Source organism: Mustela putorius, unplaced genomic scaffold (genome assembly GCF_011764305.1).
Source record: "Mustela putorius furo isolate JIRA1106 unplaced genomic scaffold, ASM1176430v1.1 tig00000083_pilon_pilon_pilon, whole genome shotgun sequence".
Classification (NCBI taxonomy): domain Eukaryota; kingdom Metazoa; phylum Chordata; class Mammalia; order Carnivora; family Mustelidae; genus Mustela; species Mustela putorius.
The window spans coordinates 20,681,315-20,969,672 of NW_025421273.1; the positions used below are offsets into that span (position 1 = coordinate 20,681,315).

A 288,358-nucleotide genomic window follows, 5' to 3' on the forward strand; every position below is an offset into this window, starting at 1 on the left:
CAACGTGAAACTTAAAAGAACCCGTTATAGAGACACACTCCTCACTTCCTGTGACGTTCTGTCAGTCAAAGTGATCCCTGTGGATGCCTTTTCTGAAAGAAGCTCATTTAATCCAAGACTGGCAGTCCATATCTACAGTCCGGAGGGACATGGCAATGAGATGCTGGCAAGCCTTATGTAGCAAGGGTTTAGCTCTGTTGACCTTTCCCATTAGCTGTTTCCTTCCCATCTCCATGGCACACTCTATTTTTAAAAAAATCATTCACTCTAATAAAGCATGCTTCTGTGCCCGGCATTGTGCCCAGGACTAAAGATGCATATACAAATGAATTACAACCATTGCCGTCCAGACTGTTGTTACGGTTGTTTGCCCAAATGAATAGCCATGTACACAAATATTCCCCTATCAATTCCCAAATAGTAAGACCTGCATTTGGTACTGCATGGGGTTAAAGTTAAACCATCCAAAGACTCTCCGCTGTCTATTAAGAGAAGGAAAAAAAGTACACATGGTATGTGATATGAAGTAGGACGTAAATGTCATGAGAAAAATGAAAGCTAAGTATAATGAATATTTGAAGGAATAGAGTATTTTTGTTGGGAAGCAGGAGAGATCAGGAGAAAACAGACTTTATGAGGAAGATTGTACTGAACGACTGATATGATTTCAAAGTCATGAAAGGAAAACAGAAAAGAAGATTGGGGAGCAGCGAAGAGTAAGCAAGTAAAAATAGTGTTTTGGCTTAAACTGTGTCCCCCTCCTCCTCCACAAATACATATGCTGAAGTACCAGTACCTTATAATGTGACCTGATGTGGTAGAGATGGAGTCTTTTCAGAGGTAATCAAGTTAAAATGAAGTCATCAGTATGGACCCTAATCCAACAAGACTGGTAAACTCATTAAATAGGTGAAAGTTGCACATAGAGACATGTAGGGAAGATGGTGTGAGGAAACACAAGAAAAAGTTGGCCATCTGCAGGCCAGGTAGAGAGACCTGTGACAGATGACTCCCTCACAGCTATCAGAAGGAAATAATCCTGCTGACATCTTCACTATGAACTTCTGGCTTCCAGATCTGAGATAATACATTTTTGTTCTTTTGGCTATCCAGTTTGTGTTAGTTTTTAATGTCAGCTCTAGCAAAGGCATATACACGGAGATTGGGAAGCTCAGATTGGGAGGAGGCAAGTGGAGCTTGGAGCATTTGCAGAGGAGAATATGAATAAACCTGATGAGATGGGTTGGGGTCGACTGGGAATACCACAGAGGAAGAGTAAAAATTTAGTTCAGTGGGAAGATGGCATTTTTTTTTAATTTTCATTTTTTTAAAGATTTTATTTATTTATTTGAGAGAGAGATCACAAGTAGGCAGAGAGGCAAGCAGAAAGAAAGGGATGGGGGCAGAAAGCAGGCTCCCCGTTGAGCCGAGAACCCAATGCTGGGCTCCATCCCAGGACCTTAGGATCATGACCTAAGCTGAAGGCAGAGGCTTTAACCCACTGAGCCATCCAGGCGCCCCAAGGGAAGATGGTATTTAAAGACCGCTTTTAAGAAGGAAAGAGACATATTAAAAGAAGTTTCTTGTGTTAGAGCTACTACTAGAATTTGAAATTACTACTCAGGATTCTTGCTGCGTGTATAAAGGGCATTGAAATTTATATTTAGATATTGTCTTAGCTTGGGCCATCACTACCAAATACCATAGACTGGGTGACTTAACAGATATTTGCTTTCTATCATTTCTGGAGGTTAGAAGTACAAGATCAAGGTGCCAGCATGGCTCATTTCTGTGAGAACGCTCTTCCTGGCTTGGAGTCAGCCACCTTCTATCTGAGTCCTCACATAGCAAGGAGAGAGAATAATCGACAGAGAACAGACTCTTTTATGTCTCTTCTTGTGAGAGCACTGATACCTTCATGAAGGCCCCATCCTCATGACCTCATCTAAATCTGCTTGTCTCCTAAAGGTCCCATTGCCAAATCAACACTGTGGGTAAGGTTTCAACCTAGTAATTTTGGAAGGACATAAGTCAGTCCCAAATAGTTAAATGTGAAATGGCACGATATATTTCCACTGACTTCACTGTGTTATATTAAATTATTCTCTACATATCTTGAGATCATTTTGTATAATTTTATGACCATTTTTTAGTAATGGTATTAAAAGTCATCCCAATCTAACAAAACTTCTTGTCATGTTTAGTTTAAAGCTTTCTTCCCCATCATGGACTGTTAGATTATGGGTTTAAAGCCTAGACAAAGGGTAAGATGATGGTCTTATTCTTGCAGTTTCCTCCCCCTCTCTCTTCAGATTTGAAGCAGGTAGATATGTAAGGAAGGACTTGGGGATGTCCAAGCAGCTGACTCTATGTTAGTGGTGGGAGGCCTCTGGTATTTGGCTTGGTCTATCATAAGTTTGCTGAGTTCCATTAAAACCTGGTGGATTTTGCTAATGTTCTGGCCTAGAACAGTTGTTGGATATATTTAGAAGTCTTTAGTCTCATTCCAGCGTCTCACTCTCTCCTAACCCTAACCCACTGTTACTGAAGACTTTATCATCTTTTATATGTCAACTGTTTTGATGCGTAAACTCAGTTGGGTTAAGGGCATATGGGGCAGCATATCAATAGCATTTACTATATTGGCAAGGTGCTATTATGCTAGGTTGGAAATCAGAAAACCTGGGGACAAATTGCAACTCTATATGTAACTAAGTATGATTAACTTAACTGAATAGATAGTAATCAAGCAACTTCTAAATCTAGATAATGTTCTAGACCATTAAGGACAGAACAATGAACAAAACAGTGCAGCACAGGGAATATAGTTAATGATTTTGTAATATTGTTATATGGAGAGATGGTGACTACCCTTATTATGGTGATCAATGAGTAATGCATAGAACTGTTGAATCACTGTGTTGTACACTTGAAATTAACATAATAACATTGCATCATAATTATACTTCAGTTAAGAAAAAGATAGTGTGCAGCGTGCTCTCAGCAACCACCTCAAGTGCTTCCCCCCCACCTTTTTTCCTCTTTTCTGATGATGGTTTTCTTCTGTGAACAAGAGGGCACAACCCAGAAGTGTATAACCCTGTAAAGATGCCAGGAAGCAAATGTCTACTAATGGGTGGATGGGAACCAATGGATAAATGTTCTAGTCTTCCCATTCTCTGGTGAGGTAGTTTTGAAATGTGCTACAAATGTCTCAGAGGATCTGGCAGGATAACTGAATGCAATTTTCCACAACAGTTCCATGTTTAGAGATGTTTGGGGGAAACTTTAAACTAACATACCTGTGCCTTTTCCCTAAAGCTCATGTGATTTCAACTTCCTATAGTGGAAAGACTCAGCTATCCCACAAGCTTTATATATATTTAAGGCTACCAAGTCCTTGTGAAATAAGTGCTATTATTCTTAATTTAGAGATGAGGAAACTGAAGCTCAGAGAGCTTAACTGATTTATCCAGTTCAATACCCACAGGTAGAGTTGTGGCTGGGATTTCCATCCATTTCCATCAAAACGCACATGCAGCTGCTTTCAGCTATTAAAGTGGTGCATTCTTGCATTTCCGGGTTTAAGGTGGTCAAAAGTCCTAAATTAAATTTTTGGTTCAATAGTTGATTTAAGAATCTCAATTTCATCCAGTTCATTAGCGAGCATCTTATTTTTTACCATTCTGATGCTTGCATTGAAGAAAAGATTTATATCCTATAGATCACTGCTTCTTGTCTTTTCACCATTTCTCTTAACTTCTTAAGGGGCAAGATGATGGAAAATGAAAAAAAGGAAAAAGAAAAAGAAATAGAGAAAGATAAGATTAAGCCTTTTAACAGTTTCAGACCTCAAAGCTGTTTTGAAGATAAATGGCCCACCAGAGGGACAGAGTTAATCTTGGACTTAAGACAAGCTCCTTGTGGGATTTTCTGCTTGCTTGTTTTATTTTTTTTTGATTTTTGCCTGACAGTGTTTTGTACCATCAGACACATTTTCAAATCTCTGATCATATACTGTCACTAACCATGTGTGCCTTTATTGTTATTGTTGTTCTAGAGTAATATTAAACTGAAGGAAATCGTATTAACAGAATGACTAGGGACCCACCTTCAGGGGAATCAGAAGTGATGGGGCCATGATGCAAGGTAAGAGGGAGCCCAGAAAGGGCTTATTCCAGGGGAAGATGTGAGACTCTTGGGGTCTGCGTGAATGGCACAGAAGATGGGGAAGGCTGGGCTTCTGTCATATTAATGCTTGGATCCATTCCATTTGTCATTTCAACACTCTTTGGGACTGGAAGCAGGTGAAACCTGGGGAAGGGAGGATTCTATTAATCACTTCCATTTTAAACTGGAAGGATTTTTCTCCCGCTTACTCCTTTTAATTGGAGACTCTTTCCCTTTATCCACAGTAGCTGTTCTAAAAGTTATCCACTCTCTCCAAGCCTTCTCTACCCTCTCCTAAGCTCTATTTTTGTTGCCTCTTGTCCAGAACTATACAATGTGCTTTCTTTCAAAATAAGCAAGGGGAAAGAAGGTTCATATTACTAAGGAACTAGGAGAGTAATCATATGTTTTCCCTATGTTTCCTTTATTCCTACTAAATTTTCACTAGTTTCAAGATTCTCTGTGTGAGACTGATCTTCTTTTATAAATACCTGAGAAGATTGGGAAATTTCTCTCACCTGATCAAGGGGGCACAGAGGCTTTACTTCCTGGAAATATTTATTATTTTCAACCCATTTAAAGATCTGTCTTGGAGGAAAAATGATCACGTGAGTGCTAACCACTCACCATGACCATATTTCCACATTTGAGGTATGTCTATGGGCAGGACAATTTCAGGAGCAGTATTAAATAGCAGTATAACTATAACATTTTGTTAAGAGTGATTTCTCACTGAAATGTTGCTGGTTTCAGTTAACATCCTTGTCACTGTAAGTTTAGTGCTATCATTAGGTATCTAGTGTATGGAATCACAAATGAGGTAACTTGTCTCCTCTGCACAAGTCCAGAACTCTTCTGAAACTATCTGAAATATACAATAGACAACATGTGAGAGGCACTCTATTTGAAGAGTTATCTCAAGAGACATTGAGGGGTGGCTGGGTGGCTCACTCAGTTAAGCACCTGCCTTCAGTTCAGATCATGATCTCAGGGTCCCGGGATCAAGGCCCTCATTGGGCTTTTCACTCAGTAGTGAGTCTACTTCTCCCTCCGCCTCCACAATCCCTTTCATTCTCTTTCAAATAAATAAATATTTAAAAGAGAGAGAGAGAGATTGAATAAGTCACTGGAAATGCCATAAAAAAAACACACATGGTTTCTATTCAGTCAGAAGTCAAAATTATAGATTCCTCAAAGTGGATCTTGGAAGTGTGTACACATGCAAGTGACTACAGGGCAGAGTATCTTTGTTTGTTTCCTCTGGGTTCCAGTTTTTCTTGCATCCTCCATCTAGTATAATTTAGAGCTCTTCTGTCACTTACTACACACCTTCCAAGGTGTGCTTCCAGTGTGTTCTTCCTAGGTGTCTTTCTCTTATTGAATTATAATTGTCACACAATAAAGTACACAAATATTAACCATATGATTCCAGGCATTTTGACAAATACATACATGCAACCAGGTATTTCTGGGTTAAAATCAAAGACATTGCCAGCACTCCAGAAAAAAAAATGTTGTGCCATTTTCACAAAATTCTTAGAAATCTTTAGTCTTCTAGAAAAAGTAAGAAGGAATAAATTTGCCCTGGGATGCCTGTTCATGTTAAGGGTTTTTTGTTTTGTTTTGTTTTGTTTTTTAACTCTAGTTAGTTAACATACAATACGATATTGGTTTCAGGAGTAGAATTCAGTGACTTAATATCATGTATTGTTAAATTAACTTTAAGCTTTCCTTGGGTTTTCTTCTCTTCCATTTTATTTCTCTTAAGATTTTTCTGTAGAATCAATCTTACAACCTCAACTAGGCATTTCTGGTAGGCAGAATTCTGAGATATTGTTCAGGAATCCTGATCCTGGTATTAATATGCTCCGCATAATCCCCAGGTCTGTGATTAGGATAGGTTTTACTCCTGGTATTAGGTTATATTTTATAGCACAGTTGGCCTCAATATGTGGAGATTATCTAGGTGGGCCTGCCCTAATCATATGAGCCTTTAAATGTAGGGCTGTTCACAGAAGAGGAAGTCAGAGAGATTCAAACCTTGAGAAGGGTTTAATAAGAATGTCATTCTCCATTATTTTTTTAAGATTTTATTTACTTATTTGACAGGGAAAGACAGTGAGAGAGGGAATACAAGCAGGGGAAGTGGGAGAGGGAGAAGCAGGCTTCCTACTGAGCTGGGAGCCTGATGTGGGTGGGTCTCAATCCAAGGACACTGGGATCATAACCTGAGCAGAAGGCAGAGCTTAACCACTGAGCCACTCAGCCACCCCATATTCTCCATTGCTAAGATAGAAAAGGCCCCATGGTGGATAGCCAACAAAACAGGATAGCCAGTCAGGATATGGGGATCTTAGTCCAACTGGAAAGAACTTAATTCTGCCAAGAATGAGCTTGAAAGTTGATTGTTTTCAAGAGCCTTCAGATGAGAACTCAGCATGACAGACACTGATTTAATCCTTGTGATACCTTGAGCAGAGAACCCAGCCGTACCAGGGAGAGCTTCTACAAAACTATGTGCTCATAAGTGGGTATTGTCTCAAGTCATTAAATCTGTGGTAATTTATTACACAATTATAGGAAATGATTACCACCTAGAGCAACAGTATATGAATGTATTATAGATATATTATTTGCAAGAAACCAGATACTCATATACAATTATTATCTCTTTTTTTTAAAAAAATTATTTATTTGACAGAGATCACAAGTAGGCAGAGAGGCAGGCAGAAAGAAAGGGGAAAGCAGGCTCCCTGCTGAACAGAGAGCCAGATGTGGGGCTCAATGCCAGGACCCTGAGATCATGACCCGAGCTGAAGGCAGAGGCTTTAACCCACTGAGCCACCCAGGCACCCCCATTTATTATCTCTTATTCCTGAATTTAGTTGAGTCAGTTAGAGGACACAAGATCCACTTGGAAAAGAAAGTGAGCTTAGCAGTGGTTTAAGAATTGAGGAAATTTTTGCAATCTACCATAATATGGAAGATGTGGTTCTAAGAATTGTGTATATATTTGCCTTATCTTAGAACCTCGATACCGTTTGGCCCCAAATGGAAAATATTTATAGGATCACTTTGACTACTTTGATGTAATTATATATGTATTTGGGACCCCCAACTTTTACTTCTTATAAAATGGCTAAAATGCCCAATAATCAAGAGCTGATTGTCCCTTGGTCTGTGAACATACATCTTATTTTACTATGTTTGCTTTCTTGATTGCTGAACAACAGCTATTTCTGCTGTGCTTGTTGCTCAAAGAACATCGCTCCTTACATGGCAAATGAAAATCTCAGAGATGCCAGAAGACAAAGGCAAAAGTATTTATGCCACTAACGAATCTGGAAACCTATAACTTTCTTCATTTAAAAGGTGTATTTCAAAATGAGACATTTTCTAGGATTAAAATTTTCTCAAGAAGCTCTCACATAATATTACATTCTGATTTAAATGGTCTCATTTGATAAATACAAAGAGGTCAGATTATGACTCACATTTTAAAAATGAAGAAACCAGTACACCAAGAATTAAAAATATTTTGTCTAGGTAAGACACCAGGGTAGAACTCAAATGGGGCACTGGGCTTTTTCTAGGGCACAAATCTTTATTAAAGTTTTTTCTTACTTTCCATTAAGGTTAGATGATTTTTCTGTTAAAACTCAATACAAGACAAGGACACAATATTTTACAAATCCAAACCAAACTCCAGGACACCTCTGTTGCTTCTAGAAGGATGAGATGTTCATCTGTGAAGAAGAAAATATAGCACAGAGGTCAACATTAACTTCTAATTTTGAGTTGAACATTCTTAAAAATACATTTGGAGGGGTGAAAAATCCAGGAGAAATTATTCTGTGAACTCCTGATATTATTCCTATTCTGACTTGAAATTTTATTTTCATTAGCCAGCTTCAAAAATGTATTGAAATAAAGAGAGGTGATTTAATTTTTAGAGCTGATTCAACAAACATTTGTCATGTACCAGCTAAAGGCTGGATATAGTTTTTGGATAATAAAAGTAAAAAATGAAGAATAAAATGAGGTTGCTTTCTTTTTTTTTTAATTAACATATAATGTGCTATTTGTTTCAGGGGTACAGGTCTGTGAATCATCAGTCTTACACACTTCACAGCACTCACCATAGCACATACCCTCCCCCATGTCCAACACCCAGCCACCCTCTCCCTACCTCCCCCACCCCCAGCAGCCCTCAGTTTCTTTCCTGAGATTAAGAGTCTCTTATGGTTTGTCTCCCTCCTCGGTCCCATCTTGTTTCATTTTTCCCTCCCTTCCCCTCACAACCCCCGGCTTGCCTCTCAAATTGATGAGGTTGCTTTCTTAATAAAAATGTGTGAAACTGCTATGAATAATGGCTAGCATGTATTTAATACTATATACCCACTTGAGTCAAGATGGTTTATATGTATTAACTCATTTAATCTGGAAATAGTCCTATGAAATAAATACTATAATTATTCACATTTGATATATAAAAGGGGGAGCACAGAGTGGTCAAGTGACCTTGCAAAATCACTCTATCAGTAAGTAGGAGAGCTGGGATCCAAACCAAGACAGCCTGGTTCCTGAGCCTCTGCTTTACTGCTTTACAGGGCTGCTTAGCACACTATGTAAGCTTGAGCACAATTATCCAATATTACTGATATTTGAGTACAATTAATTAGAGAGGCCTCAGCTACTAATGTAACAGATACATTCCTCAAACTTCTTTTTCCCCCTCTTTAAGGACATTAAACAGATGATTGCCAGTTACCAAATTGTGTGTTGTCTCTCATTCTCCCTTTGTACTCCCCACTCCCTTTCTCAAGATCTTTCCTTTATTATTTCAGTGAAAGAACCATCTTCCTGTTAATTCCGTAGAATGGATGCATGTTTGGGGTTGAGATTTCCAGCCCTTCTTTCAGAGTCTAGCTAAAGTTCTGATTATTCACTGAGGGGGATTGAGGTATTTATGCTCTGTGTTTGGCCAGGATACTTAGATGGCAAATGGTGACTCTCAAGAGCTAGTATGCCCTGTGGCTCTTGGGATTTTCTACAGTTCACAGAAAGCTGGTGATGGGATTGCTCACTGGAAGCAGCTCTTTTAATTACTGGAGGATTTGCATTAATGACATGACCGTCCAGCTGTCGAGAAAAAGTACACTCTTCAGTGTTCCTTTTCAGTGCCCTTGAACCAGTTCTAGAACTAAGTCCCTCATTCCCAGAGTGCCACATTACACATGCTCCATCACTCCCACCTCTGCACTGTTGCTTGGCAACAGCAGTACTCATTCCACTTGCAAGATGGGAAAGAGACAAATGGATAACCAGGAAAATGCCAGCCTTGTAATTTCTCATACCATTGTGGAAATGTACAAAGTGAGTACTCAGCCTTAATGCTATCTCAGAATTGCAGCCTGAAGATATTTTTGTTACAAGAAAGGAACTATTAGTATCCACCCCACTTAAAATCAGGGTTCCATTTAGCCCTTAAAGCTGCAGAGGTTCAGGTAATGATCTGTATTTGTAAATCTGATTATGTTGCTAACTACTAGGGCAATACTAGTAGTAAATGATCTGATAGTTAAGGTGCTGGAAAATTGATGTAGAAATATTGATCAATCAAACTTTAGTGAGGACTTATTAGTAACACTAAGAACTATCATTTAGTGAGTACTCTCTTTGTGTGCAGCTTCACGCTAAATGCTCCATACGTCACCTTGTTTAATGCTATGACACTCTTGTGAGATAGCATCTATTATTCTTGACTTAGAGATAAAGGAATTACTGCTCCAACAGGTTAAATAAATTGTTCCATGTCATGCAGAGTGTCAGATTTGAACCTAGAGCTGTTTGATTTCAAGGTCTCTTAACCTCTAAGACCATTTGTCTTCTCTACTTGCTACTTATGAGTCACTGCACCAGTATCTGATACATTTTACAATACTAATCATTCCAAAAGTGCTTATCACACACCTATTACATGACAGAATACAACTGACAAGTTGAGGTTGTCTGTCTGTTTTATTAATTCTATTCCTCTCCTTTAGCTCTTTTCTACCTTCTTTGATGGTCTGGAAGTCAGGTAGATCTTTGTCCAAATATTGACTCTATGACTTATAGGTCTGCACGAACACTGGTGTATCAAGTTGTATTGCCCATCTGTCATCCTATAACTATTTTAACAGTTATATTTGTAAAGAGTTGTGATGGATCTAAGATTTTTCCATTTGCAAACTAATAAGTAAATTGGTGACACGTAGATGCTGGTGGGAGATACGAGACTTCTTAGTCACAGGTAATGGACTTTATTGCTCATGGAATAGGAAGCAAGCTGAGCTTCAAGTTTGCAGTGGTTTTGCTTGTCCTCAGGTCCTACAGGGGTGATGTGGAGTGGCCCAAATAGATGCTGTATACTCAAAGAGTCTGCAACACAGCTGAGGAACTCCAAACTTCGAAAATCCAATGCTTTTAAAAGGGATTGCTAATAAATGTACCCAGTAATCTCCTCAGAGGGAGAGATTGTCATTATCATCCTGGCCAGAAAGAAATCTTCCCTTTGCACAGGAAGGAAGCACTATCTCTATCTTTCAAGAATGTTTGTTGTACAGACACCCTTGAAATTCTAATCTAGATGACACAAGGCATGAAGATACATAAGATGTCATGGAGAACTGTCTTCCAGTGGTATCATCAAATCATCACAAAAAATTATAAGAGAATTGCCTGCATAGCATCTGCCATGGAGAAGAAAACTAATATGTATTTCTTGAATGAATGAATGAAAGAATGAGTGAATGAATGAATGAACAATTGACTGATATTGGAATTCAAATGAATGAGGGTGGGAAACATAGTAAAATAGGAAAAACATGCTCTTGAGAATCAAAAATATTTCAGTTTCATACTTGGTTCCCTACTTTTTGTCTGTGGGATCTTAAATGTGTTATATCACTTATATGAGTCTCATATTTCTCATTTGTAAAATGGAAATCATAACACAAACACTTTAGAGTATGGCGATACTTGCGACTGTGTGTGTACACACACACACACTTATCTGTGTATATACACAGTCATATATATCCAAGCATATATTATCTGTGTAAATTTATAATATATATTCATAATATGTGTTTCATAGATAGCAAACAATATTTTATTATAGACTCTTACTATAATGTAATCAAAATAAAATTGAGTAAACTTAGCAAACAAAAATGAAGAAGGCATATGGATATCTAATGGAACACAAGTGCAAAAATATTTTTAGCTATCGGGAAAGATGAAGAAGGAACTACAAGGACATGAGAATCCTTTCTGTTTCTTGTTACTATTATCATTATTTTTTTCAGTGTGTCAAATTCCTTATATTTTCATTTCTCTAGATTGTCTTCCTCTGCTCCTGGTATACAAGACAGAAGATGCCATCCCACCACACCAGAGATTTTATGTTTGGGCTCAGCCAAATGTAAAGACATTCTGGTTCTAATTCGTTTCTTGATAAAGAGAAAGTTCTTGGTTCATTGGGTTAGATGTCCACCTTGGATCAACCTACTATGGCCCAGGAAGGTGGGTGGCATCATACATAGGAAATCTAGCTCCTTAAGTCCACTACTGTGGTAGAGGGATGAGTGGTAATCAAATCCTCGAGAGAAGGAGTAGGCAGTAACTTTGATATGATGCTATTAATTTTATCATCCTTTGAGATGGATTTCTATGACAATAAATCTAAGAGTCTTGGCCAATATACAGAACTGAGAGCAAAACAAGAGTTGATATGCATGTGGTGGCTGAGGAGTCATGTTTAGGAAGAGAGAATGATCTGTGTACTGGTCTATCTGGGAGGGGAGCAGGAATAAACACATCCATCAAGAGCAGTTACTTTTCATATATTCAAACAAGTAAAGAATGTAACCAAAATTTGCATATTTTTATAGATTCTCTCTCACTGATAGTAAAATCCTGTTATGTTTCTGGGTCTGTGTGAAGGCAGACAGTAAGGGAGGGACTGTCAAGGGGAAGAACCAAAACTGGAGAAACAAGGAGTCTCTAGATTACACACAGATTAGAACTCTGTCTAAGCCATTTCAACTTGATTTAAGAGCAATTAGAAACCCCTGGATGGCCTTACTCAGAAGCAAACATGATCATGTGCCAACTTTGGAAATGACATGCTGACTACAGGGTAGAGAAAGGTTGAAAGGGAGAAAGAAGACATGAAAGCTAGTTAGTAGTTGTAGGTGAGAGATAATGCAATGGGGGCCAAAACAGGGGCTGCACATGTTCAAGGACATGGATGGAGCTAGAAAGTATCATGCAAAGTGAAATAAGTCAGTCAGAGAAAGACGAATACGGTTAAGATTTCACTCATATGTGGAACTTACGAAACCAAACAAAGGAGCAAAGGGCAAAAAGAGAGACAAATCAAGAAACCGACTCTTTCCTGTAGAAAACAAACAGATGGTTTGTTTTCAGAGGGGAGCATGGTAGGGATGGGGAAACTGGGTGATGGGAAAAAAATGGTGGCAGCAACAAGAAGAGGTGGACTTCAGACTTGGTTGAAAGGTAGTTTCAGCATGACTTGATAATTGGATGTGAGAGGAAAGGGGCAAGGAAGAAGGCAATGCCTCATTTCAATCTTTAGTAATTGAAAAATGCAGAAAGCATATTACTTGTGATGAGAAAACCAGAAGGAGATTTGGTGTGGGGATTGATGAATTCAGTTATGGGTGAGCAGACAGCAACATTCAAGTAGAGATGCTCAGTTGGCAAGATTAAATCTCAAAGATGCTTATTCAGGACATAAGATCAAGACATACAAAGTATGTAAAGTGTAAGAAAGAAGAGGACAAAAAGCCACAAAAATAAAATGGGGATTGGGATTTAATACAGAACTATGAACATAGTGCCAAAATTTGAGGAACGAGTATAAATCTTATTTCTGTTTCCATTTAACTGTAAGAACGCCTCTGAAGTCTCAAACCTGGGGATAAATTTAGCACATAAGTAAACAAATGCTAAGCACTAATTCTAGGGCATTCCATTGGCTAGCCTTGGTTTTGTCTATGAGATCACTGAGATCTGAGAACTGGATGAATGACAGTAGGTCTCCAATCTGGCCACTTACTATCCCCAGCGTGCCAATGGGCTCTTTTATGCTGCTTTATAGGATTCCTTATCTTTTATACTTTCAGTGGCTAGGACAGAACATTCTGAGCCTTTCCTGTTCTGTCTTGCCTGTTTAGAGGGTGCTTCTACCTTTCTTGTGTTGATTTGGGTTTGCTTTGTGCCAACAGAAAGCAATGAATGCAGTAAGGTTCTACACTAAAGCCTTGCTCACAGATCATGTGGTCTTTATTTTCCAGAATGCATACTCACAATAGCCAGCATTGTGCATAATGCTGCAAGAGCATTGCTCGCAAAGCACAATAGAAGTTTAGGGGGAGGGCAGGACTGGAGCAGTGGAGATAGCTACGGTTTTGGGTGTGACAGGGGCTGTGCCCCCTGCAGAATTCAGGGGCTAAAGGAGTTAGAATTCAGTGCCTACTCAAAGCTTTGTAGAATATATCATATCTGGGTAAACTCATATGAAGCTCCATTAATCTTGAATACTTAAAAAAAATAAAATAACAGAGAACTTTCCTCATGAGGCAGCGTGAGTCTCATGAAAAGACAGTGGGGTGAACAATGAAGCATAGGCTACATGCCCAGCGAGGTCATGGAACAACCTTGCCATTTTTATCTCTCTGGAAGCCAGTGTTTACTCATTTTTCAGAAAACAGAACACAATAGCTGGACTTCATAGATTTATGCAGGTAAAAGAACAAAGCTTTGGAATAGGATTGTTTTGTTATTTTCTAGTTACAGGTTATTCAAGGATTTTATTTTTCTTTACCTTTATAATCAAGATGATAATACTTATATTGATTCCTGTTAACTGCACAGAGAAGTGCCATTGGTATAATAGTAAGGGCTTGAAAAATGTTAGCTATGAGTATTATCGTCTTTCCATTATGAATGAGGAAATGGAAATTTAAAGCATTTAAGAAATGTTTTACTGTCTTGTGAGTAGTAGCTAGAAATGTTAGAATTAAATCTCAGATCAATCGGAAACTGTTCTCTCCAACACTAGGCAAACAGCTTTTTTTCTAGAATTCAACCAGAGCAACACAGGTGGTGCCCTTGCAACAGTCTGCTTGTCACCAGTAGATCCTGGGTATTTAAATGTCTCCCACTGATACTCCCTGCCCCATATTGGTCTCCTTGGGACTTTTATTTATCTTGTGCTCATCAAGTATAGAAAAATACATGATATTAATTAAAGCCATTATAAGTGCAGTTTAGAGGCATCAAGGTGGGAACAATTTATTTGTCAGCTAAAGGAAAAGCAGTTTGAACACTGGCACAGGCTTCCATGCATGGGTGATAGAATGGAAATTAATGATTACCTACTCCACAGTTCATTTACCCAAAAACCTCCAGGCAGTCATTTGGATCAAGTATATAGAAAATGTTAATCTGGCCTCTAATCTGATGGCAATGATTATTCATGAGGCACAAGAAAAGGGTAATTTTTGAAGTAAATTTCTATCTTTCTGGGCAATGGGGAAAATGTCATACGTTCGAGTGAGTTCAGAATTCAAGGGAGATTCATCAAAGAAAGAAAACCAGTTTCTCTCTTTTAATTAGTCTAACATCTACATGGACTCCAATTGCATTTTGTTGAAGCAGAGTGGTTTGGTAGAAAGAGTGTTGGGGTAGGTATGCAAACATCTAGATCTTAAAGTTGGTTCTCCAAATTGTGTGACTTTGCAGAAGTCATAATTACTCTGTGTGTTTGTTTCATCTTGCAGCAAATGAAGTAGCTGGACTTGATTGGAGGATTTTGAACTTTTTACTCACAGATCATGTGCATTTCAAGATTTTTGTTTATTAAGTAAATGATACTAACATGTATTTTTATTAGTCAGGCATAAATGAAACTGCTAATCTGGGCTTCTGGTCTTAGTGAAATAACCCCTATGATTAAATTGATTTTTCCTTCTTTTTCCTTTTTTTAATCATTCTGGGCAAGTGCAAAGCAATTATATGTTAATATAGTCCAAGAATCTTTATGGTATGTAAACAGAAGAATCCTTTTGCAGATTTACCAACTCTTCCTCCCAACTTACAGAGCTCCACAGGATATGACCTTGTAGTCCAAGTGCCTGACATTAACTTTTTGATTGTAGTGTCAGTGCCTGACATTAAGCTTTTGATTGCTAAGGCATCCATTTCAAGACATCCATCCTGAATAAATACATTGCCAGAAATATGACACAACCACTCACAAAACAACCAGATAAGGAACCAGGCAGCCCTGACCTTGAAGTTCCCCTTCTAGAAGGGTCTGTGTGGCCTAGATAACTAACCCCCCTTTTTTTCCCCTTTCCACACCCTAATTCCTGCTCTATGCTTTAAATTTGTCAATAAAAATAAGCCCACAAAACCTTAGACACCTTACCCTCAGACACAAATAAAGACAGAGCCTTATATAAGTTCTTTCTCCACCTGTGACTTTGCTACATGCTCTCCAGGACCTATGAATAAGTCTTGTTTCTCAGAATTCCCTGACGGTTTTTGCTGAAGTGTGCCTTGAAGTCATACTAAGAACCACAAGGGGTGGGGGTGCCTGGGTGGCTCAGTGGGTTAAAGCCTCTGCTTTCGGCTCAGGTCTTGATCCCAGGGTCCTGGGATCGAGCCCCACATCTCGCTCTCTGCTCAGCGGAGAGCCTGCTTCCCCCTCTCTCTCTGCCTGCCTCTCGGCCTGCTTGTGATCGCTCTCTGTCAAATAAATAAATAAAATCTTAAAAAAATAAATAAAAAAATTTTTAAAAAGAACCACAAGGGGTGGTCCTGCCCCAATTTTGACCCTGGTTGGGGGGGAATATCTTTGGGGCCTGGATATGTGGAATATGGGTCCAGTTGAATGCCTTAGGCATCCCAAGCAGGAGCATCACCATCAATAGCCTGGAACAGACCCAATAGGTATCTTTCTGTACCTCCCACATTATCTATTGCTGCTATCCCTTACCCAGGGACCTATATTCACCCTTGCTTCCTTTCAACTCTTTAGTCATTAAGTCCTTTCCTGTCCTAAGACTTCATTTACACTGTTCTCTCTGCTTAATTTGCTCTTCCTCTAGCTTTGGTTTAAATGTTACCTCCTCAATGTGGAGAAAAAGAACCCTTGTACACTGTTGGTGGAATGCAAACTGGTGCAGCCACTGTGGAAAACAGTATGGGGGGTTCTTCAAAAAATTAAAAATAGAACTACTATATGATCCAGCAATCCCATTACTGGGTATTTACCTAAAGAATATGAAAACAGTGATTCAAAAAGATATGTGCACCCCTATATTTATTGTGGCATTATTTACAAATTATGGAATCAGCCAAGTGTCTAGTGACAGATGAATGTCAAAGAAGATATGATAATATATATATACATATATACATATACATGTATGTATGTGCACATAGACACGTATGTGTATATATGTATATATGTATATTATATATGTATATGTGATATAAACATATATGTGTGATATATACAGAAGCACACATGAAATATTAGTCCTAAAAAGAATGAAATCTTATAATTTACAGCAACATGGATGGATCTAGAGAGTATAATGTTAAGTGAAATGAATCAGTTAGAAAAAAACCATACCATATGATTTCACTCCTATGTGGAATTTAAGAAACAAAACAAATGAGCGAAGAAAAAAAAGAAACAAACAAACAAAAAAACAGACTCTAAAATACAGAGGACATACTGGTGGTTGCCAGAGGGGAGGTGGGTGGGTGGAAGGGTGAAATAGATGATGGAGATAAAGAGGAGCACTTGATATGAGCACTGAGAAATGCATAGATTTGGTGGATCATTGTATCTTATACCTGAAGTTAGTATAACATTATATATTAATCATACTTGAATTAAAAATAAATAAATAATTAAAAAACTCCACCTCTTCCAAGAAGCCTCAATGATCATGTTCTCCAAGCTGACTTTCCCCCTAAATTCTAATGTTTAATCCAGCTTTTTGTCCTTTATTGTCTCTCTAATAGTTTAAATCTCTGGATTTTTCCATTAATGACTTATTTGTTGTCTGCTACATTTGCATGAAAAATCTTGAAAGCTAGCACCAATTTTTTGGAGTATTTTTGTGTGTTTGTTTTTGAATGTGTGTATCTGGTATGATACCTAGAATGGAAATGGCAATAATTATTTGTTGGATGGAGAAAGACTTAAATGTGAAAGTCTTAAGGTGCCAGGGTGGCTCAGTTGGTTAAGCATCAGATACTCAGTTTTGGCTTAGGTGATGATCTCAGAGTCATGGGATCAAGCCCCAAATTAGGCTTTGTGCTAGGTGTGGAGTCTGCTTAAGATTCTCTCTTACCCTCTCTCTCTGCCCCCACTCTCGCTTGCATGCATGCTCTCTCTCTCTCTTTCTGCCTCTCAGAAACAAACAAACAAACAAAAAACCCATATAAACCTCTCTAAAACAGAAAAATTAGTTGGGATATCTCCTCTAAGAACTTTGAAAATCTCCAAGAGGTTTTTTGGTTTTGGTTTAAGGATCAAAGTTTAATATTTCAAGGACACCCAAAATAAATTACTGATGAGGTTACAGAAGTTTCTGTTTATGCCACCACAACGAGAATAAGAAATTCTGAAAATTAAAGCAATGACATTTCTGGATACATAAAAACAGTATAATAAAGCATATCACAAAAAATAAAGGAATAAACAAGCAACAGGCTGATTGTCCTAATAAGAGAACAGAGATGCTCCTTCTGGAGTTCACAGTCCCAGAAAATAAAACTGCTCAGCCATGGACTTTGTTGGCCTTCTAGTCCATTGAAACTCAAATAATCTAAGACAGGGTTTTTGAACCTGCACATTAATGACATTCTGGGCCAGATAATTCATTGTTATTGAGGTTGCCTTATGCATTATAGGATGTTTAGCAGCATTTCTGACTTCTATTCACTAGATTACAATAAGAAACTTATTCAGATGGCCCCTGGAGGACACCATGGTCCCTGGTTGAGAATCACTGATCTAAGGTGACAAATCGAACCAAGCACATTGTAAGTTACATTGATGCTGAGACCATTTCTCTTTGCCTATCTTATGAATAGATTTCACTGACAACAATATTTATAATGATTGCTTTAGGAATGTCCCTTATTTTGCCATGCAGGTGAGGGACTTAATCAGGAAAGAATTTTAATAACAATAACAGAAACATTTTTTGACTGATGTAAGGAAAAGAGGACTTTATTAAGAAGCTGTTAGAATATTATAAAATTGTCAATTTTGGCTGGAAAATTACCAGGGAAGAAGGTAGCCCAAAACAAGGAAGGCTAAGCCACTAGAACCCCAGCCAAAGGCATGCTCACTATGAGTTTGACCTGGCACTATGGCCATTGTCCACGAATGCTCCACATCCCTGTTTAGTCACTTCTGTGGTCATCTTCTATACTGCTGTCCTTGCATACAGACATTTCTACCACTACTGCCCCCAGAATGCAATCACTGAGGATCCTGCTTCTCTGTATTCCTTTTTCCCAGTTCAGAATGAGTGTTGTATGCATCTGATTAGTTGAGATCTGTGCCAAGTCCTGAGATGCAAGAGAGGCTAGAAAAGTGTGATCTGGACTTTAGGCTTCTAAGGTGGGAGGCAGTTTCTGTTTTTCACCAGGCCCATATGGTGGGAAACTCACTAAGTATAAGAAAAGGGTTTAGATTCCTGAAGGCTCCAAAATAAATCATATGCACTAATTAGGAGATAAAATTTGGCAATGATCAAAAATGTTCACAATGGAATGGAGCCAGTAGTAGATCCCTCTCATGTATCAAAGGACTGTTGATGTGATGTGGTATATTTATCCCTTTCCAAGAGGCACTTGGTAGTCTTTTCATCTGAAAGTAACATTCCACAAACTGAGCGTCACTGTCCCCCCTTTCCTTCCCTTGGCTATGTCTGGGCAGACTGGGTGAGATATTGGGTACAATGATTCTGTGAATATCTAGTAAGCCCTGCAAGGCCTATTTCCTTTATCCTATCCCCCAAGGCATATTGAGATAGCTCATGAACTTGGAAAGGCACATGAAGTTCCAGCTGCCAATGTGCAGCAATGTTTGCTCGGTCTCCAATTTGACCTCATTGCATTTCAATGTGTAAACTTGCCCTCAGTGGGCCAGGCTGCATGACAAATAGGCAGCACCTTCATGGATAATTCAAGCTCCAGTAGTTTCTCAGCTCAGATGGAACAGTACCGGCTTTGCTAGAGTGGAAAATAGATTATAAACTGCAAACACATTTATTCTACAAATGTTTGCTGTACTTAGAGAAAGCAGTTTTCCATAATTTTCTTCATTTCCTTCTAAAGTCAAATTGGCTCTCTTTGAACATTTCCTAGTAAAATAGCTCCAGTGAATGTTAGGGCTAGAGATGATGGCATATCTGTGCTTTGTCTGTATGAACAGAGTGGGGACCTTTTTCCGTGCCTCATTCTTCATTTGGAATATGCTAAACACAGTTTTATTCAGAATTAGCTAGGTTGTGCTGGGGATAACAATTAACCCCTGAATCTAAGTCACTCAACACTGCAAAAGGTTACTGAAATATATATATATATATATATATATATATATATATATATATATATATATTTGTGTTCCAAGATTCATTGTTTATGCACCATACCCAGTGCTCCATGCAATATGTGCCCTCCTTAATATCCACCACCAGGCTCACCCATCTCCCCATCCCTCTTCCTTCCAAAAACCTCAGTTTATTTCTCAGAGTCCAGTCTCTCATGGTTCATCTCCCCCTCCAATTTCCCCAATTTCACTTTTCCTTTCCTTCTCCTAATGTCCCCCATGTTATTCCTTATGCTCCATGAATAAGTGAAACCATATGATAATTGACTTTCTCTGCTTGACTTGTTTCACTCAGGATAATCTCCTCCAGTCCCATCCATGTTGATACAAAAGTTGGGTATTCATCCTTTCTGATGGAGGTATAATATTCCATTGATTATATGGACTATATTTTCTTTATCCATTCATCTGTTGAAGGGCATCTTCGCTCTTTCCACAGTTTGGCAATTGTGAACATTGCTACTATGAACACTAGGGTACATATGGCCCTACTTTTCACTACATTTGTATCTTTGCGGTAAAGCAAAAATGAACTTTTGGGACTTAATCAAGATCAAAAGCTTCTTCACAGCAAAGGAAACAGTCAACAAAACAAAGAGGCAACAGAAGGAATGGAAGAAGATATTCACAAATGACACTTCAAACAAAGGGCTGATATCCAAGATATATAAAGAACTCAACACTCAAAAAACAAATAATCACATTAAAAATGGGCAGAAGACATGAACAGGTACTTCTCCAAAGAAGAAACATGAAAAGATGTTCATCATCATTAGCCACCAAGGAGATTCAAATCAAAACCACATTGAGATTCCACCTTACACCAGTTAGAAAAGCCAAAATTAACAAGACAAGAAACAACAAGTGCTGGAGAGACTGTGAAGAAAGGGGAGCCTTTTTACACTGTTGGTGGGAATGCAAATTGGTGCAGTCACTTTGGAAAACAGTGTGGAAATTCCTTAAGAAATTAAAAAAAGTTTACTTCTTACTCACCTGACATGTTCAACATGTTTTGCCAAGGGGTTTTGCATTATACCATTCAAAATCACAAATATCTAGATGGGCATGGGCACTAGATAGGCATGGAGGAGCTTAATTCAAATTAAGCAGAGATATAGAGGCGAGGAGGAGGCGAGGCCTGATGTAGTACAAGGATGAGGAAGGGTTAGCTATGATTTGCCTAACTTCCCTTCAATGAAGTACCAAATCAAGAAAGAATAGGGTGTGTGCAGAGCAACATGAAATTAGAGACACAGAGGGGAAAGGAGTCAAATTTTGGAAAATCCAAGACATCTCATAGTGTTTTGACCTTATCTTGTGTACTATGGGGAGTCTTCGAAGGAGTTTAAATGAAAGTATGAAATGGTCAGATGGTTGCTTCTGAAAAAGTCAGTTTGTCAGTATTGTGTTGAGCGGATTTAGCTGGCAAGGAGGTTCATAGATTTTCATAATCCAGGATGGAGAAACAAGTAATAAAACTAGTAATATTGGATAGGAGAGGGCAGGTGCAAGAAATATTTAGAAGTATAAAGGTACGACTTATTTAGTGGTTGATGAAAGAGAGAGGGATAAAGGGAAAGGAATAAGACTCCTTCATTTTTAGGTGGATCATTGTATGGACAATGACCCTGACATATGGAGTATCTTGAGGAATAATGAAATAGATTAGGACTGGTCAAGTTTGAGATGCCAGGAGACATTTTGACAATAATACTGAGCTGGCCCCAAATTTTATAACTCAAGGAAGAAGTCTAGGATTACTATATACTTTGGAAGGTACCAGCAGATGGGTGGGAGTAGAAGTTTCTAAAGTGGATAAGTTACTCTTCTAGGAATATGAATACTGAGAGGATTGGTAGCCCAAGGACAAAACTTCAGGGAGCACTTCCACTTGTGGGGTGCAAAGTGGAATATGAAGGAGGCAATTACATAAACTGAAAGGGACCCATCACAAAAGTAGGAAAAAAACTAAGAATTTAATAGATCAAGGACATCAGGGGATTAGATTATCTAAAGAACATGGGTCATCCATTGCTATGAAATGTAATAGAATAAGCCATGAAAGTAAAGTCAGAAATGTACCCATCACATTTATTTATTTATTTATTTATTTATTTATTTATTTATGTGTCATTTTAGTTTGAGAGGTAGAATTTAATGATTCAGGAGTTGCATATAACAGTGCTCATTACATCAAGTTCCCTCCTTAATGCCCATTACCCAGTTACCCCATTCCCCCAACCCACCTCCCCTCCAGCTACCCTCAGTTTGTTTCCTATAGTTAACAGTCTCTTATGGTTTGTCTCCCTCTCTGATTTTGTCTTATTTTCTTTTTCCTCCCTTATGATCCTCTCTCTTGTTTCTTAAACTCTGCATATGAGTGAAATCATATGATTATTGTCTTTCTCTGACAGGCTTATTTTGCTTAGCAATGTGCCCTCTAGTTCTAGCCACATCATTGCAACTAGTAAGGTTTCATTGTTGGCTTTTTTTGATGGCTGAGTAATATTCCATTGTATATGTACACCATGTCTTCTGTAAAACTGTATGGAGATTTCTCAAAAAGTTAAAAACAGGGTTACCCTATGACCCAGCAATTTCACCACTAGGTATTTATCCAAAAGATACAAACAATGATCTGAAGGTTTACCTGAGCCCCAACGGTTATGCCAGCAATGTCCACAATAGCCAAAATATGGAAAAAACCTAGATATCTGTTGAGAGATGAATGGATAAAGATGTGGTATCCATTACATTTCTTAATGATAATGTAATTGATCCTTTTAATCTGCATCAATGACAGTGAGTCATCAGATATTTACTTATTTGTTTTCAATCACCAAATATTTATGAATCAGGTACCATGTATCAGGCTCTGGGCTTAGTAATGAGAATCAAGGTGAATAAAAAATATGTAGTCAGGTCCTTATAGAATTTGAAATTGAATGTGAGATATAGAAAATAAATGGTCCCACATAACAATATATCATCAAATATTGTTAAGCATTATAAAAGACTAATATTTAGAAATAAGTTGGAAGTGAGTATGTATTATTCTTCTAAGACTGTGATGAAGGTTAAATGCAGAGATTGAACTGTACGCATATACAGGGTGCAATCTGATTGTCAAGGAAGGGTTTTAGGATGAAAAAGATCTGAATGAGTTTATAAACTAAAAAAACAAAAATACACGTGAATAAAAACTTAGGAAACAGAGGCAATAATTAACAGATCAAAGTCTAAAAGAAACAAAGGAACTCAATGCTTCCTATAAAAGATTTGGCTCTATTTAAGAGGATAGCTGCCCTCTGAAAGGATAAAGAAAAACTGAAAAGGAGAATGCAAAATTGTCTGGTGGGGCTAATATTCTCCATGACATAGGAATCAAGTCTATCTGACGAGGGCAGGGCAGGCAGCATTTAAGTAGAAAGAGAGTTTGGGAAAAAACAAAAAATGAGCTACTATTTAAAACCAAAGAGCCTGTTTGTTTTTCAAAAGAAACACAGTTTGCTGATGCATTTAAGCTGAACTTAATGACCTCTGATTCAGAGACAAGGTTATGTGTTCTTCACACTTGGGTCCATAACAAAGCAACATATGCCAGTATCACTTATAGTTGAGTTGTGGACCATGTGACTAAGTTTCTGGAAATGGAAAGTGGACAGTAGTAATGTAAATTACTGCCAGCCTTGGGAACTATGCTACATGACTCTTCAGCCCTTGGAGAACACCAAGTTCCAGATGTTGGGTTCCTGAATCATCATCAGGAACTCCAAGAAGAGCCTCCAAGAAGAGACACAGTTATTCAGTTGCACTATGATGTGAATGAGAAACAACTTCTTTTTGGCTTAAATTACTGAGGTTTACTAGTGTATTTGTTATTGTCACATAATCTAAATTGTCTTAATATAACCACTGCTAAGATGCTGTATTAATTTACTGATAGTATTTTCATCCAACAATTATTATAATTATAGTATTATTATTATTTGCTTTACAGTTGTCAATTCTATTTTTTTTTCAAAGATTAATTTATTTATTTGAGAGAGAGAAAGAGAGCAAGGAAGGAGAGGGGCAGAGAGAAAGGAAGAAGGGAAGCAGACTCCCTCCTTAGCACAGAGCCTGGGGGGAGCTCCATCTCAAGACCCTGAGATCATAACCTGAGCTGAAATCAAGAGTCAGACATTTAACTGACTGAGCCACCCAGGTGCCCCATATTGCTGTTTTTGTTTGTTTGTTTGTTTTTTAAATCAGGGAAGTATTTAACATGAAACTGTGGTGCTTATTACTTATATTTCTTAATATTTATTTTAGAAAACAATGGATAAACGTCAGATGCATAGGGTTTGGGCAGACAAAGACAACACTTCTTAAAAGCACAATTTGCCCTATTGATAAGCTCCTACCCTTCGCTACTTGGACCCATTTCCCAACGGATTTATTTTCCAAGAGCAAATTGCTCCTTTCTATGTGTCCATCAGTACATGGGTTTCCTCAAAGAGGCAGATAATGATTGGCAAAGACAACAAAAGAAAATAATTTTACTTCTTGCAACAGATAATAATAATTCTTGATTGTCTATGATGAATAGAATATGTATTATGAGGCCTTTCAGAATCCAAGAGTCCAAGGTGATAGGACTTAGAGGCTATCTACTCTAGCTCTAGCTTTCTTTACACACAAGGGCTTTCCCTACTTTGTTCTCTTCCCAGCATGAAATCCTCAAGATTGCTTGTCTTCCCTTTCACCACACCTGGAAATTCTGCTGTCCTCAGTGCAGATAAAAGCACACTGCTAGGCATAGAACATGCAGGTTAGTGCTCAAGCAAATAAGTATTTGAAACCCTTTTCTGAAATTTTTCCTCTGTGATTTTGAAGACATTCCTAAACATATTAGTTTTATAAAATTTGTAACCTTGGGAAATGTTTTAACCTTTTTAAGTCTCATTTCCTCATCTATGGAATGAATTTTCTCATTCTCATTCCCAATGGGAGTAAAAATTATGTAAATATTATTTGTAACAGACTTTGTGTACATTTTGACAATAGTCCTAAAGATTACTTATAATTACCAAATGTTATTTATCATATGTGAATGCCTAATATACGATGAGGATTTTTTGGATCTGTTTTAGGAGATTGTCTCTAATCTCTTAAAGAGTGCTCTCAAATAAAACTTTTTGTGTTGCTGAAAGTGTTCTACATCTGTATAGTTCAATAGGATAGCTCCCAACATGTTCATGACTAGCGAGCACTTCAAATGTGGCTCGCACAACTGAAGAATTAATTTTTAATGTTATTTAATTTCAAATAACTTAAATTTCAATAACTATACATGGTTAGTGGTGACTATATTGGCCAACACAGCCTCAGAGTGACAATCAAAACAGATGTACTCTTCCTTCTACAAAATAGAAAACAGTGTCAGAAATGTAAGGTAAGTTGTTTAGGGTAATTCAGCTAGCAAATAAATGAGCTGAGATATGAACCTACCCATTCTTTATCCATACTTTTGTCTCTTCACCTTATTGCTTCTGAGAACATTAACATTTATGAATACCTCAGTTTCCTCATGTGTATTTATTTTAGGTAGCTTCACTTCCCTGAGACCATAACCATCGACTCAAGTAAAAGATTTGAGAAGTAACTTAGTTCAGTTTATTTCCATCTAACTCAGAAATATTTTCTTTATTTTCCCACAGGTGATCTTCTAGCCTCTTTCCAAATTCCACCAGTGCAGGTAACTTGTGACTTCATAGCATCACATGTGGGGTTATTAACGTGCTGCCTTATCATGGATTCAACTGCAAGATAAATGGCCAAGATCAGATGAAGCTACTAAGACTGTGCCTTCTCAGTTCATCAGCATCTCTGAACAGCAGCCAAATGCATGTGTGAGCCTGTTAAGGAGGTTACAATGGAGAAGAAGTGATGAGTATAGGGAGGTTCAGATCCACCAGCAGCCAATCCAGGAAACTTACGATGATGGTGTGTGCTGATCTGAGGACATTTTGTTATAGCAGAACTTGCTCACTCCTATGAATGTGTTCCTGTTATGATTAACATACCTGCCAGAAAAGAAAGTCACCGGCTAATTCAAGTAACGAGTGAGGGAGTAATTAGAGAAAGAGATTAAGGCTGGAAAAATAGTTGTGCAGTTGTTCAGAAAGAGAACCAGAACATTCTGCTTTACTAACAAACATACTACTCCCTCTTAATTTGGAGGGTGCAGCTTCCATCATGTCTCTACAAGAGACAACCTGGGGAGATACAATGTTTCAGAAGAAAGGGTTCAACACCAGAGTCAGAAAATGCAGCTCTGCCTAACACTTCTAGATTCCCATGTTCAGCCCTCTCTTCATAATAGCAGTTTCAAACTTCACTGATTCTTTTCAAGTTTTGGAATTTTGTCATCTTACCCCACAACACTTAACAGATGCTATTTTGTCTACAACAAAAAGAGATTTGAAACTCTTGAAGCTACTAGAAGTTTTTCTAGTATTTCTCACTGAATATACAAACCCATGCTCTGAATCTTTCCTTCTTGCTTCCTGTTAAAATGGTGATACTTACCTTTTTCTTCACAAGGGTAATTCCTCCTGCCTTCTCAGGGTCCTCACTGTGCTGATTTGACATCCTCTCCCTCGTTAATTTCAGTATTTCACCCTTTGTAGACACGTTCTATCACACTCTGAACCTGCTCAGGTCTTTCTCATTTGAAAAATCCACCCACACCCATATCCACACAAGCCCTGCCACCTTAAAACTTTCAACCACCCATCTCTTTCCAGCTTATAATTCTGCTGCTCCTCACCATCACATTAATCTTCTCAAAGGCACTGCACAAACTGGCTGCTTCTATATACTTATTTCATACTCCTTCTTCAACTCAATACAATTTGGATTTAATAACACCACTCTATTAGAACTATTCTCATCATCATCACCAAACACACCAGTACATTCTTAATCAAAAGGGCACTTTTGGTCCTTTTCTGAATGAACCCCATTTATATGCCCTATTTACTACCTTTTCTTCTAGGAAATGCTCCCCTCTGTGAACTTACACACTCTACTTTGTTTTCCTGGCTGTTCTCTGGTATTCTCTATGAGGTTCTACTTGTCTAAATAGACCTAATATCAGGACATAGGTCTTGGTACAGTCTGCTGTATAAGAGCAGGGACTCTATCCTACAAGCTTCCCCACTACCCACATATCTTTTTTTTTTTTTTTTTCTTTTAAGTAGGCTCCACAATGTGGGACCTGAACTCATGACCCTGAGATCAAGACCTGGGCTGAAATCAAGAATCAGATGCTTAACTGAGCCATTCAGACACTCCTATACATCCTATTCTTAAGGCTTCAATTTACTCTCCCAAGCTTTGTATGTCAGCATCTTTGCCTATCTAGATCCATTCCAGTCCCTACTGAGTTCTACATCCATAAATCAAATTATTAGTAGACATCTCTTACTTTAAAAGTTCAAGTGTCCAAAAGGAAACATCATCTTTTGAGCCATCAAAACAAACAAACAAACAAACAAACAAACAAAACCCCACACCTCACTTTCCATATATTTTCCCAATTTGAAGTTTGGGAAACATTTTGACCTTTACTTCCTTTCTTATCTCTACATTCAATCAGTCACCAAATTTTCTTGATTCTACCTCTTAAGAACTTCATAAACCTCTCCATTCTCAGTTTCCACCTTAGTCTAGACTACTACCATCATTCTTCATCTAGACTATTGCAACCATCTATCAACTTTTCTTTGTTTTCTTTATTCTCTCTTGGAAGAGTCCAGTCTTCCCTCCACATTGTTTTTTTTTTTTTTTTTTTTTTTTTTTTTTTGTAATGATTTTTAAAGAAAAATTGAGCATGCCATTCTTTCCATAAAATACTTCAGCAACTTCCTATTGACTTACTGTTGACCAGTCTTACCTGAAATCTATCCTCTATCTTTCATGACAGCTTTGTCTCTTTTCTCCTACAAGTACTCTAACTTCTAGGCACCAAATATCTTTAATTTTGTCTATCACAGGTTGACTCTAATTTCTTAAACTCCGGTCACTAATAAGAAAAGACCTTGGAGGGGGAGATGAACTATGAGAGACTGTGGACTCTGAAAAACAAACTGAGGGTTTTGGAGGGGAGGAGGATGGGAGGTTGGGTGAGCCTGGTGGTGGGTATTATGGAGGGCACAAATAGTATGGAAAAAACAACAGCAATAGCAACACTACTCTTAATGCTTGTTTCAGCGAGAGTATCACAGAACTCAATAATGATAGGCTCCTACTTGAGGAGGAAGCCTACCAATTTGTACCACTCCCCTTTATTCCATTGATGCATATTTGATGAGATCAGGTATTCCTTTTCTGCAATCAAAGACAAAAAGAACTCAGAGTCTGGTGCTCTAGCAGTGAAGTGACAAAGAGATGTCCTTGACCCTGGCAGCACTTAGTTCCTCTGAGGTAATTTCATAGCATTGGCAGAAAAAGAAGGCTATATTTCAAAATGGCACCTAGCCACTTACTCACTGGACAAATTAAACTAAACATGGAGACTTCAAATGTTAGCTGGAAAAGAGAAAGTAATGATGCTAGTTACTGGCTGGGTTTCAGGCAGGAGGTTAAAAATCTGGCTTTGGCTATTGATATTAACATAGGTAATATTGTTTGGCATAGAAAAGAGGAACTATACATAACTAAAGGAAAGAAGTGACTAGGCAACAAATGTGTCTTTGACACTTGTCTCCTCGCTGAAATATTCTCTTATCTCCTGAATCATTTCCATGATAATCAAGGCAGTGTGAATGTACAGCAGAATTCAAATTTTGTCACTACGTCATACTGTTCCCTATCAGGTTAGGGTCTTAATGAGTTCTTTGTTTCCTTGTTAAGTATCTCCTATAATTGATCTTGGCAGGAAAATGCCACCAGAAGAGCTCAAAAACCAGACTAGGTACAATAAATTTAAAGCCAGTTTAGATGAACAAGCTTTATAAAAAACAAGGTTCTTTTATTCCATAATCTGTGCCTTCTGGAAATCTGCAACCACTTTAAGCAGACATAACTAACACACAAGATGTAGCTGAAGAATGATGTGCAGGAAAATCTTCTCTTGAGCCTAGATAACTTATGATTCAAGGATGTTCAGACATGTAATAGTAACTGGGGGATGCACTTGCAGGAATTATTTGTATTTGAAGCAAGGGGTTTGAGCCTGTATTTTTTTTTTTTTTTTTTTTTTAAAGATTTTTTTTATTTTTATTTATTTGACAGAACACAAGTAGGCAGAGAGGCAGGCAGAGAGAGAGGAGGAAGCAGGCTCCCTGCTGAGCAGAGAGCCCGATGCGGGACTCGATCCCAGGACCCTGAGCCTGTATTTGAAGGAAGGGGCCTGAAGACAGAGTGAGAATGGCAAATATGGTAGATGTCTTTGCCTTACACCAATCCCATGAGCTCCTCCCTGAGATCTCTGTAAAGGCAGTATCGTACAGTGGTTATAAATGGGGGTTCTGTAGTCAGCTTGCCTGGGTACCAAATTAGGTACACAGTCATTGGCTGGTTGGGAGTTCTGGAACAAATAGTTTATACCTTCTGAGTTTTATTCCTTTTCCATTAAATAGAGATAACATATCATAGGAACACTTTGAGGCTGAAACAAAATCTTCCATGTTTAGAATGTAGCACAGAACTTACAATAGTGTATGCACATACTGCACATTAACAGTTAACATTAAGGATTATGGAGAGAGCTCAAAAAGCACAAAACGAAGTGGTTCCTAAGAGGATCTCTAAGAGGCAGAGGGATGGTGGTGACTGCTTCAGTACTAAAGTGTGACATTGTGTGAGAGAAGGATTTTCAACACCTACTTCTGGGAACATAGCTCAATTCTTCTATCACAGGGGGAGACATCATCAGAAATCCAGGAGAAGCCTCTACCCATGGGTAGACTTTGGTGTTCTCTCAGGGAGCCCTGTCCACACTGGCAGGGATGAGCACTCTGAACTATTTGTGGGCAAATAACACTACTAAGGGGTAGGGGATAGGGATGCAGATCCATGTGAGCATTTTCTCTTGATTCCTTGGTGGATTTGGGTGTCATTACCAATCCTGGGCAAGCCATTGTGGTGAGAATCAAAGGAATTTGATTAAGTGACTCAATTTATCCCCATAAGTGAGAGGTTTCAAAGATAAAAACCAGAAAACAGGTGGTACATGATTTAGCATGTTGCAATGCTCTCTCTACCAGATGATCCAGTGTCTCCAGATGAGATTTCTGAATTAGATATCTACTTATTCTCTTGCTTCAAAACCTCCATAATTCAACACAAATTCTTCTCAATCTAGCCCCAACCCTGACTTCACAGCTTTATACTGTAACACACCCCCTCCCGCTAAAAATTTATGAAGTAGCCACATGTATCCACAATGCAATTCTGGGGAACTGTCTTGTGCTTATGCATTTCTCTCAAAGGTCTTTGCATATGCTATGTTCTCTTTTGGGTGTACTTAGTCTCTCTCCATGCTTTAGGTTGCAATGCAGGAAAGACCCAACACAGGAGTGAATTCTTTCTGCCAGCAACCTTGATCACTCCGATGCATCTGGATCTGGAGCTGTCCACCTTATCCCCATGCATTACATGTACAAACGATGTAACTACTTGGAAGCTATCTCCTTGTGAACAAGTTATTTGCAGGCTTGAGCTCTGTCTCAGGGATGTTGCATCTGTTATTTCTTCTACTAAAATGGCATTACTCCAGATGTTTCATATGGTTGCTTCCTTCTCACAATGCCACTATTAGATCAGTTGTTAACTTTTATAGAGAAGTCTTTTACAATTTAAAATAAAGTAGACCTGCCCCACACCCAGTTATGTCCAGGTATTCTCTACCACTCTCTCTTACACTACCTTATTTTACACCAGTATCTGATATCATCTCATTTATTTGGTACCAATTTATTTTCTTTCTGCCACCAGAAAGTGTCTTGAGGGTAGTGATCATCAGGTTTATTTATTACCGCACCTCCAGCACCTTAACAATGTGTAATGCACAGTAACTGCTCAATAAACATTTGTTGACTGTCATCCCCACTTAGACAGTGATTTTTTAGGACAGAGGCTGTGCTTCTGCATACTGACCACCTAATACAAGTTTTGTTACATGTTAGGTGCTAAAATATATATTGATCAAATGCATGACATTTTTAATTAGCCTATCAAGAACTGGTTGTGCATTGGGAGGTCAACAAGGCAAGCAATTCTGTGGAATGTTAATTATTGGGGAGGGTGTCTAGTAGAGACTGGCCAGAAGAAAACAAGGAATTGATTAAGATACCAAAGAAAAGAAACGTGGTGCCTGCACAAAGTACATGCTCAACATATGTTCATAACATTGACTTAACAAAATGAGTTTTATACTTCAACACTAATTCACTTTTTAAAAAAATACCATTTGAAACCTGTCATAGAATCACCTGCTGCTTCATTCAAGTAGGGGGTGAGTTGTTCTGTGACAGGTGTCCGACAACATGCTAATAGCCAAATCTATTCAATGCACAATGTTGACTTTCAGTAATGCTTTCTTTTTCTTCCTCACCCCACCCCCACTTCATAAAAAGAATGTCACTCTCCTGAGAGCATCACAATGGCAGTCCACAAATGAACCTCTTCCTTTGAGAGAGACTAACTGTAGGGGAAAAGATAATTACTTAGTTCCTTTATCTCCAAATTATTTGTAATAAAATCTGAAATCACACCACAAGGTCTTTCATGAGGATGTCATAAATTAAGATGCATCGGCGTATCTGGTGCATCTGTTCCAATCTCTGGCCCTTTGTCTTCTGCAAAGTGCACACCAACCTCAATACCCAGCAGACAGCATTTACGCAAATGATGTCGTGGTCTATAGCATTAATATTCAGTGATTGTCTGTCATAGACACCTTACTGTACATCTGTTATGCAAATGTATGTTAATTCCGACTCCCTGACAGCTGCCTAGCTTCCCTCCCTAAAATGATCTTTTCCATTTTGAAGTTTGCAATCTGTTCCCAAAAATGTTAATCCAACAATTAGCTGAAATTGCTAAACAGAAATTGTACATGTTCAGTCTAAAATAGAAGGTAGCATTTTAAAATAGATGGTGAACCTTCTTCCCACGTAGTTTATTTTATATGTGCTTCCACACAGTGTAAACATTGATCTCTGTGCAGTTTGGCTTGGGGCAAGTTATGGGTTTACCTACCCCAATCATAGGAGTTTGACAAGAAAGATTGGTATCATCATTACTGTCATTCAAAGCACTTTGTCCTCAAAGATGCTTTCAGTGATGTGCAGTGTTTTTCTCTATGTCTGAAACTTCTTCATTTTCCCCAACAAAATGATTAATATTAAGCACTTGGATATTAATAAGTGACAACACAAAAACATAAACACAAAAACATGATTGAGAAAAGAGATCTAAGAGAAAATCCCATGGGATACAAAATACTGTAGACAATCTCTTTCTATACATGTTGGATGAATGTTAAATAGAAGATACTTCCCTGTTTACTATCTTTATTCATTCTTAGGAAGAGGTGAAGGGCTTTGGAACAATAATAAAAATATCCATTAAGACCTCAAAAGGGGCGGGGCGCCTGGGTGGCTCAGTGGGTTAAGCCTCTACCTTCTGCTCAGGTCATGATCCCAGGGGCCTGGAATCGAGTCCCGCATAGGGCTCTCTGCTAAGCAGGGAGCCTGCTTCTCCTCATCTCTCTCTCTGTCTGTCTCTCTGCCTATTTGTAATCTCTCTCTCTGTCAAATAAATAAATAAAATCTTTAATAAAAAAAAAAAGACCTCAAAAGGGATTATGGCACTTACGAGGATGAAACAAGATAATTTGCACTAAATATTAAGTGAACACTAAGATCAAGTAAGAACTTGTATGTGCTAGTCACCACACAGGTCATGTGAGTGGACATTCAACAACATACTGAAGAGATGGAGATCATTATACAGCGCATTTTCATAATGAGGATCAGAGCAAGGAGTGACGTCTGCACGTCCATAAAGTTTTCATGACCCTCATCCAGTATTCTTTTCCAGGTCTTTATTATGAGGAAGAACATCGGCAAAATGGAGAACTACAGAATGTGTTTGGTGAAGCAGAATTCACAGGCTTCTGCTTGAATGGGACTATTTCTGACTCTGTTCCAAATGGATATCTGATGCTTGGCCTTCTGGAAAATCCAAAGCTTGACTAAGGAAAATGAATTTGAGTTGGCTCTGCTCCAGAGATCCTGAGGACAAATTTCTTCAAGGATATTTATAGATGGGGTTCATCTCTCACCATAGGGGTCCATTTCTAAGATGATGTTGCTAACCCAGGTGAGTTCCAGGGCTCTATTCTAGTCTAAAACTTTTTATTTGCATTTTTATGCATTAGTAATGAGCAGTGAGTGAATAAAATATATTAAGGATATCTTGGCTATATGACACACCTTCACTGATTTTCAGTGACACTATCTTTAAGATGGATATGATAAGACACTCGTTAGTTCCAACAGTAGTATAATATAATACAAGTATTGTATACTTATATTATGTATACAATTATAAATTATAAAAATATTAATTATAAAAATATATGATTATAATATATTAAGTATATATTTCATCTAAATGTTACATAAATGTTTTATTTCCACATTCTAATAAACTTGATATTCAAGTCTATAATCAGCAGTTATAGCTTCTTATTTAAATGCCATCATTTGAGTAGGATAGGGTAGCAAAATCTCACAAATTATTCTGAAGGACCAAAGGCTGCTTAATGCAACTTTATCTAAATTGAATTTTTTTGAACTAACGTATATAGATAACTCACTATAAGGCACATCCAATTAAGTTCTAGTATCATATATATATGGAAACAGACACATAAAGAAGTTAAATATTTTGTCCAGGTTTGTTTGGCTTGTAAGCAGGATAGCTGAGATTTGACTCTAGACCAAATCTCTTCCTTCCTTTTTATGTTGTCATCCTACATGTTATCAATTTTCTTTCAAAGAAAAAAATTATACTAAGTTACCAAGTGTATCTTCCAAATATTGGGTGGTATGATATTTTGTGTGTGTGTTTATTATCTTGACCCAGTTTGGAGGTCCTGGCTGGAAGCTGATTATTTGTTCCTAGGTGTCCATTTCAAAACCCATCCTCTTCATTTATCAAGATCTCATACTTCAGGCCTGCCTTAATTGCCCCAAGGCCATATACCAGACTACCAAGGGCAGCCCTAAGTCCCCAGAGTCTGCTGAAATTACTTACATTATGTCTTGCCTTGCTCATTCCTTCCTGCAGGGACCAGGATACATGTGTTTGCTCACAGTCCCTCTGTCTCATGACTGACCCTGATGCTTCCCCATGTGACCCTTCATTCTGTGCTGTTTTCTCACCCAGGCATGATGAATATAATGAAACTAAAAACTTCTTTTTGATTTCTCTCTCTTCATGTACATCTAACTTCACCATATGTCACTTAAGGTTAAAATGGGTGGTGGGAGGTTTAGGGATAACAGTCACTGTTAATAACTATAAAGTAAATAACTTTACTCACTGGAACTCAGTCAGAATCTCTGAGAAATAGCCACATGAAATAGCCCCATGCCCAGTGAAGAATACCCTCCCCCAAATTTATTTCGTTTATCTGTAAAATCATGGCAATAATTTCATCTCAGAAGAATTGGTGTGAGATTTCAGTGAAAGAACACATGCTACAAAAGCTGGACAGTATGCTTGGGTCATATGAGGTGCTCAAAAAGCATGTCCAAAGAAAGGAAGAGGGGCACATATCTTGTCTTAAAAATTACAATTACATACATATGTATGTAATTACATAGGTAATTACATATGTAATTATGTACATATTATGTAACTATGTACATGTGAATATTTTATTAGGTAATTATTTAATTATATACATGCATATATGTAATTACATACATATGTATGTAATTCTAATTTTATATATAATATATAATATATATTTTATATACACACACACACACACACACATACACACACATTTCTGCTTTGTACTTTACAAAGAACTTTCCAAGTTATTGATCTTATTTGTTCCACCAAACTCCTTGCTGAAGCAAGAACTGCTCCACTGAAGTCCATTTTTACACATAGGGAAGCTGAGGCATAAGATAATTGATTATATTGTCTAAGATCTGTTTCTGGAAAAACAACAACAAAAGACCTCATATTTGCTCAATAAAAAGAGTAGAGGTCATCTAAGTCATGATGCCTCCTTGGTGAAGGAGGGGCTGTTTGGTAGACACAACATTACAGGGGTCAAACCAATAGGGCCAAGATCATGGTTCTGCATTTCTATTAGAAATTGATGTCTCCTCCTTTCCCTTTTGCACCAATTCACAACACTGAAATAATTTTACTTATCATTTGTATCTAGTTATTCTGTTTTGACCTGAAAAAGTTATTTCTTAAGTCATATATTCTCTGATCTTCCCTTCATCAGATGACACATAAAATGTGTATCATTGCTATTTTATTTCATGATTCAAGGCTCCATATATAATGGAAGGTAGAATGTAGACTGGAGGTGGAATTTATGCCCTTATACCTCATCTTTAGTAGATAGAAATGTCAGGGCCCCAAGTGAGGCCACAGAGATCTGCCTTTCTAAAGAGAGAAATTCTAAATCAATTTACTACCAGCAAGGATGAAGACCACATGCAGATATTGATATTTAAGTCTCACTAGTAAAACATGATTCACTAAATGTCCCACATTGACAAATTAGCACCTTCACATCACTCTGAAGACACTTTTAATGGAAGAATGTGGAGAGATAAAAGCATGGGGAGAAGGGCAGAACTTCCCTCTAGAAGAGATGCAGGGAAGTTCTCTGTTTCCTAAATTCACAAAAAGCTTCTAAGGCGGAAAGAGTGGAATTGTTATGTTAGGCCTGTTTTAATTTATAGGTGAAGAAAATTTAGACTCAGAGCAATTTTGTGACTCATCTAGAAAATTCCTGTTGGAAAGAGTCACAGCCAAGCCTCAAAGCCAGTTTTTCTGACTCCTGCTTCCCAGATTCTTTCCACATCCCCAGATGGTGTCTGTGGGTTGGGCTCTCACTTTTAATCTTCACTGGCCCTGGATGATGGATGAGGATTTACTCTGGACATCTGGGCCCAGGCAGAGGTGCAGGTGCCAGACACACTGTGGGTCTTCAAGCCCCTCTTGCTTCAGTTTAATGGACCCTCCAATGCACTGCCTACAATGGAATTAGGATTTATTGAAGAAACAAAGAATAAAGTTTATGTTTTCTGTGAAGGAGCTCTCAGAGGGTAAGATCCCTCTGCACCCAGCTGATCTGAATGGCATTCTGGAGTCCTTGAAGTGAGAGAGCACCTGGAAAATGAATGGAAGGACAGAGTGAGCACAGCCACAATCCAAACATCATGCTGTATCTGTCCTTATTGTAGATTCGACCTTGTGGATTTGACCTCAACTCCCTTTCCGTTAGCATCAAACTATAAAGTACTCATGAAAGAAATTGAGGAAGACACAAAGAAATGGAAAAATGTTCCATGCTCCTGGATTGGAAGAATTTTAGAAACTTTTAATTAATTGATTGATTGATTTTTTTACACTGTGGTAGAAATCCTTTTACTTGACACCAGTCCATTGATTGACCAATCAGAAAGGTTAATTAAATGAAAGAACCATAATAAATTATATATGGCTAACTTAAATATTTTATTTAAACTTAGAATAATGTACACCCATTCAGCAGTGTTTTGGTGTAAGGACGAGAACTTGTACTTAAATATGAGTCTTTTGGTTGGATTTCCACATTAGATTTCCTATGTTAACTCATTTCTGATAAATTCTTTATGATTTCCCATTCCATTTCCCTTAAAGTAGACTACAATTTAAAGACATATGTGTGGTAATCTGAATTAAAACTCCCTTAGATTAATACTATTTATTTATCACATTTTTAGTGATAATCTTTCCATAATTTAATCTGATGTTTTTAGTGACTTTCCATTAATCATTCCATGCAAAGCATTGAATTAACTTGATTTTAATAGAAACAACATAAGTAGATGAAACAAACTTGTTCTCAAGAGAGGAATGTGGATGGGATTTATAAATCTTTGAAAACATTGACTTCACTGTTGTCCAAGAGAGCATGCTTCAGCAAGGTGACAATGACAATGAAGAACTACTGCCTTGCAAAATGATTATATAGCTTCAATGAGTTGATGCCTGTGAAAGAATAGGGATGGTTGAAGGCAAAAAAATGTAATAAATGTGGGACAGAAGGGGGGCAAAGCAGCAAGTTATCACTGGGGCCTAAGATGGTTGTCCCTCTGTAGATTTCTCTCTTATTCAAGTTAGGAAGCCAGAGCTACAGATATTCAGACCACTAGCTAGATGTTTCATTCATTCATGCCGAGTATCAATGAGTGCTGCAGAGGTTCAGTGGCTGAGACTTTAGTAAATTCAAATCTTGGGCCACTGGACAGAGTGGGGAAGTGTGCTCTGTCAGGAGCCCATTTCTTACCTTAGGTTATACCAGGAAGAAGAATCAGTATCATAGACTGAATAAATCTGAGAGATTTATTCAAGAGAGGATTCATGACTGTGGCCCTGAAGCATGAGTGGATACGACTGGCATTAGGGAATTGATGATTCCCTACTATAATTATCTGATACTTCAGATAATTATAAGGAAACCAAACAAGGATGCTGTACTACACATCTCATAGAGAACCACTAAGCCAACTGTGGTGGTGTTCTTGAAAATCTTTTCTCTCCCATCTCCCCAACCCCCACCAATCTTTTTGGTGCAAACTCAACCTTTGATTTACTCTATTTATCCCCCATCTCTCCATGGGGCATAAACAAACATGAGTCTGACTCACAGAACTGGTTGTTTTTCTAAGGCAAGAGATTGCTGTGGAGAATAAAATGAACACTTACAGAGCTAGGAGGTGTCATTGACATTTCATGCAAATTGACAAGGGGCTAATTCATCCTATGTTTCTATTCTCCAAAGCATACTTTGGTATTGAAAAGCAAATAAATGTGTTCAAGAAAAGCCAGCATCCTCATTTGTTGTTTAGCAGGGGAATCTGGAAAGAAAAGAAGGAAATACCATTAGATCCTCTGCCAAATCTGTGTCTCACTCTTTTGACCCAGGAAGTGAGGGTTCTTGATAAGCAAGCTCACTATTATTCAAAGAAGCTGAGAAATTTCTTCAGAGATTGTTCCTGGAGGTCCCAGTTCTGAGGAGCTGAGTCATTGGTTTCTTCCTAAATGATTATTAATGGGACACTCGAGTGGTTTAGTTTCCGCTCAGGTCATGATCTCAGGGTCATGAGATCGAACCACCAGTGGGATCCCCTCTCAGTGTGGAGTCTGTTTGTGTTTCTCTCTCCCTTTCCCTCTACCCCTTGCCCCAGCTCTCTTTTTCTAAAATCAATAAATCAATCAATTAATCACTCTATACTCACTCTTTTTATTCATTTATTTATTTATTTTTTCTCACCATAACACATACCCTCCCCACTGTCCATCACCCACCCATCCCATCCCTTCCAAACCCCTCCCCTCCAACAAACCTCAGTTTGTTTCCTGAGATTAAGAGTCTCTTGGTTTGTCTCCCTCTGTGGTTTCATCTTTTTTCTTTTTTCCTTCCCTTCCTCTATGATCATCTGTCTTGTTTCTCAAACTCCTCATATCAGAATCAATCACTATATTAAAAAGAAAAAAAAAACAAAGGCAAAAATGATCTACAGGTTTTTTTTTAAGATTTTATTTGTTTAATTTCAGAGAGAGAGAGCACAAGCAGTGGTTGCAGCAGACATAGGGGGAAGCAGGCAGAGGGAGAAGCAGTCTCCTTGCTGAGCAAGGAGCCCAATGTAGGAATGGAACACAGGACGCTGGGATCATGACCTGAGATTAGAAACCCTTGAGCCTACAGAAAAATGGGAAATTGAAACAACACATTTTTGGAAGATTCAGCCTCTATGTCTCATGCTTCCTGCTACTCTTATGACAACTTCTGTGCACCTGGGAGCCATTTTCAGCCCCTTTCCTCCTACAAAGCTGATTCCTCAGGAAAAAAAGTAAATTATCAGGCTTACTGATTTTTTTCTTCTCTTAAAGACATTTTTATTTGACTTTGACACCTACAAACAAGTGGGAAAGGTTATTTTGTCAGGGAACACAAGTGATCCCAGTTCTTCTGCTGGCATAGTGTTTACCGCATTAGCTCTTCTTGGAAGAATGTTTGATGTGTGCTTTTTCCCAAAGCACATAATTTAAATTATGCAATTGAGGGAAATATACCTATTGCTCAAAATTTGTTAACCAGGGAGTTGAGAAAAAGAGATACCCATAATACAGTAATAGCTACCAGCTACTAAATACCTTCTCTGTGCCAGATAAATTTTTTTTAATTTTTTATTTTTTATAAACATATATTTTTATCCCCAGGGGTACAGGTCTGTGAATCACCAGGTTTACACACTTCACAGCACTCACCAAAGCACATACCCTCCCCAATGTCCATAATCTCACCCCCTTCTCCCAAACCCCCTCCCCCCAGCAAGGGGGCTTAAGTGGGTAGGAGAAGAATAAATGAAACAAGATGGGATTGGGAGGGAGACAAACCATAAGTGACTCTTAATATGCCAGATGAATTTTATACATCATCTCTACCAAGGCTTTCCCAAAATATACCCTGGGGACTATCATTAGGTATTAGTAAATACTACTGGGCAGTCTTTACCCTTGGAGAAAGGATCTTTTATATGGAGAACAATACTATGTATATTTCATTATGATTACTCTTCTCCTCCTTCTGGAAAAGTCACATGGGAGCCTTCCTCAAATTTTCACTGTTAGAATGTGTTGGGATTCTTGGAAGGAGAACTCAGGAAATTGTGGGTTTCCCTCTAACTCTGGGATCCTCAAGAGTTTCTTTCTCATATTAATCTACACTTAGCTCTAGCAATTAATCAAATCATTATTTAAGTTTTGTTACCAGTTTATAGCTCCAGTTTATAGTGGCTTCTGCTCCAGACAAGGAGGTCTCAACTGTGAATCTACAAATTTGTCGGTCTTTCTAAATTTTGGGGTAGTAGTATGATCTCTATTCAATGATGGATTCAGAAAAAGTCATTGATACTCAGTTTGTTCAGGTTTTACTTCTAAGGATGGAAATGACAATTTCCAAAGTTCTTTACATGTTGGAGTTGAACCCATAACTTAACTATTTCAAAGATATTTGAATTTTATTTTATTCTTTCAAAGATATTTTAGAGGCACCTGGGTGACTTAGTCATTGAGCATCTGCTTTTGGCTCAGGTCATGATCCCAGTGTCCTGGGCTCAAGCCCCTCATTGGGCTTCCTGCTTGGTAAGAGGCCTGTTTCTCCCTCTCCCATTCCCGTAGATGTGTTCCCTCTCTTGCTGTGTCTCACTCTGTCAAATAAATAAATAAATAAATAAATAAAATAGATATTTCAAAGATATTTCTACTGAATATAGAATTCAGGGCTAACTTTTTTTCCTTCTATTATTTTAAATGTGTTCACTCCATTGGATTCCTGTTTATGTTGATTTCTAATGATAGATCTGCTGTAATGCTTAAAAATTTTTTCTTTCAGTAATGTTTTCTTTTTCCTAACTGCCTTCAAGATTTTTTTTGTCCTTGAATTTCAGCAAAAATAGTAGAACCAGGTGTAGTTTTTATTGGTGCTGATTCTGCTTTATTTTTCTCTGACCTTGGATTTGTGGTTTCATGTCTGTTACTAATTTTGGAAAATTCTGTGTTATTATTTCTTCAAATATTTATCTCTTTTCCATCTGTTATTCCAGGTCCAATTAGGTAGACAGTTTTATATCCTTCCTCATCTCTTTAATGTTCTCTGTTTTGCTTTGCTTTGCTTTGTTTTTACTCCTTTTTTTTTCTCTTTATATTTCAATTTGAGTACTTTCTATTAGTTTATTTTAACCTGACTGATTCTTTCCTGTCTGTGTTGAGTTTACTGGTAAGTCCATTGGAGGCTTTCTCTATATCTGTTACTGTGACTTTTGTTTTTATGTTTACTATCACGATTTATTTTTTTTCTTATGGCTTCTATCTCTGATGACATTACTTTTCTGATCTTGTATTTTGCCCTTTATTTTTTTTTTAATAGAAGCTTTAACAAACTATTAGTAGTTACTTTAAATTTCTTGTTTAATAATTTCAACATATGTGAATATGTGAGTCTGGTTCTGATGTCGCTTTGTCTCTTTAGACTATGTTTATTCAGCCTTTGTGTTTTCTTCATAGGTTTTGTTGTTGTTTGGGCTTCTGTTTGCTTTATTTTGTATCTGTTTTTTTGTTAAAAACATGGCATGTTGTGTAGGACAGTTAGTATGAGTATAAATCATGTTTATACTTGGAGACAATCATGCCTTTTTTTCTTGTAAACTTTAAAAAAAAATTTATTATTATTATTTTTAAAGATTTTATTAATTTGACAGAGAGAGAGATCACAAGTAGGCAGAGAGGCAGGCAGAGAGAGAGGGGGAATTTAGGTTCTCTGTTGAGCAGAGAACCCTATGGGTTCTATATCCCAGGACCCTGAGATCATGACCTGAGCCTAAGGCAGAGGCTTAACCCACTGAGCCACCTAGGTGCCCTTCTTGTAACCTTTTAATGTGGTATTTGTGTTCATCTACTTAGGAATTGGACCGGTTTAGAGTTTTCTCTCACCTTGGTTTTGGGTCTACCCATGCCCCTCGACTTTTCATTTACTCTACTCTCCAGAGAAAACCTGTCTCTTGAACTCTCTCTGTTGCATCCCAATGTTATTTTCACACAGTGTTTGTTAATGTGTGGGAGGGAGTCCTGGGGCATTCTCTGGTGTTTTAATTAAAACTTTGTCTTTGTAAGGCATTGTGAACCTGAGCCTCTAGAGTACAAACTTTTCAATTGTCGCTGCCTTCCTCCAGGTGCATACTAGTTTTACATTTATTCTTCCTCATTTCTCAGGTATGGTATTTGGCTTTCTGCTCTTAACTTATATCTGTAGTTAAAATTTGGTTACTTTACCTTACGTGAGTCAAGTGTTTTGTTTCATAGAGGAGATAGTGGGCTTGGAACTGGGCAGAGGGTCAGCAATAACTCTTATTCTCCTCTAGCAAGTATCATTGTGAAAATTTCTTGGGATTCTCCCACCTCTTTCTTATGAGTACTTGGTGTAAAATCCTGGAAGAGTGTATGAATACTCCTATGTTCATGGCCCAAAGCAATTTCATTCTCTTTCACTAATCTATACTTAGCCATGAGCAATTAATTAAAATTTTCTGGTTGATTCTTCTAACCAGCTTATATGGCATTCAGTGGCAATATTCCAGGTAAGTAAAACTTAAGTCTTACTTTTCAGTACTGATGCCTAATGTCTCTCTCCATATTTTAGGTTAATTATTTGTCCTTGTGACCTCAGTTCTCTGCTAAAATTCTAAAAAACCTGTTTGCCTAGCAATTTTCTTATTGTAAGTGTGAAAAAAAATGACTATTCTAGCTATTTCTATCTATGAACTGCAATTGCTGGACATTCACATTTGACTTGACTTTCACCCAAAATTTGACTTTCCTGATTTTTACTCAATCTTTTCTTTTAATTTTTTTTTATTCCCTTGCCCATATGATGGCTAGCAGCTCTCCTAATCCAGATTCTTAGTTGCCTATGTGTTTCAACTCAGCCCCAAAGTAAAGTAAAAACATCCAGACTTTCTGAAGGTCTATTTTTTTTTTAGCATATATTATTTCTATATTTCCATTGTCCATCTTGCTTTCTAAGTTACAGATTTATAATTCCATAAATTTTGTATACCCACCATATTGCAGAATCAAGGCAAAGCAGAGTACAGAAATCATAAATTAGGTTGACACAGTTTTTACTCTTAAGGAGGCCACATTCTAATCAATAGTACAATCTATATACATAATCTGAAACAGACAATTTATAATACAAGCTTCAAATGACAGAACATAAATGTTATAGGAACCCAGTTTTATAAGTTTACAACAAAATATGTGCATTTAAAATAAATATACTATGAACATATGTTAATGTTAACTATAATAATATGGCATGTTTTATATCTTAAATTGTATATGTATATATTTGCATATATGATCATATAGTTATGATTTTTCCTATCTATTCCATGTAACAGTACTAGTGAGACTACTTCAGGGGGCAAATCTGAACCATAAACAAATTGGACACTCTATTCTTAGAACAAATTTATTTCAAACATAGCTGAGATTATGTGAGAGAAATTTGGAGCAGAAGAGAAACTCAAAGAATACTGGACATTGAAAAACTAGTTTAAAAGTGTACTCTAGGGATACCTGGAAAGCTCAGCTGGTTAAGTGTCTGCCTTCAGCTCAGGTCATGATCCTAGAGTCCTGGGATCAAGCCCACATGGTGGGGGGGGTGCTGCTCAGCAGGAAATCTGTTTCTTCTTCTCCCACTCCCCCTGCTCATGCCCCCCCCAAATAAATAAATAAAATATATTAGAAAATAAAATTGTACTCTAGAATGATTTTCATTTCTTTGAAAATGCAAGGGATATGAGAGAAAGAAGAACAGACATTTTATTCCCTAAGGAGCTCTTCCCAAAGAGGGGAGAATATTTCTGAAAGTCTAGCTAGACTCTTCTTAGGAATTCTCTCTAGATCCAGGTTGGAGATTTTGTTGGTAGTAAGAATGATACAAAAATTGTTACTGGATTAAGGATGCACATGGACACACATTTCCATCAGAATTTAGTAACACCAAGACCTACGTACCTTGCACATGACTACTGGCATTTACAGAATAAGTCTTTTTCCTAGGAATACATATTACCTTCACAGTAATGGATATATTTGAAAAAGAAGGAAAGAAAAGGGCTCCAGTGTGAACATTAAACTATGCATAATCATGTTAATAAAAAGATCCAAAATTAACATCTCAAATATTTTATCACATATGAGATCTCCATATTGGGTACATTGTTCTATTATCCTGTATAATTCTCCATGCGTTTCAAATTCTTAATTTATTTTTTAAAGATATTGTTTATTTATTTTCCAGAGAGAGAGAGAGCACAGGAGTGATAATACAAGGAAGGGGGGGGCAGCAGGTTGAGGGAGAAGCAAGATCCCTACTGAGCAAGGAGCCCAATACACCCCTCAATCCCAGGACCCTGGGATAATGACCTGAGATGAAGGCAGAGGTTTAACCGACTGAGCAACCCAGGCATCCCTCAAAATTTTTATTGTAAATATGGAGAATCCAGACCTATTTCTGTTTTCCAATCCTGCTCATATATGGAAGGACAGGTTTTTTTGGTGAGGTATGAATTGGCATGAAGAAAACACATGCTCACACAAACACAAGTGCAAAACACTGAAGTATGATTAGATTAACTGTACACTCTAGTTACCCCCAAATACAAATCCTATCAGGAATGATACAGACACACGGGGCAAGAACAGAGATAGCACTAGTCACATGACTTCCCTTGGTTCCCAAAGTCCCTATAGTGGGTACCAAAGTTGTCTATGTTACTTTCTTACAAGGAGGGGTATTAAAAATATGTATGCATAAAGTTCAGTTCTTACCACATCATTGCCCTTTTTGTACGTGACCTTACATCGTGATTCTAAAAATTCTTCAGGCAATATTATATGTGCTTCTTTTTAAGAGATGTTTTCCAGTGTTGAGATTTCCTTGTCTGTCTAACACCAAGTTCTGAGTCTACAGGTTTCCAGTTTTGCCCAGGAGATTAAATTGGGCCAGTCTCCAAAGTCCCAAAATAATTTTACCTTCTTGTAAAGTTTTGGGAATCTCCTTTTGGAAACTTTTTAAAAAAGATTTTATTTATTTATTTGACACAGAGAGAGACAGCCAGAGAAGGAACACAAGCAGGGGAAGAGGGTGAAGGAGAAGCAGTCTTCCCACAGATCAGAGAGTAGGGAGCCTGATGCGGGGCTATATCCCAGGAACCCAGGATCACTACTGGAGCCAAAAGCAGATGCCCAATGATTGAGCTATTCAGGCATCCCTTAAGCTAAAAGTTCACAGGGAAAGGCTTAGATTTTTAGGCAAGAAATACTGGATAAGAGACTGGATGAATGATGGTGTCACATGAGTTTTGTGGAGGATTAGGTTTGGAAAGGGAAAATTTTAAAATTGTGGTTCGGCCATGATTTTGAGAAGACTACTTAACATCTTGGAAGAAATTTCAAGTATATAGTTAGAGATAGCAAGTTATGTGTGGAAACAAATACTTTTGGTTCAAAAGAGCTTATATCACAATGGTGTCTTGAAAATTGGCCACGCATTGGGTACATTTGCACTAGTCATTTAATGCTACAATCGTTTTTATTTGTTTGTTTTAAGATTTTATTTATTTATTTGACAGACAGAGATTACAAGTAGGAAGAGAGGCAGGCAGAGAGAGAGGAGGAAACAGGTTCCTTGCCAAACAGAGAGCACGATGCGGGGCTCAATCCCAGGACTCTGGGATCATGACCTGAGCCGAAGGCAGAGGCTTTAACCCATTGAGCCACCCAGGTGCCCCCCACTTTTTTTCTAATCTAGAGAGAAGGTAGGAATACAAGGTTCAGAGAGTTGCAATGAAGTAGAACAGTCAAACCTTAGATTGACTAAATCTGTTTATAAATAGTATTTAAATTAAATGAGGTTATCTTGGGAACAAATATAGGCAGAGAAAAACAAGCTTCAGAAACTAACATCTGAGACCCTCCAGCATTCAGATGTTTGAAAACTGAGAACATGCTATGTTGAAAGTGAAGAGACTATAGTCGGACCAACAACTGTGTCTAATCCTGGTGAGAAGTTGTGTAAAATAGTGATTGAACCTCAACTGTCTTTTTGGTAATGTGGAGTCATTGGTGACACTGATTAGACTGGGGGCCTCACTGGAACATGTTCAGAAGATAAAAATGGCTTGCTCCTCCCTCAATTCACTTTACTCTTCCAACTTTTCTCTAATGCATAGATTTTGCTGGACTCTCCAATTAACTAGTTAATGATCCATTCATTTTTCTTATTTTATTCATTGATTTTTGCACTTTATTTAAAACATTTCACTTTATAATGTGAGGAAGATATTAGTAAAGCATGACACATTTAAGCAATATGAGCCCTTGATGTGGTCCTGTGGAAAGAATAGCTTAGATAAAGCTTCAGCATATTCTGCTTCCTACAGTCTAGACTTGCAAACAACAGAAATGTGTGTGTGTGTGTGTGTGTGTGCGCGCGCGTATGCGCGCGTGCACGCCTGAGCACATAACAGATTTGTTAAAATGGGTTTTCAATTTGGAGGGTGAGTTTTTCGATAAAGGATTTTTGCAAATTTTTACAGCAAATATTCGAATAGAGAAATCTCAGGTAGTAAGGAAGACGCATAAAACAAATGAAAACAATCATGTTTCGTGTTTGAAAATGTTTTTAAACGGAAACAAGGCAAGGCAATGTAGTAGCAATGTAGTCTTTGCAGTTTAAAAATCTGACTTGAAAGTTTTGTTCTGGAACTAGATGCTTGATACTACCTGTGTGATCTCAGCTAGAAGCTTAGCCTCCCTTTCCAAGTCTTAATTTTCTTTATTGTAAAATTTGTTGTAATATTAACATCCTTGGATCATCATGGGGATTAAAATGGAAAATGTACAGATGGGGGTTAGTATGATATGTAGGCAGTTAGTAAGTGTCCCATACATGGTAGCAAAATAAAAAGGAAGACAGCATTGTAAGAAAGCGTTTTATTTTTTTTTTCCCTCCATATACTAGTGACTTAATCAGAACATGTTTGTATTAACTCCAAGAAGTTGTTGGTTGGTGAAAGAGATCACACTGAAAATACAATATTTCCTATTACTGCTCATGTTTACATGTGCCCTGAAAAATGCTGGAGTCCTCAGCTCTGTTTCTTTCTTTTATTTTCTGTTCTTTTATCTGTAGGCACTGGTATGGTCAAGATTGTCTGATCAGAAAGGAGAAAAAAAAGTGCTCTAAATATTTAGCCAAACACTTTTGGTCAGGACAATGTTTATTTAATACATGAATAAAATCATAAGCTAACCAAAACCAAAAAACTTTCCAACATCAAGGTATCCAATCTCATTTCTCTTGAGTTCATGAGTCACATGTCTCATTTAAAATGAACTAAGGGTATCTAGTTCAATTCCCTTATTCTACAATTGAGGCTTCTGAGACCCAAAGGGAAAAGGACTTAGCTAAATTCCTAAGCCACCTTGCTTCTGAGAGTATAAAGCAGATAATCTATGTGACCTGCTTTGTGCAATTCAATATAAAGAATGGAGTTACTTGAATGTCTCACTCTTAAAGACTTATTTCTTTCAATATATGGAATAATCGTATGTGAAGTCTGAAGGCATTATAGAGATTATCTAGATCCAAGACCTTGTTTTTCAGAGGAAGAAATGAATGCATGCGGAGAAGAAATGGATTGCCCCAAGGTCAGCTAATGATACTACTGAGATTGGAATCTATGCCTCCCTAACTTTCAAACCACTTCTCTGTCCACTGAAATAGAATACTTGGAGGAAGCTAAAACTCCAAAGGATATACAATTGGATTGTGAGATGATGTCATAAATTAAGAATGAATAGTTGCAAGTTCTTCATTGAACAATGGCAAAGAAACCCATCTTCCTTTTCCTTTGAGAAATATCAGACTAGAGACTGGTTTTGCAAATTTTGCTTCTAAGGTACAGACTCCTTGACATCTCTTCTTTTTTTTTCCTCTGAAAGCTGGTCTAATGCCTAGAGCTTTCATTAAGTTTCTAGCCACATTTCTCTGTTAATTTGAGAAAGAACAGTATCTGTTTTATCCTGAAATGTTTTTTGTTTTCTAGGAAATCTTACTTATACTTAACAATATCAAAAAAAATGCAATTTGGTCATGAGGCTGGGATTCACTGAGACTTGGTTTATTAAATGTTTATTTCCTGGGGTAAGAAAAGATTCTCCCCTCACTTCAATGAGTGTGGTTGCCATTATCTAAGTAGTTTTGGAAGTTAAGATTGCTGATGTATCTGAGAAAAGCCTCAAAAACACACAATCACCTGTACATTTTCAATCCTCAGTTCTTTGGCTTATATCCCTTTCTGTGTGTTTTTCTCAGATTTTGGTCATCCTTGGGTAAGATATACTGTACCATTTTGGAATCCTGATAAATTTGTCCTGTTTTAAATGTGATTTGTGGAGTTACTTACTTTTTTCTCTTAAAAGAGTAATAAATTTTATCATTTCATTACTTTTTTAGATGTGTATGTTGTTTTGTGTATCACATAGTGTATCTATATCTATAAAAGTATACAGTAAAAAGTTTTCTTCTGACCCTCCACATTCCATCCACTCAGTTTCTATTCTCTCATATTTCAATAAATGCTCAATAATATTAGTCTCTTATGTATCTTTAGCTATTTGTTATAAGATTAAGTACAAATATGTATGTCTTAGAATTCCCATTTTTTATTAATGTAAACTAACATCCTTACACTTCTATCTGCACATTGATCTTTTCACTTAACAATATACCTTGGTTATCTTCTCCACGTCATTTGGCAAAAAACAACCTTCCACAATTATTTGAATTAGCTTAATATTTCATTTTAGACTATAATCCTGCTGATGGACATTTGGATTTATTCTAGTCTTTTGCTATTAGACATGATGTAGCAAATACTATAGTAATATTTTGTTTCACTGGTATAAGTTACTAGAAGTATGATTTATGACTCAAAGAGAAAACATTTATTACATTGACAACTACAGAAAAATTATTCTTCATGCACCTTATACCACCAACATATTAACATATCTTTCTTCACAGCTTTGCGAATGTAACAAACTATAAAAAATGAATTTTCTTTTTTTAAAGACTTTTTTATTCTTCCCAGTATGTGACTTGTCTTCTCATTCTCTTGAGATTGTCTTTCACAAAGCAGAAGTTTTAAATTTTAATGAAATCCAGCTTATCTTATGTCATTTTTTGGTGATGTATCTAAAATTTTATTATCATAACTAAGATGTGTTAATATTTTTTTCTGTATTATCTTCTAGGGGATTTAGAGTTTGCATTTTACATTTACATCACATTACTGAAACTCACCTTCCCAAATCCCCAGTTCTTGAAATTCATCCAAAATTGATAAAACTAATGAAGAATTCTTTTAGTCAAAGGGTTTATCTTATGTGAAAATGTATTTATTTATTCATTCACCTATATTTTATTATTCAACAATTTAAAAATATATGTTGAGCTGTGGTTGGTTATTCCTACTTTCTAAAAAAGATTTCCTTATTTATTTTAGAAAGAGAAGGAGCATACAAGTTGAGGGGAGAGGGCGAGGGAAAGGGAGAGAACCCTCAAGCAGACTCTCCACTGACATGAAACCCTGTATGGGGCTCAATCCCAGGACCTTGAGATCATGACCTGAGCTGAAATCAAGTCAGAAGGTCAACTGACTGAGCCACCCAAGCACCCCCCTACTTCTGTTTTAATGGGGATTCCTAATGATGTTGGCCATCTGAAGTTGATGGAAGATATAATGAGACATATATACAAACTAAAATGGGTGAAACAGTTAGAGAGGAATGATCTTCTAAGTACCACATTTGAGAGAGCAAGAAAGGCATGGCAGAATTATGGCAGAAAATATAGCTGACTGTTGCCTATGAGAACAACATAAAACATATGCAAGAGATTCCAAGGACAAGGGTGCCCAGAAGAGATCCGTGGGTATGGGGAACTTTGATGACTGTAGTCAAAGGGTAGGGAAAGCTGAGAAGTCAAAGAAATGGGGGTTGAGAGTCCAAAGTAACAAGTAGGAGGGTGTTGGTAAAAATGATGAAGATGAGCTCTGCTGATGTCAGTGGAGTCTCTGTACCTCTTGTGGTGCTGGCCCATTACAGCATGTGCCAGACCTATCAAAGATGTGCCTACTAGAGTCTGAATGTGTAGCAAACAGTGCATGCAATTGGAAATCAGCTAGTCATATCACAGAGATACTGGAGGGATAAAATGAAATTTTCTATTTAAACAAAGAAATATTTTATTATATATACAAGGTGTTTTACACTTATTTATTCATTTGCATATTTAAAATATTTTGACTACATTTCTGTGTTAGAAATAGTTCTAGGTTTGGGTGATTTAATGATGAATAAAACAAATGAGTCAGCTCTACCCTCTGGGAGCTAGTATTCCAGTAGGAAATAAACACAGTACATCATTGTAAACAAATAAACATATGATGCAATGTCAGGTAGTGATAAAGTCTGTGAAAAAAAAAAGAAATTGTGATGAAAGAAGAGGGGTGATAAGATGTAGGGATTATTTCCTGTGGGGCGCTGGTGGCTCAGTCAGTTAGACATCTGCCTTTGGCTCAGGTCATGATCTCAGAGTCCAAGGATCAAGTTCCGTGTCTGGCTCCCCACTTGATGGAAAGCCTGCTTCTTCTTCTGTCCTTCACCCTGCTTGTTGCTCTCTTTTTCAAATAAAAAGAAAAATAAAAGATGCAGGGAGTATTTTTACAAGTGGATATTGTCTAGGATTGAATGAATATTATACAAATATACCTTGATAAAAGTAGAATCTTTTCAAGGTCAGATCTCTCATGATGAAGAGGACATTTTATAGTAAAGAGAGTCCTGAGTCAGGGAGAACAGTATGATATGGTGGAAATGTTCTCAAGTAGAATGCCTCTGGTACAATCCCATAGAGACCACACAGAATGAAGAAGCCCTATTCTGTCCTTTAAACTCTACAAATACAGTCTAGTTAAAATGCTGCTATGTAACACTTCTTCCATTATTTTCTCTAAAGGTTCTTCAAATCTTTGAATGCTATTAAACTAGCTTATTGACTTTTGGAGAGGAGGAACAATGTTTTACACTGCTTTACAGTTAAACATCTATCTGCAACAATTTTCATCCAAACAAAGGGCAGAAAATACAAATATACAAGTTAATTTGATTAAATATGTAATGACAAATCCATACAAAGTAACATTATTCATAAATTGAAGGTGTACTTAAACAAAGTATTTAGTCACAGAAGAAATGCTCAAAAGTTAATGTTAAGAGAAAAAACTAGATATATTTTTATGAACTTTAAAAAAAAGATTTTATTTATTTATTTGATAGACAGAGATCACAAGCAGGGAGAGAGGCAGGCAGAAAGAGGGGGGAAGCAGGCTCCCCACCGAGCAGAGAGCCTGATGTGAGGCTCAGTCCCCAGACCCTGAGATCACAACCTGAGCTGAAGTCAGAGGCTTAATCCACTGAGCCACCCAGGCACACCAGATACATTTTTTTTTATTATTATTATTTTTTTTACACCAGATACATTTTTATGAACTTTTGGTTTGTAGTTTCACATATAAGGAACTTGGAATTTGCCACTACATCTTAACAAGTACTCAATAGCACAAACAAGTTCTCATAGTAAATATGGGAGAAAAACTTTCTCATGATTTGGCGGGAGAAGGGGAATAGGAACCATTTTGAAATACACCTGAGTACTCTGTTCTTAATAGGAAATGCCCTCAGGAGAAATTAATCAGAGCTTTACCTGCTGGGCTATTACAGAGCTTAAGACACTGGGGAAGGAAAATCCTCAACTTTAGTCAACTATAGCCTTCCATGTAGGAGAAGAGAAGTAACAATTCTAATCCACACTAGCCATCCTATAGAACCTATGTGGGGAGAAAAAAAACCTGAGAAACACTCATGAGGTTCATTGACTAAAAGCATAAGCTCACTATAAGACAGATTTAGTCTGAGGTTACAGAATGATCTACCCTTACACTTTATTACCACATTAGTAAAGGCTTATTCATGGTAGTTCCCTTTACTTTTATGTCTGGCTATCAAGAGAAAGAAAAAAAAAATTACAAGGCATACTAATAGGCAAAACTGAAATTTGAAGAGATAGAGCAAACACCAGAATCAGAGGTGGCAGGGATTTTGGAATTATCAGACCAGGAATTTAAAACAACTATGATTAATATGCTAAGCATTCTAATAGATAAAGGAGACAACATGCAAGAGCATATGAGCAGTATAATCAGAGATGGAAATCCTAAGAAAGAAGCAAAACATAAATTCTAGAGATCAAAACACTGTAACAGAAATAAAGAATGCTTTGATGAACTTACTTGTAGAATGGACATGCCTAAGGAAAGAATCTCTGAGTTTGAGGATGTAGCAATAAAAACCTTCAAAACTGAAAAAGAAATAAAAAAAGATTGAAAAAAAAGATCTGAGAGCTGTAGGACAACCACAAAAGGCATAACAAACATCCAATGTAAGAGAACAAAGAAAGAAAAGAACAAAAGAAATATCTGAAACAATAATGACTGAGACTTTCTCCAAATTAATGCCAGACACCTAACCACAGACCCAGGGAGCTCAGAGAACACTAGGGAAGAAAAATGTTAAAAGAAACTGCACCTAGACATATCATATTCTAACTACATAAAATCAATCACAGAAAAAAAAAAATCCTGAAAAAAGCCAGAGGAACAAAGATCAGAATTACATCTGATTGCTCAGAAACCATACAAGCAAGAAATAATGGAGTGAAATATTTAAACTGTTGAGAGTAAAGGAATCTTAAAAAACTACCTATCTATAATTCTATCCTTTGTGAAATTATCCGTAAGAATGAAAATAAATAGAAACTTTCTCAGGCAAACAAAAATTAAAGGAATTTGTTGCCAGTTGACCTGCCTTATAAGAAATATTAAAAGAAGTTCTTTAGAGAGAAGAAAAATGATACATCAGAACACAACCCATATAAAGAAAAGAACATCAAAGAAGGAATAGGTGAAGCTAAGATAAAAACTTTTCTTTTTCTTTTTCTTTAAGATTTTATTTATTTATTTGACAGAGAGAGGCACAATGAGAGAGGGAACACAAGCTGGGAGAGGAAAAAGCAGGCTTCCTGCCAAGCAGGGAGAATGATGTGGAGATCGATCCCAGGACCTTGGGATCATGACCTGAGCTGAAGGCAGACACTTAACAACTGAGCCACCTGGGCACCCCAGACCTCTTGCTTTTTTAATTTTTCTTATTCTGAATTCATCCAGTATTCTCAAAATAATAATAGCAACAATGTATTTGATTATGTATGCTTATGTACACATCATATATAACTGTACGTATACATATTAATGCATGCATATGCATATATATATATATACACACACACACACACACACACACGTAAGTGAAATGAATGACAGCAATGATATGGGGACAGGAGGGAGGAAGAGTTAGGATTATTTTGTTATTGTATGGTACTCACACTACCCATATAGTAGCATACTGTTTTTTGAAAGTGGCCTTGGATCACTTGTAAATGTAAATTGCAAATTCTAAGTCAACCACTCAAAAAAGTATTAAAGGAAATATAACTGATAGTCTAAGAGAGTAAATGGACTCATGTAAAATTCTCAGTTCAAACCACAAAGGTAGAAAGAGAATGAATGACAACAAGAACAAGAAATAAGGGCAGTAAATAGAAAACAGTAACAAGAGTGGTTGGTATGAATCCAGCTACATCAATAATCACCTTGAACATCAGCAGCTCAGATTCACCATTTAAAAGACTGAGATTGTCAGAGTGGATCCAATACAACCTAAACATGTTTTCTATAAGAAACCCACCATAAATGTACAGACACATACAGATTAAATATAAGTGGGTGGAGATAAACTTTCACACACAATTACAGCTTTCTTAAGAATTGCATGTGTGCATGAATGTAATGCGTGGGTTTGAGTGAGAGTTTACAGCCTAAGACTGGAAGAATAGGAACTGACATACTACTGTTGTCATCTTCATGTAGTAAGTTTATAGATGAGATTTTTTTACTGATTTATTTTTATGTGTTCTAAAATTAGTCAATTAGTTATTTAATTATTATTGAACACATTATTCATAGTAGCTTTATAATTATACACTGTAAGATGTTATTAAAGATTCTAGCACCCAGGTTGATAAATAGACATAGTATATGAACAAAAACTTTGCAGCAGAAGAAATACAAATTACCTACAGACATATGAAAAAAATTCTTCAACATCACTAGCAATGAAATAAATATGAATTAAATAATCATAAAATGACATATTTTCTGTCAAAGTGGCAATTGCAAGAAAACTAACAGTCACATTGAAGATGTGTATTGATATAGGCCTCATTCATGACTGGTGAGGATGTAAAATTATATATTTAAGAAAATAATTTGGCGATATATGTCAATGTCTTATATATATTTTTTAAGTCAGTAAGAACCCTTCTTGAATTCCATCCTGAGGATTAATTTGAAATTCAAACAAGGATGTTGTGTTTACCAGAATATTTTTTTATAATAATGAATGATAGTAAATATTCCACATATCCCCCATTCTGGGAATAATTCAACAAATTATCTTGTATAGATATGACAAATGCTATGCATATTTTCAAAATAGAATAAAGACCTCATGGCTTTTTAAAAAATTAGACAGTGTTCATGTTATTTCAATTTTGTATATTTAGTTGGACAGAAATATATCAACACATTAAAAGTGGTTATCTCTGCAAGAAGGAAATAGTACTACTCTTTTACAATGTTTTTTTCTTCATTTTTGGATTTCTGAAACATGTGAAATAAGGTTCTGGAACTGAGATCAATGATGTTATGTGACCTGCACAGAAAGTCTGGGGCTCCTTCCTCTAAAGCTCTCTCCCATGTCATACTGCACCCACTATATGATGTTGTGTGCCAAGGCTGGATATGTTGCCTACACAAACCCATGTGATTTGCAGGAACAGAACACATAGCAATTAAACATTTAGTTTTCATGAAGATGGCAGGTGTCTTCAACCTCTCTCTAGCCTTATCCAATTCTTAAGTGTCACTTGTGTCTAGCACCTGACACTGAGAATGCTTGGGGATAAGGGATGTTGTGTGAACTGCAGGGATAGTTAAAGGGTTGAGGGGAATAACATGGCTGGGGTTATGTTAAACATCAACTCACAAATAGCTCCTTGACCACCATGGTCCATGCCTATCAGGTCAGGATTATGAATTTCTCAAGTGAAGCATATGTTATTCTCTATGGATTTACTTTAACACCTAAGGACAATATCACATTAATTGGAGATTATAATTTAAAGTTATAATATGATACTTATTCATATTTAATTAATACATAGATTTGGCCATTTAATAAAGAAAAACTTCTGTTTTATGGCACCTCTGCTTTTTCCTAAACTGCCTAATTAGTCCAGTCAAACTCAAATGGGCATACAAGATAAAGAAATGACCCTTTAATTTGTTCTAGACTATGCAGGCAATTTTCAAGAATACTCAGGATCATTTCAAAAGTCTCAGAAAGATACAAACATCATATTTAATATTCTGAAGGCCCTTAGAACAACAATTTTGGGGGACAAGGTGAAGAACTTAAATTTTAATCCAACTCTAATAGAGTTTATTTTTTTTCTATTTTTAAAATTATAAATATGTTAAAATTTCTATTGTTACAGAGAAACATTTATTTATTTATTTATGTAATATAAATGGTTTTCTTTTATTATTTATTTATTTGATTTCTTTTCAGTGTTACAGAATTCATTGTTTATGTACCATACCCAGTGCTCCATGCAATACATGCCCTCCATAACACACACCATCAGGCTCCCCCACCCTCCCACCCCCTGACCCTTCAATATTTTAAAGATTTTACTTATTCATTTGACAGAGAGAGACACAGCAAGAGAGGGAGCAGTTGGCTTCCCGCTGAGCAGGGAGCCCAATGTGGGGCTTGATCTCAGGGCCTTGGGATCATGACCTGAGCAGAAGGCAGATGCTTAATGACTGAGTCACCCCAGTGCCCCACGAAATATTTACATAATATATATCTTTAAATGTAATCCATATGTGGCATGATTCCAGTTTTGTCAAGAATTTTGTGTGTATGAATTTTGTGTTTGTTAATGGTATAAGACAAAAAACCTGAATCAACATATTAATAGTTATTATCTCTTTGTGGTGAGTTTATAGATACATTTTTATTGCTCATTTTGTAATTTTTAAAATTATTAAATAATTTTATGTTTTATTATAACAATGATTTTATAGACATATGTAAACAATGTAGGTGTTTAAGATATAATTTTATAAAAAAACAAAAAACTGTATTTCTTATATATCCTGTAAACAATATAGAATTTAGTAAAATAAAAAATGAACATCTCACAAGCTGATTTGTAGATTGAGGAATGGGTAATATTTAGAAATATCTATTGTACTATTTGTTCATTATAAGAAATAGTAAGTTTACACTGTACCCTTGTTTTCATAGTTTATTGTATCCAATACTTCCTTTGTCTTCAAGACACTCTTCTATAACAGTGGTTTCCTGCTGAAGTTCTCAAAGGGTGCACTGACAGGGAAGGTACTGGGAAGGGGAAGAAAGATGGTGATCATCACCATGTAAGCATGAACACCATCTGGATGGGAACCAAGGCTTCTCTGCAAACCATTCAGAACAGACACTCCTTCGTCATATATCCAGACCTGACAGATTTCTAATACAAACAGCCACCTGGAAGCAAAACACTGCCCAAACCCAGCTGAGCTTTCATTCTGTGGTTTCATTCTCTTGTATTTCAATGTCCATCAGCTCTTTTCTCTGATGGCAGCTTCTGAGTTCCCTGAATTATGATCCCCACCAGAGAACTGCAGCAATGGCTCAAATGATTTCCAAAAATCCACCCACAGCATTGGATGCATTCTTGTCTTTCCTGGGTCCTCCCTGTTCATCAATTTCCATTTCTTTCTCTGAAAAAAAAAAAAAATCTAAGCCTTTACTCCCCTTCATTCTTAAATCTTAGAAATTAAACTCTCAAGTATATTTACATTTAAATGAAGTGTTGGGGGTTTGATATTTGAAAAAGCTTTTGAGATTTTTAAAGAACTTATAAAAGGCTCTCAGACTGAAGTTTTGCCAAGACTGGGTCTCTTCTGAACAAAGGGAAGCCTGGATTCAATTTAGAACTACCTGGTCATCAATCCAGGACACACTGGAGCCTTCAAAAACCTGCAATTGCTCCCTGGCTTCTTAACCTCACATTCAAGACATTTGCTGATGGGACCCTGCCTACAGAATGGAGCTCATCTTTCACCCTACAGGAGCCAAACTAGCTTGCCCATTCCCCACTCAGATGCCCTTGCATTCCTATTAACTTTGTCCTGTCTCTTAATTTTACTGAGCCCAGAACAACATCCTCCCTCAACACTCTATCAACTACCTTTTCTTTTTTTACTTTTATTTTTATTTATTTATTTTTTGCCCTCAAAACCACTCTACTTATTTATTTATTTTTTAATTTCTTTTCAGCGTAACAGTATTCATTGTTTTTTGCACCACACCCAGCGCTCCATGCAATCCGTGCCCTCTCTAATACCCACCACCTGGTTTCCCCAAATTCCCATCCCCCGCCCCTTCAAACTACATTTACAAAATTCAGGGGTTATATTCAATTATCAGCTCCAGCACAAAACTTCTCTTTGTTGTCTGTGGATGATTTAGGGGAAGTACAAACCTTAACTCCAGAAATGCCTGATTTGTTATTTTATATCAGTCTTCAGAAGCCAAATAACTAAGACACATGTATTATAGCTCTATTTTCAGTAAGAAAAAACTTATGATGTATTTGCATGACTTCTGTGTAAACAAGGTCATGCTTATGAATCTCTTGGGACATAATCAGGGTCTCCATAGCCAAGGAAATAAGGGGAAGTTACTTATCTTCTCTCTGCCCCAGAATTCTCACCTGGGCCACAGGTTTAGTCATAAAGCAATCCTGAACAAATTGTGATGAAAACTGAGTGAGGAAATCTATGTAAAAATCTAAGAAAAACACCTGACAAAGAACAGCTTAAAAAAAAGGTTAATTATTCTTATTAACAAATGTTCTCTTCCTTGCCCCATGTTAGTTTAAATAAGCTCTATATGATATACAGTCATATGTACCTGGGCAGGTTGTTCACCTTCCCTAAATATCATATGCAACATGAGAGAAAGGACCAGATTTCCACAAAGCTAAAGACTATGCATGGTACATTATAAACTTTTAGTAAACTATATTGCAATACAATTAAATTTAACCCATAAAAAGGCATAAGGTCTCTCCTATTTTTAATGGTTCCATCCTTTCTCTTCCATCAAAGCTTCACTAAATAAATCATTAAAGAATGTGAATGCCAAAGTAAGTTTGACAAAAATCACTATCACTTACTTCTCATTCTACTACCTCTTTTGGAAAATGGGAAAAGAACAACAACCTTGCCCCCAAAGAAGATGCTGGTCCCTTTAACTTTGGGCTGCTTTATTTTTCTTTGGAAGTCAAGCCACAATAGGTCATATGTTATAGACAGATGACATTTCTTTTTCTAATTTAGATGAAAGAACTATGAAATATTGGTATTTGGTTGGGTATACAGAGCTCTTCCAAACAAAGACTTTTGATCCTGAATGTAGACCTGCCAGGACTCCGTACTTCAGATTGATGGATGATATTGCCAGCATCATATTTTCATTATTTTTTGCTCCCCTGTCCTATGTGCCAAACCACCACTAAATCACAGATACTAAATGTTGAATAGAGTAAAACATGTATGAATTAGAAATGAGTCCTTTCATTTTTTTATTCACTTTTCTCATCCCATGCTACATTTTTCATCTTTCATCTGGTTTTCCTAATCTCCCAGCACATCCTTCTTTTTGACCTTTCTTTAGATTCCTTACATTTTAAGGAGGCGGCATGGGGAACCCAAATGGCTTTAAGCCGAGAGCCACAAAACCTGGCCTTGGTCTCCAATTTTCTTTCAACTTGCTTTTTTACTTTCAAAACTCGTTTTCTCTCCTTTCAATAAGCAAAATATCCACATGGTCTAAATTTCTTGCAATGTTAGCTCTCCATGTTTCCTGATGTTTATCTCTACCCTTTTTCTCTTGATATTCTATTCTGAAAAATAAATATTTTCTCCACTTGTTTTCTTTTTTTTCATTTTCACCAGTATCTGAAGTATATCCCCTCTCCTCTATGTTTCCTTTACCTAAGATTGTTTTGAAGATTAATGAAATAATCTGCATTAAATATCTAGGATAACCTCCCTTCTTTTTTAATCTTCTCTTTATTCTGTCTTCTCCCTTTCCTCTAACACATCCTTATTTCTGTTCTTTTTTCTACCCCAAAGTCCTCTTTGATTTTCCATTACTTTACAAACTCACGTTTAATTAAATAGTAAATTTTTTCATAAATTTGTTTAACAAATATATAACTACAATAAGCCAAAGATCAGGTTATTGTGTAGAGTGACCAATAAATAAAATTCCCATTTTCTGTCTAAGATTGAAACCAGTTGAGAGCTAGATGAAAGAAACTGAGAAGTATGGATCAAAATATCTTCATAAATCTGTTGGAAGATGCTGATTTCAGTCTGTTAGTCAAATGCCCAAAGGGGGGGAGTGGTCTTTCCCCAAATCATTCTCCCAAATTCTTCAGTCAGCTGAGTTTCTTTTCTGCCCCTGAGAAAGAGGAAGTATAGGAGCAGCATGGAGGATGGGGTAACAGAGAGATCAGGATGTTACTTTTGAAGGTCCTGCCCCACAGCAATATAATATGTGTGGTGGGTGTTCTATTTTCTACCCCATAAGGAGACATGACCACAAGGGACTGGATATGTTACAATGGATAAGACAGTACTATCACTCTTGTAGCATTATAGTTTGGCGGAGAAAACAGTTCTTAAAATGGAGTAAGGGCATACTGCAGAAATAAGGAATGCTGTAGGAGCATAAAACAAGGAAACTTACTTCTCCAGGAAGTCAAAGAAATTTTTTTTTCTAAGAAGGGATACCTGAACAGAGGCCTGAAGATGAAAAAGAATGAGACAAAAAGCTAGCTGGTAAGATGAGAAGAGCATCAGAGGAAACCGGAATGGCTTGTAGTTCATTTGGAAAGCTGAAGTATGGCCAGGGAGTGGATGATGAGGATTCATGGCACTGGTGAGGATGAAGAGTGAGACAGAGACCAGATGATGCAAGTTGGAGCTTAAACTATGTCCCAACTACAAGAGGAAAGTTCTGAGCAATTTTAAGCATCTGTAAAACACCCAAGTGAAGAGGGTTGGTTGACAACTGGGCCTTAACATGTAAAGAGAAGATTGTATAGGATGTGTAAACTTGAAAATCATTGGCAAATGTTGGAGATTCTCAGAGGTCACTCACAAGTGGATCTCAAGAAATAAATATAATTTCCTGCTAAGGAATATTATAAGACTAGAGGGGGGTCTGTGAGTGATCCCTGAGACTTTCCAACATCTAATGTCTGGGTAGAGGAAACTAGGCAGCCAGGACTATATCAAGAAGCAGGAAAGAGGGTTTGGAGATGGGAGAGATCACAGCTATCTAATTCTTCCAAAAGGTCATGGAGGATGAGGAAGGAAAAAACTACACATCCTCACCTTAATCTGCACTGTTTTTCTTTTTGATCATAACAGGAAAGAGAGAGATAGTTTTCCTTCTTATTTTCTATGTTCTATTTCTTTATTACCCATCCTAAAATATTTTGGGTGAAAATTTTGTTCTATAAGCATTCTTAAACCTCATCAAATTTTGGCTCCCTCATGTCCACTGTTTTATTGATTAAGATGGACTTGTGATTTAATAATGGAAATTGTGAATATTTTAAATTTTATTATTTCTAACTTTTTATAAAGTAGAAGAAATTGATATCTACTAAAAATGAGTTTAAAAGGGGGATCTACTTGGCAAATATTGGAAGAATAAGAGAACTAGAAATACATGTTAAGGTATTTCTGGACAGGGTTTAAAATTCTAACCAGGATGAGGTTCATTGAATTTACAGTGGCAAAACTCATCTGGTTGGAATCTCCATGGATTAGATGAAGGCCAAGTATTAGAATCCATCCATATTTAGAATTTTTCAAAAAGAGGTATACAATGAATGGACAAAATTGCAAAAACAAAACAAAACAACAACAACAACAACAACAAAAACTTACCTGTAAAGTTTGGTGTGAAAACAGTATAAAGAGAGTTTCTTTAAAATTATAGTCTGGAGGGAAAGCATAGTAGATGCATAGTTTACCATGGATTTCAAGGTATTATATATTCTGACAAGGTAAAAAATTTAAAGTAGATTACCAAGCATACTGTAAAGTTAGTAGATTATAAGTAGAAAGTATGGGGTCTGTACAAGTTCAGAGGCAGAGTAGTTTCCAAGTACAACATGCTACCAGATGGTCCTGGGTGATGATATGTGAGACGGGATTGAAAGGAGAGTGAGACAGAAGTGTATGTTCATGTTGACATTTTTCTATGTCCTTTGACAGACTTTACACCAGAGTATGAGGTGAAGTAAAAATATTGCAAACCATTTGTCAAATTCTTCAATGAAGAGGGGGTTATAAACTTTTCCGTGGTTCACCCTCTCCATCATGTGTTAGTAGATCCTCTGTCTCTCTCCACAGAGACAGCACTAATGTGAGTGCAAAGGAGCACTATCCTACAGATATATATCAGGAAGGAGGAAATAGTTTTGGTCATTGTCATTAGAATGGTGGTAACTTTCTCCTTACCATGGCAGCAGACAAATCCAATAAGCCCTGTCCTTGAATTCTAGTCTCTTTCTCTTCCTTAGCAGTGGAAACTTCCAGGGAGGTTATCAAGAGGGTGAATAAGAGTAAATGCAACTAATGGCAACAAGTGTGAGGGTGCGTGAGTGAGACATCAGGGGCAAGGCAGGGGTGTTCTGCCAGGTAGTTCTGAAGAACAGAGATGTAATGCAGGTGGTAAGATTCACCTTGTATTCTTCTTTAGGATAGAGCATGCTAGTTCCTGAAAAGATGACAAAAGAAAGCCAGTGAACCCCAAGTTCATCTGTTTACTTATATGTATATGCAGCTAATTTTATAGGTTTGGCATTCTGTGGTGAGGATCATTGGTGTCATTATAATAACAAATTGGTTAACCAAATAAAATATAATTAAAGGGAACCCTATAAGGTCTTATGATAATAGTACACTATGAACCAAAAGTTATGATGACTCAGTTATGTAAATGTGATGTCTAAAAATATAAACTGAACAAAGATGCTGTGATCAGGTACCTGCAAGACTGTCAGAGGGCCAAGAGTTAAGTGGAATACTGTTTTTATATGACTATAAGGAGGAAGGCACATGCATCATACATATGGCTCAGTCATTAAAGCCACTGACTTTTGGTTTCAGCTCAGGTTATGATATCTGTCCTGGCATCGAACCCTGCATGAGTTCTGCACTCAGCATAATCTGCTTGAGATTATCTATCACCTTCTCCACCTGCCCTTCCAACCACTTGCAACCTTGCCCTCTCTCAAATAAATAAATAACATCTAAAAAAACAAACAAATGAACAAAAAAACCAGAAATGTAAAATGATATGCCTTGTATATGGCAATGATTTTAGATAGTCACCATAGTTCTGATTATAGTCACCATAATTGAAAAGCATATATATTTTGATACAGCAATTTCCTTATCCAGCAAATGTTCCACCAGATGTTTGAAAATTTGTGTTGGTGTGTGTAATGTGAGTATCTATATACACACTTCACTATTAGATTTCAACAAATTGAAGCTACCTAAGTATTCATAAGTGAGATACTAGTTAAATAAATTAGTATAAAAGCATTCAGTGGAATTCACTAATTAATGGAATCCTTAAAATTAAGGAAGCTGTTTACACAGTGTTCATGAATCTGAAGATGTATTTTAAGTGAAAAGAGAGCAATGCAGGGGTGCCTGGGTGGCTCGGTCAGTTAAGCCTCTGACTCCTGATTTCAGCTCAGGTCATCATCTCAGGGTTAAGCTTGAACTCTGCATCTTACTCTGTGTTCAGCACTGAGTGGGTTTGGGATTCTCTTTCCCCTTTCCTTCTGTCTCTCCCCTTGCTCATGTGGGTGCGTGAGCACTCTCTATTTCTTTCTCTAACCCTCTAAAATAAATAAATAAAATCTTAATTTATTTGTTTATTTGAGAGAGAGCAAGAATGAGCAAGTGAGAGAGCACAAGCAAGGTGAGAGTAGGAGAGAGAGGGGGAGGCAGATTCCACACTGAACAGGAATCCCAATGCAGAGCTTGATCCCAAGACCCTGAGATCATGAACTAAGCTGAAAGCAGATGGTTAACTGACTGAGCTACCCAGGTGCCCCAATAAATAAAATCTTTGAAAAAAGGAATGCAGTGCTAAAAGGTATATCTAGTATTCATGTATAGTATGCTACCATTTATATAAAAATGATGGAGAAAGGAAATATGGACCTGTTTGCATATTTATAAAATATCTTAGAAAAAATATAGATACATAAAAAATTGTCCTCATTGATTGCCCCCACATGGCCATCTCTTTTAAACACTGAAATATGTGGAGATGATCAATTGAACAAGAAATAAAATCTGTTCAGGCAAGAAAAATCTCCACCAAAGTCAGCTTTATATGCTGATGAGGTTTTCTTCCTCCCCATCTCTTCTTATATTTCTACATTTCCTTTCTCTTCCATTCTTTGTTCTTTCATTCCCTTTTTTTCTTCTGCTTTCTTTTGTTCTCTATTCCCTTCTCCCACACTCCTTCTTCCGCCATTCCTCTGTGCAGCTTTCCATCTTCACAGCTGGAGGATTATGAGGCATTATGGGGGACTTGGGAAACAGCTCAACTGACATGATTTTAAGGAGTTTGTTGTTGTCGTTTTAGATTCTATTTATTTATTTATTTATTTATTTAATTTTAGAGAGAGAGAGCATGAGCAGGGAAAGGAGCAGAAAGGGAATGAGGAAGAGTGAGGGAGGGGGAAAGAATCTCAAGCAGACACTGCTGAGTGAGAAGCCCAATGTAGGGCTCAATCTTACAATCCTGAAATCAAGCCCTGAACAAAAACCAAGAGTCAGATACTTAACTGAACTACCCAGGCACTGCTTAAGGAGTTGTTTTTTTAAGAAACTCTGCTGGTTCTCAGAATACTTGTCCTTAAAGAGTGCACCTGCTGGAAGCTTTGCAGCTGCCTTTTTCTTCACAAAATTGCCATTTCCCTGGCACTACTTCTCTCTATTATGTCATGTGACACATGTCATTTGAAGAGTTGGGCTCAGTCCCATCATTGCATCATCTATCTTTTTTTTTTTTTTAGATTTTATGTATTTATTTGACAGACAGAGATCATAAGTAGGCAGAGAGGCAGGCAGAAAGAGACAACGTAGGCTTCCCATGGAGCAGAGAGCCCGATACAGGGCTCGATCCCAGGACACTGAGATCATGACATGACCCAAAGGCAGAGGCTTAACCCACTGAGCCACCCAAGTGCCCTGTATATCTTCTATCGTTTTGACCTCTTTCCTCTTTTCTAACTATTTTTTCCCTCTAAATAACCCCACTGGTCCTCTACAATCTTCCTACAATCTCTTCCATCTTAATACCTAGAATCATTCTCTTTTAGTAGTATTCAGTCCTAACTTACTACAGATCTCTAATCTGAAACTAGAATGATTCATACATATTTTTTGTTTCACCCACAAGATACACAAGGCAGAAACCAAGTTATTTATGGGAAGCTACTCTGCTCCAGACAACATATTATGCAATGAAGTGACACAGACAAATAAGACACAACCTTAACCTCAGTAAGGGGCATAAAAATGAGTCTAGGGGAAGATGGGGATAGGTGTGTGTGTGAGTATGCAGAAAGTTATAAATGCAGTAAAAGGAAAATCCATTGAATTTAAACAAGTACAAAGGAAGCAGCTATTAGCACTGCTTGTGAGGAGAGAAGAATTCACAGAAAGAAGACACAAAGAAGCAGAAAGATTCCATGCTCATGGATTAGAGGAAAAAATATTGTTAAATTGTCCATACATGAGACAGGAATCCATCAGAATCCTAGAGGAGAACAGAGGCAGTAACCTCTTCGATATCAGCCACAGCAACTTCTTTCAAGAAATGTCTCCAAAGGCAAAGGAAACAAAAGCAAAGATGAATGATTGGGACTTCATCAAGATCAAAAGCTTCTGCACAGCAAAGGAAACAGTCAACAAAACAAAGAGGCAACCCACGGAATGGGAGAAGATATTTGCAAATGACACTACAGACAAAGGTTGATATCCAGGATCTATAAAGAACTCCTCAAACTCAACACACACATAACAGACAATCATATCAAAAAATGGGCAGAAGATATGAACAGAACACTTCTCCCATGAAGACATACAAATGGCTATCAGACACATGAAAAAATGTTCATCATCACTAACTATCAGGAAGATTCAAATTAAAACCACATTGAGATATCACCTACACCAGTTAGAATGGCCAAAATTAGCAAGACAGGAAACAACATGTGTTGGAGAGGATGTAGAGAAGAGGGATCCCTCCTACACTGTTGGTGGGAATGCAAGTTGGAGCAGCCTCTTTGGAGAACAGTGTGGGGATTCCTCAAGAAATTAAAACTAGAGCTTCCCTATGACCCTGCAATTGCACTCCTGGGTACTTACCCCAAAGATACAGATGTAGTGAAAAGAAGGGCCATCTGTACCCCAATGTTTATAGCAGCAATGGCCATGGTCGCCAAACTGTGGAAAGAACCAAGATGCCCTCCAACGGATGAACGGATAAAGAAGATGTAGTCCATATACACTCTGGAGTATTATGCCTCCATCAGAAAGGATGAATACCCAACTTTTGTAGCAACATGGACGGGACTGGAAGAGATTATGCTGAGTGAAATGAGTCAAACCGAGAGAGTCAATTATCATATGATTTCACTTATTTGTGGAGCATAACAAATAGCATGGAGGACAAGGGGAGATGGAGAGGAGAAGGGAGTTGAGGGAAATTGGAAGGGGAAGTGAATCATGAGAGACTATGGGCTCTGAAAAACAATCTGAGGGGATTGAAGTGGTGGGGGTGTGGGAGGTTGGGGTACCAGGTGGTGGGTATTATAGAGGGGATGGATTGCATGGAGCACTGGGTGTGGTGAAAAAATAATGAATACTGTTTTTCTGAAAATAAATAAATTGAAAAATAAAAGAAATCTAAATAAATAAATGAATGAATGAATAAATAAATAGATATTTAAAAAAAAATAAATGTTAAAAAAATTGTCCATACTACCCAAAGCAATTTACAGATTTAATGCAACCCCATCAAAAGATCAACAGCATTTTTCACATAACTAGAATAAACAATCCTAAAATTTGTATGGGACCACAAAAGACCAAGAATAGCAAAGCAGGCTTGAAAAAGAAAAACAAAACCACAGTTATCACAATCTCAGATTTCAAGATACATTACAAAGCTGTAGTAATCAAAACAGTATGGCCACAGAGACACATAGATCAATGGAACAGAATAAGAAGCTCAGAAATAAACCTACAATGACATGGTCAATTAATCTTAGATAAAGGAGGCAAAATATGCCCTCCAAAATAATCTGATTTTAAAATGGTCAGGGGACATCAATGGACATTTCTTCAAAGAAGACATAGAGATGGCCAACAGACACATGGAAAGATGCTCAACATCATTCATTATTAGGGAAATTCAAACCAAAATTACGACAATCACACCAGTTAGAATGGCTAAAATGAAAATACAAGAAACAAGTGTTGGCAAGTATGTGGAAAGAAAGGAACCCTTACTCACTGTTAATAGGAATGCAAACTGGGGAAGCCACTCTGGAAAACAGTATAGAGGTTTTTCAAAATATTAAAAACAGAATTACCATACTATCCAGTAATTCCCCTACTTGGTATTTACCCAAAGAATACAAAAATCCTAATTTAAAAAGATATATGTACCCCCATGTTTATTCCAGCATTATTTACAACAGCCAAACTATGGAAGCATCCAAGTGTTCATTGATAGATGAATAGATAAAGAAGATGTGATATCACATCTTATTTATGTATATATATGTATGTGTGTGTATATATAAGCCAAAGGCAGAGGCTTAACCCACTGTACATATATATATATATATACACACAACCATAAAATGTGTGTGTGTGTGTATACAGCCATGAAAAATAATGAAATAATAAAATCTTGTCATTTGCAACAACATAGATGGATCTATCAAGTATATTGTTAAGTGACATAAGTCAGTCAGGAACAGACAAATGCCATACATATCATTTCACTAACATGTGGAATTTAAGAAACAAACATGTGAAGAAAAACTGAGACAAATGAAGAAACAGATACTTAACTATAGAAAACAAACTGATGGTTATCAGTTGTTGCGCAGTATTTAAACCACATTGAGATATCACCTTACACCAGTTAGAATGGCCAAAATTAGCAAGACAGGAAACAACATGTGTTGGAGGGGATGTGGAGAAAGGGGAACCCTCTTCCTCTGTTGGTGGGAATGCAAGTTGGTGCAGCCTCTTTGGAGAACAGTGTGGAGATTCCTCAAGAAATTAAAACTAGAGCTTCCCTATGGCCCTGCAATTGCACTCCTGGATATTTACCCCAAAGATACAGATGTCATGAAAAGAAGGGCCATCTGTACCCCAATGTTTATAGCAGCAATGGCCACGGTCGCCAAACTGTGGAAAGAACCAAGATGCCCTTCAACGGATGATTGGATAAGGAAGATGTGGTCCATATACACTATGGAGTATTATGCCTCCATCAGAAAGGATGAATACCCAACTTTTGTAGCAACATGGACGGGACTGGAAGCAATTATGCTGAGTGAAATAAGTCAAGCAGAGAGAGAGTCAATTATCATATGATTTCACTTATTTGTGGAGCATAACAAATAGCATGGAGGACATGGGGAGATAGAGAGGAGAAGGGAGTTGGGGGAAATTAGAAAGGGAGGTGAACCATGAGAGACTACGGACTCTGAAAAACAATTTGAGGGTTTTGAAGGGGCAAGGAGTGGGAGGTTGGGGTACCAGGTGGTGGGTATTATAAAGAGCACAGATTGCATGGAGCACTGGGTGTGGTGCAAAAATAACGAATACTGCTATAAACATTCGGGTGCATGTGCCCCTTTGGATCACTATGTTTGTATCTTTAGGGTAAATACCCAATAGTGCAATTGCTGGGTTATAGGGCAGTTCTATTTTCAACATTTTGAGGAACCTCCATGCTCTTTTCCAGAGTGGCTGCACCAGCTTGCATTCCCACCAACAGTGTAGGAGGGTTCCCCTTTCTCCACATCCTCACCAGCATCTGTCATTTCCTGACTTGTTGATTTTAGCCATTCTGACTGGTGTGAGGTGATATCTCACTGTGGTTTTGATTTGTATTTCCCTGATGCCGAGTGATATGGAGCACTTTTTCATGTGTCTGTTGGCCATCTGGATGTCTTCTTTGCAGAAATGTCTGTTCATGTCCTCTGCCCATTTCTTGATTGGATTATTTGTTCTTTGGGTGTTGAGTTTGCTAAGTTCTTTATAGATTCTGGACACTAGTCCTTTATCTGATATTTCGTTTGCAAATATCTTCTCCCACTCTGTCAGTTGTCTTTTGATTTTGTTAACTGTTTCCTTTGCTGTGCAAAAGCTTTTGATTTTGATGAATGTTTATAGCAGCAATGTCCACAATAGCCAAACTATGGAAAGAACCTAGATGTCCGTCAACAGATGAATGGATCAAGAAGATGTGGTATATATACACAATGGAATACTATGCAGCCATCAAAAGAAATGAAATCTTGCCATTTGCGACAACATGGATGGAACTAGAGCGTGTCATGCTTAGTGAAATAAGTCAAGCAGAGAAAGACAACTATCATATGATCTCCCTGATATGAGGAAGTGGTGATGCAACATGGGGGCTTAAGTGGGTAGGAGAAGAATAAATGAAACAAGATGGGATTGGGAGGGAGACAAACCATAAGTGACTCTTAATCTCACAAAACAAACTGAGGGTTGCTGGGGGGAGGGGGTTTGGGAGAAGGGGGTGTGATTATGGAAATTGGGGAGGGTATGTGCTTTGGTGAGTGCTGTGAAGTGTGTAAACCTGGTGATTCACAGACTTGTACCCCTGGGGATAAAAATATATGTTTATAAAAAATAAAAAATAAATAAATAAAAAAATAACGAATACTGTTATGCTGAAAATAAATTTAAAAAATAAAATAGAATAAATAAATAAAAATGAATACATTTTAAAAATGAATACTTCAATTCAAATAAAGAATGTGTGTTAGCTTTTCTCTCTCTCAGCAATTAAAGATACCTGCTTTGGCATAGAAAAGGGGTTTAGCAAAGAATATTCTCAAGTCTTTCACTCTCTCAATTTTGCAGGTCATATTAAGTAATCCTGTATCTTCATTTTAACTTGCCTCAGGAGAAATCACAAGCCTTCCAAACAGAGACAAATTCTATTCCTCTGAACATATCTAATAAAAGAAAGTTGGAAATTTTCTCAGCCTTGAGCTGCTTTAAATCTCAAACTGAGTCACAGACCTAGAATCAATGCCTTACCTCCCCTGACCATCCTGCTCTTGTTTTTCTGACTTAATTTTAGATCTTATATTTGATACATCCAGACTGAAAGTGAAGGGATGGAGAAGCATCTTGCCAATGGGCCTCAAAGAAGTCTGGGGTAGCAATTCTCAGATCAGATAAGCTAGATTTTAAACTAAAGACTGTAGTCAGAGATACAGAAGGACACTACATCATTCTTAAAGGGTCTATGCACGGAGAAGATCTAGCAATTGTAAATATTTATGCCCCCAATACAGAGCAGCCAACTACATAAGACAACTATTAATCAAGATAAAGAGTCAGATTGATATGAATACATTAATAGTAGGAGATCTTAACATGCCACTCTCAGTAATAGACAGATCATCCAAGCAGAAAATCAATAAAGAATCAAGAGTGTTGAATGACACATTGGACCAGATGGATCTCATAGATATATACAGAACATTCTACCCTAAAACAACAGAATACTCATTCTTCTCAAGTGCACATGGAACCTTCTCCAGAATAGACCATATACTGGGTCACAAATCAGGACTCAACCAATACCAAAAGACTGAGATTATTCCCTGCATATTCTCAGATCACGATGCTTTGAAACTGGAGCTCAATCACAAAGAAAGTTTGGAAGGAACTTAAACACCTAGAAGCTAAAGACCACCTTGCTTAAGAATGCTTGGATCAACCAGGAGATCAAAGAAGAACTTAAACAATTCATGGAAACCAATATGAATGAAGACACTTCAGCTCAAAACCTACGGGGATACAGCAAAGGTGGCCCTAAGGGGGAAATACATAGCCATTCAAGCCTCCCTCAAAAAAATTAAAAAGTCCAGAATACACCAGATATCTCTACACCTTAAAGAACTGGAAAATCAACAACAAATTAATCCAACTCCACACATAGGAAGGAAATAATAAAGATTAAAGCAGAGATCAATGAGATGGAAACTAGAGATACAGTAGAATGCACCAATAAAATAAAATTTTCATCAATGAAACATCAATGCAATGATCCTTCTTGAAAGAATCAATAAGATCGATAAACCACTGGCCAAATTAATCCAAAAGAAAAGAGAGAAGACCCAAATTAATAAAATTATGAATGAAAAGGGAGAGATCACAACTAACACCAAGGAAATAGAAACAATCATCAGAAATTATTATCAACAGTTATATGTCAATAAGTTAAGCAACCTAGTTGAAATTGATGCTTTCCTGGAAAACTATAAACTTCCAAAACTGAATCAGGAAGAAATTGGCCACCTGAATAGACCAATATCTAGTACTAAGATTGAAGCAGTGATCATAAACCTCCCAAAAAACAAGAGCCCAGGACCTGATGGAGTCTGTGGAGAATTCTACTAAATGTTCAAAGAAGAAATAATATTTATTCTCCTGAAGCTGTTTCAAAAATTTGAAGCAGAAGGAAAACTTCCAGACTCTTTTTATGAAGCCTGCATTACCCTGATCCCCAAACCAGGAAAAGACCCCACCAAAAAGGAGAATTTCAGACCAATATCCCTGATGAATATGGATGTTAAGATTCTCAACAAGATCCTAGCTAATAGGATCCAACAGTACATTAAAATGGTTTTCCACTATGACCAGGTGGGATTTATCCCTGGGTTGCAAGGGTGGTTCAACATTTGCAAATCAATCAACGTGATAGAACAAATCAATAAGGGAAGAGAGAAGAACCACATGGTCCTCTCAACTGATGCAGAAAAAGCACTTGACAAAACCCAGCATCTGGTCCTGATTAAAACAATTCAAAGTATAGGATAGAGGGAACATTTTTGAACTTCATGAAATCTATCTATAAAAAACCCACAGCTAATATCATCCTCATGGGAAAAAGCTGACAATCTTCCCTTTGAGATCAGGAACACAACAAGGATGCCTACTCTCACCACTCTTGTTCAACATAGTATTAAGAAGTCTGAGCAACAACAATCAGAGAGCAAAGAGAAATAAAAGTATTCAAATTGGCAATGAAGAAATCAAACTCTCTCTTCGCAGATGACATAATACTTTACTTTATATGGAAAACCCGAAAGACTCCACCCCCAAACTACTAGAACTCATTCAGCAATTCAGTACTGTGGCAGGATACAAAATCAATGTACAGAAATCAGTTGCTTTCTTATACACTAACAATGAAAATACAGAAAGGGAAATTAGAGGATTGATTCCATTTACTATAGCACTAAGAACCGTAAGATACCTGGGAATAAGCCTAACCAAAGAGGTAAAGGATCTGTACTTGAGGAACTACAGAACACTCATGAAAGAAATTGAAGAAGACACAAAAAGATGGAAAACCATTCCATGCTCATGGATCAGAAGAATAAGCATTGTTAAAATGCATGTACTGCCTCGAGCAATCTATACTTTCAATACCATTCTGATTAAAATTCCATGGGCATTTTTCAAAGAGCTGGAGCAAACAATCCTAAAATTTGTATGGAATCAGAAGAGACCCCAAATTGCTAAGGAAATATTGAAAAAGAAAACCAAAACTGGGGGCATCACATTGCCCAATTTCAAGCTTTACTACAAAGCTGTGATCACCTAGATCTTAGATTTGAGAAACAAAGATGCTTTCAAATTTATGGAAGGCCACACATCATCCACTTTAACAAGTAAAAATTTTAATTGCCTTCGATTCATTAAAAGAACAACTTTAGTTTTACAATGCTAAGGGATATTAGAAGTTTTAGTTCAACTCATCTGGTTTATGGAAAAGGAAAAAGGAAACATCCTGAGTTCTGAGATGAGAACCGGGTCATGAGTCAGGAGAACCAGATTCTATGAGTAGCCTTGCACACAGGTAAGTAGACTTATCTGTGTGACATTTGATAAATTGCTTTCTTTTCTGGACCTTAGTTGCCTTACATGTAAAGTCGTACATTGGTTTAGAAATTCTTTGTGGTTCGTTTCCGTGCTACCCTTCTTTAAGTTAAAGTGTTTGTTTATTGTCTGTTTCCCATGTTCTGCCTGGCTTAGATGTTCTTTACGGTCCTCTTCTATGCTGTCCTTCTGAGTTTAAGTGTTTGTTTGTTGTCAGTTCCCTAGGTTCTGGTTGTGTAAGTATGAATATTTTTTACCTCTATATGCCAAAGAGTGGCTTGGGTCCTGTAAGATTTCTAATTCCAGCCTTTAGAAGATCACCATCTATTCATTCAATCTTTAGGATCCAAGAATCCTCTTAAATTTCAAGCAGAAGTACATCAGAATATGCAATTATCTGTAGCAAGAATATATTGCTTACAACAGATGCTTAAAGAGTAGCCATCTCTTTTCGAATAATTATTACTACAAATTATTATGCTCATTTTACAAATTAGGGGAAAAAGGAGGCTTAATGATGTTAAGTAATTAATCCAAGGTTATGGTGTTAGTAAGTGGCTATCTTCACTCTGATTACAGGAGGTTTTCATAAATTGAGTGGCTGTTTTTACCATAATAACCACCAGTGACTTACCACAAAGTCAGTAGGGAGGATACCAGAGACAGGGGATAACACTCTAACCTCATGTCAACCGGACATCAGCTTACTCCCTCTTCCCTTTAAGAAAAAAAAAAAAAAAAAAAAAAAGGGATGGCTCAAATGTCAGTCTATTTTCTTTAGAAATTTTATGCCCTCCTCAAGATTTTGGCAAATCCCAGGGCCATGTTTGCTCATTGCTCACTATCTTTCTCCAATTGATTCTCTATGAAATATATATATATATATATATATATATATATATATATATATATTCATCAAGTTGGTACATTAAATACATACAGCATTTGTACATTGAAAATTATATATATATTATATAATATAATGATATATATAATATTTGTATATTTTATATATTATATATATATTGGCCACAAATGACCACAAAATGCCATTCACAGAAGGCATTTGCATGGATGAGAATTTTACAGGGGATTCAAGGGCCAACAGCAAATATGAGATATAAAGCAAGAGGAGAGCCAGTCATAACTGAATATTAAATATCAAATAGTACTGCTATTTATAAGCTCTCTCCTTCACACTTGCTACCCATAGTTCTCAATGCCCTTCCTTCCTTCCATCCATCCATCCTTCCATCCTTCCTTCCTTCCTTCCTTCCTCTCTCTCTCTCTCCTTTTCTTTCTTCTTTACCATCTGGCTTCAAGCTTTCATCTTCATTTCCTTCTTGAACCCTGTGCCTTCCTTTTCTTCAGCCACTTCTTAAACTATAAAATTCATCTGTAGCTTTGATGCAGGTATGCCTATGTGCCCAAACATGCATAATAGAGTGAACTCTACATAAGAGAGATTTTGCTTCCAGGAGGAATCCTCCAATCAGCCTTGAATGTTGTGAGTTTGTTCCCTCCTATATCTCTTGTTACTGGCTTTCCTTCCTTCCTTCCTCATTTACTATATATCTATAATGTATTTTGGGGGGAAATTAAATACTGTCCTTTGATAAATTCATTGAGACTGTAATCCTTTCCTCCTATTGTTCTAACCACAAAGTTGAGCTTTGATACCTTTTGGCTATACCTACTACCTTACTCTTCATCAAGTTGGGATAAAAATAAGCTTGTAAAAATCCTACAACTGCCTTGTGAACTACAGCACTGTCAAGCCAATGTGACTCAGCTGTCAAGTTTAATGTACCAGACTGGGACAAGCCTGTCCTTTGGTTTCATGCTGTCCCAGGTAAGGATGGTATTAGCATTATATTTGTAAAGTTGTATATGTATCATAAGGAAATGTCAGCCTTCACCCTATTCACCTGAGACTTTGCCTCCCCACCCTCCAGTCTTTTCTATTTTCAGGCACCAGATAAGTCCTCCTTAGATGCAACTATGATTTTCCCATTTCTGAATTCAAAACTTTTTGTAACTTACCCACCAAACATGGAGCCCAACAATCTGACATTATATCTTGGCCCCTTCATCCAAGATCCATGTGATCTTGGGCAAGTTACTTACATCACCAAGTTTAGTATTCTTTGTTGTAAAATGGGCACATGCCCTAAGTATCTCTGCAGATCTACTTTGGAAGTATGTGAAAGCTTATAAACTGTAACATGCTACTGTAAATTGTGATTCTTCTCATAAAATTAAACTCAAACTTCTAGTCTGTTGTTTAAGGCCACAGTTAGGTTCCTATTTATATTTTCTAATTTTCATCTTTTTACACCCAACAGAAAAAAATCTTTGTGTGGAGGGCAGAGTACTGGTAACTGTCACTTACAATAACATTTACACTGACCCATTACAATGATAATATGATTGTGAATGTAGTGTAATTTACAATGATCCATTATAAGGGATCCTATCATTCATAAGGCATGGGACCTTGGAAGTGCTGACCAACTCCTCTGAGCATTGATCTCAACACTGACAAAGTGCTTACTCTTCTGGACATGCCTACCATCTGGTGTTATTTCTTAAATTACACAAAATAATGGTAAATAATAAAAATCTAGCAAAAAACAAAAAAATAAGCTTTGTATTTCCTTAGAGGGTTCCACTGTGCCTAGAAAGTCTTGGATACAATAATAACATCTCAAACTCAGTACATCCAAAATAAGAATTCACTTTTTTTTTTTTTTTTTTTTTTTTTTTGCCAAGCTACTATTAGATTCTCAATCTCATCAAATAAATTCAGTCTCCTAACACTAGAGACATTTACAATGTTTTTCACTCTTTCCTCCCCTTCCCACATTTTGACAGTAACCAAATCCCATTGATTCTACTGACTAGATAATCTTTGAATGCTCCCACTCTCTGCTGCTACTTTTTAAATTTAGATCTTTAGAATTTCTTTTCTGGATGACTGCAGCAGCTTCCTTTCTGGACTTGCCCATTTCAATTGCTTTTCATTGTGCTATTCCATATGACACCTAGTTATCAGAATGAGTATTCTCAAATAGAAATCTAACATGACTCCTTGCTACTTGAAGTTGTATTATGTTTAAGATGAGTTTGGGACCAAATTATCTGAGGCAGACTGTCGCTTTTTATCTCTGTGACCTCAATGGAATTATCTTTGAGTTCTTCAGTTTCTGTATGTGGTGGCCATGAGTATGTTCCTCTCAGATCTCTGACTGCATGGATCATCACGTGGGCCAATGGCCCCAGATGTGCTCTGAAATATACCACTACATTCATGCTGTAGCCATGCTTCCCACAGACTCTGCAGGAAACAACTGAAGACAGCAGAGATACCAATGCAAGCCCCTTTCTGAGACACAAAGGACTCCTCTGATAGCTGCCTCCTCTGTCTCTGGTCTGAGGACTTCCCATAGGTCTTATAGGACTTCCCCAGACTCACTGTGGTTTTAAACATGTTCACTCAACATTTCTTCCTTCCTTCTCTCCTTCCCAAAAAGTTTAGACTTGCACTGTGGTCTGACAGTTCTCCTGATTTCCTTAGTCCCTCTTTATTTTCTTTCATGGGTATTTCCCTTGATAAATCTCCTACATATTTAGCTTTGTCTTGGCATTTTCTTTTAAAGGATATAGAATAATCTACCCTATCTGTAAAATAAATGTAATAACAGTGTCTATTTTATAGGATTACTATGAGGATCAAATATAATGTAGGGCACTTATAACAGTTTGCAGTATCCATCTGTGGTCTATAATAGTTTGCTGTTATTGTCATCATTATTAATTTGGTACTCATTCAACATAACATACTCTCTCATGGTTCAGTTTATGTATATATTCTCCTCAGAAAGAAAAAAAGAAAGGAAAAAAAAAAAAAACAACAATCTTTCATTCCAACAATGCAAAGTAATACTTACCTGTCAGGAGTCAGCTTTCAGCTCTGAAATCTCATATTTGTAATGCCTTCTTTAATCCATCTACTTTTTCCTCCTATAGTCCCATGTACACCATCCTTCCACCCCCTTTATAAGTGCTAATCTCATTTGGGGGCCATAGATGATTTATCTGTTGCTACTTCTAGAACCTGAGGTCTTCAATGACTTCTATCTTGTCATGTCTATTTTTGGAAACCCATTTCAGTGGTTAACATAGGTTTTTTTTTTTTTAATGTATCGAGTAAATGTACATATGTATTAAGTTGATATGATAGCAATACAAGAATAAAAGAAGCCACAATATTACTCACACTGGGACATCCGAACTTTTTTTACTTGACTGGAATCTCTAACACCTGGAACTTCTTAAGTTTTTCAGTATCAACCCAGTTGATTAGCTCTCCTTGATTTTAGTGGGAAGGCACCCTTAAGGAAAAATAGAAATAGATGCCATTCCTCCATAAATCACTTGGTCCTTCTACAGGATGTAACTCTAAGCAAAAGCTATGGAAAACTCAACATTTTAGATTCCAGTTTTATATATTTCTTTCATTTTTAAAAAAATAATATATAATGTATTTGTTTCAGTGGTACAGATCTGTGATTCATCAGTTTTATACAATTCACAGTCCTCACCATAGCATATATCCTTCCTAATGTCCTTCATCAAGCCACCCCATCTCTCCCACCCTCTTCCACTCCAGTAACCCTCAATTTCTTTTCTGAAATTAAGAGTCTTTCATGGTTTGTCTCCCTCTCTGGTTTTGTCTTATTTAATTTTTTCCTCTCTTCCCCCATTATCCTCTGCCTTGTTTCAAATCTTAGATCAGTGAGATCAAATAATAATTGTCTTTCTCTGATTGATTTATTTCACTTGGCATAATACCCTCTAGTTCCATCCACGTCATTGCAAATGACAAGATTTCATTGTTTTTTTTGATGGCTGCATTATAGATAGATAGATAGATAGATAGATGATAACATTTTCTTTATCCATTCATCTTTTGATGGACATCAATTCTCTTTCTGTAGTTTGGCTATTGTGGACATTGCTGATATAAATGTTAGGGTCCTTGTGTCCCTTCAGATCACTACATTTGTGTCTTTAGCGTAAATACCTAGTAGTGCAATCACTGCATCATAGGGTAGCTCTATTTTTGACTTTTTGAAGAACTGCCACACTGTTTTCCAGAGTGGCCACACCAACAGTGCAGCCCACCAACAATGCAGAGGGTTCCCCTTTCTCCACATCCTTGTCAACACCTGTCATTTCCTGACTGGTTAATTTTAGCCATTCTGAATGGTGTGAGGTGATATCTCAATGTGGTTTTGATTTGTATTTCCCTGATCCTGAGTGATACTGAACAATTTTCCATGTGTCTGTTGGCCATTCGGATATCCTCTTTGCAGAAATGTCTGTTCATGTCTTCTGCCCATTTCTTGATTGGGTTATTTGCTCTTTGGGTATTGAGTTTAAGTCCTTTTAGATTTTAAATACTAGTCCTTTATCTGAGGATTCATTTGCAAATATCTTCTCCCATTCTGTTGGTTGTCTTTTGGTTATGTTGACTGTTTCCTTCATGGTGCAAAAGCTTTTGATCTTGATGAAGCCCCAGTATTTCATTTTTGCCCTTGCTTCCTTTGCCTTTGGCAAGATTTCTAGGAAGAAGCTGCTGCACCTGAGGTTGAAGAGGTTGCTGCTATGTTCTCCTAAAGAATTTTGATGGATTTCTGTCTCACATTGAAGTCTTTCATCCATTTTGAGTCTACTTTTTGTGTGTGGTGTAAGGAAATAGTCCAGTTTTATTCTTCTGCATGTGGCTGGTCACCAATTATCCCAATACCATTATTTTGCAGAGTCTGTCTTTTTACATTGGACATTCTTTCCTGCTTTGTTGAAGATTAGTTGACCATGGAATTGAGAGTCCATTTCTGGGCTCTGTTCTCTTCCATTGATCTATGTGTCTGTTTTTGTGCCAGAACCATATTGTCTAGATGATTATAATTTTGTAATAGAGCTTGAAGTCTTAAACTGTGATGTGGCCAACTTTGGCTTTCTTTTTCAACCTCTCTCTGGCTTTTTGGGATCTTTTCTGGTTCCATATAAATTTTAGGATTATTTATTCCTTTTCTTTGAAAGTAGTTGATGGTATTTTGATAGGAGTTGTGTTAAATATGTAGATTACTCTAGGTATCATAGACATTTTCACAATATTTGTTCTTTCAATCCATGAACATAGAACTTTTTCCTTTGTGTGTGTGTGTGTGTCTTCCCCAGTTTCTTTCATGCATACTTTATTGTTCTCTAAGTGCAGATTCTTTGCCTCCTTGGCTAGGTTTATTCCTAGGTATCTTATGGTTTTGGGTGCAATTGTAAATGGGATAGGCTCCTTAATTTCTCTTTTTTCTGCACAGTTTTTGGTGTTTAGAAATGCAACTGATTTCAGTGCATTGATTTTATAACCTGTCTCTTTACTTAATTCCTGTATGAGTTCTAGCAGTTTTGGGGTGAACTCTTTTGGGTTTTCCCCATTAAGTATCATTTCATCTGCAAAGAGTGAACATTAGACTTCTTCTTTGCCAATACAGATACATTTTATTTCTTTTTGCTGTCTGATTGCTGAAGCTAGAACTTCTAGTACTGTGTTGAACAGCAGTGGTGATAGTGGACATCCCTGCCATGTTCCTGACATTAAGGGAAATTCTCTCAGTTTTTCCTCATTGAGAATGATATTTGCTGTGGATTTTCATAGATGGCTTTTATGATGTTGACTTTTTTATGATGTTACCCCTACACTGTGAAGAGTTTTAATCAAGAAAGGATACTGTGCTTTGTAGTCAAATGCTTTTTCTACATCTATTGAGAGTATCATATGGTTTTTGTTCTTTCTTTTAGTAATGCATTTTATTACATTGGTTGATTTGCAGATGTTGAACCAACCTTGCAGTCCAGAAATAAATCCCATTTGGTCATGGAGAATAATTATTTTAATGTACTGTTGGATACTACTGGCTAGTATTTGGGTGAGAATTTTTGTATCTGTGTTCATCAGGTATATTGGTCTATATTTCTCCTTTTTTGTTTTAAGATTTTTATTTATTTATTTGAGAGAGAGTGCATGAGAAGGGGGAGGTCAGAGGGAGAAGCAGACTCCCCGCCAAGCAGGGAGCCTGATGCAGGATCTGATCCCAGGACTCAAGGATCATGACCCAAGCCTAAGGCAGTCACCCAACCAACTGAGTCACCCAGTAATTCTCCTTTTTGATGAAGTCTTTGTCTGGTTTTGGAATGAAGGTCTCATAAAATGAGTGTGGAAATTTTCTTTCCATTTCTATTTTTTGGAATGGTTTCAGAAAAATAGGTATTAATTCTTCTTTAAATGTTTGATAGAATTATCCTGGGAAACCATCTGGCCCTAGGCTCTTGTTTTGGGGGGGATTTTGCTTACTACTTCAATTTCCTTGATGGTTATGGTTCTGTTAAGATTTTCTTTTTCTTTCTGGTTCAGTTTTGGTAGTTAATACATATCTAGGAATGCATCCATTTCTTCCAGATTGTCTAATTTGTTGGCATATAGTTGCTCATAATATGTTCCTATAATTGTATTTATTTGGTGTTGGTTGTGATCTCTCCTCTTTATTCATGGTTTTATTTATTTGGGCCCCTTCTTTTTTTTTTTTTTTTCTTTTTGATAAGTCTGGCCAGGAGTTTATAAATCATCAATTCTTTCAAAGAACCAGCTCCTAGTTTCATTGATCTGTTCTACTGTTCTTTTGGTTCCTATTTCACTGATTTCTGTTCTTATCTTTATTATTTCTCTGCTCCTGCTGGGTTTAGGCTTTATTAACTGTTCTTTCTCCATCTCCTTTAGATGTAGTGGTAAGTTGTATATTTGAGACCTTTCTTGTTTCTTGAGAACGGCTTGCAGTGTTATATACTTTTGTTTTAGGATGACCTTTGTTGTGTCCCAAAGATTTTGAACTGCTTTGATTTCATTTTTATTTGTTTCCATGATTTTTTAAAATTATTCTTTAATTTCTTGGTTGATCCATTCATCCTTTAGTAGGATGCTCTTTAGCTTCCATGTATTTGATTTCTTTTCAACTTTCCTCTGTGATTGAGTTCTAGTTTCAAAGTATTGTGGTCCAAAACTATGCAAGGAATGGTCCAATCTTTTGGTACTTTTTGAGACCTGATTTGTGACCCAGGATATGATCTATTTTGGAGGATATTTCATGTGCACTAGAGAAGAATGCGTATTATGTTGTTTTGGCATGGAATATTCTGAATATGTCTGTGAAGTCCATCTGGTCCAGTGTGTCATTTAAAGCCCTTATTTTCTTGTTGAACTTTTGCTTAGACAATCTGTCCATTACAGTGATGAAGATGTTAATGTCCCCTATTATAATTGTGTTATTGTCAATGTATTTCTTTGATTTTTGTTATTAATTAGCTTATACAATTGGCTGCTCCCATGTTAGGGGTATAAATATTAAAAATTGTTAGATCTTCTTGTTGGGTAGACCCTTTACGCATGATATAGTGTCCTTTCTCATCTCTTATTATAGTTTTTGGTTTAAAATCTAATCTGTCTTACATAAGGATTGCCACCCCAGTTTTCTTTTCTTTTTTTGGGGGGAGGGGTTTCTGAAGGAGAGACTTTTTTAATTAAATTTTTAATAACTTTTTATTTTTTATAAACATATATTTTTATCCCCAGGGGTACAGGTCTGTGAATCACCAGGTTTACACACTTCACAGCACTCACCAAAGCACATACCCTCCCCAATGTCCATAATCCCACCCCCTTCTCGCAAACCCCCTCCCTCCAGCAACCCTCAGTTTGTTTTGTGAGATTAAGAGTCACTTATGGTTTGTCTCCCTCCCAATCCCATCTTGTTTCATTTATTCTTCTCCTACCCACTTAAGCCCCCATGTTGCATCACCACTTCCTCATATCAGGGAGATCATATGATAGTTGTCTTTCTCTGCTTGACTTATTTCGCTAAGCATGATACGCTCCAGTTTTCTTTTGATGTCTGTTAGCATGGTAAATGGTTTTTCAACCTCCTCACTTTGAATCTGGAGGTGTCTTTGGGTCAAAAATGGGTCTCTTTTAGACAGCATATTGATAGGTTTTTGTTTTTGTTTTTGTTTTTCCAATCTGATACACTGTGTCATTTGATTGGGGCATTTACATTTGGGGTAACTATTGAAAGATATGAATTTAGTGCCATTGTGTTGTCTGTCGGGTGACTGTTACTGTATATTGTCCCTGTTCCTTTCTGGTCTATGCTACTTTTGGCTCTCTCTTTGCTCAAGTGTGTAATTTAAAGCCCTTATTTTCTTGTTGAACTTTTGCTTCAATATTTCTTACAGGGCTTGTTTTGTGATCACAGATTCTTTTAGTTTTTGTTTGGCTTGGAAGCGTTTTTATCTTTCCTCCTATCTTCAATGACAGCCTGGCTGGATATAGTATTCTTGGCTGCGTATTTTTCTCATTTAGTGCCCTCAATGTATCATGCCAATCCTTTCTGGCCTGCTAGGTCTCTGTGGATAGGTCTGCTGCCAATATAATTTCTACCCTTGTAGGTTACAGAACTCTTTCCAGTGCTGCCTTCAGCTCAGTTTTACATTTTTGTCTTATTCCCACAAAAGGGAATTTAATGAGTAAAGTTTTGAGTAGGTAAGCCCAAAATAGTGCAGTTCCTTTATATCTATTCACATCTTGTGCTCCATATCTGTATCCAACAGATCCCTTTTCAGTCTGTGTATTTTCAGGTGTGAATATTACCTTCTCATATCAGTACTAGTGAGCAATGAACACACAAAAAAGAAAATTTCCATTTTTGTTTATTCACTAAACAAATATTTATGGAATATTATTACGTGTTATGCACTGTACTAAGGACTGAGAAAATAGTAATAACTAAACAGACTAAAACAAAATAATAAACACTCAAAGAAAAACCCACCTGCCTTCATTAAGCTTATATAGTAGTGGGGGGAGGCATACAATAAATAAATATAGGTGTAGGGTGCCAGATGGTGATTAGTACCATGGAAAAGAGAATAAAAGTAAAGAAATAGGGGAATATGAACTCCTGAGGGTCTGGAGAATGTATTAATTTTAAAACAAGGTGACTAAAACAACCTTCATTAGGAAGAGGACATTTGAACAAATACTTGAAATAGTGTAAGAAGTGAACCATAAAATATCATAAGAAGAATATATAAGACAGAACAAAAAGCAAGTGCTAAGTCTAAAATGGAAACATGTCTGGAATACTCCAGTAACATCAGAAAGGCAGAGTAGTTGGAACAGAAATATCAAAAAGGAGAAAGTGGTAGGAGATGAGGTCAGATAAGGACTCCTTGTCCTTAACAAGGAGTCAAACTGGGAATGTGGGAAGGATTCTGGATTGTACCCTGATCGAGATGAGGACACATTGGAGTCTTTAAAATATGTTTTCATTGCCTCCAAGAAACTCATTTTAAGCCCAAAGACACCTCCAGATTCAAAGTGAGGGGGTGGAAAAGAATTTACCATGCTAATGGACATCAGAAGAAAGCAGGAGTGGCAATCCTTATATCAGATCAATTAGATTTTAAGCCAAAGACTACAATAAGAGATGAGGAAGGACACTATATCATACTCAAAGGGTCTGTCCAACAAGAAGATCTAACAATTTTAAATATCTATGCCCCCAATGTGGGAGCAGCCAACTATATAAACCAATTAATAACAAAATCAAAGAAACACATCAACAATAATACAATAATAGGAGGGGACTTTAACACTCCCCTCACTGAAATGGACAGATCATCCAAGCAAAAGATCAGCAAGGAAATAAAGGCCTTAAACGACACACTGGACATAACAGATATATTCAGAACATTTCATCCCAAAGCAACAGAATACACATTCTTCTCTAGTGCACATGGAACATTCTCCAGAATAGATCACATCCTCGGTCCTAAATCAGGACTTAATTGGTATCAAAAGATTGGGATCATTCCCTGCATATTTTCAGACCACAATGCTCTAAAGCTAGAACTCAACCACAAAAAGAAGTTTTGAAAGAACCCAAATACATGGAGACTAAACAGCATCCTTCTAAAGAATGAATGGGTCAACCAGGAAATTAAAGAAGAATTGAAAAAACTCATGGAAACAAATGATAATGAAAATACAATGGTTCAAAATCTGTGGGACACAACAAAGGCAGTCCTGAGAGGAAAACATATAATGGTACAAGCCTTTCTCAAGAAACAAGAAAGGTCTCAGGTACACAACCTAACCCTACACCTAAAGGAGCTGGACAAAGAACAAGAAAGAAACCCTAAGCCCAGCAGGAGAAGAGAAATCATAAAGATCAGAGCAGAAATCAATGAAATAGAAACCAAAAAGACACTAGAGCAAATCAACAAAACTAGGAGCTGGTTCTTTGAAAGAATTAATAAAATTGATAAACCCCTGGCCCGACTTATCAAAAAGAAAAGAGAAAGGACCCAAATAAATAAAATCATGAATGAAAGAGGAGAGATCACAACTAACACCAAAGAAATACAAACTACTATAAGAACATACTATGAGCAACTCTACGCCAACAAATTTGACAATCTGGAAGAAATGGATGCATTCCTAGAAACATATAAACTACCACACCTGAACCAGGAAGAAATAGAAAGCCTGAACAGACCCATAACCAGTAAGGAGATTGAAACAGTCATTAAAAATCTCCAAACAAACAAAAGCCCAGGGCCAGATGGCTTCCCGGGGGAATTCTACCAAACATTTAAAGAAGAACTAATTCCTATTCTCCTGAAACTGTTAAAAAAAAAATAGAAATGGAAGGAAAACTTCCAAACTCATTTTATGAGGCCAGCATCACCTTGATCCCAAAACCAGACAAGGATCCCATCAAAAAAGAGAGCTATAGACCAATATCCTTGATGAACACAGATGCGAAAATTCTCACCAAAATACTAGCCAATAGGATTCAATAGTACATTAAAAGGATTATTCACCACGACCAAGTGGGATTTATTCCAGGGCTGCAAGGTTGGTTCAACATCCACAAATCAGTCAATGTGATACAACACATCAATAAAAGAAAGAACAAGAACCATATGATACTCTCAATAGATGCTGAAAAAGCATTTGACAAAGTACAGCATCCCTTGCTCATCAAAACTCTTCAAAGTGTAGGGATAGAGGGCACATACCTCAATATCATCAAAGCCATCTATGAAAAACCCACTGTAAATATCATTCTCAATGGAGAAAAACTGAAAGCTTTTCCGCTAAGGTCAGGAACACAGCAGGGATGTCCATTATCACCACTGCTATTCAACATAGTACTAGAGGTCCTAGCGTCAGCAATCAGACAACAAAAGGAAATTAAAGGCATCCAAATCGGCAAAGAAGAAGTCAAATTATCACTCTTCGCAGATGATATGATACTATATGTGGAAAACCCAAAAGACTCCACTCCAAAACTGCTAGAACTTGTACAGGAATTCAGTAAAGTGTCAGGATATAAAATCAATGCACAGAAATCAGTTGCATTTCTCTACACCAACAGCAAGACAGAAGAAAGAGAAATTAAGGAGTCCATCCCATTTACAATTGCACCCCAAACCATAAGATACCTAGGAATAAACCTAACCAAAGAGGCACAGAATCTATACTCAGAAAACTATAAAGTACTCATGAAAGAAATTGAGGAAGACACAAAGAAATGAAAAAATGTTCCATGCTCATGGATTGGAAGAATAAATATGTGAAAATGTCTATGCTACCTAAAGCAATGTACACATTTAATGCAATTCCTATCAAAGTACTATCCATCTTTTTCAAAGAAATGGAACAAATAATTCTAAAATTTATATGGAACCAGAAAAGACCTCAAATAGCCAAAGGGATATTGAAAAAGAAAGCCAAAGTTGGTGGCATCACAATTCCGGTCTTCAAGCTCTATTACAAAGCTATCATCATCAAGACAGCATGGTACTGGCACAAAAACAGACACATAGATCAATGGAACAGAATAGAGAGCCCAGAAATAGACCCTCAACTCTATGGTCAACTAATCTTCGACAAAGCAGGAAAGAATGTCCAATGGAAAAAAGACAGCCTCTTCAATAAATGGTGCTGGGAAAATTGGACAGCCACATGCACAAAAATGAAATCGGACCATTTCCTTACACCACACACGAAAATAGACTCAAAATGGATGAAGGACCTCAATGTGCGGCAGGAATCCATCAAAATCCTTGAGGAGAACACAGGCAGCAACCTCTTCGACCTCAGCCACAGCAACATCTTCCTAGGAACATCGCCAAAGGCAAGGGAAGCAAGGGCAAAAATAAACTATTGGGATTTCATCAAGATCAAAAGCTTTTGCACAGCAAAGGAAACAGTTCACAAAATCAAAAGACAACTGACAGAATGGGAGAAGATATTTGCAAACGACATATCAGATAAAGGACTAGTGTCCAAAATCTATAAAGAACTTAGCAAACTCAATACCCAAAGAACAAATAATCCAATCAAGAAATGGGCAGAGGACATGAACAGACATTTCTGCAAAGAAGACATCCAGATGGCCAACAGACACATGAAAAAGTGCTCCATATCACTCGGCATCAGGAAAATACAAATCAAAACCACAATGAGGTATTACCTCACACCAGTCAGAATGTCTAAAATCAACAAGTCAGGAAATGACAGATGCTGGCGAGGATGTGGAGAAAGGGGAATCCTCCTACACTGTTGGTGGGAATGCAAGTTGGTGCATCCACTCTGGAAAACAGCATGGAGGTTCCTCAAAATGTTGAAAATAGAACTGCCCTATGACCCAGCAATAGCTCTACTGGGTATTTACCCTAAAGATACAAATGTAGTGATCCAAAGGGGCACGTGCACCCGAATGTTTATAGCAGCAATGTCCACAATAGCCAAACTATGGAAAGAACCTAGATGTCCATCAACAGATGAATGGATCAAGAAGATGTGGTATATATATACACAATGGAATACTATGCAGCCATCAAATGAAATGAAATCTTGCCATTTGTGACAACATGGATGGAACTAGAGTGTAATTATGCTTAGTGAAATAAGTCAAGCGGAGAAAGAGAACTATCATATGATCTCCCTGATATGAGGAAGTGGTGATGCAACATGGGGGCTTAAGTGGGTAGAAGAAGAATCAATGAAACAAGATGGAATTGGGAGGGAGACAAACCATAAGTGACTCTTAATCTCACAAAACAAACTGAGGGTTGTTGGGGGGAGGGAGGTTGGGAGAAGGGGGTGGGATTATGGACATTGTTGAGGGTATGTGCTTTGGTGAGTGCTGTGAAGTGTGTAAACCTGGTGATTCACAGACCTGTACCCCTGGGGATAAAAATATATGTTTATGAAAAATAAAAAATTAAAAAAAAATAAAAGAAAAAAAATAAAATATGTTTTCAAAGGTTTCCATATAATTAAAGATTTCCATAAAATAAAGATCTTTCTGTGGTACTGCATACTCAGTAGGAATAACATGTAGGTCCAAGAACCAAGTGGTGGGAGCAAGTATGTCACTCTGACTCTTACTCCCAAAGATCTACTTGGTGAATTTGGTATTCTTGTTTCTGCAGCTCTAGGCTTTGGAGTGTTACAGGTCTTAATCCCCCAAAGGGGAACATTTCCACAGGGGACAAAACAAGAATTGTATATGAACTATGGCTCTGCCTGGACACTTCATGCATCCAGGGACCAGTGGGCAAAAAGTGTCACCCTCTTCATAGAGATAATTGACTCTGGTCATGAGGAGGAGTAGTGGTCTTTTATACAATGGAGATAAGTAGGAATATGTTTGGTATCCAGGTAATCCATCACCCAGTGTTGGTGGTAAATGGACAAGAGCGGAACTTCTGGCCTAGGAAGTGCATAGTAACCAGGGGTCATGTCCCTTAGAAAAGGGTCTAGATCTTATTATAACAGAAGCCTCCAAAATAAGTTCAGGTGATAGCTGAAGGTGAAGATGATAGAGATTGAATAATAGAGGCTGGAGAATATGGTAATTTGTAGTGCTTCAGAGACTAACTTCTGTGGCAAATGTGGCAGCTCATTCACTAAATTTTTCTTTTATGTCACCTCTCAGGAATCCAGAGGGGCTATTGCTCAAATGAATATGAAAAAGTAAATGTGAGTCACACAAAGGATGTATTTTGGGAGATACAGTGATGCATCAACCAGATCTCCCTTCAAAGGACTATTGCCTTAGCCTCTGGAAGTGCTGTACATAGATAGTTTTCAGTGTGGAGTCTTCAGGTCTTACCTCAAGGGATCCAGCTTGCTGAAAGTTCCTTTCCTCAGAAAAGCTTATATTTAATGGCTTACTAAGGTAGCAGTACAAAGATCAAGTTATTTCTGTCCAGTGCAGGAAAACTTTAACAAGTCATTTTATGCCCAGAGCTCCCAGTGGGTTGGGTTGATTTGACATTACAGAACTTGTATCTTAGTTTTACTTACCCCTCTGTCTGCTCTTGCTTCTTTCCTCTCCTTTCTACAAGTGTTGAGTTGATCATAAGGGCACTCTGTAATAAATATTATGTTTGATGAACATTGTCTGAGTCTGTTTTCCAAGGAACCTAACCTGTGACAGGTAGGTATTAATGAATGGTTATTTTTCTGTGTAGACCACCCAGACTCATTTCCATTCAAATCCTAGAGGTGAATGGGTGTGGAGATAGCTCAGTTGGCCCAACTTAAAATAACTGGATAAGGTGAGACTTCCTGGAGTTAATTTTAGAAGGAAAAAGTGATGAGAAGGAAAAACAAGACCCAAGAAGCAGAGAAGAATCAGAAAATGGTAGAGACAGGGATTACATGGAGTAGATCAGCCCAGTGAAAATATTCTGGTCAAAGAATTTTTTTTCAGTAATAAGGATATTTGACATGCAATTTTACATAATTTTATCTTATGCAATTTTTTTCATTTTTTAAAAGATTTTATTTATTTATTTGATGCAGAGAGAGAGAGAGAGAGAGAGAGAGGTCACAAGTAGGCAGAGAGGCAGACAGAGAGAGAGGGGGGAAGCAGGCTCCCTGCTGAGCAGACAGCCCAATGCAGGGCTTGATACTAGGACTCTGGGATTATGACCTGAGCCAAAGGCAGAGGATTAACTTACTGAGCCACCCAGGTGCCCCAAATTTTCTTCATCTTTAATATCCATTAAAGTCTGCCATATTCAGAATCTTTACATGGTATTTCTTTTAAAGTTCATGTCCAGATTAATGAAGTGTAGAACAGCTAGCAAGTTGACTCATTAATGCATCAAATTCATTGAATAAAGGGCTCATAGGTGATAATAGAAGATCCTGTGCTGGGTTTTAACCTTCTCTAAATTAAAGCAGTATTTGGGTTATACCTGTCTACTTGTTTGTTTTATCTTCTAGGTTGCATTTTTTTTTATGGTAAGGGACAGTGACCATCATGCAACACAATACCATGTTCAGAATTAACACTCCTTTCCATAATAAATATATATGGGAATAAATGAATTAGTTTATGTTGTTTAGTTGTACAGATATCTGTCTCCCCCACTGAACAATGTATCTCTGTGGAATAGAGTCATTTAAAATATTTTTTGTTATCATTCAAACTGCTTAGAACAACACTTGACTTATAGTAAATCAGTTATTTGTTGAATAGAATTTCAGAAAGCTGAAAGCTCATGTCATGTCAAAACAAGACAAAAACACCGGTTTTCAATTTATTGCTTCTCAACACTTAATCTTTCCTTCATTGACTGCTCTATGACAATAGAATGGGTTCTGCAAATAGTTCTTTGTTATGTGGCGCAGTGCTAGACTTTTTAATTTTTAAATTAAAAAAATTTTTTTTGTTTGTTTTTTAGTAGAGGGCACTGGAAAGACATTGCAAGTGGAATGGAATTTCCTTCCTGGTTGTGGCTTGCTCATTTGACTGACTCCTACAGTGCACTTGACTTACCCAGTGCCTGGATCTTGTAGTGTGTGGTGGTCCACAACCCTCTATATCCAGGTCTCATGGGCAGGCTTATAGTGTCTTTCCTCTGGTGAGACACCTACCCATAAATTGTTTTCTCTAGGGCCTCAGAGGTCCAATTTCTAGCATGTTTTAAGAGGGATTTCCAGGAAGTTCCTCTGGCATGCCAGCACAGAGACTTCTCTGTCATTTATGAGTAATCAATTGGCATGCCCTTTATTTCTTTCTTTCTTTCCTTTTTTTTTTTTTTTTTTAGTTTTTTTCTTTATATTTTATTTCTTTATTTTAGAGAGAGAGAGAGAGAGAGAAAGTGCACACAAACAGTGGGGAGGAGCAGAGGAGAGAGGGAGAAGCAGACTCCCCACAGAGTCAGTTCTGAACAATAAGAGGCTTGAACCTGAGAACCTGAGATCATGACCTGAACCAAAACCAAGAGTCAGATGCTTAACCTTCTATGTCATCAGGTGCTTCAGAATGCTCTTTCTAAGAATGTCTACATATCAGCCCTGGGGTGTGAGGTTCTTTTCTTTGTGCCCTCTATCTCAGCCCTGGGGATAGTAATTTCTTAATATCTGTAACTTCTATAGCTTCTATATTCATCAGTGTCCTCTTTCTTAATAATCCTTCATTGTTCCAATCCTCTTTCAGGGCGAATGATTCTTTATCTGAAACTTATCCTGTTTGAGCTGCTATGATGTTTCTTTCTCTAGATTGGACCCTGGCAACATTTTAGCAATCTAAGGACTAGAGATCAAGAACAACTCTGAGTTGAGAGTTCACCATCCAGCATATTGACTTTATAAAGTCCAGATATTTTCCAGAGTACACAGAACTCTACAAGCTTAAAACCTGGAGAAAGCTTAGATTTATTCACTGTTCTCTACAGTCATAATGGTATTCATATATCAATTATTAGCAAATATGTCAAAAAAGGTTAAAAAATATGAGTGTTATGTAAAATTAAGTTTTTTCCTTTTTTTTTTTTTTTTGCTTTTGACTATGAGATATTCCTAAAACCTGTACCATGCCAATGTAAAATATGCATTTCCAAGAGGTAAATGGAATATCAACAGTTTCCAAAATCTGTTTAAGCATGCTGTCTTTACTTGGAGAACATCTCACCAAACATGTAGTTTTCAGATTAATGTTGAAGAACTGCCTTTAGGATTATTTGGTTTTGTGGTTCTCAATGTGTGGTTCATGGACCAGCAACAGCATCTTCTGGGAACTGGTTAGAAACACAAATTCTAGGCCTAGACTTACCTTCTGAATCAGAAACTCTTGAGTGTGAGTCTTAACAATCTATATTTTAACAAATCCCTCTAGGGATTCAGATACACACCAGTGTCTGATAAACATTGATTTTCCTTAGTACTACTCTTTTATAGGTGAGGAAAAAAATCTCAAAAAAACAAAAACAAAAACAAAACACCGGACTGTCAGTTTCAACTTGAAAATAGCAAACAAATATCCTGTGTTCAAAAGAACTTACATTCTTGGTTCTGTTTTCTGTGCCCACCTTTAGTTGTGATCACCTCTGAAACCTGTCTTTATCAAACCTCTGCTTCTTGGGTATGTGACAGGAAAACAGTAAATGGGTTAAAATAAACTGATGATAGTCTCTTCATATATATTAAAAAGAACAAGCAAGCTATATAAGTATAGAATAATATCTCAGATATGTGCTCAAACACAAGAAAAATACTAAACACTTAGTGGAATACAGAATAGAGGATTCAAACACTAAATAAAGTTTGGTTGGGAATAGATGGTCTTTAAAGGCCATTCATTCATGAAAGCTTGTAATTTTATTATTCCATAATATGATGTTTGCTATCTTATCAAATAACGCAAAACTTTTCTTGTGGGAAGAGAAATATTTTGAATTGAGATAAAATCCTACTCAGCTCTGCCTCCTCCTTCTTCCTCTTTCCACAAAATTTGTACTTGGCCAGATGCTTCTCCTTTTCATTTTCCATTTAGGTGGCATTTTCAAATATAGAAAGCAATTTTGTAAGCTCCCTGCCGTTTCTGTTTTGCCTGGGCTCCACAGAGGCCCAAATAATTTATGGAAAAACAGCACCTGTGTTTTCACCACGAATGGCTTTTGCAACATTGATGAATTTCAAATAAAGGGCATCTACCTCATCCAAGTTAAATGGAAGAAAGTTCTCTCTCCATTTCCAGAAACTTATTGTAGAATGGGTTCCAAAACTATTTTCTTGTCCCATAAAAACATTAAACCAGCTGTAAATATTTCATACCAGGCTCTGCCTTTTGAAGGAAGGGAAGACGGTAGAGTTAAACAATTTTATCAGAAGAAGAAATTCTGAGGTTGTTTCCTGAGGATTTATACAACTGGATTGATTCATTACTTCATTCATACAACAAAATTTTGTGGTGTATTCATTCATTTATTAAACAAATATTAATTCATTCAATACCCGCTATATCAAGAGTAATCATAATAAATAGAAACATTTCATTGGGGGGAATCACATGTACTTTCAGTTCAACTTGGAAGATGGAATGCATCACTTTATCTCTGGTTTCATTAAAAATTGTGGTCAGCAATCTATGGTCTGTGGGCTGACCACTTATTTTTGTAAATAAAGTCTTATTGAAACATGGCCACAACCATTCATTTACATATTGCTTTATTTTTATGTTTGATTCTCTTTTTTCATATGTGTTTCATTTTGAGGAGTTTCTAGTGCTTTGTCTTTGTTCTCACTAACATTTGCTTCTAAAATGTTTAATCTGTCAAGGGTCTTATTCATTAATTTGTTTCATTTCACACATAATTTTTTTTTTTTCATCTCTAGAGGTTAAGTTTGTTTTTCTTCTTCTTTTTTTTTAATCTCTTCCACGGCCTTACTTAACTGATTTAGTGTCCTTCTCTTTAGTGTTTTTTCTGCTTCTTTTAATATTTATATTATTTCTGGATCACTTTAGATTGGTCTTTTTTCTTCATTATGGATCTTGCTTTTTTGTTTCTTTGCATTCCCGGTATTTTTTTTTTAATTTTTTATTTTTTATAAACATATATTTTTATCCCCAGGTGTACAGGTCTGTTAATCTATCACTCGGCATCAGGGAAATACAAATCAAAACCACAATGAGATATCACCTCACACCAGTCAGAATGGCTAAAATAAACAAGTCAGGAAATGACAGATGCTGGCGAGGATGCGGAGAAAGGGGAACCCTCCTACACTGTTGGTGGGAATGCATTCCCGGTAATTTTTAACTGTGTAATATACATTGTGAATTTTACCTTATTGAATAATAGATTCTTTTTGTATTCCTTTATTTTAGAGTCCTTTTTAAAAATTTTATCAAGTTATGTTAGTTACCATACAGTACATCATTAGTTTTTGATGTAGTGTTCTGTGATTCATTGTTTGCATATTCTTATAAATGTTCTTGAGATTTGTAATTAAACTGTCTAAGGCTAAGGAAAGAAGATTGCAGGGAAGAAGATGAGAGAGAATTATACGTGGCACTCACTCCACAGGGCTGGGATTCACCTTCTGCCTGACACAAACAAAATAAGTAAATAAAGCACAAAATACGCAAACTGATGGTTTTAAAGACACTGGACATGAGGCAAGAAAAAAAAAATCTCTGAAAGTTACACAACAAACAAGATGAAGCAGAATCAGAAACAACACTGTCTTTGCAGATTCATTCATTTCAATTCCATTTAGATTGATTTCCATTATTACAGTTTCATGGGTTTCAAAGTATTTAATCTTTGGCATCTCTGTTTACCATTGTGTTCTAGAAAATATGAAAAAAATGACTTTATTATGAATAGAAAACCATTAACTTTTAAAAAATCTATAAACATGGATAACAGAGAATAAATCCATCCATTCTGTGGACCTCATATGCAATTTGTAAAGAAGAGATTATGAATCTAGAACTGAAATTACTACTGAAAAAAGAAATATTTTGCCATATGTAATTCACATATATATTTATATATATTTTTTAAGAAGCTAGATGTGTACATTTCATAAATAATAGTTGGAAATATGGTTTCTAGGATCAACCATGTGAATGACTAGCCAATTTTTGACAAATGTTTTAATGGTCAAAAAAAAAAAAAAAAAGAAGTGGAATCTTAGAATGACTCTGGTTACAGGAAGAGAACTTGGATGCCATGCTAAGGAATTAGAACATTCTTCAGTTCAAAGTTTCTTACCTTGTGCACTAAAATGTTGCCAGTCATCCCTGGCCACAAGCAGATCTGTATGTTTGTCCTGAGTGTCATACTGATATTGCCAATTTCTATGAAAAGTCATGGAAGAACTTTCTTAGACTTTGGGGTTCCAGAGATGGTTTTGACGATAAGGGGCAAAAAACATAGCTGGTTTCATAAAGACCATACTTTACACATATATTTGAAAGTTGCTAAGAGGGTAGATATTAAAAGTTCTCATCATAAGAAAAAAATAGGTAAGTGAGGTGCTGCATGTGAAGTAGGCCTATTGAGGTGATCATTTAACAATAAATACAAATATCAAATCATTCTGTTGTATACCTGAAACTAAATAATGTTGTGTGTCAATTATAAATACACACACACACATATATACATATATATATATATATATATATATATATATATATATATACATATACACACACATACATGTAATGGGATGGAAAAGAGATTTGAGGGAAAAGAGAGTGGAATTAGGGAAAAAAGGTAAAAAGGATTACATAATGCCTAAAAGGTCATTTTTCAGACTCCTGGGTAGATAATCAGAAAAGTAAAATCCTTAGAAATTTTTCATTACTTTTATCCTTTTAAAGAAGATTGCAAGTTGCATAATGTTTTACTTCTTGAGGTATATGGACAACATATCCAAAGGAATAGCTGATTTTATTTTGCACACAAAGGTAAACAGGTGAGATGGGCTCATTGGGCTAGATAAGAACCTCAGAATGATTATCCCGTAGAAATAATCTGTTAGCACTCAGAGAACCAGATCCCTTCTTTCTAAAATCCTCAATAGTTTGGCAGAAATCTAGCAAATTAATTACTACCTCTAATAGCTTCTAATTAAACTGTTTTAGTAAAGCTGTAGAATTAAAAAAATAATCAATGCATAATAACACCTGTTAAGTATTTTTATATGCTGTACACAGATTCTTACAGAAGTTATACACACATGCTTTCTAGCATGTGGCCCCACTTCAAGTGGAGGCACCAGACAATCCCTCTGGAAGGGACCTCCATGAAAAGCGATTGCTTGGGGGCATAGTGAGCATCTTGTTTCTGGAAATATGCCAACAGGATATAGAGAGGTTCTGGATGACTCTGCCAAAGTGTCTACAAAACAGAAAATCTCTAATAATCCTCACTGCAAGTTTCCTTGTTTCTGATAATCTGGGTAGATATTTAGAGACATCATGAAAAAACAATGCCATGTTATGGTTGTCCAGTACCCTAGAACTTTAAACATAAGTCTATGTGGATCATTTAATCAATCAGCAATAAATTATCACATTCTTATTCTGCATCTGGCATGTGCTCCACTCTGGGGAAAAAAGGCAAGCTCATTGACCTTGAAGAGCTCAGACTCTAATGGAGAATAACGACCTACCTGAAGTACAATGAACTAAACGTGATCATTTCCTTTGGTCCCTCAGTAGCTTTTTCAGGAAGGTATAGTGAGTGATTTTCAATTTTTTTTTTTTTTTAATTTACTTGAAAGAGATCACAAGCAGGCCGAGAGGCAGGCAGAGAGAGAGGGGGAAGCAGGCTCCCCACTGATCAGAGAACCCAATGCGGGGCTTGATCCCAGGACCCTGAGATCATGACCTGAGCCAAAGGCAGAGGTTTTAACCCATTGAGCCAGGTGTCCCTGATTTTCAGTTTTTACTACAGCCACCCATGGTATTAATGCTTGATCAATGTCAGAAAGTTGGTAAGTAGCCAAATTTGAGCTAGAACAGGGTTATTTGGGACTTTTCCTTGGTTCTCTTTCCTCTACAGCTGCCTGCTTTCAACAGCCTGGTGCTCATCAGGATGTGGTCCTGCCTATCAACAGAAGGTCAAGAACACAGAAGATAGCAGCTGGAATTTTCCATCAAGGGAACTTAAAAGAGTGGCTAATAATCCCCATATCTTATTTACCTACTTTGAATTTATTACAATCCAGACCAAACACGGCTACAATTCTCTGTCCTTAATGAAACCCGTGATTTATTATGGCTAGGCATTAAGGTAAGACTGCACCTTAATTCCTAGCACCTTGCAAGAGACAAAGGAAATGGAAGCAGGCTTGGTGGGGGTTTGGGGAGAGTCTTTTGAAAGCCTCTCAAAACATAAGTAAAGAAGACCATTCTGATGTCTTTAGGGAAAGTCCCTGTTTCCAAAGAAAAGGAAGAAAAACAAGCATTACTGAATGCTATTTTTTTTGAGAAATGGATTAGCCCTTGGGTTTGACTAAGGTGTGCAGCTTTTCCTGGCAGTGTTTACTTCATTTTTTTTTTTTTCTGGATGAAATTCAGAGGAAAAAGAAGCAGATTTTCTTGGCCCTTGGTAGACTGAACTCAGCATGAATTCCATCCCAACACTAAGCCAGCTCAAAATAACATTTACTGAGTACTGTCATTATTCCTTGCTTATTGCCCAGTGCTTGTGTGTGTTTGTATCTTTATCTATATATCTATGTATACATATTGTGTGTTCGTATGTGTGTGTGTGTGTGCGTGTACACACATATAGGCACACATGCTTGGCAAGGAAGAGAAGAAGAGATATAGTTGCATATCTTATATCATGTATTATATATTATATCATTTATATTATATTATATTATATTATATTATATTATATATACACATACTGCATAAGGGGCTCTCTAGACCAGACTTTTTCTATGTATGTTTTTATACATTAACTAATTTTATTCTGAAAAGAAAAAAGTTCAGAAACACAAACATAGCTCTGAGATAAATACTACTAAAATTATATCCAATGTAAAAATGGGCAACGCTGGCATGGAGATGTTAATGTATCAAGCTCTCCCAATTAGTAAATGTCAGCACAGAGGCTCTGACCCAGCATGCCCAGCTCCAGAATGCATACCTCATACCGTCTGGGGAGCAAAAGGCTTTGCCCAGTGTTTGAGTTTCCCATTGCTGCCATAACAAAATTTGTCTTAAATTTAGCAGCTTAAGAACACAAATTATTATCCTGCAGTTCAGGAGGTTAGAAGTCTGAAATGGGTCTCACTAGGCTACAATCAAGGCTGACTTCCTTCATGGAAGCTCGATGAGAGGATCCACTTTCTTGTCATTTTCAGCATCTAGAGGCTGCCTTCATTCTTTGTGCGGTGGCTTCTTTCCATTTTCAAAACTATCAATAGCCAGGGAGTCTTTCTCACATTGTCTCACTCTGATACTGACTCTGCTACTTTTCTCTGTCACCTTGTGGTTATGTTGGATTTGTCCAAATTACGCAGAATAAACTTTCCACAACCAGATTTTTAACATAATTGCATCTGAAATGTCCCATTTGGTATGTAAGGTAGCGTATTAACAGATTCTGAGGTTTACATCACGGATATATTTGTGGAGTCGTGTTTTTACCTATCACACTAAGTATCTGATTTCAACAGTTTTGGAAGAATGTCAATATGTCAACATTTTTCAAAATTTAAGATGTGTGTGTATTTTATACAGTAATTCAATCTCTGGGGGTTTACCTTATAGAAATATTTAACACATGCCCATAAATATATTTATCAAGAAGTTAATTGCTGAATTAACTATATATATAGTCACTTGTTTATATATTTATTATTTAATCTGTCTTCAATAAAATGTAAATTTCTTGAGGGAAGGAATTTTCCTACAATGATTATTGTTTTATCTGAAATTACTGGTATGACTATATTTAGTAGGAGCACAGCAAATAAATTTGCAGAATAAGTGAATGCAAGAATGAATATAACCTTTAAAAAATGAAGCGTATTCAAATGCACTGAGTTGAAAAGATATATAGGATGGATTGTTAAATAAACAAAAGGGCAAGATGAATGTGTAATTATATAATTTCTTGGAAATAATTCATTATGCAATATGTTCTCTGTCTCTATCTCTCTCTTTCTATATATATATATATATGTTTATGAATACCATTGCAATGATATGGAAAAACATCTAGAAAGATAAATCTAGCTGTATTTTATTTATAACCTTTGTTATCTATATTATCATTTCTGAATTAAGCAATAGCTCAGTATTTTCCCACTGTCACAGAAATTTTAAAAAGATGTATAGATAAAATATCTGAATATAAATAATTATAAAAATAAAAATATAAATATAAATATCTGAATCCAGATTTCTAAGCTAAGTCAAACACCTTTCCACTCTGTATTGATTGCCTAGGATAGAACATATCATTTCAACTTTTCTACCTCTCAGATAACTGAGCAAAAGAGAAATTTTAAAGAAGGCATTTGTATCTGTCAGAGTCTGAGGAAAAAATAAGAAACCGCTCTTGGTATTTCATAGTGAAAGAATTGAATGCAAGGAATTGATTATAGTGGGATGGAAGAGCTGAAAATCCCAGCTCAGATCTGTGAGGCAACTCAGTGATTAGCCACACATGAAAGCGCTACTCAGCTTGGAAGGACAAAAGAATGACCTATTCTTACCAGAGCCTGGAATTTGGGACCACTTAGCAGAAATTGGAATCATCATAGTTACATAGAGGGAAAGCTTGGCCAAAGGGATGTAGACCCACAAAAGAGAGGGAGCTACTGTTGGGAAGTGATGAAAGATAGGTAGAGATACCCTCTTTCCCACCCTCCAGGCATTGGCCAGTTGGTGGTGGTGTTGTTATTGGCTAGAGTTATCTAGAAGCCAGAAAGCAAGGGATCCTGAGAAATGGAGTTTCTGGCACTACAAAACAGTGTGAGGTGAGGAGTTGGGTCTAGAAATCATCAGCCAATGGCCAGTGTGATGGGTAGCTGTGAGAAGCCATGAGGAAGGATTTAAGATAATGTGACCATTTCAGGATGCTCTAAAGAAAGTATATAACTATGCATTAACTATGTTAAGGCCCATTTCTGTGTGCATTTTGCTTCAGTAATAAAGTACATTCAATTTGGCTACCAAAAAACATTGTGGGACATCCATTATATATTTAATTACAGAATATTAGGGCAAGTTTTTTTTTGTGTGTGTGTGTTTTTTCAAGATTTTAAATATTTATTTGTCAGAGAGAGAGAGAAAACACAAGCAGGGGGAGTGGCAGGCAGAGGAAGAAGCAGGCTCCCTGCTGAGCAAGGAGCCTGATATGGATTTTGATCCCAGGGTGGGATCATGACCTGAGCCAAAGGCAGATACTTAACTGACTAAGCCACCCACGTGTCCCAAGGCAAGTATTTATATCATGTATATTCCCATTGTAAATACCGTAAGTTTGCTCATAAATGAAAATCTATCATCAGGAGATATATATATATATTTTTTTTTCATTATCTATCAACATAGATAAGGCTACACATACACATAGTCACATATACAATCATACTCATACATATAGATCTTTTCCTAAGAGAATTTCAAAATTATTTCTTTGACATTTTCAACCAAGTGTGTGTTTTGGAGTATAAAAGACTGAAATAATTGGACCTGAAGACTATGACACAAAGAGAATACTGGTAGGAAAAGGTAGCACAGTAGAAGCATAGGAAGACAGACATCTATAATTAATCTATCAGAGAACTGCAAAAAGTAAAATTAGAGGTATCTGAGGTATCTGATATATATTGTTACTACTAGCGGCCATTATGTTCTCTACATTCTTATCTGTTGAACTAATCAATAAGTATCCATCAAAGACTGCTGACACTCACCCTCATCTATTCATTTTCCATAAAACAAATTCAATATTATGAAATCCCAAACATCCAGGACTGGAGATAGCTTTGATGGGCCAAGAAGTTGGCTCTGTCAGGAGGACTGAAGTTCACATTGAAATCTAATGGTGAGAATGAACTTAAAACATCCATGACAGAAGGTAGCTTCTAGTTTTCATTTGATTCCCATTTCCTTCAACAGGAAAGTTTCTTGGAGCGTGAAGACTTTAGACCTTCTCTGTGTTCTGCCTCTGGCAAACTCATCCATGCTATGACTCTCATTCTGGAAGGAGAAAGCAACATCAATATATGCACCCCTGACTTTGACTTTCCATTTCCAACTTTGATAATCTCCAAAATAGCTCTAGAAGCTATTCCTCCTCCTATGGTCTGCATTTTACTGTCTGTATTTTGGTTAAGGATTTCAACATCTTCCTGTGACCAGGGTCCAGTATTTGGACCTCAACTTCTCCCTCTATTGTGTTGTCCACACTATCTCACCATGCTTGCAAATTCTATCTCTAATCTCCATTCTACCACCTTTTCCCAGTGCCACCACCCTCATTATCACCTATACTGTTGCAATAGCCTCAAAAGTGCTCAGAGAACTGCCAGACTTATTTGAAAGTCCTTTCCTCATACCACTGTTTGGTTAATCTCCCTAAAGCATGATTAGGTTGTTATTTTGCTTAGAAACATTCAATACTTTCTTATTATGTATAGTTTATTTAGAATTGAAGTTGCAAAATAAAAATCTTGCCATTTGCAATGACATGGATGGAACTAGAGGGTATTATGCTAAGTGAAATAAGTCAAACAGAGAAAGACAATTATCATATGATGTCTCCGATATGATGAATTTGAGAGGCAGGTGGCAGAAGTGGGGGAAGAGAGGGAAAATGAAATAAGATGGGACCAGGGAGGGAGACAAACCAAGATTCTTGATCTCAGGAAACAAACTGAGGTATGCTGGGGGCTTGGGGGTAGGGATAAAGTGGCTGGGTGATGGACATTGGAGAGGGCATGTGTTATGGTGAGAGCTATGAATTGTGTAAGACTGATAATTCACAGACCTGTACCCCTGAAGCAAATAATACATTATATGTTAATAAAAAAGCAGTTAGAAAATGAAAGGAAAATCTCATTTAACCCATTCTTTTTAGAACAACAGCCATATTTATTATCAATCACCTATGATTCTATATTTGCTTCACATGTTTCCATGTAGAAAGACTCACAGCTGACAAAGAACAATTCACCCTATTTACAATGGCTTTTCTATATCCAAGCATCTATTGGATGTGCTTATTCTGCCAGACATTCTTCTTTGCTCCCTAATTTTTTTTAACCGGGCTCAATTCTATCTATATATTTTAAAACTAATTCCAAATTCATTTTTTCAAAACAATTCCCCGTGTTCTACTCTCTGTCCATCCTGATTGGCTTAATTCTTCCCCTTGCTGATCTTCCTCTCACTCTTTTTTTTTAATAATCACCCCTAACAAAATCCTGTCTTGTAATACTTCCCATCTGAAGTGAGATACATTGCCATTGTTGCCCATATCTTAAGTATCTCCAGTGCTGAGGCAATGCCATCTATGTGTTCTGTATCCCTTAATAGGTCTAGCACAACTTGGGTTATAGCAGTTGAGACTCTTCCACATTTTTTTCTGTAGTCATAAGCAGAAATTTTATATTGATTTTACCATCTTGTTGAAGAAGGAGAGAAATGTAGTGTCCTTAGGGCCAACAGAGTTCAGGCCTCGCTGTTTACCTCTCGGTCAGGACTGATTCATCCCACAAAGGCATCAACTTACCTTAAAAACATTAGCCACAATAATACACCTATTTACTTGTTTGAAGTATCTGCAATAAAATCAATATTCTATCACTATGGAGTTGAGAACTAAAAAGTAAGAAACAAATATGAAGATGTTCTATTCTATAGTGTAGGCATTGAAAAGGTCAAGACCAATATTGTGCCTTTAAGGGTATTGCTTAAAAGGGCACTGAATTTAGTCCTAAAGAAAGTATTTATACCACAATAATCAGTAATATTGTAAATAAGGGCTTTACTTGATGTTGAGGTCAAAAGAGCTTCAGTTTATTGAATATAATTTGTACAAGGGTGAGAAATAATTTAATAGAAGGTCATATATTATACTTAAATGTACAGCAAAAACAGTTAATGGATTTAGCTGCAACTACAGTTGTCAAATCATAGTGAATTGTAACCATAAACTGTCTATGGACACAAAAGCTTGGCAATGTCAACAAATGAATTTTGTGAGAATCAATTTGTTAAAATGGTTAACATGTACTACTATTTAAAAAGTCTTTACTCATTGCTTCTTTTTCTCTTTCCTTCCTTTCCTGAAAATTCAGTCCTAAATAGTAAGTGGAGTCAAGTTAAGTTGGTGGCCATGGCAAGTAGATCTGTGTGTGCATCACAGCCTGGAGAATGCTGGTGAAACCTAAACTAGGTGAAGAAGTATCCTCCTGGAGGGGATGACGCAGACACTTCTGAGCCCAAGTAAGATGTGGAGGTTGCTCAGCATAAGAGGTGTTGAAGTATAGGATGTAAGATCTGGAGTATATTAAGGAGGGTAGTCCATCTTGCAGTATCAAGCCAGTCAGGGTAAGGAAGCTCCCATGAAGGGCAGCCAACATAAGTGATTAAAGCATAAGTATGGTAAAGAGAATACCCAAACATAGAAATAACAGAGGCAACCCAGTGTGGTTTGTTGGCGCCTGAGTGGTCAAGAGAATATCCTTAAAGAAAAGGTAGTGGTAACCATGAGATATTCATTTCATATGTAAGAATTGGTCAAATAAGTAAATATAAGTAGTGGAAGCCAGATTTATCATTGTCTCGGAAAGGGCTTATAAATATTGAAATAAAGGAGACTAGAATTGAACCTGTAGTTAGATTGGCATCAGAGGCATTGAAACAGCATGTAAAAGTACCCATTGAAAAAGAATAAATGAAAAAAGATAGGATCAGGAGGGAGACAAACCATAAGAGACTCTTAATGTCACAAAACAAACTGAGGGTGTCTGGGGGGAGGGAGAGGATGGTGGGGTTATGGACATTGGTGATGGTATGAGATATGATGAGTTCTGTGAAGTGCGTAAACCTGGTGATTCACAGACCTATACCCCTGGGGCTAATAATATCTTATATGTTCATAAAAAATAAAAAAAAATTAAAAGTATCCATTGAGAACAATATATAAATGCAAATGTGTGCACATATGTATGTGTGTGAACATACATATGAATTCATCTATCCCATTTAGAGGGTCTGGGAGCAGAAAAAGCACAGCCAGGAATGAGATATTAGCTTCTAAATACCATACTCCAATAAAAGGAGCCAGGAAGCTTTGGCAAATTGACTGATTCCAGTGCCAAGACAGGGAAAGTGTAAGATGAGAGCGGACTATCTTGCTGTAACAGAAAGTAAGAAAAAGCTTAAAGAACGAGGGGCTTATTACACAAGCCAGCTGGAAACACTTCCACCATCTAAATTTGGGATAATTTCAGCATCAAAATAATGAATGAATTGAATTATAACACATAAATAAAATAGGAATCCATGACTCTATTTTTTATAAACATATAAATGGATAAGTTACAAGTTTAATGAAACTGTATTTGTGTAGATTTAGTCTTTCTCCATAAAAGTATTATTCAATGGAAAGAAGAATAGAGTAGTGTTATGGTGGAGAAACTTGGAAGACACCTCCTTTATCAGGTGATCAAAAGTGAATATCATCACTAATAGAACAATTCAAAATCATGTGGACCCATTAAGAAGCATCACTTCAGTGATATTCTACCAAAGAGGCAGGAAGGTAGATGTAGCCCAAATCTAATCAGAGGAGTTCTACAAAATAACTACCTCATAATGTAGGTGTCAAGATTATGGAAGTCAAAGATAAGCTAATGAAAGTTCTTGTATAAAAGTTGGGGTAAAGATGCTAAAAACTAAATGCAATACATGATTCTGGACTTTACTATTTTCCATAAAATACATTATTGAGATAATTAAAAGTCTTGAATAAGGTCTGAATTTTAGATGGTAGTAAAATGTCAATATTATTTTCATTATTGCAATTTTATGTAGGAGAATACTCTTGTATATGGAAATAGACACCAAAGAATTTGAGGGTGGTAGGCATCATGGAAGCAATAGGCTAGGAAAAATTTTATTTGTATCATCACTGAAGCTGTTCTTTGATTTTAAGATAAACCAATAAGAACAAGAAAACACCATTCAGATGACCTGGTAATTCCATTCCTAACTATATAGCCAAGAGAAATAGATGAATATATCTACAAAAAGGATTGTACAGTATTATCAAAGGAATGGTACTTATAATAGCTAAAAACTGGAAACAACCCAAATGCTTACCAAAAGGGAAATGGATAAACATTATAACTATTTGTACAATAAAATACTAATAAAAAAGAACAAACCACTAATACATGCAACAACATGGGTAGTTCTCAAAAATATGTTGGAAGAAGACATATACAAACTAATGCTTACTGTATGATGTCATTTATATAAAATTCAAGCAAAGTCAAAAAAGATGATGGGAATCAGAATATTAATTGTTTTTTAAAAAGGAAATTAAGTGAAAAAGGGAGACAGGAATTTCCTAGAGTACAATATTCTGTATCTTAACCAGGTGGTGGTTATATGCATTTGGCAAAATACATTAAGTTGCACAATTATGATTATGTGTTTTATTGCAAGTAAATTTTGCCCCAATAAATGCATTTGGCAAAATACATTAAGTTGCACAATTATGATTATGTGTTTTATTGCAAGTAAATTTTGCCCCAATAATTAGTGTGAGCATTGATACCTGGGAATAAACCTAACCAAAGAGGTAAATGATCTGTACTCGAGGAACTACAGAACACTCATAAATGAAATTGAAGAAGACACAAAAAGTTGGGAGACCATTCCATGCTCTTGGATTGGAAGAATAAACATTGTTAAAATGTCTATACTGTCTAGAGCAATCTATACTTTTAATGCCATTCCAATCAAAATTCCACCAGTATTTTTCAAAGAGCTGGAGCAAATAATCCTAAAATTTGTATGGAATCAGAAGAGACCCCCAAATCGCTAAGGAAATGTTGAAAAACAAAAATAAAACTGGCGGCATCATGTTACCTGATTTCAAGCTTTACTACAAAGCTGTGATCACCAGGACAGCATGGTACTGACATAAAAACAGACACATAGACTGGTGGAACAGAGTAGAGAGTCCAGATATGGACCCTCAACTCTATGGTCAAATAATCTTCGACAAAACAGGAAAAAATCTACAGTGGAAAAAAGACAGTCTCTTCAATAAATGGTGCTGGGAAAACTGGACAGCTATATGTAGAAGAATGAAACTCGACCATTCTCTTACACTATACACAAAGATAAACTCAAAATGGATAAAATACCTCAACATGAGACAGGAATCCACCAGAATCCTAGAGGAGAACATAGGCAGTAATCTCTTCCATATCAGCCACAGCATCTTCTTTCAAGATATGTCTCTGGGGGCACCTGGGTGGCTCAGTCATTAACCATCTGACCTTGGCTCAGGTCATGATCCCAGGGTCCTGGGATTGAGCCCCGCATCCGGCTCCCTACTTAGCAGAGAGTCTGCTTCTCCCTCTGCCTCTGCCTGTTGTTCTGCCTGCTTGTGGTCTCTATCTCTCTGTCAGATAAATAAATAAAATATTAAAAAAAAGATATGTCTTCAAAGGCAAAGGAAACAAAAGCAAAAATGAACTTTTGGGACTTCATCAAGATTAAAAGCTTCTGCACAGCAAAGGAAACAGTCAACAAAACAAAGAGACAACCCACAGAATGGGAGAAGATATTTGCAAATGACAGTACAGACAAAGGGTTGATATCCAGGATCTATAAAGAACTCCCCAAACTCAACACACACAAAACAGACAATCATATCAAAAAATGGGCAGAAGATATGAACAGACACTTCTCCAACGAAGACATACAAATGACTATCAGACACATGAAAAAATGTTAATCATCACTAGCCATCAGGAAGATTCAAATTAAAACCACATTGAGATACCACCTTACACCAGCCAGAATGGCCAAAATTAGCAAGATGGGAAACAACATGTGTTGGAGAAGATGTGGAGAAAGGGGAACCCTCTTACACTGTTGGTTTGAATGCAAGTTGGAGCAGCCACTTTGGAGAACAATGTGGAGATTCCTCCAGAAATTAAAAATAGAGCTTCCCTATGACCCTGCAATTGCACTACTGGGTATTTACCCCAAAGATACAGATGTGGTGAAAAGAAGAGCCATCTGTACCCTAATGTTTATATCAGCAATGGCCACGGTCGCCAAACTGTGGAAAGAATCAAGATGCCCTTCAACGGACGAATGGATAAGGAAGATGTGGTCCATATACACTATGGGGTATTATGCCTCCATCAGAAAGGATGAATACCCAACTTTTGTAGCAACATGGACGAAATTGGAAGAGATTATGCTGAGTGAAATAAGTCAAGCAGAAGAGTCAATTATCATATGGTTTCATTTATTTGTGGAGCTTAAGAAATAACATGGAGGACATGGGGAGATGGAGAGAACAGAGCTGAAGGAAATTGGAAGGGGAGGTGAACCATAAGCAACTATAGACTCTGAAAAACCACCTGAGGGTTTTGAAGGGGCAGGGGGGTGGGAGATTGGGGGAACCAGGTGGTGTGTATTGGGGAGGGCAAGTATTGCATGGAGCACTGGGTGTGGTGCAAAAGCAATGAAATCTGTTATGCTGAAAAGAAATTTAAAAAAATAGTGTGAGCATTAAAAAAAATTGCTGGCAGAAAAATTCAACCTTCCTGATTTTCTCATTTCAGTACCCTAGGAATAAAATAGTCAACCGATTTCAGCTGCTCTTTTGCTCTGCATTTCTCCTGCTGCCTTCCAAAAGTAGTTCCTCCATACTCCTCTTCAAGAAGAAAAAGAATAACTTGTTTTTAATGACCTCTAAGCAAATTCCTTCACATACATAAAACTTGCAGGAAGTCTCTGGAATTATAAAAGTTTGAACAAGAGAGTATTTTGGTCTAATGTATGCAATCTAATATAACACAATACCTTATGTCTAGGGAATATATTAGCAAAAATTACTTTTTATTACAAAGCACTAGGCTTTCAAGAAATTCTTTATGATTCACTAAAGTATTAGCAAAGTATGGAATATTTTGTTGTTGCTGCGTTTTCCAAAAACCACACACCTTATATTGAATGAATCTATAATTGTTGGGCAATTTCTTTTTCCAGTGGAACAGCACTTTTGAGACCATGTTTTCCTGAGAGGTCGTGAAAAGAAAATTGAAAATATTACATATCTGCTGACATGACATAGAAAGGTCCCTTCATTTTGCATTTTCTTTTTACCTCTGAATGAAGACAAAAGGCTCTTTAAAGACAAAAATGTTTCCTTTAGTTTCTCCCCTGAATAAAATATGTTTATCCCATACTTTGAGGCAACGTTTTACAAATGAAGGTTGAAGTGAAAGGTACTTGTTCTGTTATTTTGTAAACATGTGAAGTCTGTTCATTCCTTATGTAAATCAAATACATATTGTGAAAACACTAAATATTCTTATTTTTACATGTTCTTGATATGTGTTACAGTGAGTGCTGTGAATTGTGTTAGATTGATGAATCACAGACCCGTACTCCTGAAACAAATAATACATTATATGTTAATAAAAAATAATGAAACAAAAATAAAATAAAAGTGCATATTAGGGATGCCTGTGTGGTGGCTCAGTTGGCTAAACACCCAGTTCATGATTTCAGCTCAGATCATGATCTCATGAGTCCTGAGATCAAGCCCCATGTCAAGCCCAGGGCCCTGCTCAGTAGGATGTCTGCTTGAAGATTCTACCCCTCCCCCACTCCTTCTAAAATAAATAATCTTAAATACCTGTATCTATATCTATTATATATACTCTTGTTTTTTCAAAAGAAATATCTAGAGGAAATTGTTCCCTCCCCTTTTGTGTCTTTCATTTCAAATACAAATATTAACTTCGAGAACTTTCATTGAGTTTAATTTTTTGCCTGCAGGTCATTGATGAGTATAACCCTTATTCAAGACCCTATGAACTCAAGCTGACTGCATCACATGATCACCATCTTTGTAGGTTTAGTGCTCAAGTTATTGTCAAAATCATGAGCTATATTTATGATCTTGCACTTCATAAGAAATTCTTATTTCTGCTATTGAGAGCCTAGGTTTTATTTGATACAGTGAACTAAGTGAAAGTTTAATGAAAATCAGGGTCTGAACACAGAAACGATCCTTCAATTTTAATTAGTTGCAAGAGTGACTTTCTTTATTCCTGAAAGAGCTAAAGTCTCTGTGACCCAAATGGTGATCCCATAATGAACTAACTGGAAACTTCTTTTGTGGATGGTTTTAGGAATCTTGTTTCTTCTCTTTCCCCTTCCAACTATTATACCTTGCCATTCATTACTAACTTCCTTGTATATTTCTTCTCTCATTGATCTTTTTCTTCTCCAAATAGCTATATGAAAATTCATTGCAATGCTTGTTTTGTTTTTTTTATTTTATGAATAAATGACTTGATTTATATAGTACATTGTAATAAAATTTTAAGAGAGAAATCAACATTATTTTCAAGAAATTAGAGGAAAACGTTATAAAATATCCCAGAAGAAGGTAAGAGAGAGAGGAAAAAAAAAAACTGATAAAGCACATAAATCTCTGGCAAGTAAGAATAAGTAAAATTGATTACTGGAAATGAGATAGTATGTATAAAAAGAGATGTGCAATTTCATGGGCATGGATTTTAATTTGTAAATTGATAATTTTTAGCAAAAGATAAACTACTAAAATCAATTTAAAAAGAGATTAAAAAATATGAACGGTTCAGAAAAGTAGATAAAAGTATTACAGTTAAGAGAGAAGCCTGCTCTAACCCCTTCATAACTTTCTATCTAACCTTTAAATAAAAGATACTTCCAACAACCCTCAGTTTGTTTTGTGAGATTAAGAGTCACTTGCTGGGGGGAGGGGGTTTGGGAGAAGGGGGTGGAATTATGGACATTGGGGAGGGTATATGCTTTGGTGAGTGCTGTGAAGTGTGTAAACCTGGTGATTCACAGACCTGTACCCCTGGGGATAAAAATATATGTTTATAAAAAATAAAAAATTAAAAAAAATTTTAAAAAAATTAAAAAAAAAGAAAAACAAATTTAACACTAAAAAAAAAAAAGATACTTCCAAGATTTATTCCAGTTTCTAAATGGTATAAGGTAGTTTCTTAACTAGTTTTAGGAATATAGCATAAGTTTGATATCAGACTTTATAAATGTAGTAAGAAGAAATTGAAAAATATTTATTTTACCTCTACATATGCATGCTAAAACTGGAAAAAAATACCAAATGAAGTCCAAAAAATATCCCCCAAAATACACCATTATTATTACTATTCTTACAAATGGTTCAGTATGAGATAATCCATGCAAATAATTTATCATGACAAAACAGGTCAAAAGAGAAACATATTTCTCTATCAATAAGGCAACTAAAAACTTACTCTACAAATTGATACTAAAAACCTTACAAAACAGAGATAGAAGAAGGCTATTTAATATAAGAGAGACTATTTTCCAATAGCAAACATCAAATGAGACATGCTTACTTTCATTAAAATTAATCATAAGGCAGAAAGGCCAGTTATTACATGATTTTGGAGATTTTAGCTAATGCAATAAAAGAATATCAGTATAAATGTTAGAAAATAAAATAACTTTTATTTGAATGCTATATGATTGAAGACTTTAGAAAGGAAATAGAAGGAAGGAAGGAAGGAAGGAAGGCAGGCATGTTCTGGGGGTAGAGAACAAAGTACTAGAATTAAGTAAGCTGATAAGGTGCCTGGATCCAACATAAATATACAAAATTAATGTTTTACCTTTATGCTAACAATATTGACCTAAAAAAGGAAATGAAAAAAAAAAATTGCAGTACACATAACCTATGAACACCAAAGAATAAATTTAGAAAACTGCAAGATCTATATGAAAACAACCAAAAAATATTTTTGGACATAAAGTAAGACCTGAACTAATGGAGAGAAAACATTTGCTCCTGAATAAGGATAACTAATATCATATAAATGTTAATCATGCTAAAATTAATAAGCATATGCAATTTTAATTAGAATGTTATTTTAGCTTGACTATAATTTTAAAAATTAATATAGCAATAAATATCATTGAATAACAAAAACAAAAAGACAAAAATTAGATTAATGAAGAAGGAAATATCTTTTCCCATATATTAGAACTTCATATAAAGCCATGTAATTATTATTATTATTATTTTTAAAGATTTTGTTTATTTATTTGACAGACAGATTACATGTAGGCAGAGAGGCAGGCAGAGAGAGAGGAGGAAGCAGGCTCCCTGCTGAGCAGAGAGCCGGATGCTGGGCTCGATCCCAGGACCCTGAGATCATGACCTGAGCCGAAGGCAGAGGCTTAACCCACTGAGCCACCCAGGCGCCCCTAAAGCCATGTAATTAAAACCATGTAGCTATTGGCCAAGAATAACCAAATCAATTATATAAAAGGAATACATAAAGCCCAGAAATCAATGGAACTCTATATTAAATATGTGGTAAAATAGCATTTTAATACCATAAAAGATAATAGTTTATTAATAAATAGTGCAAACATAATAATTACTTATCTGGGAGGAAGCACAATTATGAGTATATAAAACATTCCAAGTGGGTTAATGTTTAAATATTTAAAAAATCTAAACTATTAGAAAAAGGTCCTAAGCAATTAAAGAAATTCAGAATACATTAAAAACAAAATTGACAGAGGAGGAGTCAAGATGGCGGAGAAGTAGCAGGCTGAGACTACTTCAGCTAGCCGGAGATCAGCTAGATAGCTTATCTAAAGATTGCAAACACCTGAAAATCCATCGGCAGATCGAAGAGAAGAAGAACAGCAATTCCGGAAACAGAAAAACAACCACTTTCTGAAAGGTAGGACCGGCGGAGAAGTGAATCCAAAGCGATGGGAAGATAGACCCCGGGGGGAGGGGCTGGCTCCCGGCAAGCGGCGGAGCAACCGCACACAAAATCAGGACATTTAAAAGTCTGTTCTGCTGAGGGACATCGCTCCAGAGGCTAAACCGGGGTGAAGCCCACGCGGGGTCAGCGTGGCCTCAGGTCCTGCAGAATCACAGAAGGATCGGGGGTGTCTGAGTGTCGCAGAGCTTGCGGGTATTGGAACGGGAAAGCCGGCTACAGAGACAGAGCCAACAGTAAGCTCGCAGCTTGGGGTGACCTTGAACCGGTTGCAGGCTTGGTGAGCTCGGAGCGCAGCCGGAGGTCAAGCAGACGGGAGTAACTGGGCTCTGTTCTCTGAGGGTGCACTGAGGAGTGCGGCCCTGGGCTCTCGGCTCCTCTGGCCAGAGACCAGGAGGCTGCCATTTGTATTCCCGTCCTCTGGAACAATACGGAAAGCGCTCAGGGAACAAAAGCTCCTGAAAGCAAACCCGAGCGGATTACTCACCCCTGCCCGGGTAAAGGCGGTGTAATTAATTCCGCCTGGGGCAAAGACACTTGAGAATCACTACAACAGGCCCCTCCCCCAGAAGATCAACAAGAAATCCAGCCTAGACCAAGTTCACCTACCAAGGAGTGCCGTTTCAATACCAAGGAGAGCAGCAGAATTCTAGAGGAGGAGAAAGCAAGCACGGAACTCATGGCTTTTTCCCTGTGATTTTTTTTAGTCTTGCAGTTAATTTAATTTTTTTCTTTTTCATTTTTTTGTTTTTTTTTCTCGCCTTCGGGTAAAATATTTTTTTAACTGTTACCTTTTTCTTTTTTAACGATTTTTTTACTAGTTTATCTAATATATATATTTTTTCTTTTTTATATTCTTCTTAGGTGTTTTCTTTTTTTTTTAATTCTTTTCTTTTTTTTTTTTCTTTTTTCTTTTTTTTTTTCCTTCTTCCTTTTTGAACCTCTTTTTATCCCCTTTCTCCCCCCTCACGATTTTGGATCTCTTCTAATTTGGTTAAAGCATATTTTCCTGGGGTTGTTGCCACCCTTTTAGTATTTTACTTGCTCCTTCATATACTCTTATCTGGACAAAATGACAAGACGGAAAAATTCACCACAAAAAAAAGAACAAGAGGCAGTACTGAAGTCTAGGGACCTAATCAATACAGACATTGGTAATATGTCAGATCTAGAGTTCAGAATGACAATTCTCAAGGTTCTAGCCGGGCTCGAAAAAGGCATGGAAGATATTAGAGAAACCCTCTCGAGAGATATAAAAGCCCTTTCTGGAGAAATAAAAGAACTAAAATCTAACCAAGTTGAAATCAAAAAAGCTATTAATGAGGTGCAATCAAAAATGGAGGCTCTCACTGCTAGGATAAATGAGGCAGAAGAAAGAATTAGTGATATAGAAGACCAAATGACAGAGAATAAAGAAGCTGAGCAAAAGAGGGACAAACAGCTACTGGACCACGAGGGGAGAATTCGAGAGATAAGTGACACCATAAGACGAAACAACATTAGAATAATTGGGATTCCAGAAGAAGAAGAAAGAGAGAGGGGAGCAGAAGGTATACTAGAGAGAATTATTGGGGAGAATTTCCCCAATGTGGCAAAGGGAATGAGCATCAAAATTCAGGAGGTTCAGAGAACGCCCCTCAAAATCAATAAGAATAGGCCCACACCCCGTCACCTAATAGTAAAATTTACAAGTCTCAGTGACAAAGAGAAAATCCTGAATGCAGCCCGGGAAAAGAAGTCTGTACCATACAATGGTAAAAATATTAGATTGGCAGCTGACTTATCCACAGAGACATGGCAGGCCAGAAAGAGCTGGCATGATATTTTCAGAGCACTAAATGAGAAAAACATGCAGCCCAGAATACTATATCCAGCTAGGCTATCATTGAAAATAGAAGGAGAGATTAAAAGCTTCCAGGACAAAGAACAACTGAAAGAATTTGCAAACACCAAACCAGCTCTACAGGAAATCTTGAAAGGGATCCTCTAAGCAAAGAGAGAGCCTACAAGTGGTAGATCAGAAAGGAACAGAGACCATATACAGTAACAGTCACCTTACAGGCAATACAATGGCCCTAAATTCATATCTCTCAATAGTTACCCTGAATGTTAATGGGCTAAATGCCCCTGTCAAAAGACACAGGGTATCAGAGTGGATAAAAAAACAAAACCCATCTATATGTTGCCTCCAAGAAACTCATCCAGGAATTCAGTAAAGGGTCAGGATATAAAATCAATGCACAGAAATCAGTTGCATTTCTCTACACCAACAGCAAGACAGAAGAAAGGGAAATTAAGGAGTCAATCCCTTTTACAATTGCACCCAAAACCATAAGATACCTAGGAATAAACCTAACCAAAGAGACACAGAATCTATACTCAGAAAACTATAAAGTACTCATGAAAGGAATTGAGGAATACACAAAGAAATGGAAAAATGTTCCATGCTCATGGATTGGAAGAATAAATATTGTGAAAATGTCTATGCTACCTAAAGCAATCTATACATTTAATGCAATTCCTATCAAAGTAGCATCCATCTTTTTCAAAGAAATGGAACAAATAATGCTAAAATTTATATGGAACCAGAAAAGACCTCGAATAGACAAAGGGATATTGAAAAAGAAAGCCAACGTTGGTGGCATCACAATTCCGGACTTTAAGCTCTATTACAAAGCTGTCATCATCAAGACAGCATGGTACTGGCACAAAAACAGACACATAGATCAATGGAACAGAATAGAGAGCCCAGAAATAGACCCTCAACTCTATGGTCAACTAATCTTTGACAAAGCAGGAAAGAATGTCCAATGGAAAAAAGACAGCCTCTTCAATAAATGGTGCTGGGAAAATTGGACAGCCACATGCAGAAAAATGAAATTGGACCATTTCCTTACACCACACACAAAAATAGACTCAAAATAGATGAAGGACCTCAATGTGCGAAAGGAATCCATCAAAATCCTTGAGGAGAACACATGTAGCAACCTCTTCGACCTCAGCCTCAGCAACATCTTCCTAGGAACAACACAAAAGGCAAGGGAAGCAAGGGCAAAAATAAACTATTGGGATTTCATCAAGATCAAAAGCTTTTGCACAGCAAAGGAAACAGTTAACAAAATCAAAAGACAACTGACAGAATGGGAGAAGATATTTGCAAACGACATATCAGATAAAGGACTAGTGTCCAGAATCTATAAAGAACTTAGCAAAGTCAAACCCAAAGAACAAATAATCCAATCAAGAAATGGGCAGAGGACATGAACAGACATTTCTGCAAAGAAGACATCCAGATGGCCAACAGACACACGAAAAAGTGCTCCATATCACTCGGCATCAGGGAAATACAAATCAAAACCACAATGAGGTATTACCTCACACCAGTCAGAATGTCTAAAATCAACAAGTCAGGAAATGACAGATGCTGGCGAGGATGCGGAGAAAGGGTAACCCTCCTACACTGTTGGTGGGAATGCAAGCTGGTGCATCCACTCTGGAAAACAGCATGGAGGTTCCTCAAAATGTTGAAAATAGAACTGTCCTATGACCCAGCAATTGCACTATTGGGTATTTACCCTAAAGATACAAATGTAGTGATCCAAAGGGGCACGTGTACCTGAATGTTTATAGCAGCAATGTCCACAATAGCCAAACTATGGAAAGAACCTAGATGTCCATCAACAGATGAATGGATCAAGAAGATGTGGTATATATACACAATGGAATACTATGCAGCCATCAAAAGAAATGAAATCTTGCCATTTGCGACAACATGGATGGAACTAGAGCGTATCATGCTTAGCGAAATAAGTCAAACAGAGAAAGACAACTATCATATGATCTCCCTGATATGAGGAAGTGGTGATGCAACATGGGGGCTTAAGTGGGTAGGAGAAGAATAAATGAAACAAGATGGGATTGGGAGGGAGACAAACCATAAGTGACTCTTAATCTCACAAAACAAACTGAGGTTTGCTGGGGGGAGGGTGTTTGGGAGAAGGGGGTGGGATTATGGACATTGGGGAGGGTATGTGCTTTGGTGAGTGCTGTGAAGTGTGTAAACCTGGTGATTCACAGACCTGTACCCCTGGGGATAAAAATATATGTTTATAAAAAATAAAAAAATTATATAACAAAAAAAAAAAACAAAACCAAAATTGACTATAGTTGAAAAGGTTAAACCTATAATATGATGGGTAGAATATTTGAAATTCACATGACAAAGATTTCTTTTCTTATTTTTTTAAGATTTATTTATTTATTTTTAGAGTGGGGAGGGGTAGAGGGAAGGAATCTCAAGAAAACTTGCCACTGAAGGTGGAGCCCAATGCAGGGCTCCATCTCAGGACCCTGAGATCATGACCTGTGTGGAAATCAAGAAGCAGACATTTACCCAACTGAGCCACTCAGGTGACTTTAAGATTTGTTATTCTGGGGTGCCTCGGTGCCTCAGGTGTTTAAACAACTGCCTTCAGCTCAGGTCATAATCCTGGAGTCCCACATCAGGCTCCCTACTCAGCAGGGGATCTGCTTCTCCCTCTGACATTCCCCCTCTCATGCTCACTCTCATTCTCTCTTTCTCAAATAAATTTAAAAAACAATTCTTAAAAAAAAAGATTTATTATTCTTAATATGCCAATATTGCCTTCAGACTAATAAAAAGTACAAAAGTCATCTAATAGAAACATGGGTAGGACATTTTAAAAGTTCTCACAATATGAAAAGCAAATTACTAATAAATATAAGAGGTTAGTCAACCTCTTCAACGAGTCACAGTAAGAAACTACTTACCCTATGGGGTTTGCAGTTTTTAAACGATATAACCAAGAACTGGTGAAATGTGAAGGAAAAGGCCATCCTCAACATTGGTAAGACTGAGAATTGATTATATCAAAATGGAAGCTTCCCATGAACTTGAAAAGAGCCTCCTTTTAAAATAAGTCCTTTCATACTAGATGAGTTTCTTAGTCTATTGAATTGTATAAAGCCCTAATCAGAAATCCAAACACTTGTTTCTTATATATTTTTTTAAATAATCAAATAGATACGGGTTTCAAATAAGTCTGAGGGCCCAGCTTTCAAACACATCCAAAGCCTTGCAAGAATCATGTCAACCCCTACTGTCAGTGGCTGCCATGATTAAGACAAAAACTGTTGTAAGACTCATCCTCAGAGGGCTGGCGGGCAAGTCAGACTTGTCACCTGAGATGCAGCTTTGAACCTGAAGTTGTGTCTAAGCAGCACATTATTGCAGACAGAAAGACCCAAACTGGAGACCCACATTGGCCTTCTCTGTGAGAAATAATAATGGATTTATTCTACAGCCATGTCTATAGTTTAAGAGATGAAAATGTACAGGAATAAGATATGCATCTGTTAAATGCATTTAGATATAATCTTATGAATAATAAATGGTTAACACATTACATGGACACATAGTTCTGAGGGGTTCATGTATATTAACTTGTTTAGTTCCTTACAAAAAGCCCTGTGAAGTAGTTGCTTTTGTCATCCCTATTCTGTACATGAGGAAACTGAGGTAAACAGATACTAAGTAGTTTCCCCAAGACCACAGAGGTCCCAAGGACCAAAGCTGGGATTTGGTGCCAGACTTAGTACCCTTCAACACTGTGCTCTGTTGCTTCACTGTAGCTTCCTGACATGAATCTACATTTGTTATATTTGCAGAAACTAGAAACTGAATTTTTTTTTCTGATTTTTCTATCGAGGGAAATATTTTATTATCTCCTTCTTGTTAATTGAAATTTTATTTTTGTTATGATCTATCCCAACTTTCAGACTGAGAGCAACTTTTCCCTGTTTATGGAAATTCCATATATTTTATTTTTAAATATTTTTGCCTAAATTTTTTTATTTTTGTTATTATAAATTTTTTTTTAATTTTATTTATTTTCTTTTCAGTGTTCCAGAATTCATTGTTTATGCACCACACTCAATGATCCATGTAATATGTACCCTCCATAATACCCACCACCATATATTTTTACATCTATCTTTACCAGAACTCTGCAAACGTACCTTGTTGTACTGAGTTCTGCTGTATTGTACTTCACAGATATTTTTTTCACAAATTAAAGGTTTGTGGAATCCTGCATCAAACAAGTCTATCGGTGCCATGTTTCCAAGATCATTTGCTCACTTTGTATCTTTGCATCACATTTAGGTAATTCTCAAACTTTTTCATTATTATTATATTTGTTATGGTGATCTGTGATCAGTGATGATAACCCCCTGAAACCTCAGATGATGGTTAGCATTTTTTGGCAATAAAACATTTTTTTTAATTAAGGTATACATAAATTTTTTAGATGTAGTGCTATTGCACATTTAATAGACTACAGTATAGTGTAAATATAACACATGTACTGGGAAACCAGATAATCCATCTGATTTGCTTTGTTGTGATATTTGCTTTCTTGTGGTGGTCTGGAACAGAACCCACAGTATCTCTGCAGTGTACCTGCATAAATTGCAAACTCTACTATCAAAGTCAAAGACATCAAATTTTGAGCCATTTTGAGTGTTTCCACCTGAATATGCTTACTCTGTGTCCACTACTTTTCCTTAGAAAGAAGGACATCCAGTGGCTTCTAGTTGATGGAAAAGGGAATTGATACTCATGTGATTTTGTAAAACTGAGGAAAGAGTGGAAGATGGAAAGCAAAGTTTCAGCACAAGGTTATTTTGTCATTGTTTGTTATTTGTTTTGGTTTTTGGGTTTTTTTTTTTTTTTTGGTTTTGTTTTGTTTGTTTTGCTTTCATTTACCTCATTGATTAACCACTGCATAAAATATATGATTTAATTTACATGAATTTGATTTGCAAAGCATCCTTTAAGAACACACTTTTTGTAGCATGAAGCAAAGCTGTGGAGACACTTTTGGTAACTGAACAAGTAAATAATCAGCTTACCGATAGATCACTGATGCATTTGCTTTTGTGTCTCCCTCCCTGATTTGGCAATTTTTCTGCTCATTAGTCCTTTCCTCTTGAGGACGAATAAGATCAGAAGGGAGATCAATCCCAAATCAGTCAATTGTATCTACTTGTCAGCAACAGAAGGAAAGGATGGAAGCCTGCTACTCAAGGATTCAGAAACAACATGAAGGGTTATCTGGGGATTTCCATTACCCAGTACTTCCTCTTTCCATAAGAAGAAGTACTTGAGAATCCAGTTTTCCTGGGTTCTGGAGCTGGATGACACCCTCAGGCTAATCTTGCCCAGTTTTTTTTCTATTTATGGATGAAGAAAACCAGAACCAGAGAGAATCATTTGCCTGCCCAATGATGCACAGCTTGCTAATGGCAGATGTGGTGACTCCCAGATACTCAGCTTCTTCTACCTTGTAGTTACATGAAATAAAATTCTAATTCCCTGTTAGTCACAGTACAATTTCATTTAAAATAATCCATGGGTTACTTTATTATAATATTTCCAAAATAGGTAAAGTCTCAAAAGAAGTAGGGTATGATGGGAAAATCCCTAGGAGCCAGAGGGCTTAGGTCTAATTATGGCTTAATGCTATGTAGAGTTGCTTATAGGGGGAAGATGCCCTAACTTCTCTGGGCTTTTGTTTTCTCACCTACCAAGAAAGGCATAATTTTACCTGCCTTGATTAACCTCACATAGTTTTGGAGAAGGCTATTGGATATAAAAATAATAATAGTGATAGTGGGGGATCTGTCTATGTGCCAGGTAGAGTGCTAAGTGCTCCACATGCATCATTTCTTAATCCTTTGACAACTTTATGACTCAGACAATGTTGAGGAACTGGAAACTAAAGCTCAAGGAGGTTAAATAATGTGCTCAAGGTCACATATATAATCATTTGGGAAATATTTCGTTAATTCTAAAGTAAATTACAATATGAGTATGTGTGTGTTGGAGTGGTGAAGGGCTCCCTCTATCAGTCTTGAGACAGGTGATGTTCATTGCTGTGAACCGCACACCGGCCCTGGATTCTATATTTTGGTTCACCTGAACTGGAGGCAGCACTTTGAGAAGCAGTTGAAGATATGACTTATAAAAATTAAATGAGTCAGCGAAAAGTGTGGAAGATCTGTGCGGCTAGAGGATCCTTTAAGACTGTGGCCTGGGGAAATAGCTAACCACAGACCAAATTGGAGAAGAGGTATATTATCCAAGGTACATTTAGGGAAGATCAATCAGTTGTCTGTATCTAAGACCAGTGGACATGTGTGTGTGAGGAGGGGATGGGTATGTAAGTAAGATAATGTGTTTAAAAGCTTTAAGCAATGTTAGGACACTTTGCATGGTTCTTTGGCTACTTTGAGCACATTTTGGGGTGAGTCACTAGAGAATAAAGGAAAGAAAACTGAGATAGTATTCTTCTTTTTGTCTAAATGAGTATTTATCAACAGCATCTTTCAAGGAGATGATTTACATATCTTGGATTGTCAAAGTGGGAAAGACTTTAGAAAATACATTTCTATCACCTATCTTAATTGTAAGATAGGTTTTTACAATGACCTCCCTTGCCCAGTGTGTTTCTTAAACCCAGAGCCTTGAACCTTTTTCTGATAAGAACCGAGGCTTCTATCATGATTTAGACATTATTTATTTCCCCATCCTTACATTCATTCACTGAGGTGTTCCCCAACAAATACTCATTGAGTACCAGTGATGTCAGGCTATGTGAGGCATAGCAACTATTAATCTGAGTAACAAAGATTCTCTGCCTTCAAGGAAGTTACTACTAGCATATAGACATGTAGATAGATAATCATTGTCTAGTGTGGAGAACATCTATGGGAAAGCTAAATCTGGAATGCTGCCTGTTTTGACAAAGAAATTTATACTGGAACACACCATCCCATTCATTTGCATATTGTCTATGGCTGCTTTCAAACTAGGATATCAAAGTTGAGTATGATCTTCATATCCCCCTACATAAAGAGGTTATAGACCTCTGCTCTGGAAGACAGAATGCCTTTCACAGCACTGGGAAGGGAGGCAGTAAGTTTGTATATATTAGTAGCTCTTAAACCCAACTACACAGTAGATCCTCTAAAGAGCTTTTAAAACACTGATGCTCATCTCTTCAGAAAGATTTGGATTCAATGATATGGCAAGGTTGGTTGGTCTGTTTTGTTTTCTAACATTCCTACAGTGAAGCAATCTTAGGATGTCAATGCACAACCAGGATGGACAAAGATTCTTCTAGAGAAGGTGACATTCTGACTGATGGAGACCTGACCTAAATATAGTTTGTACCAGGCCAAACAAAGGGGAGCAAGAGTTTTCTGGAGAGAGAGAAGAGCAGGTACAGGGAGTGTTTAGTCCATCTGGAGAAACTCAATTATTTCTATAGAAGGGGAGCTGGCAGCGAGGAGGTGAGTTGGAAGAGACAACAAGGTCCTAATCATGAAAGTTTATATATATATATATATATGTATATATATATATATCTCCTGTTAAAAATGTTTGGAATTCATCTTAAAGAAAAAAAAAAGCAAACAAACATGGAAAGTATGTGACTAAAGGATTTTTTAATCTGGGAGGGTAATGTGGTTGAATTTTCATGACAATGATGTTAGCAGCTGTATGGGGTTGAGATGTTACTCTTCTCAGAAGGCCTCAGGGGTAATGATGTTGTAAGCGGGGGGAGATAGGGAAGAAGGTAGAAGGCCAATCTGAGATCCCATCAAGGCCATCTACCAATTGCCAGAGTTAGGACTGAGACTCAGTGCCCTGCAGGCAGATGTACTATTCAAAGCTGTAATGGGGACCTTGTGTCACTCCGCAACTTCCAGCCCTAGCTCCCCTTTGCCCGTAATGCTATCTGACTGAGTCTTGTTCCCACACTCCACACCACGCTGCTCAAGGGGGAAACAATGTTCTGCTACCTTGGACCTTCCTTTTTCTCTTTGTGAGCCCAGCAAAGCATGTTTATACATAAGTGCTGATGAATAATCTGTTACATGACAAACCCATTTTTTTTTTTTTTTTTTTGAGTAAGGAAAGTAATGGCACAAGACCAACCACAGAGCCAGGACCAGCAGCTGTGTGACCTGACTTGAGCATGGGACAATGGTGTCCTGGGAAGCTGCCTACCTTAGTTAGCATGCAGCTCAGAATGCCTGACTTCTGCTGCTTGTATACCACATGATCACCAGAGATACCACAATCAGGTTGTGAGGTCAAAGTGGATGGTGCCAATGCTGGCACAGTGTTGAGCAAACTGGTGCTCCATGACACTGGGAACTTTCACTGGGAACAATTTAGCAATAGTCCCCAGCAAGTGCCTTTCATTCCTTCATTTTTTCTTCTCTCTCCATTAGCTCTTATTTTCCAATATTATCATTTACTTTTTTGTCTCAGGCCAAGATCCAAGCTGTCCTGTTGAGAATCTCACATCCCTCTTCCTGCTGGAGATGATCTCACAGGGGAATGTTTGAACAAATAATTGTACTTATCTCTTATGAGCTCAACTCTCCTGGTACTGAGGCCTGCATGAAGGAAACAGAATTATTTATGCTATTTTTAAAGAAGAGAGCTAGATTTATTCTCTCTCTCTCTCTCTTTTTGTTGGGGAGATCTTAAAACACTGTAAACTTTGGCTAACTGGGGCTGGGGCAAAGCAGTCTCTCCTCCCGCTGGTGCACACAGCCGCTGCTTAATTTAGAGTGATTCCAAAGGCAGGGGGGATCATAATGCAGAGATCATGCTGTTAGGAGCCATCACTCTGCTTGGAGACATATTTAGCCACAGAAGGCTGAACAGATCACAATAGCTTAAGGGTCTGGAAGATAAAAGGGCCAGCATCACTGATAGGGACCCTAGAGACAGCTGGCCGCCTGCACACACAACCAGCAGCATTCAGTGCTCCTTCCTTCCTTCCTCCATTCATCTCTCCCTCCCTTTTCCTTCCCTCCCCTTTTTCTTGCTTTGTCTCCCCCCCATCCCCGTTCATTTCCTTAGTGAAAGTCACATGAAACTGGAAGAGGAGATGAAGATGGCAGATGGGAGGATGAATCGATCAGACCTCACAGAGGTAGTTATCATTTCACATACATGAGGCATGAAGCTAACACATCCTATTCGTCTCTTTTCTTTTAACATGGAAAATCATAAAAACAAAATGCCTGTAGGAATGCCAGATGCCACATGGTTTAGGGTAAAGAACCAATACCCCAAATCTTCAGGTGAACCTCAACACGAAGACTGATTCTGACCCCACTAAGATGTGGATGTTGGATTAAGCTCTCCGCAGCAGGCAAATAATAATCTCTAACTTTTGGGATCCTTGAAAGATTAAGCTGCATCATAAAAATGAAATACCAAGTGCAGTTATTGGTACAAATGGGGTTCACAAATCCTGTCTGGCTTCTGGTTTTCATTTATAGTGGCATAGCCTAGGGAAAGTTACTTGAGCATGTTGAGCCTCACCTTTACAAAAGGGTTAATGATGTGCACCTGACAAGGCTTTGAAGGGATTAAATAAGGTATCATGCTCACGTCTCTGTAATTCATAATGTGCTATATGAATGTGAGGCATTTAATTATTATGCCCTGTGTTAGTTTATATATAATTTATGTCAACAGGTGGCAAAAAAGCATGTTGTGGGTGGAGGATTATATGGAAGCCACTGTACTAAGATATTTAGAAATACAACGTCCTCTAATTATTATAACCACCCTGTGCAGAATGTAAGATCATTTTTACTGGCTGGGTAGTGAAACTAGTTGATCAGCAAATGATGACTAGCATTTATTCCACACTCACTATATGCTAGTCCCTGATCTAAATGCTTTAGCTGTATTTCTTCATTAATGGCAATGGTTCCATCAGCCATACAGTGTAAAAAAGGTTATCCTCATATTATAGCTGAGGAAACAAAAGTACACAGAATCTTAGTCAGGCATACAGCTGGTAGGTGATAAAATAAGATTTGAAGGCAAGCAGTCCGACTTTACAGTCTGAACTCTTACCTATAACATTATATGGCTATGTGATGACTTGGTTATAAGAATTTATTTCTTTAGTTTCTAGTTGCTGTGTTCACTTCAAATTAACTCATGAGAATATTTCATGAGATATAGTATCATTTATATGTGTTGTATCATTTCCAAAGACAAGGGATATATTATTTATTCAAATAAATTTTGTTGAGGAAATAGTACCATTAGCACAGATATCATTAATTTGCCACCATTAGTAAACATAGGTCTTAAATTGGGTCTGTAACCAGCATTTGCATATTAATGCATCTATTTATTAATGTATATATGTACTCCCATAAAGCTGAGCTGCTACTTCATGATCCTTCTGTGCAGGGCACAACAATCAGAAGACATACCAGTCAAGTATCTAAAAATAATTAAATGGTGGTGTGAAATCATTCCTGCTGTAGACCTATGTTCATAATCTCTAAAAGTCTTTAGAGCTTTGAGAACCCAGATGGCTAGAGCCTTCCTTTTTCTAACCCCCACTCCTTTTCATTTTCCAAGATATATTCTCCCTTTTAGAGAGTATCCCCTAGTCCTTAATAGAAAAAATTACTCTTAGATCCTTGTATCTCTAGCCAGCATCCTGATCAGCTGCTAAAGAATCACCTTGGTAGAGATAGAGCAAGGGCGAGAGATGGTAAAACTTGTAAAAACACAAGGAGATATTTAGCCCTGATGTGTGTGTTGTGTATATACCTGTCTACCTACACTTTATATATGTGTGCAATTTATATACATATATATGAACACTTTGATTTAGAATTGGTGTCACTTGTAATAGTAAAAGAATATACCTCCTTTCTAAGGTATAGCTAAGATGTATGATTTATTTTCACAAACAGTTTTTTAAAAAGACCAGTTTTTAAATGATATTTTATATTATATAATGACAGTGACCTGCCAGTTCACTAAAACCACATTTAGTTTTACCAATTTTCTCCATCATGTCTGGGTTGGAAGTCTCATGGATCATTTCTGTGAGTTTGCTAACAGGCAGAGCCAACAAAAGGAAACAAGTCTTCTCCGCACTTTGACGAAAGACTCTGTCCTTCACCAGTCCTAAATAGGGAGGCCAGGGGCGTAAAACTGAGAAATTGTGTGCCAGCAAAGGATTATATAAAGTCACTGGTATATATTTCATTCTGCTTTTCACTTTTAGCTACCTCTCTCCCTTTTCCTAGAACAGATTTTCCTCTGGCTTTGAAAGATGCTAATGGAGCGTTATTAGTCCAGGAAGAAAATTGCCCTGGAGAGTCATAATGACTTCACCGCTGTGGCGACATCAAACCAGACCATTTAAGAATAATGGGGTTTTAGTTCCTGTAGAGGGAGTTGGATTGGGGAGATAAATGGCAAGTGTAAGTCCCATGACATGTAAGACAGAGAAGCAGGACAGATTTGGAGCTCCTTCAGTTGCTGAACTTGGGTGTGTGGCCACCCAAAAGCTCTCCTGACATCTAAGATTTGAAGAAAGAAATTAAATATTTAGGGCTGACTTCAGCTCTTTCCTAACCTTTCCCTGGCTTTAGGAGGTAAAAGACTCCACAGAGAAAGCAGAACAAAACGAAAAGAAACTCAGATGCACTCCTCTGTAAATCTAATGCATTTAATGTCATAGTTTTTCTAAAGGTCCTTAAGAACTAAGACATACATAGATGTCTGGACTTTATAATATGATAAAACACAAACAAAAATGGGAAGGTTACAGGTGGGGTTCTTGATGTCCAAAATGTGATTATTTGCATACCATTAGGAGATCCATATTTGGGATTCTGTGTGCTTTCTTATGTATATATTTATTTATTTACTTACTTGCTTATTTTGAATTCTAAGTACTTTTTTAACCTGACCTATCAGACCACTGGAGAGCTAGTGTGTAGAGCTTTCAGGGCACAATAGCAGAGTGAGCACTGACATGTATTTAAGGATCTTTTTACTCCTGAATTCTAAGATAGAAAGGACTCTGAACCTGTCTTTGTTCAGGGCAGGAACAGGGTAAAGATCTTCAGATCAGCTGTCCAAGTCCTATAGAAAAAGACAGAGTCATAGTGAGGGAGCTAGAGGGAGGGACAGAGAGACAGAGAGAGACAGAAAGAGAGAGAAGAGAAATAAATGAGTTTTGAGTGAGATGACTCACGCTTGTACCTAAAATACTACCTCTTCTCCAAATTTGGCTCTGGGTGAAAGATTGGTTATCGACATCATGGGTGTTGGAGTTCCATGGACCACCATACTTTGAGTACTTGGCTGATGATGTATTAGCTGTGTGATCTTGGTCAAGTTACAGAACATTGCTGAGGTATCAGTTTTTAATCTGTTAACCTCAGAGATTCATGAGAGGATTAAAAAGGATGATGTTTAATATAGCTTTGGGTACATAAGAAGAACTAGTGATATCTGGTGTAGGCACTCATTTTTTTATTGAAATAATACTATGAAACCCTTTGATATCCTTCCATACTTTCCATGCCCACACACCTCAGGGCATGTGAGGTCAAAATTCAACCTTAGGTCTGTTTGAATCCAATGTTCAAGTTTTTACCACCTGTGGATACTCAGTTTGAGGTCCAGACCCACAATTTTCACTGTCTGACCTTGACAAGTATCTCAATTTTTTTGAATTGATGTACCTATAAATAAGAATAGTAAGAGGAAAATGTCTGTCTTCATCAGGGATTGATCAATAAATGTCAGACTTTATCTTCTAACATGCCTCCACCTTGCTAAGTTTCCATGTTGACTATCTCCTTTCTGATAATAGATTTCATCTTTTTTTTAAAGATTTTATTTATTTATTTGACAGAGAAAAATCACAAGTAGATGGAGAGGGAGGCAGAGAGAGAGAGAGGGAAGCAGGCTCCCTGCTGAGCAGAGAGCCCGATGCGGGACTCGATCCCAGGACCCTGAGACCATGACCCAAGCTGAAGGCAGCGGCTTAATCCACTGAGCCACCCAGGCGCCCCTGATAGTAGATTTCATCTTAACAACAACAAAACTAATAAAATATACAAAGCATAGAAAAGGAAAAGAAAATACTACAGACCCCTATGTTCTTGGCATCCAGATTTCACATATTAATGGACTCAACAAGTATTGATATGAACAGGCTAGAGCCCTGGGATATGGCAATTAACAAATATCCTGCTCTTGGAGAGTGTGTATTTGACTGACAAATATTAGTGAGGCCATATCTGCATTAAGGATTTCTTTTTTAAAGATTTTATTTATTTAATTGAGAAATAGAAAGGGAGAGTGCATGAGTACAGGAGCACAGGAGTGGGGTAAGGGGCAAAGGGAGAAGCAGGATCCCTGCTGAGCACAGAACCTGATGAAGTACTAGATTTCAGGACTTTGAGATCCTGACTTGAGCTAAACCCACTGTGTCACCCAGGCACCCCTGCATCGGGAATTTTTTTTTTTTTTAAGATTTTATTTATTTATTTGACAGAGAGAGATCACAAGCAGGCAGAGAGGCAGGCAGAGAGAGAGGAGGAAGCAGGCTCCCTGCTGAGCAGAGAGCCTGACGCGGGGCTCGATCCCAGGTCCCCGAGATCATGACCTGAGCCGAAGGCAGCGGCCCAACCACTGAGCAACCCAGGCGCCCCTGCATCGGGAATTTTTAAAGAAGTGATCTGTTACAGATAAAGCTGGAGTCATCTGCCCATCCCACATTCTCCCCTGTAGCCTCCAGAAGAAGGTGTGCATCCCCAAATGAATAATTCTAAGTGATAGTGTGGGTCAAGCACAATCCTGTCTCATTAGACTTGGTAACATTTTTCCATTCATGTTGACTTTCAGAGACACATAGCATTCAGGGGCATTTCAGATGAAGCTCAAGGAGTTCAGGAAGTGCTTAGAAGGCATTCTGAGGTGCCCCTCTATGTTACTTCACTGGAAGTTGTAAAGATCAAAGAAGTGTGTATAAAGAATTTTTCCACTGTAAAATATCCCACAGATACTATGTATTTTTCTTGTGTTGGTCATCTGGGGGCACCACCACATGTTATCTGTGTCATACCTGTCTGCAGAACCTCATTACTTTCTCCACCACAAGGGGCATCTTGGCCAACCCTGGGAAGGCTCATAGAGAATTACTCCCACTGGAGACCATGGCCAGCAGTCTTTTGCTCCTCAAACTGTTTCCAGTCTCAAGTGAAACATGAGTACCAGGGCAGGGCAGAGGATGTGGCTTTTCAGAAGCTGCACAAAGGTGTCAGATGATGTAAGTCAGAAGTACTAATGTGAGTCAGGGCTGAATTCTCTGAGAGGCAGGCTTTACCACATGGAGCAGAAAATGGACAGGAACTGGCAGGTCAATTCCTGTTTTATCCCCACAGCCAGCATGTCTGTGCAGAAGCTCCTACGTGCCTGTCGTGGAAGTGCCCCTTCCTGCTCAGCACCTGCTGGGCTTCCTGGAGGTGGGCTAGCTGGCACTGTCATCCCCTTCCACCTTGGCCACTCTCCTTTCCCTCTCACTCTGGGCGCCCTGCCCTTATAGCTCCTACTGAAATGTCCGAATGCTAGCCTCACCTCACGCTGAGCCTAGAAAATCTGGGCTCATTTTGCTACCTCCTCCACCTCCTCGTCTTCATCTCCTTGATCACAAATGCCACCACAGTGGAAGAGAGTCGAGAAAGATCACAAAGCTGCCCTCACAGGAGCACCCAGTATTCCAAAACACCCTCCGGTGTCTGGTGGTCTCAGTGGGTCAGTGTGTTAAGTGCCATCACTGCATCCCCATCTGAAAGATGAGCAAACTGAGACATCAAAAGGGAGCAAAAAGGAAGAGATAACAAGGAGGAACTAAAATAGTTTCACCCTTTCTTGCTCAGATTTTATTCAGAGGAAAGACAGTGTGACATGGGTTTAATATAGTGAAGGGCTGAAAGCCTTTTGGTTTTGGTCAGTAATAACATTTATTTTCCTCATTAACCCATTGGTGCCTGTTTATAACTGTCCTTAGTGAACACCACTAAGTATTGTCTCTCTCACATTATTCCTCATCTCTAACTGCAGTTGCCCTTGTTTTGTCTATCAGTGCAGCAATCTCCCCACTTCTCACTCTCCATCTCTTAGTCCTTCACCACTTTGCAGCCAGATCATGTCAGACAGCTCAGGCTGCTATATCCAAACACCACATACTAGGGGCTCAAAGAGCAAGAATTCATTTCTCACAATTCTGGAGACTGGAAAGTCCACCTTTAATGGGATGGCAATTAGGTTCCTGGTGAGAGCTCTCTTCCTGGCTTGTAGATGGCCACCTTCTTGCTCTGTGCTCACATGGCCTCTCTGTGCACAGAGGAAGTGGGAGTGTGCTAGTCACTCTTTTTATGAGGATACAAATCCTACTGGATCAGAGCCTTGCTCATGACCTAATTTAATCTTCTTAACTACTTTAGATACTTATTCCAAAATACAGTCACAATGGGAGTGGAGGCTTCAATATATGAATTTCAGGGGGACACAGACATTCAGTCCATAACACTCTACCCTTTGCTCCCCAGAATTCATGTTCTTCTGATGTGTAAAATGCACTCATTCTATCCTAGCAGCACTCAAAATTTTAATCTTACCAGTTCTAAAGTCTAAAGTCCACTACATCAAAAACTAAAAAAAAAAAAGAAAATTTTAAAATCAAATAAAATTTAAAAAAATAAAGTCTGAAGTCCAAAGTTATATCTAAATATCATGTAAATCAAATGTGGATGAAATGGGAAATGATTCATTCTGGGGCAAAATTCCCCTCCAGATGTGAACCTGTGAAACCAGACAAGTTATGTGCTTCCAAAATATAATGGTGACACAGGCATAAGTTAGATATTATTTTTCCAAAAAGGAGAAATCATAAGGAGGAAAGGAAGGGGTGACAGGTCTCAGGCAAGCAAAACTCAAGCTAGGCAAATTTCATTAGACCTTAAGGCTGGAGCATCATCTTCTTTGGTTCAATGCTCTTCCCTCCAAGCACAATGGGGTGGCGATGTCACCTCCCCTCCTTAGCTCAGTGGGATGGTCCCTACAACATTTGGCTTGGCAACACTGTCCAGCCCATGTGGCACTGGACCATGGCCTTGCCCTTGAGGCACTGGGTGGTGACATTCTAATTCCTGAAACCAAAGGGATCCTACGTGTGTAAACTAAGGAACAACCAGCTCTAACCACTTGGCCTCTAGTTGATTAGCAGCCTGCAGGTCTCTGGATCACCTTCAAGGTCCTTCTTTCTTTTTCTGGAAGGATTATTCATATTCCCAGCTGGATAGCTATGTTGTCTGGTCCTGTACAATCCCAGAAGTCAGGCAGCTTTCTTTCATTCCATCCCTATGCATTCTGTTCCCTTAAGTTTTCTCTGGCAGTGTGTCTGCTAGTATAATTCTATGTCTATTCCTGACTTCTGCTGAGGTGGTTGATTAAATGTGTGTCTCATTCCCACATCCTTATCAAACGGTTGGTCAACCAAACCATTATTGTTCTCTTCAGAACATGTTTTCTCTTTTCTTATAGTATGGATAGGTTGAGAATTTCCCTAATCTTCAAGTTCTAGCTCATTTTGCTTTACTTTTTTTTTTTCAATTTATTTCTCTCATCTCAGATTTTACTATAATAATCAAAAGGAACCACACTGATCCTTCAAATCTGCTTAGAAATTTCCTTAGCTGGAGGAATCTGGGTGGTTCAGTCAGCTGGGCATCTGACTCTTAATTTCGACTTGAGTCACGATCTCAGGATCATGGGATCGGGCCCTGCGTTAAGTTCCATGCTCAGTGGAGAATTTTCTTAAGGGTTCTCTCCTTCTCTCTCTGTCCCTCTCCCTGGTCTCTGTCTCTCTCTCTCTCTAAGTTAAATAAATAAATCTTTTTAAAATTTTTTCTTAGCTAAATATCTAATTGAATTGCTCATGGGCTCTACCTTCCATAAAATGCTTGAACACACCTCAGCCAAGTTTTTGCCACTTTGTGATAGGGATTGTCTTTTCTTTATTTTCCAATAACCCATTCCTCATTTCCATCTGAAATCTCATCAGAATGGCTTTAAGGATTCATAACCTATCAATAGTTTCTTCGTAGAATTCTAGACTCTTTCTAGCATGCACTTCAAAACTCCTCCAGCCTCTGCTCTTCACCCAGATCCAAAGCCACTTCCACATTTTTAGGTATTTGTTACAGCAAGACTCCACTTCACTGTACCAAAGTCTGTATTAGTTGGGGGTCTCAGGAAAAACAACAACAAAAAAACATGAAACTGATAGGTGATATGTATGTGTGTGTATATATATATATATACACACACACACACACACACACACACATACACACACAAAAATATATAGTTGACCCTTGAACAATGAGGTGTTAGAGGTATCAGCCCTCCACAAAGTCAAAAATTTATGTATACCTTTTGAGTCTCCAAACTATTGATGACCTGCTATTGACCAAACTCTTACTAATAGCATAAGTAGTATAATAATACATACTCTGCATGTTATGTTACATGCAGATATAGTTAAATTGTTACAATAAGATATAGTTAAAATGTTAATTTAAATATCATAAAGAAGAGAAAATACATTTATGGTACTATACTTTATACATTTTAAAAATCTGCATAGAGTGGAGTGGCGCAGTTTAAACATGTGTTGGTCAAGGGTCGACTGGCAAGGGTTATTTTTTATATAAATAAAATAAAGAATTGGACAATTGGTTCAAGCAATATTATATATTATATTATTATAGTATGTTATTTTGTTATTACATCATTATAATATATTATAGGTATTACTATGTTATAGTATATTAATATTACATTATAAATATATATGAACTATATAAATATACACGTTATTATAGTATATTAACATTATAAGTATGAATATATTATATAAATTATATATAAATGTAAATTTAAATATGTATAACAATGTATTATGTTATATATCTTAAATTATAATAAATAATTAGAGAATTGACTCATGTGATTATGGAGGATAATAAGTGACAAGCCCTGACATCTTGCAATTGGCAATCTGAAGAAATAATAGTGTAGTTCAGGCCTGAAGGCTGGCAGGCTTGAGACCCAAGAAGAGCTAGTGTTTCAGTTCAAGGGCAAAAGCAAACAAAACAAAATGGAAACAAAAACAAAAGCGAAACAATGTCCCAGTTGAAAGGCTTCATTTACCACCAGGCTGAGTGACTTTTCTTTTTTTTTTTGTTTTAAGATTTTATTTATTTATTTGACAGACAGAGATCACAAGTAGGCAGAGAAGCAGGCAGAGGGAGAGGAGGAAGCAGGCTCCCTGCTGAGCAGAGAGCCCGATGTGGGGCTCGATCCCAGGACCCTGGGATCATGACCTGAGCCGAAGGCAGAGGCTTTAACCCACTGAGCCACCCAGGCACCCCAAGTGACTTTTCAAACACAAGTCCCTGGTGATCTGGGTGAAGTTGTGTTCCTCACAGATGACATGTTGAAGTCTTGACCCCCAGTATGTCCAAATATGACCTGATTTGGAGCAGAGTAACTACAGGTGAAATTAGTTAACTTGAGGTCATCCTGCCAAGGAAGTGCCCCTGAGCCAGGATGACTGATTTCCTTATGAAAAAATGAACTATTGGGATTTCATCAAGATCAAAAGCTTTTGCACAGCAAAGGAAACAGTTAACAAAATCAAAAGACAACTGACGGAATGGGAGAAGATATTTGCAAATGACATATAAGATAAAGGACTAGTGTCCAGAATCTATAAAGAACTTAGCAAACTCAACACCCAAAGAACAAATAATCCAATCAAGAAATGGGCAGAGGACATGAACAGACATTTCTGCAAAGAAGACATCCAGATGGCCAACAGACACATGAAAAAGTGCTCCATATCACTCGGCATCAGGGAAATACAAATCAAAATCACAATGAGATATCACCTCACACCAATCAGAATGGCTAAAATCAACAAGTCAGGAAATGACAGATGCTGGCGAGGATGCGGAGAAAGGGGAACCCTCCTACACTGTTGGTGGGAATGCAAGCTGGTGCAGCCACTCTGGAAAACAGCATGGAGGTTCCTCAAAATGTTGAAAATAGAACTGCCCTATGACCCAGCAATTGCACTATTGGGTATTTACCCTAAAGATACAAATGTAGTGATCCAAAGGGGCACATGCACCCGAATGTTTATAGCAGCAATGTCCACAATAGCCAAACTATGGAAAGAACCTAGATGTCCATCAACAGATGAATGGATCAAGAAGATGTGGTATATATACACAATGGAATACTATGCAGCCATCAAAAGAAATGAAATCTTGCCATTTGCGACAACATGGATGGAACTAGAGCGTATCATGCTTAGTGAAATAAGTCAAGCAGAGAAAGACAACTATCATATGATCTCCCTGATATGAGGAAGTGGTGATGCAACATGGGGGCTTAAGTGGGTAGGAGAAGAATCAATGAAACAAGATGGGATTGGGAGCGAGACAAATCATAAGTGACTCTTAATCTCACAAAACAAACTGAGGGTTGCTGGGGGGAGGGGGTTTGGGAGAACGGGGTGGGATTATGGACATTGGGGAGGGTATGTGCTTTGGTGAGTGCTGTGAAGTGTGTAAACCTGGTAATTCACAGACCTGTACCCCTGGGGATAAAAATATATGTTTATAAAAAATAAAAAGTTAAAAAAAAAAAGACACTGAAAAAAGCCAAAAAAAAAAAAAGTAGTAATACAATGCTATGCAAAGAGACAAAGGCACAGGGAAAGGCCACAAGGAAAGGAAAAGTGAAGATGGGAGATTGGAAGGAGGCATCTGGAAGCCAAAGATCATTAAATATTGCCAACATGCCACTAGGAGCTAGGACGAGGCAGGAAGGCATTCCCCTCCTCCCCACCGCTTCGTTTCAGACTTCCAGGCCCTGAAACTGCACAACAATACATTTCTGTTGTTTCAAGACACCCAGTATGTGATACTTTATTACAGCAGCTCTGGAAACTAATACATTGGCTTATAAACATTTACTGACTTTTCATGTTGCATAGGCTTAAGTCCACTTAATAGGGTAACCTTCAAGGTCCCCTAACTGCGGGACCCTGTTTTTCATGGACAGATTCTTCCCCTCACAGCCAGTCAAGACTCAGCTACAGAGGGCCCTTCACAGTTGCTGAAATGGGCCCCGAGTTGTCCCAGCTTCTGTCCTGATCACATCGTTCAACTGGCAAGGAGTCTGTTTCATCTTCTTCCTTCTCACTGTCAGTGCAGTTCACCAGTTAGAATCTTATTCGTTCTCCGCAGCTGAGGTAAAATATAATCACCTCTAGGAAAATTCCTGTTTGCCTCTGACTTCTTAAAAAGTAACCACTCCCTCCACTGGTAGTAGAAAATTGTCATTGCCTTTGATTAATACTCATTTCTTACTACTTTATTTTATTCAGGTATGTAGTTACTACAGCATCAAACAGAGTATGTAGTGCTTGGTAAGTGCCCACGCATTTATTTGACAAATAGTACTGAACACAATGTTCTAGGCTTTGTTCCAATACAGCAGAGTGTAGGTTCATGCAGAACTTACACAGACTAGTGGAGGGCGGGGTACAGACAGTAAATAAGTGGATACACGAATACATGAATTTTTGGCATGGAGAAGAAGCACAGAAATATGAAAGAGGGCTTTGTGGCAGAAAGTGGACGACGTGAGGCTTGGGGGCAACAGGTGGGAGGGAAGAAAGTTAAGGACTTCCTCACTCCAGAGGTATTTCTGAGTGGAGACCCACATGACAGAGGGAGGGCAGCTTTTGCAGACCCATTGGAGGGGCCCCCAGAAGACCATGACGGGGGTGGGCAGAGGATGAAGAGAAGAGTGGTGCAGAACTAAGTTTGAGTGGGTAATGGTCATTCAAGGATCTGGGCGGGTTTCTTTGTGAAATGGAATAAGAATGGAGAAACTTCAACTCATTTCTGGAGAAAATACAGAATTGGGAGGTAATCAGAAATCTCTTACTAGTGTTTTATCTGTGTTTCTTTTGCAAGTCACTGCAACCTGTTTGTAGTATAACTGACTTCCTCTTCGTTAATCCCTGTCATTTAGACCCAACCAAGTATCAGTTGAGCTTCTGTAATAGGCCTCAAGTGGTCTTGGTTAACCCTCACACTGCCCCAGATGTGTCTTCTCACGCTGGGTGGGCCGGGTAGATCTAGTTCCTGTGCAGCAACCAAAGCACCCTGTGTCTTCATTCAACTGAGGTGGCTCGTGTGTGTTTGCTCCTGCTCACGCTTCTTGCCCATCAGAGAGTGGGAAAGGCTCCATTCTACCTCCTGCACCTGGGAGGTGAGGTTCCTGCCTCAGCACAGGCCTGTCCTCCACTTTGGGAAAGAGAAACACCAGGGAGTCATACTTGCTTGTCACAGTATCAGTGCAGAGCTTGTCATGCAGGTGAGACTCATCTGCCTCAGGAAACATCAGGGAGCAAAAAACTAGTGGGGGAGCATTACCACCTCTGCCCTGCATACTCATGTTCAAAACAAGTTGGTGGGAGTCCCTATGGTTCAATGCCTCATTCAAAGTCACAACCCACAAATGTATCCTACCCTGTCCTGACTCTCTCCCTCTCTTTCTATATACACACATGTATACATTTCTCTCTCATGGTTGCTGTCTGTGTACATTTGCATGTGTGTAAGTGTGTGTATATATATACATATATACACACACACACATATATATGATGTACATATTATTATGTGTATTGTATATATTTACACATATTTAGTAATTCTGGCAAGTGCCAATATTTGTCTTGTGAACAAGGGAATTAATCTACTTTAAAGGTCATCTTTAAAAAAGTTCACTAAGACAAACAAATGAAACCCCAACCTAAAAAAAAGTGAATGATTACTGTATTTGAATGCTGATTTTTATTTTTTCTTTATTTTTTCTTTTTCCTAATTAACTGTATTGAGTTTTCTTCCTATATAAAACTTAGAATAAGAACAAAAATAGTAAAGCTATTTTCATTAAAAATTAAAAATTAAGAGCTCTTTGAAGTTTACTGGCCATGAGTCATTCCTGCTTTGGACTGCAGGCAGCTAAGGACTCATCGGAAATTACACCATGGCTACAGGGCCATGTTGCTATCTCCTTCCTGGTTAGAATGAAAACAGAGTGTGTAAATGAATGCCTCACTTAACACCCACCTTTTCTTTATGCAATCATGAAAGTCTTTCATTTCCTCCCTCTACTTTGTTTCATCACACATATTGTTACTCTGACATATTGTTTTACCTTGTTCAGCTCTCAATGGAAGGTAAGTTTCATGACAGTAGGATGCTCTTTTTTTTTTTTTTCTCTCCTACAGCTGGAAGAGTTCTTGGCACAGAGTAGGTACTCGGTAAATATTGTGGAATGAATGGATGACAGAAAGAAGAAACTCATTGTCCAATGAATAACTAAGGTGTGTTAGATGGACATTGAGTCCTTTCAGTTACTCGGGGACAGAGGTATGACTGTCTGCAGTTTACAGATGAGGAAAAAGATGATCAGGATGGTAGTTTTCATGGCAGGGGTGCCATCTATCCGCTCTGTTGGACTAGGAGGTCCACAGTATTTCTGTATTTGCACAAGACCTTAGCTTACTCTGTCCCTGAGCCTCACTACCATTCTCCACCCCATCTCCCCAGATCCTTAGAGCTGAACCATGGCTTTCCATAACAGTCTCCCACCTTGCACAGGCTGAAGTCTTAGCACCCAAACCACTTAAGAGACTTTAATACTGCTTCCTTGTGATATCTCTTCCTATTGCAGACTATCCCCATGTCCCTCACCTCCATTCCCCCTCCTTTGCCGTGTGATCCCTGCTTGGTCCTCCAACATCCACTAATCCATCCAGAATGATTTCACACACTCCCAGCAATGCTAAAGACATCTGATCCCTTCCAGTCCAGACCTGAGACTGGCAAGCTAATAAAAAATATGGCTAAGGAGGGAAGTCATAAAAATGACACACACTTGCAAATACTATGCTATAAGCATTTTAATTATACATTCTTTGGCCAATATTTTTTTATTTAATACCCTGGCCTGTTATTTGAACTTGAATATTGTGATTGACATTCTGTTTATTCTATCTTGAAAAAAAACACACTCATAATGAATTTTTTCCAACTTGTAACTCCCATTTCTTTCAAGTATCTTGTACATACTTGCAAATCAATCTGTGAGCAGAGCTTAATGTTTGTAATTTCCTTCCAATCTTTAGCTTCCTCGCACTACATTCAATATGAATATTTTTAGTGAGTCATCTTTGATAAGTTCTTCAACTGAATTTTCAAAGAAAAAAACATTTTCTTTTTATATTTATTTATACCTGTTTAAATAACATTTTATTAAATTTTGAAATTAACACGGAAGTACAATTATCATAGATAGTTTAGGGAACAAGCACTTAGAACTCCTAGGAAGCATATAATTCAAGGAGTTAAAGCAAAATAATATGATGTACTAGACAGTTGTCTCATTGCTTAACATTAGTGTGCCATGGCTATCAGATACCATGTTTTTCAAAAGGTTATCAGGACCTAGGTTTATAAAAACGTCTACTGGAGTGTATTTTGCCTGTCTGACTGTATTTCTTCCCAAGCCCTGTTGCTGACCATTATCCCCAGCTCTCCATACACCAGCTCCTCTACTAACATGTCAGCTGTCTTAAGGCATTTCTCTGAGGACTTCTAAATCTTTGCAGATACCATATCACCAACGTCTTGTTAGACTCCTGGCTCACTCTGATTTTCCAGAAATCTCAGGCCATATTTTTTACAGAATCCTATCTGAAATGCACAAAGAGTGTCGCACACTAATTCCCATCCTAGTTGAGTATGCTGAACCTTGAAGAGAGAAAGCACATTTAATTCAGATAAATGCATAGCTCACTCTCCCGCCCCCACCCAATCAGGCAATTACAGCACCGGGCCAGAATTTTCTTCCACATTTTGTACATAAAACATAATTCTGCCACCAGCTGCTCACCAACATTTTGTTGTCTCCTCAACAGACAACAAAATGACAAAACAGATCAGCAGAGGGTGATCTGCCAGCATAACCAATGAGCTGCAACCCCCCTCCAGCCAGCCTGTCATTAGGAAGCCGTTTTCTGTTTCTAAAATAAACCCTCTGAAATCATTGCCTTCCTGCATCTGTGCTTCCACCTAGAAAAGAGAGATGTTCTCCTAACTCACAGGTGTTGGAGTGTGTGGAGGGAGGTCGAGGGAGGGCTCTATATCAGCAGGAAGGGCATGGGGCGGTGATTCAGGTAGGGAGTTCAGGGCTTACGTTTTCATACACACAGAATGAAGACCATTTTGATATTAAGTATCAGGAGTGTTTAGTAATATGACCACCTGATCTGGGAACTTATCTTCTCTCACATCAGCTCTCAATAACATTTTTCCATGTTACTGATTTTCCTTCCGAGTTGACCATACCCTCCATCCACATGTTCCTATCTTCCCAGTCAGCCCTCTTTTCTAATATTCATCCAGGACCTACCAGTGTAAGATGCTCTACATGTGTAAAAGGAGGATTAGGAAGGAGGCAATGTTTCAAACCCAAAGCAGAAGTGGTTGCTTCTGTCCTGCAAGGAGGTGGCGTAATAGTGGGGATGCAAGTATTAGGGTCCCTTTCCTTGGCAGGGACAAAAGGGCAGAGAAAAAGGAAGGGTATGTGGAGTCCTTGCCAGATCTACTGTGCCTCTGAGGTACAAGCCTAGGGTAAGTTGGTCCACCACATCCTGGAGCTTATTAAAGAGATGAAGAAATTAGGTTTTGGGGGACCATGGGCAGTGGGGGTCAAGTGCCTTTAGCAGGGCGTAGATAGTAGCTGAAGTTCTGGATAATCCTTCTGGTTCTGCTCCAAAATTCAATAAAGTCAACAGGCATCCACAAACCTTGCTGAGCCAAAATTTGCTGGGGCCTCAAAAGAAAAGGGCTGGATTCTGTGTGGCATGCATCAACATGAAAGAGACTATAAGGTTATGGGTGAACATAACTCATTTAATGTGGTTTTAGGAACAAAGGTGACCCAGAATTTGTTTGTCTGCTTACCCTCACCTCATCCCAAGTAAGTCACGGGAAGTCTGAATCATGCATGCATGGGTGTGTTATAGTGCCTGGCATGGGGTCAAGCAAATCACAACTGAAAATTTAAGGACTTGGCACCATACCTGACATCTGTGCATACTTAAGAATGCCTATAACAGATTTCTGATCCTTATTTGGCAGGTGGCAAAGCTAAGACTTAAGGAAAATGTTGTGATTAACTCAAGGTCACAAAATTAAAAGAAAAGCTGTAGGGAAGCCAGGCATTCCTATTTCTACAGTGCCAAGATATATATATATATATATATATCTCAAGAAACAACAACAACAAGAACTGGTGGCAGGTGTGGATGGAGACAGCAGGGGGATCCCATTTCTCTTCTTTTGGAATTAGAGATGTTGCCAAGACAACAGGGCAGTATATATATATATATATATAATTAAGTGTGGTTAAACACTTTACTACATGCCATTTTTTTTTCTATGATTTTAGTCCATTTCTTTCTCATTACTAAACCCTGCATCCTTCAAGATGAGGGATAGCTATGGCTGTGCTCCGCTTGTCTAGGGTCTATGTTCTAGAAAGAGGGCCCTTTTAAGGGAGGTTATAAGGTTTAGCAATGAAGAAGACAGGTAAAATGAACTGCATTCTGAGAGACAGAAAAAGAAAACTAGAAATCCAAAAGGTGTCACCGTTCATCTCCAAAAGAAGTCAGGGACTTCGGAGAGGAAAACATGAAAGAGAGAACTTTGTGATTTTTTTTGAACCATTTTCCTCTCTGTCCTGTGATTATAAAGTCTATATGCTTATTTGCATGATTAGAAATATTTATGAGAAAGTGAAAATGGCCCATGTTGTTCTATTACAGAGCAGTGAAGAGTGTTAAAGTCTTTATGACCTTATTCCGTTATCCAGCAAGACACAGAAGGGAAAGAACTCACACAGATAGTATAGGTAGTGTCAGCTTCAAAGAGCAAAGAAAAACAAGGTAAGAACTGGGAATTGCAGCATAGGAGAAGGATGGTACAGGCCTGAAGAGTGGTCCTTGGGGTGAAGGAAGGGGTGCACACGGTTCCCTGGTATGAATATCTATTCCTTTCCCCTTGTTTTCTGTAATTCAATGCATATAAACAAATTTTTTAACTCTTAAGTTCCTCTTGGAAGGAAATACCATTATTTAGCAAATGAGTAGATAGTTGACCACTTAAATGTGAAAACACAGGATTCAGAGTAGAATCTAAAGGAGACTTCAGAACAAAGGAGGGCCAAATTGTTATGCCTAAGAAAGTGGACAGGATTTGAAATGTTGTTGGGTTCCCACAGGACAGTTGGCATGAGGGGAGGGGATGCAGCATTGGGTGGCACAGCTCGGCTATGGGGATTCCTTGGTCAGGGAAACCCAGAGATCTCCACTGGGATGGCTAGGAAGAGGTGGTCCTACTACTCAATGTCCACTGTGACACTGGCTTTTGAATCCCCTTCTCGCCAAATTCTCAGTAGAGCTGGCTTTCTATACAGAGGCCTTAAGAAAGTCATTTGAGTTGCTTCATAGTTACCAAAATCCAGAGTCAAATTAGCACTGCCTACCTAGAAACTTTAATATAGACAAGTTAAGAACATTCACCACGGTAAAAGGCACACACCAAGGCCTTCAGGGAGTGTATGAACACAGAGGTGTGTATGAACTTGAGTAGTTCAGCATCCTGGGAATTTGCAGACATTCATTTGAAGGGAGGGCACTGGACTTTCCACATGTCATGAAATCAAGCGTTCGATGCCGATTTTTTAAAAAAGATTTTATTTATTTTATTTATTTATTTGGAAGAGAGAGGAGAGAGAGAGAGAAAAAGAGTATAAATACAAGTGGGGGGAGGGGCAGAGGGACAAGCAGACTCTCCTCTGAGCACATAGCCAAACATGAGGGCTCAATTTCGGGACCCTAAGACCATGACCTGAGCCAGAGTCAGAGGTTTAGCCATCTGAGTCACCCAAGTGCTCTGAGGCCAATCATTACTTAACTCCTAAGAAACTAGATCATTTTAGCTGACACTAGCATTATATATATTTGAAACACCCCAATTCATTTCACAGACTTTTTTTTAATGTAAAGTGTATGTGTTATTAAAACAAATATGTAAGATGAACAAAAAATATATTATTAAAATAAATGATGGCATATTTATAGAATGGCGTGCCATTAAAATTTAGGAAGGATGTTACTGAGATCTCCCTCTAAGTTGCCTTAGCTCATGGCCAAGCAGAAGCAATACCCAGTAGTGTCAGAGGATCGTGCTCAGTTCTGGTTAGACTCCCTGCCTCACTGCATCAGAAATTCTATCAGTTCACCTAGAGCCCTGTACCTGGAGGTGGTGAACAAACTTCCATGGTCACCTTGAGCATTCTGCCCAGGTGGAGAGGACCTTGAACTGAGCTAACTCAGGGATACAGAACCAGAGCACATTCTGTGAGGCTTCTACTATATACATAAACCAATCTATTTATCATCTTAATGAAAACAATTCATTTGGTAGTGGACTTTGAAAGGATATTTATTTTTTCTTTTGGTTACCCTGTATCATGTTGTCTCTCTACAATTATTTACTTTTGCATTTTGAGATGCATCAACATATGTTATTTTCAGTGTAGTTTTGGGGTTCTGTGTTATTGGGTGGTCGTTGGGGACTCTGCAGGAAACAAAGAACATGGTGAGTGTGGTGGAGTGACACAGTGTATGTGTCCCTATGGCCTGCCTGTCACTACTGTCATTTGTCAAACAGAGCAATGTATCCAAACCTTTCCTAAAACAGTTATTCCAAAACATAAATCTGCCATCAGAAAATCACAGTTGCATTTCCATTTCTGAAAGAGAAAAGGAATTTTATGCCTAAATGTTCAGGCTGGGCATACCAAGGGAAGCCCAGCACATGAATTATGAGCCATTCCCCATGATACAATATAGCATGAATCTCCTGGAATATACAGACTTCAGAATTACTTGTGAGTTATATGGTCACTTGCAACTCACAGAAATAAATAGTTTCATTCTAATATCTATATTGCCACCCTGTCTCCTTCATAAAGCTGGCCAGTCTAGCTATCAATTTGACAGTCAATACATTTCTAAAGATTATATGGACTTCCAAGATTTGTTTTGAACACATCTTTAACTTTTTTTCCCCTCTTCAGGTTGAGTCAAAGTAAGTGTCATTTGCCTTGCAGGAAACAGAGACCCAAATTAAAGTAAGTAAGTTGAGAACTCATCAACCCAACCACTCATAGATCATTCATTCACTGAAGACTATTTCTGAAAATGAATACCACCTCTTCGATTTACTTGTAATATGCCAAAGACATTTTAGGTAGACCCTCTGAAAATGTGGCTTATTTATCCACATAAGGGAGAACTCCTATGTCACATGTTATTCTGGGCTTTGAACTTTCCAGTGGCATAGTTGTTCCTAACTCCAGTCACAAACCGTGCAGACACATTCTGCATACCTGGATCACTTGGGGTGCCAACTGCAGGGAGAACTCGTCCCCTCTGGTTCGGAGCCTATTGGGTCCAGATACTGCCCTGTTGTCTTGGCAACCTCTCTAATTCCAAAAGAAGAGAGATGGGACCCCCCTGCTGTCTCCATCCACACCTGCCACCAGTTTTTGTTGTTGTTGTTTTTCTTGTTTTTTTTTTTTTTTGGCTTTTTGTTTTTGTTTTTATCAAAAAGCACAATATCTCTTAAGGTTATAAATGGTTTTATATGTGCAACAATGTATGATTTTCCATGCTGCTGAATATAGTCTTTTTCCTTTTTTTTTTCAGTATTCAGTGCAGTGACATTAAAAAACAGATATGACTAAAATTTAAACAATAGGCTTTGAGAAGATTGCCTTCCATAATGTAGGTGGTCCTATCCAATCAGCCAAAGGCCTGATAGAACAAAACAAAACAAAACAAAAAAAGTCTTCTTGTGAGTAAGAGGGAATTCTGTCAGCAGATGGCCTTCAGACTTACACTATAACACTGGCCCTTCCTTGGTTTCTACCCTTCTGGTTCACCCTCCAGATTTTGGATTTGTCAGCCTGCATAATTGCATAAGCCAATTTTTAAGATAAATCTCTTTCTTTATATATATACTTTCTATGTTTTGGCTGCAGAGCCCTAATAAAGTGGGTTGGTCCCATCAGAAGAAGAATGCCAGATAGATTTACAGTATCACCACACTGGAATAATAGTGCATCCAACCCATTTCAAAGGATCCTGAGCACCCATTCCATTTGGAAATGGAGGCAGTCTTTGAATTTTGATCCTATGACTCAGCCACATAGCTTTGCCACGACTGTGATCTTGAATAGGCTAGTCTCTTTGAGTCTCAGTCTTAACATCTATAAAATGGAGATGACAACAGTGCTCATCACATACGTTTTGATATAGATTAATGACATAGTAAATGTAACACTCTTGTAAGGAGCCTAGCATTTAATAAGCACTCAGTAAATGTGAGCTTTACAAAATAAGATTTTTATAAGGAATAGAATATCTGATTCCCAGGATGCTTGCTGGATGTCCAGTCTCATGCTTAGTGCTATATGTATATTTATGCATATAATCAACCGTCATAATCATTCCCTCTTTTACTGCTAACAACGAGGTTACCTGCCCTTGATTATATAGTTAATAAAGGACAGAGCCCAATGCTAAACAAGTTTTATCTTCCTCCAGAGACTGTATCCATTTATTTTTTTTAAATATTTTATTTATTAGTTTGAGAGAGAGAGAAAGAGAGAGACCATGAGAGGGGGGAGGGTCAGAGGGAGAAGCCAACTCCCCCTGAGCAGGGAGCCTGATGTGGGACTCGATCCTGAGACTCCGGGATCATGACCTGAGCAGAAGGCTGTTGCTTAACCAACTGAACCACCCAGGCACCCAGAGACTGTATCCATTTATGCCACACTACCCAAGCTAGTATATGTAAAACCCTTAGCTCAATGTTTAGGACACAGTTGGTATTCATTAAATGCTTATTAGAGTTGCCATTGTAATTTACTGACTCGAGATTTATTTTCATATTTCTTGAGAAAAAAGAGTCATTAAATTATGGAAAACTATTTATTTGTGAATCTAACTGGGGCCATGTTTTCCTAAGACCAAATAAGGACATACTGTTTGATCAAGATGTATTATTATTATCATTATTGTTGTTGCTGTGGTTAAATATGAATGTTTACATAGGGAAAAATTACCAAGTTGTAAAAGTAATATTGCATGGTATTTATGGGACAACAACAAAGATATGTTAAATTCAGTACAAATGGATCATTTTAATATAATATGTGTAGTTGACATTATAGTAACGAAAACCTGAAATACAGTTAGGAAATAATAAAGAGAGCCGTACTCAGTGTAAATCAGAAAATGTTCAGTTATTATCAAGGACCTTGGCCAGAGTAGAATAGGGAACACAGATGTGATGAAGCCAAAGCCAAGGTCCTTCACCTTCAGAAACTGTTTATAAGCCAAGTGAAACCTTAGGCAAGAGAAGACCTCTAATTTCATTGGTTCAACAAACAGTTCCCTGAAATACTCAGAGCTGAAGTTTCTGTGGCAGTTCTAAACATGCTGTTGATATTCCTCTTGTTAAGAGAGGACTACGTATTCTTCCCTTTTCATCTGGGACAACTTTAATGACTAACTTGAAGCCAACCGAATGCGGCAGATGTGGTGCTGTGTAACTTCCGTGGTTGAGTCATAAAATGTAATCCAGCTTTAGTCTGGTTTCCAGCTTATTTGCTCCTGGCTCCCAAAGTCTCATGTCAGGGGTCTCACTACTATGAGTACCCTATGCTGTGAGCCACACAGAGAGTCTAAGGGCACACTGCAAGTCTCAGCCAGTGCTGAGTGGGTAAAATTACCATCCTATGACTTCAGCCCCACCCACTGAGTCACCTCTGAAACTGAATTTCTGAGCCACAGCTCAGGATGTCACTGAAGCCAGCCATTTCTGTTATGCTCTTCCCATATTCCCAACGTATGGAATCAAAGGGCATATGGGGAAGGTAGCTGAAGTGGCTAGGTTGTTAGGTAACTTGCAAAAACCTGAACAACACCCTTCTCAACACATGGTCTAAAAGACTTCTCTGGAGAAATTGTCTAGAGAAGTAGAACAATGCCCAGGGCCAAAGCGATCTAAGATTATTAGTTTGATCTTCAGTTTCTGATGTGAAATGTCTGTGTTATCCGGAACATTCCTAAGGGATTTTCAAATAACTGTCTCAGTTTGAATAGTTTTCAAGTATTGTTATTTTTTTAAGATTTTTTGTTTTTTGTAATTTCAAATCTGCTTTCTATCAGGCACTGAACTCGGCTCTCAGACATTTGGCCTCTGTCCTTACATAAAGCTTGTGAGGCAGGTACGATTGTTCAGGTTAGCAGATGGAAAAACTGGACACTTACAGTTAATATTTATGGAAGCCCTACTGTGTGTCAGGCAGTCTCTTAGTACTTTGTGTGGAATTTCTCATTGTATCTTCACAACAGCTCTGTAAGATAGCTGCTATCTACCCTCCCCATTTTATCATTGAGGAAGTCAAAACACACAACAGTTATGTACCCGAGTTTCCCCAGTCAAGAGGTGGTCGTTCAGGGCAGCTTGGGTGTTAGCCAGTTCAGACGGCTAGAACAAAACACCACAGACTGCAAGATGTAGACAGACTTTTATTTCTCAGAGTTCTGGAGGCTGGAAGTCCAAGGTCAAGGAGCCAGCCAGTTCTGCTCCTTGTGTGAGCCTCTTCCTGACTTGTACGTGGCCGGTTTCTTGTGGTATGCTCGTAGGCCGGATAAAGGGAGACAGCTTTGGTCTTTTCCCCTTTGGGGGGCTTGACCCTCATGACCTCATTCAGAGCTACCTCTCATAGTCTTTGTTACATGAGGGGTTAGGTCTTCAGTGTATGAATTTGGGGGAAATAAACCTTCAGTCTGTAATAGTCTGCCTTCAGAAAGTACACTCCTAACAACTGTGTTGCATTCATTGAAAATACACCACAGAACACATGGAAAATGCTTTTTAAAAACGTGTTAAAAATCACAGCATTATATATCCTCTCTGATTAAAAAGTAATGTTTGAAAGTATGCATAGGAAAAGGGAGAAAGGAGATATCAAAAAGAAACAAGTGAGATTTTTCATATATTCTAATCTCACTTCTTTTCTTTAATCTTTAAGATTTTCTGTCATTCTGTTGTCTCTACAACACATAAATAAATCTCGTTATAGTAATTTTATAGGCCTTACCTCAAGAGTTTACACATAAAAGACAAATCACTGTTTTTTGAGCAAGAAGATGACATGCCATAGATGACATGCCGTACTTCCATGGCACTGTTCATGTTTGAACACTTGCTGTATACATGCTGCTTTCTTGAAAGGTCAGGAGGGTACATTCCACCTGCATGCAGTAAAGCAGATGACTGCCATGGCCACTAGTGTTTTGACATAGGAAAGGAAGGTCACATTCTGGACAGCGACAAGGACCAAGCATGAACCCTGGGCTCCTCATGGATAAACGTGTCCATGCTTTTCTCTGAATCTTTCCACTTTCAGGACCCAAGGAAAGAGAACAAGGAGAAGGAGAATGAAACATCTCTCCAGAGGCATGGCAGAATTTGGTGCTTAGGCACTTGTCAGAGACTTCACAGACCAGGGAAGCAGGGTGGTGTTAACAGAGAGGGGAGGTGGGAATGAGCCACGGTACCTAAAAGCAAGCCCCACCCACAGAGCCTCGCTTTACCCCCATCTCCCAGTTTGAGTATCTGTGTGTTTTGAGATGTGGGAGCTGGGGGTGGAAACCAGACTCTGTGGCTCCAGGTCTTCTGGGAGGGAAGAGGAAGACCCTGTATTTGAATTCAAGTTTGTGTGGCACTTTAGGCTTTGTCCAGGGCAGCACAGAAATGCTCTGTAGAACAGTCACAACATCTGAATTCCAGGCCTCCTCCTAATGTAAATTAGAGATATGAGGTGGTGGGCAAGGGATTTTACCTTTTGATACCAAAGGACATCAGGAAGTCACTAGACAAAATGATTTCCTCTCTTCTAGAGAATGTTTTTGAGAACCAAACAAGATGATGTCTTCGGGTAAGAATAGAAGCTTTGAAATAAAAGCATACTTCTCTTAATTTAATTTTTAACTTCCCTGACCTGACCTGACCCTAAAAGGGAGTTAGTGTATCGCCTTCAGGTATCACATGAAGTGTGAATTTCCATGGTTTTTTTTACAGCAGAAATATTAATGTGTTTATGTGATATTAATGTGTTTATGTGCTATGGCCCCAGCCCCTGCTGGCTGAGCTGCACAATGTTGGAAGTCACAAAATCCAGGAATCCTAATGCATATTTAGCTCCTCTGCTTTCAGAGAAGGTATTGTAGACATCTATTTATTTACTTTTTAGAGTAGGGTTGGGGGAGAGGGAGAGAGAGAAACGCAAGCAGACTTTACACTCAGCATGAAGCTGATATGGGGCTTGATCTCATAACCCTGAGATCATGGATCTGAGCCAAATTCAAAGGTCAGATGCTCAACTGATGAGCCATTCAGGCTCCCGGACTTGATCATCTATTGCGTTCATTCATATACCATTTCTTTCTCTCTCCTGGCCATATGGCAAATGTGGCGAGGTTTTTATTTACTGAAACTGTTTTTTGACTGTGGCATTTAACAGGGGTTTTTCAGGGAATGCTGTGTGCTCCGTATCCAAAGAGCATCTTTCTCCCCTAAAGGAAGAGATGGAAGAGAAGGATTCTTAACCTTCCCCTCAGAGAGATGGTTTGGACAGTGGTTCTCAGGAGCTACATGTGATTACAACTATCTTCAGGACAACAGAACTTGAGAAGTTACGAAATAAAAGATTTAGGAACTAAAAACAAACAAAAGAACAAAAACGAACCCCTTGTTTGGGGATTAAAGAAGAACAAGTAACAGTATGTGAAGAATCCAGATGCTGTCATCAGACAGACTTGGGTTCAAAACCTCTCTCTGCTCTTTTTTTCTGGGCAATAGAGTTCAATACCTCTAAATTTGTTTCCCTAGTCGTTAAATGGGAATAGCAATATGTCTCCCTAAGGATTAAATAGAATAAATGAGTCTTAGCATAGTGTCTGGCATTTTAACTACCTGCAAAAATAGACATCATTTTAATTAAATGCACATGTTGATGTTATGTTTACTGTGAAGTCTTGCTGCCACAAGCTGTTTGTGGCAATTACGACCCTTACCAATGAGTCAATTTCCATGTTTTGCTCATTAACTTACTCAAAGTGGCTGGAAGTATGACAGCCATGATTTTTAAACTTATCAGACCATAGGTTCAGAGCTGCAAGTTTATTTTCCAATATTTTGTCAAGCATCAAGCATTACTGAAGACTCTTCCACCAAAGATCTGTGGTGAGAGGGGAGTGGTCTGCTGGTGATATCATGATTTACAGCGGCAGTATCTGGGCCAGATGACAGGAAGGTGAGATTATGGCTGCTCTGCAAAGAAATATCATCTGTAATGTGACTCCTGAGCCAGGAATGTATTTAATAGCTCAGAGCCCACAGCAGCTGAGCTGGAGCATCTGGCTGTGTTTAGAAGTTCTTCTCCCTCCTTTTCCTAATGGATGCTTATCACAGAGGCAGAAGGCCTATTAAGCCAGGACTCAGAGCCTGCTACTGTAAATTCACCATAAAATCCTGTTGACAGTGGTTGACTGTCATCGACATAAAACTGTCAGTGGCCACATTTTCAATTATAAAGGACAATTATTTTGTGCATGTCAGTGCATGCACACCATAGCTCATGTGTGGGAATCATCCCATTTTCAGGCATGAGGGACCTAGTGGTTGTGTCTTCACATGGTAAGCTGGGGGTTTGAATCGGTCCAAGCAACCGTTCAACCCCGCCTATTTGTTAGAACCAGGGAAGGAGAAAATATACTGTGGTCTGTTTCAGTAGAGTTCTGGGCTTTCCTCTGCTGTAGCATATCTGAGTGTATTGGAACTGTCTTTTTATTTATTAGTCTCCCATGCTAGTCATTTGAAGGTCATAATTATGTCTCTTGTTTTAATTTTCAGAATCTAAAATAGCACCTTCTATATAGATGGTGTTCTATATACCCTTAACATCAGTCTAGGACCTCAGTACTTAAGCAAATGAAGCTGAGTGTGCTTCTATACCTACACCATGTTCTGTCCTTGAGAACCTTAATCTGCTGGGCAGATACTTTAGAATGGGTATGCTGAGCTTCATTCTCCCTGAGCCACAGTCAAATGATCTAATTCTGATTAAAGCCAAGGCCAACATTCAAGGTGAGTTCTTACCAGCTTGCTTAGGTCCCTTGCCAAAGACGTCAGACTACTCTCTGCCATTCTAAATCCTGCCCCTGCAGGCTGACCGACATAGCTCTAGCAGCTTATCCTCCTGACACAGACAGATGTGTCCTGCTAAGAACCTAACACAAAATGTTGATTTTCCAAACTTCAGGTGAACATCATTTATCCTAGCATTTGAGACCTATTATCCCATCCCTCCCAACCAGCTCTGATGTGTTTTCTGGTACAGGTGCACTCAGTGAGACAGGCTTGTAACTTCACTGAGGCTGTACAACCTATCAGATCTAAGGAGGTAGACAGACCTTCACCATAGGCTCTCCCAATCCTAACCATGACTCTCAGTGAGCCTCGCTTCCTTTATCTGTAAAATAACAAATAAACGAGGTTACCTGTGGAGTCCCAGGAAGGGTTAAATGAGAAATGGAATGCAAAGTGTCTGATGAGTTGCAGTGTAAAATAAATGCTAGCTCTCTTCCTATAAATATAATTTTTCTCACATATTAATTCTTTAGTGCGATCAGAAATAATTTTCCCATAATCTCTTACTATCCAAATCCTACCAGGAACATCAGAATCACAGTGCATTACAATGCATGTTGCCAAGATTGTTCACCCCCAATACCTGTGCTCACCTAAAAAACACAGAAGTTTTTTTTTTTTTTAATTTTATTTATTTATTTGACAGAGAGAGAGAGAGATCACAAGTAGGCAGAGAGTGGGGTGGGGGCAGGCTCTCTGCTGAGCAGAGAACCCGATGTGGGGCTGGATCCCAGGACCCTGAGATCATGACTTAAGCCGAAGGCAGAGGCTTAACCCACTGAGCCACCCAGGTGCCCCTAAAATACAGAAGTTTTAACTAGGTGGAAAGATTACATATCTTGGTCTCCCTTGCAGCTCACCTGATTCTTTGAGTAGGTTCTGGCTAATGGTTGTATAAACAAATTGAAGATTGCAACCTAAAGAGAAAAAGTGTCTGCACTTTTGACTTTGAAAAGTCTGTCCTTTTCTGCACTTTGTGCAAAAGCTGAAGCTTGCTCCTTTTTCACAATAGGGAAGCCTCGGGTAAGTTCATTGTACCACAGAGCCAATATTTCAGCCTGGACAGCTGGTGCCCACGTCACTGGGACAGTTAGAAATACTTTAAAGTCATTGAAACTGACATCTTAACTAATAAAATATGCTAAAAGTGAATAAATCAGTCTAGGTGACAGTCAGTCCCATGTTATGTTCTAGTTCTAGTTCTAAGTTCTGTGTTAAGTTCTAATACCTCCACACCCAACAGGACACCTTGTTGACCATATTGGTACTATACAGTATAATTTCTGTCTTATCTTTTAGATGAAAAATATAACAGGGATTCAATACACTATTAGGGTGTTGATATCTAAGTAGATCTCAGATTATTTGCCCTGATAATCAGACAGCTGTGTTTTTATTTTTTTTCTTTTACTTTTTCTTATATGTATTGGTCTTATCAACTAGGGAAACTGAAATCCTCTTGAAGATAAAGCTATTCTATATAATTAAGTGTTTCTATAGAGCAGTGGTTCTCAAAATATGGTCTCTAGAATAAGAACACCTGGGAATTGTTAGAAATACAAATTTTGGGCCTCCACTGCAGACTTGTTGAATTGGAAACTCCAGGGCGGACTCCAGGAATTGGTGTTTTAACAAGCCTTCAAGAGGATTCTGAAGACAGTTTACATGTGAGAATCAGCAAGACTGTGCCGGTAACTCTTGAACTTCAGGAGTTTCAGAAGAAGTAGCTTTCTGAGGAACAGCTGGAGGTAGGAGATATAAGGACAGGAGGAATTAAAATCACATTAGGCAGGAAGTGCCACAGGGGTTCCCAAAAGAAGGGGCTTCAAGATGCCCCTGTCTGTAGTGAAGAACAAAATGTTTCCTTGAAAAGATTTAAGAACACTACATTGCCATAGAGAGAGAGTAGATCATGACAAGTTAATAGAGAAAAGTTCTTCTGAAAGGGAGTGTGAGGTAGAGGTGGTAGAGGTGGCAGAGATAGACTTCCTATATGGTCTGGGTTACTGGTAGACTCTACAAGTCAGGCTTCCAACAGAGAACAAAAAGATGAAAACATGATCAGAACTGACAATAAAATATTGACATGGGAGAGTACAAATAGATCTCATGGAGAAAGGAGATCATATGAGCAAATAAATTCGGAAATTTGGGGGTTTAACATAGTTAAACACCTTCTCTACTGCAATACTGCTAACCAGCTGTTTGAATTTCCAACAAGGGGTTACTTTAACAGGAAGCCTTTCCCAAAAATATTTGACTATCTCACCACAGGTAAATTGATGAATTTAATGCTCTTTGAAACACATTTTGGGAACAGTGTGTTAGGAACAAAATTTGTACAAATTCCAATTCATGAGTTTTGAATAGAAGGAAGGAATTGGAAGGAGTGAAGACTCAGCTCAAAGAAAGGGATTCTTGAGTAATTTCTGCATTTATAACTCACATCTGTGATGTGGTAAGCTTATGGTAAGCTCCTTCTTGAACTGTACAAGGTGATTGATAATTATTGTATTTTCATGTGTGCCTTGTCTTATGAGATAAATTCTACCTCGTAGTCAAAAAACTGTTGACTTTCTGATGTAGTTCCATTGCTTATGTTAGCACCAGAAGGTCCATGAAGTAGGTGAAATGTGGCATCAAGTTCTTTGAAATCAATAAGGCTTAAAAGAGACAACTGTGGAGATACGAGTTCTAGATGGTTTGGTGAGTCTGGTTCAGATGCAGTCCATTGCTAAGGATAGTGAAAGAGTCTTGATCAAACTTAGCCATCAAATCAGGGGAATGTCAAAAGTGAACTTGGTCCAAGATGGAACTCAGCCAGGTAATGATATTTGGATATAGATGGGAGCCAAAGCAGACACCTACAAGGGAAATGGCAAAGATCTAGGTCTCATGGGAAAATGGCTGTGGCCTGATGTGAATATATGTTCAAGGGACCTTGAGACTAGCTCCAAAGAGGCAGCTTAAACAAAAGCCCTGAGGCCCGATGAGTTCACTCTGTGTGGTAACTGAAAGTAGTCAGTATAACTGGATAGTGCCAGAAAGGGGGTTGGGAGGTGAGGCTGGAGAGATTTGCAGGGTCAAGATCAGCAGCGTATAATTTCATATAGCAAAGAGAAAAAAAATCAGATTTGCATTTTAGAAACAGTGGCTGGGGAAGAAGTGCTTGAGAGAGACAAACCTCTATGTAGAGACAGGAGACACTGAAACAACATGGACTCATTCAGCATTACTTTTGGATGAACCCAGTTGAACCCCAGTTCAGTCCCTTACCAATAGGGTGATCCCGGATATCTTTATTTATTTATTTATTTATTTATTTATTTATTATTTGACAGATAGAGATCACAAGTAGACGGAGAGGCAGGCAAAGAGAGAGAGGAGGAAGCAGGCTCCCTTTTGAGCAGAGAGTCCGATGTGGGGCTCGATCCCAGGAACCTGGGAACATGACCCGAGCTGAAGGCAGAGGTTTTAACCCACTGAGCCACCCAGGTGCCCCTGATCCCTGATATCTTGCCTGCCCTCACTAACTGACAATTTCACATCTGAAAATAAGAATCACAATAGTACATGCTTTGTGGGGTTATTTTGAGAAAAGAGTAACACAAGGTTTACGTGGCAGGTTCACAAAACTGGTTCCTATTACAGCTCAGATATGGAGAGCAAATAGAAATGAGAAAAACACAGTCTGGGCTTCTTCCCCAGCCTTCAAACACCAGGTAGTAGGGAAAATGACAACAACAACAAAACACTCTTTGTTCACATTAATTGAGAGAGCTTATAGTAGTTTTCTGTTGCTACCATAGTAAGTTACCATAGACTTAATGACTTGTAACAAGCTTGATTTGCTATCTTGCAATCCCTAGGGTTAAGACATCCAGTGCAGGTCTCACTGGACTAAAGTCAAGGATATGGCAGGGCTGCATTCATTTCTGGTGGCTCTAGGGGAACATCTGTTTCCTGCTCACAGTGGTGATTGGCAGAATTCATTTTCTTGCTGTTGTTGTTTAGGCTAAGATCCCCATTTTCTTGCTAGCCATCCACTGAGGGACATTTCTACCTTCTAGAGGGCTCTGCATGGCTTGATGTGAGACCTCTTCCCACAAGTTTCAAATCATACCATCTATTTCACACCATGCCTCTCTGACTCCATCATCAATCTCTCTTTCTGACCAGTCTAAGTTTCTCTCCCTTTAAGGAATCATGATTAGATCGGGCCCACTCAGACAATCCAGGTTAATGGCCCAATCTTAAAGTCTGTGCCCTTAATCACATATGGTGAAGACTTCCTTGCCGTGTAAGGTGATATATTCATGAGTTCTGGGTATTAGGAAATGGGCATCTTTGTGGGAGCTATTATTCTGCCTATCACATGATTCTTCCTAGTAATGCCTAGTCTTATTTGGGTAAAAATAATGACTGTTATGGATCATCTAACTAATCTATTTCTTGTTTTGTTTTATTTTCTTGGCAAAAGCACCCTGTGTATGTGGAGTAGGTGGGGACATCTGGTTGGGGGGGCCCCTGACGTCAACTGCTGTCAAACATGTAGTCTTCTTTACCCTACCACAGTGGATCTCATTTATGCTCTAAGACTCCTTGGCGCTCACATTGATTTCAGTGAAAGTTGGAGCCCTAAGACATTGTTGTGACTTTCATCTATCCTCTGGTCCAGAGAAGTCCTTTCTGTAGGCTTTGTTTGGAGGTTTACTCTGTTCCTGTTGAGGAGTCTCTCTGGAAATTTCACTAGCCAGAACTCTCAGAGACTATTATCCGTCTTATTCTGGGCCCGTAGGAACTTCTTGATCCTCTCATACCACATAAGAATCTGGAAAGCTAAACTCAGGCCCTCCTTAGCCCAGCTACCTCTCAGCAACACATGTACCCTGTGTGACTGCCCCTCTTCCCACCCAACGTGGGGAGTGAAGGCAGAGAAGACAGTTTGCAAGGCAACCTCCTTCAGAGGGCTCAAAGGAGCAAAGAGGCAGGAACATTTTCTTTTCCCAAAGTATTTACCTAAAAATAGTACAACACAGCAAGTCTCCTTTCAGGGATTTGGACCCTGGGGGTAGAGCAATCAAAGCACCTTGCAGTTCCTGCCTTTCACCTAGTGCTTTCCCATATGTAATCAGATTCTCCTCTCTAGGTATATGAGAGACTATTATTCTGAACCCCTTTTTATTTAGGTAGGAACTTGTTATTATTTTTGGACAATGAAACAGGAGCAAAGTGACCTGAGCCACTTCTAGACTATGGCAGGGAAACATCCCTGCAGGATTCTTCAATTTATTTCTCTTCTACCATGAGTGGTCATGGACAACTCTTGAGGATGGTGGAGTCATGAGAAAGAAGCATCCCAGTTCACTGTGTTGCATAAAGGCAGCTACCTGGTGAGCCACCAGACTGTAGGGGACAGTCTGTGATTCAGAATTAAATGGAGACATTTGAGACTTATTGTTAGTGTAGCATATGATGACACAGCCTGACCTTTACCCTCTTTCTCTTTGCACTGATCCTGGAGCCAGAATGGGCTTGTTTCTTCCTTCTTGGTATTTGTATCTGTAACAAAGAGGCTCAGTAGTATAGAGATTAAATGGGTAGAGTGTTAAACAACCATTTGACTTTGGGGAGGTCACTAACCTCTTACACCTCAGTTTCCTATGTGAAAACAGAAATATTAAATTCTTTTTCTCATAAGATTCTTAAAGGTGTATGTGAGTTTTATACACAGAGTGCCTAGAATAGTAGTTGGTATGTGGGCTGTGTTAACTGTAACTATTCCTACATTCTTAATATGGAAACCTTTATTCTGGTCTTCTACTGCTGGCTTTTAAGCTTATTGCTTTGCTAAAGGGGCCAAGTCTCTGCCTCCCCCTGTCTGGGAAAATAAAACTTCAAGATTGGAGAAAATAAGGAAGCTAAAATGCATCAGTTTGATTTTTTTTTTCCAAATACTGTCATTATTATCCATGTAAAAGTATCTGCCATAAAAGCATGATAGGCAAATTCCAGCTATTACTGGTGCTATTTTAGATCTGTCCTTCTGCTGGTATCACCCTATGGCTCCCCAGATTGATGTCAGTTGACCCAGACTCTGGCTAAGGGTGCATCTGTAGGTGAAAAACCTCTGTGTATGCTGATGAGAGAAAATTAAGGTAACTCAGAGATTCTGCGATAGTCCCAAAGTTCCCCGCGTGCATGGATGGTTCTGGGACCATTCTGTCTCTTAACTTGTCTTTCTACTAAGTAGAGCCAGGTCTAAGCAAAAATGAAGATAATAAGGCAGTTATCTCAAGGATACAGATTAAGGGAAATCCAAATAATGCCATAACCAAGATAAATAATATGATACACAATATTTTAAAAAGCAAAAAATTCCACAGTAAACAAAATATCAAAAATTTAAATAAAGGCTTGACAGGATACTTGGGTGACTCAGTTATGAAGTGGCTGCCTTTGGCTCAGGTCATGATTCCAGGGTCCTGGGATAGAGCCCCATGTCAGGCTCTGTGCTCTGCTGGGAAGGCTGCTTCTCCCTCTAGTACTCCCTTTGCTTGTGTTCCCTCTCTCACTGTCTCTGTCTCTTTGTCAAATAAATAAATAAAATCCAAATAAATAAATAAATAAAGGCTTGATATACTGAGGAATACTGTAGCCTGAGGCAAAAGGAAAAATGCTGGGATGCCTAGGTGGGTCAGTCATTCAGCGTCTGCTTTAGGCTCAGGACATGATCCAAGGGTCCTGGGATGGAGCCCAACATTAGGTTCCTGCTCAGCAGCAAGTCTACTTCTCCCTCTCCCATTCCCCCTGCTTGTGTCCTCTCTCCCTGTATCTCTTCTCTGGCAAATAAATAAAATCTTAAAAAAAAAAAAAAAAGGAAAAATGGTGTTGACATTTTGCTCATCATAGATTCTTGGGCTTAATTTTGACTTTTTTCCCAAATATTACTTTAAAATATTATTTATTTTGATTACTGAGGTTTGGACATTTCCTTTCATTTTACATCCAGAATTGTGCCTTACCTCTTCCTAATCTCTGTCCTTCCACTAAATCCTCTTTCACTATGAATATATAGATCCTTGCCTCTTAGAAATCATGTTTGGTTTAAACCAAGTCACATAAAGAAATGTGTTTCTGTCCTCAAGTCATACAGTTGGAGAGAAAAGTAGAAAAGAAAGAAAAGAATGAGTCCTCTCTCGTATTGTTATCTTAGAACATGCTGTGGAGGCCGAGAAAATTAAGGCCACCCCACCTCGAGTTTAGCATTAGCACAAGTACAGCCAGGATGCCCATTCTCCATCAAAAGAAAAAAGAAAGTGTCTGGGGCTGGAGTGCAGGGTTCTGTCTTTCATCTCTAATGTTGGGGCCTGGAAAATGGGGAGAACATGTGAAGAAGGTAATTTCAGGCCCTCTTGTAATTGAAATTACAATGATTCTTAGCTCTTAAACATCACCTAAGGCTGGGTTTCCCCACACACTAGCCATGTTGATTATCTCTGCCCAGGCAGTGACTTGGAGTGGGTATAGAGATACTAAAACCTGGTTCACTATGAGCATGAGGCAGCACAGATTTGAATCAGTTACCTCCTGGGTCCAGGAAAAAACATAGAGAACAAAGGAACTTAAAAGAGAACCACAGAGGAATGACCTCTAAGTTGCTAATACAATCCCCGTTTCATAATTTCACATGTGTATATGTGTTCATTCAACACAATTGCTCAGAGCTTGCTCTCAAAAGGCACTGTGCTCAATACTGAGGATATAGCACTCAGCAGAACCCCAAAGCTCTACCTTCCCAAAGACTAGAATCTACCAGGGAGAAAGATGATAATAAAATAATCACAGGAGGTGGAAGAAAAATTACAAAAGAAATGGCCTCCAGGTGCGCCTGGGTGGCTCAGTGGGTTAAGCCTCTGCCTTCGGCTCAGGTCATGATCTCGGTGTCCTTGAATTGAGCCCTGAATAGGGCTCTCTGCTGGGCAGGGAGCCTGCTTCCGCCTCTCTCTTTGCTTGCCTCTCTACTTGTAATCTCTCTCTCTGTGTCAAATAAATAAAATAAAATAAAATAAAAAGCTTTAAAAAAAGAAAGAAAGAAAGACAGAAAGAAATGGCCTCCAATACCATGAGAGTAGGTAATGCACCTCGTCCTAGGCCAAGAGGTGGCATATGAGCAATATAAAGGATAAGAAAGTGAGATAATGGGGTCCTTTCAGGGCAAAAGGAGAAGCCTGCGACTATCATGGTGATTAAGATCAGAGACTCTGAAAACAAGCTACATGGATACCAGCCTAGCATCCAGAAAGAAGGGAAATAGAATCAGCAAGATGAAATACTCCTGTTTGGTTAGTAAATGGTATAGATCTATTTCAACCCCTTGTTTACTTCATTCAAAAGCCAGTGATCTTTCTGCGTTTTCTTACTTTGAACAATGGGTCATTAGGAAAACATTCTGAGAGCAGAAGCTGGCAACCGTATCAGCTATTAAGAAGGATAAGAATAAATGAAACAACATGGGATTGGGAGGGAGTCAAACCATAAGTGACTCTTAATCTCACAAAACAAACTGAGGGTTGCTGGGGGGAAGGGGTTTGGGAGAAGGGGGGGGTTATGGACATTGGGGAGGGTATGTGCTATGGTGAGTGCTGTGACGTGTGTAAACCTGGTGATTCACATACCTGTACCCTGGGGGATAAAAATATATTATATAGTTTATAAAAAATTAAAAAAACAAAACAAAACAAAAAATGATGAGGATATCCACCTCGAATTCTTACTGTTTTTTATTGCTGTTATTTTATTATTGTTATTTATTTTATAGTGCTTCAGGAGATCTGTCATTACCAGAAATCCACTGAGCTTCTGATCTGGAAACTGCCTTTTCAGAGGTTGCTGAGGGAGATAGTCCAGGATTTCAAAACTGACCTGAGGTTTTAGAGTACTGCCATTGGCGTGCTTCAGGAGGCCAGTGCAGAGTACCTGGTGAGTTTATTTGAAGATACTAATCTGTGAGCCACCCATGGTAAGAGAGTCACCACCATGCCCAAAGACATCTAGTTGGCTCACCAGTTACTGGGAGAGAGAGCTTAAGTGAAGGCAGTTTCTACGGTGTTTTATAGTAAATTCTGTAAAATGCTTTGGTTTAATTCGTGACTTTTTTTGTAAGAAATTGATTATAATATGTTGCATATGTACTTAAGCCATTCCACCTTTTACTCAGGATGAATACAAAAAGTGACTGTTCACAGACCTCAGTGATGTGAGCATTGTTGCTCAGGAGCGACAAGTTGCTAATATGCAGAAGAGATGGGTGATATTTATTCTCATGATGCATGTTTCTGTATATTAATGACTAGTTGGGTAGCTATTAAGGTCCCAGAATTAATAAATGTGTACAGGACCCTTTTCCAATAAAACTGGTTATTACTTGAAGAAAAAAAATCCACTCTGAAAATCCACACTGAAAGCCCTACCTCCCTAGCTGATTGTGTAAAAATCCAATATCCAAAAAGGTTGGCATTCTGAACCTCTCCCTTCTACCCAACCTTACAATGGTGAAATAAGATAATGTTCTTACATGTTGATGTCAAGAATTCTTGGCATCAAAATTAGAAATGTGGTTTGTAACTCAAAATAAATTCTACCCATATTACAACCTGTCTTCTCAGGCATGGTTGGATCTGTGTCTCTGCGGTTACCACTGCTCTGGGTTTTTCTGAACTCATCTCCTGGGATACATTTCTAGATAGAATGTATATTTCTGTGTCTGGATCACAGGTATCATCTTAAATCTATTTTTTAAGATCTTTGCTGAGGAACTTCTGACCTCTTATATAATGACTAATGAACACTTTCACACTAAAACACTTGTTAATGGAGTTTATATCAGATATTAAAGCAAGTGCTGGAGCAAATGGCTCTTATCCTAATAGAAAAGAGACAGGTTAGCATAAAATGGTGAGATAGAACATATTAGCTTTGGAGCCAGGCCTATTTGGCCTAAAATTCTAAATTTTACCTTCTTTATTTACATATTTATTTATTCATTCAATAACAATTTATCAAATCCCTATCACATGCGAGGTGCTGTCAATAGCACTGAAAATATAGCAGGAAACAAAAGAAATTAAAATCCCTGATTTCATGAAGTTAGTGTTATTATACAGAGACAGAAAGCAAACAAACAAATGAATGTGTTTTGTGTGTATAATATGTGTCAATTAGATGGTGATAACAGACATGCATCACTATCATGATACAATCTTACAGCTCTGTAACATTGGTATATTATTTTCCTCAAGGTACAGATGAGGGGAAATTAAGTCCTCAAAGATTATGACATGAATGAGGCAGTTTTTTCCCTATGAATACAAAGGTAGTAGGAGAGCATCTCACCAAGAACGTAACATTTCAACACAGTTCTGAAGGATGGTAGGGAGATATCCATGTAGTTCTTAAAGAGAGAGGCTTAAAAGCATTTTTGAGGAAGAGGAAATGGCAGAAGGAAATCAGCTGACAGGATTGCAGAAAAAGCAAAATGGTCACTGTGGTTAATAGGAAAAGCATTGCAGGGCACAGTTTGAGCATTCATGGGATGGGTAGTCTGTTTAAAAGGTGCTCAGTAAGTGTAATTTCACTCTCTCTTGTTTTGAAAGAAATAATAATAAAATAACAAAGAAACCCAACCAACCATACCAAACACAACAACAGTTTTAGTGTACTAGTCTACGGTTCCAATTTTTTTTTTTTTATCTTAAAGATTATTTATTTATTTATTTGACAGATCACAAGTAGGCAGAGAGACAGGCAGAGAGAGAGAGGAGGAAGCAGGCTCCCTGCTGAGCAGAGAGCCTGATGTGGGTCTTGATCCCAGGACCCTAGAGCCTGATGTGGGACTCGATCCCAGGACCCTGGGATCATGACCTGAGCCAAAGGCAGAGGCTTAACCCACTGAGCCATCCGGGGTCCTCTTGGTTCCAAATTTAATGTTCTTTCCTTTATACTAAATCGTCCCCATACTCCCATCCACATGATATCACTCTACTGAGGCAATCAAGGCCCTAAGGTGAGCAAATGGACTTAGGCAATTCATGTTTTTGTGTGTGGGGGGTGTTTCCATCCACGTTGCTCTGTCCTATGTTCTTGGACATGGTCAGCCCAATGCATAATGTGAGCAGTGTTAAAAAAAAAATAGAGGGGCTAATTTGGCCATTCTAACTGGAGTAAGGTGATATCTCAATGTGGTTTTAATTTAAATCTCCCTGATGGCTAGTGATGATGAACATTTTTTCATGTGTCTGATAGCCATTTGTATGTCTTTGTTAGAGAAGTGTCTGTTCATAACTTCTGCCCATTTTTTGATATGATTTTCTGTTTTGTGGGTGTTGGGTTTGAGGAGTTCATTATAGATCCTGGATATCAACCTTTTGTCTGTATCATTTGCAAATATCTTCTCCCATTCTGTGGGTTGCCTCTTTGTTTTGTTGACTGTTTTCTTTGCTGTGCAGAAGCTATTGATCTTGATGAAGTCCCAAAAGTTTATTTTTGCTTTTGTTTTCTTTGCCTTTGGAGACATATCTTGAAAGAAGTTGCTGTGGCTGATACTGGAAGAGATTACTGCCTATGTTCTCCTCTGGGATTCTGATGGATTCCTGTCTCACATTGAGGTCTTTTATCCATTTTGAGTTTATCTTTGTGTATGGTGTAAGAGAATGGTCAAGTTTCATTCTTCTACATATAGCTGTCCAGTTTTCCCAGCACCATTTATTGAAGAGACTGTCTTTTTTCTGAACTGTAGATTTTTGCCTGTTTTGTCGAAGATTATTTGACCATAGAGTTGAGGGTCCATATCTGGGCTTTCTACTCTGTTCCACTGGTCTTTGTGTCTGTTTTTATGCCAGTACCATGCTGTCTTGGTGATCACAGCTTTGTAGTAAAGCTTGAAATCAGGTAATGTGATGTTCCCAGTTTTATTTTTGTTTTTCAACATTTCCTTAGCAATTCAGGGTCTCTTCTGGTTCCATATAAATTTCTGGATTATTTGCTCCAACTCTGAAAAATTACCGGTGGAATTTTGATCAGAATGGTATTAAACTATAGATTGCTCTTGGAGGGGATGTGAAGAAAGGGGAACCCTCTTACACTGTTGGTGGGAGTGCAAGTTAGTGCAGCCACTTTGGAGAACAGTGTGGAAATTCCTCAAGAAATTAAAAATAGAGCTTCCCTATGACCCTGCAATTGCACTACTGGGTATTTACCCCAAAGATACAGATGTCATGAAAAGAATGGCCATCTGTACCCCAATGTTCATAGCAGCATTGGCCATGGTCGCCAAACTGTGGAAAGAACCAAGCTGCCCTTCAACAGAAGAATGGATAAGGAAGATGTGGTCCATATACACTATGGAGTATTATGCCTCCCTCAGAAAGGATGAATACCCAACTTTTGTAGCAACATGGATGGGACTCGAAGAGATTATGCTGAGTGAAATAAGTCAAGCAGAGAGAGTCAATTGTCATATGGTTTCACTTATTTGTGGAGCATAACAAATAACATGGAGGACAAGGGAGTTAAAGAGAAGGGAGCTTGGGGTAATTGGAAGGGGAGGTGAACCATGAGAGACTGTGGTCTCTGAAAAACAATCTGAGGGTTTTGAAGGGTAGGGAGTGGGAGGTTGGGGTACCAGGTGTTGGGTATTATAGAGAGCACAGATTGCATGGAGCACTGGGTGTGGTGCAAAAACAAGGAATACTGTTATGCTGAAAATAAAATTTAAAAAATAAATAAATAAATAAATAGATAAATAAATAAATAAAGGGGTTAAGCCACTGAGGATAATGCAGTAGTGGGGAAGTCTCTTTGATCTGTCCTGAGTACCTACTCTTTCCATAATCACCAAGCAAAATATTATAGGCTTAAGAATTATAGAAACATAAAACCATTTATAATATATATATTATATATATATATATATAAATTTCAGCTTCATCAAGATAATAATTGGTATTTAAAATTATGAGATATCTAAAGTGTGCATCATGGTGATTTGATATGCAAATGCACTGTGAAAGGATCCCTCACCTTGCCATTCAATTAATTAGCACATCCATTACTTCAGGTATTTATCTTTTTTTGGGTGGAGGTGAGTACATTTAGTTCTCTTGTCTTAGCAAATTTCAATATACAACATAGTATTATAGCTGTAGTCACTCTGCTTTACATGAGATCCCCAGATCTTATTTACCTGATAGCTGAATTTGCATCCTTTCATCAAACATTCTCTACCTCCTCAGTCCCCCAGCCTCTGCCAACCACTTTTCTGCTGTTTCTGAGTTTGATTTCTTCTCTTCTTTTTAAGATTCCACCTATAAGTGCACTATATGAATTTCATATGTATTTCTTTTTTTAAGATTTCATTTATTTATTTGACAGACAGAAATCACAAGTATGCAGAGGAGCAGGCAGAGAGAGAAGAGGAAGCAGGCTCCTGCTGAGCAGAGAGCCCCACGTGGGGCTCGAACCCAGCACCCTGGGATCATGTCCTGAGCCGAAGGCAGAGGCTTTAACCCACTGGGCCACCTAGAAGCTCCACCATATGTACTTCTTATCTTTGTAATTTATGTTCATTCAGAGTGTTAAAAAACAAAATTCACAGAGATAACAGGTACAGCACAGGGAGTGCAGTCAATGGTATTGTAATAGTGTTATGTGGTAGGTAACAGATGGCAGCTACACTTGTGGTGAGGAGAGCATAACATATAGTCATATCACAATGTTGTACACAGGAAACTAATGGAACATTGTTTGTTAACTGTGCTTCAATTTAAAAAAAGGAAAAAATCAACTGAATCTTATTGGCTTTATTCAATGATTCCTGCATCAGGCAACATCTAATCTAGTAGATGGAAAGGAGTTCTGAGGAGCTGTACAAACTGAAAGACTCACAGGCAGAAGAGAGTGGGAACAAGGAAATTATAATAAGCAAAACAGCAGGTTGGTTATTGCAAGGTTACTTTCCTTTAGGGAATGGCAGGGGTATATGAGGCAGATTACCTAACTAGTGCTAATCAGGTGATTTCTGTTTGATTGGCTCAAGATTCCATTTCTGGGAAAGACAAAACTGTAGTTAAGTCTTGGTTTGATGATGTGGGACTTAGCATAATCAACTTGATTTAGGACCTATTGCATTAATTTCAACAAGAAATATGAAAGTAAGTGAAAAACTAAAAAAAAAAATTGTCTCATATTTTGATGGTACCTGTCCTAAACTATAATTTGTTGATGAAGTTAAAATTATGAATCCATTGGGAAATAATCACAGAAAAAATTACGATCAGAATATCATCATTTCTAGGATGCTTGTGTTGGATGTGACTTAATTGGTGGACAGAATGACAGAATGACATTTTCTAATCCTTTGCCTAAAATTTATTTGGCATGTCCTACCTAAGTGTGGTCAGCTGTTATGAATTGTAGCATCACACCAACTGATCCTACAGACTAGGAAAAGAAATGGTTCTCGTTCTGGCACATGGCTACCTTGGTGCAGAACCAGAGGTAGATTTATCAAGTCCAAGGGCATTCCATTTTCTCAATTTCACCAAACAGATAACTTATCTGGGGGTGGAAAGATGAGTAGGGTTTTTTTTATTGTTGTTGTTTGTTTTTGTTTTTGTTTTTTAACCAATACTTCCCAGATAGTTAGTATTTCCATTTTTTGACCAAGTAATAGTAAGAGGAAAGGTAAAAAATTATTTATTGTGAAGTGATATTTGGGGATCTAAATTTTCAGAAGTGTGTGCATGTATATATGTGCGTGTGTGTGTGTGTACTCATTTTGTGGCACCTTATGTGTTTATTCCAGCATCAGTAAATACACTTCTATATATGTACATGCATGCATATATAAACACAAATGATACATAATGGGCATAACCTTGTATTTTAAGTTATTAAAAGCCTTAAAAGTCAGCCAGTCCAATATTATTTGAGCAATACTGGGATTCTCCTAGAAATGTCTCTGCCCTGGGGTGCATAGGACTCTGTTTCTCATTTTCATCCTCTTTAAACATTGTTGAAACATTTTGCTTTCTCATTTATACATATGGCTCTTGATTTTACTTCTTTAGCCCCCACAGAACAAGTGACTTTCCATATGACAATCAATTAGAACTTAAAAAAAAAAAAATTCTACAATCTTCTCTTATCTAAGCTCTAAAAATTCCTAGATTCTTCAACATAATTCTTGTCAAGAATAACCAATTAATACACACCCTTTTGATCTCTAATAGGTGAAAGGGAGAATATAATAGAGAGCTCTTCAATTAAGAAATAACCACATGTTCTCTCTCTCAGAGAAAAGGTTTAAGTTATCTTAGAAAGTGACTTCTTATTGTCCCTTCACAAGCCAATCTCCTTCCTAATGAGGTCTCATTAATGGTATAAAAATATCTTTTTTGCACAATTTCTTTCATTAAGTATAGAAATTAAATTAAATGCACTCATTAATGTCACTGGGAGTATGAGGATATTTCTCATACTAAATTTGTATGGACCTGGGACATAATATGCATGAGTTTAGGATAAATGGGTGTAAGGGGAAACAGCAATCCCCAAACCCCCAAACTGAATGATAATTTATCTTATAAATGATGTGATATCCAATTAATAAGGCAAATTAATTTAGATCAAGCTTGGGATCCAGTCTTCAGTAGTATAACTTTATGTGGGACACAGGCCAACTAGAGCCTACTACCGAAGGAAAAAAAAAATCAAGTGGGATTTCAAAGAGATTTGAATTCAGGGTCTTGGTCTAGTTCAGTATCATGTCCTTATGTCTAGCACATTGCCCAAGACATAGCAGATACTCAATAGGTAGAAACAACTGAATGAAGAGCACTTGAAGTCCTTTAACGTGAAATGAATCAAATGAGTTGAGAAAATTGTCTTTGGTCAGAGAAGATTTAGAGAGAACATGATAAGGGTCCTTATGTAACTAAAGTGTCGTCCTTTGGGAAGGAGATTATTTATCTCAGTCAAAATACACTCAGGAAATGTTTTAACAAGGACTCTTATGTGATAAACACTGCAGTTGGTGAAATATACATGACACCATATTTGTATATACACATATATAACACACATATTTATATACCATATGTATATTTATATGCATTTGAATGAAATATAAATATGTGTGTATATACGCTTCATATGTATACATGTATATTTATAATGTCATACATATATCACCAGCTGCAGTGTTTGTGATGCAAAGTCCAAATTCCGTTCAAATATATATGTTTACACACACACATTTATATATATTTGGTTGAAAGTGTTCTTTGTCCTCTAAAGGTAATAGAGAAGATACTGGATTTTGTCTGGTTGATTTCAACTACTGAAACCAAAGAGTAAAGAGTAGAAGCTACAGAGAATGAGGTGAAAACATGAAAAGATAAATTTTGTCATTTCTCCATAACTTTTCTTCTGCTTGTCTAGAAGGCTGTTCATGGTCATCTTTTTTCCTCAGACCAATCCCTATTTCATCCATCTGTCTGGAAAAATACTACTTTTTCATGACTCCAAGTGATGGTCACCTCTTCTGAAAAGCCTTCTCTGACTTTCTAAGAAGACCAGGATCCCAGTTACCTTACACACTTCCTTACATACCATCTTGGGTCTTCATTGTTTGGATGTCTGTTTCTCTAACCAGCCAGAGCTTCTGGGACCTGATCATACAGCCTGAGCCTGTCAAGGTACTGGTTGAAAACGATGCTCAATGTAGTATATCTGTTGCCTGAATGAAGAACTGAATGGACAGCTGCTTGAAAGAGATAGTGGTGGACAATTGAAAAGTGGGTATGTGTGGGAGAGTGGTGATGGGGCACTGGCTGTAAGGCTTCTTACAACCTGTCCTCGGCAGTCACACATGGCCACATTGACCTGTGGCCTGGATTCTATTGCTCACACGATAGTCACCAGACTAACTGGATTCTAGGTGTGAGCACCATGAGAAGGTATGACTGACTGCTAAAGACATGAGCCACTTGAGGGTCTGGTTCAGAGGCAAGTTATCACATTTTTATCCTCTGTAACTGAAAGAATTGTAGCACATGGTCTGATAGCATTTTTTTCTTGCTTCCAAAATTGTCTTAACTCATCTAGAGGATTATGAGAACTTTTCCCTTTTTATCTACATCTTTTCCTTGATCTTTCATTGATGATCTGCATTTTCCCTATCTTAGTCAAAGAAAATATTTAGTTCAGCGGTCAGCAAACTTTTTTTCCCCCCATGAAGGGTCAAACAGAAAGTAAATATTTTAGGTTCTGTGGGCCACCGGGTCACTGTTGCAGTTTTTAAGTGCACAACCTGTAGAACAAAACCAGTGTAGACAATGTATAAATGAACAGGCATAGTTGTCTTCCAGTAAAGTTTTATATATAAAACTTACATGTTTTTATATATAAAACATGTATAGGACTGCATTTAGTCCACAGGCTACAGTTTTCCAGTTTTCCACTCAAATGCCAAGAGACATATTTTTCTACCTGTCACAATGACAAAATCCTCACAGGAGAAAACAAAAACAACAAAACTTTGCCCAGTGCCAATTGATGACAATTCACTCTTGTAAAATATGACTTTTATATACAAAATCTTAACTGTTATAAGCACAAAGTCAAAGGCACTGCTGATAATGGATATTTTGTGCTGAACTGCACTATTAATAATAGGATAATGATGACATTATTCAATATCCACTATTCCTCCAGTATTTTCTGTTCCTAATTTATCTTCCATAAGATTTAAAGATATAGTCAAAGTGCTATCTGAAAGTGACATGATCGTAGGAGTGTTGCCAGCTGCCATGCCAGCTCACAGTGCCTTCAGCAACTTGGAGCCCCAGATTGTTAGGGGATATAGAAAAGCAATTGTTTATGAGATAGAAGCTCTACACCCTATAAATCAATTTTAATGAAATATACATTTGTTTTCTTCAAGTTCTAATCTCAAAATAGGTTCAGATACTGGGCTAGGAGGAAGACAGATTGGATACACTAACAACACAAGGTCAGTATGAAATCTTTTCCACTTGAGCTCCTTCTGGGGCTTGATGGCTTGAAGGATTTTGGTATTTCTTCTCTCTATCATGTTGTCTGACTAGACCTGCAGTGCAGACCTGTGATTTTCTGAGGACATTTGAAAGGTAATAAGCATTTTTGTGACATAGGGTATCTATGGGCACATAGAGAAATTGATACTATTTCCTGAAAATGGTTCTATAACCTGATATACCTAACTCTTAGGATAATATATTGAATGTCCTAAATCTTGCCAATGCAGAGTTAAAGAAGGATCAAATTGTTGGGTTTCGGAAAAGTTATCTTTTTTTTTTTTTTTTTCTGGATGATCTTGTCTGCCTACTTCACTAGATCTTATATGCAGGGAGTCTTAGACTTAGATGTCTACAGATAACCAGACAGACAAAAAACAAAACAAAACAAAATGATAATACAATTCTATAAAAAAAATAAATAGCATTCATCTTCACATTCATGGAGAACATGGGCAATCATGGAAACAGTGTATCTGGAGAGGTCATACCCCATCCTTGGAGGGTGGGAACCATCATTACTTAATTCAGCCAATCCTACCTTATGCCAAGTGTAGACCCAGTGATTACATTTCATCTGAGGCTGAAAAAGAAACTGTAGATTCCAATTTTAATGTAAAAGCTTCCAATTGTTAAATAACTATTTTAAAAAGTAACTTGTGGGCCAAATGTTACATTTTTGCGGGCCAGATTTATACCCTGGACCATCAATTTGGGACAGTAGTTTAAGCTCTATGAGGAGAAGTGTCTCATTTGTATTTTGATTGTTTGTTTTTGTTTGTTTTATTGCTGCGTCACGGCAATTATCATAATGAGTAGAACATGGAAGATTTTCAATAAATACTGAATGAAAAATCAGGCAAGTAAGTTGTGATTGTTATGGGACATCTACATAACGTTTGATCTAAGTGGAGTCAAAATATTCATTTCCATATCAGTTAGTATTTGCTGCATAACAAAATTTTCCAAAGCTTGGTGGTTTAAACAAGTAAGTATTTGTTCATAATTCTGTGAGATAACAGATTAGTCATGGTTCAGCTGGGACAGTTTATTTCAGCTCCATGAATATTGGATGGGCTCATTCATGCCTTTGTCATCAGATGGCATGTTGCCTGAGAGCTAGATGCTCCTAGGTGCCCTCACTTACATGGTTGGGACTATTAGCTGCCAGACATCCATGTGGACTCCCCAACATATTACAACTTCTTTATGATGTCTGGTTCCAAAACTGCAAATTCTAATGTAAAAGCATTTATCTAGCTTCTATTGGTATCACATGGGCCAAAGCAAATCATGTGATTAAGCACTGAATCAATGTGGGAGGGTATTATATAAGATGTGAATAACAGGAAATGTGATTAGTTGAGGATAATTAATATATCAATCTACTATAGCATGTAAGTGTTTTTTATAATATATATATTTTTTTAATGCAGCCATCAGAAAGGATGAATTTGTATCAACATGGATGGGACTGGAGGAGACTACACTGAGTGAAATAAATCAAGCAGAGAAAATCAATTATCACATGGTTTCACTTACTTGTGCAGCATAAGGAATAACATGGAGGACATTAGGAGAAGGACAGGGAAAGTGAAGTGGGGTAAATGGGAGAGGGAGATGAATCATGAGAGACTGTGGACTCTGAGAAACAAACTGAGGGTTTTGGAGGGGAAGGAAGTGGATAGGGTGGATAAGCCTGGTGGCTGGTATTAAAAAGGGTGCATATTGCATGGAGCACTGGGTGTGGTGCATAAACAATGAATCTTGGAACATTCAAAAAATAAAATTAAATTTAAAAAAAAAGAAAAGCAATCTCATATTTTAAAAAAACTTATTACTATGTATACAATAAATATATTGCTTAAGGAATAAACAGCACAATTTCTCCCTAGGCTAAAAAGAAACACAACTTAAATGTCAGCTTCGGCAGCAGCAGCTCTTCCTGCCCACGGGTCCTGTCCCCGTGCTTTAATAAACCACCATTTTGCACCAATGACGTCTTAAGAATTCTTTCTTTAGTCGTCGGCTCCGAACCTCCTCACCCCACCGAACCTGACTTAGGTTCTGGGACTTCATCATTTTTGGCGAGCCAGGCAGGAGGTTTGTGAGTCTTTACATTTGGACTCTGAGCTTCGGTGCAAAATTGGTGAGTACCTTCTCTCCTTTTCCTGTACTCTCATTCCAGGGCTTTTTCAAGGAGTATGGTCTTATTGGAACACTTGCATGTCAATTGCTCAGGCTGTAATCCTCTAGCCCGTGGCTACTCCACGGGGAGGAGAGCGTCTGCCTTTTGGCTGTAAGCTAGTACCCTGGCCGGAATGGCAATAAGACCCAGAAACTTGATGGCCTCTCTTTATTCCTGTTTTTATAGAAAGTTGTCTCTCTTGGGCACGGGACAGCCACCTAAGTCACCAGGACGGCTGCCAATCTTAAGACTCCCGTGTGAGGTTTCCTCCTGAATGATCTAATGTGATCCCCTCCACATGCCCGGTCTAGCCACTTCTGGCCGCGGGACCTCCACTGGGAGCCGGCGGAAACCAGTACCCAATTGAATTAAAACGCAACCGGGGACCGTTTCCTAGGGAAGTTGGCTGCAAGGACCACATGTGTTGGAATGTCGCATAGACCATGATGGATTTCAATCTTTACTGTTTCTCGTCAGTGTCTTCTGCAAACCGCCTAAAGCTATGAAATTGAGTAATTTCCCCTTGCCAAAACTTCTCTAGCATTTCCATGGGTTAATATGGCAAAACAGTATGCAGTCTTCAGGACATACGATAGCATGGCACAAGCGTTTTAGTCCATTCACCAGGCACCCATCAGCAGCCTAGGATGCGATGGGGAAGTGGAGGGACGCCGGCACCCCTCCAGGGCCTTTTATGGCAGGAATGTCTTCCCAGGGAAGGCAGGATGGTGATCAATAGCGATATCTTGAGGGACGCCTCTGGTGGCTTTTGACACACAGGAACCTCTGACATATCCTGCGTGGGACGCTACCCAGGAGTCAGGGGGGATTTGGTAATGGACCTTCATTACTTTTCTGGAAGCATGGCCTCAGTAGACTTCTTCAGTTCCCAAGGACTCTACCTTGGGGTGCCTTTTAACCCACTGGAAATAATTTGGATTGCAAAACTTAGGAAAGGACTGAGCTCCTGAAACACTGCATGGCCTCAGTGGGATCTATCAGTTAGATCTCCTCTGCAGGAAACAGGGCAAATGGACCTAGGATACCTTCACTGCTCATACCTAGGCCTTTATTGGCTCTATACCAGGACCCCAGACTAAGGGGCTTTTGCGAAATGTGTTTGCCCAAATGAGTCAGCTAGTAAACTTTCTCCTGACATATTGGATGATAATTACGTAAATAAGCCTTCTTCTAGTAAACCCAGGTTGCTGGGCTATCCCTAGCAAAGGGGATTCTGGCTTTATTTCTCTCTGTTACTCCTAATAGATGTGGGTGCTTCTCCCTCACTCACTTCCCGTGTTAATGGCTATAACTGGAGCCAACTGGGGTTGGTCTAACTCGAGACAGAGACTATAGGGAATATTCCCAAGCAGCTGCCGAAACTCTCTTTGTTTCGGGGAAGTTTCCCTGTGTTCTCTGGCCCGACTTGGACTGCCTAACCCCTCCCCCCTTGCTGGTGGGAAAGCATGGCGTCTGCTCCTCTGTTGGGGCTTATGAGCTCTGAAACCGGGAATCCCTTCTCTGCCTCGTGGCAGCACTTTGTTTCCTCTGTTTCCCCCCTTACGTGTTTCTGCACCAAGGTGCGTGCAGCCTGCATGACTAGCTTCTAGATCATGCACCACGGCTCCTTCTCTCTTCACTGTCAAGGAGCAAGAAGAGTACCCCCTGGACCTAACACTCCCCACTCCAGATCTTCCCACGCATGTCTCAGGTAAACATTCAAAGTGGAGTGGGCCCAGGTGGAACATAAATCACTATTGGAACTAAGTTAAGTTTGTTGGTTTAATTAAGACCTGTCTTTTAAGTTAACAGCAGTAAATGTGAAGCTTTTATTCTATCAAAGTTTACTGAAGGTCAAATAAGCTTGTGTTACTTGTTAAAATTTGTTAGCAAAGAAATGACTAAACTGATGGTTAATTGTCTGTCTCAAAGTTCTAATGGGTAATTGCTGAAGTAGCTTTCAAAGTCTTTGGTAACCTGAAAGTTTTAAAGTTTTGCTTGGATGACAAATGGAATTAAATTGTGGACATCTAGGTCTTAACCAAACAGGATAAAATGCTAAGTTGTTAATTACTGAATGTAGGTTTGTGCTTTTGACTTCTTACTGCAAAGAAACTAAGAGTATTTAAATCTTTTGGTAAACTTGTTTGCCACTTAACTCATTCATAAATTGCCACCTGAAGAATTCTGTTGTAACAGTTCACAATTGGTTAATAACTAAAGGTGTTTCTAAGAATACGAAGTTCTGCTTAGTGTAACTAAGACTGATGGAAATAAAGGGAAACTCTGTATGTAGGAAAGTAGGAGATATGTAAGAAAGATTTAAGGAATGGGAATACATTTTGTTGAAGGTAAAGGAAGGTAATTTTGTCCTAAATGAGATGGTTGTTTAGAAGGAAATGGCTTGGGACAAAACCTGAATGCAAAGGAAAGTTGTAGAAGGTTTGTGAAGGGAAATCTTCAGAAAAGGAATTTTAGCTATGGTCAAGAATGGATTAAGATTGAAATGAATGGGTTTTAAAGGTACATTGGTACAAGACTGAAATTCTCTGTTCAAAAGGACAATGTTTTCTTAGATCAATTGATCTGCTGTTAAGAAAATGTAAATGGTTTTCTCTTTGCCTGCCCAGAAAAACGAGAGTTTCTATGTTCAGTTTTATCAGGTGTTTAACATCCCTAATTATATTTAGGCATGTGCTTTAAAACTTTCTAAGATTTTAGCAAATGTTGACAAGATTTAAATCGTAAATCTCTTTAACTCAGGCTTTTCCTTGGTATGTGAAGTTGCTCATGAAGTACTACTGAACCAATGATAAACCTTGGATTACATTTGGGAAAATACTATAACTATTCTAGAGATTCTACGCACTTCCTAAAGTTTTAACGTTTTGAGAGATCACCGCTTGATACTGTAATTATGGAAATGTTATGTATCACAGAAATAACCTGATTTCCTTGCAGCTAAATTGTAAACTCCCGTGTCTCTTTAGCTCTAACCATATCCATTCTGAGTTTTTGTAATTTATAATTGTTTTAATTCTCTTGTAAAATGAGTTTTATCTTCAAGGAGATTCCTATAAAGGACTTTCAGGAGAAATACAGATATTTGATATGCTTGAAAATCCTAAAACTGAAATGGGTAAGAATTTCCAAAACGGACTAAAGCCGCATTCACCAGAATTAGTAACATGGGACTAAATGAACTAAAAGATTATAGTGTTGTGTCTCTTAATGTTTTATCTTACTTTAAACATTGCTGGTTCTCTCTAATGTTTGCTCTTACAGACTAGGGATACTCCCTCCTAGTTATCTGTAGCTTATAGAGATGTAAAAGTGCTCATTTGTAAAGGTGCTCAAGGCATTCACCTTTTCTCTCTATCTGAACCCTCTGAAACCAAAAGGTCTCAGTAAGTATTCTTTCTTCCAAGGCAATCAGTCATTTGCATAAGTTCAATAAGAATCTGTTCTCCTTTAACAGGACACCATTGGAAACATGGGTTATTTTACCAAGGCTTTGACTGGGATGTCATATTTGAAAAGACTCAGATATGACCAGACAGCTTTAAGGAACTAAGGTTGACTTTATGAAACCTGGAGCCATAAAGCCCCTTGGGACTGTTGGCCTGATACCTTGCTTACAGAGTTCCCAGCAGCCTCACCAGGTGAGTAAAGAATGTCACTCCTTGGTAGGTGCAGTCTCAGGAAGAGGAACTCGCCCAAATCAACAGGTATTGCAGGCATGCCTGATGGCAAGTACAGGGCTTGGCTTCTGGCCCAGAGAGGCTACTAAAAGTTCAACCTAGAGATTCCTTATACAAAGTTCCAGCAAAGCAGATTCTAAAAGATCTATTGATCACACTCACTGTTCTTGCTGAGCTTATGTAAATAATGGGCCAAGTTTGTTAAAACTGGACCTGTGTCACAAGTGAATTAGTCCTGATTTGGCTATCACTGGAAATGAGGGTTATTTTAGAGATAAAAATTATGTTTTAATAACACACCTTTATGGATGTTGAATTCTAGATTTGATTGTCTTTAAATGTTTGTTTACCTATGCTAAACAACTTGAGGTAAACTTCAGAGAAGTTGCACAATAGCTTCTTTAGTCGATCTTACTGTTTTATGGGGATATTAGCAGACCCCACGGCACAAGATGAAACAACTGGAATAATGAAATTGCCTAAAAGCCAACCTATCGCACTCCATAGGATTAACTATGGACTTGTGGAGATAATGGATGACCCCACTTTCTTTATGAGTGGATTGGATGATGCATGGGGGACTCCCCTTATCTCGACAAGTTTTCTCACTTGCCAGTGATCCTCTGTAATCAGGATATTGTTAAAGCTGGACCACTCAAAGGTCTTCTTATTGGTTTCATCCCTAAGTCATATTTATCCTAGAGGCCACCTCTGTTGAGGTGCAATTGCAAACAGATGCTTTAGCGAAACCTAGAACAGCCCTCCTATAAAAAGAGCCTCAAAGCTCACTATGGGACAGTCCCTGACTGTAATGACTTCACATCAGGTCCAGATTTGTCTTAGAAATCAAAGGCCACCAGTGTGTGATGGAGGCCAACTAATTAAATATTGGGCCATACTTACAGATATGCCAGAAATAATACTTAAAACTTGTCAAACTTTAAACCTAGTTACCTGTATGCCTGAACCTGACCACTGTACTTCTTTCTCTATAGAGCAAAAAAGGTTATTAATCTTGCTTACTCTATTTGTCCAGATTTAAGATGCCCCTGTTAAAAATATGAATGACAGTTGGTTTTCTGATGACAGTAGTTTTCATAGAAAAAAATAAGAAAAGCTAGGTGTGCCATAGTGCTCACTAGCACTTTGCAATTGCCAAAGTCTAAGAATTAACATTTATACTGACTCCAAGTATGCTTTCCTGGTATTACATGCCCATGGAGCTATTTGGAAGGAAAGGGGATTGCTATCAAGCCATAACTCCCCAATCAAATATGGGCCTAAGTTACAAAACCCTCCTTATCGCTATACTGAAGATGGCATATATCAGATCCGGGATACATATTTGTGGTTCACACCCACGATTGGACAGCTCAGTTAAAAGGCAGTTTTATGCTGGGAACAAAAGAATCATACGAGTGGTACTTGGGCAAATAACACACGATATCTGGGATGGCTATCACTAGAAGTGTGTTCCCAAGTTATAGTACTCCAGGCTACTGACTGGTTTGCTACTGACTGGGCAAGGCGACCTGGCATTAGATGGCCAGCTCCAAACAGAACCCACTGGATATGTGGAACCAACCTGTGGCCCTGGCTTTCTCCAGGGTGGATAGGTCGCTGTACTTTAGGATTTGCCTGGATTCATGGGCGCATTACTAAAACCATTACAACTCCAGCTAATCTCCCCAACTTGAAACAAAGATGGACACGATCTGTTTTTAAATGGTATGATTACTTAGCATCCATTTTTGTTCCATCTGCGGGACTAGAGGATGTCATGTGGCATGTAGAAGCCCTTAATAAATATACTACAAAAGCACTCAATGACTCACTGAACAGCATCTCCCTACTTAATACCGAAGTCTCACAAATACGCAAGGCAGTCCTACAAAATAGGATGGCCTTAGAAGTCCTGACAGCAGCCCAGGGTGGCACATGTGCAATCATCAAAACAGAATGTTGTGTGTACATTCCAGACTATCACAAAAATGTCACAGGAATAATAAAGGATATGAACACCCAGATTAAGGCCCTACAAGATCCCTCTCTCTCTCTCAGTAAATGGTTAAGTTCCTAATTTGAAGGAGGACTATGGCCGAATCTCCTTTTCGGGCTTCTTTTTTTTTTTTTTTTTTAATTTTTATTTATTTATTTGACAGACGGGGATCGCGGGTGGGCAGAGAGGCAGGCAGAGGGGTGGGGGTGGGGGGGAAGCAGGCTCCCTGCTGAGCAAGAGAGCCCGATGCGGGGCTTGATCCCAGGACCCTGGGATCATGGCCTGGGCTGAAGGCGGAGGCTTTAGCCACTGGGCCACCCAGGCGCCCCCTTTTCGGGCTTCTTATTCTTATCGCCTTATTAATCCTAATATGTTGCTTTGTTCCATGTTTCTCTACTTGGTGCCGAGACTCCATTGCTACAATGACTTCACCACGACAGATGATCCTTACCACGCGCAAAGACACTCCTTCACTGTCAGCGCTGGATTCAGCTGCCTCCACCTTTCGTAACTCCCCTATACGTTCCTACCCTGATCAATATTGACCCGAGCAGGTAGGGACAGCTCTACGCCCCTATTCAGCACGAAGAAGTTACAGAAGATGAGACCTTCCACCTTCAACCACCTTAAAGATTTAAGGGTCAAAATTGTTCAGGGGGGAATGATGAGGGAGCAGGAGGCTGGCTGAGGACAAAGCAAAAGCTGGCGCCTTGCACCCCCTCTTCGCCCGCTCCCCTCCATATGTGTAGCATTCCTCAGGCACTCCTGACTGCCATAAAATAAATAGTTAACTTGCTGAGATCACAATCCTACAAGACAGGAGTCTCCCTTGGTTTGCAAATGTCCTTGAGATTACAACAAAGAAGTTACCTTATCAATAAGCCCATTTTCCAAAGACACAGAACTCAGTTCCTCAAGCCTAACGTCACCCTCCCCTCCATGAAAACCGAAGGAGGCGGAGGTAGAAGGAAAAGTAAATAAAGTTAAATTTCTTCTAAACCTAAATCTCATTAACAAGGATGCTTGATAGCAGGAATGTAACATTCCACCAGACTCCCAATTGTCTTTAAACCTAAATCTCATTAACAGGGATGCTTGATAGCAGGAATGGAACATTCCACCAGGAGACTCTCAATTGTCTTTACTTGATAGTAACTAAGCCTTCAATATTCTGATAGTATTCTTTGCCCCAATAGCCCTTTGTCCTCACCTACCCAACTCCTGCGTATATAACCAACCACCCCTCACAACCCGGGGCAGCAGCAGCTCTTCCTGCCCACGGGTCCTGTCCCCGTGCTTTAATAAACCACCATTTTGCACCCAAAAAAAAAAAAAAAATGTCAGCTTCGCCACTCCCAGCTCTGAGATGACTCAAATCTGATGGTCAGGAAGCAATATTTGGTCTATCTGCTTTTCTCCTCCAAACAGAGCATCAACACTGTCTCCATTTTGGTTGTCAAATGTGATTTTGGTATCAATGTAGTTTTTCATTTACTCTAAGACATGGTGTTCTATAAACAGAAATAAGACCTCCAACTTATTTTACATAGGTCACTGAACAACCATACAGTAGTAATGACTTATTGCTGACCTCATGAGAGAGGATTTGAACCAATGAACTACAGGTGAAGGGTACTCTATCCCATTAGCCTAGGGATAGTTCATTCCTCTTTGAGAAGACTTCAGTTCTAAGGAGTATCTGTCACCTGACATCAGCCACACTAAATACATGAAGAAGAAGACTGTAAGTATTCCCTTTTCCCAGCACATTGAAGAACCCAGTGTTGAGCTGACGACAGGACAAATTAACCCTGAAACAGAAGGGGTATGAGAAGTAAGGACAATGACTATCACATATTTATGTGTGCCAGTTATTCAACATACACTTATTGACTGTGTTGGATGCTAGCAGTACATGAACAGGAATGCATGGTTCACATCTTCAGTTGTATTGAATCTGTAATTACATGAAGGAGCAGATTATAGAGAACAGCATAGCCATTCTTGGGTTTGAAATAAGAGAATCTGGGTTCTATGACTGACTTCATCAGTAAGTCACTGTTTGAATCTGATTGGTTAATTTTGCTTTTTGAGAACATTGGCTTCTTTACCTGCAAAAGGGCATTTATTTATTTATTTTTAAAGATTTTATTTATTTATTTGACAGAGAGAAATCACAAGTAGGCAGAGAGGCAGGCAGAGAGAGAGAGAGGAGGAGGAAGCAGGCTCCCTGCTGAGCAGAGAGCCCGAAGCGGGACTCGATCCCAGGACCCTGAGATCATGACCTGAGCCGAAGGCAGCGGCTTAACCACTGAGACACCCAGGCGCCCCGCAAAAGGGCATTTAATAAATACCTACCATATTTTACATATGTTCTAAGTCAATTTCACAATATTCTTATAAGAATGACAGTTTTATTTATGCCTCATAGGTAATAAATTGAGGCTCAGAGATATTTAAAACTTGATAGCACTTGGATAGCACTAACCAAGTAGCAAAAGCTAATGTTTGAAATTAGATTTGGTCTGGCTCTGATGTCTATTATTCATTACACCACCATGTCTCTTCTCCATTGGTTAAAGATTTTCCTAGGATACCACTATTTTTGACTTGGTCTCATGAGTCCTCTAACTTGCTTCATGGTCAACACAAATGGTCATGTCTGATCTAGCTCCTCCTTGGAACCATTGCTCTTCCACAAAGGTAACAGAATGAGAAATTTCTCATTTCAAACTAATACCACAATGTTAGCCAGTATAGGGTAGGTGATGTGTCATTAAAATTAATCTCTCCCCTATAAATAATCTCAGTGCCTTAATGCTACAAAAGTTGATTTTTTGCTCACATCACATGATGCACATGGGTTGATGATGGCATCCATTATCTTATGAGTGCTCCATATAGAACCCATGGCTTTTTCAATTAGAGAAAGAGAATAGAGACTTATGCAAATGCTCTGCTTGGACTCTGCTTAGAAGTGACACATTCATTTATGATCATATTTTATTGACTAGAATTGTTCTCATGTTCTAACCAGCTGCAAGGTAGCTGAGAAATACCATCCTCTTTGTGCCTAGAAGGAGAAACAAAATAAATGCTGGTGAGTAATCCTATCAGAATTCTAGTCCTTCAGTCCCTTTGACTCTAAGACTTTAACAGCACTTAGTGCTCAATGTGGGGACATTCATCTGTCTGCTGGCTTCCTTTCTAATCATGGTTTCTCTTTCTTCCCAGGGCAGGAGCCCTGTAAACAGAGCCTCGCTCTGTGTACCAATCCAACTATACACCTTTCTTACAGATTAGATTCATTCCTATTTACCATGCCTTATTTTTGAGATTAAATTATTGGAAGAAATTATGCTATCCCTGGCCTTAACACTCTTTATTCTATTATAAGTGGTTATCTGAAAAACTGAGGCCTCTTTACCTCAGTATATAGTATACCAATGAAGATTTTTTTTTTTTTTTGGTTGAAGAAGACGGGTAAACAAGACTGTCTTTTTCTTTTTCTTTTTCTTTTTTTTAATTTCTTTTCAGTGTCCCAGAATTCATTGTTTAAGCACCACACCCAGTGCTCCATGCAATATGTGCCCTCCATAATACCCACCACCAGGCTCACCCAACCTCCCAACCCCTGCCCCTCCAAAACCCTCAGATTCTTTAGGCCGTCTTTTTTTTATTAAAAGATTTTATTTATTTATTTGACAGACAGAGATCACAAGTAGACAGAGAGGCAGGCAGAGAGAGAAAAAGGAGGAAGCAGGCTCTCCGTGGAGCAGACAGCTTGATGCGGGGCTCGATCCCAGGACCCTGGGATCATGACCTGAGCCGAAGGCAGAGGCTTCAACCCACTGAGCCACCCAGGTGCCCCTGTCTTTTTTTTTTTTTTTTAATGACTTTTTTTAATATAAAATTTTTTAAATTTATTTATTTTCAGCATAACAATATCATTATTTTTTCACCACACCCAGTGCTCCATGCAATCTGTGCCCTCTCTAATACCCACCACCTGGAACCCCAACTTCCCACACCCCCACCACTTCAAACCCCTCAGATTGTTTTTCAGAGTCCATAGTCTCTCATGATTCACCTCCCCTTCCAATTTACCCCAACCCCCTTCTCTCTAACTCCCCATGTCCTCCATGCTTTTTGTTATGCTCCACAAATAAGTGAAACCATATGATAATTGATTCTTTCTGCTTGACTTATTTAACTCAGCATAATCTCTTCCAGTCCTGTCCATGTTGCTACAAAAGTTGGGTATTCGTCCTTTCTGATGGAGGCAAAATACTCCATAGTGTGTATGGACCACATCTTCCTTATCCATTCGTCCGTTTAAGGGCATCTTGGTTCTTTCCACAGTTTGGCAATCGTGGCCATTGCTGCTATAAACATTGGGGTACAGATGGCCCTTCTTTTCACTACATCTGTATCTTTGGGGTTAATACCCAGGAGTGCAATGGCAGGGTCATAGGGAAGCTCTATTTTTAATTTCTTGAGGAATCTCCACACTGTTCTCCAAAGTGGCTGCACCAACTTGCATTCCCACCAACAGTATAAGAGGGTTCCCCTTTCTCTACATCTTCTCCAACACATGTTGTTTCCTGTCTTGCTAATTTTGGCTATTCTAAGTGGTGTAAGGTGATATCTCAATGTAGTTTTAATTTGAATCTTCCTGATGGCTAGTGATGATGAACATTTTTTCATGTGTCTGATAGCCATTTGTATGTCTTTATTAGAGAAGTGTCTGTCCATATCTTCTGCCCATTTTTTGATATGATTGTCTGTTATGTGTGTGTTGAGTTTGAGGAGTTCATTATAGATCCTGGATATCAACCTTTTGTCTGTACTGTCATTTGCAAATATCTTCTCCCATTCCGTGGGTTGCCTCTTTGTTTTGTTGACTGTTTCCTTTGCTGTGCAGAAGCTTTTAATCTTGATGAAGTCCCAAAAGTTCATTTTTGCTTTTGCTTCCTTTGCCTTTGGAGACATATCTTGAAAGAAGTTGCTGTGGCTGATACTGGAAGAGATTACTGCCTATGTTCTCCTCTAGGATTCTGATGGATTCCTGTCTCACATTGAGGTCTTTTATCCATTTTGAGTTTATCTTTATGTACGGTGTAAGAGAATGGTCGAGTTTCATTCTTCTACATATAGCTGCCCAGTTTTCCCAGCACCATTTATTGAAGAGACTGTCTTTTTTCCACTGTATGTTTTTCCTGTTTTGTCGAAGATTATTAACTTAACAAATCATAGAAGAGTAGATGTGGCCCCAAGTGTGGTGGGATAAAGGGACTTGAATAATGGAATTCTGGATTTTTTACTTTTTTTCCATTTCTTAGCTTTCCTTCCTTTTGAGCTTGCAAGATGGCTGCCAGAAAGAAACATTTAGGGCAATGTGCATCTAAATTCAACCCCAGTGAGAAATGGTAAAACTTTTCTCAGGTTGCTTCTGTGAAGATCTTTAAATTAATTCTCTTTGGATGACATATATCATTTTATAAGAAAGACAGTATACTTGGCATATCAGCCCACATTCTCATTCTTGAATCTCTTCCCTCTTCCACAATAGAGGCTGGAAAACAGAAGCTAGCATAGGTTGGATATATAAAACTGGTATTCAGCATCTATTCTCACCTCCTTTTATTGTCTTTGTAAAATATTATAGTTTGAAAAGTAGAAACTAAATTTCCAAGATTCTCACACAGCTGGGATTCTCAAAGCAAGTTAGAGCTTTACCAATCACCTGTACATATCCAACTCCTGGAAGGCAAAAGTCAACTAGAGGCAATTTTTCTCTACTGCTCTAGGCTGTTTTCTGGAGGTATGTTTCCCCCACCCCCCACCGCTCCTGCACTATCCTTGTTTTCAATATCCTACTTTGCAGCTATCAAGAAAACTTTGCAAGAGGCAGTGGCCAGATTTCACAATCTGATGCTCCACGACCAGCTTTCTATCTGTGATAAGGCAATTGTAATGATGGTCATAGTTGTGAATGATTCTGGATTTCTGACTAGTTTTTGTGACTTGGATGATTTGTGTTTTAATGTATGGTTCCAGTGGACACAAGCAAATTCTATATGGGCCAATATATAATCCCTATAGTCACAGGTAACAGCAAACGGATTTTACAAATGACTGTATCAAGGAAGAGCAGCATTTCCTCATGTAACACAGTGACTAAGTATATAGGCTTAATAATACATATCCAAGTTCAAATCCCAGGTCCACCATTAAACTGCATACATGTGTCAAGTTACTGAAAATTTGTCAATTTTAGTTTCCTTCTCTGGAAAAAAAAATAAACATAGTGCTATAAATGTTGGAAAGATGTAGAAAAAATGAAATTTAAAAAAATGCATGTGATACTATTGGGTATTTACCCTAAAGATACAAATGTAGTGATCCAAAGGGACACATGCACCCGAATATTTATAGCAGCAATGTCCACAATAGCCAAACTATGGAAAGAACCTAGATGTCCATCAACAGATGAATGGATCAAGAAGATGTGGTATATATACACAATGGAATACTATGCAGCCATCAAAAGAAATGAAATCTTGCCATTTGCAACAACATGGATGGAACTAGAGCGTATCATGCTTAGCGAAATAAGTCAAGCAGAAAAAGACAACTATCATATGATCTCCCTGATATGAGGAAGTGGTGATGCAACATGGAGGCTTAAGTGGGTAGAAGAATAAATGAAACAAGATGGGATTGGGAGGGAGACAAACCATAAGTGACTCTTAATCTCACAAAACAAACTGAGGGTTGCCGGGGGGAGGGGGTTTGGGAGAAGGGGGTGGGATTATGGACATTGGGGAGGGTATGTGATTTGGTGAGTGTTGTGAAGTGTGTAAACCTGGTGATTCACAGACCTGTACCCCTGGGGATAAAAATATATGTTTATAAAAAATAAAAAATTAAATTTGAGTAAATCAGAAAAAAAAAATGCATGTGATATACTGTCCTTTCTGTTTACTGAAAAAACAAAACAGAAAAAAAAAAAAAACTTACTTGTATACTCTTCCCCAGATGTCTCACCTGTGGCCAGGCAACACAAGGTACTATCTCAACGGCAAGGGAGGGCTTTCCCTTGCTGTCCTGGCTCCCTTCCCCACTCAGGGGTTTTTCCCTTTCCCCTTAGTGCCATATTGCTGCCTTCCCAGTTCTAGAGTCTCATTTAGACAGTGTTTTTTTCCTGCAAACACTTCATGGAATCAGAAATATCTTTTTTTTAAGTGACATTTTCAGGAACAGAATTACTGGGAGGGGTAATTCAGGAGAATTTGGGCACTCCTATAATCTGGAGCTATTGCCCACCCTTCATGAAATGGTGGGCTATTTTCAGAGCAGGTTATTTTCAGAGGGGGAAACCTGTTTATCTCATGATTTCAGAGCACTCTGGCTTGCTGGTTCTGAGGATAATTCTTTCCTGGTCAGCTCATCCCCAGCCCTTAGCTCTGGGCTAGGCAATCACATTTTGTTACCTTTATTCATTTGGAAGTTTCTTGCTATTTCAATTTATTTGAGCCTATTTAAACAACAGTAAAAATGGAAAATTCTTCTATATAAATTTAATTCCAATTACTCTGTCTCCTTTTCCATCTTATGGCTATAATTTAAAGCCTTTTCCAAATGGCAAGTTTAAAAGGTGATAATTCACTTGACAGCTGGAGAAACTGGGATCATTAAAAGCAGACATAATTAACATTATTTTTAATGCACCCTGGCTATTCTCTGTGTTTCCAGAATGCTAGCAGTGCTCTTTTGACGCCTTTCAGTGTCCCTTTCTTGCTGCATGGCTGAAGATTTTATTTAGTTATTCATTTATTCAATAAATACTCACTAAGCATCTGCTATTTTCCAGACTAATCCCGTGCTAAGTATTGGGGACACAAATATGAAAAAGATATGGTATGACCTCTCTTTTCTCTTCTTATATCCAGGTTGGATGTAAGAACACAAAAGGAAAGGAAGGAAAGGATGAAAAAGAGCGATTGTGAAATTAGAAAGATAGGGAATAACAAGGGGAAATGGTGAAAAAGCAAGACAAGAATTAAAGGGGTTTGGAGAAGCAGAAGAGAGAAATACTGAGGAGAGAAGAGGAAAATAAAAAACAAGTAAAAGAAGTGGCAGCAGAAAAAAAAATTTTAAAAATGTGGTAGCATTGAAATTTATAGACTGCTATTCTCATATGCATGCCTGTAATTTTCTGTATTTTCTGTAACTCAAGCAACTTGGTAATAAGCCCTCTGGTTCCACTTATGTCAGGAAAGAATTGCAATCTTATCATTTTAAGGTTATCTGTCTCTTCCAGTTTAAATCATAGACTCTCTTCAGGTTAATTCTGTCTATTCATGACTTTTTCCACCTCCCTTCTCTTTTGCCTTCTCCCAGAGTAGGAAGCTTATATGACATCATGGATGCATATCTCTTATCTGAATCTCTGTTTCTGGGCATCTTCTGGCTCTGCTGGTGATATAAATTGGATCTTGTGTCCTAGTAATGGTTTCTAGCTTTACAGTCCCCTGTGGTAGACAAAGGAATGGCCCCCAAATGATGTCTACCTCTTAATCCTCAAAAACTCTGTATTGCCTGACATGACAACAGGACTTCAGATCACACATGGAATCAAGACTGCTAATTAGCTAACCTTGAAATACTGGAGAAGATTTTCCTGAACTACTTGGATAGGCTTGATATAATCAGGAGGGTCTTTAAAATGGAAGAAGGTGGCAGAAGAGGGGAGTCTGCAGGAGGTGTGATCATGGAAGACAGGTAAAAGTAAGGCAGTGGAGTTAGCTTTGAAGATGGAAGAAGGGAGCCACTAAGTAAGGGACATGGGAGGACTCCAGAAGCTAAAAATATAAAAACAAAACAAAACAAAACAAAACAGATTTGACCTTAGAGAAATAAATGCAGTCATGTTGACGCCTTGGTAGTAGCCCACTGAGACCACTATCATCTCTATATCCCTTCCTTGGGGTGGGCAAGAAATCTTGGATCTTTGAGTGCATATTAGACAAGCCATGGGAAACTGGAAAAAGAACCGTAGTCTTCTTTTTGTCCAAACATAGTACTGTACCATTCCAACTTGCCCAAAACTATTCCATGTAAGCACAGGACATCGACTAATTGTTCCCTGAGCATTTCAAAATAGAAGAAGGTATAATCCCACTCTCCCTTCCAGAGTAGTTCTCAAAGCAAGGTTTCTGAAATTCTTAGATAAGGCTCAAGATTTATTGGTAGTTGGCCCATCTCAGGGAGCAGGCGTCCTCCCTCTAGCTGTGGACCCTTCAACTCTGCAAACATGCCCACCAAGCCCAAAAGGGGTGTTACTCTTCTGTGCAAAGAGAATTTGTCTTGTAGGGAATCTTCTATCTGTCCTATTCTATGGTAAGGCATGCTTTTCATTAGCCATCCTGTGGTCCCTGAAATTTAAAAGAAAGCTTTTGAGTTTTAGAAAACTCTATTGTCTTTCACAAGATTCTCTTTCAAGCGAAGACTTTGCACAGTGTTGGTCTTTGAATGCATTTCAAGAACTTATTTTTAAAAGCAAAACACTAAATAATTCCCCCTTTCTTGTCTTAGTTTGTTGCTTTCCCTGAAACAATGATCACCTCTGTTTCAGTAGAAGGGGACTGAGGAATAGTAAGACTTTCTAAGACTAAAAATCACACTTAATCATATTTTAAAATATTACCATGTTGCAAGAAAAAAAAATAATAAGAGAAGAAACTAAAAGAAGAACAATGAAGTGAAGCACAAGGAAGCAAAAAAGTAAAGGAAATGAAGGATAAAAGGGAAGGAAAGGGAAAATAAGGCACTATGGGAAAAATTAACAAACAAAATTAATTTTTCTGAAATTTCTTTGCAAAAAGGCTCAACCCTACTCTGAAAGTGACAGACCCTCACTTCCACCTCAGACAGTCCCTAAAAGGGACTCTCCTGAACATTTAGAATTTTGTACTCTTTGTCCCCTTTCCTTTTTCACAGAGCTTCCTGTCTCTGGAGACTCAGGTCTGTCCCTCCGTTCAGGGAAGCTTTACTATCTCTGTCCTTCTGATGAGCTGAGCCCAGGCAGTCCAACCGAGCATCTGGAAATTGCAGCACTCACCCAATGGTTCTGTAATATTCTGCTAGCAGCTAATTTACTTAGTTTCTTTGAAACTTGGATTTTCCATCTGCAAAGTGGGGTTATGTTAGAGATAAATTTCACAGTTTATAAACAGGTCCACAGTAGTTGATGATATCCTGTTTACCTTCTGTATTCCTTTTGGAAAGGAGCTTGCATAAGTATTCCCTCTGTAACAGCAAGCTTCACAACACCTTCCCTCCTGGCCTCACGACTTAAGCTCCACACTTCTGACTCCGCTCTTGTCCTTGCATTACAATCTTTTTGGGGACACATCTTTACAAATTAAAAAAGAAAATAATAAATACATAAAATGAACTGTCACCAAGCTGTCCCAGGTTAATGATGCTCCAGAGTTAATAGGCCAGAGTGATGGAAACTTCCAGTCTCTTCTGCCAGAGAAAACCGCACCATACTTTCTCGTCGCTTTTGTCATTCTGCAGTTTAACGGAAGCGATCTCACATTACTTTTCACCAAGTATGCCCAACTGCGCACACGTATTTTCTCTCTCCCTCTCTCCACTGATCGTTTCTGCACCTGCAGGAACACACTGGCACATAGCGTCAAGCGCATAAACTAAGTGTCAGGCACTCCATTCCCTGCCACCCCTTTCCTTTCTCTTCGTGAAATATGTAAGGATTTTTGCATGTCTCTTCTCACCTGCTTTCTAAAACCCCACCCATACCTCTTCTCCCTTTCTCTGTGTTCTCTTTCTGCGCTCCCTTCTCTTCTGCCCCTGCCTCACGGCTGATGCCCTCTGTGAAGAGTAACGCATGCGCAGTTAGGAGTGCAGCACATGATGGGAGGCAGACGTTTTGAGACTTCTGCTAGGAAGTCCGCATTTTATCCTGGGTATTAAGGAGACTCTGTAAATGGAATGTAAACAGAGGGGTAAGCTGATTAGGTTTGAATTTCATAAGATCATTTTGTCAGCTGGCAGGCGCATGGGCCGAAATGGGGATGTTATTGGAGTTAGGGAGACCAAAATTGATTTAACAATGATGAAGACCCATCTCAAATCGGGATGGTAGCTGTGGAGAAGCTAGTCTGGGGACTGAGTTCAGGGATACAAGACAGATAATAATCTCTGTTCCATCATGGTGACAAAGCAGATAAGATAGGTGTGTGAGCACAAACAGTACATAATTGTAAGTATGAGACACTTGCTGTGTTAAGTGTTCCTGGGACTTAAGTAGGTTGACTTCCCAGGATAATTGCTGCAAGGCTGAAAATTAGGTGTGTGTAGCTGATAAAGCTGCAAATAGAAAACAACAATGATGGATTGTGAGCTCAGATTTTCAATTTGGCTATGAAGAGTTTTACTTTTTTTTTTTTTTTTTCTTATATCTGACCAAAATTGTTATTCTGAAGATGAAAAGCACCCATCAGTATATTGGGAAGAAGGATCTTCCTGAAAATTCTGGAATATTCTTAGATGAAGTTTCTCTAGATCAACTAAATATGCACGGTAACTTCAAGACAGGAAAGAGCAAGGATATAGGAAAAGTGAAGGCTATGTTATAAAAACAATAGAAATTATGACTGACATAAAAATTCTTATTAAGCTAATAGGTAAATACCTTTTAACCTCAGGTGCTGGGCTGTCGAGGTGTTTAAGAAAACAGAAAACAGGTATTTTACCTCCAAAATAAAAAGGTAGAAATGTAATAGTATTACATTTGCACAGTTCAGGCTTTTTGCCTGAACGATGACATTGGTCTGCACATGACAAGAAAGTACTTCAATATCACCATTGTTATCAGAATAGCAAACTTTCAGGGGCGGTGGCTCAGTGTATTAAATCGGCTCAGGTCATGATCCCAGGGTCCTGGGATTGAGCCCTTCATCGGGCTCTCTGCTCAGCAGGGAGCCTGTTTCCCCCTCTCTCTCTGCCTGCCTCTCTGTCTACTGTGATCTCTGTCTGTCAAATAAATAAATAAAATCTTTTAAAAAAAAAAGAATAGCAAAATTTCAGAGATTAGACTAGAAACTCCCGATGGTTTAAACCTCCTTATTTAGCACCAGTTTATATAACGAGGGATACAAATAGAACAGTAGATATTCAGTTATATTTGTGTACAGAAATGAATCTCTGCATTCTTCAAAGAGAGAAATCTGTGAGTGGTATACAGGGACATCAAGAACTCTGATCACAACATTCCCTGGACCCTGTCTAAAGAAGGAAGAGAAGGTCTCAGACAAGGTGGTCACTCCCTGACTGGGAGTGGGAGTTAACCAGACTCGAGTGGTAGTTACACATGTGAAGAATTCATATGCTATCTGAGGCATGTGGATCTAAGGGGACTATGATTTTCATAACTATACATCATCAGTATTGTCTTAAATATATTTGGGTTTAAGAGCAATAATAAAACATGTGGATTAGCAGTGGCGGGCTGTAGCATGCTTGTTCTGACAACAGCCCATTGTACATTATTCCCAACTTCACGGTAGATGAAGTCAAATTGGTAGCTTGAAATTGGCCATGGTAGAAGAATTTTACCACTGAGATCTTCAAGTTGTATGAATCAGGGTTTCGTCTGTTTGCTTTGTTTTAAGTGCTGGTTGTTAAACATTTACCAGCACACCAATGCATATTGATGTTTCTCAACAAAACAATCTCTCTGAATCCCTGACACTTAGAACAAAGCCTAGTTTTCTGCATGTGTATTGAATAAATGGACAGGGAAGAGGAGGAGAGGAGATTTATAAGAACAGAGAGAGACTCTTCAAGACAGTGTTTTAGGGAGGGAAACCTGAGTTTTGTGGAATGCACAGGAAAAGGTATAGTTGTGAATGGAAGGTGAGAGATGTCTTCCAGGAAGAAAGAAGGCTTGTTTAGACAATTGAAGAACGTAAGGAACGTAAGGAATTAGAAGTACCATAAAAGAGTTAAAAATAGCTTGAAAACAGAATGTACATGTACCCATGAACAATCACCACAATCAAGGTTCTAAAACCCAATGTTCATAACAGCAAGATTCACAGTAGCCAATCTGTGGAAAGAGCCAAGATGCCCTTCAACAGACAAATGGATAAGGAAGATGTGGTCCATATATAGAACAGAATATTACTTAGCCATCACAAAGAATGAATACCCAACTTCTGCATCAACATGGATGGGACCAGAGGAGGTTATGCTAAGTGAAATAAGTCAAGCAGAGAAAGTCAATTATCATATGGTTTCACTTATTTGTGGAACCTAAAGAATGGCATGGAAGACATTAGGAGAAGGAAGGGAAAAATGGGGTGGGTGGTATCAGAGGCAGAGACCAACCAGGAGAGTCGATGGACATCCAGAAACAAACTGAAGGTTTTAGAGAGGAGGGGGTAAGGGAATCGGGATAGCCTGGTGATGGGTATTGAGGAGGGCATGTATTGCATGGAGCACTGGGTATTATATACAAACAATGAATCATGGAAAACTACATCAAAAACTAATGGTGTACTGTATAGTGGCTAACATAACAATAAAAAAATAGCAAGCCAAAATAAATAAATAAATAATAAACAAACATATACATCACCTCCAGAAATGTCCCTGTTTCCTCTTGTGTTTTTTTGTAATTGTGTGTGTGGTAAGAACACTTACCATGAGATTTATTCTCTTAACATATTTTAAAGTATATAATATTGTATTTTTAACTATAAGTACCATGTTAAATAGCAGATTTCTATAACTTATTCACCTTGCATATCTCTAACTTTATACACAGTAAGCATTAATTCCTCATTTCCTCTTCTCCACAGCCCCTGGTGATCATTATTCTATTCTCTGCTTCTAAAAGTTTGACTACTTGAGATATTTCATATAAATGGAATCATGAAGCACTTGTCCTTTTGTGACTGGCTTAGTCACTTAGCCTTATGTCCTCTAGGTTTATTGATATTGTCTACTATTAATGTGTTTCAGTGAGGGACATCTGAGTAGCTCAGTCAGTTAAGCATCTGACTTAACGCTCAGGTCAAGATTCTGGAGTACTGGGGTCAAGCCCTGTGTCAAGCTCCCTGCTGAGCAGGGAGTCTTCCTCTCTCTCTCTCCCTCTTGCACTTTCTCTCTTTCTCAAATAAATAAATAAAATCTTTTAAAAAGTACATTGCAGTGAACATGGGGTCCAGATAACTCTACTACATCCTGATTTCAATTCTTTCAAAGAAACTTTGTGTGTGTGTGTATGAAAATAAATGTAAAGACAATTGTAGGAGTCTTCTGTTAAAGATTTAGTAGTCACAAAATAACTTAATGCTGTTCAGAGTATTGTGAGCTATATGCCCAGGAAAAAATATTTCTTCTTTTCCAGGTTTTCAAATAAGCTGCTCAGGAGCCACACCCAGAGACTATTATCTGACATGCAACTACCCTACACATGTGAATAGATGGAAACATGTCATGTCCTTGATATTCTGGTGTTTTAGTCAAAAACTATGGATGTCACACTGGCATCTGTTAAACTGTTAAAGAAAATGAGTGTTTTCCCAAAGTGTTGTGGATGATGGAACCTCAAGGGTTAAGGCGAGTATGAAGGAAAAAATCAGTCCAACTAAGACTCAGAACACTAGAGATCTTCTCATCCAACCCCCTGTTTAATACAATGGAGGAAAATGGAGATCAAAAAGGCAATTTCTTTGGAGACATTTCCTAAATTGAGATCTTCTGTGCCACACCACACACTGGCCCCATTTTGATTGTCTTATACACCTGGAATGAAGTGCAGTGAAATCAATTGGATAGTGGGTAATGATAGCCTTTGGTGTCTTAACTACCTGAATTTGAGCGTCTACTTCATATCCTAGCTAGACAACACTGTGGAAATTTTATGACTTTGCTGAACCTTAGTGTCCTCACTTACAAAATAAAATGAGGGATAACAGGGTCTACTTAATAGCATTGCTATAAGAATTAAATGAGAGCAATAGGAAGAAAGCTTAGTATAGTCTAAAGCACATGACAGAAACTCAGTGTATGTTAACTTATTTCTGTTGCTATAAGATGATGATGATGACAATGACTTTATATTTTTTTTAAGATTTAATTTATTTATTTGACAGATAGAGACACAACAAGAGAGAGAACACGAGAAAGGGGAGTGGAAGTGGGAAAAGCAGGCTTCCTGCTGAGCAGGGAGCCCAGTGCAGGGCTTGATCTTAAGACCCTGGGATCATGACCTGAGCCAAAGGCAAACACTTAATGACTGAGCCACCCAAGTGCCTCAACAATGATTTCATCTTAACTTAATCTCTGGATAATGATGTCTTAACAATTAAACTGTTTTGACAGTTGACAACCATTTTTAAAAATATTTTGCAATATATATAACTTATAAGATCACAGGAGATAATGTGCTTTCAATTTATTTCAACTGATGTGTGAGAGTCTTGACACTAAGCCATTAGCTTTTCTTTGAAGAAGCACTACAATTTGACGAATAGCTTCAGGTTTTTAACCAGGTCCTCTCTGTCATTGGACTCAGGTGAAGTTTTACGGGAGGGGATGACACAAAGGGTTGCAATAAAATCTAACAAGAGTCACCTGATAATGAAAAAGATTAATCACTTTGACCACTAAAGCAGTTAACACCATGACTACAGAGCATTAAGACTTAGCAACTCATGATTAAAAGTCAGGAAGGGCATAAAAATCAGTGTCTGTGAATGTCCCAAAGAAGACTCTCTTAGGTCTGTAGTATGGACCTCCCCAAGGGTTCTGGAGTATAGTCATCCAACACATGCTCCTCACATGTCCTGCAGGAAGGAGCCACAGGAAATATTCCAAAGAAACCATGTGGATGACAAATGTCTTGAGATGTCAAACTCCAGATCTGAGGCTGCTATTCATGCCCATTAACAGGCCTCTCTCTTTACACTTTTGGCCATCTCTTAACCCATTCTCCACACAGGGACCAGAGGAGTATTTTAAAAATGTGACTAGGTCTCATTATTCACCTGCTTACAGCCATCTAATGAACTTCCATTATGATTTAAAGTGAATCCAAACCCTTTACATTCATCCTTCCAGGCCCAGCAGGATCTGTCTCCGGTCACCTCTCCAACCCAATCTCTGACCTCCCCACTCTTATCTCTGCCTTCAAGGCACTGATCATTCTTTCAGAGCCTCAGACCCAGCTCTTCCTCTCCCACTTCAAACTCACAGTCTTTGTCCTAGATTGTTCCACCCCGCCTCTTCATGTGACTGGCTCCTGCTCATTCTTCAGATCTCAGTTTAAATGCCGTACTCTTGGTAAGACTTAAGTGACCGTCCTCCTGGGTATTCTTCATCCCTGTTTCTTTGCTTCATGGCAACTCACATTTTTAAAGGACCTTTAAATGATCTATTTCCTTGTTTATATCTGCTGGTGAAACTCTATGAGGAAGGGACTTGGTCGGTTTTATTTATCAAAATACACCCAAGGTATTTCAATGCTTGATAATTATTAGAAAATCAAAAAAATAATATTCATTAGTCCTAATGCTGTAATTAACATGCACTGAACATTTACAAATGGGACAGGAATTGAACTAAGTTGTGTGCATGGATGTTCTCATTTATTCTTCAGTTTAAGGCTAGGAAGACTGGTAATATCATGCCCATTCTTTGATGAGACTGAGGCAAAGAATATGTATTTAATCTGGAGTCACAGAGCTAGTGATAGAAGAGCAGGATTCAAGCTCATGCAGAGTTTAGAATCTTAATCTTTACCCTGGTTTTGAAGGAGTGACTGCAATATCTTTGGCCACAGCTGATTGGCTGACACATCATGCAGTGGGACCCCTCCACTCAGTCTGAAATGGTGCCACCACTGTGATCTTTGTCACCTTAAATTCATTTCAAACCAAGTCTTTCTCACAGTATTTTGATGTTGGATGATTACCTGTCTCCCCCCTACAACATCTAGAATTCATTCTCAGTGGAGACTGTCACTTTTATTCCCTTTTTCCTCCATTTATCCTTCATACAATAAATAAATATTGAGCTAAGTCTATCTAAATTTTATTTTCTCTGGAATATGACAGTGGACATGATAGATAAATTCTCTACGTATGGAACTTACAATTGCAGGGGTAGGGGGATAAATACTAATTATATAAACTGACAAAATAGTTTTAGATAGTGATAACTTTTATGAAAATGAAGCAAAAAAAAAAAAAAAAAAAAACAATAGAATGAGATACAGAGAGACCTGGAAAGAGGGTGCTAATGTAGACACAGTGGTCAGGGAGTGCCTAAGGAAGTGACATTTTGGGGATCTGGGGGAATAATCTTCCCACGGTAGGACACAACTAATGTCCTATGTGTAAGATACAATGTAGAAGTCCTGAGGAGAGAATGGGTCAGTGCCAAGAAGAGAAAGAAGATATACTGGACTCAGGCTGTAAGTTTCCCCAGATCTGTTCAGCCTCATTTTCCTTGAGTGCAATGGTCAATTTTAAGTGTCCACTTGACTGGGCCACAAGATGCTGAGATATCTGGTTCAATGTTAGCTCTGGGTTTCCCCAAGAGTTTAGTCTTTGAATCATTGGACTCAAGAAAGCAGATTGCCCTCCCCATGTGGATGGATATCATCTAATCTGCTGACTTTGAATCTTCTCTCTGCTTGTCTGCTTAGGCCACAATATCTATCTTCTCTTGCCCTGAGCACTCCTATTTTCCACGCCCTCAGACTGGGACTGGGATCTATACCATCAGCTCTCTGGCTCTCAGCCACTTGCCTTCCAGGGCCTTCAGTTTGCAGATGGCAGCTAGTGGGACCTCTCATCCTCCAATTACTATGAACTAACATCTTATAAAAATCTCCTCCTCAGCCTGTTGGTTCTGTTTCTCTGGAGAACCCCAAATAATATCAGGCCTTAGCATGATGTGGCTTTTTGGTCAGTGCGGTTATAGACCTTTTAAGTTGTTCTTTCTTTTCCACTTCATCGCCATGTTTTTTTTTTTTTTTTTTTTTCACTCTTGCTTCCCTGGGAGTTCACACTCAAATGAATATTTCCTGCCTAAGATTTTATCTGACTCTCTTTGTCTATGGAGCTAGAGCTGAGTCCAAAAGCCAGCCTAGCAAGAACATAGTGAAAGAGGGAAACTGAGGTAAGAGATAAAGTTAAATAGATGGCTAGGTTGGATCCTGTGAAGATCACATTGGCTACTCTATGGATAATAGTCTTTCAGTAGCAGAGCTCATGTTGTACAGTATATTTTTATATACTGAGTTAATTGGTTAATTGCACACATGCGTGTTCTCAATAAAGGGTTTTATTTTCCTAGTTATTCCAGGTCAAACCATTTGTCTCATGCAATGATCCATCCATTCATTAATAAGTGTTTGTGGTGAAGACTGAAACAGAGTATACAGATTTTTATTTTATGTAGCTGCTTTTCTTTCATCCCATAAATCTTACTCTCCTATAGCTCCCCATTCTGTCTGCTTAGGCACCATTTTTTGTTGAATGTGGGCTAAGAGTCTACACTCTTAAATTAAATTTAATTTATTTAAGAAGTGACTTAGTAAGACAGCATTTCTTAAATTGTTCTGTAGCTGAATTGAAAAAAGGAATGTTCTCTTTGTCAAGTAATTAAACTTTGAATATTTTTGTGAGGTAGTCTCTTACATTATCTCTGTTCGCATGCAATGTGAAGTAGAAATGTGGCCACTTATAATGAAAGAGCTAAGAACTTAAGGCTTTCCATATAAGCCTCTAGGCCTTTTCTTTCTATTGAAGATAATTGTGCATGCTATAAGTTGTCAGTCTCAGAGAAGGACATTATTAATCTAAGAGAGCCAGACTTCAGCCATGGGTTGGTTGGGGGTGGTGAGGAGTGGCTAGCCAGTAGAAGGCAAGAGACCAATTGCTCTTTCCCCACAAAGTTTGTATCATTCCCTCAAATTCTTGGTAAGGTCTTTTATAATTATTTAGAGCCAAAACAGAAAGAATGAATAACTTCATAGATTTTATGCTGTTATGTTCTTTAGCTGATTATTCATATGATTCTACTTAATTGTGATACATTGCACAAAATCTTTCCTTCCGGCTCTCTAAACCCCTGCCTACTACTCCTCCCTTAATATTGTGAGATGAGGCAGGCCAGACAAGAATCGGTCACCATTAGAAACTGCAGTGCCTGCTAGCAAGGTCCTTAAACCTTAAAAATTAGTACAATTAAGGAAGATATAAAACTTCATAAAAAGATTAATATTTGCATGAATATGACTGCAATTCAACTCAATAAGTACAGGCAATTATAAATATTTGCATAGTCAACTCCATGTCTATGTCTGGGACTTCCTTTGTAGGGCTTCTCCAAACTCTCTGTCATTCTTTTTGATGCCCAAAATAGAGTCACCAAGAGACTCAGCAGAGTTTCATTAATGCTCCATATTTGAAAATTAGTGTGGAGTATTTGAAAGAGTGAAAGATCTATACAAGACCTGAGTTCAAGTCTTAACTAGTTTCTTCACTCTGTCTGGAGCATTCCTTCTTTGCTATATTGATTTTTAAATTCTGAATTTAACATCATTTTATGCCTAAGATCTCAGGGACCCAGCATTAAATGATTGTATGAGTCTGTCTTTGGGGAAAAAGAAATGACTGTAGGTATTTCAAGGAAGAGAAACTTAATATGATTACATTTTTGGAATGTCTGGAGGATTGATAAAAAGATGAGGTTGGTGATGGTGGTGATATTGTTCCCCAGAACTCATAAACTGCAGGAAGCTGTTCTTATTGTAGCAGGGTAGAGACCCTAATTTGCTGCTTCTGCAAGAAACCAAACAGCCGCATACCTGCTGCAAATGCCCACTGTCTTCTGATGCTTCTCCCACACAACCACTACTGTTGTTACAGAATCCACCACTTACAAGACCTCAGTGTCTGCTGTGACTGCTCTTCCACATACAGAGCAACTTGTGCCTCTCTCTTTGTTTTTAATAACAGAGCCTCATTTTTTAGCGATGCTAAAACCAGAACCAGGCTGGCAAGAAAATGCAGGAAGTGCACTTTTCAGTCTTCCAGTCCTAATGATATGAGAGAGTGTAGAAAGCACCACATGTGGTTCCAAGTTTTTAGTAGAATAGATGGCACTGCTAAGGAACCAAAGTCTTTTTTTTTTTTTAAGATTTTATTTATTTATTTGACAAATATAGATCACAAGTAGGCAGAGAGGTAGGCAGAGAGAGAGGGGAGGAAGCAGGCTCCCTGTGGATCTCAGGATCCCAGGATCCTGAGGTCATGGCCTGAGCCGGAGGCAGAGGCTTTAAGCCACTGAGCCACCCAGGCGCCCCAGGAACCAAAGTCTTAAACTTCGTGGAGAACAGGTAGAATCCAATGGAATAGACAGATAATTAAACAGATAATGAAATGTAAATTTATCCCTGACTAAATTCTTATACTCTGACTATCCAAATATTGGCTAGAAGACCTTGTGGGCTTAAATGTGAATTTCACCATTCAACCTAAAACGGCAAGTAAAATCTGTATGTGTGTGCCAGTGAAAATATTTAATTCATATGTAAATCCTGACAATAGAATGTGAATCACACTGCAGTAATATCTCAAGTGTCCTCTTAAGAGGATATAATTTAGGGGTGCCTGGGTGGCTCAGCTGGTTAAGTGTCCAATTCTTGATTTCAGCTCAGGTCATGATCTCAGGGTCATGAGATCAAGCCCTAAGTCAGGCTTTGCACAGAGGATACAGCCTGCATAATATTTTCTTTCTCCTCTCCCTCTGACCCTCCCCCTTCTACTTGCTCTTGTGTTGGCTCCCTCTAAAATAAAAAAAAAAAATAGTAAAAGAATATAATTTAATGTACATGGTATTTAAACATAAAGTGAATTATTACTATTATTTTCCCAAATTATTAAATGAAAATATTTTCCAAGAAGCTGGAAGAGGAAAAACATAATGAAATACTCAAGACCAGAGCTTCTAAAAGAAATTATAGAATATCTGCATGCAGTGATTGTTCTAAATAGCATCATTAGCACATAGGCAGAAATACCAAGGTAAAAATCACAAGTATTAAGTCCACTATCTTGCTAATCTAAATGTAAGCTTTTGTTGTGTTCCTTTTGCTTATAGCTGCATAACTATAAGCAAAAGGAACACAACAAAAGCTTACATATAGATTTCCTTATTATTCTCCTTGCTGGTTCAATGATTTTGGACATTAATTTACAGATGTCTCTTTACTTCATGATTACAAACTCCAAGAAAAAATAAGAGGCTTTCCATCAGTTCTTCAAATTTGTATATGGGCATATCTGAGGCATTTGCTGTTCTACTCAATCTTTTACCAGCTCTATCCCCTCCTTTTTAGTATAACAGCAACAGTGACCAGAGCCTCCATCTACCTTTACTCATCACCAAATCTCACTTGGGCAATAGTTCAATGTAATGTTTTTGTTTTTTTGCATGTTTTTTGCTTTTATTTTGCTAAGTGTTGTTTTTTTGATCATGCATTTAACATTGTGTGGCTTGTTTTTCATTAGAGTATGCATTGGTTGCGATAAAGGAGAAAAATGTAATTCTATCTGATACATGCAGTATCAATGCTCACTACACCTCTAATAATATGTGATAGGCTAGACACTAACAACATCTGCCATGAGATAGGAAGACATGATTCTTCTCCCAGTTTTAAAAAAAGTTAAATGTGGACTAGAGCTATCTCAAAATTTCTCATCTAACAATTTTAGGAACAGATTAAATTTCAATAATGAGGGATGCTTTTTTTAAGGTTTTTAATTTTTTTAATTAACATATAATGTATTACTAGACCCAGGGGTACAGGTCTGTGAATCACCAGGTTTATACACTTGAGCGATGTTTTTGATATCAAAAATGCTTATTGACTATTTAGATAGCAGACACAAAGTTTTGAAGAAGGGAGTCAAACTATTTGAATATTTGAAACCTGAAAGATTATCATAGCATATAGGTAAAAGAGAGAAGGGAGCTTGGCATAGGGAACAGTTAAGAAAGAGTCACAGTCTTCCAGGTAGAAGAAACAGCAGGTAATAAGACCATAAGCAAGAGAATGTTTTCTGTTCCAAGTTGTGAAGAAGGGTAAATACAACTAGGATGTGGAATAGGAGAGGAAGGGTAGCAAGGAGAAAGGCTGTGCAGAGGTAGACAGATTGAAAGTATTTTATTTGTTATGTTGAAGAATGTGAACTTTATACTAGGGGAAAGGGAATGAGCTGAAGGATTTAAATACGAGAATAATATGTCAGTTTGAATTCTGGAAGATTGTTTTATGTGCTCTGTGGAACACATATTAGAGGATATAATTCTGCAGTGAGGAGAACTCTTAACTAGTCATTGCAATAACTTTCCCAAAACTTGATTTTCCCTTAAGTGAGAGTCATACTTCTTCCCCAAGTTTCATTTGTAGTCAACATCTTTCCCTCTTTAGTCTTTGGTAAGTTCAGTGATATTTATTTTCATTTATATTTGATCAGCATATTAAATTGTTGATATTTCAACCTTACAAATATTTACTCTTTTGCATAAATATAGATGTATGGTTTCCTGGAGTTCTTAGTTTTCCTGGCCTAAAATTATGCATGCTAATAATAATACCCAATGTATATTGAGCACCTGCTCGTATAAGACCTTGTGCTAAGTGCTTGGAATATAGCTTTTCATTAAATCCTCATATAATCCTCATGCTCTTTTTATGGATGATAGGTTCGAGGCTTAGTGGTTGCAGCATTTGGTCAAGTTCATAGGATTAGTTTCTCATGGAGCCAGACTCCAACCCAAGTCTGTTAGATACTAAGGCCAAATCTTTTACCCACCAAGTGGTATGTTGATTGAGCACTGTTATTTTTTTTGTGAGTCATCCAACATGGGGACATCAGAAGAACAAGTGTCAGTTAGGTCCCAGAAAGAGCACAGACTAGGGAAATGAGTAGCAATTCTATGAAAATATGTTCCAGTTCCTCTAACAATCATCTGAGTAGCCAGAAACATTCTACTGAGGGTAGATCTTCATTTTTTCTTTTTAACTCATCATTTTCAGATAAAGAAACTAAGATCTAAAGAACTAACTAAATTTGCTTAAGCTCATTCATCTAATCTGTAGTGGAAGTGACATTCAGGTTATCAAATATCTAACTCTGTCCACTTTGTTCATTTGGAGAAGGAGAAGTTCAAGTAAGTTTAGAGCCTTATAATTTTTTTTTTTTTTGGAAAGGGCCTTTTATTTTTTTTTTAATTTAATTTAATTTTTCAGCATTCCAAGACTCATTGTTTCTAAAACTACTTGGGGTGATCCCCTATGTACCACCCCAAAGTGGACAGAGGGTAGTCCCCTCTGTCCCCTATGTACAGAGATACATAGGGGAGGCTCCAACTTGATGAACTCATAGTCCTACCATGTTCATGTGTACACTTTCCTCCTGCTTATATTTTACTTTTTCATTCTCCTTTTCTCTTCTCTCTCTGCAGCAATTGCTACTCTATAGATTTTGAGGCTTTCAGGACTTTGAAGGAGTTCAAAGCCTTTGACAATTATTCACATCATTCTGTCCGAAAGCTGAGTCATTCCTTATGGAAGTATATTGAAATGGATGGAAAGTGCATTATTTTAGTCATCTAACCAAATAAATTCAAGCAAGTGGAACTGCCAATATCTCCTGGAGAATACAAGACTAAATATGAATTTATTTTTCACAGTAACCCAAGATGAGATGATAATCCCCTAAATTCTCTGATAATCTTTTGGGAAGGATAGGGGTTTGTGAAGGGCTCAAAGGGCCTTTGCACAGATTGCCATATTCCTCTCCCCTATGAATTTGTCTCCAATTCACAGCAGGAGAAATAAAGATTTCAAATTACAAGCAAAAAGATTATAACCAATACTCTCTAACTCTGCATTCTTTCACTGCCTAACTTGTGGCATTACCTTTCAACATTTAATGATTAGTGTGTAATTAGGTGGAGTTGCAGGTGATAACAACCATTCCTGCAATTTTAGGTGAGCTTGATGTGACTCCTAAATTGCCTCTGACCCAGATGACATGCTTCTTTTACTGGGTATTTCAAGGAATTTAAAACAACTAGGACTCTTCTTAAATTATTAATCATGTTTTTATATGCAGGTGTTTAGGGAAAAAAGTTAACTAAATGAAATAGAATGAAAGGGTTATTATCAATCATCTAGTCTAATTTGTATTCTTTCTTTTTTGAGTGAGTGTGTTCAGAAAATGTTGATAATTATGCCTTTATTAGTTAGAATGGCAAGTATAGACTTCTGGATATTATCCATTGAAATTCAGAAAAGAAAATTAATATTTACACCTAAATTCTTCTTACACAGATGATATAAGGATAAATTTTACCTTTATGTTATAAACAGATGTCAAGTAGGTTAATCTATTGGTTAATGATCAAACTTGTCAAAACAGTTAAATAAGAAGGTCAGTTATTAGCACACAATTTGCATAAAATATTATAAGCAACCATAACAACAGCAGTCATCTGTGAATGTGGTTTGTGAACAAAGCAATGACATAGTAACTGCACATATATTTTCTCTAATCTCTTAAGTCATGCTTCAAGGTAAATATTAGGCTCTCTCAAGATAAAAATAAATCAAATCTCAGAAAAGCCAGATCACATGCCCAAGATCACACTACCCTGGTGAAACCAAAATGGCATCAGGTCCCTCTGACTTCAAAGCCAACAATCTTTCAACAGACTAGTGCTGCTATATTAAATAGTAGGTCTGCTGCCCAGGTGATAGCATCATTAAAACAAAACAAAACAATACAATACAAACAAACAAACAAAACGATGCCTGGGTCACTAAGTATCTGCCTTGGTCTCAGGTCATGATCCCAGGGTCCTGGGATTGAGCCCCATGTCAGGTTTCTTGCTCGGTGGAGAGCCTACTTCTTCTCCCCCTGCTCCTCCCCCTGTTCCTGCTCTCTCTCTCTGTCAAATAAATTTTCTTTATTTGTATATATTTTATTTATTTGTATATTTATGTGTGTGTGTTTTTTTTTAAAGCAGGGCAACATATATACTATTCCTTGTCCAGGGTTTTTGTTTATCCATCTATGACATGTACAAATTCTAGCTGATTTCCTATAAACCTAAACTGGGACTATTCAAATTCTCTGTTTTCTTCAATGGTTCATTTTTTGCATTCCAAGAATTCAAAGCCTGAGCAGAAGAGACAAAAAGACTCCAGTGTTGGTGAAGTGGAAGAAGAACTGGATGGAGAGCTGAGGTTGGAGTTCTGGTGCAGCTCATCACCCACCTGAGTGAGCCTGAGCAGGCCCCTAGATCCTCTAAGGAGCACATCTTCTCTGGTAGTCAGAAGGAGATCTTCCCTAACTTAATGGCTGAGGTTGTCAAGGAGGTCAAGTGAGGCAATGGATGAGAAAGTACTTTGCATATTGTGAAGCACTGTATCAGCTATAATGGTTCACAAGTCCAGAACACTGCAAAATGAGATGGAAAGTGCATCAGACACATTCTGTGCCCCCAGCCATCCTGTTGGGCCACATAATTTAAGTAAAGATCTCACGAGCTTCCTAAGTGTCCCTCCTGCACCAATCTCCATCGTTTTAGCCATATGGTTCCCTCTGTGGTTTTTAGGGCTTCTTATCCCAGGAATAGGTGCACCCTGGGAGTATGGAAGTAATCATTGCTCACACCCATAGTGGACAGAAGTGGAAGAATAAGTGCTCCAGCTTCCTGTGGTTCAGAGAAACAATTCTGAGGCACATTCCACAAGATTCCTTAGATGGTTCCTGTGGGGTTGAGCCCCAGCTGCAAACCTCAGTGTCCATCTCAATCTTCTAGGCTTTATTGACTATTATTCTTCCAGGATATCAAGTCCTCTCTCCCTGTCTTTACTTCACTGAAATCTCCTTCATGATGGTTAATTTTATGTGTCAGCTTGACTGGTCCACGGGTTGATATTTGGTTAATTATTATTTCTGGGTATGTCTATGAGGGTTTCTGAATGAGATTAACATCTGAAGAAGTAGACTGAGTAAAGCAGATTGTGTTTTCCAATGTGGTTGGGCCTCATCAAATCTATGAAATTCTGAATAGAAAAGAATTCTTTATCTGGCTGACTGTCTTCAAGCAGGTACATTGGTGTTCTCCTGCCTATGGACTTGAATTCTGACTTGAATTCATACAATCCACTCTGATGGTTCTCCAGTTTGCTGACTGCAGATTTTGGATTTCTCAGCCTTCATAATTAAATGAGCCAAGTCATTCTTTAATAAATCCCAATCTATGTATCTATCTATTATGTATCATCTATTCATCTACCTCATCTCCTATTGGTTCAGTTTCTCTGACAATTGAGACAAAAATAAATTATCTCTACATAAATAATTTTCTGAGGCTCTACTTCAGGGAGATATGGAACTAAGACAGATGAGTAGATTTGTTAAGCCTTTTCCATCTGATCCACTGATCCCTTTAATTTCTGAAAATGTTTATAGAACTTCTACTGTGTGTCATGCACTGTGCTGGGGGATAGGGAAATATGACAGGTTCATGACCTTGGGGGAGTTTACAGACTAGTGAGAGTGACAGACATGGAAATGGATGATTGCTGTGCAAAGCAGTGAGGCCAGAGGGTAGGTAAGCATCCCTGCCTCCTGGCCCCATCTATTCATCACTGGATCAGCATCCATGTTTGGCTGCAGCTCCATTTATTGAATTTCTGGTCGTGCTTCTTCAATACAGACCCCTTCCCCCAGGCTTGGCACAGACTCCCAGCCAAGACGTCTCCCTTAATGATATTTCTGGGCTTGTGCGTCTGATGCAATGACAGCTGTGAAGAATGCTCCATCTCAGAAAGGTCAGGGAATGGCGTAATCCACAGACTAGCAGCCACTTTGCACAAAGCCCATTGCTGAAACACAGATTTTAACCTTTTGGTTTTGCTAAGGCCGTATTCAGCTATTATACCTGCCGGGGGCTGCCAGTGATGGGGAGAGGCAAAGGTGGGATTCATTACAGCAGGCCCCTACCCTAAACTCCCCATCCTGCCTTGCCAATCTATGCAAAGGTTGCATCTGGGGCTTTGTACCTGGGCTTCTTGGACAACAAATGCCTCACTGAAAGTGGCAACACTGAAAATGTAAAAAGCTGGAGCACAGATATGCCACCCGTGCCTTCATGCTATGGACCCCGACGGTAATATTCACCTGCTGCGGGACCAACCTCTCTAGGGCAGCAAATCCCCTTTCTTTTGTTTTTTTTTCCACATGTTAAATGGCTGCTCTGACCCAGATTCTTTATTGGCACTGAGGATCTGAAGGTAATGAGACTTCATCTACTGCCCTGAGGCTCCTATGGTTCAGCGGGGAAGTCTGATACAACACAGGGCTGTCAGACATCAAGGTCTTCCTCTGTGATCTCTTTTAGAGGAAGGTGGTGGGTGAAATGGTTTAGAGAAGCATGTTTAGTGCCAGGCATACCCATATTTGAATCCCATATCCAACCCTTAGTAGCTTCTAAGTGTGGGCAAGTGACTTCACTTCTCTGGACTTTCAATTCTTAATCTGAACATAGGAGAATAGCTGCACACATCTCTCCCATCCCCTTCCTCAGTCCCCGAGAAATGGTTATTACCTGAGGCGATACAGGTATTACTTATCTACAAAGGCAATCATATTAGAATATATAAATGTATCAAATCAATGTGTTATATATCTTAAATTTACACAATGTCATATGTCAAGTGTGTTTCAATTAAAACATTTGAAAAGGAAAAATGGGACAACAGCTTATGGAGATGGTGCAGTTGTGGGAAGAATTTGTGGGAAGGATGATGCATCAGGGGTATCCAGGAGGAAGGGAATGTTGCTACTTCCATTTCTTGCCCTCCCTGCCTGCCAATATACCCAGAGCCTCTCTCCCTGTCTCTCCTCCTGTGCTTCATCTGTGCACCTGTGACACCCTGTTTTGCCCTCTTCTGTCCTGATTATAATCTTCAACAGAAATTACGTCATTTAAACTCCTCTGATTCTAGGTTTCCTATCTGTAAAATGGGAATGAAATAAAACCACCAGCTCTGTGAATCTCATTGAAATATTGAGTGTCAAATGAGGCAATTGCTGTGCCAGTACTTGGTAAACTGAGAAGGGCTCATTATCTATCGAGACGACCCTCAAGAGCAAAGTCAAAGGAAATTTCCCTGGGTTGAGGGATGCCCATCCCTCCTATTTGAGTTACATAATCTTGGGAGGTCTCATATATTTTGCTTTAAAGTTTTTTTTCATATTATAAAAGCAATGTGTTCCCATGGTGTTGCATTTAAAAAAACAAGAAAAAAGTTGAGAAGAAAACAAAAGCCAACCTCTATCCCACTCCATACAGATCTTGCTTGTTAACAGCCTTCCTTATTCCCTTCTATAATCTCTGCAGATTTTGTTTTGAACTGGCTTGGATTTCCAGTTGAAAAGCCCTCTACTGGTCTGTTTGTTCTGGAGAGCCTGGAAACCAGCTGAGAAAAGCTGAGGAGTGGGAAGTCAGAGAAGGGATGTGGGGGAACCCATAGCTCCTGGCATTTAGGCAAACAAAAATGCTTACATTTGAGTCCCTGGTCTGAATATTAAAGAAGAGAACTGCAAAAGGGGAGAATATATGTTCTTCTTTCCAAACAAACAAACAAACAAACAAACAGGAACAGGGTTTCCAAACAAACAGGAACAGGGTTCCAAGGCTTCCAGCTCCAGTGCTTCAGCAGGCATAAATTTGGTGGCCAGAACAGAGAGCCAAGATAGCCTGGGTACACTGGAGAACAGACAATGCATATCTGAGTGTGTGTGTGTGTGTGTGTGTGTGTGTGAGAGAGAGAGAGAGAGAGAGAGAGGAGAAAGATGTGGGAGATTGATTTCTGGGACTTCAAGAGAACATAGTAAAAAAAATCACAACGGGCCTCAGGAATAAGGGAGAGAATGTTTATCTGTAGGAAGATTCAGAGGAAACAAAATATAAGCAGGTGAGATTAGAAAAACCCCTGGAGCAGCCTTAGAGGAGGATTAAAAGCAAAGGATTTCTGGAGCAGAAGTTGGCTCCAGGCCCTTGGGAGTCTGTGGACTTGAACATCCTACCTTCTCCTTAGCTCAAGGGCCTTAACCTGAGGTCCAAGAAACTCCACAGACCACAAACCACAACAGCATAGGCGAAGCTGTGGCTAGGTCACTAATGAAAATTGCAGATCTTCTCATTACATTATAGTTGTTTCAAATTGAAAGTTATAATACCACCACTGTTATATTACAGGAGTTATTAAATTCACCAGTAGGTTGTGTTACTTAATATATTAATAAAGACACACATATATTACTATGTCAGGGTTTGTTATGTTTAGTGTTTTGATAACTAGAATTTAGTAATTGATTTACTTGTGATTCTTTGTATTATATTTAATGTAATAAAGATATTACTTGTGAAAAGAGTCCAAAAAATAAACCATTATCTATGGGTGTAGGGATCTAGGGATATATGACATAAAAAGGTGAAGACCCCATTCTATAGTAACTAGAGGAGACCTAGTGAGATGCCCACAGGGATGTCTAGAGATAGAACAGAGTAGTTCAGATGCTTTTGGCTGCAAGAGCAGAAAACCAGACTCTGATTTAGCCACAGAGGTGCGTATTATCTCATATAATTTTAAATCCAGACCTAGGGGGTGGGTTGATTCAGTAGATCACAAATGACATGAGTGGCCCAGCTTCTATCAGTGTCTCTATTCTGGTATCCACAGTGTGAACTTGGTGGTAAGATGGTTCCCTCAAGTTCATGACTTGGCTGCAGCCATAGGGCTACTGGCTACTCTTTGTTTACATATAGTAGGAGTCAGAAAAAACACGCTTTTCCTGTTGTTCTCTTTTACAAGTTAGGGAAAATATTGAAATCCCTGGCAACTTCTCCTGGTGATTCTTTGGAGAGAACTGGGTCACAGTTTTATTCATCAATCAGTAATAAAAAAAGAATGGTGTGATTAGAAGACATGACTGGGGTTAATCAGAAACATCTGCCTCTACCCTACCCAGTTCAAGAGTTAATTCCCCAAACTGTATATTGTGGCTATATAATGGGGAAAGAGAGGAAATCCTGTGTGGCCCACCATAGTATCTGCATCTTTGTGATCATCATGTTCTTGGTCTACAGAATAATGTGTTGGGGATGCAGGGTTTGGTTGTTTAAACATCTTCTATAACATCCTTCTTTGAATCTTTACATGCAGAAGCACCAGGAGGGACAGTGGGTGGATGAGCAAGGCGCTAGGTGGGGATGCAGGGGAAGTAATGTGTGGGATTCCTCTTCGAGGAGAAGTAAAGTTTTGTGCCATTTTCTAATTGATGTATCCAAAATGAGTTATAGATAAGCAGAACCATTGAACACTTTAACCATCAAGGCCATTGCACAAGGTCAAGGCCAGCTGAAGTCTCAAGATTATTGCCTCTAACCAAGAGCAAACTCCTCTATTTCCTGCAGTGAGCCTTATAAATGTGCATCACATTTTATGTGCATGCCAGGATAAAGGCAGGCAAGCACTGGCTTTATAACTGGGAACACTTTAGAGCAAGACAGCTTTGCTTCACATTTGAGCTCTCCTAGCTCTATAGCTTCTCTGTACCTTGACTTCCTCACTTATAAAATAGCAATGGCAATAACCATGATCTTCTCCCAGGGTCATAGTGAGTTTTAAATAATTTATTGCATGCCCACTATGTTTTTCAAGTGCCTAGCATGTATACAGCATTAAATAAATTTTACTGTTCAAAACCAAAATCTCCTCACCATCCCTTCTTCCTCTAACTAGGAGACTACAGCAATGCAAGACCCATTGTTCCAGAAATGCCTGTAATCCAAGTGGTACATGTTTTGTGTATTCAACAGGTATTTTCAAAAAACACACAAAAACATGTGAACTACTCAACCCAGTCTTTTTCCTGGTGGGACAGGCATTGCAGGGTCTGGACATATAACATATCATGAGCTTAAGTCTGAACTTGAACCTATAACTGCAAACACATGCAAATACACATACACCCCAAATAAAAGAAACATACCCAAGAAAACCCACTGTAAATAGCAAAGACAACATAAATAATTACCTCCAGCCTGGGTGCTCAAGGCATCACAGCTAGGAGAGTATAAAGGAGACTGTATGACCACCTATACTTGCATACTGGTATTATAGATTGACCATAGAAAGTCATCCTTCTCTCTTCCCCAGCACTCTGAACACAAACTAAATCAGGTGATTCCTTCAGCAACCAGTGGGGAGTCTCACATACACTCACGAGCAACCCTGTCCTTGGGGAGGAATATCTCTGAGCATCAGAAGATCTTAATGACCCCTTCAGATTAATGACCCCTTCAGATTCTTTCTGTATATCCTCCATCTGTAAGGGAACAAGCACTACTCTGAATGTCTGTCTTTCTCCAAGCTATTTCTCCTTCACACATATGCACACACTCATGCACACACACAGATCCATATTTATTCCTAAAAATAAAATAGATAATTGATGGTCTGATGGAGAAGTCTGGGCTCCCCACCAGTATACACATGGTCCTACTCCACATGGTCTCTCCTGCTGAGGTGTTGTGCCCTGCTAGTGAGTCACAGATAACTATCCAAAAGTGAGGGGAGGAAGACAGATTGGTGGTTCGAGGAAAAATTCAAAATGGCAGTTGCATCAGGCAGCAAGAAAAGAAGTTATAGGAGAAGCCATATTGTTTTTCTGCTAAGAGTGCTGTGTATAAGGAATAAATTGGCAAGTGTTGACGGATTAACGATGGTGGCATCTGCTAGAAACAGGTGGTGGTTCACAGGGGCCATGAAGATGCTCCTAAAATTAGGAAACCTTCCCTGCCTCACACATGCTTGGGCTTCCACTTCCTATTTTCTCGTCAGAGTACATGAGATTCAGATGCTGCACACAATCGAAAAAGGAATGGGCTGAGTGTGGTGTTAACTGTGACATGTTAGACACACATCTTCTCCTTAATTCAATCTCTTTCTATTCCTGTATTTTCCTGTAATATGAGTATGCCAGCAATAGAGAAAAGAGATGGGCTGGCCTGTTCTATGTAATACACATTTCTGAGAAAGTAAAAGAAATGCCAGATGATACAACACCTCCTGAAGCTATTAGCCTGAGAAGCTCAGACAAGCCAAAGAAAGTATTTCCATTGAAAACAAGGCTGGGATCCCCTTGACTTCAGCATATGGCTGTGCTCTTGACTGATATTAAAACAATAACAACAGACACTTCTCCAAAAAAGACATACAAATGGCTAACAGACACATGAAAAACAATGTTCATTATCACTAACCATCAGGGAAATTAAAATAAAAACCACATTGAGATATCACCTTACATCAATTAGAATGGCCAAAATCAACAAGACAGTAAACAACGTGTGTTGGAGAGGATGTGGAGAAAGGGGAACCCTATTACACTGTTTGTGGGAGGGAAAGCAAGCTGGTGCAGCCACTTTGGAAAATAGTGTAGAGATTCCTCAAAAAATTAAAAATAGAGCTACCCTATGACCCTGCAATTGCACTACTGGGTATTTACCCCAAAGATACAGATGTAATGGAAAGAAGAGCCATATGCACCCCAATGTTCATAGCAGCAATGTCCACAATTGCCAAACTGTGGAAGAGCTGAGATGCCCTTCAACAGACAAATGGATAAGGATGATGTGGTATATATATACAGTGGAATACCATACAGGCATCAAAAGAAATGAAATCTTGCCATTTGCAATGACATGGATGAAACCAGAGGGTATTATGCTTAGAGAAATAAGTCAATCAGAGAAAGATAATTGTCATATGATCTCCCTGATATGAGGAAACTGAGAGGCAATGTGGGGGGGTTGGGGGGAGGAAAAGAATAAATTAAGCAAGATGGGATTGGGAGGGAGACAAACCATAAGTGACTCTTAATCTCACAAAATAAACTGAGGGTTGCTGGGGGGAAGAGGGGTTGGGAGAAGGGGGTGGGGTTATGGACACTGGGGAGGGTATGTGCTATGGTGAGTGCTGTGAAGTGTGTAAACCTGGCGATTCACAGACCTATACCCCTGGGGATAAAAATATATTATATTTTTATTAAAAAAATTTAAAAAAAAAGATGTGGTCCATATGTACAATGGAATATTACTCAGCCATCAGAAAGGATGAATACCCAACTTTTGTATCAACATAGGAGGGACAGGAGGAGATTATGCTGAGTGAAATAAGTCAAGCAGAGAAAGTCAATTATCATATGGTTTTACTTACTTGTGGAGCATAAGGGATAACATGGAGGACATTAGGAGAAGGAAAGGGAAAGTTAATTGGGGGAAATTGGAAGGAAAGATGAAGCATGAGAGACTGTGGACTTTTAGAAACAAACTGAGGGTTTTAGAGGGGCAGGGGTGGAGGGAGGTGTGAACCTGGTGGTAGGGCATGTACTGCATGGAACATTGGGTGTGGTGCATAAACAATGAATCTTGGAACACTGAAAAAAAAATAAATTAAGATGTAAACAAACAAACAGACAAACAACAGCAATGACAACATAAAACAAAAAACAATGGCAGTTTGGAATCCTTCATCTTTCTCTCTCCCTGGAAGGTTAGCTTAAAGGGTGTTTGCCCGATAGCTGAATAATGTCAGCAGGTCATAGATCCTGGGATAATACTGTTATTGAGTTAAGTGTGAAATGAAGTGACCTGTCTGTTTATTGAGACATTGAGGAAGGTAAATAGGTTATTCAAATCTTTGGGCTTTACTAAGAAGTGGTATGTGTTTGTGTGTATGGGTTTTATGTGTATATATCTTCAGTGTCCCCTCACCCCCACACCCCCATCCTTCACTAACATGGAATGACCCCTTGCAGTTTTTTCTGTGGGTCCTATCATCTTACCACCTTGTCGTAGCTACTGCTGATGCCCACTGTGGAACTTCTGTCCTGCTGAATATAGCTGGTGATCTCTGCTCCACTGATCACTGCTTTATCTCAACCTGGCCCTGGAGGAGTGGATCAGAGTGCTAACATGTCCACTTATGAAAATGCAGAGAAATTGTCCAACCTTCCTGATCTTTTGTATCCTCACCTCTAAAGCATAGAAAACATTAATTGGTAACATTTACTGAACACTCATTTTATGCAGGCATTTTCCCAAGCATTTTGCATTAATCCTTCTCTTAGAGTTGTGGTAAAGATTAAGTGAATGCATAGAAGTAAATGCTTAGGACATTTTTGGAATGTAGTAAATGTTTCTGCTACTATTTCTATGACAATTGCAGCTCATTTTATGATTACTGTATCAGTTTGGTAAGGTTGTCATAACAAAGTAGCATAGCCTTAAACAACAGCAGTTTCATTCTGGAAACTATTGTATCTCTGTCCTAATCTCCTCTTCTTATGAAAACAGCAGTCATATTGGATTAGATACCTCCCATATTACTTCATTTTACCTTAATACCTTTTTAATGGCCAATTTCCAAGTATAGTCACATTCTTAGTTCCTATGGGTTAGGACTTCTATATATGAATTGGGGGGTGAGTAGGGCACAGTTCAGTCCTTAACAATTAGAGTATGTGTCTTTGCCTTACATACCTACTGTGAAGTTCTGGAGATGACTTCACAATAAGACTTTCATGGAAATTGAGTTAGAAAATAAGAGAGAGATGAAGAAAGAGAGTATAGAAAATGACTTAAGACTATAATCTACTGTGACCGGGTTTAACAACCTCAGGTCACTTTTATTTATTTATTTATTTATTTATTTATTTTTCATTTATTTATTTTCAGCATAACAGTATCATTATTTTTTCACTACACCCAGTGCTCCATGCAATCCGTACCACCACCTGGTACCCCGACCTCCCACCCACCCCCACCACTTCAAACCCCTCAGATTGTTTTTCAGAGTCCATAGTCTCTTATGATTCACCTCCCCTTCCAATTTACCCCAACCCCCTTCTCTCTAACTCCCCATGTCCTCAGTTCACTTTTAAGAGCACTGGAATGCTGAGTCCCCAGGATCCTTGCAGCTCATTGTCATCTCATCTTTCCCAGAGAGTGCATTCAGTAGCAGGTCTATTCCAATGGAAGTCTGGTTCTGACCAAGTCCATGAGGCCACAGAAGAGAAGGGAAATAGTCATGTCTTATGTTATTCTAAGATCATCTTCTCCAGTTATGACTTATTGACTCAGGATGTGCAGCTTCCCAGGATAAATGTCCATTTCCTTCATAAAGAAATCCCATCCATCCTCATGGGTCTTGCTCTTTGGCTCTGGTAAAGCAATCATAGTAAAACTTAATAGGTCATTCTGAAATATTCTTTAATTGAAAAATAGTGTCAAAGAGAAACAGGCTCTGAAATTTATTTTATATTTTGATATCACATTTTGGCAAATGATTTTACATTACTTTTTTCTACTTTTTAATATATGATTGAGCGAAGCCTATCCTCTATCTTTGGCCTTGTTTTCAGTCATGTTTATTTAATTTTGTTCATGTTGAAGTTGTTATTTCAAGTATGATTCTCAACTCCACAGTGGTTTAATTTTTCTCTTCCTTTTTTCTTTTTCTGATCTATTCTCAATTCTGCAGCATTATCAGTTTCAGTTTCTTTTCATTTTATCTCTATGGTTTATCCTTTGAGCTTTTTTTTTTTTCCCCCAGAGAAACTTTTTAATTGCCTTTGATATCTGATTCTTTCTTATTTTCTAGAGTAATTTTGATAAAGTTTAGGTATTTTATTGCTTAATCTTTTTCAGCAACACTATTACCATATTTTTTTTTCAGTGTTCCAAGAGTCATTGTTTATGCACCACACCCAGTGCTCCATGCAATACGTGCCCTGCTTAATACCTACCCCAGGCTCACCCATCTCCCCCACCTCCTCCCCTCCAAAACCCTCAGTTTGTTTCTCAGAGTCCACAGTCTCTCATGCTTTGTCTCTCTAATTGTAGAGCCTGTGCAAAAGTTCTGAACCACTTCCTTTCTGTTACACATGTCTGAAGCTTGGAGAGGACCATTTCTTCTGAGTTAGCTATTTGCTCCCAGCAGTGGGATAGCTGGCAGAAAACACAGGGCTGAGAAAGTCAACACCTTACATTTTGATTAATGGTCTCAACCTTTCTTAAATCAATGTCCTCTGGCTTGAGGACATGTTCCTCTAGTATTCAAAAGGCTTTAAGGCTAACAGACAACTTCTGAAAATCTTAGGTGCTGTGTGCTTCTTTCTATCTGCTTTTCTTCCCTCCTTCGAGATTGCCCCTAGGTGGCTGTCTCACTAATATTATTGCTAATAAAGTTGACCCATGTCTTCATGGGTCTTCCTTCTGCTCCATTTGTTAAGTGTTCTGAAGGCTTTCTGAGGATATATTCTCTTCTATCTACCCAGTCTTCCTATATACCTTCATCTAGTAGAAGGTAATTAGATGGGGGTTTTTTGCAACACTGTGACAGTTATTTTAGAGAAATATACATCTGTACATAAATTTGAAGAGGCTATCATTATCCCTATTTTAAAATACCTTATTTCAGACATTCTTTATATATATACATATATATATATATTCATATATAATTTCTTTGTTTTAAGACATTTCACCAAATATATTTGTATTTATGTGATTATGTAAAATGACTCCCCCTCAGCATTTAGCATATTCATAATTAATGGTTTATAAGTAATAATGTAAGATATGGAAAATCAAGGGCCTTGTATTTTAAGGAGCACCAAGACAAGGCAAGATTTTTTTCCTAGTCATCTTTCTAGGATAAAATGAAAACTACAAGATTCATGAAGGCTGGGCGGTTTTATTACCTGCAATAGCACATTGCTTATGCTAGTACATGGAACAGAGTAAATCTCAACAAATTTATGTTGAATGAATGAACAAAGTCCATGCCTACAGATCTTTACTGCTATTTTTATAATCTCAGCTCTACATTGACTACGAACAAACCCTCAAAGAGAAAAAATAAAGGCACTTCACAAGAAAAAAATTAGGACCTTAGATTAACCTGAAACCACACTGACAAAGAAATATATTTTGGTCCACCCCCCCCCCATTTACAAAGTCTATATTCTTCTAAGATGAAAAGAGATATCCAATTTATATGAGCAGTAAGGACACACCTTCTGATTCTATTAGGTTAATTTTGACCCCAGTATGTGTCCTCTAATCACCCAAAAGAGTGAGAATTTTCCAATTTTTTTCATATCCAAATGGTAAGTGTTATTTTCCTTTCTTCAGGAACAATAACAACAACAAAAAGATTTGTTCCAAAGCTCAACTTAATTTATCTTCTATTACAGGACAGAAAGTGCTTACCATTTTTAGGCGAGAAAATTTGCCAACTTCTATTCCTACTAAAATTAAAGAAAATAGTTGCAGCATAGGTATTTTATCATGGGTATTTTTAAGGTAAATAACTGTTGAGGTTGGAGTCAATGTAGGGGTTGATGACTGGGGAATGGTAGTTAAAATGTGTAGACTGTGTATCATAGAATACTGTATTATAGGAGCTACAGGATAGGTGTATCCACAGCTTGGCTACACCTTCAAAACTTAATGCTAAGTGAGAAAACAAAAGAAACAAAATAAGGTCTAGAGGAAATACCATAAAATATAAATCAAATATTCACAACAAAAGTATCCATATTCTACAAGGATATATACAAATAAAAGGACAAAAATAAAAAGAAAAACACTGAGTGGTCATTTTGGAAGAGGAGAGGAATAAGAGTCAGTGATAAGGATACAGTGTAATACATACACACACATGCATGCATACAACTAGAGAGGTGCCTTGTAGGAATTGATAGTAAATTAAGGAGTATGACAGGCTCAACCTAAAGCAACATGAAGTTTAAAAACACACATTTGCAGGATATAAGAAGGAATGTGATGAAAACTTACTGAATTGAGTACTTCTATATTAAAGAGGAAATATGACATGGGGTATGAAGGAGAATGGGGAGTAGAAATAACTTCAAAGTTTATACCTAGAGAGATGTATAAAAAGAAAACAACTAGCAATGCTCATTTCAAGGTCATCTCTCAATTCCCCAGTGTTGCTCTGCATTGGAATGAGCCACATCGATGTCCCTATCATTCTAAACAGATCTGTAATACTAGGGTAGAAGAAAGTTGTCAATGATGTGGGCAGAGCTACAAGCATGCAGGAGGTCACTGTTACTAACTGTGGGACTAGGTATGGAGAATTCTGAGCTTTAATCTCTCAAGGTACTGAGGCAGGATTGTCATTTTGAGGAAGAAGAGTAATAGCAAGGACAGGTATGCAGACAGACCCAAGCACAGAATGCAAAGTAGAAGGTAAGTAAAGGCTCACCACAGGAACCAGTTAATGGGGTTGTGGTTGCATAGCATCTATATACTCAGAGGCAAGGAGGAAGTAGGATATTTTTCCTATTAATTTATAATTTAAAATTATTTATAATATTAATTTATAAGTGTTAAATATTTTCTTTAACTTAATAAAAAGAGTTTTTATTTAATTTTTATTATAAGAGTAGTAACAGTTTATTGTAGAATATTTTGAAAACAAAAGCAGAGAGAACGAAAAAATGTTCATAGTCCAAGGAACTACTATGATTATTTCAATTTATTTCCTTCAGATGTTTTCCAGATATAATGTTATTTTGTAATTTTGGTATACATAACTCTAATTATGCTTATTTTCTCACTTAACATTCATAATTCAAGCAATTTGTTAAGTTACCACACACTTTTTACATTCATTTTAATGCCTTGAATAATGTTACATTGAGGTAGGTTAGCCAAAATTGATATAACTATCCCCATCTATGGTGTGTCTTTTTTCCCTCATAATATAAGGTAATGACTATTCTCTATACTTAATGCTTTATGTTCTCCATATTTCACAATAGTTTCTCAAAAAAGATCACCACAGAGGCACTTGGGTGGCTCAGTCAGTTATGTGTCTGACTTTTGGTTTCAGATCTCATGGTCAAGAGATCAACTCCCTCATGGGGTTCCAAGCTCAGTGGGGAATCTGCTTGAGATTCTCTCCCTCTCCCCCTACCCATCCCACTTGTTTTCTCTCTCTCCTTCTCTCTAAAACAAATAAATAAATCTTAAAAAAAGAAAGATCCCCACAATAAAATTACTAATAATAAAAATCATGAACATTTTAAGGATCTTGACACATGTGGTTAAGTTGCTTTCAAGAAAGGTTGTGCCAAGGCATGCCATCACCAGGAAAGAATGAAAGTCCCAAGCTCATGATTATAGCTGTTGCTGCCTAAGACCAGAGGCTGCTAAACTTTGTTGTTTGTAAAAATCATATGAGCAGCTTGTTAAACTCCACATTCCAGATGCCACTAATAAATATCCTGATCCAGTAGGTCAGAACTCTGCATCTTTAACAAGCAACTCAGTGTGACTAACAAAAGAATTAAAATGAATACATGTTGCAAATACCATTTTGAGATATCACTGGGGGTTCCTTTTACACCGAACTATTTTCTATAGCTAAATGAGATGTCATAAATCCAGAAATTCCTTGTTTTCAGTAAAACATGGCAACCTTATGATTCTGACAATTCTATCTTGTGTTTTACCCTGTTAATGTACTTTTAACTTTTTCTGGATGAGCCCAAACCAGGTGACCCTTGATTAAATGACAATTTTATGAACATTAAGTAGAAATACTTCTCTCATCTTTGCATTACTTGCCAAGAAGAAAGAAATACTAGTGAAGTTGGGTTGTTAAGAGCCAAAATTTTTGATAGAAAATAAATATCTATAGGGAAAATAATGAGTCTTGAGGCATGTGGGACTTCAGCATGTTCTGCATCTAGGCAATGTTTCCCTCCAAATATGCCTACTATTATCACTTAGCCTGATTCAATCCTAATACAGTGGACCTCTGTGGAGGAAGAGCATGTGTGTCCACTGATCTTTGTGAGCCCTTCTCCACTATCACGGAATGATCTATTCTGCCTTGTTTCTTTGTCCTTGTTTTGTTGGTGCAAGGGAGACATGGGACCCTGGCTAGCAGTTAGAGTCCTTTCCACCAATTTTGAACATGAGACTCAGTCATAGTTTTCTCCCATTGGATAATGAAGCTCTTGATGCTTGGGAGCTGTCTATGGTCCTGTCTGTAGTAAGGGAGAAGAAAGGTAGCATGGAGAGTAAGAAACAGATTAGGAATAAGAGAAATAGCTCTAATGTCATTAAATTCTTAATTCTAGATGTTTTTAGGTATACCAGCTTCCTTGTCCTTTTGACAGCCTAACTGTCCCACAGGATACGCCAATACCCTATGAATAATTTCCCTGTTATTCATAAGGTTCTTGGAGTTGGGTTTTTATTACTTACAGGTATAATAACCCTAATTCGTGCAATTCAGAATTTTTAATAAACACATTCTTGTTTCCTGAGCCTAACAACACCACCTTTAGGCCTTGCCAAAGAAGAATCAGGAGGCAAGGATAGCATGGAAGGTGCTCAATACTGTTGTTAGTAGAAAGTGCTTAATTTCTGGGTTGTTTGTTTGTTTGTTTGTTTTTAATAGGATGGATGTATAACACTACAATAGTTTCAGGAGTACAACATAATGGTTGTATATATGTACATATATGATCACCATAAGTTTAGCTAACATCTGTCACCTCACATAGTAACATTTTTTTTCCTTGGAAAGAACTTGTAAGATCTACTCTGTCAGCAACTTTCAAATATACAAAACTGTATTTTAAATTTCAGTCACCATGCTTTACATTATACCCCAGAACTTATTTACCTTATAACTGGAAGTCTGTATCTTCTGACCCCTTACCCATTTGCCTCATCTCCTATCCACTAGCCTTGCCAACCACCAATCTGTTCTCTGTGTCTATTAGTTTATTTTTCTTAGATTCTATGTATAATTGAGATCATACAGTGTTTGTCTTTCTATGTCTGACTTTTTTACTTAGCATAATGCTCTCAAGGTCCATCTATGTTAAGCAAATAGCAGGAATTCCTTCTTTCCCATGGCTGAGTAATATTCATATATTCTCTTTAATTGTCGATTGGTGGACATCTGGATTATTCCCGTGTCTTGACTGTTGTAAATAATAGTTTAATGACCATAGTGTTCAGGTAGCTCTTCAGAACCACATCATTTCCTTTGGCTGTATGCCCAGAAGTGGGATTGTTGGATCTTTTGAAGAATATGCATGCCATTTTCCATAGTGGCTATACAATTTGTTTTCATATCCACAGTGCAAAAGGGCTCCCCTTTCTCCACATCCTCACCAACACCTTTTCTATTGTCTTTCTGGTGATAGCCACTTTAAAAGTGTGAAGATATATCTCATTGTGGTTTTGATTTGCTTTTCCCTGACAATTAGCACATTGAGCACCTTTTCATGTATCTATTGACATTTGCATATCTTTTGTTTGAGGAAAAAAAAATGGCCATTCAGTTCTTATACCCATTTTTAATTGGATTTTTTTTTATTTTGCTATTGAGTAGTCTAAGTTCTTTATATATTTTGGATATCAATCCCCTATTAGATATATGATTTACAATTTTTCCCATCCTATAAGTTGCCTTTTCACTTTGTTAATTAATGGTTTCCTTTGCTGGGAAGAACTCTTTAGTTTGATGTCATCCTTCTTGTTTATTTTTGCTTTTGTTCCCTTCGCTTTCAGTATGTGCTAAACTTTTTGAGCCATACAGATACGGATTCAATCCTAATGCTCCTACCTCTTAAATATATGACCTTGAATGAGTTGTAAACCTCTCAGCCTCTATTTCCCCCAGTTGCCAAATTGGGCTGTTTTTTTTTTTCTCACATAATTATGGGGCTTGGTGAAATTTTACATAAATGTGCCTTATATGGAGCCTTGTGCATAAAAGATGTCCCCTATTCCCCACTCTGAGTTGTAGCTAAAGAATATTCCTTGAAAATGACAGCTTTGAGGTTTTATTTCTTCTGGTTCTACAAACTCTGCCTTACCCAGAACCTCTGTAGCCAAAAGTTTCTTATATCTTCTTTTTATAACAAGGTCCAGGATTTACTGGAGTGAAAAATGAAGTGATTTAGTTTTTGAAATAGCTTTGGAGAATTTTCCCAATAATTGCCTTTGGGTGTGACCCTCAGACAAGTCAAGTTTACCTAAAGATAAAATGATTATAAATAATTCTCAAAGAAACAGTCTTTTGTTTTGTACCACATTTTCATTCTGCACAGTTTTCTATTCATCATCTCTCCCAAGTTTCAGTTAAGGCAAATATTATCATCCTATAAACAGGAGTCAAATTGAAGCTTTCTATCCTTTAATTCAGTCAATATTTACTGGACCAGGCATTTTACTGGATTCTGGGTATAAATGAAGAGAATAATAAGATGTGGTCTCAGCCATCTAAGTCAAGTTGGAGGATAGACAAGCTAATGGTTAGTGTTCAAAAGGTGGGAGAAGACGCAAGCTTCATTCTACAGATGAGCAGAGAAACAAGATCTGAAAGAGGTGACTTTGCTTCAGGACCAGAACTAAAGCTAAAAATGCAAAGGATGGCTCTTTTTGATATTCAGTAATTGTTACATCATGGAAGACAGATTAGGTAGTGTGTGTTCTGTTTAATCTAATATTCTACATATTTGTGAATGCTGCCTCTAATGACAATAGATTAAAGTTTTTGAAAAAAGAAAATAGGGACAAATGTAATATGGCACTCTTGACTCTGGCCTTCAGGGATGCTGCCACTACCAGGAGTGCCATGAGGACTCACATTTACTGCAAAGCCCATAAAACTCCAACCTTGTGTTTAATAAAGTGGGTGGAGAAGAAGGAGGAGAAGTCTCACCAAGTTAGGAGTTTATGAAATTCATTATTGGAAAATTCCACTGTGTGAAGTTTATAGACATGTGATTTGATGCTTGGTGCCTTTAAGTATCTGGGTGGTTTATTTGCTTTTTGGTTTTCTTTTTAATTGTTTTTGCTTTTTGTGTTGGTGGTGGTGTTGATTTTGGTTTTTCCTCAATATTTTAGATCAAAGACTTTACTTTCTGTCTTATCTCACCATTAAAGGTCAAAATATGACTGCCTTCTCATTGTTCAATGTAATTATCGTGAAAATTCCTAACTACTTTCTTTCATCTGATCTTTGAAGATTTAGAAAAGTTGAATACTCTGGTTTGAGGATATGATACTTGCTTTGGATTGATATTTTGTGTTTTTTTTTTTTTTTTTTTTTTTTTTTTTTTACAGGCTCAGAAAGCACTCTACTTTCTCTCAGGCATTAGAGTCCTTCTGAAATCCAACCTTTAAGGTCTTGGCCATATTTTTACTTTTTTTCCTCCTTTAGTTCCCACTGTACTTGATTTACATAACTCTTTAACACTTCCATTTCTGGGAGATGGAGGCAGTCCTGGGAGGTAGTTTTGGGAAATTAGTGAGAATTTGGAATATGGTATCAAGCAGACCCACTCTTACTTCCCGAGAATCACATCATCCCTATAATAATAGCACCTAACTGGTGCTTTTATTACCCCCACTTTACTAGTGTGGAAGCATGAAGCCCAAGGAGTAATAACATCACCAGTTTCGTGAGGTTGTTACAAGAACTAATGAAAATTCATCATAAAACATGATACACAGCACACTGCGGATAAATGGTCACTCTTAGCTGAGCTCTTGTTTATCTTCATAGCTAACCAATATCTCCTCCAGAATAAAGGCAGTGTCTTCATTCTTCTACCCTTTTCAGGCCAGAAGAGTACTTTGTATATAATCCACACTCAACAGATAGTTGTTGAGTGAACAAGTGATTGATCCAAAATCCCACTGTCAATTGCTTCACTTAATAACTACCTGACTCAGAAAGACAACTTGTCTGTTCAATCTACACACATGTCAACTCCCTCATTTGCTGTTTCTTGCATTCAAGAATCAATGCCTGCAGATCTGCCTTCTTGACATGTCAGCCTACCATTACTCTTCTTACCTCTGGACTTGACAGGCCTCTGTCCACCACCTATGTTATGCCAGAGTCATTTCTTCATAAGGAAAAGGTGTAACATTCCCCAACTCAGTTACCTTAACCAGCATGTCTCTCTCATCATCAGGATGGAGTCCACCATCCTCTTTGTGAGATACAAGACTTCTTCCATCCTGGTCACCATCTACCTCTGTAGCTGCCTCACTTGCTATGACTCTGCTCATGTTCTTCCAACATTCTTCTATCAAAAAACAAACAAAATCAAAGAAACAAGCAAACCAACAAAAAACCCTCAAATTATTTTTCTCCCCTTGAGCACATTCCTGGTGCTTGTCATTACACCACCCACACTTTCAAAGACTAATCTCTGTCAGATACTCGAGGCACATGTCTTCTAGGCTACCAGGCTGTAAAACCCACTCTTTAAAAAGTGTTTTACCAAGAGCAATCTCTTTAAGTTTGGTGGCTTGTTAATCAGCACATTTTCATGAATTGCTCAATAATAACTTGAGTGTAAAAGATGATCAGAGATGATCACATTACCCTTTATAGTGCCCTGGAATTACTGTAGACTGGTTTGCTGGGAAATAATTAAATGGGAAACCTGCCACCTTTCAGAAATCAGAGCAATGAATCAAAACGCTGTTTGAGGACTCTGATGTGCCAAGCCTCATGTAGGTGTCAGAACCATAAAGGTATTTGATACTGTCACTGCCCACCAGGAACTCACATTCTGATAGGGGCAAGGCACACATCTAAATGCCTTTCTATCCTGTGCTCCCTAAAATAAATGTTAATGTTTAAAAATATGTTCAATCTTCATCTTCATTGCCAAGGTTTTTGTTTTTGTGTTTTTGTTTTTGTTTTGAGAGCACCCAGAGGGAATGACTTAGGCCCTCACTTTGTCTTTTCCTTCTTAATTGAATGTCTTGCCATGAATTGTTTATGTTTGCATTTAAGAGACTGTTTAGACTAGGGTGTCACAAACAGAAAGAAGAGGAATATATAGCAGAGTGTAGACACAAGCAGCTGCTTTCTGGGGGAGATGCTGTCTGGCTGGAATATAAGAGAATAAAGGAAAGGATTTCTAGTAGAGGGAACACCATGAGCAGAGACAGCAGGTCTAATGCAGCCCAGTGATAGGACACTGCCAACTGTGAAGGAAAGAGAGGTATAAGGGAGGCTGGAGTAGGAGGTAGAGGCCAGGGTTCGGGGTAGGATACCTGCCAGGACATAGCACATGAATGCTGATGGGAGGGAGTTCAACAGGAAAGTGAAAACATCAGATTTGTATTTTTGAAGCTTAACTTTGGCTTTAATGTACTGAAGGGATTGGTGTTGGAAAAGACTGGAAGTGAGGAGGCAAAATTGGGAAGCCATTGTAATATTTCCAGAGTGAGATGATAAAGAGCCAGTTTAAAGCAATGACTGTTACTTAAAACAAAACAAAATGCAAAATCTCTTACTAGTGACTCAAAGAAATGAAACTTCCAGGCCATTTGTCCTTCTTTCATAATTGTTCAGTATCTTCTCATGCATAGGCACCTGTCTACTGCTCCAGCATCTCCCCCCTTAGCTCCTCAGTGCATTAACATATGGCCAAATGAAGCAGGAAAGTATTTTTACATACAGGTAAGAATTTGAGTGATCTGGGAATGAGAGTCTTGAGAACCTTAGGGAAAATTGCTAAGGAGACATAATGGATTTAAATAAATGCATATTTTTTTAATTTTTAAAAGATTTTATTTATTTATTTGACAGAGATCACAAGTAGGCAGAGAGGCAGGCAGAGAGAGAAGAGGAAGCAGGCTCCCTGCTGTAGAGAGCCCTATGCGGGGCTCTATCCCAGGACCCTGAGACTATGACCTCAGCCGAAGGCAGAGGCATTAACCACTGAGCCACCCAGGTGCCCCAATAAATGCATATTTTAAATGTCAGAGATGCTGTGTGAAAAAATGAAACGAAACAACCTCATGAAGTATTTGCCATAGAAGTGAAAAAGAAAATATCATTAGTGTCCAAACAGCTCATAAAAATCAATTAGAGAAGCACTTAACCTCAAGAAAATCAATGTCCAAAGAACTTGAGCAGAACACTACAGAAGAAAACATAGCTAATAAATGAAAGGATTGTATTAGACTTCACCAGTGTTACAAAAGTGGAAACTGAAGAAACATGAAAGAGAGGTTTCTATGTCAAATTGGTGTAGCAGTTTTTTGGTTTGTTTCTTTTTGCAGCTCTTTTAAAGCCTTTTGTCCTCTACTAATGTTGATGGAGAAGGGGACCAAGAATATGCCCACAGTGGACTCAAGGATAGAGGAGAGATATTTGTACAATAATTCTAGGAAGCAATTTGACCCCTAGATGGATAAATAGATAAATATATATCTTATATATTTATAAATATACATCTAGAGAGGAACATACACATATACACACACATATATGGAGAGAGGAAAAAGTTTTAAAATATTTAAACCTTTTGAACCATTAATCTCATTGCTAAGAATCTATCCTAAGGAAATATGAAAGATACAATGAACATTTATTTATAATAATGTACATTCCAACACTATTTACAGTAGCCCAAATCTAAACATTCAAAATATCTTTCAATACATTGTTGTGTAATGAGTAATCCCTTAATGACGGATCACCACTATGCAGTTTTAAAAGCTTGAGTTTTCAATTAATTTTATCAAGAAAATTGTTCTGTCATGGTCACAAAGGGGAAAAAAAAGATATAGAAGTACATATCTATTACCAATTTTCTTTATGCATACCTGTGTATGTGTGTTTAAAAATGTGTATAAATGATAGTAGATAGTTGTGGATATGTGAACCCCAAGATCACATCCATATTAATAAGTGATGCTGCTGAAAAATGGCAGAATAATCTATTTTGTAGACTTTACTAAACCTACCTAACATTTCCAGTCACAAAGTTTTGCTTTTGTTAACTTATTGTGTAAAGCAGCAACTTTGAAAAGTAATGAGTTTATTTCCCTGAAAAAAAAAAAAAAGTATCATCCAGTGAAGTGCAAAAAAAAAAAAAAGTAAAATTTAACAGGGGGCTAAATTTCTTAGGAGAAGAAGTCTGTGAAATATGTGATTTGGAGCAGAAATGTGATTGTGGAAAATCTCAGGAACTTTAATTAAAAATTTGGTGTCTACTGATTATATGTCTGAAATAAACTGGAGTAAGAGCACCCAAATGCTAACAGTGGTGATATATGGGTAAGGAGACAGAGAATCTCTTTTTACTTCTCTGATTCTGAATTTTCTTTGAGCATGCACTGCCTTGAAAACAGGAAAAATATATAGTGGTAAAGGCATAAAAATTAAAGTCACACTCTACTGACCCATTCACACCTCCAGAGCTTCTCGAAGGAGACAAGGGAAAAGCAGACCATGCAATTAGGCTCACACCATGGTTTGGTTTTACTGTCTAGACTGTGCCATTAGAAAGCTTGGAAAAGATTTCATTTTCAATCAGAGAGAACTCAGCAAGTCATTTTCCCTCCCATTAAAAACTTTCCGCTCCTGCTACCACTTCCCCAGTGTCTCTCCAATCCCATACAACTTTCAATCCAACCCATCAGCAGTGACTCCAGCTGGCCAAGAATCTACTTCTGGAAACTGCTCATCTTCTCCAGCCCTCCCTAGCAGGGCTGTCTCACTGCATGGCTCTTTAATTGAACCAGCTCCCTGCACTTGGTATCTCTGTCTGCAGACCCTGATTATGCAGCACCTCATGAATAACCCGAGTCAGGATGTCCTCTCTGCAGTCTCCCAGCCAGGCCTGTGATATTACTTGATCCTTTCTCACAGCACGTCTGTAAAAGTTTGGAATTTGCAAGCAATAATCCACCAGCCAGGGTGAACTGAGGACATCCCTGACACCAGGATGGCTGTGCAGAACAGAAAAACACCCTCCCCATACAGATCAGAGAATACATCCCCGAAACGAAAAATGATGATGGGAAAATCATCCATAGATTTGTAGTAATTCTATTATGTGCCAGATACTAATTGCTATGACATCACTGAATAGAAAGGATTATGGCTAATTATCACAACAACAGAGTGGAATAGATACAATTAGGCCCCTGCTTTATTGGTTAGAAAATTGAGGTGCAAAGAGTTTAAATAGCTTTGCCAAAGTCATAGAACCAGGAATTAAAGCCAGGTCTCCTGACTGCATATGCATGTTTTGTTCCAGATAATAAATTTCTATAGGCAGAAAGCAAGGCCCTGAGTTAACGGAACGCAGAGTTGAACTTGATGAAAAGGAACCAAAGACTCTGAAGGAAGTACAGCCAATGGTCCCTTGTCCCAGATGCCAAAGAGATGTGGGGAAAGAGAAAAGGCCAGGAAAGTATGCTCAGTTGGGTGGGCAAATGCACCACTGGGCTAGGCATCACAGGAATGCTCCTTGTTTGTTTCAAAGCATTGAAGTGAGCTTAGGTGAATCCCCTTTCCTGGGTCCCAGTATTTGTCCCAGTATCCAGCTCAAACCTTACAAATGTACTCCTATTCAATTCTTACTTTTGCAAAATTTTAGCCTTTCCTATCTAGAAAACCCATAGGCTATTGTACATGTCAAATATATCCAGATTCTGACTCCTTTTCACTTTCTTATTACTTCTACCCTGATCCAAATCACCATCATATCCCTGGATTGTTATGATAGCTCCTCAATGGTATCTCACCATTTGTCCTTACTTGCCTAGAGTCCATTCTGACTAGAAACTAGTGTGGTCTTCAGAAAAATCCAATTCAGATGATTTAATTCCTTTGTAAGGGCTCTCCATTTCTATCAAAGTAAAAGACAAAGCTACTTAATGGTTTAGAAAGCCATATATCAGGGATTGACATTCTTCCTGTAAGGGCTATAAAGTATATAAATAACTGAGACGTTATGGGCCATGTGATGTCTATCCCAATGACTCACTCACCCATTGTAGTATGGATGTACCATAGACAGTATGTAAACAAGTAGATGTGGCTGTGTTCTAATACAATTTTACTTATAAAAGCAGGAAGTGGGCCTGATTTGGCCCATAGGTCATAGTTTGCTAATCTCTACCCTATAAGATCTAGCCCGTTTCCTCATTCCTTTTTCTGACCTCATTTCTTAGGACTCTTTCTCTTCCTTACTGCACTCCAACCACACAAGCCATTTTGTTGTCCCTCAAACACACCATGCAATTTCCCCTTCTCCTTACCCCCACAAACTTCTGTCTTCATAGAATACTCCAGATACCGAAGTATCTCCATAACTAACTCTCTCACTTCCTCCAAATTTGGACAATTCTTACCATCTCACATCTCAGGGAGCTTAATCTAGCTTTCTTCTGTACCATTACCTAGCCCCTTACCTTGCTCTGGTTTTCTTTTTCTCCATAATGTTTATAACTTTTTTTTTTAATATTTTATTTTTTATAAACATATATTTTTATCCCCAGGGGTACAGGTCTGTGAATCACCAGGTTTACACACTTCACAGCACTCATCAAAGCACATACCCTCCCCAATGTCCATAATCCCACCCCCTTCTCCCAAACCCCCTCCCCCCAGCAACCCTCAGTTTGTTTTGTGAGATTAAGAGTCACTTATGGTTTGTCTCCCTCCCAATCCCATCTTGTTTCATTTATTCTTCTCCTACCCACTTAAGCCCCCATGTTGCATCACCACTTCCTCATATCAGGGAGATCATATGATAGTTGTCTTTCTCTGCTTGACTTATTTCGCTAAGCATGATACGCTCTAGTTCCATCCATGTTGTCGCAAATGGCAAGATTTCATTTCTTTTGATGGCTGCATAGTATTCCATTGTGTATATATACCACATCTTCTTGATCCATTCATCTGTTGATGGACATCTAGGTTCTTTCCATAGTTTGGCTATTGTGGACATTGCTGCTATAAACATTCGGGTGCACGTGCCCCTTTGGATCACTACATTTGTATCTTTAGGGTAAATACCCAATAGTGCAATTGCTGGGTCATAGGGCAGTTCTATTTTCAACATTTTGAGGAACCTCCATGCTGTTTTCCAGAGTGGCTGCACCAGCTTGCATTCCCACCAACAGTGTAGGAGGGTTCCCCTTTCTCCGCATCCTCGCCAGCATCTGTCATTTCCTGACTTGTTGATTTTAGCCATTCTGACTGGTGTGAGGTGATATCTCATTGTGGTTTTGATTTGTATTTCCCTGATGCCAAGTGATATGGAGCACTTTTTCATGTGTCTGTTGGCCATCCATATGATACTCTCTATAACTTTTAAACAAACTATAATTTGTTTATCACATGTATTTTTCACTCTTTATCCACCTCTCCCAAAGGAATGGGGAGACTCTCCATATGGGCAGTGGGTTGATACGTATTATTCACTCACATAACCCAAGCGCCTAGAAGGACATTTGAGACATAAGAGATCCTCAGTACACATCTGTGGAATCAAGTTGAAGACAAATCTAAAGCTGCAGAAGTTATAGAAAGGTGTGGAATCACCTTGCTAGGATCAACTAACCTCCCCCTCAGCTTAACTGAACTGAATAGTAGGAATGCAAGTAGATTGCATTAGACCCATGAGTTGTCCTTTGAGAACAATGTGCCATTTTTCTTCCTCTCCCTGTGTTTACTGGATGAAAACTGAGTAAAGAATGTTCAAAGAAATTACTAGTAGAAATTGGGAAACGTACTTAAGTTACTGAAAAAAAGGCCTAACTTATCTCTGCTGCACCCTTTAAAAGTGACTTAGCAGATTCCATCAAGAAGTGAAGGTCCCAGAGAGAGGTGTATAATGGGGATTTGGGGAAGCAATATTCTTCTCCAGGACAAATTAACTTCCCACAGAGTGCTTTGCATAGGTCTGAGGCAGAACCATAGTCCGTTTCATCCTACACTGGAAGTATTTTTAAATACCCAAGCATAAATTACCTAACCTACCCTCATTTTGAAGATGAGGTAATTGAGATCTATAGCTTTGTAATCAGATACGGTATGCGTTATGGCTCCCATACATAGTGTCTATAACCATGCTCATGTCAATTTTTCCTAACATTAGTTTCCTCTTCTGAAAACTGAAAATTTTGCTACCAGGCCCATGGTTATATTGAAGATTAAACAAGATAAAGCACATCCCACAACATTGCTAGGGTAACTGTTATTAGCAATATATTAATATCAATATGCCATTAATATTATTATTTTCAAAAACTCTACAGACAGCTGATAGCACATCAAGGAAAGGTTTGAGAGAGCTAGACCCTTTACGTTAGGATGGCTACCCCTTCAATCCATGAAACATTGAGGAATATAATCTCTTTAGATCTCTTTAGTTTACATACTGTCTATGGTACATCCATACTACAATGGGAGAGTGAGTCGTTGGGATAGACATCACATGGCCCATAACGTCTCAGTTATTTATATACTTTATAGCCCTTACAGGAAGAATGTCAATCCCTGATATATGGCTTTCTAAACCATTAAGTAGCTTTGTCTTTTACCTTGATAGAAATGGAGAACCCTTACAAAGGAGTTAAATGATCTGAATTGGATTTTTCCAATGAATGAAAAATGTCACACTTTGTCCATGGCAAAGCAAGCTCAATTTGATGTCAAAGGCTAAATTCATTCTACCACATAGTTGAAACGCACCCCCCCCAAAATCACTTGCTAAATGAATTTGTTAATATGTTCTACATTTCTGATTCTGTATGACCAGCAGGCATATACAATAGAGTTTCATCTTCGTAGATCTGTGTTTAAGGAACCAGTCACTTGAATATTTGGTGGCTCATTTGAGGAAACCTGTTCTGAAGTCATGAGATTGTAGAATAGTCACCAACACCAGTCTTGCATGGATGGTATTCTATTAACATCTTGATATATATGTAATTAGTATAGTAAAACATCATTATATTCTTGTTCCCCTGCCAAAGTTCTGTTTTCTGTGCTTTCTTTCTTAGGGCAGTTGCTTTGTTAGAGAGAGAGATACAGAGCGCAAGCACAGGCAGACAGAGTGGCAGGCTAGAGGCAGAGGGAGAAGCAGGCTCCCTGCCAAGCAAGGAGCCCGATGTGGGACTCGATCCCAGGACGCTGGGATCATGACCCGAGCCGAAACAATTTTTAATAATTTATTTAATGATATCAATTGAGGTTTCTGTCTATTTTCATAAACTAGGTAGGATCAGAAATACATTAAATCACAGCATGATCAATGTCTAAGGGTTCATTTATTTTCCTTTCATTTTATACTGATGGAACTGAGAACAAAGCAAAGGGAAAGAGGAGGGACCCTCTGTCAGAATTAGAAATCTTGTCAACGCATCTCAAATAAGGCTGTCACTTTGGTTTTAGGAAAAGGAATTATTACTGGGCTGTGAAGGTTGATCTCAGTGGAGGTAAAATAGATTTTAAGTCGACAAATAAGATCTTCCAGAATAAACATGAGCCTGTTGTAGCCTGTTTACCTAACAACTTAACATCAAAAGCTCTAGTTAATGGAGAATAGTTCTACATCTCCCCAAGAAAGCCATTTGACCTTGGTCAGTTTCTTAAAGCTTCTGACTCTTAATCACTGTACCTATAATATGGAACTTACAATACCTATTTGATAAGATCATAGAGCCATTAAATAGAACCTATATAAAAGTGTCTAACAGTGCGACTGAAATGATAGGCATTTTTAGAAATGTTATGTCCTTAGCAAGAAGTGCAAAGAAACACATCCAACAGGTTTCCTGCTTTTACAAAGAGAGATTTAGGGCCTGGAAGAACAAAGCATCTTTTTACTAGTTCTCATTACAATGCAATATACTACTAAGCTTCACCAGCCAAAAAGTGAGGGTAATTACCTTTGCTCTGAGATACTCTTAGAATTAATAAGTGAAAATCAATATCAGATGTGAGTTGTATTGAAGAGTTGATGCAATATGTGCTAAATGTATTTCACTCATATTATTATTCATTCATTATTCTTCCAATAAGCATTTTTGAGATCCGGCTATGAGTCAGGTATCAAGATATCTGTTGGGTGAGCAAAATGGTTCTTGCACTCACGGAATCCCATGTAAAACATTAAATATTTTCATAAACAAGCACAAAATTTGGGCAAAACACTGTGTAAAGAAGAGTCGTATGCTTTGGGTGTGGAGAAGTTGGCCTCCTCGAGGGGCTGGGAAGGGCTTCCTAGGAGAATGATAGCTGAAGGGAAATCTAAAAGAGGATTGGATCATTGTCAAAGGGAAAAAAAGAGAGGATAACAAACACAAAGGTTCTAGATCAGGGAGCAGCAAGGCAGGCAGCAGAAACAGAAAGAATGCCAGTGCTCCCTGTGCTTACAGATCAAGAAGATGGCAGAAGATGAGGGTCAGAGGTAGACGTGACCTTAGAAGTCACAGGAAGGAGTGCTGGCTTTATCTTCTGAGTTATAAGATAGATATCTGAAAGTCTTTACCTGGGTAGCCAGGGAATGTGAGCAGATACAAGTTTTTAAACCATCACACAGTTGCAGCTGGATTTCTAGGGATGGATGGATGATAGTAAGCAACTTAAGCACTGTTGGTAATAGCATCTCATTAACTTGAACTAGTGGGGTGCTTTGTGCAGTACTGAGGAGGAAATTTTGACAGTATTTGGTGATGGATTATCTATGAGACTTAGAGACAGAAGGCAGTGTCAGGAAGACTCCTAGATTTTTGGATTTCTTAATTCAATAGATGGTTACATTTTGTAATGAAATAAAGAGCAGTAAAAGAGGTCCATGTTTATTCGGGAATAATGAAGTAGTTCATTTTGGACTGTATGATTGAGGCACATTTAACAAATGCAAAAAGAAATGTTGAGTAAACATTTAGATATGCAGGTCATGATTTGAGAAAGGGGCTCTGTACTTTGAAATACACATTAGTGAATTGCCCTAGTATAGGCACAAGTGGGGGATGGGCAGGATCTAAGTTTGCTAAGAGACAATATTGAGAAACAACTGGTGAAATAGAAGAAAAGAAACAAAGCAAAAAGGCAGAGAAGAAATAGAAAAGGATGTATGCAATCCCTAAGAACACCTCAGAGGGTAAGAGCTTAGATTTTATATAAAAGGCACAGTCCACAAGGTCAAATGATGTTGTAAGTTTAGGTGAGAAGAAGACTTTAAAGCAGTACCATTTTATGTCCTGAAAGCAACTAATAACAGACCATATTTAGAGAGACAAGGACTGAAGCCAGCAGAGATTTTATTAGATCAATTTCTATATTAAACTCTACTTCCATCACATACACACATGAAATGACCACCCATTAATCAAACCATGTGGACAGTCTCTGGCAATACGGACCAAAAATCAATAATTCTGATAAAGATCGATCACAATTCTCCCTGGGACAATACAGGTATATTCTACTTTCGAAGTCAGCATTAGGCAACTTCATTTTACAAAAGACCTACATTAGTACCTGCTTTTGCTAACCAAAAGAAATTCAAAGAAGAATTTTTCTTTTCTGAAAAAAGGCACAAAACAAAAATAGTGTTCAGTGTTTGTTGTAGACTGAAATGAGCCCATAGAGAGTCAGTGTGCATCTCCACGGGTTAGAGAGAATGCCCCCTCCCCAGCTCCTTCCCCTGGAACACAGTATCTCTTCATCAAGCCGCTAGAGCTCTGAGGCTGTGTCTGTGAGCCTCTGAGCTTTCTTTCCATTTGTTGTGTGCATCCATTAGCAAGATGTGTCTGTCCTAAGGCATCAGGAAAGCCTACAAAAGGTGATTTTGGGAAGTCTGGGAACACTCCAAAAATGTCTTCAAATAAGTTAGTGGTAATTTCCTCTTTGCTTTATGCCATTTTAGCTTATGAAAGGTTTCACAAGAATGCTCTGGTTTTTTGGATGGAGAGAGGAACCTGTACTATATTTCTTTTATACTGAAATAATCATTGGGCCAAAAAAAGTGTTGAACAACAAAATGAATCACTGAAGAAAAGAGAAGAGGGCATATGTAGATCAGTGCCCATGGTCAGGGATGACATATCAATTCCATGCCAGAGAAGACCAGAGACTTGCTGGCCACCAACTGTCTCCTCAGTCACCAGCCAAGCTCAGCTCCCACTTTTGCCAGTAGACAAAAAGGCACTGAGACATTTTTACTCATTTCCCCCCCCACCAAAGTGGACTGACAAAACTGTTACCTTTCTTCTATTTGTTTTACCTGCCTTTTCTCAACTCTTAAATCCTATTTTTTTGTTTGTTTTTTCCCTAATGCTTACTAATAATCTCTTATTTCCTTGGCTCAACTTATAAAGCTCATTTGACCCTTATATGAGGCATTATCATTAGCAAAACTTCCTCAATATCAGCCCTCCTGGACTAAGCAGCTGATCTGCATCTGAATTCATATCTCCCAAATATCACTAATTATAATGGAAGTCTAGTCCCCAAGGTGGCTCCACATGAAATTTCTACATAATTAAAATCTGTACTCCTCTGACTTTGAGGCTCACAGGGTTATTACTGTGCACACATCTTCAGAAGCTGTGGTTAAAAGAGATGAAGGTGGGGAGCCTTGGTGGTTTTTCAGGTACTTTCTCTGTTTTGAGTATCAGAGAAAGCTGGACCCTGAAAGAAAACAGTAAGAAGAGCAGATAATAAAACATAGTGGAAAGAGATATGGATGAGATAAAAGGTGATGGCAAAACCAAATGCAAAATTAAATCCTATCTTGGATATAATAATTAACAGAACCGGCATTGCATTAATGTCAAATTATTGTAGAGCAGTAAAGATTGAAAATGATCTCCCAGATAAAACAAAAGAACAAAGGATGAAAATCATGGCAAAGAAAATTAGAAGTTTGGAGAGGAGAGAATAGAAACCTGACCAAAGAGAGAATATTAGTGGAACATTAGAAGCTGTCTTAAGATCAGTGAGAAATTAAAGTTCCCTTGGAGAAATAATACCTGAGAATAGAAAGCTAAGAGCTCATTACATTCTAAGGAAACACAATGAATAGACCACTTTCTGATCAGATTAAAGAATAATTTAAAAAACCAAGAAAAATTCCATAACCCTCCAGGGTAGATAAATGTAGGTTACTTCCAGAGAAATTAAATTGATGCCTCAGCCTTATCATCTCAACAGTAGAGAAGAGAAAACAGCAGAGCAACAGCTGGTGAATTTTTAGGGAAAATGGCCATGACCCAAGAATCCTTCATCTTAACAAGTAGTCTTTTATGAAGGAAGCACAAAAAATCAATCTTCTATAAGAAGATGACTCTCTGACCCATTCTTGAAAAAAAAATCATTTAAGTAGTACTTTCAACAACAAGTACAGGAAACAAAATTATGAAATGGTTGTTGTATAAAATGAAATTCACTTTTTTAAAGAAATCAGATATTTGCACATATATTTTCTGCCCCAAATGAGGCTTTTATAATAGAATGAAAATGGAAAAAAATCTATCATATTAGTAAAATTCACGAGTAGAATTGGAGTTATTAAATATCATGTTTAAAAGATCCTAATGACATGGGAAAATACATATGATGATATGTCAAGAAAATATGAATACACAGGACCTAAGCATAAGCAGTGTGATTTCGACTATAGAAACAAGGAAAAGCAGATAAGACAGACATGTACGTCTCTGATGCAGGCAAGACCAGGGTAGATGGAAAACAGAAGTAAGGAAGAGTTCCAATTGCAACATTGAACACTGCTGGTGGGAATGCAAAATGCTACAGCAATTATAGTACACAGCAGGGAGTTTCCTCAGAAATGAAAAAACAGAACTATGATATAATCCAGCAATCCCATTTCTGGATCTATATCCTACAGAACTGGACTCGGGATATCTCAATACTTTCTTCTTTGGGTGTTCAGTCTACTGCTTTAATTAATAGAGGAATATAGGAATTCTAGAATGAGAAAACACTGAAAACAGAGGAGGGGAAATTATGTAAGGAATAACAGAACATAGTTTACAAGGACTGAATGACATGGCATTTCACATTAAAAGAGGCCTCTAATCACTAAATGTAGTGAAGGAAAACAGCAAATGACTCTCATTTGAAGCAGCACTGTGATATGTACAAACACGAGGCTACAAAGATGCTAAATTTACCTAAAGAGAAACATGACTGACATCAGCTTTTGTTGAGCAAGAGTGAATACTTAAATGCCACAAAAAAAGCAATACTTCTCCAATTCTCTTGTGTTCTCTTATGAAGTCTACCGTATTTCAATGTATCTAATACACCATTAACTTTAGGAAGCTGTGTTATTTTATATACCTATAAAAAGTGTAAAAAGGGAACATGATAAAATTGTAAAATGTCATTGTTTTATAAGACACATCATGATTTTGGATATTAAAATGTGAAAAGAAGAAATTTAGAATGAGAACAATTCAATAGTTAAGTGTTGTCTCTGAAAACCCCTTAAACTGCTTTCCTAAAGCTCAGTATATAGTTTTGTATATTTATCCTGCAGGGTAGTTCTTATGTACTCTTTATGCACTCTCAAGTTTGAGAACCACAAAGCTAGAATACATAGAAGCAATAAAAATAGAAGTTTATAAGCAGATGTCTGGGCTTTAGTAATTTTTTAAGGATTTTATTTATTTGAGAGAGAGTGCGGGAATGTGCATGAGTCCAGAGTTGTGGGGGAGTGACAGAGGGAGAAGGAGAAGTAGACTGTCCACTGAACAGGGAGCCCTACATGATGTGGTCACTGGGATTAGACCTGGGCCACAGGAAGAGGCTTAACCAAATGAGCCACCCAGGTGCCGTGATGTCTAGGCTTTAAAATGATTTATCTTTTAGGGGCAGCTGAGTAGTTCCATCAATTAAGAATCTGCCTTGGCTCAAGTCATGATCCAGGGTCCTAGAATTGAGTCCCACATTGAGCACTTTGCTCATCAGGAAGCCTGCTTCTCCCTCTGCCTGCTGCTCCCCCTACTTGTGTACTTTCTCTTTCTGTCAAATATATAAATAAAATCTTTTAAAAATGACTTATCCTTTAATATAATTATGGAGAATAGATGAGGACTTCTGATATTCTTCTGCTTTCCTGCAGAGCATATCCCATTCTACTTTGAATATTAAGCACATTTAACCTTACTGATATTAATATATCTGTTGTTCAGAGAGTTAAGGAGATGAACCCTGGAAGGACAACGGATGTTGGCATCTGAAGTGAACATACAATACAATGTGGATTTGATGTGGCAGCTTACTACCCAAACTAACATTTACTTAGGCAGGTAGCAATGAGTGAGATACTTTTTCAGATATAAGAAGACTAAAATTTGACCTCCTTTAAACCATTTTTGCTAAAATGGTTTTACTAGAAAAAAGAGAGGTCCTAAAAGAACAGATGATACAATGATTTAATCAAGCAAAAACCAGAAGGTTATGTTTAAGACCAATAGTTTAAGAAAGAAAAATAAATAAATAGACCAAAGCAATAAATAGACCAAAGCAAGCTGCGAAGTGTAGTAAAATAAACATTGACCAAGAAAGGAAATAAGTCATAGTTTATTGACTCTGTGATACTTATGCAGCCATAATTATGGAAATTATCTATTGTTAACATTTAGAATCAACATATGAAAGAGGAAAGGAAGGTGGTTACAGATTAGGATATAGGTATTGCATTTTGACATTGAAAAAATAAAGATAATGGAAGTTGGAAGGCGGGAGCAAGGATAGGGTGGAAGAGAGGGGAGGGATGTTGGTAGTCTTATGCAAATGGTGAGTCCAGAGGCACATTTATATCTGGTAAATAAGAAAAAATTAAAGTGCATTTATAAATTGAGGGGGGAAAAAACATGGACAAAGTGATAATTGGGAGAAGAGGGTGAGAGAAGCAGAGGGGGTTAAAGGAGCTAGACACATCAAGCATGGCAGAAGAGAAACCAGGAGAGAGCAATATAAAGTCAGCAACTAGCTTTGCACGTCTGCAGGGTGGGCTTAGAAGTAAGGATGTGTAGGATAAGAACCGTTGCATTCCATTATAAGCCCTATTTTACATTTCTGTCTTCATTTTTAAACCATGAACCTATATTACCAGAGGAAATTAATTTTTTTTATGAAAGTCAACAAGTTGAGATCATTCAGGCTCCATGTTGAGAAGGTAGCTCTGCAGTAAGGGGCAATGTAGAAAGGTTTGAATGGCTATCTAGAGCTCCTTGTTGAAGATCAGGGAAGAGGGAGCACAGAATTGAGAACACCATCACTTTGGGGAAGGTACAGAGAGAAGCAAAAACAAGATGCAAAACAGGAAATGAGAGATTTGTGCCTTGAATCAAATGTATGAGGCTTTGAAGGTTCTTTAGTCTTGGAGCACTGGTTTTTTTGTTTGTTTGTTTTTTGTTTTTTGTTTTTCACTGTATTGTACACCTGACACTAATGTTACACTGTATATTAAGTAACTGGAATTTATTTATTTATTTCTTAGTTAACATATAGTGTATTATTTGTTTCAAGGGTACAGGTCTGTGATTCATCAGTCTTACAGTCTTATGCAGCCATAATTATGTCTTATACTGTATACAGTCTTACACAGTCTTACAGTCTTACAATTCACAGCACACCCCATAGCACATATCTTCCCCAATGTCCAACACTTAATCACCTCATCTCTCCTACCCGCATCCTCTCTGTTGTTTTTATAAAACGTCTCCATGGACCTGTTGTTCATGAGCACAAAAAGAGAAATTGTAGGATCATCCAGGGATCTCTAGGGAAAGAAGACCTCAAGGAACTCACTGATCAGGACTAGCTTTGTCCCATGTGAATCTCAGAGCTCCTGGTGATCCAACGGGCCCAGAGTCTGCTGATGGTGCAGACAGACCTTGGCTAGGTTCTGTAACCAGTCGACAGCATGGGCAGTATTCAATAGGTCACAGTTGTGAATAAGTGCTTTGGTGACATGGTGACATGGTGCTTTGGTAAAGACAATTTCTCCTACAGTTTCTATTGACATACCTCCTGTGGTTCTGTCCATAGCAACTACTTCTTCAATAGCCCTTTAGTTCCTCTGATCCTTGGAGAAGAATAAGGTGACCAATTTTCCCAGTTTTCTCAGGATTCTCACAGGGTTTTAGCAATGAAAGTCCTGGGTCCAGGAAAATGCCTTGGTTTCAGGAAAATGAGGAAGGTTGGCACATGTAAGAAGAATTCCAGGTAACTCAATATGTAAAGATTAATGCCAGAGGGTGAAAATTTCTATCATAGAAAGTACTTTTTGTTCCTTGTAATTTTATCTGATCCTGATAAGCCTGTGCAGCAGCCATGACATGGTTTATGTTCATCTCCATCTTATATAAGGATCAGTGGGGCCAAAGAGATTGATCATCTGGGAATAACCACAGTTAGAATTTAGTTGGCATAGCATTTTACTGAATGCTTCTTGATCCATATCCCACACACTGTCCTATATATAAAGTTGTAGTGTTGAAATCAGTTCTCTAGTAATAATGGTAATAATAGCGTTTAATTATCTCATCCTCTCATCAATAGATGCCATTATTAGCCTCATGTTTAAAAGATAAGGAAATCAAGATTCAGAAAAATTAAGAATCTCCTTTGGAAACACACAATGAATGGATCATAGTAAGCACTGGAACCCATATACTACCAATATTATGCCCTGACTACCTGATCAAAGAAAACATGTGGTCCTCTTTATCTTCAAGAATCCTTAGTCTAATTCTTCTATTTTTCCACTTGTGTCCCTCACTAGATCTTTTCATGGGTTCTCTGTACCTGCTGAGCTGAACTGCTTTCTGATTCTACAATATGTGTGTTCCTCCTGACCGAGGCCTTTGTCTTGATCTTTCTCATGTCTAGGATGGACTCATCCAGACACTCAATGTAGGACATGCCAGCTACATTCAGATGTGCGCTTACCAGGCAATATTGCCACCTGTTAGCCTGGGAATCTTTAACAAGTTTCCCAAACTTTTCTGAGACTTCCTTTCCTCATCTGTAGATTGGAGACAATTGAGAATCATGCAAAAGAGTTTAGGATTAGTAAGCATGTCTCATCAATCATCTAACACTACACATGGCTCCCAATCTAGTCACTCCACTCCCAGGCAGAGGGTAAAAGCAGAGAAGACTGCACAGTTCTAACTATTGTATACACTGGGAATAGCTGACTATTTTGAAGGAAATTATGCATTCTATGCACAGACCTGTATTTGTTTATAGATGTGTGTTTGGTAACAATTAAGCATGCTGTTTGACTGGGAGTTCTGTTTCCTAGACAGCTATCCATGGAGAACTATGAATCTTTGTGTATGGTTATGAATGGCATTTTGTAGAGTCCAGCACTATATACAGTGCATTTGAGAACATCTGAGCATTGTGCAGAGTCACACATTACATAGACATCAGTGCATTTGCTAGGTATCCATGTATTTGGGGAAGACTTGTCCATTTTGAACCCACCTGGTGGGATGAGCCCTTATTATCACTCTGGTTTTAAGTCCATCTTTAATGCCCTCTTGGTTCCTGGTTTGTCTTCTAAACTCAGATGGTTTCTTTTTCAGTCTAAGGTTGAAGCCATGGTATTTAAGTTTGAGCAGAAAAATCCTCAATAATTATTTTATGAATGATTTGTAATTCTGTCTACACCATATTTATAAGTGCAAGCATGTATGTGTGTAAATTTTTTCCAGAAACATAAAAAATTAAAGTGTGAAAAGATCTTATTTTCAAAGTCTTGAAATGAACCAGGTACTGGAGTCCATTATCTTCATTAATCCTCATAGTTTACCTGTGAGATTCATGCCAGCCACATTTTAAAAATGAGGAATCTGAGTCTACCCTAAATTGAATAATTTACAAAGATCCCAAATAAGCACACAGGAGCAATGAATTGACCTCAATATTAATAGACTAGTAGGTTGTCAACGTAGAAAATGAAAAGACTTTCTAGACCATCTACTAAACACAATTACAGAGTTTAACAACATTGCTGGAAACAATGCCCTTATATGCCAAATTAACCAATTAGGAAAACAATGCCATTTTCTATAGCAATACAATTTGCAAAGTATCTAATATTAATCTAATATAACATGTGCAAATTTTGTAGAAAATATGAAAAATTATTGATATAAATTTTATTATTTTTATTTTTGTAAGATTTCATTTATTTATTTGTTTGTTTGTTTGTTTGTTTAAGAGAGAGAGGTCAAGAGCAGGGAAGGGGTTGAAGGAAAGGGAGAAGGAGACCCTTTGCTGAGCAGGGTGGCTGCTGAGGAGGCTTCATCCCAGGATCCCTGAGATCAGGACCTGAGCCAAAGACAGACACTTACCCACAGAGCTGCCCAGATGCCCCTGATATACATTTTCAAGATTAGTTTGTTCTTGAACATCTAAACCAATACCCATACTTTTCAATACACATTGCAGTTTAAGAGAGAAAATGGGAGACAGAAACAGAGACAGAGAGAGGGAGAGACAGAGGCTGAGAGTAAAGTAGAAACATGGTCCCTGTGTGATCACACAACACTAATAATCAGGTCAACACTTCTGCCCTAAGGCCAGAAGAGTGAGAATGGAGTTCAGGACACATGCATGTAATGTGCATAGCTGGGGCTACTTAGATGGAAAATGTCCTCTTCAGAACCCATGGGGCAAGTAGAAATCAAGTAAATTATTCTTAAAAATGAAGCTAGCTAACTTTACACCAGGACTGAGCACTGCCCCATGTCTCCTCCACAGCCAAAGCTCTTGCCACTTAATTGGCACATGGGGCAGACCGAGGTCCCCAGAGTCCCCCAGACCAATAGTCAAAGAGAAGATCTCTAGAGCTGCACCCCACTTTCAAAGCAGGTGATCCTCTTGGGGAAGTCAGTTCATTTCTTGTATATACCATGGAAACCATGGTAAGAGGTAAGCTGAGACTATGGAGAGAGTATCTAAGCAGTGGAGTTCTGTGATTGTTCCCTCCTTAGCACCAAACAAGACGGTCCTCTGCACCATGTGGCTCTGTGAATGGCTCTTCCAGCTCTGCTTACCTGAGGCTACACTCCTATCTTGGTCCACATAGAAAATCTCTTCCATTTTCTTTTTCTTTCTTTCTTTTTTTTAATATTTTTTTCTTTATTTGACACAGAGAGAGAGAGAGCACAAGTACGCAGAGTGGCAGGCAGAGGGAGAGGGAGAAGCAGGCTCTCTAATTAGTAGGGAGCTGGAGGCAGGGCTCAATCCCAGGACCCTGGGATCATGACGTGAGCTGAAGGCAGCTGATTAACTGACTGTGTCACCCAGGTGCCCGGAAAGGGTCTTCCATTTTGCAGAGAGAACATGCACACAGGACATCTCAAGGGTGAGTGGATGATGTCTTCTGAGGTTTGTAGGATTGCCACATGACCCCTCTGTGTTCAGGAGCGTATCAGTTGAAGGTATTCAAAACAGGCTGTTTGGGAAATCCAGCTGCCAGCAGGCCTTCAGGAAAGCCCTGGGCTCTGCAGAACTGGCTACAATATCCTGCTCTGGCCACACTGACATATTCTTCTCAAGAATTCTAGTCATGAACAATTTGAATATCCTAATATCCAAAAGGAAATGCATGGGCCCTGTGAATCATGGAAGGTTCTAGACACAGAAAGCCCTGTTTACCTCCTGGCTTTGCCCTCAATGGTAGGGTGACCAAGGGAAGCTGCCTAATTCTTATAGCTTCAGTTTCTTCAATTTTCAAAAGTAAATCATTGGATTTATTTCAAACTATTGTCAAGGAGGTAAGATATTGTGTATAAAAGGATTTCGTTATATATCTTTACTCCGATATTTATAGTATTTGCTCAGTTTTTAGGTTTTCAGTCCTGGATCCTTCAGCATGCCATTTTACCCCACTGACCCTCAGTTTACTCAACTGAATAAATGGGATTAATGTCATCTTTCTCATAATAGTGGATGTAAAAATAAATTCAAATCATGTCATATATAGGACTGAAAAATGAACATTGTTGCTATCAGCATTGGATTATAGATTTATTCTTAATATCCCTCCTTGAGAACTAAGTCATCTTCCTGACCCATGCAAATCAGTCAAGTAAAAGCAAATTGCCCCTCCCTGGCCCCTGCCCATTCAAATTTTGAGGAAAAAAGAGATTGAAACTGGCCTGGAAATTCTTTAACAAACTTTTAGAAGCCTGATGTTTCCCAATTTTCTTAGATTAAATATAGCAAGGTCAGCTTTTAAAAAATTAAAACTTCCTGTGCCTTCTTCATAATGGAGATGCTATAATGAAATCTTAACAAATTACTTTTTAATTGGCAAACCAATAAATTAGTGGAAATGTATTATTTCTATATTACTGGATGGCTCTGTTGGATCTGGAAATGAATCACCTTGTAGGACATTGGTTTGACTTTTCTTATTGACATTCTTCTTTTTCACAAATTTATAGAGATAGAAACACTAAGGATGAGGAAAAATATAAAGTCATGTGTGAATCCTAGAATAATGATTCACCTTTGGATCAGATAAGGAAATCCCTGAGCTTTAATTCAACCTAGGATTGAAGCATTTCAGAAATGGTTTTCAATATCCAAATATATATGTATATATATATATATTATAAGACCTGATGGTATTTTGGTCATAACTAAGCCTCAAAGGGCCAATCAAGGATTACAGATAGTATTTGTATGTGCCTGGGTTATGAAGTACTATGGCATGATTATGTCATATTCATTCTGAATATTTGTGTAGTACTTTATGTCTTATGAGTCACACTCCCATTTATCATCTAATTTGATCCTTCCAACAACCCTAAGGGGTTGACAAGGAAAATATTGCCATTCTCATTTTACAGATAAGGAGAGCAAGGAACAGATAATTTTCATGACTTGTTCAAGTATATACAGCCTGGAAAGTGGCATAGTTGAGATTGAAGTTAGGTTCCATCTGACTCCAAAGTCCAAGGAGAAAACTTTGACCAAGTTCTTCTATTTTTCAGAGAAAACATGTTCAGAGGAACTTACAGCATGAGGTAACTGCATGAGATATTTTAAAACAGAATTCAGTATTCCAAAGAGAATATGATAATATTGATCTTAAAGACCCAACATGAATGAAGCCATGCCCAAATCATCCAAGTACCAGTATATAATATTAGGGAAGAACTAACACTTTGGTTCAAGAACATTTGAAGAACAAAATGATTGGGGATCGAAGTAACACATAGTCATGAAAGCATAGGCTTTGCAAGACGAATGACTCAGAATTCACTGCACATGCTTTCTGCACATTACTTAACTCTTCTGTAGTAAAATGAGAATACTGATTTCTACCTCATCTGTAAGATGAGGAAACTGATTTCTATCTCATAGTGTTGCTGGGAGGATCATATGAGTTAATATGGGCATGCACTTAGAGTTTGGATCATCCACATGAAGTAAGCCTGATAAAAGGACTCTTCTTCTCAGTGTATTCAGTGACAGGGAGCAGTGGCATCTGCTTACATACAACTGAAAGAACTGTAGATTGCAGAGTCTAAGACACCTAACTAGAAATACGGGCAGTTCAGATGGAAAGGTCAGTTAGTGCTATGTGGTGGAGATCTTGGTATCAGGCCATGAATTGGGCTCTACTCTGCAGATAGTGGCAAGCTACTGAAGGTTTTGGAATGGGGATGATATTCTCCAAGCTATGTTTCAAGAACAACCATTAGGTAGCCTCCTTTGGAGGGAGAAGAACCCATTGAAAATTCATTAAGGGATTTCACCCTATTTAAAAAAAAAAAAGAAAAGAAAACAAAAACAAAAACAAAAAACTATGGGGTACCTGGGTGGCTCAGTGAGTTAAAGCCTCTGCCTTTGGCTCAGGTCATGACTTCAGGGTCCTGGAATCAAGCATTAGGCTCTCCGCTCAGCGGGGAACCTGCTTCCCACTCTCTGCCTACTTTTGATCTCTGTCAAATAAATGAATAAAATCTTAAAAATAAAAAAGAAAAAGAAACTACAAGCCCCAGGTGAATTCATTTGTTCCCCAACCCCCGCAACAGCAAACTAAGACTTAATTACAGTATTAACCTATCCCAAGAAGGTGACCTTTTAAAAGTCAATCTGAAATGTCCTGAGCGTCATTAGTGAGGTCATCTGCATGTTATAAACTCTGCCCTTGACTTTCCTCAAAAAGATGACCTGGTCTCAAACAAATCTTTCATTTCTTTTGTTAATAATGTCCTTGCCCCACCCTCTAGTCTATAAAAACCTTTTATTTCCAACAACACCTCATAGCATCTCTCTACTTGCTGGATGAGATGTTGCCTGGCTCATGATTCACTTAAAGTCAATCAGATCTTCAAAACTGGTTATTTTTTTTTTCTTAATACACTCTTAATACACACTTTTCTTAATACACTTAAAACACTCTGAGGAAGTATAATTAATACACTCCTATAATTAATACCCTCCTTCTCTGAGGAAGAGAAGGAGAAGTCAACCATATAGACTTAGATTTATTACTTACAGGGACAACTAGGGATCATGGACCACTCAGGGTTGGACACACATCAAAGCTGTACTCACTTTTAGAATTTTATTTTTTTTTAAACAGTTGTTTGCTTAGTGTTCAGCCCTTCCCACCAAGGGCTATACACAATCGGGAACTTCACATAAGTTTGTGGTTGTTTTTAGATATTGACTTTTAATACTTACTCTTGTTCTTTGTGTCTATCTGCAGGTGATTAAAATCCTGTCTGGTTTCTCTGGGACTTCACACATCAATATCTTATCAGCACAGCTCTCTCCGAGCATCACTGGCTCTTTCACAGAGTTGGTCTTCCTTTTGTGTCTGAAAGGCATTCATAAGGGACTCTACCTTCCTCATCCCTGCTTGCTCTGTCTTTGATTCCCCAGTCCAGCATGCCCAGATTCTTTTTTTTTTTTTTTTTTTTTTTAACTCTCTTAGCTCAAGACCCGTTTATTTGCTCCCTGTTTGGCTCTCTTGCTATTCCAGGATTTCTTTTCACTCCTCTGTATTCATGCTGACCTTTTTTTTTCTTTTCTTTTCTTTTTCTTTTCTTTTTCCTTGCATAGTTATTGCTTGTTCAAATTCATTACCTCTGGGTATAGAGTCATTTATCCACTATGCATCTTTTCTTCCCTGTTGAAGTTCACTCAATGTTACCTTTATTTCTCCCTGATTCAGCTCTGCTCCAGTCTGACTTTCCATTATTATTCTTATCAGCAGTCTGTTATTTATAGAGTGAAGAAATAAGATAAGCTCCTTCTAATATAGATGGGACACAAGCAATGTAGCTGGGAATAAGAAATGTAAAAAGGAAGACTGAGCTACAAAACACAGAGCTCCAGGGGCATTCTGATTGCCTCATGAAAAGCGGTTTGTGGAGACGATCTGGGGTAGAAAAGTGGGACTACGCAAGCATAGCTCTCTTCATGGCAAGGGGGAGAGGAAATGATAATTGTAGATCATCTGCTCAGTGCTGAGTCCCCTGTGGAATCTCATGAATACATCCTCTCATTTATTCTTTCCTTAAGACTGTGCAGTGAGATTAGCTGGACTTTATAGACAAGAGAGTGAGATGGGAAGGGGTTGAGTTATTTCCCATCTGGAGCAGAGTCTGCACACAAGCCCAAAGACTGTAAAGATGCAAAACATGCAGCTATTTGGCTATTTCTCAAAAGGGTTAAAAGCTTACGTCCATGAATCCCATATACTTAGATCTGGGAGTTTGTCATAAAGAAATATTCTGAGATTCAGACAAATATTTAGGGAAAAACTGTTCATGCTGTTTGTAACGGGAAAAAGGCTATCACAGCCACATGTCTGGAGCAATGGAAAAGTAAATAATGGCATATCCATACAGAGAAGTCCTATGAAGAACTTCAAATGACATTTCAATGCTGGTACTAAAAATTGGAAAATCCTTATGCAAAAGTATTGAAAGTATAAAAATTAGACATACATATGTATTTGCAATTAAAAAGTTAAAAACTTACAAATGAAATGTTAATATTTTTCATCTCAAATTTCCTTCCTTAGGCTATAATAAATAATATATCTTCCCTTATTTTAAAGAAATACAAACTTATCCCAGGAACTTGGAAAATACATCAAAGTAAAAATGGTGGATGAAAATGACAGCTCTAACCTTGCCTTATTTAATTTTCTTTAATCTTCATAACATAAGATAGACAAATGATTATATGTATCACTTTCCGATTTTCTGATTCTCAGTTTGCATATTTTGGGAAACAAATTCAAGGAAAGAAGAGAGAAAAATGTGTCATAATTTTAATATGTAGAGATGACCTCATTAAACTTTCACAGTGTTCCTAATAATTGTTCATTGAGTCGTTTTCCATGGCAGAAATCTGGCTCCCTATACTGATGGTTTAGCAAGAGGAAAAAAAAAAAATCAACACAGGATTAACAATAAAAGACTGGTACTCTGAAGATCTTTGTGCTTACCTCTAAGTTGTTCTATTATTACAATTGCCCAGCATATCATCTATCTCATGTACTGGACTATGTAAATATTATACATATTTTGCTCACAGGTGTAGACTTAAAGTCTAGAGAAATACCTGGCATTTAGTAGGCAACCAAAGCATACAGCAAAACAGTGAATGACATGGGAGGATTTGTTCCTGTATGGATTATTTATCTTCAGGTTTTTTTGTGACTCAATTAATCAAATGTGTTCCATAGTTACAGGAAATTATTTTCCCATTTCCTTGATAATGAAAATGAACATATGTAACACAATGCTACCTGTTTTAGTGAGAGAGAAAAGCAAAAATAAAACATGGTCTGGGAGATGGCTGGGTGGCTCAGTCTTTAAGTGTCTGCCTTTGGCTGGGGTCATGGTCCCAGGGTCCTGGGATCAAGCCCTGTGCTGGGCTCCCTCTGAATGGGAAGCCTGCTTCTCCCTCTCCCACTCTCCCTGCTTGTGTTCACTCTCTCACTGTGTCTCTCTCTGTCAAATAAATTAATACAATCTTAAAAAAATAAATAAAACATGGTATGTTGGACAATTTTTTTGGCAATTTTTCTGTCTCCCAAACAGTTGGCCAAAATAGAAAAGATGGTATCAATAATTTTTTAAATGATATGAAGCACATCAAGAGTAAATCTTGTTTATTTTTTTTTATTTTTTTTTCTTGTTTATTAAGGAATACAGTCATTAATATTGTTGAAAGACAAAAGCAAAAAGGATCAAGGTTTTCCCCAAGGGAGGAACACTCTGCATAATATATGACCTTGATTATTGTAGAATTTGGGGTATATATGAAGGGTAGGTCCACAAGTTTTTATAGATTTTATTTATTTATTTGACAGAGAGAGAGAGATCACAAGTAGGCAGAGAGGCAGGCAGAGAGAGAGGGGGAAGCGGCTCCCTGCTGAGCAGAGAACCTGATGCGGGGCTCGATCCCAGGACCCTGGGATCATGACCTGAGCTGAAGTCAGATACTTAACCCACTGAGCCATCCAGGCACCACCACAAGTTTTTTAAAACCACAACTTTTCCATTATGGTGTTTTTTTTTTTCTTTCCAGCTTTATTGAGGTATAATTGGAAAATAAATTATAAAATACTTAAATTGTACAATGTGATAATTTGATTTGTGTATGTATTTTGAAAGAATCCCCCTTTCATAAAGTTTATTAACATATCCATCACCTGAAATATTTACCTACTTTTTTGTGTGTGGTGAGAACATTTAAGTTACAGTTTCTTAGCAAATTTCAGTGTATAATACAGTGTTATTGACTAGTCTCCATGTTCTGCATTAGATCCTCAGAACTTATACATCTTTTTAAAAAAGATTTTATTTTAACAAATTGAGTCACCCAGACACCACAGAACTTATTTCTCTTATAACTGTACCCCTTCACCAACATCTTCTCATTTCTCCCACCCCTCAGATTCTGGTGACCACTTTCTACTCTCTATTTCTATTTTATTTTTACTTTCTCATATTACACATGTAAGTGATACCATGCAATATTTGTCTTTCCTGTCTGGCTTATTTCACCTGGTATGATGTCCTTCAAGATTATCCATGTTGTCACAAATAACAGGATTTCTTTCCTTTTTTTTTTTTCATTTTATTTCATTTTCTTAATTTTTTATTAGGTTCAGTTAGCCACTGTATAGTGCATCATTAGATTTTGAGGTGGTCTTCAATGATCCATCAGTCATGTGTAATACCCAGTGCATAACACATGCCCCCCTTAATACCTGTTATCCTCTCCTCCACCACCTCCTTTCTGAGACCCTTAGTTTGTCTCCCAGGGTCCAAATGTTTGGGAGGATTGGAGAAAGAAGAACCATCTGATGCTGTTGGTGAGAATGCAAGCCGGAACAGCCTCTCTGGAAAATAGTATGGAGGTTCCCCAAGATGTTAGAAATAGAGCTACCCTACAATCCAGCAATTACACTAATAGGTATTTACCCCAAAGATACAGATCTAGTAAAAAGAAGGGTCACGTGCACCCCAATGTTCATAGCAGCAATGTCCACAATAGCCAAACTGTGCAAAGAGCCAAGATGCTCTTCAACAGATGAATGGATAAAGAAGATGTGGTCCATATATACAATGGAATATTACTCAGCCATCAGAAAGGATGAATACTCACCATTTACATCAACATGGCTGGAACTGGAGGGGATTATGCTAAGTGAAAAAAGTCAAGCAGAGAAAGACAATTATCATATGGTTTCACTCATATGTGGAACATAAGCAATAACACAGAGGAAGGGAAGGAAATCTGAAGGGGGAAAAGTCAGAGAGAGAGAAATGAACTATGAGAGAGTAGGGATCCTGGGATTTCCTTTTTTAAGGCTGAGAAATATTCTACTGTGATGTGTGTGTGTACACACACACACACACGTATATAGAGAAATATATGTTATAAATATATAAGCACACAAATATATATTTATATACACATTTCTATATATATATACATTTCAATAAATATATACATGTGTGAATGAAATATATATTATAAATATATATAAACATACAAATATATTTCTATATATACACATTTCTTTATAAAGTCATACACCAATGGACACTTAGGTTGTGTCTCTATCATTATGCTGGTTTTTTTAATATTTTTTTTTATTTTTTAAGACTTTATTTATTTATTTGACAGAGAGATCACAAGTAGGCAAGTGGCATGCAGAGAGAGAGAGAGAAGCAGGTTCCCCACCAAGCAGAAAGCCTGACACAGGGCTCTATCCCAGGACCCTGAGATCATGACCCAAGCCGAAGGCAGAGACTTAACCCACTGAGCCATCCAGGCACCCCACATTTTGCCGTTTCTTTTTTTTTTTTAAGATTTTATTTATTTATTTGACAGAGAGAGATCACAAGTAGGGAGAGAGGCAGGCATATAGAGAGAGAGAGGAGGAAGCAAGCTCCCTGCTGAGCAGAGAGACCTATGCGGGACTCGATCCCAGGACCCTGAGATCATGACCTGAGCCGAAGGCAGCGGCTTAACCCACTGAGCCACCCAGGCGCCCCATTTTGCTGTTTCTAATTTTGATTTGTCTCTCCACCAATTTAGGCAAATCATTAAATTACTTTTAAAGTAATTTTTACCATGTATTTTTCAGTCTTTGTGCAATAATGTTTTCATGTTATTTGAAAATTTATCTATTGTTTTCCAATATGAATGATGTCTTGGCTGATACAACATTCTTTGGAAATCTTATATTTTCTCCAAAATTTTGAAGGCTTATTCCTTTTTCCCCAACATATAATTATGTAGAAAAGTCTAAAAATATTCAATTCTTTCTAACATTGGCTATTGCTTCTTGAGGAGTTGTAGGGTTTTGTTTTTGTTTTTTTGTTTGTTTGTTTTTGCTTTAACCATATAGATCTAGTAGTCCCCAGGATATGGCTGGTGTGTGTCCTTTTATTTGTTTGTTTGGTTTCTTTTTAAGATTTTATTTATTTATCAGATAGAGATCACAAGTAGGCAGAGAGGCAGACAGAGAGAGAGGGGGAAGCAGGCTCGCCGCTGAGCAGAGAACCCATGTGGGGCTCAATCCCAGGACCCTGGGATTATGACCTGAGCCGAAGGTAGAGGCTTTAACCCACTGAGCCACCCAGGCACCCCTTTGATTTGTTTTATATTAACATTTTCAAGCTCTACATTTAGGGTCCTTTAACCTAAGGATCTTGAAAGGAAATGCATCATTGATTTTTCTTCTTTTTGTTGATCTTGTTTTTTTCCCAAAAGAGTATTTATAACTTTTAGGTTGATTTCCATCATTTATTTTCCATATTTGGAATTTTTTCTGTGTCTTACTTTACATGGAAATAAAATATTTCATATCCCAACCATCACCCTTTAATTCCACGGTATTGTTTTTTTCATCTCTTATGACTTGTTCTTATTTCAGAGGATGTATTCTGGTAGAAATCTGCTACACTGAATTCCAAAACTAATTAATCAACTGAAAATAGAAAAATAGTTCCCTTCATAATTAATTTTCAGAGATTATTCACAAATCTGGATGAAAATATTTTCTATTTTATCACAATTGTCCAAATTTTTTGAAGAATTTATTTTACTCATTTTTGAAAGAGTGATATCCATCCAGGCGCAGCATTTGCTAAAATAAATCATGGGCCTCCTGCCCTCAGTTCTAACCACTTCTGGATGGGTGCTAATCACATTCTCTTCTCAGATCAAGAACAAGTTATCTTATTACTTAGTCTTATAAATAGCATCTAAAGGATTTTCACCCAGAAAATCTTCTTGGATGAAATGTAACTATTTCCTTCCCTCCTACTCCTTTTTTTAAATGGAATTTACTACTGCCAGAAACATACAAATCTTATCCCAATTTCTAGATGCATAGTTTCTGCCTTTTATTTTCTGAATAGGGAGATGCCAATTGGGAAACATGGTGAGAAACCACAAAACAGTGACAATAAACCAGTTTCCTGATTGTTACAAAACAAACCACACCTCTGATAGGTCTTTTTTAGCTCTTTTAAGGAAGCTGTTACATAGCAACATTTTTTTCCTGTCTGATTTATGAATAAGTGGAAATTTGACATCAAATCCAAGCATACCAAGGTTAAAACTCAGTTTTTTATAATAGAATTGGAGGAGAATTTGTACTTGGGCTTGCAGCCGAGTGGGCTTGCTACTATTTTACCCTAAATTTGACACACCTATCCAGTTCCCTGAGGAGAGGACAAACTTAAGGCTTCATCTGTTGGTGCCACCTCCATAAGACCTAAAGCAGATTAATAAAAGGAGAGAGCTTGTTCTTCCGATGTGGAGGACTAAATAAGGGGAACTTAGAGTATAACATTCTGAAGATAATTTCTCCTAGAAACAGAAGGACAACAGGATAAATGCTCCCACCTGAACATGGAGACATTTTGCAACTGGTACCACAGAAGTAGATGGAACATGATTTGCACACTTTAATTCAGTTCAACAGGTTAAATAGTGGATGAAATTTTCTCTCAGATTCCAAGATAGTGTTGGTAAGTTTCTAAAACAGCATGTCATCTTTCTCCTCTGCCTAGGATAATTTATTATAATTTAGGAAGTTTATTGACAGGGAAACTAGCCTAGCTCTATTTTTTTTTTCTTTCATACCTCTTATTTTCCCAGATTTTCTACAAGAAGCATATTGACTGGAATCAGAAAATAATAACAATTAACAAACAAGTAATACATAAATACAGCTTTTACTCTTAAGTTCAATAAGTTCCCCTGTATACAGTATGCTATTTTTAAATGTATTTCTACTTAGGCTGTCATAACAGAGCACTACATCCTGGGTGGCTTAAACAATAGACATTTATTTTCTCACATTTCAGGAGGTTAGAAATCCATATCCAGGTGCTAGTGAATTTGATTTCTGGTGAGAGCTATTTTCCTTGTTGTAATAAGCCACCTTCTTGCTGTGTTCTCTCCTGGCATCTCCTGTGTGCTCACGTAGAGGCAGAGAGATCTCTAGCATCTATCCTTTTTCTTGCAAGAACACCAGTCCTTAGGTTCACTAGGGCTGTGCCTTTATGATCTCATTTAACCTTAGTTATCTTCCTAAAGGCCCTACTTTCTTTTTTTTTTTTTTTTGTATGTCAGTATATAAGTCTTTTATTTTTTTTATTTTTTATTTATTTTTTTTAATATATTTTTTTATTTTTTATAAACATATATTTTTATCCCCAGGGGTACAGGTCTGTGAATCACCAGGTTTACACACTTCACAGCACCCACCAAAGCACATACCCTCCCCAATGTCCATAATCCCACCCCCTTCTCCCAAACCCCCTCCCCCCAGCAACCCTCAGTTTGTTTTGTGAGATTAAGAGTCACTTATGGTTTGTCTCCCTCCCAATCCCATCTTGTTTCATTTATTCTTCTCCTACCCACTTAAGCCCCCATGTTGCATCACCACTTCCTCATATCAGGGAGATCATATGATAGTTGTCTTTCTCTGCTTGACTTATTTCGCTAAGCATGATACGCTCTAGTTCCATCCATGTTGTCGCAAATGGCAAGATTTCATTTCTTTTGATGGCTGCATAGTATTCCATTGTGTATATATACCACATCTTCTTGATCCATTCATCTGTTGATGGACATCTAGGTTCTTTCCATAGTTTGGCTATTGTGGACATTGCTGCTATAAACATTCGAGTACACGTGCCCCTTTGGATCACAACGTTTGTATCTTTAGGGTAAATACCCAATAGTGCAATTGCTGGGTCATAGGGCAGTTCTATTTTCAACATTTTGAGGAACCTCCATGCTGTTTTCCAGAGTGGCTGCACCAGCTTGCATTCCCACCAACAGTGTAGGAGGGTTCCCCTTTCTCCGCATCCTAGCCAGCATCTGTCATTGCCTGACTTGTTGATTTTAGCCATTCTGACTGGTGTGAGGTGATATCACAGTGTGGTTTTGATTTGTATTTCCCTGATGCCGAGTGATATGGAGCACTTTTTCATGTGTCTGTTGGCCATCTGGATGTCTTCTTTGCAGAAATGTCTGTTCATGTCCTCTGCCCATTTCTTGATTGGATTATTTGTTCTTTGGGTGTTGAGTTTGCTAAGTTCTTTATAGATTCTGGACACTAGTCCTTTATCTGATATGTCGTTTGCAAATATCTTCTCCCATTCTGTCAGTTGTCTTTTGATTTTGTTAACTGTTTCCTTTGCTGTGCAGATGCTGAAAAAGCATTTGACAAAGTACAGCATCCCTTCCTGATCAAAACTCTTAAAAGTGTAGGGATAGAGGGCACATACCTCAATATCATCAAAGCCATCTAGGAAAAACCCACCGCAAATATCATTCTCATTGGAGAAAAACTGAAAGCTTTTCCGCTAAGGTCAGGAACACGGCAGGGATGTCCATTATCACCACTGCTATTCAACATAGTACTAGAGGTCCTAGCCTCAGCAATCAGACAACAAAAGGAAATTAAAGGCATCCAAATCGGCAAAGAAGGCCCTACTTTCAATTACAGTCATACTGTGGATTAGGACTTAATGTATGAATTTTGGGGGGAAGCAATAAAGTCCGTAACATCGCAATACTAATTTATTTTGAGATCACTATGAAAAGAAAGCTTTCCAAGTAAGCATTCTGCCCAGTCTTCTGTAAGCAAACCTAAATTTCCCCCAACATTATCCAAATTATTTTTTTCTTAAATTTATACATTCTATGACCAAAAAACAAATTCTTGAAAGTGTTAGATACAGGGGTGCCTGGGTGGCTCTGTTGGTTGAGCGTCAGACTCTTGGCTTTGGCTCATGTCATGATCTCAGGGTTGTGAGATCAAGCCCTGCATCAGGCTACACACAGTGTGGAGTCTTCTTCAGAATCTTTTCTCCCTCTCCCTCAACCTTGTCACCTCTTGCTCTCTCTCTCTAAGTAAATCTTTAAAAAAAAAAAAAAGAAATGAAAAAGAAAAAGAGCTAAATACATTATAGAAGTCCTATGTCTTTTGCCATCTCCTCTCTTTAGAATAAAAGTAGTGATAGGTAGTTTATCCCACAAATATTGATGGCCATTCATTATTAAGTATTTTAATAACTGTCAATAAAGTTTGACAATTTTTTTCCTAAATATTTCTGGATATAAGATTCATTAACACTTCAGTAAAAGCCAAAGCTATCAATACAGAGATAATCTTGAATAGTTGGGGGGGGGGACAACTATAAAATTAAGCATTTAAAAACTATAGAAGCCATGGGGCACCTGGGTTGCTCAGTGGGTTAAGCCACTGCCTTCTGCTCACGTCATGATCTCGGGGTCTTGGAATCGAGTCCTGCATCGGGCTCTCTGCTCAGCAGGGAGCCTGCTTCCTCCTCTCTGCCTGCCTCTCTGTCTGCTTGTGATCTCTCTCTGTCAAATAAATAAATAAATAAATAATTTAATTTAATTAAAAAAAAGAAAAGAAAACTATAGAAGTCATTGAACAAAACAGAATTTGAAAAGTGTTGTGATATTTTAAACAAAATTTATGGGTATTGTCTTGGAGTTCAACAGCTATGAACCCCATGCCTTTTAATAAAAGAGACCCTTGCAAACCTTTGGACAAGATAGGGACAGATAAAGAAAATTCTTTTCCCAACTTAACATAACTGCTGAGCATTTCTTAAAGAGAAAAGATTCAGATAAGAGAGAGAAAGAGATTCAGATATGTTGAAATTGAAAGATAAGAGTATAGCGAATAAATATGAGAGCATGACATGAGAAAGGACAAGTAAATAAAGAAGCAAGTTTGGCAGAGATTGAGCCAGAATAAAGTGTATGAAGGGAACCAAAAAGAACAACATCATGAGTGCCAGAGAAAGAAATAATGGCAAAAGGATCTTGTCAAACTGGGAAATCACTGGCTTAGACAACCAGCAAAGCATGAGAATTCTTGTAAGAAAGAGTTTATGTACCCTGGATGGTAATGAATCCGCATCTAGAAGTTAAGAAAGAAATGCACGAGATAACTGAGGTCATAAATTTAAATTGCCTTGTAAGAAGTTTGTTAATGAAGGAAAGGAGGAGGGAGACGTATAACCTAACTGTAAACTGACAGAAAGCATCCCTCCTGAGTATGTTGAAGCTTAGATCTCTCATCGAACAGCCCCTTATATTTATGCATTTGTATTTTTCGGATAAAATTTGTTGGTATTTTCTTTTTTTTAAATATTTTATTTATTTATTTGACAGAGATCACAAGTAGGCAGAGAGGCAGGCAGAGACAGAGGGAGGGAAGTAGGCTCCCCTCTGAGCAGAGAGCCTGATGCGGGGCTCCATTCCAGGACACTGGGATCATGACCTGAGCTGAAGGCAGAGGCTTTAACCCACTGAGCCACCCAGGAGCCCCAATTTGTTGGTATCTTATTTGAGAAAAATTTTGAGAGTAACAAGGAGAAAGACCTGCACCCATTCAAGATAATGAGAAATTGATGCTGTATTTGTACACACCATGATTCAACAGATATGGTGCACATCATTGTAATTCATGGCCAGGAATCTGCCAAAGCCATGAAAGACATTTCTTAACAGAGATGAGCCCTTTCTTAATTTTTATCAATCATTTTAAATTTTACTCCCAATGTTTTCTGTCAAGGTCCAACACGGAAAGTTGGTCTCATGTATAACATAACATGACTTTTCTTAATCTCTCTTTTGAGTCAAGTTATTCTGAGCCATGGGGACTAATCTTGTTTTATCTCCATTATCTGTTTGGGATGAGCAAAGTAAATGAGTTTCATTTGACAGAGAGTAGGAATATAAGACACAAACAGAACCACACTGAAGAGGGATATTAGCCATTTTGTTGATCTTTCTATTTTTTAAATGAATTGTTGTGGATGTAGCATAGTGTTAGAACTGCAGTGTGCACTTGAACTTGAGCTATTGTTTGGTGTAAGCACATACACTGTAACAGATGTTTTCCATGCATTTATTGTTGAATTCAATACTTCCAATACCAATTGTCTCCCATTTGACTGGTGAAGTTTAAGTAAAATATCCAAGCATTCAAAGGTAGTGAGTAGAACAATTAGGATTGAAGCTGAATTTGTTCCGAATGAAAGCCTTCTCATTACATCTTGTTATTTCTCCCCCCAAAGAAGAAATGCCTTTTAAAGGTTCATGGATCATTTAAGGACAATTTTTGTTGCTGTGTTAATAAACTTTCCTGAATACCTTTATGAGGAACTATGAGGGTTTTTTTTTTTTAAATAGGAATTTTTATTATAATTGAACACATGCCTTGAAGCTACTGGGAAATACTTTGTCAGTTCTCTAGGAACTGCTGAGGTTCTGTTTTGAAGTAAGTATAATACTATTCTTCTTTATTTGTTTAATTTTGTGATTGCCAGTGTCTAAAATGACATATATTAAGAAATTGAAAATCCTCAGCAACTTATAGCTATGCCAATATGTTCTTACCATTCTATTGAACAGTGGACCTTTTCACGATGGCTTCCACATGTTGGCAATCTTGTTGAGACTGTGTACCTGGTTGGTGAAGAAAAAATAATCCCTCCACAAAACGTTCCTACTATAACTTTTGTTCTGAGTCTGCAGTCTGCTCACAATGTTCAAGCAGGTTTCTTTCTCTGATCACCCTAGTAGAAATTCCTGGAGTTAGCCATAACACCACCTGCGTTGGGTCCCAACTCCAGCCCCTCACCCCCATCTACTTCATAATACCCAGGAGAATACATGATGTGTGTACTGTGTGGACTTGATATTGAAGTGAACTGAAACAATGTAATGTTAAATAAGACAGGTATGTACACAGACAATACAAGAATTCCTCAGCAAGTAAGTCACACTAAACTTAACCTCTGACCCACTTACTAGAAACACTATTCATTTTACATTTAGGCTTACAATTTCCTGCTTTCATATCTGTTTTATTTATTTTATTTATCCCTTCTTTTTATTTATACTTTTCTCCCCATTTCCCCCTTTCTTTCATTTTTCTTTTCTTTCCTTCTTTTCTTACCACTTTTCATTTCATCCTTCAATAATGTAAAATTTCTTACCTTATACTGAACACTTATTTTATTAATTTTATGTCATTCCCATTCCCTTTGAAATATGAGCTTTGATGATGAGGATACCTTGCTCCAACATTTAAGTAGCTTACTCAAGTTTACACAGCTCATACGTGACAGGGTCATTTAAACCCTGAATCAAAGTCATATTTCCACAGATATGAAAGAACATGAAAGTGTTTTCTTTCCCCCTAAAATTGGCTGAATGGTGATCTCTGCCAGTGTAGGCTCTCTGAGTTTCTTTATAGCTTCAGGCTATTCTTTCTCTATTTTCCTATTTAGTTGAGTAACACTGCTAGGCCACAAAGACTGAAAATTTCCCTCTGGCTCATTAGGTATGAAGAATAAAAACAGATCATGGATGTTTTTCCCTCTTGGCACAAATACATCAATACAAACATGTTTCCATAGAAATGCCAAGGACCCACATAAAATAATCATAAGGAATATTGTTTTGTCTTTGCTTTATTATTCCTTTTGTATGAAATGGCCAGTGAATGGAATTCTGCATCCAGTTGGCAGATATTCTGACCTTAAAATTCATCCCCAAGACTGAAATGGAGCTATGGCTTTATGACTAATTAATTCAATAGATACTTATTATGTGCCAAATGATTCTCTCTTTTCTATTCATTTTCACTAACATTGTCTAGAAGAAGATTAAGTCTTGCCAAATAATATGGAAATGTATATATAAAAATGGTAATCCCACAAAACTTCAAGTACTTCAATAGTTTTATAAGCCTCTAAATATTTGTTTTAAATAATGCTTTGTTTAAAATTCCTAGAGTGATTTGTATTTTTCTGTTCAAACTCTGACTGATTGAATGTATGGTGCCAGAAATATGGTGCCTAAGAAAATATATCTCTTTGAGGTTGTGTCTTAGTAGATGGAAAGGATATGGATGTTTTGGAGCTGGAAAGATGGTGAACATACTTCATTGTGACAAACTAACTTGTTCTAAGGGATGAACTCATAACACAGAATAATAGTGACGTGTGTTTATAGTTATTGACCTTGTAAAGTATTTAAAAGTGAAATTAATTTGGGAAAGGATCAGCTGATTTGTGAGTAAAAATAAAAAAGAATAGTCTAGAAATTTAAGACCTTGTGTTGGGGGGGAAAATGCCAACTGCTAGACTTAAAACAGCAGGGAACAAAGATAAAAAGGCTTTGAACAACAAAGACCAAGTAGAATCCTGTGTTCCAAAAGGTCAGATGAAGGGTGTAGTCTTTTCACTAGATGTTGATAGTTTTACGTTACCATTTAGTTTAGAGGGAGAAAGAGGTGAGGGGCAGGAAGCTGTGGGTGAAGAAGCGGAAGAGTCAAAGTAAGTTTAAAAAACTATACTTAGGAGAAGATATGTGCTTCTCAGTCCATGGAACCAACTAAAAGTCTCCCCCACCCACTTTTTTATTGACCATGTGGATTCCAAATCCATGTGGATTACAAAGGAAGAGAACAATAAACTTGTATGAAGTTAACCCACTGACATTTGGCATTTTTTCATTAAATAAGTTAGACTACCAAACTAAACAATAGGAGCAAAGCATTTTTATTGTTATTTTCTGTAAAGATAATTTCTGGAGTTAGTTTTATGATATTTAAATGACAATATTATGCATACACACCAGTCCATTCCATTCCTGAACTCAAGCAAAAATGAAAAGAAAACTAACACATGCTTCTAAGGTCATGGATACATCAATACGTCAAATGAATAAATCAAGCAAGGTCATGATATACTCATTTTCTAGACCTATATATACATTTTCCAAGGGGAAAGTAATATATATGTTGGCTAATCATATCACGCAATTGAAAATGTGTGAAGATTATTACCTTTGGCAACAAATAGACTCAAACTTAAAGCCTGATTCCAAAACATACTTGTTGTCTGACCTTGGCAAATTTAGTTAACCTCTTTCTCCTTTTTGTCATCTTGTAAATGTGCATAATATTTAGAATGTAGAACAGTTATGAGAACATAATGCCATGGAAAATAAGAAGCCCACTTTATTCTTGTCCCTTAGTAGGTGGTCAATACCTGCTAGATCTGTTCCTTTCCCTCCTTTATCTTTACGTACCATAAAACGTGAAACTGATAATGGATGGCATCAATTAGGTAGGACTTCTTCAGGACATTACTAATAGGAGTCATATACCAAAACAGTAGGTCTTTGAGGTTTGCAACTATTTGCTGAAGCTGTCCCTACTTTATTTTTTAAGACAGTGACTTCAGAGCTTTCTAACATAACAAAGATTGTATTTACTTTGAAATTCATGTAGCACTTTGATTGTAAAAGCAAGCTGACAAAATTGTGCATTTGGAATAATTACATCTTTACAAAATCCTCCAAAGTCCTTTGTGTCCATGTGTTTCTAACTAGAAAATAAAAGTTCTGTGAACCCTCAGTAGCATGTTTATCTGTGTGTGTGTGTGTGTGTGTGTGTGTGTGTGTATCTGCTTGCAAATTATTCAGGGCATTGAATAAGAGCTGAAAATAAGTTTGCAGCATAACAACTTTGGGATTTAATGAACATTTGCCTCTCACTCTCCCTATGCATACTGTGCTCACTCAACCTTTATTCTTCTTGTACTGAGGACTCTTTTTTCCCTCCCCTTGTCCCCCTCTTTTCTCACAGTTTCCTACCCATTTTTCAGACTAGGTTTGTTTTTCTCCTTCTACAAGCCTCCTATTATGATTTCTACCTTTATTAACTGCATTTGGTCCTGCTGCAGCGTGACACACAACTGGCCTCTACGTGTGTAGTTTGGATCCTGATGGTTCACATCCATGGCAGAAAATCCTGACCCTATAGGGGATGTTGATACGGAGAGGGACAAGTCAAAATGAAAACCACAGGAGAAAGGTGAACTGCAATACCGTGGAAGGAAGCTACACACATCAATTCTGAAGGTTCAAGGTGTGAGTTTGAAGTTGGAGTCAAAAGCGAAGAAATGAATATAGAAAGATACAGAAATTCTTTTGTAATGTTGGAGGGGGAAAAACTGATTGGACAAACTTCCTTAGACTGTCCTATAGAGACTCTGTTCTCTTTGTATTTGTAAGACTCTACTGTGTCTATTCATAGATTAATTAGGATGTCAGCCTACATGGTCTGAAGAATTATATGTTGGTGCCTGAAGAACAATGTTCTAGGTCCTGCTTCACAATTTATTAGCTGTGTTATCTTATTCATGCTACTGAACGGTTTCTAAGCCTCAGCTTAATAAGAGTACAGGAGGTCAAGTAATGCTCATCTCATGGAAGGTCAGGAAATTCAGTGAGATAATGAATTAGGAAATGTTTGCAAACTCAAAAGTGCAAAAAAAAAAAAAAAACAGAGAATACCATCTGTAATATAAAATTGAACACCAATAGAATGTTATTTATTAACTCTGCTATAGACATGAAATGCTAATTTTTCAACCTATAATAAATAAAGCTTTTCAATGAGAAGATTTCATATAGTGTGTTCCTAAGTCATGCTTTAAAGTATAGGTCCAAGTGTACATTAAATATTCAACACATCTGATGTTCAACAAATGATTATTTCTCTCTCTGCTCAAATTTACTAAACTCTTGGTGCTTTTATATCTCTTAAAAGAAGCAGAAACCTTCATAAATAGACATTTCTCAAAACAATGCTAACTTAACAAGGTAAATGATGTGATTTATGGATCATTTATTAATTTATTACCTGAAATGAAACCCTGGCCTTGTCACTGGCAAAAATTTAGAATAAGTTGCCTACCTCCTCTATGGCTCAGTTTCATCATCTGTAGAATGGGGATCAGAGTAGGTTGCTCAAAGGGTGTTCAATAAATCGAATGACTTAAGCTACATAAAAAGGAAACCCAGAGCTTTTCGTAGCACAAAATCAGTGATGAATACATGCTGTCTTCTGTCTTTTGCAGGGTCGGTCCTTCCTGCAAGGATGTGCACATGGGTGCCCTCACCATCCAGTTTTTGATGTGCTGTATCTTTCTGTGACCATCTCAGATTTTAAGGATTATAGATATAGAGGAGGTATTTCACAGTGCGTAGCTGAAGAGGAAAGTTTTTTTTTTTTTTTAAGTTAATATATTTTATAAGAACAATAGCCCTGGTTTTTTCCCTGCTTGATAATTCTTTCACCACCAGACTGCCTACAGATGAAAGGGCTTTCTCTATTTCATAGCAAGAAGAAGGCTGTTTGATGTCATTTTTGAAAAGTTTTAAAGAAGAAGATGGAAGGAAATCTAGAAATAAAATAACAGAAGCTGGCTCTTAGGAACTTCAGAGTAGAACAATGCTGTATTTCTGTTCACAGGAAACTTCACCACTCAAATGCATTCACTTTTCATAAAGCACCTCCTCAGTTTCAGCCCAAACACTGAAAACTGAGCCTATTAAATCAGAACAAAAACACTTTTGAAAACATCTTTGGAAAAATACAATTTTGGCACAAAGAGATGAGAATCAAGAGGGATGAAAAAATCAAAATGGAATTTAGTCTGAGAGAGGCAAGCTCTCAGGTGGCTAGTGATTTGTGAAACTTGCAAAGCAGTAATCAAAGGGGGAAGACTACACCCATCAGCACCCATTGTTATGGAGTGGCCCTGATTCACTCTCTCAAACATTTAAATAAAGAGGCAAGCAATTATAGGGGCCATGGATCCTATTTTATAGACATGGGAGGACATGGGCTTGACTATCATTAAGGTATTTATGGAAGTCCTTCTTCATTCCTTGCAACTTTTTCAAGTCCTCCCCCTTCTTTGTGGTCTTTTTGCAAGTCTTGGTGCATCTGTAAAGCATTTCCTGACCACTCTGCCTGACACGTTACCTCCCTCTTCCAGTCTGAAAAGGGCTCCTCCTGTTAAGGTTGGACTATTGGTGAATCTTGGAACACTACATCAAAAACTACTGATCTACTGCCTGGTGACTAACATAACATAATAATAATTTTTAAAAAGTTAGAATATTGGCTCTGGAAGCCACACTGCCTGGAGTGAGTCTTACTTCTGGCACTCACTACATATATATTCTTGGGCAAGTTATTTAAATTTGCTGTGAGTCTTTTTTATCATCTATAAAAGTAGGTTATTGTTAGCATAAATACTACCTAATTTATAAGGGTTAAATGAGTTAAGAGCTCCAACACACTTCAAAGAGTGCTGGAAATGTGGTTCGTATTCTGTACAAGCTAGCTATTTTTGATTAACATGACCATTGCCCATCATTAATTTGAAACTGGAAGCTGAGAGATCTTTCAAAATGCAAATATGTTTTAGCCACCGTGTGCTACAATGCCTTCAGTGATTCTACTCACCTTCAGAAGAAAGCCCAGACCTCTTCGCATGATGTGGTGTGAAGAATAACACACACTTTACTGCAAAGATATGTACACCATCACACTGGAGCCTGTAAATATGTTATCTCACATGGCAAGAGGGGGTCTGCAGATGTGATCACAGGAATAGACCCTGAGATTGTTCTGGATTATCCAATCCCAGCAAGCTTGTCCTTGAAAGTGAACATTTTCCACCTAAGGTTAGAGAGAGAGAGAGACTCTGACAGTGGAAGAGAGGTCGGAGAGGAGCAACACTGAGGGCTGCAAGGGTAAAGGAAATGGGACTGTGAACCCAGAAGTACAGGTTGCATCTAGAAGGTAGAGAAGGTAAGAAACAGATTCTCCCATACAGTTTCCAGAAAGGCATGCCGCCCTGTGGACATCTTGCATTTGTTCTGTGAACCTCCCAACAATCTTCTGGTCTAAAGAATTGTAAGATAAATTTTTGTGTTGTTTTAAACCACTACATTTGTAATAATTTATTATGGCTGACATAGGAAACAAGTACACATGGCATGCAAAACCTTCTGGCTTGGCTTTTGCTTTCCTCTATCCCTACCTTCAGGTCATGAAGACTAATGTGGGTTGGAGGGTTCAAGGCCAGCGACCAACTTTCTATGGGTAGGGGCAAGATTCCTGTGTGTATACTGATATTTTTCCAAGAAAGAAACAAAGTAATTATCAGGAGAATGGGTAGATGTTTGAAGGGTAGAGTAAGAGGAAATGAAGGAAAAGTGAAGGCAAGTGGACAGTATGATAGACAGAATTCTAAGAAGTCTATCCATATCTCCAACCCATGGAATGAATGCCCTGTACAATACCTGTTGGGCTGGCAGGAAGGGGGCTACCAAAGATGGCGAAAGTTCCCGCCACAAGACCTGAGCTCGGACAGGAGAACAAAGGCCCAAGCAGGAATCTGAGACCCCCGCCCCGGGCTCCTGTGGACCAATGGGATCCCGATGAGCAGGCGGGATATCCAAATAAGGGAAACTTCCAAAAGACCCCTGAGCTTCCTCCGAGACCCCTTAAAAGCCCCCTCCTCCCTGCCTTGGGCGCGACTTCCGCCACTCTGCTTTCCAGAGTGGTGGAACCTCGCCCGAGGGTGCCCACCTCCTCCCGGCGCAACTTTCCTGGCTCCCCTTCTCCTGAGCCCTGAAACTTCGCCGGAGAGTGTTTTTAATAAATCTTGCCTTGCACCCACTTTGCCTGGTCTTGTGTTTATCTCGCCGGAAAAAACTTTACATTTGGTGCCGAAACCCGGGAAGGAGATCGAGCCCCCACACAGTGGGGAGGCTCTCTCCTTTCCCTGGCCGAACCGGACCTGCCTTTCCGAACGCCACTTCCGAAGCTGTGGTGAGTTTCCCTGATTCCGCGCCTCCTTCCGGAAAGCCCTGCCCTAATCGCGGCCGCGTCAGGGTGGACCCCGCTGGTCACCAGGTGACCTCCGTGACTCCGAGAGGCTGGGAGACGTCCTAACCTCTACGGCAGTCGACACAGTTTTTCCGCAACCCAGTGGTGGACGAGGGGACGCCTTCCTCCAGCCCTCGGGTTGCCCGGCAACGAATCCTGGGGACCTCCCAATCCAAATTCGACCCTAAAACATCCCGGGGGTGTTTTAGGCCTGCTGGCCAATCTTAAAACCCTGGAACTGGACCAGGACCTGCAAAAACGACGTTACTGTACTGTCGCTTGGCCACAATACCGATTAGACAATCAGTCCCAATGGCCTTCGGAAGGCATGTTTAACTATCAGATTTTCATGGACCTAAATAACCTCGGCAGGCACCAAGGCAGATGGGCCAAGGTCCCTTATGTCCAGCTTTCTGGACTCTGCACTCTCGCCCCTTCCTCTGCTCTCACTGCTCCACCTCACAGGTCCTCTTGGCCCGCTCCCCTCCCCCTACCCTGCCACCCACTGCTCCCAAAGACTCGGACCTCTCCTCCCCATCTCCTCTCTCTGAACCCCCGGAGAGCTTCACCCATCCACTGACAAGAGGGCCTCTGGTTCCTTCTCCTCCTCCTCTTTACCGCGATCCTTCACCCCAAGGTCCCTTAAATTCAGGATTTCTGAACCGGCGCTCTCGTCTACCCCTCCTTCTCCCCCTCCCCACTCCTATCCAAACTCCTGACAAATTTATCCGCAGTAAACGAGAAACTCCAATCAAAGTTTACTGAAGGTCAAATAGGCTCTTGTTATTTGTTAAAATCTGCTAGCAAAGAGATGGCTAGAACTGCTGGTTACTTGTGTCTCAGAGTTTTAATGGGTCATTCTTAAGGTAGCATTCAAAGTCTTTGGTAACCTTTAACAGAATGGGATAAAATACCCGAGCGCTGGTCGCCAGAACTAGGTTTACGCTTTTGAAATCTGTTGGTAAACACCTTTTGTGCTTAATTGAATTCTGTTGTAACAGCCGCAGGGCTACTGTTTGAGCTAGATGCTTTCGTAAAGAATGGAAGGGGAGACTGATCACCTCCCATTAGCCAGGGATACCCAAAGGGGAGGGTGTCCAATCTGTTTGAATCTGAAGAGTGCCTGACTGCGTGAATGTGTCTGTGTGGCTCCAGCAGCACTAGGGCTCGAAAGCCCCCCGCTGAGTTAGTCTGCCCCCCAAGGGAGGTTGCTGGAGTTGAGGAAGTTTGAGTTCATGCGCCCTTCTCTCTACAGGACCTTTCCCAAATTGAGAAACGTTTGGGCTCCTTTTCGGCCAGTTCTGATAACTACATTAAAGAATTCCAGTATCTGGCCCAAGCCTATGACCTCACCTGGCATGATTTACATGTGGTCCAGACCACCACCCTCACCATAGAGGAGAGGGAACGCATCCAGGCTGCTGCCCAGGAGCACGCGGATCAGGTCCAGCTCACTGATGCTGGAGCCCGGGCGGTCCCAGCTGTAGAACCAGGTTGGGATTATCAGGATGGCCAAGATGGCCACTGGCGCCGCGACCGCATGGTCCAGTGTCTCATAGCCAGCATGCGGGCAGCCTCTAATAAGGCCGTTAATTATGACAAGATTAGGGAGATTGTCCAGGCCCCTAAGACAACCCCACCGTTTCTTAACCAGGTGACCGAACCTTTAACCCAGTACACTCGCTTGGACCCTGCCTCTCCTGCGGGGGCCACGGTACTGGCTACTCATTTTATCTCTCAATCGGCACCGGATATACAGAGAAAGTTAAAGAAGGCTGAGGAGGACCCTCAGACCCCCATTTCTGACTTGGTGAAAATGGCATTTAAGGTTTTTAATTCCCGTGAGGAGGTGGCTGAGCTTAAACGACAAGCCATATTCCAGCAAAAGGTTCAGTTGCAGACCCAAGCCTTGGTAGCAGCCCTGCGGCTGGCCGGCTCCAGGAGCCAGCAGAGAGGGGAAACCAATCGCACCCCGTCGGGGGGCCTGTTTCAAATGCAGGGCTGAGGGACATTGGGCTCGCCAGTGCCCCAATCCAAAGCCGCCAACTCGGCCTTGCCCTCAATGCCATTTGATGGGCCACTGGAAATCCGACTGCCCTAACCTCGGGGTATCTTCGGCGCCTCAACGTGGGGGACCCCCCGAGATAGTAAGTCTGGCCTTTCAACTGCTTGGATTGGAGGACGACTGACGAAGCCCAGACTCAGCCACCCATCTCACCCAGGCCGAGCCCAGGGTTATGCTCCAGGTAGCGGGTAAGTCCATTTCTTTTGCTGGACACGGGGGCTACCTACTCTGTTCTGCCTTCCTACTCGGGACTTACTCGAACCTCACCAATTACTGTTATGGGGATCGATGGGACCTCCTCCAATCCTAGGGTGACCCTTCCCCTTACCTGTAGCCTGGATGGGTTTCCCTTCCCCCACTCGTTCCTATGATTCCTTCCTGCCTGGTCCCTCTACTGGGTAGGGACATTCTCCAGAAACTGAGGGCAACTATCTGTCTCTCACCTTCTTCTACTCCCTCCACCTCAACCCGTCTCATCCTACACCACTCCACTCCCTCGACCCCCACTCCAGATGACCTACCTACTGTAGACCCTCAGGTGTGGGACACCTCGGAACCCATCATTGCTTCCCACCTTACCCCGGTTAAAGTACAGCTTAAGGATAACTCTAAGTTTCCCTCAAGCTCAGTTCCCTATTTCTTTAGCCCACCGCCAGGGCCTAAAACTATCATAGAATGGCTTTAACGTCAGGGACTCCTGATCCCCATCATTTCCCCCTGTAACACCCCATCCTCCCAGTACGCAAGCCCTCAGGGGCTTATCGACTGGTACAAGACCTTAGGCTTATCAACGAGGTCGTGGTCCCCCTCCACCCAGTCGTTCCTAACCCTACTGTCTTGCATTCCCCCAAACACCTCTCACTTTACTGTACTGGAGCTAAAGGACGCCTTTTTCACCATCCCCTTTGCACCCTGATTCCTATTTTCTTTTTGCCTTCACCTGGGAGGATCCTGACACGCACGCTTCTGGACAACTAACTTGGACTGTTCTACCCCAGGGGTTCAGGGACAGCCCTCACATTTTCGGCCAGGCCTACAGACTTAACAGCAGTGCGTCCTTAAGGCCAGTACTCTACTACATATGTGGATGACCTCCTCCTCTGTAGCCCCTTCCTCTCGGTCTCCCAAGACGACACCTCCACCCTACTTAACTTTCTGGGGGCCAAGGGATATCAAGTACCCCCCTCTAAGGCCCTCAACATGACCTTAGGGCAGCCCATCACGGTCTACTCTCCCCACCTACTCACGGACCTCCTTAGCCACCGATCTATGGTCCATCTGACTCCTCGTCTCCAGCTATTCCATCTGCTATTCCTAGAGAACCCGCATCTCTCTCTCTCTACCTCTCCCTGCTTAAACCCTGCAACTTTACTGCCTATACCCTTGCCAGATAAGGGGTGGATCTACATCCAGGACAGGATTGCCCTGCCAGGCAATCTGGTGCACACCTTGATTACTGACATCCACCAATCCCTCCATAGTGGCCCATAGGCTCTCCACTAATTTCTTCAGCCATTGTTCTATCATCCTTCCTTATCTAAGGTAATCGAAGTTGTCCACAGGGCTTGCAAAACCTGTTCTGCTGTGAATTCACAAGGAGGAATCTGCAGACCAGGGCCTAACCAACAGCTCCGAGGTCATCAGCCGGGGGAAGACTGACACCTGGACTTCACTCCCATGCCTCGCCATAAAATACATTCACAGGCTGGATCGAAGCATACCTCATGGCCCGGGAAACAGCGGACATAGTGGCTACAATACTCATCGAGCGCATCATCCCGAGGTTCGGATTGCCCCGGACCCTCCAGTCGGACAACGGACCTGCCTTCATCTCCAGTGTAACCCAACAGGTAGCTGAGAGCCTCAACCTGGAAACTTCACATCCCATACCACCCACAGTCATCGGTAAGGTAGAAAAGGCCAACAGGCTGCTCAAAGCCCAACTCACCAAATCTACCCTAGAAACCCATCTTTCCTGGCCTACACTTTTGCCTATGGCTCTCACCAGACTCCTGGCTACGCCCCCCGCAGGTCTTCAGGCTTAAGCCCATTTGAATTACTATACGGCAGGCCCTTTCTTAGAAATCACAGCCCTCCAGCCATTTCCCCGCCTCTTTTATCCTATCTACCTTACCTCACTCCTTGCCGTAGGGATACCCCTCCCTATTGACTGGCCACTCCCCAACTTCAGGGCCACAAATAATACGGTCCATATGGGCCCCATCGGGGGAAACATACATATTATTAATGTGTCCTCCCTTACCACCGCAGCTGCCATATCACTAATTCCTCCCTCCTGTACTGTACTCCCTCAGGAATATTTCTCTTGTGCCCTCAGGGATCTATCGCTGCCTGACCACTAATGACTCCCTGGGCTGTATATTCATTCTACTATCTCCTACCACCATCTACTCTGAATCCCAGCTGCTGTCCATCCTATTTCCCCAACACCATGGAGGAAGGGCTGCCCACCTCCCATTCATAACAGGGGCAGGAATAGCCACAGGGGTGGCAACTGGAACAGCGGGGATAGGAACCTCCATAGACTTTTCTTACAAACTCTCCCAAGCCCTGAATGATGACACGGAACGGGTTGCTGACTCCCTCACAGCCCTACAGATGCAAGTCACCAGCCTGGCAGCCTTAGCTCTACAGAATCGACGGGCCTTAGACCTTCTGACCACCGAAAAAGGGGGGACCTGCCTATTATTAAATGAAGAATGTTGTTACTTTGTTAACCAATCATATAGTTACCTCCAGGATCAAAGAACTCAGGGATCGGATCCAAGCACAGTGGCGAGACACATCCTCCTGGGGCCTGGACCCCTACAACTGGGTAACCTGGCTGCTCCCTCTGGCGGGACCTGTAAGCATAATCCTCCTCCTAATCTCAGTTGCTCCCTGTCTTTTCCGGTACTTGCAGGGTCGCCTACAAGAACTTGCCTGAGTATCTGTCAATCAACTCCGCCTCCAGCCCTACTCTCGCCTGCCCACTTCCGACTACCCCTATGACGACGCCCCCTGTCAGCAGGAAGTAGCCAGAACCAAGTCGACGCCCCTGACACCATTATATTAAGCAAAAGGTCGGAATGTTGGGCTGGCAGGAAGGGGGCTACCAAAGATGGCGAAAGTTCCCGCCACAAGACCTGAGCTCGGACAGGAGAACAAAGGCCCAAGCAGGAATCTGAGACCCCCGCCCCGGGCTCCTGTGGACCAATGGGATCCCGATGAGCAGGCGGGATATCCAAATAAGGGAAACTTCCAAAAGACCCCTGAGCTTCCTCCGAGACCCCTTAAAAGCCCCCTCCTCCCTGCCTTGGGTGCGACTTCTGCCACTCTGCTTTCCAGAGTGGTGGAACCTCGCCCGAGGGTGCCCACCTCCTCCCGGCGCAACTTTCCTGGCTCCCCTTCTCCTGAGCCCTGAAACTTCGCCGGAGAGTGTTTTTAATAAATCTTGCCTTGCACCCACTTTGCCTGGTGTTGTGTTTATCTCGCCGGAAAAAACTTTACAATACCCAGAGCTGTGACTCCCATGGTTATGGTTCAGCATATGGCAAAAGGGATCTGACAGATGTAATTAAGCTCTAAAATCAGCTGACATCAATATAGGGAGATTATAGGAGTGGACCTGACTTTATTACATAAGGCTCATGATTATGGATCAGGGGTCAGAAAAAGAGAAAGTCAGAGATCCAATCTGTGAGAAGAATTTGAAGTATGATTACTGCCTTTGAAGACAGAGGCGGTCACATGGAAGGACTGTGGGCAGCCTCTAGGCTGTGAAAGTAGCGCCCAGCTGATAAACACCTAAGAAATGAAGGCCCCAGTCCTGCAACTGCAACAAATCTTTCAACCACCTGAAGGAGCTCAGAAACGCTTCTTCCCCAGAACCTCCGGGAAGGAAAGCAGTTCAGTCAATGCCTTGATGTCAGCCTGGTGATTCACTGAACAAAACCCCAGCCGTGTTGGGACTTGTATCTACAGAACTGGGAGCACCCAGATCAAATTACAGGCTTAGTTTTTGACTACCTTTGTGATCTTGGAAAAACAGTTTAACTTCTCTAAACCTCAGCCTTCTCATGGTTTTGGTAAGGATTGAATGAGATGCACACATGACAGACTGGCATGGCGCCGAGCCCACGTCAAGAGATCAGTTAAAGATTATTACACTAGGTTTTCTTTCTCTTATTATTTTCATTTCCCCAGCTCCCCCAAAGGAACTTCCAGTATAATTGGAAAGAGAATGAGCCAGTTATCTAGGAAGATGATCAGTGGAACTGATCGCAGAGAGGCTTAAATACAAAGCTAAAATAGTGGTATTTTGTCTGAGAGGCAATGAAAAAATTGCCAATGATACGGAACACAGAAATTATTTTAAAATTCTATTTAATGCCCTATAACAGTTATGCAATATGTGTGCTTTGATTTCTTCAATTCTAACAGGAATACATGAGGACATAACTCATAAGATTAAATGAATCAATAATCAATACATATGACATGCATAGAAAATTGCCCTACGTGCCCAAGATTCTCTAAGTGCTTTTTATTTTTTTACTCAGTTTTCATTCATTTACGCACTGTCCAATGTTTATAAAGTGCCTACTGGTGTTGGGCAGTGTTCTAGGAGTTGAGAATACATTAGGAATAAAATAAAATAAAATCCGTGAAGCTGACATGGTATCAGGGGCATTCAGATAATAAATAAAATAAATATATTTTGGAAAACAGTATGGAGAAACAATTTCCCAAAAACTTAAAACTAGAACTACCCTATGACCCAGAAGTTCTACTTCTAGGTATTTATTCAAAGGATACAAACGTAGTGATTTGAAGGAGCATATGCACCCTGATATTTATTGGAAAAAGATAAGATAGTCATTGATAGATGGATAAAGAAGATAGGTTACACACACACACACAGGAAAATTACTAAGACATGAAAAAGAATGAAATCTTGCCATTTACAATGACATGGATGGAACTAGAGGATACTATGATAAGCAAAATAAGTCAATCAGAGAGAGATGAATACCGCATGATTTCATTCACATGTGGAATTTAAGAAACAAAACAAATAAACATAGGGGAAGGGAAGGAAATATATAATGAGATGAAAGCAGAGGGATGCAAGCCATAAGAGACTCTGAACTCTAGGAAACAAAACTGAGGGTTACTGGAGGGTAGGTAGATGGGGGGATGGGGTAACTGGGTGGTGGGAATTAAGGAAGTAGTGGGCTTGATGTAATGAGTGCTGGGTGTTAGATGCAGCTGATCAATCACTAAATTCTACCCCTGAAACTAATAATGCACTATATATTAACTAACTTGAATTTAAATAACATAATATATATATTTTTTAAAATATGTGTGTGTGTGTGTGTGTGTGTGTGTTTAGCATATTAGATGATAATAAATGTTCTAGAGAAAAAGAAAGACTGGAAAGGGGAATCAAAAGTACATTGGTGAGAGCAGGGAATATAGGTCCCAAGTAGAAATGGATTTTCCAAGGAAGATCACTAGGAGGATTGCAGCTGACCAGACTGAGGCTGGATGGAACAGAGTGAGCCTGGAAACTATGGGATTTTCAAAAGGAGGATAAATACAGTCAAGAGAAAAGCTAGGACTGAGGCTCCAGAGGAAGGCCCAAAAGGTATGTCTAAAAAACATCATGGAGGCATTGTGGCTGGGGTAGAATTAACCAAGTAGCAGGGATTACCAAAGGAGACAAGGGCAGTTTACTAGGAGGTGGGGCCAGATTTTGTAGGACCTTATGGTCATTATTAAAATTTGGGCTCTTACTCTTTACATATAAGGAACTCTTCATTGTTGTTGAGTCCAAGAAGATGCAGTTTATTATTTTTTTTTTCCTTTTCTTAAAGATTTTGTTTATTTATTTATTTGATGGAGAAAGACAGCAGAGGGAACACAAGCATTGGGAGTGAGAAAGAGAGAAGCTGGCTTCCCTCTGAGCAGGGAGCCATAAGCAGGACTTGATCCCAGGGTCCTGGGATCATGGCCTGAGCCAAAGGCAGATGTTTAACAACTGAGCCACCCAGGCACCAATGGAGGATGAAGTTTGACCTATATGTTAGCACCATCAGTCTGGGTGCTGTGCTATGTATTGAGGGTAGGAAGATGAAATCTGAAATGCTGAGACAAGTTTGGAATTGAGGCAGTAATTTCAAATAGTATTATGAAATTTAAAACATCTTTTTAAACAAAATATCTGTTTTGGAAATCAAAATATGATTTATCCACTGAATAATTTAATATATTTTGTGTAACTGGATGAAAGGTGTTTTTCTTTACTCATCCGATATAACAGAGGTACAAGATTCCCCATTCTCAGAAAATATGGCATTCTAGGAAACTTTCCATAAGTTGAAATGGTGTTGAACAAAGAAGTGATTACCTTTAATTTATATGGTGATTTTTTTAAATTCTCCCAGATTCAAAAAATCACCTCTCTGAGGCTTTTCTGATACCTTAAGATATATTATCCTAATGGAAACACACATTAAAATGGAGATAAAGTCCAGATGCTCCCAGACACAGTGCAGAGTTTTGGCACTTGATACTGAGGCACTGAGTGTGGCTCCCAGGGAAGGCACTGGGGGTGCCACTTTCATTGCCTTGGGGTGCTTGCTACCTCTCTGCCCACTCACCTCACTGTAAAACCAATTCTGAATGTTACTTTTGTCCCCCCCCCCTTTTTTTTTTTCTTATGAAAGTGAAAATCCTCTTTGGAGTTATTTTGATTAGTAAAAACAAGTGCTAATATACATATTTTATAAAAGTGAAATAATATATTGATAACTTTTGAAAAGCAGGGGGTACCTTATACTAGATCCTTTTCTTTAAAGAACGTTGTAAATCAGTTGAATGTGTCAGCATTTAGAGCTGGATTAAAATGATGGCTGCTTTTCCTCTGTTAACATTTGCTGTGTTCTAAATGTGACTACTGGATAGATGAAGAATTGGGATGCTTTGGAAAAGGAATGTATAGCATTTGTAAGGGACTTGAATGAAAAATTCTGAGTAATCCTAAAATGCCAGTATCACTTCTCAGCTCTCCTTGTCTTGACTGAGGCAGCATCTGGGTTTAATCATTTCTCCTTTGGTGTCTTGGTAACAAAGTCTTAAATTCAGAAAGGTCCAAGGTATCTCTCCCTCTTGAGTACACATCCACTCTGAAGTACAGAAAGCAAGAGTCTTGCTGCTTTTACCCTTTCCATCTTTGATGGCAGTGCCAACAGAAGAAAATGCATCTTATTTCCTTGGTTTTATTTAGAAACTTAATCACCAACCATCCAACCATTTATTGACTGTTATCTGTTAGACACAATTCTAGGCATTGTCATAATGTGGGTTTGAGTCCTGATGCTGCTACTTAGTAACTGTGTATTCTTTAAAAAGTTTTAATCCAAGGGCACCTGGGTTGCTCAATCAGTTATGCATCTGACTTTTTTTTTTAATTTTCATTTTTTATTTATTTTTTTTTTCAGCGTAACAGTAATCGTTGTTTTTGCATCTGACTTTTGATTTCAGTTCAGGTCATGATCTCAGGGCTATACGATCAAGGCCCATGTTAGGCTCCAAACTGGGCATGGAGCCTGCTTAGGATTGATTCTCTATCTCCCTGTCCCTCTGCCTCTCCTCTTCATCTTAAAAAAAAGAAAAGGTTTTAATTCATAAAAACCTATGTGAGACATAAAATCGTAAAACTCCTAAAAGAAAACATGGGCAGTAGTTTCTTTGAATTTGGCCTTAGTAACATTTTTTCTAGATGTACCTCCCCTGGCAAGGCAAACAAAAGAAAAGATAAACCACTGGGACTACATAAAAATAAAAAGCCTTTACACAGCAAAGGAAACTATCAGCAAAGTGAAAAGGCAACTTATGGAATGGGAGAAGATATTTGCAAATGACATATCTGATAAGAGGTTAATATCTTAAATATATAAACAATTTATAAAACTCAACACCAACCCCCACACACAAATAATCCAATTAAAAAATGGGCAGTAGACCCGGATAGACATTTTTCCAAAGAAGACATACAGATGGCCAACAGACATATAAAAAGATGCTCAACATTTCTGAGCATCAGGGAAATGCAAATCAAAACCACTATGAGATATTACCTTATACCTGTCAGAATGTTTATAATTGAAAAGAGAAAAAATAGCAAGTGTTGGGAAGGATGTGGAGAAAAAGGAACCCTCATGCACTGTTGGTAAATCGTGGGATATAAATGTGGAAAACAATATGGAAGTTTCTCAAAGAATTAAAAATAGAAATACCAAATGATTCAACAATTCCACTATTGGTTAGTTACCAAAAGAAAACAAAACCACTATTTTGAAAAGATATTTGTATCTCTGTAATAAATGTAAATAAAATACTAATTTGAAGGGATATATCACCCTGATTTTTATAACAGCATTATTTATAACAGCTAATATATGGATGCAACCCAAATGTCCACCCATAGATGAATAGATAAAGATGTGGTGTATATATATGCACACTGCTATATTATTCAGTCACAAGAAGAAAAGAGATTTTGCTGTCTGTGAAGCATGGATGGATCTACAGGTTATAATGCTAAGTGAAATAAATCAGATAGAGAAAGACAAACAATTTCACTGATATGTGGACTCTAAACAACAACAACAAAAAAAAGCAAAATCAGACCTACAAACACAGAGAACAAACTGGTGATTCCCAGAGTGGAGGTTGGTAGGGGAGATGAGCAAAACAGGTGAAGGGAAGTGGAATGGGGATAAAGGTGCAACATAGGAAACATATTCAATGGCATTGCAATAGCATTGTGTGATAATAGACAGTAGCCACATTTGTGTATGATAATAGAGGGTAGCAAAGCATAATGTACAGACCTATTGAATTAACTGTGTGTACATCTAAAACTAAAACTAACAATATGCACCAAGTATACCTCATTAAAAATAAAAGGAGAGAGAAGAAGAGATTTTCAGTAGCTTTTCACTGTCCAATATAACCATTAGCACAAGTAGCTAATTCAAATTTAAATTTACTTTAATTGTGAAATCTACACTATATTTCAAAGACTTAGTGTGGATAGAAAATATTATAAATCATTTCATTATCAATATTTAAATATTGGTTACAGTGGCACCTGGGCAACTCAGTCATTAAGCATCTTCCTTCAGCTCAGGTCAGGATCCCAGGGTCCTGGGATCAATCTCCATGTCAGTCTCCCTGCTTGGCAGGAAGCCTGCTTCTTCCTCTCCCAATTCTTCTGCTTACTTTCCCTCTCTTGCTGAGTGTCTCTCTCTGTCAAATAAATAAATAAAATCTTTAAAAAATATTCAAATATTTGTTACATGTTGGACTGCCAATATTTTGGATACATGGAGGTAAATAAAATATATTATTGCCAGGGTGCTCAGTGGGTTAAGCATCCAATTCATGGTTTTGGCTCAGGTCATGATCTCAGGGTCCTAAGATTGAGCCCTGTGTGAGGCTCTGAGCTTAGTGTGAGTCTGTTTGATATTCTCTCTCCCTCTCCCTCTGCCCCTCATCCCTTCACGCTCACTCTCTCTCACTCTCAAATAAATGAATAATAAGTAAAATCTTTAAAAAATATTATTACCTTTAAAAAAGTTTTTATTCAGACTGATCTCAACTTTCTTACCTGTGAAGACAATAGAAGTCATTTCAGGCAACATGGCAGAGTCCATTTTAATCAGATTCCCTTTTCCTAAGACTGCAATAAATTTGTAGAAATTCTGGTGGAATATTTTGAATATTTATAAACATTGAAACAGATTTTAGAAAAAAATAATTTTAAATATAAAATATTATATAGGTAACAGATGTTTCTATCCAAGTTCCAAAGAAAGAAAGCACAAGATGCATGTGAGAGAAATGTAGGGAGAAATACTAAGAACCATCTGATGCTATGAGCAACTATAGAGGTGGCAGTATGACTAGAGGACAGAGCTTCTAAAGACTTCACAGGAATAAAAGATAAGCCCTCTGGTCAAAGAATCATGAGAAACTGGAACATAGATTCTAAGTGTTAAAGCATTACTGCCCTCTCCAAACATAGATATTGAAAAAAAAAATCCTTCTACAAGATTATGGATGAAATAAAGAATGTTGTCTATGATCTGGAGCTTGGATAGATAAAAGAAAATAAAAATAAAAATGAAAAAAATCAGTCACCCTGAGGAAATCTAACTCTCATACTTATGCGACTCAAAACTATGGGATTTGAATTCTTGGTTACATTTGGTACCAGTAATTCAAACTAAGAGAATAACATGAAAATAGCAAAGTATTTTTGAAATATGTGGGAAATCTCCAGAACAAACATAGAGCTGCTTATAAATTCATTCAAGAGATTCTCATGGAGCATAATATAAATTCATTAGAGATGAGCTCACAATCTAGAAGTATTAAAGTAAGAGCAACCATAGAAAAAGGATCAGAAAAAGGGTCAGCAGATACCACAAATAGAATCAGTACTCTAAGAATTAGAAATGACAAGCAATTGTGAGTGTTTCAATGATTAAGGAGGAAAACACAAGTAAACCAGATAAGTTATAAATATGACAAATCAAAGTTAATAAGGATTTTTTAAATCACATTTTTCTCAATTATATGGCAGTATGTTTGAAATATGGAGAAAATAATACTAAGGGAATTAAAATTTCACAACTTTTTTCAAAATATTTGTGAAATATTGCTGGATTGATCAATTACTGTGAAAGTAATAAGCAAATTTCAGAAGGGCTCTTTCCACTTCCCAAAAGCATTATGATCAGGCAATTTTACAAGTGAAAAATAAACCAATAAATGAATAAAGGATCTTGTCCCCAGGATGTTTCCAGTACATATGCAAAAATCAGAAAAATCACACCAAGTAATGTACAATTAGTTGTTGTGATGAGCAGCGTGAAGGAAAGGTGCAACTTGGCAAGAGAGTGTACAAACAGGTTGTGGTTGGATCTGTGTCAGACAGGGGTCCTGAGGAGTATGAAGCACATGAGGCTCAGAGGGGACAGAGCCAGACAAAGCTGAGACTCATGCAACAGTTGGAGGCCTTGGGACACCACAGAAAAGCTTTCAGAGGAAAATAACATATCAGATGTTCATTTTGGAAATCACATTCTGGCCGCCTTGTGGAGTAGAGGGAAAGTAATGTGGAATGAAGCTTGAAAGCTCAGGGAGGAGTTGGTTTCATGCACCTGCTGAAAGATAACGGTTGCATGAGGAGAATGCCTTGCAAATTAAACAGTGAAGAGATAGAGCATTAGAATGGAAAAATGAGAACATAGCTTCATGATAGTGGAGGAAATGGTTATATTTAAGACACAAAGACAAAAGGTGTGCGGATTGGTGTCCTCTACTGAGATCAGGTACTGCTGGAAGTCAACAGTGATCTTAGTGTGAATTGTTCCAAGAAGATAAAGCTATGCTGGGGTGAACAGAAGGAAGAGTAGAAGAAGAGGGAAAGAAGAGAAACTCCCTGGGAGAGACTAATAGTTGGGGACACTGGAGAGAGAGGAGAAATTAGAAGCAGGTGTGGGTTTAGAGATTCTCTATTTTGTTCATGATTCAAGAGACTCAGGAGTATTTAAATGCTGATAACAAGGTTCCAGTTGAGAGAAAAGTGTTAAAAGACTTAGAAAGAAAGTGATAATCAGTAATTTGAAACTTAAGGAAATGCTTAAACAAAGATAAAAATAAAGGCTATTAAACAAAGTCCAGCCATTCTGTTAGACAATTTGTCAGATGAGAATATTACAAGGAATAAGAAGAAAATACATATTGTACAGCCCAGAAGACATTCCTCTAACCATACCTGCAAATTATATCAATAATTACTTAATGCAAATGAATTGGTGGGGCGCCTAGCTGGCTCAGTTGGTTGAGCATCTGCCTTCCACTCAGGTCAGGATCCAAGGGTCCTAGGATAGAACCCCACATGGAGCTCTCTGTTTAGCAGGGAGCTTGCTTCTCCCTTTCTCTCTGCCTTCCACTCTGCCTGTTTGTGCTCTCTTTCTCTCTCCCACTCTGTCAAATAAATTTAATAAAACAATTTGGCTAATGTGAACTCCCTACAGAATTTTAGTACATGATTATATATTAGTGTTTATAGTAAGGAATAAAGAGTTCTCCTTATGAAGTGTGGACTTGGTTACTTCTACAAATAAATCCTGAGTTCATTAATCCTTAAGAAATTATTATAGATATGTAGCTACTTGTGTGGATGTTATGTGGCAATTAGAGAAAGAAGTTCAGATGTCTGCAATGAGTAAGACCAGAGAAAATTTCCTTGGAGTTTTCTGTGATAGCAAAATAAATTTCCATTTGAGAAGGTTGCTCATTTCAGATGAGTGACAGATGAAAAATTTAGATTTAGAATATTACACTGAATAAATTCCTAATGGGGAGAAATGTTGTACATTTGATTTCATCTTAATCTCACAATTTTATAATGTAGCTCATACAGGGAGATCTTTGTGCCTCCAACATAGCCTGACTCCCCAGCCTGATCTTTCCAAACCTCCCCTGACAGTCTCATCCTCCCTTACTTTGACAATGTGAGTCAGTCTCAGATGTCAGTATATTCAGCATGTATTGACTTTTAAAATTTTCATTTTGACATTCTAATGATCTCTCTATAGATTTACACTGAAATATCTTACCATTTTCTTGTCACTTCAGGAAAATATCTTTGACTTTGTTTTGTTAGTAGGGATTTTAGTATTAACTTAAAATATTGGTCATATATGCATATATATGTATATATAAATATATATTTAATTAAATATTTAATTATATTTAATTATAGATTATATAGTATTGCATATTTATTTATTAAATGTTACAGAATCTATATATTATATATAAAATCTATATATTATATATATTACAGATATGATATATATGTATCAGTTTCCAGTGGTCTTTTACTGGTCAGAAAATTAAAAGTAAAAGATAAAGAACATAATTTTTATCTGCAGGTTGCCTGAATTAAAACACACACACACACACACACACACACACACACACACAGAAGAATGTCCTAGACAAGTGATAATTTGGGAACTTGTGTGGATTCACCAATAACGCTAATGCATTAATGTTAATGAATTCAAACTTTTGGGGAAGCGATGGAGCAATATGTATTACAATTAAATTATACAGATCCTGTGACACAGTTATCCTCTTGTAATAAGTCTTTTCTACAAGTATATGTATATAAATGGGTATTACAGCATCATATGACATAAACTCATTATCCTTCAAAGGGAAAGCAATTGAAAAAGTATGATATGTCTATACTATGTAACACTATGCAGTTCTTACAAACAACACACTAAAACCTCATGCAACAAGTTTAGGAGTGTTATCCACAATACATGATTTTTTTAATCAAGGAAAGAAAACTTAAATATATATAAACACACTTAAATAAACTTACTTTTGTGAACATGAGAAAATCTGACATTCTTTGTGTTTGTGGATGCTGTGTGGGAGTACATGCATATGTGAATATAAGTGCTTATGAATATGAGGAAAAGTTGGAGAGTTATAAACCAAGCTATTAATATTATTTATTTTAGGGGAATGGGAGTTAAATATTTGGGGGAAAGTTATTAGCTATTCCTTATTTTGTGTTTGGATTCTCTTCTTGTTGCATGTAATACTCTTTTTGTAAGATTTTATTTATTTATTTCTCAGAGAGAAAGAGAGTGGCAGGTAGAGGAAGAAGTAGGTTCCCCACTGAGTAATGAGTCCAGTGAGGGACTTGATCCCAGGACCCTGGGATCATGACCTGAGCCAAAGTTAGATGCTAAATCAATTGAGCCACCCAGGCATCCTGCATGTAATACTTTTTGAAAACAAAAGGAGTGAAGGGAAGGGGGTTGGGGGAATGGGTGAGTCTGGTGGTGGGTATTAAGGAGGGCATATTGCATGGAGCACTGGGTGTGGTACATAAACAATGAATCTTGGAATGCTGAAAAAATAGCATAAAAATAATAAATAAATAAATAGTAAGGTTAAATTAAAAAAAATAAAAAAAGAAAACAAAAGGATGAACAAAAACCCCAAAACTATGGCTGTGAACTACAACTGATCACATAGGACAGAACTGTACAGAAGGAAAAAAAAAAGTGCATATTCAACTCTAAATCATTCCAGAATTCTGTAGATAGATTTTTAACAAAGGAAAAGTAAGTGAATGGTACAGAATAATCTGGCACTGGCTATCTGAATTGTTCTGAAGCAATCAACCTTCTGAGAATGCTAGAAAGCTATAAAATACATTACATCAATTTAAGGCACACAGAACCTGCAAGGCCATGGGGGAATATTGAGCCAAAATCTGAAAGAGAAGTCAAGCTGAGAGGTAAGCCTGCATTTGGTGGCGCTTTTCTCCATGACATGAATGTCCATTCTTGAAGCAGAAACTACCACATTGAGAAGCTGAGCACAGATGGTCAGTATCACAGACCTGGGAGGCAAAGGTCAAAAGTTCAAGACCCAACAACAACAACAACAACAACAACAATTTCCTGGTAAATACAGTATGCTTTTTTCTTTTTACTGAGGTATAATTAACCTATAGTCTTATATTATTGTAAGCTTTTTATTAATACTGTCAAGGTCTACATCCTAGAAAGAAGGGTAAATATGAAATAAGTCTGCCTTACAAAGACTGCAGCTAAAACTCAACTGTCTTGGTACTTGATTGAATTAGTAATATCTGCCTCTCATAAGAAATTACAGGTAGACAGATAGCTTGATAGACTAAGATTTGACTTAAAAAACAAGACAAAAGAGAAATCGCTAGAGATATTGATATTAGAGTTTTCAGATATATTTTATAATAACTCATTAAGCATTAATGAAATAGTGTGTGATAATAAATAGAATGAGTAGAAAATTTGTAATTGTAAGACAGGGAATTGAATGGAAATTTCAGCATGTAACAATGTAACATTACAATGTAACATCTACTTAAAATATAAGTAAAATTATGAATCTAATGAATACATTCTATGTTTTTTAAAGGGGGATGATTTTTAACTCAGATGTATTTTGATTCTAGATGGGTACTTCATGGATGGACCAACAAATATTTGGAGACATTTGGGGATATACCAGAAGGAAGGTGCTACTGGCATCTTGTGAATAGAGACAGAGATGCTGTTAAACATCCTTCAATACACAGGGCAACACACAAAACAAAGAATTAGTTAGCCCAAAATGTCAATCATGCCATGGTTTCAAAAATCCTCAACAGCATATTAAATCCACTTAACAAAAATTGGTGAGCTGGAAGACAGGTCAAGGGAAAATACATACACTGAAAAGGGCATAGAATGGCTGGAGGAGGGGCGCCTGGGTGGCTCAGTGGGTTAAGCTGCTGCCTTCGGCTCAGGTCATGATCTCAGGGTCCTGGGATCGAGTCCCACATCGGGGTCTCTGCTCAGCAGGGGGCCTGCTTCCTCCTCTCTCTCTGCCTGCCTCTCTGCCTACTTGTGATCTCTCTCTGTCAAATAAATAAATAAAATCTTAAAAAAAAAAAAAAGAATGGCTGGAGAAAGGGATTATAAAGGTTCATGTGGAATCTTGCACTGTTGTATACCTATTTCAAACTTTACACTTTAAAGTTGTGTCATGGGGGGGGCCTGAGTGACTCCATTGTTTAAGTGGCTGTCTTGGCTCAGGTCATGATCCCAGGGTCCCGGGTTCGAGCCCTGCATTGGGCTCCCTGTTCAGTAGGAAGTCTGTTTCTTGCTGTACTGCTCTCTCAGCTTGTGCTCTCTCTCTCTCTTTTTCTCTCAAGGAATAAATTAAAAATATTTTTTAAAAATAAAAAGAAATACAAAATAATAAAGTTGTGTCATTTATGACATGTCTATTATACCTCAATAAAGTTATTAAAACAAAAGAAAACAAAAAAATCATAGGGAAAATATTTGCAATACCATTAACAAAAGATTAACATCTCAAATATACAAAAACTCTTACAAATTGATAAGAAAAAGGGAAAAAAAGCAATTAAAACTTAGATTTGACTAAATTTAAATCTAAATTTAGATACCTCTAATCAAATACTTCACAAAAGGTATTCAAATTTCAAGGAACATATGAAAAGGCAGTCACCCTCAGAAATCATTGAGATACAACTAAAAGCCACAAAGAGATACTGTCACATCCACTATTGAAAACTGACAATACCACATGCTATGAAGTGTGTGAGCTCCTGGAAGTCTCAAACATTGCTGGTAGAAATGAAAAAGTATAATTATTTACTAAATGGAAGTTAAAACTATAACTATTCAGCATGTTTTCTCTTTGGTACATTTCGAACATAGCATGTATACATATGTAAAAGGTCACACATGATCTTTGGTCACATATGAGCTACAGGTCATATATGATCTACACATGTGTGACCATGTATATAAGGCTATGCGTGATAATTCACATGTGGTCATATATGATGGAGTACATGAGGTTATATATAATAGTGTACATGAATCATATGTGATTGTGTACATAAGGTCACATGTGATCTTGTAAATAAGCCATGTGTGATCATGTACATAAGGCCATGTGTGATCATGTACAGAGCAAACATTATTCATGGTAGCTTCAAACTGGAAACAGCCTTAATATTCATAATCAATAAATAGACAAAACGAGTTATGGTATATACATAGTATAGAATACTATGTATTTATATAAATGAACACATTCCTACTGCATGCATGAATATAGATGAATCTCACATACTGTGGTGGATGAAGTAGATTATTATTTCATTTACATGAAACACAAACAGGTTCAACTAACTTACAGTGTTGGAAATCAGCATCAGAGAAGAACTGGCAATATATATTTTGATGTATGATGGTAGTTGTAGAAGTGTTCCTATGCTTTAGTAACTGGATCAATCTGAAAATTTATAAAATGTACATTTTATTCATATATAGGATGTTTCAAGGATATATATATTTTTTTCCCTACAATTCTTTGGTATTTTGTACAAGATTAAAATGCAGTCAATACCCATTTATCAAGAGTATACCATGGACCTGGTGTTATAATATTGTTATGGTTTGAATTATGTTCTCCCAAAACTCATATGTGGAAATCCTAATGCCCAGGGCCTCAAAATGTGATTGTATATGGAGATAGAATCTTTAATCAGGCAATTAGAATTAAACAAGGTCATCATAATGTGCCTTAATCCAATATGACTGGTATCCTTACAAGAAGAGATAGGGGATAGAAACAGAGAGAAAGATGATGAGAAGACACAGGGTGGAAACAACCATCTACAAGACAAGGAGAGAGGCCTTAGAAGAAACCAACATTGTTGGTGCCTTGATCTTGGGCTTGCAGCCTCCCAGAACTGTGAAAATAAATCTCTCTTGTTTAAACCACATGGTCTTTGGTACTTTGTTATGACAGCCTTAGACAACTAGTACAGATATGCAGTGGGACAGTCAGACAGATAGGATACGGGTCTTTGCTAGAGAGAATTTCCAGTCTGTCAGGGAAGCAATTCCATACCTACTTGAGGCTCAGAATTATAAATACTAACTAACTGAAGGTAAACAGGAGCCACATTACCCAGAGACTGGGTAATGGCTGGTCAGACAATCACGGCCTCTACTTAGGTGGAACATGACAGATACATGCAGGAAGTGCGTTATCAGATGACTTCAACTCATAAGTGCATTTTGATTGCCTCAATGAATCTCTCAATTCGTTATTAAAGAAATTCAGTTAAAAAAGAAATACCTGATCAGAGAAATCATCCAACAAGCCACCTTGCCGTGGCCTTAGTGGTAAGGAAGGGGTTCAATCTGACTTGTGTGTTAGAGCCCAACTTCCACAGACACTACACAGTCGGGTCCACACCAGGTACTGTCTATGAAGCAGATATGCAGAGGTAACAAAGATCAGCTTTCAGTTAAAAAGTCCACGTTTTAGTGGACTTTTTCGAATGAAAACAATTGGTCATTTCAACACACACTTCAAGGGAAAGTACTCAAATTACCAATAATTATGTTGTGGTATTATTGTTATATATAAAAAAATAGTGCTGAAATATTATAATGCATGGCTGAAAGAAGTGAGTTTTCTAGGGTGCCTGGGTGGCTCAGTCAGTTAAGCATCTGCCTTCGGTTCAGGTCATGATCCCAGGGTCTTGGAATCAAATCCCACATTGGGTTTCCTGCTCAGCAGGCAGTCTGCTCCTCCCTCTGTCTATTGCTCTCTCTCTCTCTGGCAAATAAATAAATAAAATTTAAAAGTAAGTTTTCTAAATTATAATGAACAAATTATGTTGCTTTGGTGACTATGATGTAAATGTGGATGTTATACAGTTATAATACATACTCAAGAAGAATATATTTTAAATGTTTGCACTTAATGAGGGAGAGAATATTCTGAAGTAAAAAGGATGGAGTCAGAGTTCTTCTACTTAACTTCACAAAGCAGATTTTGGGTACCAATTAATACTGGCCTCATGACACTGTAAAAATCCAATGAAACTGTGTACTTACAAGCATTTCCAAAGGCTCAAAAATCATTAATAAGAGCAATTTATTATCCATATCAATGGTTCTTGCAATTTGGGAGTGGTCTTATGTGGTGATGCACAAGTAAAAGGTTTTCATATTTTATCTTTGTCCTTGCCTTTCAATTAAAGAAGAAACTAGAATTCTTCTAATATAAAAAATTATGCAAAGTTGAAGTATTTACACATAGTTTGGTTCCATCTTAAATGTTTCTACCTAACTCTCTGGAGCCACTTATGTTGTAAAAAACAACCTATATCACTTTAGTGTCTAGCACTATTTTTCTCAACTTAAAAAAAAAATGTTATTAACATTTTTTCAGAACTTTTCCAGGAGCTTTTCCAGACTTTTTTCTCCCTAATTGATGCCCATGAAATTTCAATACCATAGATATACTGTATGTTTATATACTGAATGTGTATCTGTGCTTTGCACATGAAAAGACTAAAACCTTCTACCTCTTCCATCAACAACCAGTTTTCACCCCATTGGAGGCATTATCTCTCCGTCCCATTCCGAATGCATGGTCTATGAGAAATTCCATTTTAAATTCATGCTTCTCCATAAATTTCCATAAATTTCAGTAATCACTCAAGTTTTAGATTTCTAGAAGGATTTGTCTAAATATGTTCTTAGTGGGGAATCCAGTTGTGAAATCAAAACTCATTCCACAGACAAAAAATAGGGAACACTTCACAAATTTGCGTGGCACCCTTGTTCACCAGCCAAGCTAATCTCCTTTGTATTGTTCTAATATTAGTATATGTGCTGCCAAAGCCAGTACTCCTCGTGTCCCTTGTTTATTTGTTCGTATATTTGTTTTTGTGTGGTTAAAAACACTTAATGAGAGATCCAAACTCACAAATTTTTGAGCACACAGTACAGAATTGTTGACACTAGGCACTGTGCTGTACAGCAGATTTTCCGAGCTCATTCATCTTGTGTAACTGAAACTTCATACCAATTGAACACATTCCTATTTCTCTCCCCTCCCCACCCCCAAGTCCCTGGCAAGGACCCTTCCACTCCCTCCTTTATGAGTTTGACTATTTTGGGTGCCTCATGAAGTGGAATCACACAGTAATGGTCCTTCTGTGACTGATTTAATTCACTCAAGATAATGTTCTCCAGGTTCATTTGTGTTGTTCCAAATGGCAGGGCTGATTTCTTGTAATGATGAAATGACTTGCTTGTCATTATGTAGACACCGTCTAGGCGCATTAAGCAACTGTTTAAGAACTACAGAATCTAACCAATTGCAGTTGGTTGAGATAGTATGGGCCACAGGACCCTGTCTGGAGGGAGAAGTGTGCCATATCCTATAATATCAGCAATCCAGTATTAAGATCAGGAAGAACACGGAAATTAAAACATGTGACAAAACTCATTAATTGTACTTGTGAAGGAGGCCCCAGGCTCTTCTTTAGGTTCTCCTTATTCATGCTTTATGATGATCTAACACACTGTGATCTCAGGAAGAAAGTTGTAATGTCCTAAATCTAAGGGTTTCCCAGGATGTCGGCTTCCAGTACTGAAACCAGGACACCAGGGGAAAACTGAAGTCGGTCACTCCATTCCCAGCCATCTTCAGGAGTACCAGCAGGAGATGGACGGTGGGTGGAAGTGGTAGAAGCACCAGCACAAGATGAAACTGACCTGCCAAAATAGGTAAAATGCCAGGCATGATCCTTGCACGCAAAGCAAATTGGGGCCTTTTGATGCAGGAAAGACAAGCATTTCCTCTTCACATCTGGGAGAATGTCCTAAATTAACTACAGAGCACAAATATTGACAGCCTTTTATTCAATAAAGTTGGAAAATACAAAATTCATTTGGAAAGTTGCAGTTCAAAAAATTAACGAAGTTGAACTGCTGTACTGAAAGGATCGCTTTTAGTGGTGTGCAGAATTGTTGCAACAGAAAGCACATTTCCCAAGGATGTTGGATAAATGGTGCAGCTCTCATATTACATACTAGAGGTCACCTGCAACCAAACCACTCTTCCATGCTTTGGGAACACTGGCAATTCTTCCAGGCTTCCACTCATGTGGAATTATTTATTAAATAATATCCTTGTAGTAACAAAAGAAAAAAAAAATTTTTTCCCCTCCTTCAGGAGTGCCCTATTGAGCACATCAGGTTCATTTACTCAGCAGTAAAATCTACTCTTGCACATGATTTAAAAGCGAGCAATGCTAATCCCATCTGGAAGAAAATTGGTGCAGACCATGTCAGTCAGAACATACATGGTGTGGGCTCTAAGAGTAGCACAAGGAGTCTAATTTGATACTTATTCTGTTTTTAAATTTAAAATAAACCAATTTATATCCAAATTTTTTTAGAAGTCTCAAATGAAGCCTTTAGAATATTTGGAATAAAACGTTTTCAGCTATGTTAATAATTTTTATTTTAGTAATGACATATTTTAAAGGGAATTTATTATTTAAAAGACTTCATATATATCACTTCAACCCCCATCATTCTATATTTGATGTTTATTTTATAATTCAGGCAATCATTCTTGAAAGAGGGATAAATTATTTAGTTCCAATGAATTTAACAAGGCACTATTTTATTTAATCCTTCTAATAACCTGATGAGGCAGAAATCACTAATGTCGTTTATAAATGAGAAAACTTAGATGTAGGAAATTCCATTCCTGACCTTTCAAAATTCAAAATCCTTATTTCCCCTGTACTTTCCTCTCCTTCAGAATAACTTCTCAGGGAGCACTTGGTAAATCAGTGAATTTCAAACACAGATCTATCATTAAGCCAATGGTCCTTTAAACTATTAATTTTTGATGATAATGAGCATGCACTGACTTGCAATTACAAAAATTTTGCTTTAAAAACTCACAAACTCAGTCTTCCACTGTGAAACATGCATCAAAAATTAACCGGTTTAATAAATTGTCAACTATTATATAACAGGCACAGTCTAGCAAACCAGCCTGCTTGACTTATTTCGCTAAGCATGATATGCTCTAGTTCCATCCATATTGTCACAAATGGCAAGATTTCATTTCTTTTGATGGCTGCATAGTATTCCATTGTGTATATATACTACATCTTCTTGATCCATTCATCTGTTGATGGACATCTAGGTTCTTTCCATAGTTTGGCTATTGTGGACATTGCTGCTATAAACATTCGGGTGCACGTGCCCCTTTGGATCACTACGTTTGTATCTTTAGGGTAAATACCCAATAGTGCAATTGCTGGGTCATAGGGCAGTTCTATTTTCAACATTTTGAGGAACCTCCATGCTGTTTTCCAGAGTGGCTGCACCAGCTTGCATTCCCACCAACAGTGGAGGAGGGTTCCCCTTTCTCCGCATCCTCGCCAGCATCTGTCATTTCCTGACTTGTTGATTTTAGCCATTCTGACTGGTGTGAGGTGATATCTCATTGTGGTTTTGATTTGTATTTCCCTGATGCCAAGTGATATGGAGCACTTTTTCATGTGTCTGTTGGCCATCTGGATGTCTTCTTTGCAGAAATGTCTGTTCATGTCCTCTGCCCATTTCTTGATTGGATTATTTGTTCTTTGGGTGTTGAGTTTGCTAAGTTCTTTATAGATTCTGGACACTAGTCCTTTATCTGATATGTCGTTTGCAAATATCTTCTCCCATTCTGTCAGTTGTCTTTTGATTTTGTTAACTGTTTATATGATCTCCCTGATATGAGGAAGTGGTGATGCAACATGAGGGCTTAAGTGGGTAGGAGAAGAATAAATGAAACAAGATGGGATTGGGAGGGAGACAAACCATAAGTGACTCTTAATCTCACAAAACAAACTGAGGGTTGCTGGGGGGAGGGGGTTTGGGAGAAGGGGGTAGGATTATGGACATTGGGGAGGGTATGTGCTTTGGTGAGTGCTGTGAAGTGTGTAAACCTGGTGATTCACAGACCTGTACCCCTGGGGATAAAAATATATGTTTATTAAAAAAAAATTAATAAAAAAAATTAATTAAAAATATAAAAAAATAATAAAAAAAAAACCAGCCTGTTTTCTTAAATACATCACCCTTAAATTTGTCAACATGGTCATTAGAATTGCACTTTATCTGTTTTGTTCTGTAATATATGCAATTATGTATTTTACTCTTTTGACAAATATTTATTGAGCACCAACCATGTGTTGGGTTTACCCTAGAACACAGCTTCAAAGGTGAGCAAACCTCTGAGTCCAGGACCCAGGGCTCTCACCGCCTAGGTGGGTGTGGTTGCCAACTGTTGGCTCCTCCTTGTGTTTATATTGAGAATCCATGAGTTTAAAATCAGACCATATAACCAGCCAGCCGGGCTTACCCGGAGATGGCTGGTCAATGGAGGGAAGCAGGTCTACCATCTGGAGACACTGCCAAGCATTAGCTAGAGCCTTTTTTTTTTTTTTCCAAAACTTCCCTGCCTTGCTTACCCTCCTCCTACAACTAGAGCTTTTTTTTTTTTTTTTTTTTTTTTTTTTTTTTAAGATTTTATTTATTTATTTGACAGGCAGAGATCACAACTAGACAGCGAGGCAGAGAGAGAGAGGAGGAAGCAGGCTCCCTGTTGAGCAGAGAGCCTGATGCGGGGCTCGATCCCAGGACCCTGGGATCACGACCTGAGCAGAGGGCAGAGGCTTTAACCCACTGAGCCAGGCACACCCCCCCCCCTTTTTTTTAACGTGAAAATACAACAATAAAAGAGAAAAATGGCTGGGGTGATAATTCCGTTGGGCACTATATGTATCATTTCATGGTCACACACCTGTGAGAGACATATTATTACCACCATGTTACAAGATAGGGAGATGGTATAGATGGTAAGTGGTGGAATTAAGATTCAAGTGACACACATTGACAATGGATTATTATAATACAGTGGAAAGGTTTGAGATAGAGCTACACAGAGATTATTATGGGAGCTTAGAATTCAGAAAATATGATTTTTTTTTTTTAAAGCTGATTTCCAGAAGCCTTATACAGCCTAGGGTAGAGACTAGATCTTGCTCAGTTAGAAGGACAGATGTGGAGACATGTCAGTATGTAAATGAGCATAGCCATCATTAAACAAATAGATGGCTGATTCATAAAGCTATCTCTTGCAATGCAAACTTGAAAGTTTGAGATCTATCTGCAATGTAACTGATTAATACTTTCAATTTGGATTTGATCCCAAGAGGCAAACTAGGAGTACATTAAACAATCGTTATTCACAGTCCTGAGGCATAGAGAACTATGCTTTGATGACCCTGGATAATATCAAAGATCAATTTTATTCCTGTTACAATCAAGTCAGTGCTAACAGTATAATTAGTTTTAAAATAGTTCTGAATGATATTATGAGTATAGGAAAGCTCATTCTAACAATTATAGAAATTATACAAGCTCATTGGAACCTGAAGTATATAAACTAAATAAAGCCTCCAGTTGATAAACTGATGCTCTTTACTAGGAGAACTGTGTTTTGCTAATATAGTGTTGCTGCATGGTGGGTCCTGGGTGATATCAGGCAAATGAATTCAAGCTGTCACCACTCCTGCTACCACAGTATTGAACCCAGGCTAAATTCTAACACCTTGAGCCTTTGTGAAATACTCATGATTTGTCAACTACATTCCATCTTACCAAATGTGGAAATTCAGGAAGGATAGGAACTTGTATGCATGGTCAACCTTTGTATTGCTCATAGTTAGCATGTGGAAGCCACTCGGTTTATATTTGTTCTACGAATGGATGAGTAATTCTTTCACATACATCTATCTGTCTTGGAATTGTCCACAATTTTATGAAGATAGACTGGAAATGATTTTTTTTTTCTCTTACAAATGTAAAAGCTTAAGTTGAGAAAGTATACACCTTTGTCCCAAAGCATGCAGAAAGTGAGTGCAAAATCCAGACTTTTCCTAGTCATGACAATCACCCTTAGATGAGGGGAAACTTGCACTACACACATAATACACATCCCGTCAATGTTTGCTAAATGCATCCCTGCATGTTCTTGGCATGCATTCTCTTCAACTTATGAATCTGGGCCAGCTAGAATTTCTTCTTTCTTTTTAAAAAATTTCCCCCTTCTTACTAATTCTATCCAGAGCACGGCAGAAAACTGTGGTAATGTTCATTTCATGAATTCATTCAACTTAAAGGCTAGAACTTCTTTCTGATGATTTTAATCAGCACTATGTTTGTTCTTTAAAATGACAATTTTGTTTTCACAATTTAAGCGAAATCTCTTTCCACATTGAGAGTAATATATGGATGAAACATACTCGAAGGGATGGGAATAAAACATTTTCTGGAACTGAGGTTGATTATGTTACATTTATTATTTTAATGGTTCCTCATACTAGACATGACATTTAGGCTTTGTTAGTGCCATTTTACAGAAGAAAAATGTGAGATTAAATGTCTTGCTCCAAGTAGTTGGTGAAATCAGTGGGAAAGCTATTTGGGCTCCATTTGGCTTAAAGGTCCTTTGCATTGTGTTCCCACTCATCCTAGAAAAGACATTGTGTTAAAAAAAAAAAAAAAGGCAACAAAAACGAAGGTAGGTATAAATGGAGTTTGCCTTGATCTTGAGTGTTTGCTGTATGCTGGGAGCTCTGCTAAGTGCTGGTGGTACATCAATGAAGAGAACACACAAAGTCTGTGCTCTTTAAATCAAATAATTGAGGAGACACATTTAAAATCTAGGGCTGGAGATAGAAGTAGATGCATTAAATAGAGAGGGAGAAAAACCCTATGAGACTCTTAATTCTAGGAAACAAACAGGGTTGCTGGAAGAGAGGTTGGGAGGAATGGGGGTAACTGGGTGTTGGGCATTAAGGAAGGCTTGTGACTTAATGAGCACTGGGTGTTACAAGCAACTGATGAATTACTGAACTCTATATCTGAAATTAATGGTACACTATATGTTAACTAATTGAATTTAAATAAAATAGTTAAAAAAGAGAAGATGCGTAAGTAAATGCATAAATGAAATACCATTAACCTTGAGCCAATCACTGGAGACTGGAATGCAAGGACAGAAAACAACAGTGGTGACTGCTCATACAGAAAACCCATTGATATAAAACTGTGCATAACAAACAAAATGTTAGCTTTACCCATTGTATTCACTCTCTGGTCAATAGGCAGACTTTGAGAAAATTACCTAAAATTTTTCAGACTCGTTTTTCTCATCACATTTTCTTCACCTTCATAAGGATTTTAAGAGTTAGATAATTTTGGTGGTAAAAATGCAGTACATTTTAGACACATATTAAGCTTTTAACTTCACTTAGTCAAGTGTTTACACATGCATATATTCAATGGGCATTTTTTAAATTTCTTTTCAGCGTAACAGTATTCATTGTTTTTGTACCACACCCAGTGTTCCATGCAATACATGCCCTCTCTAATACCCACCACCTGGTTCCCCCAACCTCCCACCCCCTGCCCCTTCAAAACCCTCAGATTGTTTTTCAGAGTCCATAGTCTCTCATGGTTCACCTCCCCTTCCAAATTCCCTCAACTCCCTTCTCCTCTCCATCTCCCCATATTCTCCATGTTATTTGTTATGCTCCACAAATAAGTGAAACCATATGATCATTGACTCTCTCTGCTTGACTTATTTCACTCAGCATAATCTCTTCCAGTCCCATCCATGTTGCTACAAAAGTTGGGTATTCATCCTTTCTGATGGAGGCATAATACTCCATAGTGTATATGGACCACATCTTCCTTATCCATTCATCTGTTGAAGGGCATCTTGGTTCTTTCCACAGTTTGGTGACCGTGGCCATTGCTGCTATAAACATTGGGGTACAGATGGCCCTTCTTTTCACGACATCTGTATCTTTGGAGTAAATACCCAGTA

The 288,358-nt window shown here is 38.2% G+C and overlaps 1 non-coding gene across 1 annotated transcript; it reads right to left on the minus strand.

The window, feature by feature from the left end:
- Window positions 1-281,189: 281,189 nt before the first annotated feature.
- On the minus strand, window positions 281,190-281,296 carry LOC123391250. The gene has a single exon (XR_006605880.1). It is a non-coding gene; the product is annotated as a U6 spliceosomal RNA (small nuclear RNA).
- Window positions 281,297-288,358: the final 7,062 nt, after the last annotated feature.